This window comes from Rhipicephalus sanguineus, chromosome 10 (genome assembly GCF_013339695.2).
Source record: "Rhipicephalus sanguineus isolate Rsan-2018 chromosome 10, BIME_Rsan_1.4, whole genome shotgun sequence".
Taxonomy (NCBI): Eukaryota; Metazoa; Arthropoda; class Arachnida; order Ixodida; family Ixodidae; genus Rhipicephalus; species Rhipicephalus sanguineus.
In genome coordinates, this window is record NC_051185.1 from 4,719,837 (window position 1) to 4,987,595 (window position 267,759).

The following is a 267,759-nucleotide window of genomic DNA, read 5'->3' on the forward strand; positions in this document are numbered from 1 at the left end:
CCGGAATGGACATAATCATCAAGAAGCTATCTGCGACTCCCTCCCCCTTTATTTTTCGTCTTTCTTTTTTCCTTGCCAGTAACGGTGACGCGAGAAAACGATGTTTCAAACCAGCTCTGGATGAATACTATAAATGTCAAATTTCGAAGGAAAAAGCATTATATAAAAGCTTCACGAGTGAACGCCCCTCGACACAATGCATCGGCACAATAGTATACGTCGCCGCAAGACGTAGCCATTCTACCTTCCATGGCCTGCGCTTTCCCTGCGTGCATACAGAAGGTATCCAGAGCACGAATCTATGCAAACAACCGAAAATATTAAAGCTTACTCTAATGAAAAACAATGCAAGGGCACCTCAATGAAGATGCAGCGACAGGGAACATGACGTCACTCCATTCACGAGGCACATAGGTTGAAACAGGGGGAGTGTTAATGAAGTCGGCGCCATTTTCTGCAGCTCAATAACGAAGCACGGCTTTGTGCCACCCGGAAAGGAGCAACAGGAGGTGAGATAGGAGATTTGAACCAGAGCGTGAGTCCGCTCGTCTGCGATCCTTCACCGTCCAAACGAAGCCTTTTCGTCACGGCTGTCACGAAGAGAAAACACCTGTGACGCCATGGCCAGTTGAAAACGGTTCAAAATGCTTGTTTAGCCTGATGTGAAAATATAAGCTAAAGAGTTTTTAAAAGTTAAAGGATTTCAGAAACTTCTTTAGCCTGATGTGAAAACATAGGTAAAAGTTCTGAACAGTTATTGAATTTTGCGCCTAAATCAATGTACGGTACGTCGGCGTGACGTCACGGGTATAATCGTTTGCTCTTTTACGTTTTTACAAATACGTACTGTCTGCTTTGTGTTTTTAATTCTTTCACAGTGCAGTGCGATCGTGGTAACCATGGGCTATATAGTTACGAAGTAACATCGACTACAGCTATCATGTATGCTACACACGCTTTGGCACCTCAAAATGACAATTTAAGCGTGGGAACTTAAGCGCAACGCCCATAGTCACATGTTCGACATGCCGCGATGAAGTTCTAGCAGCACTTTAACAAACTATTCAGAAATTAAGTCATCGCGAAACTAATTGTGTTGCAGGTCAAATAACATTTCACCGCTTTTCTTTCCCCGTCGTACTCTCCGAGCCAAGAAAGAAAGAGCAGCGAAGAAGCTGTTCGAAGCCTTCTCGACGAAGAACGCGGCGCTTTCTCCGATACACACGCTCAAGAGCAGGCACCGTTTTTCATCGCCTCCCGAAAGGCGAGAGGGAGTGACCCCGTCTCACCTCCGCCCAGACGTCTCGGCATGAAGGACCCTCCCTTCTGCACCCCCCCGCACTACGCATACGCCGCACTTGCTCCGATTTATGGTCTCGCATTCGCGTCTCACAAGACGCGAGGGTAAACACCCACGCGTATGGGGCGTTCGGAACGCTGCCATCGAGGCGAACCACGCGGCGCGTATACCCCCATCTGCCCCACGTCTTCTAATCGGGGCGCGGCAGAAACGCATCGCTCGCAATTTCGTCCGAACAGGAAGCAGTGCGGTGTCCGTCGGAATCCCTTCCGAAAGCGACGACGGACAAGGACGCGTCCACTTGCCGCGATATCGCGGCGGCGCATTTCTGAAGAGGAAGCGCCGTTTCACAAGAGCACGCCGCCTTTATCCGCAGGACGCCATGCGAGTCGCGACTTTTCAAAAGATCGTGTCGCCAGCGTTGGACGGTTGCAGCTCCATGCAACTACGTGCGCTCTTCCACGTGCCTTTACCGAGCCCCGCTCTTTCATGTCTGTTGAATTATGTTTATTTCATTTTTTAAAAGCAACTTAAACTAAATCCCAAACCTGCGAGAATAGCGCTTACCAAAACCATAATGCGTAAAAAAAGTAAGTCTCGTGATCGCCTTGCCGCCTTCTGCGGCCTAGGCGGTAAACGGGCAGTGTATATACACGAGACGCAAGCAAATAAATGACGCCACTCGAATGTGCTATCCCGAAAGACACATTTCTTTGTTGTTGTGTTTCGTGTCTCTCTACGGCAATTACGTCACACAGCAAGTACCAACCAGGCCACGAAGAAGTTCTGGTGAAGCATATTTCTAGGAGAACGTTAGCGAAGGCATTGACAGAGCGAGACTCACTGCAACCCCCCCCCCCCCTGTAGACTACGCTTATAGTGTCAACACCTTCTAACTTCGCAAGAACGAACACATATAAGTATTTTTTTTTTCCTCGTACCCAACCGAATAAAATTGAATAAGTGAATTCACATCCTGATCATGTATTAATATTTTTGTGTTATGTTTTATAACCGCTATTTACATTCTTTGCTGCCCTTCCTGCCTGAACCAGTGTCAGCAGTTCGACAAATAAAAATAAAGGAACTACAAATATTAAAAAAAAATATCAATAATGTCCGCCAGTGTCAGCGTAACGCGGAGTCGTAAAACGCGCACATATGCGCACGAGCCCATTCGCACAAAGCTACCACACTGCGTGGATTTTAGACAGGCCCCAACGACGAGACGAGCGCTATAGAAATAAAGAAAATAATGAACTTAGTCCGTGGGTACACCCACGAGTGTTCGTGAGGACATGTTTTGATGGAAAAAAGAAAGAAAAGGAAGGTTGGGGGGCAACGTTGTGTACGGCGAGGTGGAAACAGCTGTGCTGCCGCGTGTCTGCACACACGCAACGAACCCGCGCGCCACACACTTGTGCCCGGCGTGCATCTCGTCGCTTCCATTCCGATGTATTTTTAGGTGCGGCCTCAAGCTGCGTTACACGGTCTGCACACGTACGTATAAGCAGATGGTTGTTGTAGCACGTCGTCAACTACGCACCCTGCTTCCTCGTCCGTCCGTACAGAGAAAGGAAGAGGTAATTGAAGGAGCCATGACGCCCAATTTTCGATCGTAATCCGTGCTATACGGGTTAATCCTTACGCGTTCACAGACAGCCTGGAGAAATTAGAGCGCATTTGGTCGAGTACTTAATATATAATTGAATATTTTTTTTATAAACACGCCAGCGACTCGAGAGTCGGGCAACACCAGCGCACTCGCGAGTGGTGACGTAACAAGCTTCTTGCTGTGCGAGTGTCTGCATTCCGGCGAACGATTTTGTTCCGCGGTCAGGTGCAATCGAGCTATTTCAGACTTGCGCAGCTTGGCACTGAAATTGAACGATTTGCAGCGACTGAAACTCTGGTAGAAGACGATGGCTCCGCTCCCTGCAGCACATTACATCGCACACGGCACGGCACAATAAATGGCGGTCGCCGGCGGTGGTAGTGGTTTATAACCGGCGATTTCTAGGTCTTATTTTGCTGTGAAATATTCTTTACGGTCCATTTTTCATATATGTGTAGGCAAAGTAGACCCCTTCTATTTTTCGCAGAAAACTGCGAATTATTCGGTGACTGTGTCATGGTCCCTTTACTATCTAGATAAACGTCGATGAAGGCTGCAATTATGCAGTAATAAATAGTGCGCGCCAGGGAAGAGAGAGTGAACGGAAGTTAGGGCGGCGAACGCAGTCGTAGGTCCAGATTTCTTACCCATGGCCCCGGCCGAGCTCGATCGCACCGGCGCTTTGCGATCTCTGAGGCTGCGTGTTACTTTCCACAGACAGATGGGGGTCGAGGGAATAAACAAAGAAAGAACCCGCCGACCACACTGGGCGAACTTGCGCCCATAACCACAAACAACACTCGCTAATAATCGTTGGGGTTTTAGATCCCAAAACCACAATATGATTATGAGAGACGACGTAGCGGAGGTCTCCTGAAATTTCGACCCCCTATAGGGTTCTTTAACGTGCACCTAAATCTAAGCACACGGGTCTCCAGCATTTCGCCCCGATAGGAATGCGGCCGCCGAGGCCGGGATTCGATCCCGCGACCTTCGGGTCAGAGTCAGCAAGCGACATTCGCTTCACAACTAAAGCGACGAGCAGGTTGATCGGTCATGGAATCTGACATGACGGGTCAATCTACCAGCTAGTATTCGTACATGTATCACCCTGCATCGCAGGTAATCGATAACGAGCAGCACTCTCTCCTGGTCCACAAATGGTCGCGGAGGACAGTCGATTTCACGAACAGCGAGAAGGGCTACGTTGCATTTCGAGATCGAAGCGGGCACGCGCAAGCTACTGCTCGAGTGTACTTTGGTCAACGAGAGTGCTCTATGGAGTCCACGTGATCTACAGCAAGACCCCAAATATGAGGCGATGGTCGTCACAGCTAGGATAGGTGCTGAAAGGGCGCAAAACGAAGTGTGCACACCCACGACGGTTGGAAAAGTACGCAATTTCATTACAGGGCACTGTTAATTATTATAAGATGCAGCTATTTTCGGCACATGGTATATATTTAGAACGAAAACAGTGCTAACTAACGGGACAAGCAAGACGGAGAGACACTTGCGAATGTCACGAAGCGACGCAAATTGCAAGGAAGGACTGATGGAGGCGCCGCTCGGACGTGGCCGCACAGATATGCGCTAGGCCACGCATCGTGAGGTCTGTCAAATGTATACTCATCGAGCAAGAACGAAAAAAGAAAACAATAACATTGTTATTGTACCAAAGTTCCAGCGAGTCGTGCTTTCTTGGATCAGACACCGATGACACGCGAAAAATGTCATCGGCACCGAGCATCGCTCGCAAAATTTACAAAGTGTAGTACTGCGTTAAGCTTCATCTGACAGCGCACTGACATGATAAAGCAGTTCCCTTTCCAGTTCTTCAGTGCTCTGATGTGGATAAGATAGGGAATCTCCCTTTAAGAGGGGTGATCGTGGACAGGCAAAAAATAAATGCCTAACTGCTCGTAGCACTCTGAAAAAGAAGCTTTTCGTTGAAAGACTCCGAGTGAACAATATAAAGGTGCAGGGTGGATATCTCGAGCGGCAATGCAGGAAGTTTTAACGATGGCCGCCAGATAAGCAAAACAAGGCATGCGGCCGGAAACACGAGAAATCCCTTACGCGAAGAACTTGTCATCACGACAGAACGAGGCAGTCACCAAGAGCTCACTTCATGTATACTCTGGCTCGATCACGATGAAAGCTTAAGGGGGAGTGCTCTAACGGGAATACAATAACCGTACGGGGTTATTTCCCAGGAGAGGATAAACATCGACCCAGACCAAGTTAACGAGATCTAACTATCGCAGGAAGGATTTCATACGAGCAGGCTAGCATGTTGTCACGGTCAGGGTCGCGGACGAAACGAGAGAGGCGGCTAGCACGACCACGTCAACATCGCTGACCCAGAAGGAAGTCCCAACGATTTGCAACACGACATGTTTGCAAATGTCCTCGTGTTATCAAAGCTGATTTTGGTAACGAGAGATAACGAGCTGTAAACGGCAAGACAGTTACGAGGGAGACGTAAAAATGAAACTAAATAAGCACCAATGTATGACTATAGGGTGTGCTCAATTAGGGGTGCGTGATGGATAGTGAACCTTTTCGTGAACTTCATTTGCCATCTTTGCTTGAAACAGCGCACACAGGACGAGCACGAAGAAATAGGACCGCAGGACAGGCGCTGACTCGCAACTAAATCTTATTGGGCTCAGTGACGCAGGATTTATGTACTTATGCCATCACCTATATATATACGCTTCTTTTTTCCCAGTAAAATTTAGTTGCGAGTCAGCGCCTGTCCTGCGGTCCTATTTCTTCGTGCTCGTCCTGTGTGCGCTGTTTCAAGCAAAGATTAACGCCAACCAACTCGCTCAAGTTTCCATTCTTATTCATTCGCTAAGTCCGTCTTCGCTGCCTTCGTATAAGTAACTTTTTCGTGCTGCTCTCCTCGCCGATAAATGCATTCTGTACCGAAGTATACATTTTTCTCCGCATACTGCAGTTACAATTTCATTTGACATTACAAGTTACAAAAATGTTCTTTCAAATTAGTTTTCCCCCGTTTCTCCTTAATTATTAGCCCTAGTGCCGCCTCACACATCGCCGATCCCTCACAGTGCATTGCGAACCGTTCACTGAGGAACATCAAAGGAAGACTTGCATATCACTTTCCCAATAAAAAGGAAAAAAAGATAATTTCCTTATCACTGATTATAAGTGCGTATGACCAAACGATTTTTAATTGCTCGTTTGTTATTTTGCCTTAGCTAATTGTGCATGCGAGTGATGTTTTACTCTTGCATTGCGCAAATGAGACTACTATTTCTTTTTTCATATACATCCTTTACGTATCCTATCACGCGCTGGATGCGTACTCATCGCGCAATGTAAAATATTCGAAAATTCTTTATTTCTCTTTGTTATTAGTGAGAATGTATGGCACGTAAGAAAAGGCGAAAGGCAGTCGCACGTACAACCTTCGCTATCAAATGGGAAAAAAAATGAGCTCTTTATGCGGTGGTATATTATCCGAATCTGAAATCATGCATATTCAGTTGTCGAACAGCCCAGAAACGCCTGCGGTGTGGATTGTGAAGTGCGACTACGACACCTATAGTGGTGGAGGCACCCAATGTACAAGCGCGCCGAATTAATGGATACGTAAGAAGTTGACATATTTAATATTTCCATAGAAGACTGTAGGATTGGGCGTGTTGGTACAACATGATTATGAGTGCAAATCAGCGCAGCCGACAGGAGGGGACAGAAGAGAGGACACAGAGCGCTGAACTTCCAACAGTTTATTTCTTCTGAATGTCTTCGCTTTTACACAGTTACACACTGTTACACCAGCCATGCGCGGAACACAATGATATTACAATTTTCCAGCGCTTTCAAGAAAGGAGGCAACGAGAAAGGCATTTCGTTTTCTCTTCTCCTTTTTGTTATTTCTCGTAGAAAAATGTTTAATAATGAAAAGTTTCCAACTAGCTCAACTTCGTGCAGCAGTCGTCCAAGGAAGTTGAGCAGGTGTCACATATACCAAACGTCCGATACGACGCCGACGCCCAAGCCAAGGAATAGGGGACCACTGTAGACGTCCGCGTGCTTCTCAACATCAAGATTTTACCGAAATACGACAATATAAGTATTAAAGAGAGAGAGAGAAAAAAAAGCAAGGACAGAGAGAGAGCGCAATACCAAGCGCAAGTTACTACAGCCACCTCAGTCGCCCACACAATCGCGCAATCAAAACGCCGAGAAACGCCAATACGTGGCAATGTGCGTACAGGGTCCTCCATTCACGTTCGACGAAGTATCGCCGGCGGAAAACAGGTGCGCCGTCGAAGGCGAAAGCCGGCATATCGTCAGCGAACCGCTTGGAGACAATGCTACCCGAGATATAAATGTTATCTCGAGGAAAAAGAAAGAGTAAGGGGGGGGGGTGCACACGTTCCTGCCACACCGGCATAGGGCAATCCGAACAAGACAGCTGCAAGTTTAGCGTAAGATGGAGGCTAGATGAAAAAAAGACGTTGAACAGGTACACTGTCGCTGGAGCGTCGTTTCGACAAGCGGACTATAGACTCCATCGACATTTCCTGTTCAACGATTATTTCTTGACGTAGAACACCGACAGTGTACTGTGCGTAAGATGGGGGGGAGCTAGGAATGAGCCCGGATGGCTGGCCTCCACGGCGGAAATGGGAAGGGGAGGAAAAGCCCACTGCTGATGCCAGCGACAATGCATGCATGCGCCTTTTCAGATTCCGTCGAAATATTAGAACCCCACCGGCGGCAATTAGTTTTTTCGTCCACAGAGACAAAAGGTACATACAGCAATCCAGACCGGTCTACTTGTATGTCGTCTATGTGGTACGCTCCGAGGTCTGTTGATCATGAACGAAGGCCGCAAGAGAAAAAATGCTCAGGGGTGTTGGACTGTACAGCCCAGCCCACAGACTATATGAAAGATTATCTATCGAAGATAAGTTCCAGAGCAGTTGAGAGGCGTGCAGTCGGTCATCTACACGATTTAATTAAACACAATGCCACAGATGCAGCCACTATGTAGAGTATACCATGGTGCTGACGTCTACGCTCAGTACGTAATGCAACGCTAAATCTTACCACTTATACACGAACTCGATTCTAGAACGGGCCGAAAGAAACAGGCACGCTCTACAATGGCGTACCAGTTTTCTTCAACCCGCTCCAGAATGGCGAAAAATGTAACGCAGTATGTAGCTTCTTTTCGGTTCCGAACACAAGCCGACCTTTTGTTCGAAAATCGCAATGATGAATGATGGGATATAATCTGCTTGCTCTGTTGCAAGGCAAGATGCAATCGTCCAAGTACACAATGAGGAAGCTCTCTTGCATTACAAAAGTTTTCTGTTATAGATCGATGTAAAATATGTCTGCACGGTTCGGGGCACGAAGACACCCCGAATTTCACATCGCGTCTTGTTCGCTAATTGTAATTTAGCGATCCACTGCCGCCGGTACACGCTCATTGCGTAAAAATAGCGGGAGCGGAAAGGTATAGAGATTGCAGCAATAACCGGATACCCATTAGCGAGTTGGCAAAGAAGACGCCTCTGCTATCGAGTCGCTTCATCTGAGTTTCTTTATGATACACCTCTGCGCTCGACATGCTTCCGGTGTATACATCGGACGGAAACGGAACACCCTCCATTGTTTCGAACACAAACGATGCTATCGGTATTGTAAGTCTCCCAAGCGCCTTCTCGAAGCCTCTTGGGGATTAACGAGCGGAATAAAATATTACGGCCGCGAACGCTGCTACGCTCTATAGAGGATCTCCTTCGTGTGTTTTGGGCGCAGCTACGTATTTCGGAAAGATAGCGACAACCCTATATATTTCTCAAGTGAACGTATCTTGAACGAAAAGCCGCCGGCGAAATGAAGCAAATAATAGAAAGTGAGCGCACGAGCTGCGCACGAGCTTCGTCTTTGCGGCGTTCGCGTGACATTAAGAAAGAAAGAAAGAAAGAAAGAAAGAAAGAAAGAAAGAAAGAAAGAAAGAAAGAAAGAAAGAAAGAAAGAAAGAAAGAGAGAAAGGAAGAAAGGAAGAAAGAAAGAAAGAAAGAAAGAAAGAAAGAAAGAAAGAAAGAAAGAAAGAAAGAAAGAAAGAAAGAAAGAAAGAAAGAAAGAAAGAAAGAAAGAAAGAAAGAAAGAATGGAGGCGTCCCTTGCAAGCTTGGCTGGAGGAGCGCGAGTTCGTTCAGTTCATCTTTGCATCGCATGATTAAAAACAATAAAAAAACATGGCTGATCCCTCTGTCATAGGAGTCGGTATAACACGAAAGTGAAACGTGTCTTCAATGACGTAGTTGAGCATTTGTGTGCATTCTTTCGGCCCAAGGGCGAAAGAATGAATGATATAGCAACAAATTGTAATGCCACGCGAAGAACGGCAAGCAGCTCGAAACTTGCAACGCGCTGCTCAAAAAATTGGCCGCGTATCTGCGTGCTTCGCTGCAAATGTCGTGTAAAGACAATAGAAGAGGCGCTGTGTGAGATATGGACGCCATCTGGCAATACGTCGGGAAACATGAGTGCTGTGTTGCGTGCTGGTAGTCCCGGCGCAGCAGCAGGCGAAGACCTTTGCAGAGAAACGTCCGCACTCAACGAGTACTCTCCACACACTCTTTTATTTACACGTCGCCTGGGTAAAACAGGAACGCCAGAGCGGCGCCCACAACCGGCAGCCTGAAGGCCGCCCACAACGCTGCTTTTTCATTTTTTAAATACTTTTTTCACCTTCTTGGCCTTCTCAAAACTAAAGTTTTTCAACACCAACCCATGGCATTCGTACAGTGCAATACAGAACCGAAACCGAAACACAACAATGAGCTCGTGCGAAGGGCACGGAGGAAGGCAAATTTCAGCGCAGTCGCATTTTCAGCTTTGTTGAAACAGCGCTCACTAGACGACGACGAAGTAAAAGAAGGCACAGGACAGACAGCGCCTGTCCTGTGCCTTCTTTTACTTCGTCGTCGTCTAGTGAGCGCTGTTTCAACAAAGATGAACGCATACCAACTCGCTCAAGCTTCCATTCTTATGCATTTTCAGCGCAGCTTAAGAAACTAGGGTCCTTAAAATTACGTATGTATGCATTTTCTATTAAAGGAACACGCCACCTAATACTTACCTAGTGATGTTGCACCTCAGATATGCATGATATTTACTTTTTGATCGACAACGTTCACAAGTATGAACAGCCGTACCAGTTCAAGACGGCTGGCCCTTGGGCAAGTGGTTCAACTTTGGCCGAGTGGCTGAATCGAGGGACGTGCCGACAAACAGAAAGACAGACAGACAGAAAGACAGACCACAGACAGACAGACAGAAAGACAGACCAAAATTTCTGCGTTTAAGTTCCCCAAGAAAGACTATCGTCTTTAAAAGAAAGGACGCAAGGAACGAGCATACACAGGATAAGCGCGAACTGTCACAGGTGTAACTTATATTTGTTAGTGTGCCTCGATGTGTGCGCGACAAAACGCGCAACAAAACGCGCATGAAGGCACCCTAATATTTGTGTGAGCAGCGCGCTCCTTTCGCAAAGCGGCCGCTGCAGTGAACGAAGTGACCTTCGTGCTCTCAACGCGAACTTGTGGTGGGAGCACAAGACGTACAAGCCACCGTCATCACGAGATAAGCGCACGAGCGACCACGCCCTATTGAGGCGCGCGCTCATCGCAACGCGTGGGGCGACGGCCTTTAAAGCGCGCCCTTCGAGCCCTTCGCGCCATCTCGCTATTGATAACGAAAACACGCTGATGTAACACCGATCTCCGAGTACCGCCACCGGCAAATGGTGTATATAATTAGCTCGCCGTTAGTATGGCGAAGAACGTGCCGTCTGTGGCCGAATCGTCTCGCGCCGCGCGCTGCGGAACGACGGGTCGTAAGTTTGACTCCCGGTGACGGAACTTTTTCTTCTAGTTTTTTCTTTGCCATCTGTTAGTCTTTGTATTTTACAACGTCATATCCGTGACGGAAATACGTCAGTGGAGCCGTGGTGGACCCCGGCATAAAACACTTTCGTGTTAAAAAGAAAGTGGCGTTCGTGATATAAGAGGGGAGGATAAAAGAAAGGCCGGGAGCTTAACTATAGCGCCGAGCCCGTTAGTCTACCCTGCACAGGGGACGGGGGAAGGGAAGTTGGAGAGGACTACAGAAAAGTCACTGTTGCCGTCGACGTAACAACAGTTCCTTCGAGTATAGTTTTAGGCGAATGCATGATGGACCGAGTTTTTATCTGTCTGCAACGTCTCTTCAAAGCAGCTGTCTTGTTCGGACCAGCGTCCGCCAGAGCGGTGATTGATTGATTGATTGATTGATTGATTGATTGATTGATTGATTGATTGATTGATTGATTGATTGATTGATTGATTGATTGATTGATTGATTGATTGATTGTCCGGACAGTTTTATTTTCTGGTGACTTCCTTCTGCCAGGTGAACATAATGATGCCATGTTATAATTTCTACAGACCCACGAAACTAGGGTGTGTGGTTCTGTAGCAACCCTTAGCAACTGTGAAGGAGGACGAGAAACGACCCGCGTTCTGATTGCGCGAGAGCCTGCGCCGCCTTTTGCCAGCCTTGCACTGTGTTAGCGTACGGTCCCTTTTCGTCGCGACCTCATTACACCAATAAACCTCATCACACTAAGAAAAAGAAAAAAACAAAGGAAAACTGTCGCGTTACCTAAGGTACTAATAACGAACAAACTACAAGAAATGTTCGATGGACAAAGACGATTCTGTATCGGAACAGGCATGAGGTTTGCGTCGGCTACTATAGAGCGTGACAGAAGGACAACAGCAGCCGATGCAGGCCCAGCGTCGGAACACCACCCACTTGTGCAGCACGCTCGATCGAAGAAGCAAGCGCGTTTTCAAGTTCGCGTTATGCCATTGCGCGCTAAAAGAGAAACAAAAAAAAGAGAGACAAAACGCGGAGATTATCGAACGGCCATTATGACGCAATTTTGCCAAAGTGTGAACGTCGACTGATGATTAATTTGCGCAGCTGGCGGCCACAGAAATACGAACACAAAACCCGAGTGCGGGGAAGTCCCCGCAATCGATTTTGCTATGGAAACAACAATGGTGTAATCCCCGCGGTGGTGACGTGCCTTTTATTGAAATGACTCCGCGGGGGCGTTTCCCTTTCGTGCCACCCTTCGCACTGTCGGCCGCGCGCACCTGTTCCCTGCAGGCAGAATCTGGCTGACGTTCCGTGCGTATAGACTGCCGCTTGACGCACTGTGCGCACACAGTTTATCGCGTGGGCAGCCTATTCGAAGTAAGCTCCGCCGCGTATACTTTTGGCTGTCGGTGCGCGGAAACTTCCTGCTGGACTGGCCTGCACAGCATACTTCGCAAGCTCACCCGTATAAGCACATTCTTTCTGCCTATATCTCGGATACATTCGTACCAAATCGGCCAAAACCTTCACAATGTCTGTTGCAGCTGCGATCAGGTTAGACAGGGGGGTTTTGCAGTTATCACGTTTGTCATCGTCACGTTTAATTGGCAGAAAAATGTCGCCAAAAAGGAGGGCCGTTCGTCCATGCCGAATGTTGGATTTCCGATCAAGGACGACTGGTTAATCGACGACGTTCTACACTGCACGCAAAGCGACAACACCGCCGTGGCAGCTTGGCGCATAACGTGTCCCGCTGCTAGGCTACAGACGATTCCCGGCCATTTCAGTGGGGGCGCTTTACATGGGCGTAGGCAGGGGTTGCAAAAGGGGCACTTGCCCCCCCCCCCCTCAAGCCACACCGTCACTTGCCCCCACCCAAGCTATGCCAGCTCTCCCCCCCCCCCCCTCCCCCAGCCGCGATGTAACACGGGTTTGCACCCCCCAAGGCAAAATCCTGCCGACGCCCATGGGCGCTTATATTTAGGCGGACGTCAAAGAACCCTGCAGGTGGTCGAAATTGATCCAGAGCCCCCCACTGCGGCGTGCCTCATAATCCTGTCGTGGTTTGGGCGTGTAAAAACCCACAAGTTATTATAAAGCGAGAACTTCGCATTCATTTCTGCCGCGGCTGGGTGTCGAACCCGCCACCTCGTATATACGCACGGCAGCAGATTGCCACAGCGAGTGAACCACCACGTCTGACGGCTTCACTCGATGCAGTCGTAGTTGTCGGCTGCAGCACTCGGTGCTCTCCTTCGAACGGCCAGCTCTCTTCAGAAACGGTGGCGTCGATGAGCTGCATCTCTCACGCGTAAGGGGAGCAACCGTCAACCGGTGTTTTAGTTATTCGTCCCATAGGAACGAGCTGACTCAGGTTCAGCACACGGCCTATCGCGATTGCCTCTTATCCCATCGACGGCGCAGCGTTTATCGCCTTTTTCATTACCCCTAATCTCGAGCTCGGTGCAGTGCACCGCCACAATGACTCACATCGATACAGACCGTCGAGTATTCCACTGACTTCACGTAGGCTGCAGCTCAATCATAAGCTCTGTTAAAGTTATATACAAATATTGAGATGTGCGCATAATTTGCGAAAGCATTGTTGGTAGCTGGATTAAGACATCATTCTACTAAATGTGTAAGCATAAGCACATTCTACAAAGTTCACGTAAGAAATGCTGCGAGTGTGATTGTAGACTAAATATTTTGCTCGGGATTACGGGGCTGTCGGTGCAGATTGAAGGCAGTGTAACAAATTGGAACTCTACACTAGTGGAATTAATAAAATTTTGCTGTCTCCACAAGAGATAGTCCTGAAGAATACAGACGGGGTTGAAGGAGAAAGATGTGAGCATACAGATCGGTGGCGAAAAACACAAACAAAACAGCGTCAAAGCCAACTTATATGTCACTACACACCGTCAAAGCCACGAATGTATGGGGCTTTTCTCTTTTGTTCGGAACACATACTGAATTCAGGTGAACAAGGCAAAAGGCCGAATTACAAGTTTAACTCTAGCTCGGTGGATCACGGGTAATTGTAATTGGAACGCTCATCATACATCCATCTATCCATCCATCACTATATTGATAAAACCTCCTAAGCATTGTATCAACGTTTTTTTTTTCTTTCTTGGGGGAAGGGGACACAGAGATACTGTTAATGAAGGTACACGCTCGATGTTCCTTTTTCTTCTTTTCATCGCAGGGAAGAGGAGGACTGGCTCGTCGGCGGGCGTTTATCGAACGCGCTCATCTCGACGAGTCAAGAGCGCTCGCCTTTTCTGAAAGCGTTCATTTTTGCGGACCACCGACAGAGAAAGAAAATCCGGTTCCGCGTTCGCCTATACCGTTCCCTACATAATGACTCTTTGCGCCGTTATAACCGCGCACAAAAGCTGGTTTATCAACAAATGCGACGGCGTCGGAATAATAAGTTGCACACGGTGATCAAAGTACACCAGGCATGCCTCGAAACAGTCTCCATAAATAGAAAAATTAGAGAGCGGCCAATATATACACCGTGTCGGTGATATTGGCAAGCTTGCCGAGTCCATTTCGATTAGGACTATTGCGCGGACACCAGCATACGGCGGAGCAGAATTAGATCCGACAACTGTCCGTGAGAACAGACAGATAGGAGCCGAATCCGGACGATAAGAAGTACACGCGTAGAATAGCGCACACGTTATAACATTCTCGGTCGCCGATCGTGAATGTTGCGCGAGCCACTACAGAAAGTACAGGTTTCAGCACAGGTTGTACTGAAAGTCGCGCTGGCGAAAACACATTTGAAGATAGCGCCTAACCAAGCAGTACAATACAGGGTTATCGCTACGCAACGTCGCGACGCAGATGTACCTCTGAATGTGCCGCGACAGCGTAGATAATAAGGTGCCAATTGCCTCGATCAGCCTTTTCGGACAGCGGAGAGGATCGGAAGTCAGACGAATGTGCGGTTTTCTACCCTTCTAGGTGTGAGCATAAGAGTTCGCGCACACGGTTTGGAGAATAGCGGGATTATAATGTGAGGTCGGCGTTCATCAATAACTACAGCACAGTACTCGCACAGCATCCTGTGCCATCGATAAGACGTCACCCAGTCAGGCAAGAGGTGTTCGGTGTCTCATAGTTCTCCCATATCTACGTGTGTGGCATATCGATGTGTACTGGTCGTTGCAAGACGGAAGCAACGCACATTCGTAAATGCCACACCTATCCACGGACGATAAAGCGCTCTCGCATACCCACGAGATAAGCTCACTTCGAGGTGTACCAAAAGAAAAGAGAGAGAGAGAGATCTGCAGAGTTTGTATAGGCGGCAACCATATGTGCGCTTGAAACTGTGTGTCACTGTGCGAGCAAGCAAACCACTGCAAGTTCTCTCATGCAGCGTCAATCTCCGTGGGCAGACAGTTATGACCCGGCAGTCACTCAATCGCCCCTTTCCCACAGAACGCGATGGTTGTTCCAGACATCGTGTACTCATGCACGCGTGTACAAAGCAGCAGTGATTTCGATGAGACGGGACTGCTTTGGATGGAGTTGCATGTATTCACTGCACGCTTATATGAAGTACGCGCGTGACTGGAAGAAATAGTAACAAAGATTAAATGAGAATGGTCTCAGTAACTTACGGTTCGCAGAATACATTGTACTCTTTATTTTATTTTTAAAATGAAGCACTACGTTAACAAACACGACTCTCAATAAGCGGTACATTGCAGAGTGGTGTATGATTCATCCAGAATCCATTATGTCTTCTTTTAGGCGAATTACTGGGTGCAATTTACAGAAACTGGATACCGCAGTTGTTTTATTGTTTTACTGCTGAGTTATAGTTGTAAACTTGGTACCTGGCTTTTCTTAAACTACCGGGATTTTTTTTATCGATGGCGTAAACTGTATAATACACTTCGTGTAGTCAGCTCGATCTTAACTTTCTCCTTTTAGCTGAAACTATATCAAACACGATACACTGCCCGCCCAGAAAAAGAGGGCGATTTTTTCAGTTTCCACATCATAAAGGAGCTCCCAAGCCTCCGTAAATTACCGGAGAGCAGGTTGTCCTCCCTACACATATGACGCTGCAGAGCCCAAGCTTAATACAGGGACAGCGTCAAGACAATCTCACGAGGGCTTGGACAAACACAGCGCTGCGTTTGTAGCCTCTCCCGTCATTCGCGCAGTTTCTGTAATAACGAGACAGGCGGCTGCGTTGGCTTGCTTTAAAGGGCCCCTCACCAGGTTTGACAATTTTTAGCTGACGAGCGCAATGTATACACTGGGCGTTCACGATCACGTCTGCCGAAATTTGCAACGCTACGCGCCGCAGAAGTGGGTCAAATTTCAAGCTGAACGCTGCTTGCCCTTCTTCTCGCGGCCGCGCGCCCAGAGAATGAGGGGATGACGTACATGAGAGAATGGCCCTACGTAGATGGTAGTGCTGTGACGTCGGTCCTCTTTGTAGACGACTGTGCTCTGACGTCGCCAACAGTAGCACGTGACACTGCGATAATTATTTGACACGACGTGTAGTTTGTGTTATTTGTTGCTTGAATAGATGAATAAAACTTGAGAGTAATAATAAAACACACAAACGGAATGTGTGCGTTTTCGTTTTTAATTTTTACTGCGAATCGCAGCGAGATTAAAGACTAGTCTGCCTCCGTTTCGCACGCGTTCGTGTTCTCGCGCTTTGCGCATCGTGCAGACGCCACCCTTTACCAGGAAACTAATTTTCTACCGCGTTCCAGCGCTCATTAGGCTCATTTATCCTCCCGCGTCTTACTAGGTGTTCATGCGGCACACCGCTAGTCTCGCGTCCGTACAAATGTCGCAGCTTTCGTGCTCAGTAATAGGTTGAAAGCCAAGTGATCGGCGAGGGCGTATTCGGCATAACTTGCAGAGATGAAGCGCAAAGAACGCCGCCACAACACCGCTCGCGTCTCGGGGGCTCGGGCTGGTTCGGGCACGTCATGCGCTCGTGACATTGTGTGCGCATGACGTGTTCATGCGTAGGCGTTATGTGATCTTCCTGCTCGCGTGCTGAAGAGGGAAGGGAAGGGATTTGGCTTGCGAAGGCTACACGGGGCGAGTGGCAAGGGTTTTCAGCTCGCCTCCTCTCATCATGGTTTCGCGCCGCTACAAATTATTCTTTTTCTCGGCTTCTAACGGACCGATTAGAAAAATTCTTGTGGCATAATGCTCCTTATTGGGCTCACAACAACTTCCAATGTCTAACTAAAATTCGATATGTCACCTGGTGAGGGGCCCTTTAAAATGCCACGCATGCGTGTGATTCTCTTCGATCGAGGCCTTTCGCAAGCAACTTCGATCGCAAGTGAGAGTTCTGCTCGCAAAGCTCGTCGTTAACGCACCTCGCTCGGTCACGAATCGGGACGAGTATTGCGCATTTATGCATACAGTGGCGGCACACCATGGCACGCAGGTCCGCAACGTCAGACATTCCCCACGCGACGACCCGAAGACAGCGCGCTGTGTTTGAAGAGGCGCCGCCGACAGCGGGAGATGTTGGCACACGCCGGAGCCCACGGCTGCTGCCGCACCCGAGGCGCTATACACCACGCTTCTGGGAAACCGGAGGTCGCCAACTCGCGGAGGCCAACGAACGCCGGGGCGCGACACAGCGGGCTGCGCCACGAAAGCGCTTTACGAAGTTCACGCAACGGTTATCAGCCGACGAATGGAAATCAACGTAGCGGCCCTTATACAACCCAGACGCGGCCCAGTATACATCCCAAGGTCAAAGCTTCAAAGCGCCGCGAAAATGAGATCATCTATTGTGATAACGGCGATGAAGATGACATACGCTCGTGGATCTGCAATTCAATCTATCTTCGGTGACGCAAGGTTTCTTTCTCTCTTTTTTTCCCCTCCTAGAGTGCGGCCTTTACTGGCAAGAAATCATCGCAACGATGGCTCTGACAGAACACAGCGAATCTGGAATAAGTGAGACAGCTAAGGCGGAAAGTTGGGCTAGTTGGTATCGAGGCACGGTTACATGGCGTAAAAGGAGACTAGAAAAGGTACTAGAAGGGTACTAGTGGGAACGGTACATGGATTTGCCTAGCCTCCTTGTTTGGCGGCTTCGAACGCGCTTGTGGCTTTGTTTACTGTTGTGTTTTAGCTTTTCTTTCAGATAAAAGAATGGATCGTTGTGAGCTTCGTGAGCTGATTAGAATTGGTGAGCCTAAAAGGGTCAAGGTGGTGAAGTGGAACTGCTGAACGTTTTCTGAACTTCGTCTAGGCGGCTGCAGGCTACAAACGGAGCCGAAGGAACGAAGCATAGGCAAGTATATGTATACTACCCATCAGTGTTGCGGAATGGGCGCCTCCATTCCATTCCAATTCCATTCCGGGGAATTAGAACTTGCCGCAATTCCATTCCTTTAAATTCCTCGGAATGAAAAAACTTAGCCCATTCCCACTCCGGGAATGGCCGGGCAGTTCAGTTCCATTCCTGTAGTTCCTCAACGTAGGAAAGGCATCTTGATAGTTTTGTCGAGTTAAGAATGAGCGCCCTATAAAGCTCAGATGTCATCAGATGCATCAAGAACTGCAATAGTACGCAAAACACGTTACCAAGGTCGAGGGATAGTAGCCTGGTGACATTTGATATCTCGTGCTGTACAACCACCCCGCTGCCTATAGTATTTGCGTGGTCAGCATGTTTGAACGAATGGTGATGTTTTAATATTGTTTAAGCTTAAATGTGTTAATGCTAAAATTACGACATAGCGTATTCTTATGCTGGCAAAAGTAGTGTTTAAGAAGACTAAGCAGTTTTGTCACGCGTCTGGAGCGGTAGTGAATACGGGGAAAACTAACCTTTGGTTAATGGGGAACAAAACCCTCTAGATCTGCTGTTATTAGTTGGAACAGTGCACCGCTCGGGCACTTTGTGCCTTTGCATCGAATACGGAACACTGGGCCGCACTGCCCGTCAGCACTCATGCTTGTCAAGCACGACTCGCAAGCATGGATGGGGTGAGAACTTTCCGTGTTCGCCTGTGCGCAGGTATGCGATGTCTTCCTTGTCGCAAATGTTATTTACGTGTGTCAGGTACTTAACTGCTCGTGAAATAAAGATCAGGCTGTGCATAGAGTATTCGCCACTTTCGTGTGGAGGTATCAACGGAAACCAACGCGCAGAAATAATTTGTTTTCTCCCTTCTGTATCTGCTGGGATAATGCATTTGTTTGTACATTAACTTATGCCTCGGTTTGTAGTAGGCGCGTTGCTAATAAATGTGCCGTACTTGTAATCAGCCAAGCCATTTTAAAAATACTGCTGTATTGTTAAATTCAAGGCTCTGACTTACTAATGTATGGAATTTGAAAAACAGCGCGTAGGCGAAAACGTGCTATATTTACGGAAAAAGACGCAATTCCATTCCCATTCCATTCCTCCAAGCGTTGCCCCCATTCCATTCCGGGGTCGCGAAAATGTGGAATGATTCCGGGGTCATTCCAATTCCGGAGTGGCAACTCCGCAACACTGCTACCCATCATTCTCATGCTGAGTGAAGCGCCATGCGTCGCAGCTCCCGTAGACATTAGCGCTAGATTTTCCTCATTAGGAAACTCTATATATCTCCGAGGGGGGGGGGGGGGTGTTAAGAAATCCGTCACCTCAAGGTGACGTCATAATACCATTAGCATGGAAGCCATGCATCGACACATTACAATCATCGAAACGCGTCTTCTATGAGACATGTACTCCATCAGAGGATCCCTATCCATCCAGGATTAGACCAATGTAGCATCGCTGTACTGAGTGTATCCGAAGTACTGTTTCCTTTTTTTTTTTTTTCTGCAGCACTGTCGCTTCCTCCTCGAAGACGTCTTTCGCGCCAGACTGCAGGAAACTAATGCTCCAGGAAAGTGTACGGGCATCCTACCTTTTATCCAGCCGCTCTGGCGAGCGCGAAAATCAGGGCACGCGCAGCAGCAGCTGGACAGTGCTCGAAAAGATGCGACGGAAGTTTGGCTCTCGTCTCGTGCGCAAGTTCTTTCGCGTTGACGGTGCACGAAGCGAGCGCTGCAATATTTTCCAACACGAAAACGTCAAGCTTTCTGCACGACCACTAAATTTGAGTAACGTGGAGTGACCACAGTAACAACGGGCGAGCGAGTGATCAAAATTTTCGGCTATCGAATCGAATAGTGGTTTTTGAACGATTAGTATTCGAATCAAGTAGCCGCTATTTGTAAATACGTAACACTCCATTACGTAATAGTTCACGAGTGTTTCAAAATATAGACTGCGCCGAAATGCACACAAAAATTGTGCAAAGGTGCGGAAAATTTCACTTCCGCGAGACCTTGCGAAGTGCAGCAGGCTACTTCGCTAACCGCCCGAACTTTACAGGTTATAACAGCGACCATTCGCGCCCTCTGCTCATGCGGACAGTGTGCGTTCCTGATGCTCCATTTGTGATTGTTGATCAACGCTGCAGTTCGAGGTGATCACAACCTTAGACCGTAAAAACAGCTCTTCAATGTTGCATTTTATTCGCTTCTGGCACTATTGTCGACTCGATCTCAAGGTGACTAACGTACACACCCCCAGACCACAGCGACCGTGCCTTGCATCTCCGAAACGCTGGTGCTGCGGTCCTTCCTGTTCACTCTGGTTCATCAGCAATAAAGGCATGACTGATATATGACGCGACTTTCGAACACGGCACATATGCACAAGCGCCAATCTTTAATGAAAATCGGTATGATCCCCTTAAATTACTCAAGCGACTTAAAAACGACTGCCGTGCACGCATACGCCAGAACCATGCAAATGACACTTTGAGTGCCAGTGGGCGAGCTAGATTCAACACCGATTCACTTTGCAGGTTAAAAAAGAGCAGTGCGCGTCAACCACGCACTCGCAATGATCGATAGTTGAGCTGTCACTGATTAGTCGGATTTTTGCTAGAACGAAATGTGGACGGTACTGAGCCAGGACAGGACGACACTTCGGTGGAGCTCGCCCCGACGAGAACTCGTTTTGTGACGCGGCGGGCTTTTGTTTCGGCGCCCACCGGTTAAAAGCTGTGTTATTGAACACGCAACCCGGCATCGGTGACGTCACTACGCGGAAGCGCGTCCGAGCTGACGATCGCGCGTGCGTTGCCGCCGCGTGCTTCGCAGGCACGAAATGCGAGAAGCCGTTATTGCATCGGCTGCTGTGGAACGCTCCCAACGCCAGCGCACGTGTCACGCTGATTGTTTGTAAACACCGGTTCATTTATAGCGCACCCCGCCGGCATTCGGACCCCCTGCGGACAGGAACAACTGCTCTGGCATCCGACCAGCTCTTCTTCCGTGGAACAAATTTCGGTCGTTCGAAAATGCCCGGAGAGCTTTCGAAATAGCAGCCCGACGTCCGTATCTTCGGCGGCGTTGCGTGCCAATTCTGTCACCTGGGCGACCACGTTTCTCCGTGACTCACGGAACGCATGTCTTCTTATCTGCATACTTTCGTTTTCTACGGTTAACCTAGGATCAAAGCCGGCCGCCTAAAGACAACCGCGTAATCTGCCAGTATCTTTTCCTCTTATTTGCGCTACTTTTCGTGCCATTCGCAATCTCTTCGGGCAATATTGGTGGCGGAAGCAGAGCTGGCAGGGAAGGGGAAGCGAACGATTGCACAAGCTTTCCTCTCGGCCGCGCCTCGATCGAGTTCGGGACGACCGCCCACGCGTTTTGTACGAAGCAGCCGTGCCGAGTATCCCTCGAAAAACGGCAAACAATTAGAAAAAAAAAGTAAATACACCGCTGGCCAGCAGCCAACAGCTGCTGCACACCGGTCAGGTGAGGGCATCTGCCGGAAGGAACAGCCGGTTAACGTGAACACGCTTTTCGAAACCGGCCGTTTAAAGGGCTCGGTTCTGTCACTCGATCGTTCGGGACATTGTGAAACCAGACAGCTGTCGTGACCTCTACTGCCGCGGGCACTTTCAGTTTTCGTCGCGCGACGCCTGCGAGTCCGCCGGAGCAGCAGCGTGCACGGCCGACGCGTCTCGTGCAGCGAACCGGCGCGGCCGCACACAAAGCACGACAAGGGAAAAGAAGAGACGCGGCGTCGTCGTCGGGGTGGGGGGAGCCCGAAAATAGCGGATCGATGGCTTGCTCACCGGCGATGCGGAGTACGGCCCGATCGGCCGGGTCCAACTGCAGGATGCTGAGCGGCTGCTCGCGCGTCCACTCGGCGAGGCTCGGGCCCAGGTCCATGGGCGCGGCGTGCGAGCCGAACGAGCCGTACCAGGAGCCGGCGAGGCCTCCGCCTGCCGCCGAGAGCAGCGACGACACCGAGCGCTGCGGAGGCGGCGGTGGCGCCGGCCACGGGCCGGACACCAGGCAGTCCGTCCAGCTGCGCGACCGGGGCTTGGCCAGCTTTGCGCGCTCACATCGCGCACGCTGCGGCCCCACTAGCGACGATTGCCCGCACTGCCACACACTGCCACACGCACTGCTCCCGACCGCCGGACGGGCCGCCGCATCCGACGCTTCACTGGTTTTCCAGGCTGCTGCTGCTGCTGGCCGCCGACGCTGATCCCACGGCCATACACGGCAGAGACGACGCTTTCGCAATGGGGAAAGGCGTGTAGGCCTAACCGGAAGAGGGAGAGTCCGCGTCGACGCTCGCAGCGTAACCAACGGCCGCCGCACGCGCGTCCTGCCACGCAGTTCGCGTTCGCAAAGACAGAGGGCGCTAGTGGCGTCAACGCGGGTGCGCTAGCAAAAATGGCGGAAATATCGTCCATATGAGCTCGAACACTGTAATATGAGCTATGCATATGAGTACGGTTAGTACGGTCCCTAGAATATGAGTGCACAGCCAGAGTCCTTCAATGCATTAAAGACACCTTTACAGCAAACCCGTTTATATGTGTTTCACACACTACGAAAAAGCATTCGACTCAGTAGAGGTACCAGCCAAGGAGGTTTAAAAAGATGGTACCAGCAGACTTGGAGGCATAACGTCTGCGAGGAGCGCTTGAACCATATGTGAATACATCAGCCAACATCTACAGACTTCACAGCTTGCTGCTCCTCAAGAACAGCAAAAGAATTGCAATCGCGCAAAGGAAACGAATAGCAAGGGAATTCAATCGATTCAATCTCGCTGATGTTATCCACTGCACGCTTAGACGAAGATTAATTGGGAAGAAATAGGAATAGAGATTATTGGAGAATATCTCGGCAACTCGTTGCAAATGGCGAGAAATCACAAGAAATGATGGAAGTTCTAAAGCGAGAAAGCGTTTGACAGGCTTGCAGATAAACATGCAGAAGAAAGAGATAATGTTCGGTTGGCCGGCAATAGAACGATAGCATACGATTGACAACCTGCAGGACCTCAGAATCTGTACAAGGGTATATACTTAAATATAGACGAGTCTGTTACTAACAGGGGATCGTTCTCATGTTAATTAAATTCACGGAAGCATAAGCATGCGCTGAAGCGCACCTGGGGAACATTCCCAGATCACGTCCAGCAACAACGCTGCTAAAGCGGAGAGCGTACAATCACGATATGGGCCGAAAACTTGGTTGGAAGATAACAAAGAAACTTTAGATGTTGAGGAGCATGTTGTGTGCAGTGGAACGGAAAATGATGCGTCGAACACACAACCGATCAGTGGCGTAGGCAGAAATTTTTTCGGGAGGGTGGGGGGGGGGAATGGGGGGCGCACCCCCTTGATCCGATATGGGGTCCAAACAGGTAAGTGTGGTCGAGTGTCATTTTGTGCTCTATATCCCATGGGAGAAAGAAATTTCAGGGTGAGGGCGGGGGGGGGGGGGGGGGAGGGTAGGCACGGGCCTGCTGTGCCACCCCCTGGCTACGCTACTGCAACCGATGGTCAGTTAAAGGAGACATCTAAGCTCGTAGTTCTTGAGTCCAAGAAGCAATGAAACGCAGCTTTAGCCTGCAGGTCAACCACCAGAGTCCACAAAAGAAGCTGCGGTGCACGTGGTTGCGATAAAGACAATAGTGATCATTTATGATAGAAAATTAAAAGTGTTGATATTGTTGCTGCCTTTGACAGACCGTGTTCATTCTGCATAATTCAGGCAGTAGCGCAAAGAATCACATGAACGGCGAAAACAAGACGGGACAGAGCGCTGTCCTTTTGAAGTTCATTCTGCGGCATAAATAGAATAACAAAAGTATGGAGAAGAGGTGTCCATATTGGTGAGCTTTTAGGCACGCGTTTGACACAGAACTGCTACATGTAAGTGTGCATTCTGGGCACTTTTCTTCGGGCCAAATGAAAAAGCGCCATGCCCGCGCCCCAATCCTCTATCGCTGCCAATTACAGCGCCACCACATACTGCATATTTGTTCTTCAATCATACAAGTTGCGAAACTCCGTTATGACTCCTTTCCGAAACCTAGACATGACCGCAGAAAAATTTGCGGAAGTTAGCGACCTGACTTGCCACCTGTACAGGAGCAGAAACGGCAAAAAAATGCGCCGCGTCTCTGCAATCATCGCGGTCATTGCACGAGTTAACACATAGAGGAAGGAAAACTAGTATTCTTTTCTCCATTAGTTACTACAAGAACGTCGCCTCCGAGATTGCCCACCGGCAGGTTAGCAAGACAAATACTTCTTTCTGCGTGACCTGCCGGCGCGTAATCTCGAGGGCCATGACAAGAATTAGGCGAAGTACGTTCAAGGAAGATCAAAGAGTCATATGACCGAAATACCACCTGAAAAAAAAAAGGAAGCTTCAAACGTAAATACACTGATCTTTTCCTCGCCATTTATTAGTTCCTTTATCTGCCAACAGGTGCTACAGCAACGCTACTTAGTCTCGAAGGCTATACTTTACGCCGTTTAAAAGTAGGGTAAAAATCGACACACCAGAACTAGCTTCATGTACAAAATAAAATAAAAACTAAAACAAAATCGCAAACAAATCTTGAACAAATTTTGAAGGTTGTGTTTTACGTCAAGTTTTCGTACAAATAATTGTCCATTATCATCATCATCGTCGTCCTTCACAAGTAACTTCTGCTACTTTTGCGCTCAGTCAGAATGGCTGGTTTGCTAAAAAAGGTATGTATGCAGTCTCTACTCATAATTTTCAATCGCAACGCAATGGACGCCTGCATAAGTGCCTCGAGAGTGGAGCCATAATGCACCGGTCTCTTACAGACGACCGGGCTGACGGGACTGGCAGTATCCAAGAACCCGCACCACGTTCGTACTTGCAGTCCTTGGCATTTGCATAGCCCGACACTAACAGTGGGTCTTTTCGATCGCAGGAGCTGACTGTTCTCTACAATAAGATTTTGCGGGCACTTGAGAAGTTGCCGCAAAGCGCGGCCTACAGGCGTTACACGGAACAGATCGTGAACGAGCGCCTCTCGCTGGTTCAAAGCGTGAGTACCTGCACTGATTCTACGGCGTTTCGAAAGTTAAAGCGTTTTGTGCAGCAGAGCTGTTTAAGCTCGGAGCAAGGCCGGTGTCGTAGACAGAAAACTCGGCGGGTATGTGCCAAGCAGCTCTTAGCGCAGCATAGCCATGCATATGTGGGAAAGTGAAGTGAGGTGGAGCGGAAAGGAGAGGAGGTGGGAGGGTAAACCATAGCATTACCATGTACAGTACAGCATAGCAAGGGTTGGGAAAGAGAAGTGGGGGTTAGGAGGAGGGAGAGGGGGCAATACAGAAAGAGATAAAGAAAGATGAAAAAAAAAAGCAGAAGCTGTAGAAAGAGATCAAGAAAGAAAGAAGATGAAGAAAGAACTCCATCTGTGTGTGCCATGTGGTGGCGCTTGCTTGCCAGCTCTACTGTTTACTCAGATTTCACAGGCGTGGAACTGGCTTTAGTTTTTTTGAACACCGTAGTTTCTGCATATGAATGGTAGCTAGTTGTCATGGAAAATGACTAAAGCGTACCTCTACAATTCTTATCTAGTGCGTTGGAGCCATAACACCGCCTCAGGTGGATGGTTAGTTGCCACCACGATGTGCTTTCGTGTGCACAACATAGCCACATGCACAAGATAGCTGACGTTCATCACTTACCTCGCTGGTCTGCATCTGGCTCATGTCCTAACGTCCGTCTTCGATGCTCTCGCAGGAAAAAGACATCGCACAGCTGGAAAAGCGTATTGGTGCCGGACAGATTGAGCAAGTGATCAAGCAGGTTGGATCATTTTTACAGCGTTTTTGTCATGTTCTCTGCTGACTAATGATGCTGACCGAGTATATTTCATCCTGAGACAGTGTTCTTACTCATCACACGCTGCTGCCTGTGGCACTGCATGTGCGCACAGGCTCTGATTTGGCAGCATAAAGCAGTAATAGGGAATTATAGATATTGCATTTTTGGGCAACCCGAAGGAAGATAAAGCCCCACCCCCTACTCTGATGAAAGCACACAGCGAGGATGGCAAGGGAGAATAGAAGAAGACAGGACAAGGACTGTCTTGGTCTTCTTGATTTGCACCATTTACTTTCTTCAAAGATGTATTTTGCCAAACTAGCTTTCTTTACCCCCACCCTCTTGTATTTTTTCGTAAACTGGTTTGAGTTCTTCTGTATGCTCAGCAATTTGTGTATACAAACTTCGGGCACCTGAGATCTAAAACTCTGTAATCGATACTGTTAGGTGCACTTTGCAGTGAAAGGTCACTTACAAGGTAAGGCAAATGACAAACACTGTTTGCAGTTTACATTATGTCCAGATAGACATGCTGTTTCTTTCTCTGTGAAGTATGTGCCAAGTGAATCAAATATGATGTTATTTGACTGCCCCCTGTGACATAAGGTATCTGTCGTCATTAATCTCTCTTACATTTCGTTTGTGTCTTTTCAGTGGCTATCTAAACAAGGCTCAGGGGAAGATGGAGGAGATGAAAAATCCTTGAACAGAAGGTGCCGCTAGAGTCAACATTTCGACAAGTGGTCTTGTGACTGGTAACAAGGTTTCTGCCCTGAAGAAGACGAGGCTACTTGTCAGGATCTTGGCTTTTGCGACACTCGCTGTTCAAGGATTTTTCATGTTTTTAGTGGCTAAGATGTCTTGCAGTGAATGCAGATTAGGTCATTAAGCAGTTCTTATGGTAATGGGAAAGTCTGTTCATAGTGTGCAACAGCTAGCTTGGTTCTTTTGTCTAACATATTATTTTTACTTCATTGTCTCCAATTATCCATAGAACCAAACTGTGCAGTTCCCAGGTTGCAAAGTGAATTAAGTTTCCTTTGTTTTGCGTAGCTCTGGTTGACAGTTACTGGGTTGCCTGTTGATGGACTGGCAGCTATTTTTTTTGTCATTAAGAAGCTGCTGTATACGCCTTCATGTACTTTAAATTCTCTGGCCCAGACATAAAACTGAAAGCATGATCTACAAGGAAACATTATGTTCTTGGTCCTTGTGCTTCATAATAAATATTAATTATAGTACATGAATGCAGCCCAACAGTAACTTTTGGCTAGACTGTTGTCTACCCGAGTGTTTGTCCCAGCTAAGTTGACCATCCAGCACAGTCCGGTTTATTGATGATCTTAATCCCATCCACCAAGAGGTCATGTAAAGGACAAATTTTGTATTAAATGAGATCAAAGCCAGGACGACACAAACAAGAGACTTCTCTCTTGTGCTCGTGTTTGCACCCAACCAACCTGCTCAGCTTTCTGTCGTTCTAAGCTCCAGCCACGTTAACCCTGGGATCAGATTATTGACAGTCGTAGAACATAAAAAGGCAGAATTAAGCAAAACTAGTTGTTGAAGTAAATTGGCCCCGTATCATTTAAGTGAATGCCGTATAAATAGGGTTGTGGTGGTATCTGGCTCCCTTGCAGGCTGAAGGTGAGCTGGTGCTGGCAAGGCGCATGCTAAATTGGAAGCCATGGGAACCCCTGATTGCCAAGCCACCTGCTGGCCAGTGGATTTGGCCACCTAAGTGATGGTGATGAGTAGCCAGCTATAGCTACATGATCACTCAGCGGGTGACTTCCTGTCTAGCATGGCAACTGGATGGAGAGCCCACTGGGGTGGCTTCCCTCACAACTTTGTTAGAAGGTTTTTGCTTTATGTCATTTATAGTTACAGAATAAATTAATATCTACCACTTCATCAGACCCTGCCATCTCTCACTTAAAACATCTGCCTGTTGTCGCGGAGCAGAAGAGGGCTGAGAAGGTACCGGTCATTGTAGCGCGCAAAAGCTGACACAGTTAAATCTTCAGCATTTCGGATGTATGATAAAATAACAAGAGCAATATTCTGAGCTCATTTGAAGTAAACTGAGTATGTGGCTCAGCTCATAACAAAAATGCTAACTCCAGAACTCGGAATCAAGGAGAACCTCAACGATTAGAATTGCAACAATGGCGGTTTTATTTTTAGGAAGTGTCTAGCGTTACGTCTAGACGTAACGGTAGGAGCCGTTGCAGTTACGTCTGGATGTAAGAATAATGAGTCTTAAAAGTTACGTCCAGCGTGACAATACAAATCCAGCCCGTTAGACATACCGAACCGATTGGCCTCAGTGGCGCAGCGGCTAGCGTGTCGTGCTCGGAACTGCGAGGACGTTGGTTCGAACCTAGCTGCTGGTGAGATTTTTGTTTTCTTTTTTTTTTGTCTCAGGTGTTGCTGAAGTCTGTTGCCAGAGAAGCGCGATGCGGCTCGTGGGTTACGTGCGCCTCCGCCTGCCCCGAAGGGGCAGGCGCGCGGGCTAAACAGCGCGTGGCCGCGACAGCGGCCAGTAGCACGTGACCGAGACCCTGCCAACCGGCCATTGAGCGTTAGCGAAATGGCCGCACTCGCGAAGCGAGGGCGAAGACACGATTAGTTTTCCGCGCCCGAAGGGCGCAGAGGGCCTTCACTGAGCAACAGTAAAATAATACTCACGTCTGTGGAAAACCACATCTGAGCTAAAGTTCCTAGATTTTTCCCTGCTCTTCAACAGGGAAAATCTAGGGACTTCAATCTGGACGTAACGATAGCGGTGACAACAGTTACGTCTGGACGTAACCCTAGCAACAACCTTATTTTTATAGTTTGCATGACTTCGGTAATGATTTGGGCTGGCACAAATTTCCCACACTGAAAAATAAAGTAGATCCAGCAATGCATTGACAGCATGTTAATTTGATATGCATTATATTCACATAGTCCCAAAAACATCTATGAAAAATTTCGGTACTTTTTGGTTCAACAGCTAAACTAGCCTGTGCTCATTTTACATCTTGAAGCAATGCAGAACATAATGTGAAATGAAAAGTAACCTGTACTACACAAACTGAATTTATTAAAACAATTGCCTAAGCTGTAGCCATTTCATCGATCATTTCAATTTTTTTAAATACCCATAATGTTGACTGGTTTGTATGGGTGATCTGCTGTGCGCATTATGATAATGATAGGTGTTGCCTTTCCCTATTTATAAGTTCACTGACGAGAAAATTCGGATCAAGCACTCATATTAAATAAATAGAAGATATACACATGAAGCAATACGGTATGACAGGCGTGGGATAAAAAAATGTTTCTGGAGAGAAAATTGCACGTGCACTCAAGAACGAGTGTTTAGAATAATCTGGAGGCCTCCACTGTATTGCTTTAGGACTTGTTAAGCTTGTGTATGTGATTCTGAGAGTCAATCATTGGCTTTCATACCCGGCATGTTTTCCTGAAATTAATATCTAAGGAAAAAATCTATCCACTGTAGAGGTTGCTTGATAGCAAGTTTATTAATAGTTTATTGCTCCTTCTCACAGAAGCCCCTGTCACGCATTCACGAAGAGAAAGAAAAATAGTTTCAATGGTTAGTTGAACTTTAAAATGTAGCCCCGCCACGGTGGTCTAGTGGTTATGGCGCTCGGCTGCTGACCCAAAGGTCGCAGGATCGAATCCCGGCCTCGGCGGCTGCATTTTCGATGGAGGCGAAAATGTTTGAGGCCCGTGTACTTAGATCTAGGTGCACGTTAAAGGCCAACTCCGGCGATTTTTTGGCCATGTCAAAGTAATGGTGCTTTTATGTTCCTGAGACGCTCCTGTTACGGGCCCGATAGCAGAAATACTCGGCAAATTGGAGAATAATTTTTAATAGGCAAAAAAGCGCAACACCGAAACCGAAACCCAACCGAGTGTACTGTCTACGTATGACGTAGACGTTGTTACGAACGAACCGGAAGTCGTGCAAGACATGCCGGTCACGCCGGCGCGGAGTATGAAAGCTGTGACAGCCGGGACGACCAGCGAAGCGCCGGCCAAACCAACGCTGTCTGTCGCCTTGTGCACAGCAGACGCTCGCTGTAACAGCCTAAGCGCCGAAGTTAGCGGTGCCCTCGGCTGCGTCACTTCCGCCGCCTTGCCAATACTGACGTCACAGACGCAGTGTTGCCAATAATTGTGGGAAGCCAGGAGGGCGTTTGCAGACAATCTTTAAAATTCATTTGCAAACAATCTGCGCATGTCTCAAGCCTGTAATTTGGCATAAATGACGGAAACGTGCAAAGGAATGTACCCAGCGAATTTCACTGAGATCCATCGACCTCGAAAAATCGCCGGAGTTGGCCTTTAAAGAACCCCAGGTGGTCGAAATTTCCGGAGCCCTCCACTACGGCGTCTCTCATAATCAAATCGTGGTTTTGGGACGTTAAACCCCAGATATTATTAACTTTCAAATGTGTGTGATTAGCAGTACAATGGAAAGTTAGTACAAGTTCATTTCTTCCTGGAGTCCAGTGTGCCCTAACAAATTAAAGGCAGGAAGAGATGAATTGTTGATAATTGGTGCTTTTATCCGTGTGCGCCTTCCTTTTATACAGAGGCCCGGCATGCCACCCCCTGGCTATGCCACTGGTTGGAAGGTTCATTTCATGTGCCCATGATTTCTGCTCTGCTAGATCTACAAACATGTCATCCCAGAAATGTACCGTACCAAGCAAAAACAGCAGATACACACTAAAAGCACATACATTTAATGTGTGAAGTAATGTGCACGTACGCAGCAATGTACTTGAAACAACTTATTGCAGAAAATTTATTTTCTGTGAGATTTTTCCTGTAGTGTGCCCATGGTGATGTGACGAAGAGACAATATTGTGCACAACTTGTTTTCATGCATGAACGAAAGACAGGCAATTTTTTCGAGAGGCTGGTTTATTGTTAGACACAACCAAATGAATCCAAAGAGACATTTAGGCCAGGGAAAGCATAGAGGACAATAACTGTTGTGTTTAACTGTAGTGTACTAATTGTGATGTAAATTGAAGTGTACGAAAAATCACCCATTTCGTTGGTGGGATATGAGCCCACAACTTTCGAATTACATGTCCGATGCTCTGCCAATTGAGCTATGATGGCAGGTGCTTGCCTGTCCATTTCGTTGGGTATTTCTGTGCATGTAATCCATGCGAGTATTAGCCAGCACCACTCGTAGACCAGGCAGCGATTGCGGAACAATTTCTTTTGCCAGCGGGTGTCACGTGGCATGTGATATGGGTTCAGATCCCACTGACGGAACGGTGATTTTTCGTCCACTTTAACTTGCGTCACAATTAATACACTACAGTTAAACATGATAATTAACATCCGCTATGCTTTCCCTGGCCTATTGTCTGTTCAATTCATTTGGTTCTGTTTTCATGCATGCAAGTTACATGTTTCACACACACCAATGAGCAACTAGCGTATCATCAGAAGACAGTCGTCAGTATTCAGTGATCTTTTTTTGTTCTTCACTTTTCTTCGCACCTGCTGCAGGTGCTACAGGCACGAACACTTCTTTAAACAGGGGTACCATTCTGGATACTGCTGAATTCCGCCAGGTTGTCAAAATGCGCTGTCTTGTCAGCTCTGATTAGTCCAGAGGGCTGCTAAGGCCTCTCTAATTGGTTTAAAAAGTACTGCCAGTACGGGACTTGACAATAAGTTGGAATTGGACACTCTCCAGAACCACTCTAGGCATCTAATCAAAAAGCACCGGTTATTCGGATGCACGGCGGCGCTGCAGTCGAAGTCTCGTAGCGCGAGACCACCGCGGGAACGGTGACGTCACGTGCACCGTGGCGCCCCCGTTGGCGGCCGGCGCGCAACTCCGAAGTCGAGGAGCAGACGGCGGCCGTCGAGGAGGTTGTGCGCGAAGTGTCAGTTTAAGCCTGCCGGTAGGTCGTGCATAGTCTCGTGGTGGTATAGTTGACCTCCCTTCGCCCTAAGCCGCAAGCGGTCCTTCCCGCGGGACGCAGGCCAGCCGCCCGCAGCGCTAAAAGGTGAGAACGCGCACACGGGTCGAGGAATTGGTGGTCGTGCTTAAAAGCCGGGGAAGGCCCGGTGACACGGGAAGGGGGCCGGGCAGCCCGCGGCAGCAGCCATCGATTGAGGAGGTTGTGGAGGAGGAGGAGTCGCGCTGCGGCTATCGATTGGTCGGCAACCACGAGGTTTCTTCGAAGGGAGCGGCGGTGGCCGCCATACCCCAGTTGAAGACCCGCTGCAACCGACAACTGGGCGCAGCGAAGCGCGCGCGCTAATCTTGGGCTGGGCCCAGATATAAAGCCTAGCTCGGGCTGCGGTCCCGTTTACTCGGGATGCGGTGAATCCCATTCGTACCGCAATGTTTCACGTCCCGCGTGCATCGGGTGTCATCTCCATCCACCGATGCTCTGACCGGAAGGATGGGACGTCCGACGCATAAGCGAGCATGCAACGAGTGCGTCCAAAGCTACGTCCTTCGCATAAGTCTGCAGGAGAAGCACAATACGGCGAATGCCGTCTGAACCGCCTCATGCGCTGACTTGTTGAATCTGGAAACTCGATGATTAATCGTCTCTACGGCCACTGGGCCGCTCGTGACTACTTTGCACTGCAGGGGCTTACCGGGTGGGAGTAAAAGTTGGCCCGTTTTTGTCGCTGATAACGCTACCCATCCCAAGGCGCGACGCATCTCTTGACCGCAGGGCAGGAAAGTTCGCAAAGGAGGGTGTACGTTCTGAAGGCACTGTCTAACTCTACAAGTGGCCCTTGAATGAACCTCGGGAGCCGATACCAAGGAATAACCTTTTTTCTTTAATTCCTGGGCGACAGCGACTTAAGAGCAAAATACAATGTTCTCGATCCGGGGACTTGCTTCCCAGCAGAGACGCCAATAACCGTGTGCCAGCTTGTACATTCGTATTACAATAAATCGCGAGCGTAAATCACACCTGCGGATTCGGTTCATATAGCGCAGGATTCCTGGTCTTGCGGCATGTAGCAAATATGCCTAAGGCGTAAAAAAAGAGCACCAACATATATTTAGCTGTATGCAGCGAAACACGAGGAGACGCTTGTTTTTGGTATTCTCTAGATAATCTGGAGCAATGAAGATCGCTGGACGCTTATTTTTATAATTATTGTTTCTATTAATTGGTTATGTCGTTGCTAAGAAAAGTCTGTTCGGCAAACCGACATCATATGCGATACGATACATCCCGGCAGGGCCGCAACTTGGGTGGGGGGGTGTTGTGACACCTCCCGAAATTTTTTCATGCTTTAACTTTTCGGGTGGCACTAAAATACTTGCATGCCTTCACAGCGACCACCAGTTGCCAAAGTTAGCCGTACACAAACACCCCCCGAAAAAAATTCCTGAGCCTGGCCCTGCATCCCGGAGTTTGTGCTATAGTAATATGGCTGCGATATAAATCCACGGATGTTTGCACGCCAGGCTAAATACGTGCCGTCAGGACGGTCGTGTATTCCGATTTTATACGCAGCAGCATACAACGAATTCGCAACCTTTCGCAATACGCGTCATTTCGTTATACGGAATCTGCTCGTATGGATGGCGAGTATAGATCTTCGACGTGTAGATATAAAACGCCTTCGCGGCATGTTGATCGCTTCAGTACAGGCCATTTTCGCTACAACGAGGTTCGCTTGCGCAGTGCAGAACAGTTGGATTGCGTAACGACACGGTCTGGTGCCGCAGTGTGGGTCCATTAGCGCGCCCTGCGGTCGGCCGATATATTCGCGCACAAAGGGCCGATATTTGCTCCGACGTCGTCCGGAGGGAGTAAATCTTCCCTTTTTCCTGCAAAGCGGGACCCCGTTGGCCGCAGTAGGTCGGTCGTTGGCCTTGGCTCGATACCGCGCTATAGCTGCGGCGGCAGCGCAGCCGTGCGGCTCTTACACACACAAAAAAGTAATAATAATAAACGAGACAATGGGTGTTCGTCACCGCGCTTCATTAGTTTCGCGCTCTATAGGGTGCCGCTCACCGCCTGGCGATAAACTTCGCAAAAGATATGGATGTAACATTTTTATACGCAATCAACAACTGCTGTAATGTATATGCATATCAAGAAGTAAGTATACGCTGTACCCGAAGGAATATGAGAAAATGAATGTACACACGTCTAAAAAAGGGAACAATTCGTCTACTAACGTTGCGGCCGGTAGACCGGCCCTCATCAGAGTCAGAGGCTGGGTCCGAGCTAGTTGGTACATTGAAGCGCACGAAGACGGGAACAGGAAGACGACACGCAGAGCGCTACTCAGTTGGGAGTAGCGCTCTGTGCGTGGTCTTCTTGTTCCCGTCTTCGTGCGCTTAACGGTTTCACAATCTCATCAATCCACACCTTGCTTTTAAAAGTGTAGCAACGTGAGGAGGTTCTGGATGCACATACAAAAGCTCTTAGGGTGCCACAGGGCCGGTTGTCGATGGTCAGTCGCGCTACGACACTGCACGCTTCGTACACCATTACAAGGACACTGTCGGCGCACCAGGAGACCGGTTGTGGATGTCCTGCGCAGTATTGTAGGCTCTCGCGGTGTCAAAGCAAGCGCCGCTACCACCTTTTAAAGTGGTGGAGGGTATGGAAGTTCCGGGTACACACACAAAATCCCTTTGGTCCACATAGGAGTCCTGTGGCGACCATTTTGTGAAGTATTGCGGTGCACTCCAGAAACAGTTAAGGAAAATCCAGGGCCTAAATAAAGACCTGCTGTCTAGGGCCACTAGATCTGGCCTTTTCTAAACGTACCAAACGCCATTAATTCAGTGCAGCGGTTGCCGATAAAACCAAATTATTTCCATCCGTCACTGAAAGAGGAGCAAGGCTTTCTTTGAACCATGCTGCTGCTCCTTGTCTTCTCTCGGCTTTTTCCTCATTAACCATAAGCTCGCTAACGGGAAATGGTAAATCTTGTTTCCATCGGTGGAGTATGTAGCTTTCTGGTTTCCCCTTTACTTTTTATTTTCCGGGCGGAGGAGAAAGCCGAGCTATCTGTCTTGAGCAAGACACAAAGTAAGTCCCTCTGTGACCTTAATTTCAGAAGGGCTGCAAGTCTAGAACAAATACAGCCGGTATGGTGAACGGAGGGTAATTAAGACGAGCGTTCCCCGAATAACTGACGCCGCAAGTAGCTACGCGTACGATTATCGCGTTGCTTGCATATGAAACATTTAAGAGGCAAACGTCTCACACGTTGTCGATATGTTGCAGTCGGAGGCCACGTGCTCATCAGCACCACGGCGGCGCCAACGGGCCAGTACCCGGCGACTAACCCGTTCTCGTCGTCGTCGGCCGCCGCAGCCAAGATTTCCTTCTCGAGCTTCAAGCAGGGTTTCACCAGCACCACCAACTACCTCCGGCGGCGCTTCTCGTCGGGTGACCTCTCCGGGGAGCTCGACGACCAGCCCGGGGCCGCCGGCGATGCGCCCGCCGCCGCCGCCGGTGCACCGGCCGGGGCACCGGCCAACGCTGGCAGCGCGCAGCCCGGCGACACCGACCTCTCGCTCAATCTGCGCCCGAGCTCGGCCACCAGCGCGCCCAGCTCGCCGGCGAGAAGCGGAGTCAGCTCGTTGCTGTCGCGCGGCGCCTCGCTGACCGGACGTGTGGTGGGCGGAGGTGCGTTTCTCAAAGGGGCCTTCTCACTAGGTCTGGCCAATTGAGCGCTGCACTCAGAGTGAAAGTTGGCGTCGGCAAAATATGACACGCCGGCACGGTGCGATCGTGGCCGAAATTTAAAACAGAAGGCCGCGCATACACTCTCGTGGAAGACGCCTTTGGCGAGAAAGATAGTATAAGGTAAGAGGCGCCACTAGAAAGGTCACCGACAATGGACCGTAATTTCAGTCCTTCATTCAATCTGTGGCCCACAATGCAAGGGGAAAAAATAAGAGGCTCCGTACGTGAACATGACGTCCTCCCTCACATCCTGCAGTTTGGAGCACGCGGCGCTTGAGGACGCTAGCCGAGGCAGAGGGTGAGAGTGTCTAATTTGACGGCGAAGCTCCTCTGCGGGGGCATGGTAACAGCGCATTTAAATGTCTTCTAGCTCCACCAATAATGGACCAATTCGAAAGATCCTTGTAAGGCTCCTGGTGAGAATTAAGGCCCTTTCAGAACACGCATGAACCCAGCTCAGTTCCAGCATCTTGTCGCAGGTGGATCGAGCACGGTCGTCGGCAAGGAGCGACAACTCACGTTGCTCGTGGTGGACGACGCGCACACCGACTGGTCCAAACACTTCCGCGGCCGCAAGGTGCACGGCGAGTGGGACGTGCGCGTCGAGCAGGCCGAATTCAAGGATCTCAGTATATGGGCCAGCTCCGAGGCAGGCGCCACCGTCAGCATGGCGGCCATGAGGCAGGGAACTAAGGTGAGAGCGCACGATTCCGCATTGGAGCAAAGACACCACGCCACGCAAGTATCACTCTAAAAAGTTTTGGGGAGTAACTGCACTGTTCAACCGAAAAGGGCGATTTCCTCCCACAAGGGACGAACACGGCCCGTACGCCTCTGAAGTTCGTTTCTTGGGAGGAAAGCACCCTTTTTTCGGATGAACTGCACAAGTGTACGTACCTTACGCAAATTCTTGTCCCACGTCGTAAAGACGTCCAGTCCCGTAACCATACAGAAACTCTGTAGGGTGCATTCAAGACAGATGTAAAGAATAACAAAGAGCGTTTTGTCAACCGCATCAACTTGCCCAAGAAAAAGTTTGATTAAAAGTATACGTTTGCGCATGCCGAGAGAAAAGTGGCGTCATGCAGGTGGTTCGCTCGTTCCGGCCGGACATGGTGCTTGTGCGGCAGCACGTGCGCGACGGCAGCCGCGACGACCGGCCCTTCCTGCTGGGCCTGCGGCTCGGCGGCGTGCCGGCCGTCAACTCACTACACAGCCTATACAACTTTCAGGACAAGCCGTGGGTGTTCGCCCAGCTACAGAGCGCCCAGCGCCGCCTAGGCCGGGAACAGTTCCCTCTCATGGAGCAGAGCTTCTTCCCGAACCACGCCGACATGGTATGCACCGCTCTTGTGGGCTTAGCTTCAATGCCAGCGAGCGCCTGACCTCGGCATGGCACCATATACTACGGTCCCTAGAATATACTGGTTCTAGGGACCGTACATATACCGCAAACAAACAAAAACGCATCCAACCGGAAACGGGATGCTGGCAACTCCTCAATTACGCAAAGAACTGCATTTATCCCTAATGAAACTGCGCTTTGAATGTTCGCGGACTTCCCGACACAGTTCGTTCGCTGTAACTGAAGTCAATGCATTGCATCGTGTAAAAAACAACAACTTGCAAATGGAGTTGAGACGAGCAGTTCCTTCCATCGTTTCTGTAAACAAGTTCTGGTTCCTCCCACAAATTGAACCACCAGCATTCTTTGCCATTAATAGCACTTTGCAGGTTGTAAGTGACAATGTTGTTTCGAGGGACATGCCTCCGCCTGATGGTCTTTATTCTTCGAGTAACGTCACGTTAAATAATTTGTGTCGAAATCCCGCCAGAATAGCCCCTCACGTTCGCTGTGAAGTTACATCGGTTGGTGTGTGACTAAGTGCCACAAACGACCGACTAGTGAGCCCTGCTTTAATCTGAGCGAGAGAAAGGTTGCAGCAAGAGGATATCCGACCGACATTTTATTTTAGCCACGCATCGTCTCCAAAAGTGGAAGCCCGATTTAGCGCATTCCTTTCCGTTTGACAGCCCGTCATTGACCGCAGAATCATTGAAATGACGATACGTAACGTTTTTAGGCGAAAAGTTCCTATGGCTCATCAGTCGAAAAATCCGGCGTCGTCGTAAACGTGAATGGTACCGAAAATCTCGCGATGTTAGATACAGATTTAATGATGCCAAATGATTAGGAGTACGAATTAAACTGAATTCGAAGTAGATTTAAAGGGGCCATGACACGGTCGCCCAAAGATTTGTGGTTTTCAGCGAAAACTAGAAATAGAAGGTCTATTATGCCTACAGAGATTTCAAAAGTGGACCGTAAAGGAGTACTTCAGTGCAAAACAAGCCCTAGAAGTTGCCGGCTGTAAACCCCGCCCACCGCCGGTGACCGCCATTTTGAAATGGCGCGTGTGACGTCATGTGCAGCACGGAACGGAGCCGTCATGGGCGTCCGGAGGGGGGTGCAAGGGGGGCAGCTGCCCCTCCCTGGAATTTCGGATAATATTTTTCTATGCGGTAGCAATGAGCTACACAGCTTGATTAGCACACTCAGGTCCCGGCCTTCTCTATTTCCAACCAATTTCGCACGTTGCACACTACTGACTATCTTGCAGGCCATGTCGCGGCAGTGAAAGCTGTCAGTGCTGGATCTCTCCCTCCCCCCCTGCACCCCCCTGCAATAAGTTCTGCGGACGCCCTTGGGAGCCGTCGTCTTCTACCAAAGTTTCAGCCGCTGCAAATCGTTCAGTTTCAGTGCCAAGCTGAAGAAAGCTAAAATATCTTGATATCCCGTGCAGCTGACCACGGAACAATATTGTTCGTCGCAATGCAGACGCTTGCACAGCTAGCTGCTTGTTACGTCACGGCTTGCGAGTGCACCAGTGTTGCCTGATTCTCGGGTCGCTCGCGTGTTTATAAAAATGTTCGATTATAAATTAGGTGCTCGACCAAATGCGCTAAAATTTCACCAGCTTATTTGTGAATGCACAAAGATTAATCCACATAACACAGATTATGATCGAAAATTGGGTGTCATGCCCCCTTTAAAGTGAATCAAAAGTGAACTAACGTGCAACAAAGTGAACTAAGTGAATCAGCAGTGAAATAATTGTGAGTCAAGTGACTAAGATGCGAATGAGAAGTGAACTAAGTGGGGATTAAGAACGAATCAAGTGACTTCAAAGAGTGATTCAAGTGAACAACAAACAATAATTAAGAGCTGCATCGCAGAGCGTATACGCTTTCGCCTGTGATGCACCTGGAGTAGCATGTCAGACGAACAGCCAGGCAAATATCTCCAGCTTCATTAAAGTGTTTCTCTCTCTCTTCGCCTGTGATGTTCTTGGCGTTAGCTAAAAGGATCCAGTGACCTTCTTTTTCTTTTTTTTTTCCCAGGAGTGAACTAATTTCGGCAATGGGGTGAGCAGTGCAACTTCAACTTGCAACAGTTATACAGGGTGTCCCAGCTATCACGCAGCACGATTTAAAAAAAGAGGAACGTCGTTACGCGAAGCACACCTAGTGCATATTGTTCCCAGTATACTGTAGTAGCCACTGCTAATTTTTTTCGTTAATGGGATTCAGTTAATTAGTCCTAATTATGTTTCTAACTCGACAAGTACTCACCAAATCATTAAAATGTCAATGAGGCATATGTAGGCATGTTCAAATGACATCTAACAGTGCTATTTTCAACAACACGTACTGATTGAAATCGCTTTTTTTTTTCTTTTATAAAGAAAGCCCGCAAAATCTGAATAGTGATCACGTGCCTAGACTGCAGCGCGCATTAGGGCGCCTTGATGGCAGCGTTTCTTCGTTTGCGCGCATCAAAGTGACTTTAGCGCGCATCAGACGCATGCTGTTGGCGCTTGTCTTGTACCCTTGCCAAAGTGCGGAACGCTGCCTCTGGCAACCTACAAAAGGAAAAGCGGTTGCTTGCAGTAAGCTTTCTTGAGGACGCTGCTTTCTTTTGCGGGTGGGAACGTAGTCACGTGTTATTTTCCACATTTCGCGGACTTTTTTATCAGCCGGAAAAAAATGAGCGCGTAATGAGTACGTTGCTGGAAATAGCGCAGTTATACTCGGGGACAACTTTCTGTGGCAATGAAGGGAAAGCTACGGGGGCGAAGCGTCTGCACATGTACTGCTATGCGAAGTAGTCCGGTGTGGCGCGCGTCGCGTAACGCCGTGGAAAGTGATGGCTAGCGTTGCATCCATCAAGGTACGGGTAAAAGGCGCGACTTTTTCACGCACGCAAAAACGCAAAGTGACAACGTATAAAGTAAAAGAAGTACAAATATCTCGCTTGTGTGCGCTGCGTTCCGTCTCAAAAAGCTACATGTAGAAAATGAAGGAGTATTTTATATATCTCACGCAGAAAATACGGACGCAATTGTGGGACTACATTTATTAGAGGTAGGATACGTGCATTGTGGCTCTGTAGCTTTTCCTTCATTGCCACAGAAAGTTGTCCCCGAGTATAGATGTCATTTGAGCATGCCTACACACGCCTCATTGATACTTTAATGATTATGTGAGTGCTTGTCGAGTTAGAAAGATAATTAGGACTAATTAACTAAACCTAATTAACGAAAAAAATAGTAGTGGATAATACAGTACACTGAGAACATGCACTAGGTGTGCTTCGCGTAACAACGTTCCTTTTTTTAAAATCGCGCTGCGTGATAGGTGGGACACCCTGTATAGGCTGGAAGAAGAGTATAATGTAAAAGTAATCCATTAAGTTTTATTGGCTGCTCAGTTAACTTTCTTCAGGCAGTGACTGGTGATTGTAATTTTTCAATGAAGTAATTGTAATTTGTGATCAGTTGCTTTTATTCAATCACGTACGCAAGTCTGACCAGTAACATACGCAGAAAAAGCCATAACATTGTTTTGCTCATATATGCCTTCTAGTGATCCATGATCTTACTTCTGACCATATCTCATTCCAGCGGCTCTACTGATAGCGCCAAATTTTGTTATGCGGCTGCTGGCCAGATGCGTATAATGTTCCCATTTGCCTGCGGGGCGCGACACCGCCGGCATAGACCGGAGGGAAGGAAAGGGTGCAGGCCAAGTGTGCACTGAGTGAGGAACACGAAATAAATCTGACATTCTCGCGATCAAAAATGTGAAGTTTGTCTACGCAAGGTTCATTCCAGCAGTACACGCTGACGCAGCTGGCCGCCTCCAAGTTTCCCTGCGTGGTCAAGGTGGGCCACGCGCATGGCGGACTGGGCAAGGTGCGCGTGCAGAGCCAGCAGGAGCTTCAGGATGTGGCCGGCCTGGTGGCGCTCGCAGGCGGCTACTGCGTCGTCGAGCCGTTCGTCGAGGCCAAATGCGACCTGCACATCCAGAAGATCGGCTCCGCGTACAAGTGCTTCGTGCGCAAGAGCATCAGCGGCCACTGGAAGGCCAACGTGGGCTCGGCCATGCTCGAGCAGGTGCCCCTGGCCGACCGGCACCGCCTCTGGGTGGACACGGTGTCCGAGCTATTCGGAGGCCTCGACATCTGCGCCGTCGAGGCCATACAGGCCAAGGACGGCAGGGAGTTCATCACAGAGGTACGCGAGGCAATTGCCGCGTTTCACTAACTGGCCTTCTCGAACGAATCTCCGAAGACCAGCTTTGCCTCTCAGGTGGTCGTTTCGAATACCGCAACTATACTCGCAGAATATGTGTGTTGCTTCGGGACGTCAGGCACGACCGATACACCAATTTTTGGCGGGAAAAGCCGGGCAGAAGCTATCGTTCAGGGATGTTCATTATTAGGCTTATACAAGTGATCCGGCAAAAGCTTTCAACCATCGCGATGACATGCCTGCCAGGGAATGTAGTCAAGCTCACTTTGCGGTGCTTGACTGGTCAGAGAACGACCAAGCAGGCGCACCAACCCATGAGCTTGAGAAAAGAGATGAAATTGTTGCACCGAGGTGCGCAATTCCTGCAGGCGTACGTGTTTTGCATTATATGAAACATATAGAATTTGTACGGAACATGAAAGTCATTGAATTCGTTTCGACTTATGGCTACCACTCATCGATAACCATACGCCGAAACGAAAGCATGCCCGAGTGACCTTCGCCGCCATGTTTCGTCCAGTGACGTCATGGTCTGCGCACTGACTCTCGCGTGTGTGCAGGCCAACGACTCGGCTATGCAGCTTTTGGGCGAGAGCCAGGAGGAAGACAGGCGCTTCATCGCTGACCTGGTGCTCCAGCGGATGCAGCAGTACTGCCGGCCGCCCCAGCAGATGGGCGTTGCGCCCGTCGCACCACCCGCGGCTGCAGCACCCGCTGTGGCCGGTGCGGCCCCGCCCCCCACCGCCACACAGTGAGTGCACGCTGTGTACGTCTTACAACCATGTGCGATGGCTGCGTAAAGTTCCTAGCTGCATAGCTGCATTTATATATCTTATCGCACCTCTTGTTTCTATTGCACGTGTAATGACACCAACTATATTAACCGAATCACTCAAATAAACGTAATTATATTAATTATATATACACAGTTATTAGTCGTTAGTATAATTTTCAAGATGTCAGCTAAATGAGACAGCGACCAGAGGCGTCAAGATTGCGTAATCAGAGGAGGAACAAAAATCACAGTTTCGCCGTAAGGGCGAATCAATGAATGCAATAGCAACAAATTGTAATGTTGTACGAAGTAAGGTTAGCAGCTGACCTTTCTGGATCCGATCTCGCGTGACTTTTCAGAACGCTAATGAGCGGCCGCTCCAGGGAGAGAAGAAGTTTTCGTGCAGTCTGTCGAGGTCTGAACGCGAAGCGGTGAGAGCACAGCACGTAGACGAGCCGTTTGCCGATGTCTGCTGAGATAGCGCTTGCGCCTTAACGATCGAAATTCGCAGTTGCAGTATTTTATACGGAATATGAGGACGACGGCGAAAACCCGTTAACGAGACACCGAAGGAGTGAGAGACGAACGCTTCACGCCTGGGCGCATGAGCTCGTGCTGCATCCAGTTCCTCAACTTGCTCCAAATGTGCTCCCTCAGCCACGTGTATTGGAAGTATGCCCCAAGGTCGGTCAGTTTAGCTTTAAAAAAAAGTGATATGGTTGTCTTGTTTTCACTCTATGCTGAGAAAAATCTTATCCCCACCCCATGTGCTGTATGACTGCCGCGATGCACAGGCAATAAAACTGAGGGATGCTGGATTTCCAGAGGAAAGGCTTTCTCTTGCTGTAGGAGGGCTTGTAGGGGTCATTAAGAAAGGCGGCAGGAAGACAGAGCAAGGTGTTAAGCGAGAGGGGCGTAGGACAATAACTGTAATGCTCTACATGCATGGATTGACCAGTTGTCTTAACAAGGCAGCCGTGTTCAGGTTCCGATTTCTACTCCCAACAAGTAGGCTCTGTGCCAAGGTCAACCGGCGAATTACAAGCTAGTCAAAGGCACAGAAAGGCGGCTGTCAGGTGAGGCACGGCAACAGATATGTCCCATGTGGCAGTTCTGCGGTATATTTGATGCCACATTCCTGCACTGATCGCGTGTATGTTAGGCAGACTAGGACGGTGCATTAATTGAAAGTTTTAGTGCCGGAGAACCCTAGCCATTGGGTCCCCAAGCTCTTGCGCTCTTTTGTACTCTCCCCGCTTTCTTCTGTTCGCCAATCGCCCCCAAAACGAGCACAAAGGAACGCAAGGGCTTGCGTACTCAAGCACCTTGGAGGCACCGGCACTAAAACTCTAGAGATTTAATGCACGCTCCCGTCGGGGCTGACAAAGTCGACGCTCGCAGGGAACCGCGTGCAGCCGCCAACCCGCGGCCACGGCGGGAGAGCCAAACGAGCGAGAAGGGCGAGGACCCGGACGACACCATGAGGAACCTGCGCAAGACGTTCGCCGGCGTGTTCGGGGACATGTAGGCCAGACGAGACGGCGCACTGCAAGCAAGCAACCCGCTTAGCCGTAGCTCATCGTGTACTATAGAAAATGCTGCAGGGCAACCTCGATGATGACGCCGAATCCCCAAGGGGCAAATAAAACGCCCAGAGACACTCGCCGCCACACTGTCATGGCAAACGCCGCAGCGGTGTCCTGCGCTCTCTCGCCGTTCAGTCGGGCTAATCGGCAACCTTGTGTGTCTTACGACAAGCCTTCTTCAACACCACATTCCGAGTCTGGAAAAGAAAAATGAATTAGAGAACGCGTGTCATAGACTACGCTCTTACTGTCACCAAACGTGGGCAAGACGTATAACTTTGGTTTCAAACACCGCCGAGGTGAAAGTGCCGTCACTATCATCAAGGGATTTGTACGAACGTTATGCAGCGCCATGATAGGCTGTACAATTGCGTTTAACCAACGGATCCGTCCTCCGTTCGGCAGGCCTTCGTTTTAATCGTCCGGCGTTTTCTTCCTGTGGACGTGCGTTAGCCGTCGCGACGCGAATGATGAGCCCAAACACTATTCTGAATTTGTTCCTGACAATCAGCAACAGGCACGCCTAGAAAGCCTTGGGCGAGCACATCCGGTCGGAAAGCCCTTAAAATCTGCGCAACTTAACCTATTATTCGCTAAAGAGCCACCAGATATGCTCCTCCATGCAGATGGCTTTATGTAGGTGCCCTCGCTTTTTTGGTGAGTCATATCTGATGCGGACGGCTCCTTCGTGCTTCCTGTGCCTTATCGCACGGACGCTTTACGGATGGCAAAGACTCATCGTACATAGTGCGGATAGCTAGCGATGCATATCTGCCTTATGGTTGGCCATTGAGGAATAACGGCATGCTGTCTCGTGTGGACGCCGGACGCCTGTTGGCTGTCTCGTTACTAAGCATGCTTCCTTCGGAGTCGGCAATGCAACTTGTGTTGCTCTCCGTGTCCGGGAAAGTTGAAAAAAGGCACGACAGCACTTATACGCTTAAGTCTATGCACAAAATGTTCGCAGTATTGCTCTTTTGATAGTAACAATACGCACGCAATCTGAAACTCCGGTAGGACTCATGCGCATAAAGACAGGAAAGCAAGATTTCCTCGTCCAGTAAAGGTGCGCAGCACAAATATAGACGGGCTGTCGAGGTCATGAAGGCAGAAGGCTTTTTTTTTTTTTGTCAGTGTGTGAACACGGTTTCATTAAGGTCTCGTATGGTTGCGAACAACTTAGGGGTGACGTATGAATAGAAGCGCGAACTGGGACTGCCACACAGAACAAAGTTACTGTTGACGTTTCGGCTATTCAACGACGCCTTTGGTTTGGCATGGCGATCCCTGCCATTTGCATCAGGAACAAGCTTCAAAAAACATTCCATTAAACATTGGTCGTGTTTATCGGTATTAAACAGTGATATAAAAAACATAATTGAATCTGAACACGTTATGTGAGGTAGATTCCGCACACGTTCTGTAATGGCGACTCAGAAATGAGACCGCGCAAATGCCGAGCCCTCACTGGTTCTCGTGGGGGGCTCGCGCACATCACCGAGGTTCCCCTGCAGCGCCCTCCTGTGGCAAGCAACCGTGATGCTGACGCAGTTCGTTATTAACGTCGTTGTTGTTAAAAGACGCTGCCGAGCGACAAAGCAGGCGGCATCGTGGCCGACGCCGAGATTGCGCAGGCGCTCTTCATGACGGACAGCGCGCACGGAATTTTCGTTCGTCCGTCGCACTGGGCCGTCAGTCATGACTGCCGACTACTGGCTCATTTTGACGATCACGACACCTTTCAAGTTCCTGCTTTGTTAGGCCCACTGAATTGCGATACTCTGGTCATTGTTACGCCTGCTCAATTCAGGTCCTAAGAAAAATCTGGCAGAAAACTATCTTCGACGCCGCCTGCAAAGCTTCGAATGGTCAAGCTTGTACACTTGGTTTTGGCCAAATTCTATCCTGATTTTTGCACGTGAAAGCAACAAGAAATAAAGTTGACCGGCACTAGTAGGGACACAGCGCCTTTTGAGGTGCACAGAGACAGGACAGAAGAAAATCGCTCAAACTCTTTCGTTGTGCAATAGTGCTCGCTCTTCTTGAGAAGTTCATTCGGGTAAACGTAGTTGCCTCGCAAATGACACCGCATCGTTAATTTCAGTTTCATTTTATGCGCCCCGATTGACATTACCGCGCCTTACTTGTCATCTTCAGACAACATACAATTCTTAGATGAGCCTATATTTTCTTCCATTGTCTGGAAATAATCGAGTCAACAATACCGCAAAAAATAATAAACTTGAAACAGAGAGGCACGCGCTGCGCGCGAAGGAGAACAAAAGCACGCAAAAAAGGAAAGCAATAGAAGAGACAACTTTAAAAACTAACCGGTTCTCGGCCAATCCCCCAGTGTGGGTATGAGCCACAGTTCTCAGGTTCTACTCTACTCTACTTAAACGACAGAGGTTCTCGAGGGAGGGACATAAGTAGAATTCGCTAAACACGGCCAGATAAGAAGAGTGCAGTGCGTCGGCCACGATGCGCCTCCTGTCAGGGTGCACTGATAGTCCCCTGCGTATACGACGCAGGCAACGGTGCTTGCTTGGGACAGCACTGTTCCGAGTCCAGCTGCGAAGCCGCTCGAGTGAAAGGATGGCCACAGCGAACCGACTACAGCGAGGAACCATTCAGTATTTCCAGCGACACCGAGCACAGCAGCCTCTCTCGCGCAGTTGCCAAAAGATTCAGCCCTACAGCCAACATTTCAACGGCGTGGAACTGTTGACCGTGGCACCGTCTTAGCTCTTCCAGCACTCATAGTCCATATTTCTGTAGAAAGTTCGCGGCTATGGCGTTGTGCTGCTGAGCTCCAGGTCGCATGTCGACGGGCGCGATGTGCAGAAAACGCTCCTGTACTTCAGTGCGAGTTAAAGAACCCCGCGCGATCAAAGTTACTTCGTGGTACCCCTCAACGTACGACGTGGTTTCGGCACGTAAAGCATCAAAATTTAAGGACTGAGGACATTGTTGCAAAAGTTACAAAGTAAGCACAGTATACGAGCTTCGACTCGACATACACGGTGTTTTTGTCCCCGTTGTAATGCGTCATTCTATCCCTCATATTGCAGGGCCGCATAGAAGACAACTGCCAAGAACAAACTTACAGACGCCGCCAAGCGCTAGCTCTAGTGGGCTTGTTGTTTCTGTCCTGTGGCCATGCCCCTCCCTCGTTGCGTGCTGAGCACATAAGCTCAGGCTGAATATCCTGTGCGTCTGTGTATGGAGTCCAGGACTCCGTTCTCAATGGTGTGATACATAAGTGCTAATCGATGCTCGTTCCACGCACGTGGGTACCCCGTGTGTGACCAGCAAGTTCTTCTTCAGATGTAGAAATAAATGTGCATACCCGCTCGCTTACCCTCCTCCTGTGAACCCCCGTCACAACTCCATAGGGCTTCCTGCAAACAGAGGCAAGCGTGACGCACTTTTTGACCACCGTGTTTGGAATGATGGGATGCGTTTATATATGGCTATGACAGTCCTCATTTCTTTTCACTTCTCCGGCTTTTCTTTTTTTTTTTTGTCGATGCCATTGTCATAAGATTAGGATACTGTGCGCCTCTCCACGCAATACGGCCGCAGTGGCGTCAGGTAACGCCCGTTGGTACTGGCCATTACTGTGCCAGATTCAAAAGCGAAAAAAAAAAAAGAATGCCAACATTAAGACTTGGTGGTGTCTCGCGGCCCATGCATCAGTTTCTAGCTAGTAATCTTTTGAAGGACAGGACAATCTAGCAGCTGCGGCTTCGCTGCCAGAAGGCGTCACCTACGTATATGCCACCGTAGCCGCGCTTCCCATCCAGACAGAAAGCAGCGCCACGTTTCCCTCTCGGTCAAGCTCTATGGCCGCTCTCCTTGGAAACAACGACGATCGTCTCGATGATCCACTGCCAGGCTTGCCAGCCCAAGAGTCACTCGAGCCGGTTGTGTTGCTGCTTGCAAATCCAAAACTGCACGACTGTGTGCGTTGACGAATGGTGGAGTAGGACAAAGAAGGCAATAAAGAATGTGGCCACCCGGAGTGCGTCTCTATGCGCCCTGGCGAAAGCCCTTCCCAGTGAGGCGCGTTTTATAGTTTGTCCTTGCATACGGCTTCGTTCCACGCGCACTTGGGAACGCGCGTAGGTGTTCACAGTTTCGCACATAAACCGGACGTTCTCGGTTACCTTCACATGAGAAGTGGATTTCTACCTCAACGTACATTTACTGGCCACTCCGAGTGACTTTCTTGGCTCTAAATGTACAGTCACGGACAAATGAAACGCGAAAAAGAAATTACAAAGTTGAATAGGCTTCGCGACTGATCATTCGACAGCAACAGTATCTCGGAACGCTGATTATGTGTTTGCCAAAGGTGGTATAGATAGGTCTCAAAATAAGCGTGCAAGCCGAAATCATACTGACATTAGACCTATACTGACGGAAACAAGAAATAACTTGTTTTAGTTAATCCTAATTTGTTCGTATTTCAGTTGTCCATGACTAAAGGCAGCGAAGCCGAGTAGATAGATACCTTGGTCCTCTTAGGAAATCTGCCATCCGATAATCAAAGGTACACTAAATAGAAAATCAGTTTCAGGTGCACCGGCAAATTGGCCTTTTGTAGCATCGAAAGGCACCTTTACCCATAAGAGCATAGGCGAGCGCAGGGTTCCCCTTCGGGGGGGGGGGGGGGGGGGCGAAGGTTCGTCGCAGCGCCCCCCCCAATTATGTCAATGTATGGCGCTGGCATGTCGATGTGTGGGTCTGACTTTGCGCCCCCCTCTTAGGTGAACAGGGGGGGGGGATGCCCCCCTGCCCCCCCCCCCCCCTGTGCGCACGCCTATGCACAAGAGGACCCCGCCCACGGTGACTCCGCCGTAATACTTTAGCGGCTGATGTGTTGCGCTGCTGAGCTCGTAGACGCAGGTTCAAATATCCTGGCCACGGTGGCCGTATTTCGAAGGGGGCGAAGTGCAAAAACAGTCGTGTACTTCCCCATGTATTTTTGGACGGAGCCCCACATGTGGTCGAAATTCCTCCACTAAGGCGTGCCTCATAACCGTATCGTGGTTTTGGCACGTAAATCCCCATAATTTCACTTAATATACGTCAGATGAGGGCTTGAAACATAAAAGACGCAAAAACGAAAGACTATAAACGATGCTGCGTTGAAGTTCCCCACCAGCTTGCCGTGCCTGTGGATATATATAGAGAGCACATTACATTCTAAAGGAGCCAAACAGTGGGATTGGAAACTTATAATTACGTTTACCGAGCCACAACAGCCCAAATGCTAAAGATGCTTTGAAATCCGTGACGTCACGATGACATACTGGCGCTGTGGTTTCGGCGCTAAATTAAAAGCAATATACGACTCTTTTCTAGGAATGTGCGAATATTCGAGTTTCGAATTCGAATCGAATAATACATCATCGAACAACTCGATTCGACTTTCGAATAGATAGTATTCGAAGTTTCGAATAATTCGACAGGACGAATATCCAAAATGTCACAAAGGCCAGTGGTGAAACCTGGTTAGGGTGGGGTGGCTAAAATTAACGCTAACGTCGTTACAATAGTCCCTTCGTTAAAACTCTCATCGACATCTTGGTTCAAAAGCGAGAGAATGTTTACATTAAATGAGATTATGTCATTACCGGACGTAAAAAAAATTAATATAACCCGTGAGAACTCTCTCAAGCCCTTCACCACTTCGCTTCCGAAACGAAGACACGGACTTGCCGCGAGCGCCGTAAAACGTCCCGATTTTGGCCCGCGAAACCCTCAGTGATGGCTCCACCACGGTCGCTGGAAGAAAAAGCGCAGCGGCCGTGGCTCCACATGCAAAAATATGTTCACGTTGTGCAGTTGCCACTGCCGCACCGCAACACTCGTTCAGAAACTCCCATCGTTCCGGCGCGCAGTTGAAACGCTGCTGTGAACGGGCGCCGAAAGATTGTTGGGCTCACAGCACCCACGGCGATGAAGCACAACATTACCGTTGTCAAATGAGCCGTATTGCGCCACCACAAGGAAAAAAAAAAGAAGAGAAAATCTAGCTACCGTACCCTCCTCTGTTAGCCGTAAGGTTAGCAGTAGCGCTGCTGACTGGAATGGCGGCTCTTCTGTCAACCTGCTTGCGCGCCCACAAAAGGATTAACAAAAAACACCTTCCGAATAAGCGCGTAATAAAGCTGTCACCACGCCGAGGCGTCCCTGATTTTTTCTTTGTCTTGACGTAACTGGCGGTGCACGTTTCGTGTAAATGTACTATTCGATATTTTGGGCCACTATTCGGCGCTATTCCATTCGATTTCGATTCGAGATGAAATTTTACTATTCGCACATTCCTACTTTTTTTCCCCCTATAATCCAGTGGTTCTCAGCCGTCAAGGGGTCGGGGAACTCCTGTGGACTGGCCGAAGTGACGGCGGACCCCTTGGTGCGACGAAACGAGGGGGGGGGGGGGGGGGGGAGGCGTGACGGGCTCGCTACCGCGTTAAAAGGAAGACAGAATAGGTGAAGGAAATGATGTTCTTGTTGAGAGTGTTGCTGCAGTTCCTGGAGCGGGACCTGGAACTGGGAATAGGTCAGGGGCATAGGCAGAAATTTTTTTCGGGGGAGGGGGGGGGCACCTCCTTGATTTGAAGTGGGGGCCGGGCAGGCAGATGTAGTCAAGTGTCATATTGGGCTCTGTATGCCATAGCAAAAAAAAAATTTCGGAGGGGGGGGGGGGCACGGGCCCGGTGTGCACCCCCTCCCCCCCCTGGCTACGTCACTGGAATAGGTCAATATTCGCCTCCAAAAACTGTTTTGTTTTTTTCGCGGGCGATGGCGTCACCGAACACCTAAGACGGCTCCGCGGAACCCCATTTGAGAACCACTGCTATAATCAGTTTATTCAAAGAGAAGCGGAACCCCATTTGAGAACCACTGCTATAATCAGTTTATTCAAAGAGAAGCGGAACCCCATTTGAGAACCACTGCTATAATCAGTTTATTCAAAGAGAAGCGGAACCCCATTTGAGAACCACTGCTATAATCAGTTTATTCAAAGAGAAGCGGAACCCCATTTGAGAACCACTGCTATAATCAGTTTATTCAAAGAGAAGCGGAACCCCATTTGAGAACCACTGCTATAATCAGTTTATTCAAAGAGAAGCGGAACCCCATTTGAGAACCACTGCTATAATCAGTTTATTCAAAGAGAAGCGGAACCCCATTTGAGAACCACTGCTATAATCAGTTTATTCAAAGAGAAGCGGAACCCCATTTGAGAACCACTGCTATAATCAGTTTATTCAAAGAGAAGCGGAACCCCATTTGAGAACCACTGCTATAATCAGTTTATTCAAAGAGAAGCGGAACCCCATTTGAGAACCACTGCTATAATCAGTTTATTCAAAGAGAAGCGGAACCCCATTTGAGAACCACTGCTATAATCAGTTTATTCAAAGAGAAGCGGAACCCCATTTGAGAACCACTGCTATAATCAGTTTATTCAAAGAGAAGCGGAACCCCATTTGAGAACCACTGCTATAATCAGTTTATTCAAAGAGAAGCGGAACCCCATTTGAGAACCACTGCTATAATCAGTTTATTCAAAGAGAAGCGGAACCCCACTTGAGAACCACTGCTATAATCAGTTCATTCAAAGAGAAGCTAACAAGAATACATTTATGAAACGTTACTAAATCTGTCTAAATTATTTTAGCGTTTCCTTGTGCACAAGGCAAACGGAAGTAAAAAACACCTGTAAAGCTGCCTCCACCACAACGGTACCTGCCGTATGCAGAAGCCCACTTCTGTAGTACACGCCTTCTTTTGAGCCATACCGAAACAAATATCGGCAGCCTTTAAATACAGTGCGAAAGCGGTCCGTATTACGCACACGAACAGTAAACTGAGGCGTCAGTTCCAAAATTCGGCCCTGTCATTCTAGAGGTTGGTGCTAAACCGATTCCATGATTGTACGACAGGATCACATGCCTCGGGCGGGGCGCTGATGATGGCTGCAGTGTGAAGCAACAGGGTCCAACACATTGAAAATATTAAGGCCCGGTATGCCTCGACGTTCGGTCGACCTTGAAAAAATAACTCCGTCAGCATCAAGGCGAATGGTACAATAAGTCATGAGACCTGTGTGTGTGGCTCAAGGGGGCGCGAGCTGAGCACTCACTTCGTCCTTGCAAAAGCGAGGCAATGAAGAAGAAGAGTCAGGAAGTCTTAAAAAACAGATAAATTAAAAAAAAATTATTCATCTGTGAACTTGCTTATGTGTCTTAATGGGTTCCAATACTTGCCACATATTATTTTAACGTGCAATCATAGCATGCAGAACAATGGGTGATGTCAAGAAAATGTTTTGAAAACAATGCCAACGAATACACATCAATGGACGCCAAACAACTTTTGTCTTAAGTCACTTTAGTATTAGTTGGGGGGCCCCAGAATTTTTTTAAAGATTATTTCACATATACCGTATTTTCTCGCATGTAACCCGCACCCCTAACTTTAAAGGGGTCATGAAGCACCCCTTGGGCTTGTTGAAAAAACACATCCTGCGGAAAGCTGACACGGCTATGAACTGCTCAGCCAAATATTGCAGTCGTGCGTGCCGCATAAAGGCTGCAAGCGGAGCGCGAAGTTACTGTTTTCCCAGGCGCCCTCTTTTCAAACAGAGGCCGGTTCTCTCTCGTCGGTGGGCGGAGCGCCTGCCGGTTGACATCGCGTATCTGCTTCTCCGCGTCGCAAAAGACTTAGCATCCTCATTGGCTGATAGCCGATATAAATCGAGAGCGGCGTTCAGATCAGATGCGCTTCTTCCCACGGTGTGCCACTTGCTGGCGTCGCACTCCTCAGTCTGCTAACTTTACACGGTAGCCGCACTTGCGCACGCGAATCACAGCGGGAGAGCGATCGCGTTTCATGACGCGCGCTGACGTAACTTCTTTCCCCCGTGCCATCCCTCCCTGTGTAGCTTCCAGTGCGCTCGTCGGCACGAGAAAAGAGAGAAAGCGCTGAAAGCGTGCGCCAAGCCCCCGTAACTCCGCTCGTTCTTGATGGATTCGAGAAATTTTTGCGGCAATCGATTCGGGAGGCAGTAAACTCCGATACTGAGGTCATTAGATCATTACTTGGAAAAGTGGTTCATGACCCCTTTAACTCTACAAAAAGAAAAAACCTCTGCATATAACCTGCACCTCCACTTTTTAAGCACATTTCCCAGTTTCTTTTTGTGCTTTTTTTAGCTTATATGTAAGAAAAAACGGTACATGCCAAAAGACAGATGAAGCTGAAAATGCAGGGAGATTAGCCCATGATTTGCCCTAATTGGCTAGCCTACACTTGTGGTCAGGGGGGGGGGGGGTGTGAGAATAGAAGAATAGATAGAATGGATAAGATACGAAAAAGGAAAGGTAATAAAAAATACAACAGAAATCGACAGGCGTCAGTTGTCATTCTCAATGCGAATAGCACAACAGCGACTCAGTGACGCCCCATCAGCATTGTGAAAACACGCCGTACATCTCAATGCGCTGGCTTGCACGAAGAAAACTCTTGAGGGAACCATCAGCATTGGGGAAATCGTGCCAAGCACCTGAACGCGCTTGCTCGCACGTGGGACATTAAAGGTGTCACATTCCATCTGATGAGGCATGTGCCTGTCACATAGTGGCTAGACCATGTCGATGCCCAGAGATCAAATTTCGCAGTCTGAACATTTTGAACATTTTTATTTGTGAACCAGCATACACATGCAGAACGCTGATGCCGCTTGTGTGCGTGTATGTGTTTGGGCGATGTGACTTCATATGCCAGATACATCACCCATCTAAATCTCGCAGCGCCAGCTAAAGAAAAGTCACATTTAAGAAATAGAGACGCACTCTAATGAATCTCCTCCCAACTTCTCGTCCCAAACTGTCCAAGACTGCCCGAGAAAACTGCACACGCAAGTGATGCTTGTCAACTGGAAGCAACGTCTCGTGCAGTCTTGAGAAGTTCGGGATGACAAATCGAATAGCACCGATGCGAACACAGGGAGGCATGTCCACTATAGTTCACATGCGTTCTTACACTCTAATCACCTTTAAGAAGTGCGACATGGCTTTTCGTGGCCTGACGGATGACGGGCCAACGACAGGTAAGGCAGACAGGGTCTGACAGACCCTTTAGCAAAGGAGAGCACCAGAGAAAGCCTCTCACGAGACAGTGATTAAATTACGGACCATTCGTACTAGTCGGGTAAACCTCAACCTTGGCCAGGTGAGCCTCATTTCCTATGTGTTGGTGGAAACGCGATGACCTTGAGGCTGCGCCAATACTGCGATGCCTAACAGTGGGCAATGCATTATTGAATATTTACTTCTTGCGGAGCAAAGGGAGAAGAAGAAGCCGTCGGACAACAGGCGTAAGCGCTGACCAAGAAGGAAGAAAACAAGAAAGCGTCTGCCATGGGCTGTATTTGAACTCATCGCCGTAAATAATGTAAATACAATTGTTTCTTTGCATGCCATGACCATTTATTTTACAGCATCATGCGCATACATCTGTGTGGGTACAATGGAGCTGCTCTGAGTTCAATTCAAGTTCAATTGATACAAAAATTATGGAGGTGCGGTAGCAGTTCGAGCACATTAGTACTTGTTACAGCAATAAATTTAAGAATTCGAAAAAAACCAATGAAGTATGAGGCACTGAAGTCTGTACACTGTACATAGCAAGACATCTGATACAGACAATATGTGTTTACTATACAGCACTTTAGAATATGTCAATATGCGAATATGACTTATGCAAAACCCTCGTAATTATCGAGACAGTTTCCCATAACCTAAACGCTCACATATCAAATATGTCTGCTTTAGATTCTCTCACGAGTGCATTTTAGAGATTGTGGTATGTTTCTGGAGCAGGTTAAGTTATAAATTTGTAAACTTTTCTTTTTTTCTAATTACCAGATTCAGGCTGACTTCTTTTAAAAATGTATCGGCTGGCCCTACTTCAAATTTCTTGTTTCTATAGTTGCTAGAATCCTAGAACCTAACTTTTTAAAACTGTAGAAATTTCAGTTTAGATTGGTATATTTTAAAGCAGTCATCCCATGAGGGCATTTCTGCATTTTACATGTATTTGAATAAGGAAACTGGAGTTGGCCCCCGACCTAAAGCGTCCACATGATACCCAATATATTCCACACTTATATAGGTCTCTAATCAGGATCACAGTGCGCCACAAACAGGAAATTCAAACATCTTGCAAGCGAGTAGCCCCACTTTGCTTTTATTACTGTATCATCATGTTGGCTCGCTGCTGCTGTTGCACCTTGTGGTCGGCGGGGTTGGCGGCACTCTCGTAGCTGCACAACACCACACCTTGCCTCTGAGCCTGCACACACAAAAGAAATTGCGTTATGCCTCCAGTAAGCTTAGGCTCTACAGCCACACAAGCCTTTCTCCTTTTGAGATCAACAGGCTGCAAGCTACTGTCTTTTTCACAGGTTAGCTGTTGCATAAGTAAAAATGAATAAACCAGTCTGAATTTACATAGCATTACATTAATGCACTGTCCTCTTTCTGCCATATGGTGCAGGTAAATAGTCATGCAACATTTGTAATTGCAATTTTTTAATGAGTCCAAGCTGCTGTCATCACAAGGCAGACTTCTGTGCACTCATAAACATACCACCTATGAAAGAATCTGTAGCCATGGGCAACACACTGAAGTGGAGCATCCAAAGAAGACACTACCTGACTCCCCCTTCTACTATGCCTCGGTTACTCCCTCGGGTGTCCTTTCTTTCCCAGTTTCTGAGCACCCGCATTGACGTCATCTCTTATGTCTACAGATCTTGGCCGACCCTTTTGCTTGAATTGCGAGAAGCATACAGCTCTCATTTTTCTTTTTCCAAGTATGGTGCATGCTCCAACAGAGAAGCCACAAAAGACGGCAGGATTTGGTCTTACAGACATAATGTCTAGGTACTACTTACAATAGATTATGCGGTGGAGTTTTCTTTAAAAAGAAACTCCTTGTTCTACATGGTGACCATTATACTGTGGGTGGCTAAAACATCCGTATACACTTTCCCAGTAACAATGCCACCAAAGTCAATCAATGCGACACCAAAATGTCCAAAACATTAGCTAGATATATTTTCTCAGACACCACAAGAACATATTTAATGAGTCCTGCTCTATATTGTTGCGCTCCATCAGCTGATCTTACACACCTCTAATATACTATAATGCAGATGTAAAAAAAGTCTGGGACCAGAAATCTTGACAAGTGGTGCCTTGATAAATGTTGAGCACTGCGCTACTCAGAGCACGAAATGATGAAGAGGCAATTTTTTGACTTGTGCCAAGTGCAGACCTACCTCTGTGAACTCCCCGTGCAGGCCGATGTAGTAGACACGGGTTGTGTCGCTCCCAAAGTTGCTCGGGAAGTGCAGCGACAGATGGTGCACACTGGAGAACTTTACAGCCCTGCACAACCCCTGACCCTCGTTGGCTTCTGCAAAGGCTTGCTAGCACAGTCTGGCTTACAGTCAACATTCCTCTATGTAAGCAGTGCTGGGCAACCAACCACAACAGAAGGGGGAAAGTGGCAAACCTGACAGGGTACTCCAAGTTGCCACTGGCATCAGGCTGCAGCTCAAACTCCTGCTCAGGTGTCGCACGGGCATCGTCAAATGTCATCTGTGGCCGATTCTTGAACCTGAAAATAAAAAAAGAGGAACAGTGCTGCAACACAGTGTGCAACCAAACAACAATCTCCAGTGCATATCATCGTCGCCATCAGCCTCTTTTTTTTACCCCATCTTGTGTGAGCGGATTCCATTTTATGCCTGCAAATTTCTTAAAGGTGTACTGACACGAAAATTTCCAGTCGTATTTTTTGCGTCAAATGAAAGGCCAAGGCCTCAAGAGCCTAGAAAAGATAGTGCTAAGCGCAAGTGCTCCCTGCAAAAGTAAATACAGTATGTTTTTAAAAGCTAGTTTCGGTTCCTACTGTACCCTGATGTCACAACACTGTATGAGCTTCTCGTCACGTGCTCGCACAATATATAGTGACGTTTCCACGGCCGCCCCGCACTATGGCTCCGCTGATGATGCACAAGTGGCCATTTGGAATGTTTTGGTGACGCACAAGCGGCCATCTTGAAAGTTTTGGTACCCAACGTCATCACAGCTAGCCAGACTGCTGTGTGAAGTCATCAGAATTATTACTGTAACAGTATTGAAAGGCGGGCTAGTTGGTATGGTAGCATGTTTGTGTACAGCACGAGGATAGACAAAGACGGAAAGAACAAGAGGGACACGGACAGCGCTCGTACGCGTCCCTCCTGTTCTTTCCGTCTTCGTCGATCCCCGCGCTGTACACAAGCATGCATTAGTACTGTAGCCTGACGTCAAGCTAGTGTCGATGTCGGTAGGTGCGCCATGGAAAAATTTACTTTAATATAAAAATAAAATATCGCATCAGCATTTGCTGAGCTTCATACTAGCTCAGAGCCGTCTCTGCATACAGGAGAGTTGTATGGCAGAGTAAACTCGCCTTCGAAAAAAGGTATCATTACCTCTTTCATTTCCTCACCCTGCCTAACCCTCTCTCGTTCTCAGCTGCCTTTCCCATTGCTTGGTACAAATTCTGTTGCTCTAACCGACCACCAGTTATCTGTCTTGAGCATAGCGTAGCCTCTGCAGCTCCATCGTAACTACAACATCAGCTACACCTGTTTGTTCTCAGATCCACTCTGCTCTCTTCCTATATCTTCAATGTAACTCCTATCATTTTCAATTCTATTACACATTGCATGGTCATTAACTTCTTCAATAAAACTTGTTGCTCAGTTAGTTGCTTCATGATGGTTTTGAAATGCGCACAACTATAGTCAGGCATACAAATTTAGAAGGCAGCAGCATTTCTTCATCAAAGGCAGATGCACACAAGCCTGCACCAATGGGCATGCACTCTAGACTGAACCGGAAGCTGTGAACGCCATATGGCGTGTGCCTGTCATTCAGTGCTCATCCAACCTTTTGAAGTATAACAGGCTGCGACATCGCCTATGAGGTACTAGATACAGAGCGGTGCTTTACTCACATGCGAACCTTGGAAGGGTGCATGCCAGCATCACCTCCCACAACCAGGATGGACTTAAGCTTGACATTTCCAGTGAAGCTGCAAGACATACACATTCATGAACAAGATGCCGGCAGGCTTAACTTCCTCACTCAGCGATGGTACGTACGGGATGTTGAAGAGCAGCTCCTCATCTGCATCACTGTCCACATACTGCAAACAGGTACGTGAAAACAGGGACATAAGCGAGATGGTTTGTCTCACATCTTGATAAACTGTGTGCAGAACATGACATACTTCTGTGCTGTTTCTTCCTTTTCTTATTCCAATTCATTGTGCCAATGTGTTCATACCAAGCAGCTACCACAGCCGGAGGTGTTCTTGCATGTGACTTTAAGGGTAGCTGTATCATGCGCAATTTGCTATACAACAAGCTAGGGAAATCTTTGAGGCTTTTTGTATTAGTTATGAATCTGATAAATGTGGGAGCACACCTTCCCTGGCCTTGCATGCCAAGGAAAAGAGCATATCTCAAGTGGCACTGGAGTACTACTCTGTGTTAACTGTGCCGTCTGTGCCTTCTTTTTGTAGATTTCTGCGAACATATGCGCATTGCCATTATTTTCGTCTGTAAACCCTTCAGTTGATGTCTAGCGCCCGTGTTACTTTGCACTGTTAAGATGTCTAAGTTCAGTTACCACCAACTAGCCCAAGTTCCTGCATTAAACAGTTTGCTGGGAGGGGACTACTCGAAATGGCTCGGAGGTACGTGTCCGAACGCCCACAACGTGCTCGTGCAACTCCCCACTGTCATTTAACGCTACAGTCGCGCGCTCTGCGATGCACAGGTGGAGCAGGCTCAATATCACACGTCTGTCTACAGCCCTTTTGTTCGGAGGGACAGGTGACCAGGTAGTGCCAAACGTCTTCAACGCCGCTTACAGCTGGTTCAAGAAATGTGGGAGTATATACATGTCCCGGGTCTCTAATTTGCCAACGCTGTCCAGACTGTGTTGCCGGGTGTTTGAACCCCCCACCAGAAATAAAATGCTGGCTACTCCCCAGGTTGCACTATGACACCGCCGATTCCCTCCTCCTGTTCGACTGCTAGCCCCGTGGGAGTTTCAAGAATGCAACAGTCATGCTCGAGGCTCCCGGAGTCCAGCATTTTGTAAAAGGAACTAAGCTTCCAAGTAAAAGGGACCACGTCTGATGGCGACAGAGACGTTCAACGAGAGACATTACTGAGCTTCCAAGTAAAAGGGACCACGTCTGATGGCGACAGAGACGTTCAACGAGAGACATTACTGACATGTCATCTAGATGGCATGAGTCACTCGCCTTCTCGCGATCCAATCTCTGCTCCCAGGGCTTGAAGACCAACTTGCCGGACCCTTCCTTTATTTCGTTTAGGCACTGCACGTTGTCAAGGTCTATTTTGGAGTAGAGCGAGTACTGTAAGCCCGTCTCGGGTCCATGGGAAGAGGCTCCCCCGTGGCCTCCGCATGGGTCGCCGCCGTCATCGTGATGGTGGTGGTGGTGCGCCATGGCAGCAGATGACACTGGTGGGACAACGCCCAAATCAACACAAGTGCGACGCACTTGTTTACTAAGAATAACACCAAATGCACGAACGTGTATTTGTAGAACTTGTAGACAGCACACACGGCGGTATGGTGGCTATAACGGCGGAGCGCGCAACAGACTTGCTGACCTGCTGTCGATTTGAAATCGAACTCACTTTGGCTCGTTTGTTGCTATTGCCTAAAAGACTAGACAGCGAAGGAAATTATGGATAAATGAATAATGCTGAACCCTTATGATCGTGCGGCGGCTCACGCCACCTAGTCGTGATCTCTGGCCTTTAAGTGTCACACCTAATAAAAATTTCTATCCGCCTTCATTTTAAGCACCAGTGAAATAACCCACTGACTATGAGATAACCTTCATTTGGTTACTGCCATTTGGTTATTTAGCTACCGATTGCAGCGCCAAAATCGGCCTCGCCATCTGTTCTCTTGCTTTACCTATGGCCCCCGAGATAGGGCACATACAAATCTTAGAGGCCATGTTAGGGTGGCTAGAATGGGGAGGTGTGAAAAGCGGCCGCGGAAACCGGTCCCCAATGTGCGCCGATGCCGCAAGGGGCGCTGTACGCAGGGGCGCGTGGCGTTGAGCAGACGACGTACAGCGCAGCCTTCCTAGCGTCCGACGATTATGGCTCGCGCTATTTTTTGCGAGCTACACTTTGCAGCGTTAATCGTTTTCTTTTTACCTCAGCGATTACGCTAATAAAGCGTAGACTTCCTCTCCCCATTTGAAGAGCAGGGTTCGTATTGCACGCCGAGTAGCACTGCGCGTGCCAGAGTAATATTGCTAGCGGCATTTCGCGCACGCCACTTTTGAGCAGCAAGTTTCTTTTTTTTTTGTTCTTTTTGCGCTTGTGTCCTGCCGTTTTACCACTTGCCATTATGTATCACTGCAACTTATTCAAGTCAATTTTAGTGCTTATTCACATGGTTAAGGTATGTCTTTTTTTTTCAAAAAAAGTGAATTTTTTTACTTTTGATGTTCTGAAAATGTACGAACATACAGAATTGCGGTTCACAAAAAATTACGCTTCTATTTGGTTCTGTTAGGAAGTTATGGTCCTTTTTATTGTGACTACACTCAAATTGAAAATGACATGTTCGGAAAATTTAATTATTGTTTTTCTCGAAACTTGATTTTCAGTAGCTTTTGTTGCGAAAAAGCTCATAGCTATTGAACAGATCAATATTTTCCCATGAAACTTTCCATGCTTCTTGCTCAGACATTTACTTGCGCCTGTGCAATGAACTAGAATCATTGAAACGATTAATGACTTTTAATGTTAGAATACTTCAATTGAAATGCAACCTTCTGAAACAACACGACTTATGGTTGTTTTAGACTATAATATACCTAATAATAATGATAGCGCAAGGATTCTAGCTCATCGCACAGCCTACATACACAGCAGGGGCGTAGCAAGAATTTTTTCTTTTTTTTTGGGGGGGGGGGGTTCAACCATGTTCGTGCGTGCGTTTGTATGTGTGCGTGTATATATACATATGCAAAATTGAAAAATTTGGGGGGAGGGTAGTTGAACCCCTCAACCCCCGCCCCCTTGGCTACGCCCCTGGTACAAATGCTGCGAAGCCGTTTTTTTTTTTGTATGATTGGATTGGTATAGTTATGACTATTGCCGTGATGGCCGTGTTATGCGTAATATTGGTAATTACATTATAATTACCTTCCGTTCTTTTACTGAACGCACTTGCAGAGCCCTTTTAAACTGTTCGCCCAAAGGCAAACACAAAACAATTAATTTTGGGTCAAAACCTAAGATTTCTAAAAAGGTGGAAACATACCTAAAAAATTGCCTGCTCTCGCGCTTGTACCTATTATTATGCACTAGCTGCTGGTCAAAACGTCATGTGTTCGTTTTGTCGGCAAGTTGAAAGATTTATTAGTTCAAAGGAAACACATTCGTACACGAAGCAAGTTTATTTGAACCCTGCAATAAAGAGCTATTTACAGAACACAGGTCTTAGCCCACTTGGCTTTCTCTTCTTCCTCCTTATGGTTAACCTCCTTTAAAAATAAATGCACCCGAGTTAAGGAATAAAGGTGTACAACATATCACGTTGTACGCGCTGTCGTTCATTTCAGACTACGCAATATCAACTGGCCCAACGTCGTTCCCCTCTACGTGCCTTGCGTCGAAATGCTTCTCGCATTGTGCTGCGTTCCTTGTCAGCTGCCTCTCAGCTCTCGGTATCGCACGACCTTACTTCTAAAATAATTCTTTCCACGCCAGTACTCGGAACAAACATGCCTTTTCTGTCGACGAACAGTACCCAGAGTTGCAGCCAGGAACGAAGCAACAACGTGCAGTTTTCTTCTTCAGTTTATATCCTCACACCTCAAAAATCCATGACCCTCGAGCAATAAGCACCACTTGAACGATGAAAAATACGACGCCGCGTTGCCGAGTGCTAGGCTTTCCTTCGGTAATCTGCAACGGCGGCGGCCGTACCGGCCGTACCATGCAGCGCCCCTTGCAGCAGCGCCCCTGGCGGCATCGGCGCGCAGAGGGACCCTCTCTGGCAAGGGAAACGCGCTGCGCTCAGCACACCTCCCCATTCTAGCCACCCTAGCCATGTTTTACACTTTTTGGGTTTCGGTTATTTGGAGCGCTACCTCGTTGCCGGCCACTGTAGTTGTGTATAACAAGAACAAGCCCCTCGGTCGATTTTTCTTTTTTTCGCATTGCGCGGAGTTAACAGAAACCTCATGACTGCGACCCACATCGTCTGCCACACATTGCAGTTCACGCAGACGATGAATGTGCAGCAGTGCCTTTTCTATGATGATGGTTGACGTGGCCCTTCCTACATGCTTCTCACATGCTTGCCAATTTGACCAACCAAACTGTGACTAACTCACACTCTAAATGCTTGACCACCGCTGCTTTGATGATGCCATACATGCACTGCCACTGGGCACGCTTTAACTCGGGCTACAGTGCGTCAACTTTCTCCTTGGTAAAGCGCAATCGCATCTTTACCCAAACACCCAACAGGCCAATAAAAACGGGAACATATTTAGCAACGAAATTGGAGAAATGTTATTTAGGAGCGGTTGATGCATTGGCACCATGGCATGACTTAGTTTCAGTGAGCCAAGTGACATTTCATCAACTGATGAAACTATCATGGGAGCTGTCCCATGGAGGTTGTCATGGCAGCTTTTGCAGACATGAAACAAGAGTCAAGGAAGTAGCACAACATTTAAGTTTTGGACCGCATAAAAAGCCTAATTACAGATAGTGTACATAAATAGCAGCATTTGTTCATAATACTGTTACCTTTAAAATATGAAGTGCTGCCCTCCAGAACTAAACACTGACATGACAGACCACCAAAAAATGACGCACAACACTGAACATTGAAAACCAGTACAGCTCTTCAATGTCACCGAGTGTGGGCTTTTCAGCATCAATATAATCACCGTTAAGGAGCCACTTGTGATGTTCTGTGCTGTCGTGTGTGTACAGTTAGTAGAGATTTAATGAAGAAATTTCACTTGTGATGCTTTCACATCTAACTCTAGAGCTTCATGTCGCTCGCTCTTCACCAAGCATACCTGGAACACCTCTGATGCCACCAAACACCGCCTCTTCATGCCACGACAAAGCGTTCTTACAGCACAAAGGTGCAAGTACTGTTAAATGGAACCTTTGTCTCTCAATATACTCGTCTAGAGCCTCCAGCATCCCGGAGGCAAAACAAGAACATTGATCTGCAGAAGTGATACGCAGATCCAGCTCAGTTCCTGTATTGAAGGTTTGCATTGTTATTAAAAATCCTGCACTCCATGTGTTTTGCACTCCACACTGCATTTTGCCTAAAGGCTTACACGTATTTTATATTCACATACATGACTTCTAAATGGCTGACAATTGGGCATGTTGGTTCACAATCCAAAGTGTTGAATTGTGCAAAGAGGACACGGACCAAAGGAAGAGACGAAACACACAGTGCTCTGTGTGTCATCATCTCTTCCTTTGGTTCCTGTCCTGTTTGCACAATTCAACGCTTTGGATGACTTCTAAGGCAGGCAGCTGATAACCAAAGAAATATTCTTTTTGTAATAAAATTAATGCCCTCACAACCTGCAACATATTACTAATTACAAGCAGGAACATAATGCAGATATGCTTAAAACAAAGATTTAACACGCCCACGTGCACAAACTTTATGCTTTATTCAGAAAAATCATAAGTATGGGTATTTAGCATCAGCATAAAGAACAAAAAGATGCATTGCACAATGCAAGCACCTGTTATGCCATTGTTTTGATTTATGCTTGCTGACACACAGTAGTGAGCGAGGGCAATCTCCTGTGTCATACCAGTGATGTGACATATATGTCTGCTGCTTGTACTTTGGAACCATGCCCCATATAAATGTGGCTGCTACATGCAGAATAGTGCAACAACAAAAAAGTTGTATGTTCTAAGAGTGAAGTAATATAGATGGAGTGACTATCTTCAAGTGCAAACCGAATAAATTAAAGAATTGGCATGCTCAACACAAAAAACACAGACACACAAATAAGGCAATGTACATAACTATATTACTGGATGGTGCCGAGATGATTGGACAAGCATGTGAAAATCATAACAAGCTTCTTTCAGAAGAACAGCAACTCATCGGTGGTTCAGCTGAGGGCACTTAAAAGAAAAGAAAGGAAGGACTGAGGCTTCCTTGACTGGTATCTACACCAATCCCAGCATTCTCACAAGGAGAACACCCTAGAGCGACCAGTGTTTTGGCTGCAAAATACTGCAACAATGTCGAACTGCTTTGGTATGGCCTGGTCAGAGCACAACAGTGTCACAAACGGACACATTTTGCTTCTCTTACTAAATGAAAACAAAGCCTCGTCTCACACTTTTCATTTGGCTTTCAGAAGCGCAGCTTGGAGACCTTCCCAGCAAGCTTATGGACATTCAAGAGCCTTTACTCTTGTAGGCCTTAAAAACAGATGTTTAGCTTTACTGATGAGAAAAGGAGTATAACAACTGGTTTTTATCGGGATGGAACACTGCATCGTGTTTTTCTTCTTTAGAAGATGCAGGTGGTGTTTGAGCATGCAACATGATCCAAGCGGGGGGAAAAAATAATGCGAGATGAACTGCGGCACGTTGTACTGGCCAAACAAGCGCTTGCGTGGCCAATTCAGATGTGTCCAGCGTTGCTTGGGGCTCAGCAGAACTGCAAGCATAAACACATTCATATCAGGTGCAGGTTTAGGTTATCGGTTAAAAGTGACAAAAAAAACCCTTAAAAAAGAACCATGCCCAGCAAAACTGAACACAGATAGGTATTTAGATGTGTCCAAAGCCAAAGAAGTTGTAGGTTTACGTGCAATGTCAACAGCAACAAGATGTTAACAGTGCACACAACGACAACCTTTTCATGACAGCGATAGAAGTACATCACAGTTACCTACCTTCAGAAGTCACAGCAATGCACAGCTGCTTATTGTACCTTCATAAATGCAACTGAAAGTGGACTCAACAACAACAGAAAAAATGAAATAAGGAGGGAGGTATTTTATGATAATTCAGGGGGAAGCGCTTTACTGTTTGAAGCGATGTCGGGTTGCCTTAGAACGTGTAATTATAAAGCGAGATTCAGTAAAGAAGAAAAAACGTACACACTGAGTGGAAGCTAAGGAAATGACTGAGCATGTTCTGATTGAATGTGGACATATCCACCCAGGTGTGTGCTTGGGCACGAGCCTACATGAAGCTTTGGGTTTTAGGAACAATGAAAAGCAGAACATATCCGCGATAGAAATATGCAAGAGACGGTTAGAGTATTGGTGGCAGAAAAAATTTGGGGAGGGGCGAAGCGTGTAGGGAAGGGTGTTTCAGATCCACTAACACAAAACCTGTGGAGGGGCAAAGCATGCAGTATTCGCCGGTGTTTCCCACAGCAAAATCACTGCTGATGGGCAATGAGAGACAGAAGAGAGATTAGACACAGAGACCCACAGCCCGTTTTTGGTTTACGTGCATGCTGTGAATCTTTATTGTTCAACTACGCACAAGAGAAATCTCCCACCGGCACTACATTGCAGGTCAAGATCCAGTGCCTATATATACACGGTGGCCGGTGAACGGTTTTGCAGCGCAAGCAGTCAGTTTTTTCAATCAAGAAACTCGCTAGCAGATGCTGCCTACGTCAGCATTGTCTCTCGCGGGCGAGGGCGGGTTCTCGTTCCTCTCGAGCGGATAGTTAAGCATTCATCGCAGAAAGAGCGCTTCCATAGTCAACGCACACCGTTTGCTCTCTCTCACCACACGGTGAGCGCTGAGGCGGTGGCGCCCTCTCTTGCACTCAGGCAAATGGACCGTCACGACAGGACACGACGATGCACGCCAACACAGCGGACCTAAGGTGCTTCGCCCCTAAAAGATATTCAGATTGCACAAGCCAAGGCAATCAGCGTACGCAAAGTTATCATGAGCCAAGACTGGCACACAGGACATCCTGTTGATCTCAGTGAAGTGATCCAGATGGACCTTGAAAAGATACAGTCAAACATTGACACATCAAATTTCATTTTAATGAAATCTCTGATGTAACAAACTATTCATGTAACAAACACTCGTCCTTGTAGTTTTCGCACTGTTTTTTACTATAAACTATTCAACCTCCCTTCTGAGCTCCATTGAAAACCATGTTTGTTTTTCTTTACCAATTTATTGAAGCAGCTTTGTGCCATAGTTATGATTAAACGAAATCCTTGCACTTTGCATACACGCACCGGTAAACATAGAAGAGAATCTGTCTTTTGCAGGGGACTGTTCACATGGTAACGTTGCTGGCAGGCAGAAGAAAGACACCACAGATTATACAAAATGGAATGCACCACCGTGGTACGACTTTTACGTGCAAGCATACATGGCCCATCTGTGAAATCGGAGTTGTGGAGAACGGCCACGCAAGGGAATGCCATATAGAGGAAAAGCGAAGGTGGAGAACGAATACGAAGCATCGTGGAGGAGGTGCTTGTGAGCCAAGAATAACAATGTGGGCAAGCAGAGAAAACATTTACACACTAATTAAATTACCTAACATGGTGTCTGGTCACACAGGCAAACACGAACACATCTCACTCGATGACGCCAAACATTTCCTTTCACAACGCTAGGATCAAGGGGTAACACTGTCACATTATGACGAAAGACAAGATTTCTCAATACATAGATGTTTGTGTTTTAGTATCCCATATAATATTGCAAAGTGTGTGGGATTGCATGTGCAACCCAATGTCTTCAATGTGGCACCTCGGCTCATGATATGTTCACATGCACAGGGGCGAGAGGGGTCGCTTTAAAGGGGGAATTTTGCCACCCCCGCTGCTCTTCGTGCCCTGTGACGGAAGACTCTCACAAAGGGAACATTGCACTCTTCTTTTCCTTGCAGCACTACTCGCCAAGTGTTAATATGCGGTACAAAATGGCGTCAAGAGACAGTTCTGCAGCAGAGACGCCCCGTTCCCTTCTTCCCCTTTTTTGGGGAGACTCCTCTCAACTCGAGAACGCCCGTCGCTTCCTTGGGAGTCTCTGGGTCTTCCGTCTTGGGAGGTGTGACTGACCATATCGGACCCAAGCCGTAAGCACCGCCGCCATCAACCCCTGCAGTGCTCCAGCCATGGAGTGCAAAAGCCACGCAAGGTTTTGAACTGTTGTCATTCCTTCGACGTGTGCTTGCTATTTATTAATTGTTGGTTCCCCCAGTAGTGCGGAACACTCCGCCACTGAGGTGTTCTGTTAATGTGATGTGCTACTGTATTTGTTGCAATTGGCAGATATGTATCTGAGGTGAACAAACGCCTTCAGCTGAAAGACTGGTCTCTGTCCCCATTGGCTTGAAACCCTCCGTGGTGGCAACTCAATGCGAACTGCGGGATAGAGGGGGTCACAGCTCTGACTGTTAGTGCTGCTACATAGTACTAGCGAGGGTGACTAACACTCCTATAGGGTGCAGAGCGATCCAAACGAGGGACAGGTTTGCACGCGCCGCTTGTTGCGTTCATGTTTCAAATAAGAACCCCTATAAGTGGCAAGTTTAATATAGATACGTTCAGGCCATTATTCCATATTAGCAATGAGAAAAAAACCCTCTATAAACATTTCGTGCTCAATGCCTCCAGGCACTACATTCTTAGTGGATCACATAGAGGACTCCAGGTGTGCAATCATTGGTGGAGTTGGTAGGCTAAACGCCTGTTGTCTGAATCCGGTATAATGCGGTAGGTTCTGTCACACTGAAGTGCCAAAAGTGGTCAACCAATAACACAGCTTCGAAACAGCTTATCACAGAGTATGTGAAACAGGAACAGCTCCTGCGTACCTTCCACCGGTGGCCGCACTCATTGCAGAAGCAGAAAGTGGTCATGGGTTCATCGGCGCTGCGTGTCTGCACCTGGTTGTAAGTACAGTTGTTCTTCCTGCACTTGCCACATTTGAGCAGGTCAGTCTTGGTGCCGCCAGTCGTCGCCATCTGGTGGTCGTTGATGGCCTCCTTGGTAAGGCGCTGCCGAAGCTGCTTCATGTCGTCACTTGCCATCTCCTGCAGATTATGTGCAGGTCATGTGGCAAATGTACTAATGAAAATTCTCGCACCAAAGTGAGTCTCCACCCATCATGGCACCTGCTTGCACCAGGCAAAACGATAACTCTTTGCTCCATGCTACAGTTTGTGCATCGACAGTACAAGATGCATAATCCCAGCCTATGCAGACATGTTTTTCCCTTCCATATGTACATTCTCCTACAGTCTGTGCTGTTTGAAGGTCATTCTGAGCTCTTCTTCCTCCCAGCATGCACAATTCCCTCTAATGCACAAGCATTGCGACAGGGCTCTGCATTAATGCAGCATCACTCCCAACGGCAGGGCTATCCATGCTGTTTACGAATGGCAGTCACGCAAAAAAAGATTTTCCATACAAAGGTCCTCATGTCTATGAGAGCTAGTTGTTCTGGCAAAAAAGAAAGCTGCAATTTTCTCTGAATTTCCCTAACATTACATTGCTACTATGTCACAAAGAACCTTATTCAGAGTGCCCAAAGCTGAATTGGAAGCAAAGTGAGCCCTTACCTCGGCCGTCATTCGGGCAATGCGCTCTGGGTCAATGGCACCGTGCAGCACATTAAGCCGCAGGGCAGGGTTCTTGCTGTCCTTCAGGTTGGAGACACGGCTTCGCACCCGATTCTTGTATTTATTGTTTGTGTCACCAAACTCGTTATAAATACTTGCTTTTTGTCAAGGCAACAATGAAGCAACAGTGGTATCCGCACAGCATGCGTGGCACACTTCCTTGCGTTAAAAAATGTATATATATATATATATATATATATATATATATATATATATATATATGTGTGTGTGTGTGTGTGTGTGTGTGTGTGTGTGTGTGTGTGTGAACTTCAATATTTTTTTTAATAAGGAATGTTAGGACCAAGTGAATTAGTGTAAATCAATCTGCATTTTCTGACTAAAAAAAAAAAAAAAGAAAAAGAAAAAGGGAGGGGAGACGAGTCTGGTTTCTCTCTGAAAGCATATTTCTATCAGTTGATGCATTTATTTGAAAGTACTGAATGCAAACTATCTTCCTTTAACACAGGCACTATAGTCACAAATTATTTTCAGGGACTTCCCTATCAAATTTTTTGCCCAAGACTGCTAGAGAATGGAACCAGCTTCCTGGGTCTGTGACAAGCATCCAGGACCCCATACATTTTAAAAATGCCTTGTTAAATAATTAATCACCTAGAGTTAGCCGTCGTGAAATTTTCTTTTTGTTGTACTACTGCGAGTTGCCTTCTACATTTATTGTATGTATCAATGTACTTATGTGCTCATTAGGTTATGTACTACTGATATGTTGTGTAGCCCTTGTTATGTTCTATATAATGTTATTTTTGCCTATTAATAGACTGTTTCATGCATGTATGATAGCCCCTCTTTCTGTAATGTACTGTGCACCCTGAGGGTAAAATAAAATAAAATAAAAAGAAAAATGTATGTTGTTTGGCTAAGCCAGTCTGATAGGATGTGTGTTGCACTAAAGAGGTGTGCTGGCATCAAGCCACACAAAAATGAGAGTGGCAGCTAAAGGGATGGACCCATATCTTCAAATTCATAATTATTACAGTTTTTCAAAAGTGAACAGCAAGTATTGAACTGCCAAAAACTGAACTATAAAGGCTAGACTCATTAGCAGAACTAGCAACGTGTCAGTGCTAAGTACGTAAAGGATATTTTCCTCGATCTTTGCAGCCAGGCTGTCCGTGTTGCACCCTTCAGGCATATCTGCACAAAATATACGTTCATACAAACTGACAGAATTGAAACATGGGGCATACCATTTACTGTCGGCAAAGCAATCAATAGGGTTAGTTGGTTCATGCCACTTTTCAAAGCATAGAATCAAAGGGACACCAAGTTCTTCTGCACATGCATTCTGTCACAGTTTGTGCTATTTCAAGCATCCCTTCACCCTTTGTGTACACTAACCATGAGAGACATGACATAGTTTACGTTAGATGTGTAAGAGAGTGTGAACACACTTCCTAGTGAGTACATAACCTTCCCATCAAGTTTTAAAGTCTTCTCTATGCCTTCTGTGCAGCTTCCAACTATCTGGACAGCAAAACAGGCCGCATCATTTTTTTTTAACTTTGGAGCTGTCTTCAAAAGGCTTTTTGCTGTCAGCTTTGTAACAAGACTTAATTAAGATGGCTGCTGCCCACTTGGCTGTCTATGGCAAATACTGGAACAAAGCCTCGGAAGGCACTGTGATGTGCTGGAGCGTTACTGTACACGCTCACAAAGGGAACACTGCACTCTTCTTTTCCTTGCAGCACTACTCGCCAAGTGTTATCATGCGGTACAAAATGGCGTCTTCCACTACACCACAGAAAAGCCATCTTTATGCCTTTCACTGGGCTCTGGGGTCCTACCTGTATAATAATAACCAGTCATTATATGTATGTTACACAATAAAAACTGATTGATTGAAACTGATTGATATGGACGCAATTTACCATAAGCATTCTATTTCACTAGTTGCTAAGTGTAGCAGGTGGTGGTGCCACCATAAGTACAGTGTACCAGTGTGTTAAGTTCGATCATAAAAGGTAAGGCGTGCAAGCAAGGACACAAGGGAACCAGACAAAATGATGGTGGTACTATGCACACCTCTGTTCCCTCTGTGAGAACGTACCAGGACACAGACACCGGAGCCAGTAGCCCTGTCTCTTTTGTGCACTGTAATCTAGCTGCAGTAAAGGGTCTGTACCATCTTGATTAGATTACTTGCAAAAGGCATCCCACATTTCTTTAGTCGATGACTGTGTGTACTGGTTTAGACATAGTGCCTGCCCGTCGATCAGACATTCGTGGGGCATGTCCCACAAGTCTAGGCCTCACTTTGCACTCACCTTCACACTTGAGTGCACTGCTCAAGAGTTCGCGGCACTTAAGCCGCACAGCATTTGTGGTGTCGGCAGGGAAGGAAGTTTGCTTGGCATTGGGCCTGCCAGTGGCTGCTGCCGACTGCTTGGTCGATGCACTAGGTTTGGGCTCGGGCTCCTTGGCAGGGGCCTCCTTGGAGCTGGGTGTCCCCGAGAGCAACTTCTTCCAGCTTTTGATGAGAACCTTGGCCAACGTGATCACTTCCTCATCATTACTCGACTTGCGCAATGAGTTGACTGTCATGCCAATGCGCGTCCTCTGAAAAAAGGAGGTACGCAAGTTGGCCCATACCTAGAAGAACTTCACGCTGGGATTGACTGTCTGAAAGTGCAGCTGGAGCTTCACAGGCATGAATCATTGCAGATGAAAACAGGAACACAATATCACAAGACACTACTACGTGCAACTCTTGCTAACTTTGAACACAGATGTAATAAAGCACTTCTTCTCCTCCAGTGTGTCTAGCTTAGCCCTCTTTGGACAGCCTTGAACCAGGTGGACAAGAGACGGTTTTCAGTAGCAAAGGTCCACGGACCACTGCCACATGTGTCGCTGGCACAGAAAGCAAAGAGGGAATTGCTATAGTGCAAGTCGACAGGACTGAGCGATCATATATAGAAGAGATGCGTGTGCAACTGCAGTTCTTTTACCTTTCCCTATTTACCCCTTAATCTCCTTCCCAAATTGCAGGGAAACAAGTGGACATGTGTGTACTTAACCTTTCTGTTTTTTTGCTTTCTTCTCTCTGAAATTAAATTATAGGCAGAAGAATGCCGCAGCCGGCAGGCCAACACTGTTGGTAAAATCATCTTAAGTCCCCGTGCACGACCCGCAGCACTGAAAACCGCACGGTACATTTTAACAACATAATGATTATTTGTTAGGCCAGGCGTAAACACGAAACCGGCACATTTCTATGCAGCCCCAATACTTTCACGTTTCAAACGAGTTAACCGCGGAAATTGCACAATGTCCCTCGGCATCAGAAACGTTATCGACAAATTATTAGTAAAAGCGTTTGCTCGGAGAATGCACAAGTGAACTCTTAAGCGCGGGTCTGTAGCCGTTGTTTAAATGGAGCTGCTTCATCGTATCAACAAACAAGGTATCGGTACAGCTAAAGCAGAGCTTTTACGGGAGCGAGACGCTGCAAAACGCGGGCAGACGCAAGCCCGCGCATGGAGATGGTGACCGCACACGTGCGCCGAAGACGAATTTCCGCTGTTAAATAGACATTTGAGCTGATCAAACTCGGAAATTTTGCTCGCACTGCGTCCCCCAATAACGCGCGAAATAAACAGATGGAGATCATCAACAAACAGCATGCCTCTTCGAAGAGAAATCGCTCAAGAAACTGCATTACCTGGAGGATCTCCAGCGTGATTGGCAGCTCTTGAAGATTCTTGAGGAGATCCAAAGCTTGCGTCTGGTCCTGCACAACGGCAACCGCTTTAACGACAAACTCAAAACGACTTCCACGCAAATTTTAAGAATCGCTTCCCGCCGTCGCCTGCTGCAGCTGAAACGTATATACAAAAGCGCATCACGGACGCTTACGTCCGTGAATACGCTCTCTAATTATCAACGACAACGCTGCTGGTCGCGACGCCTCAACAGATTCAGAAACGCTATCCCATTAGCCACGACCACGACCAGCGCTATGGGTCTAAAAACAAGCCCGACCGCGCGGCAGTGAAGGGGTGCCGGCGAAGCACAACGAAACACACTTACGTCGCTGGACCCAGAGGCCATTTTGTCTAAGCGCTTAGCGATCTTCATTACCTCGTCTTCGCAGCCCATTTTTTCCCCTCGGTGGTATCAGTTAACAGCGTTTATTTAGCGACACTACTTCAACCGCAACTAAACCTCCATGCAACTGCAGCGAAAGCGCTGGCTCTTCGGTCAAAAGCCGCAAGGGGTTGTGGGATGGCTGAAGAAACCTGTTCGGGTAGACTTGCACGAGGTTTCCCCTAGTGTAACTTGGGTACACTAAAGGTGACTCCCAATCGTCTTACAAATATCCGAGTCTTCCACAACTATCCGATGTTTTTTATGCTTTTCATGTGACAGAAGTGAAAGATAAGGCATAAATAAATAGTAGAAGGTTTGCGGCTTTTGCGGTGTAGCGTTTCCTTCGTAGCTTCGCAGAAATCGAAGCGGGTGGAACAGTGCAGCTTTGGCGTACACAACCACCGAGTGCACTTTGGTGAAAGTGGCGTGAGAGAATAAACGAGTAGATCCTTCGTCCGCTGTGAAAGCGAGCGGAGCGTGGCGCGCCCTGTGGTTGGTGGGTGGCAGTGCGGATAACGAGGATGCATATATGCTAGCCGCTTGTAGGGGCCTGGCCTGAACGGCGTCCGCCGGGTTTGTCGCAATGCCGAGTAGCTCGTAAATTCACCCCTTGATTGAAGTGCCTCAGCTTAGTGATGGAAGCCCTGATTCCTGTCATCAACAAGCTCCAAGATGTATTCAACACCATCGGTGCCGACGCTCTTCAGCTACCTCAAATCGTGGTCGTGGGCGCTCAGGTGAGTGAGGCACGGCGCGTTGTGTGCGTGCTCGCGGCTCACCGGCGTTTTCTTCGCAGAGTTCGGGCAAGAGCTCCGTCTTGGAAAGCCTGGTGGGCCGGGACTTCCTGCCGCGTGGTTCGGGCATCGTGACCCGCCGACCTCTGGTGCTTCAGTTGGTCTACGTCTCCAAGGACGACGTCCAGCACCGCTCCGCAGATGAAGGCACGTTGCAACTCGAAGAGTGGGCCAAGTTCTTGCACACGAAGAACAAAATCTACACCGACTTTGACGCTGTCAGGGAGGAGATCGAAGCGGAGACCGACCGCATGAGCGGGACCAACAAGGTATGCACGCGTACGTAGAGAATAGGCTGTTTCATTCATTCATTCGCGTGGGACTCTCTCTGGCTCATCGAATAACCGCGATCGCTTATCTTGCAACTTCGTCAGTCGGCGGGGTCGTGTGTGTTCACATTGTTTTGTAGCTTGTAATAATGCCAATACTAGTTCGATACTATTTGCTAGTTGTATGATGCTGTCTAAACTGTGCCTTGATCTTTACGCATTTAGAGGTGATTTACTTTTCACAATAACTCAAGCCATAACAAGCAGAGAGGGCTGTTGCATAGTTATCCTCTAACTTACTTGACTGCTCAATACTCTGCCAAGTGCACTCAGAAGATCTCAACGCAGGAGCTGTACACGCAATCACCTTTGGGGATGCTGCATTCATTGCACATTGATAGACTTAGCTAACAGAAGTAGAAGGGCAACCTCAACATTATGTTCGTGTTGCACCTCTCTCATCTCTGTTGACAAGATGCCCATCAAGTGGTATGCTGAGATCTTGGCACGTCACATAAAAATAAGCACTCCCCAAAAGTGATGAGTAGAAAATATTTCCATCGTACGAGTGGCAAGAGAATAACGTGCCCGTGTGATTTGTTGTACAGGGCATCTGCCCCGAGCCCATCAGCCTGAAGATTTTCTCCAGTCATGTGGTGAACCTTGCACTTGTGGACTTACCGGGACTGACCAAAGTGCCTGTGGGAGACCAACCCGATGACATCGAGCAGCAGGTTCGCACTCTCATCCTGCACTACATCAGTAACCCGAACTCTCTCATCCTGGCTGTTACGGCTGCCAACACAGACTTCGCCACCTCTGAGGCACTCAAGCTGGCACGCGAGGTGGACCCAGATGGTGCGTTGTTTGTACTCTGTACTTTTACTTCGACATTTTCTGCTTTGCTTCATCAAGACACATGTAAAGTTTCCAGTGTTCCAGGCTGTATTACATGCAATAGCAAATTGCTATACTTATCTTTTATTTACTTAATAAATAAATAAATACAGCTATTGCCTATTGCTGTATAATTACATGTTCAAGCTAATTGTTAAACAACTGAGCATTAGCCCCATAGTGCACAGCATGGGCTGTAAGCTTAGCACATTTATGTGTGTGCCCAGCTTTCTCAGCTCGTCGTCTGATCTTTAAGCAGATTATCTGTCAAACTTTAAGGAAGTGAAATTCTGTATGCTTCAGTCTGCGGTTATTGCTGCATGCACATGATGCCTATCTTGCTTCACACATAATGCCTATCTTGCCCCACAGCTTGAATAAGCACCTCTGATGATCAGCAAGTAACTTCACATTAATACCCCTGTCACACGAGGCAACTTAAGTGCACTTTGAGGGAGTGCACTTCGCCGCTAGTGCCATTCGCACGCTGTCACACGGGAACGTTTAGTGACACTCGCTGCAAAGCGCACTTGCCGGCGAGTGCGTTCGCCAAACTCACATCGCCGAGACGGAGTGTTTAGCCTTGATAGCAGTGGCTCGAAAATAAATAATTATCTGAAGCGGAGTTCATAGCATTTTGAACTATCGTTTCCTTTATTAGGAATATTTTTTATGCATTAAAACATACTATAATACAAAAACTACTTTGCTATTCTCGTTCTCGGGCAATTTACAGCCCCGACCACCAGGGGCATGCCCAGCGCATGCCGTGCAATGGCTGCAGCCGCCGCGTTTGTACGTAAATTTTATTTTAAGGGCTGGTTATAGCTGTAACACAGTATTACTTAAGAAACATTGCCTGAAATAACAAATACCTGTTGTGCTACTTAAGTACCCATCGCCATTACAATCATTTCCAAAGTGCACTTCCCTTTCTCGTGTAGCAACACACTGCCAAAGTGCCATTCTGGGGGCGTAAGTGCACTAGCTCAAAATGACACTAAACTTGCCAGTGTGACCGGGGTATAAGAAATGTATTGTAACTAAATGTACCAGCAACCTTCGAATAATGTGGGTAGCCAAAAACAGTGAAAAAAGCTCTTACCAAGACTTTCTGGATTCCATCTACCTTGTGTCGTTTTAGCACGCAGTATAAGTGAAATAATTTTTGAAGCATTATGTAACTGCGCAAAAAACGGATAGTAACACAAGAGGAGAGGTAAGCACAAACAGGCGCAACTCGCCCAACTTACCACTCTTCTGTAATTTTTGTAGGTTGTGTTGTCTCATATGCCATGTACATAACAGACTCATAGCAGGGTGATTCCACGTAAGATCGAACAAACGATGGCTGGTCGACCTCTCAAATTTATTTCAAAATTTTATATATTATTGCCTGATGAGTGGAAAGAAGAGATCCGCAATTTGTTTTGCCGCCAAAAATTTTTTCGAACCACAGAAAATCAATAATGACGAAGAGGTGGAGTGTAGCGCTCATCCGCTCTGCTGTTTTGGCCAACTTTCGTTGTGAATTGCACAAAATATATTAAAGTTAGGTAGCTGAAATTTATTTACCTAAATATATGCATGTTTTTGCTTCTGCTCAGGTATTTTTAGTTTTTATGTGTAGTGTAGATGTTTTTATAAAAAACCCCTAAAATGGCCCAATCGACAAAATTTTCTTTACTTTGAAGGTCTTTATCTCAAAAAAGCCTTGTAGCAGAGCGACAAAAATTCTGCATTACGTTCTTCGCATTCTTATCTACCAAACTGCCAAATCTTGTTTTTATATAACTTTTCAGTAAAGAGATATGATCGGGCTAAGTTCAAGAAAACACCGAACAATGAAAATTTCTGACGACAATTAAAAAAAAAACCCATTTTTTAAATTTGTTAAACTTTGTCCGCTTATTCTCCTCCACATCAGCTTTCACAATCATTAAAAACATGTTGCATAATGTCGTTGCACTAAAAGTTACGGCCCCTCCAATAAGACCCTTAGGCAAGGAGTGGCAATTCAGACTTCTTGCCCAGCAAGTGTATAAAATGCAGGTAGGATTGAATTTCCTTTTATTAAAAGACCAGCAGTACCAAAAAAAGGTGTCGACAGCACTGAAAACGTTAATTTTGAAATTATTTGGTCACTGCAGCGGCCACGAGCGCGGAGCTACCGAGTAGGCGCGCGCGCACCCGAGATGCTCGTTGTAAGAGACGGCGCAGTGAGAGCTCGTTCTCGCGTCCTCAGACCGATTGAGTTCGAAACAGCAACACCTCTCGGGTGACTTGAACGCACGTGCACTGGAGCTTCGCTATTCTATCCGCCCTCTGTTCGCATCTCAGCTAGGCGCTGATAACACGGCGGAGATGGAAGCAAGATGAAAACTCTATAAGGGAGCTATGAGCGCTCGCTTCACGCACGCTGCTGCCACGGAAACTGCGCTGCGCCAGTTGCGATCAGTGGAAAGCATGAACGTGGCGCTCCAGTGGCAAAGCAAAATATGGATTGTCAAAGGAAAGAAAAGCAAAACTATCGGTAACCGGATGCGCTTGTCTATATTAGATGTCGGCAGCAGACGGCATGAACTGGCCGCGCGTTCGGTGCGCTGTTCACACTTCATTCGGCGCGGATAGTTCTTGTGCTTTGCTCTTACTCTACTCCTCCTGTGCGTCTCATGGCGAGAAAGTATAGCTCTGAATGAGTCTATTGTGGAGACTACCTTTCGAAGCACAAGAAGCTTAAAGGAGTACTGACACGAATTTTAAAAAAATTTCGGATTGTTGCTCTAAATAAAAATACTGGTGTCGAGAAACCTAAAACGACTATTGTGGTGCCTGGGAATGCATCCTATATATTTTAATTAGCGCCACCTTAAAAAGACACTTTCGGTTTCGATATCGAGGGGGTGGCTTCTCAGTGTCGTTTTATAGCAGTGTGACGTCACGGAAATACAGAAATTTGCGACGTACTAGCGGGAAATCCGTCATCTGCTCGTGGTGCAATAGACAACGATGAGTTAATTGTCGTCCAGTGACCCTGACAGTGATTTCTACGATTTAGGCTGCATGCAGGACGCAAAACTCGCGAACTCGGAGGAACTGTCTTGACTTGTCGGGGTAATGTCCTTGCAGTGTGCCTGGCTTGCAAATGCTCAGCGACGAAAACTTCAAAGTCAAATTAAAATATTTTATACGTGTTCTCCGACTCCAGTGTGTGGACAGCGTGGACACTGCATACCAACGAAGCAAAAAAATGTCCCTTTTGCGATGTCTCAAAATCGTGTCAGTATTCCTTTAATAATTGCAAAGAAGCCAAAATTTCGCAGAGTTACCGACCTACTTTGAAGGAACGTTTAACGCCCGAAAGATCAGTGACTGTCAGTGAGACGGACTACTTGTGCTACGCGTGCTTTTGCTACCACTGCAATGAAAGATCTTCACGGAACGCACAGTTTAACGATGACTTTCATATGCCCCCTGAAAAAGAAATCGACGCAATTAACCAGATCACTGCGACTACCGCTGCACGTGCGTTCAAGTCACCCGAGAGGTGTTGCTGTTTCGAACTCAATCGGTCTGAGGACGCAAAAACGAGCTCTCACTGCGCCGTCTCTTACAACGAGCATCTCGGGTGCGCGCGCGCCTGATCGGTAGCCCCGCGCTCGTGGCCGCTGCAGTGACCAAATATTTTCAAAATTAACGTCTTCAGTGCCGGCGACACCTTTTTAGGTATCTTATGGCCTGTTAATAAAAAGAAATTCAATCCTGCCTGCATTTTATACACTTGCTGGGCAAGAAGTCTGAATTGCCACTCCTTGCCTAAGGGTCTCATTGGAGGGGCCGTAACTTTTAGTGCAACAACATTATGCAACATGTTTTTAATGATTGTGAAAGCTGATGTGAAGGAGAATAAGTGGACAAAGTTTAAGAAATTTAAAAAATGGGGTTTTTTTTTAATTGTCGTCAGAAGTTTTCATTGTTCGGTGTTTTCTTGAACTTAGCCCGATCATATCTCTTTACTGAAAAGTTATATAAATACAAGATTTGGCAGTTTGGTAGATAAGCATGCGAAGAACGTAATGCAGAATTTTTGTCGCTCTGCTACAAGGCTTTTTTGAGATAAAGACCTTCAAAGTAAAGAAAATTTTGCCGATTTGGCCATTTTTGAGGTTTTTTATAAAAACATCTACACTACACATAAAAACTAAAAATACCTGAGCAGAAGCAAAAACATGCATATATTTAGGTAAATAAATTTCAGCTACCTAAGTTTAATATATTTTGTGCAATTCATAACGAAAGTTGGCCAAAACAGCAGAGCGGATGAGCGCTCCACTCCACCTGTTCGTCATTATTGATTTCCTGTGGTTCGAAAAAATTTTTGGCGGCAAAACAAATTGCGGATCTCTTCTTTCCACTCATCAGGCAATAATATATAAAATTTTGAAATAAATTTGAGAGGTCGACCAGCCATCGTTTGTTCGATCTTACGTGGAATCACCCAGCAGCTGTTGGGGTGCCTTCTGGCTACCGATTCTGTCTATATAGGTTTAAAGGAAGTTCTGTATGTTGGTGCATGTGTGCAGGCCGCCGGACCCTGGCAGTGATTACCAAACTAGATCTGATGGATGCGGGTACAGATGCCATGGACGTTCTGTGCGGCCGGGTGATTCCTGTTAAGTTGGGCATCATAGGTGTGGTGAACCGGTCGCAGCAGGACATAAAGGACCGAAAGCCCATAGCGGATGCGTTGCGTGATGAGGCACTGTTCCTTCAGCGCAAGTATCCTGCCCTGGCAGCACGAAATGGCACCGAGTACTTGGCCAAGACACTTAACCGCCTGCTTATGCATCATATTCGCGACTGCCTGCCGGAGCTCAAGACTCGCGTCAACGTCATGATTTCCCAGTTCCAGTCCCTGCTGAGCTCGTATGGCGAAGCCGTCCAGGATCAGGTAATGAGCCACAGCCTTCTGCATCATCATTTTGCACATTTTGTTTACTGCGTTTTTACCACTAGTGGTGACTAGCTGTACCCTCTGGCATAGCACAAATTTGCTGCCTCGTGAGTTTCTTTTGTTTCATTTTTGTAGAAAATATGAACACGTCCTGTCCTAAAAGTCCTTGTAACATTAAGATGTCAAAAAGGACTTAACAAACCACATTTATCTTTCACTCGTTGCATGTGTCTATAACTCGAAAGTGGTTTGTGCATTTATGTGTGAAACTATCTCGGTGCATTTTTGCTTGCAACCTGTGCTGAATGTAAGGTAAATTCAGTGTGTTCATTTTTTAAACACTTTGTATGGCGTTACAGGTTACAATACTGCCAACAACAGAGAAATTTGTCATTAGTTAAACAGTTGTGAGCTTTTTGCACTGTTTTCTGAAACTGCACTGCCCGACTCAATCCTTCATTATGTGTAGCTTATGAATAGCTGGCCCTGCATATAGTAAGGCTGGTTCCTCAGAATAGTTAATAACAGTGCAGAGATGCTGACGCCTTTGAGACCAGTGCATGTACCACTGAAAAAAAACACTGGGTTCTGCACACAAATAATGCATTCCTAGACAGTTCAATATTACTACACCTGTTATGCTTAAAAATATACGCTCATAAACCATTCCGTGTGACATGACAGGCAACATTGCATTTTCAAAAACACTCATTCGATAGTTAGTCAGTGCATGTGGCTGCTTCTCTATGCTGAAATTTCAACTTTGCTGCGTACCAACATGTTGATTACCCTTCTTATCAACACTGCTTGCTTTATTTTCTGCTTGTGCAGGGCCAGACACTCCTTCAGATCATCACCAAGTTTGCTTCATCATACTGTGCTACAATCGAAGGCACTGCACGGAATATTGAGACAACAGAGCTGTGTGGGGGTGCACGTATCTGCTACATTTTCCATGAGACCTTTGGCCGCACCTTGGATTCCATCCACCCCTTGGGGGGCCTCAGCACTCTCGACATTCTCACTGCCATTCGCAATGCAACGGTAGGAGCTGCAAGTGTTTGAGATGCATGCATGAATGTCCACATTGAAGACAAACAGCTCTTGTGTGGGATACTATCTTTGTATCCTGGCATAGGTGTTAAGCCTCCCTAAAGGACATATAGCACGTACAGTATGTTGCATAAATTAGTGAGTCCTTCTTGCTGAAGTGCAGGTTTGCATGTGCTCAAATTTTGCGCCTAGCAAATGGAGTGTTTAGTTTAATACAGTACCATGTTTCATTACAATGTTTGACTAATTTAACCAGAATAAATTGCAGCTACATCTGCTATGCTCCTGCTCATGCACTGATGTATCATTGTCAGAAATGAAAAAGGTCATTGACCAATGTAGGAACAAAATGGTCTAACCCCTCTATTATCTTACGGGGACGTTGATCAGTTTATCATTTCTAACAATGGTTTTACCTAACCATGCCCCATTATGCCATACTTTTGGCTTCTGATATATTGCTTTTTAAGTTCGATATAGTGTTTGTTGTCTTTAGCGTCTGTTTTGAGCTGAGGGGGCCCTGCACCACCTTTTTGAACATAGTCAGAAAACATTGCCGAACTGTATTCAAGGCTTCTGTAAACACGTGAGTCAAAATATTATTGCACGACATGCAGCAGGAAATTTGCGATTTCATGTGAAGAAACAGCCACAAAAAATCACTTGCTCTCTTCTTTACGATGTTGCCCAAGTTACACAGCAAGTAGGTGTGCTCTGGGGGATGGTCACGGGAGTCACATGCTACATTGTATAGGTACCGTGGCCACCACGCGGTGTCGTTTCGAACATGTCTGAACCATAAGTAGTGGCCAATACAGTCAAATAAAAAAAAAAGACAAAATTCTCAACGCCTTAATGTGTGGGAACACAGCTTTTGAGTGGTGCACTGCCCTCTTGTCATTCCCCCTGTGTAACGTCCAGCAATCTCACCGCGACGAACGGCAAGAGAAAGCACATGACCCGTGTGACACCCTGGCCTAAACTCTATGATAGACTTAGAAAATTTAGCAGTATGAGATTTGTAAGGCAACAGAATCTGATAGTAAGGTCATTCATTCTATGATAAGTTAGAAAGTTGTTGTTACAGGGCCCCTTTGAAGTTTCAGCCGAAGGGATACTGAAGCATGGCAGTGGCGTCTGTGGCAGGGTCCGCGGCCAGCCCTGTTTGTGCCGGAGGTGTCCTTTGAGCTGTTGGTCAAAAGGCAGATCCGGCGCCTGGAGGAGCCGAGCCTACGCTGCGTGGAGTTGGTGCACGAGGAGATGCAGCGCATCATCCAGCACTGCGGCACCGAGGTTCAGCAGGAGATGCTGCGCTTCCCCAAGTTGCACGAGTGCATTGTCGAGGTGGTCACCCAACTGCTGAGACGACGCCTGCCAGCCGCCAACTCCATGGTCGAAAACTTGGTCGCCATTGAGCTTGCGTACATCAACACCAAGCACCCAGACTTCCACGACGTGGCGAGTGCTCTGACCAAAGCAACGCGAGCTCATGAAGCAGCCATTGCCGCCCAGGATGGGCTTCCAGAGGTGTGCCTCTTTGTTAGTCTTAGTTGGTGCATGATTGCATTGAGGAATACTGGTCAATCCCCCCCCCCCCCCCCCCCCCCCCCCGATCATGAAAAATTGACCACCCAAATTTTGCCATGCCATGCAGAGTCGTCGTGGGGCAGCAGGTGACGTTGCAGCCTCTGTGCCAGCTGTCAGTAGCAGCAGTAGCACTAATGTGGGAGAGCCAAGCAATCCGGCGACCCCTGTCAAGAAACCAGTCAATCTTTTGCCTGAGGAGGTAAGCTGCTGCCAGTACACCTTTGGCACGAACTTACAAATTGTCAGTGACAAGCAGCAGGCAGTTTGATATTGGGAATTGTCAGCGTAGTCACTACTTTGGCATCTAAAATACTCTCTTGTATTACAGTTTAGATATAGCTTGTGAAGTGCAAAAGAGCACAGCAAGAGAAAAAGACAGACAGAGATGGAGCCAGCACAAACTCTTGTGTTGTCTGTCTTCCTTTCCAACCTTGTCTTGAAGTTCACAAGTCATGCAGTATGAAATATCCCAATGTGCACTGCCGCATTCTATGTTATGAAGAAATTCTGTACTGTGAGCAAAGTGGCTAGGTTATTTCTTGGATTTATTTTTCGGATAAAGTCGTTTTATTGCTTCATATTTTTCAAATAGTTCACAGTTTGTTTGAATAGAGTTGAGCTCTATGCGGCATGTGGTCTTGGTGGTGATAGAAACGCCGTATCAATGCCATTCTTTCCTGATGATCACTTCTTTTGCAGCCACCTGCAGGACCTAGGAAACTGTCGACTCGGGAGCAGCGAGACTGTGAAGTGATCGGTGAGTGAGCAGTGTGCATCATGTCAGTGTTCCTATCATTTACTTCTGATGCTGCTGGTTTCTGCAGAGCGGCTGATACGGTCGTACTTCCTGATTGTGCGCAAGAACATCCAGGACTCTGTACCCAAAGCAATCATGCATTTCCTGGTAAACTACGTCAAAGACAACTTACAGAGTGAGCTGGTGACGCACCTGTACAAACACGACTGCTTCAATCAACTGCTGGCGGAGTCTGAGCATGTTGCAGTGAGACGACGTGAGGCAGCACAGATGGTCAAGGTATGCTTTTACCCCAAACATAACTGCGTTAAAATATTCAAGTTTGACATATGGCTGACTCTGCGTATCATTGTCATTCGGATTGATGTATACTATCAGCGTCAAATGAAACCCGAACAGCTGCTAGCATTCGCAGTGGTGTAGTGCGCGCTATCCAGTTATCACCATAGACAGGCGCACGCATCCGGTTCGGCAGCCCTGCGCATATATGTGCGCCTGTCCATGGTGATAGCTGGACGGCGCACACTATACCACTGCGAATGCTTGCTGCTGTTCGGGTTTGATTTGACACTGATAGTACACATGGAAAATGGGACAAACGTAAGGAAAACAACATCACATCTGACCATAGGTCGGCAAAAAAATTGGAGCTCACTCCGACTCACTCAAGAAGAATAATTTGTTAGTATAATAGTAAAAAGTGGGATGCAAGGAGTTTTGAATTACTGAAAGTACAGTGGAACTTCGATTATACGTCCCCCGGTCCTGCGACGACCCGCGTTTTACGACGAATTGGCTTGGTCCCGGCAAAACCCCCATAGAAATAATGTATTAAAAACCTCAATTGTACGACGCAATTTTACGCCGGCTCCGCCTCGTACGACGCTTTGCTGGACTGTCCGAGAAAAAAAAATACCTACGATGACGCGGGCTGGCACGCAAACACACTGCGGCCGGGCGAAAAAAGTCGGGAAACCGAGGAACCGAGTTCGTATCCGCGCTGCCACCACAGGGCCTCTTCAATTTTTCGACACGCGGTCGGCCATAGCTAGCCAGAGCCAACGTTGGCCGGAGCCAGCCGGAGCGCATTCGTTTTGTCGCATTGCACTGCGCACTTCCGTTGTCGCCTTTTTTTTTTTTTTCTCTCTCTCTCTTCTTTTGGGTGGTTTTGTAGTGACCGTGACCGTTGTGACCGTTGTGAGCAGATAACATGGCAGATAATCTCGAGCTCGCTTTCTAGTATACGATAACTTTCACTACATTTCGTGTCGTTATACCGGACGTGTTGAACGGCGATTGTTGAGCCAATGTTTGCGACAGCCGCGGGAACCGGAACTCGCCGCTGTCTAGCTACCAGAGGGCTGGGGCGTTTTAGCCGCTCGCGATTGGTCGAAGCTTGCAAATCGAATAGGCCTACTGCCGCTACTGCCGTGCTGCCATTCAGCCATTCCTTCACGTGTTTGCCTCATCGGTTGGTTGTGCTGCGCCGCAGCTGCTGTGTCCACGTGCAAAATTTTCTGTGTTCGGTCATTGGTGTGCGAGGAAGCTTTCGAACTTTTGGTTGCGAGTGCTGCGTCTCGCAATGTCGCGGAACCGAAAACCGCTGACGCTCGGAGAAAAGCTTGGCATAATCGAGGAGGCAGAGAAGCGGAACGGAGCAACAAAGGCCAGCATTGCCCGCGACCTGAACATTCCCGAGTCGTCGCTGAAAACGATCCTCGCGAAGAAGGACAGCATCCTACTAAATGCGGCAAAGTTCGGCCTGAACAGGAAGGCCGCGAAAGATGGCAAATATGCTGCCATGGAGAAGGCCCTCGTTGAGTGGTTGCGTCAGGCCCGCAGTTCAGGAATCGCCGTGGATGGCGCAATTTTGAAGGAGAAGGCTGAGACAGTTGCATTGCGCTGCGGCATTGACGACTTTAAAGCCTCCAATGGCTGGTTGGATCGCTTTAAAAAACGCAGTGGAGTTGTGTACAGCCGCTGCTGTGGAGAGAGCGTGTCAGTCAGCTCCGACACTGTAGAAAAGTGGACTGCATTGCTGCCGGAATTGATACGGGAATACAAACCGTCCGACGTGTTCAACGCAGACGAAACTGGATTATTTTATAATATGCAGCCAGAACAGACATTGGCATTCAAAGGAGAGAGCTGTCACGGGGGTAAGCGAAGCAAAGAGCGTCTTACCGTATTGCTTTGCGCTAATGAAGACGGCTCTGAAAAGCTTCCTGCCCTCGTGATCGGCAAGTTTGAGAAGCCGCGATGCTTCAAGAATTTGAAAAGGCTGCCGTGCCAGTACACGTTCAACCGGAAAGCCTGGATGACGGCTGCTATGTTTTCTACATATCTGCAGCAGCTGGACTCCAAAATGGGGGCTAAGAACAGAAAGATTCTTCTTCTGCTTGACAATGCGCCATGCCATCCATCAGATATGTCGCATTTGAGAAATGTGAAAGTTGTATTTCTGCCCCCCAATTGCACTAGCCAGCTGCAGCCACTTGACGCTGGCGTCATCAAGTGCATGAAACAGAAATATCGGAAGTTTCTGGTGCAGCGTCGGCTGGCGGGCATGGAACGCAAGCAGTTGGATAAGAAACTTTCTGTGCTTGACGCAATGCACTACATTGCTAGTGCATGGGACGCAGTCACGCCAGAAACTATCGCCAACTCCTTCAGGCACTGCGGCTTTAGTAGAAGTGGTGCTTGTTCTACCAGTGAAGCTGCACTGCCTGTTGACGATGAACCAGAGTTCGGCAGCCTGGAGCTGCCTGGATCTTTCGCGGACTATGTTGGTGCCGACGACGACGTTGCAGTGTGCAGTGAAGTGTCGCTGGATGACATTATCGAAACTGTGCGTCCCGACACTGCGGGAACTTCCGACGAGGAAGAGATGGACGACGCTGCAGAGGCTAGCGTGTCCGTTCCGACTTACGCGGACGTGTTGTGCTACGTCGACCACATTCGGCGGTTTGCTTGCGCACGCGATGAGATCGGCGACTTGCTGCCAGATGTTGCAGCTATCGAAAGAAAGCTGATGCGTCGTGGCTGGGCAAACTCTCAGAAGAAAATCACAGATTTTTTTAAAAGGTGAGAAATAAAGGTTCGTTCACACCTCCGATAAAATGCGTGGTTGTCATTTTTTCAATTAATTTAATCTACGTTCCTCGGAGCAGCGTACGTTTGTGCCGCGGACTTTCTTAGGCATTATGTGCCCGCTGTTGTGGGGCAAAAATGACCGTCACTGCCTATATTCTCGGTTTTTCGATTATACGACGCCCGGATTATACGACGATTTTGCGCGGTCCCCTGAAAGTCGTATAATCGAAGTTCCACTGTAGTCAGAGGTGGTTAGTTTGCGGCTAGGGTTATGTTATCCAGCAATACCCTGTGCCAATTTTGCCGGAAACCTGAAAAACGGTGGGCCTCACTGCTGCCAGCGCAAAAAAAAAAGAGAAAAGAAAGAAAGAAGAAAATACGGTCTTGCGGTCGGCTGAAATGTGTGCCTGCAGAAATGAAGATGTGCTTCACTGCAACACAGCGCTGACACGTGGGCAGCATGTCACCTGCTCCTCGCAGAGTCAGCACGTCATGATGTGATCATTTGCTCTTTTTTTCAAGTAAAGAATTTAATTACCAGAAAGAGGCCAGTGTGGCAGAATTCGCGATGTGTTGTGGCTGGAAAACATGATCATTGAAGTTTTCGAACTGAGTTTTCGAAGTAGACGTTGCAGGCAGGAGTGCAAGTGCACAAATTGACGGAGCAACCGCCAGTCGGAGGTTCTCATACATCGCGAATTCGGTCAGACCGTTCTTTATTATCTTTCTTTTCCTGGAAAGAATGAGTAAATCATGATGCGCTGACGTTGCGAGAAGCATGCGGCATGCTGCCCACGTGTCACCGCTGTGTTGCAGTGAAGCAAGTCTTTTCTTCTACAGGCGCACATTTCGGTTGACCACGAACCACTTTTTCTTTCTTTCCTTTTTTTTTTCCACGCTGGCAGCAGTGAGGCTGCGGTGCTTCAGCTGTCACTCATTAGTATCGCTACATTGCATTGCCTTGTGGTGTCTATGGGCCGTCGTTTCTGCGGATTTGTGGCGAAATCGGGATTGGGAATTCGCACATGGGCACCCAACGTCTTTGAATTAACTGGAGTGGTGCTGACCCATGGGCATCTGGAGGGGGGTGCAAGGGGGGCGGTTGCCCCCCTTGGAATTTTGGATAATATTTTTCTATGCCGTAGCAATAAGCTACACAGCTGGATTAGCACACTCAGGTCCTGGCCTTCAGGATTGCCATTCAGTTTCGCACGTTACACACTATCGACTAATCTTGCCAGTCACGTCACTGCAGTAAAAGAAAGGCTGCTGAATGCCCTCCCCCCCACCTCCTCTCCTTGTGGATGCACCCCTCTGCAAAATGTTCTGCGGACGCTCTTGTACTGACCGCCGCGGAAATCCTTCGAATTAAGCGGGATCTTGAAATAACCGAGTTCTAATTAATGAGGTTTTACTGTATTTTTTTGTATTCCAAAACCTGAGGTTCCAGTTCTTATGGCACCAGCTTTTGCGTTGTCATAACTAGGTAAGGTTATTGAATGCCAAATTGAGTACTGCTTTTCACCCGCCATGGTGGTCTAGTGGTTATGGCGCTCGACTGCTGACCCGAAGGTCGCGGGATCGAATCCCGGCCACGGCGGCTGCATTTTCGATGGAGGCGAAAATGCCGGAGGCCCGTGTGTTTAGATATTTAGGTGCATGTTAAAGAACCCCAGGTGGTCGAAACTTCCGGAGCCCTTCACTACGGCGTCTCTCATAATCATATCGTGGTTTTGGGACGTTAAACCCCAGACATTATTATTATTGAGTACTGCTTTTCACCACATGGTTTGCACTGTATCTGTAAGATGATCTTGTCGCTTCAGTCACACATGTGGATGTACTGCTGGGAAAAAGGTGGAACAGTGACATAGAATAACTAGAAAGGAAATTCTGCTCTATCCTGTGTCTTATTTTTGTAGTGTACTTTGGCCTATATACACTCAAACCTTGTTATAACGAATACGGATATAACGAATTATCGGTTATAACGAAGTAAATGAAGAATAGTCTTGTCATAGCTACAGTGTTACAAATAAACCTTTATAACGAATTTTCGGATATAACGAAGTTATTTTCGTGGTAGATGTGACTTTGTTATAATGAGGTTTGAGTGTATTGTATGGGTAGTAGCAACAATGCACTGGAGACACGTCCTTCATGATGATGCGTTGACTGTTGATGAATGTGCCAAATTCGAAATAACTTATTACAATGAGCCTGACACTTTGTTGCAAGAAAGTTAAGGTGGTGGGATGTTGCTGTTAATATACTAATATGTTCCTGTACCATCATGGTGAGTAATGCAAACTGAGTATGGAGGGGGGGTTAAATTAACTCAATGTTCAACATCTGTTGCATTTTCTTTTCCATCACTAATCACAGCCAACAAAAACAAATCACACACAGAAACAAATGTCTGTTGCATGCATTCATTTTTAAAAATTTTCCTGCTGTGTGATTGTTGCGCTTCCTTTCATTTACAGAATGTGCAGACAGTAAGCCCCACACCTGCTTCTTATATTTCTTATGCTGTGACTAAAGAATTTGCATCTTTCATGTGTAGATCACATGACTGAAGAGTAAAGTTCAGGGGAAGGCATAGGCTTGATGTGATGAGAAATAGTTGATCAGGGAAAGTCATTGTATCAGTGCTACTGAAAGTCATTGGAGGAAACATTCTGCTGTTGTCCTGATGAAGACAAGTTGTTGAAATATTGGATCCAGGGACATTCTCGGTTCAACAATTTCTCATGACTTGAGGGTTAGGTACGAAAGTGGCTGAAAATTTAATTGATGTGCCATGTTCAGGCTACCAATCGAAGGTGTTTCTGTTTGCTCTCTGTTGCAGGCACTGCATAAAGCAAGCCAGATAATTGGGGAAATAAGGGAGACCCACATGTGGTGAGACGTCTGCACCATTTTGGATGGCATGTAGTATTGTTCTGATGTTGCACTTGAGATAAAAATCGTTCCAGCACCAGCCTTTGTCTCGTTTTGTTTGTTTGGGTACAAACCCTCCTGCAGTAGCAATCTGACTGACGTGTACTTGATGACATGAAAATTTTGTGCAGCAGTTACCTTAACAATGATAGCCATTGCATATTTTTTTACATCTATATTGAGCAGGACACTGTATTTGTGCATGTTTAGCACGAAATTGCTTCATGTTTTCAGCAAACGATCTGCATTATATCTTGAGCACAGCTGCATGTACTATCGTGAGCAACATATGTGAAAACACGGGAGTGTGCGACAAATAGCCTCAAGCCCTATGCTGGGTGATCTGCGGCGGTTGTCAAAAAACAACGCCAGGCCTGCACGGAAAGCGCAGCACAGTCACAGTGAAAGCTGGAAGAGCGGCATTTCTAGAGCTTGTTACAAACTCTCTTGGGGCTATTAATACAAGTACACTAGCAAGGTACCCACTCCGCCATAAATCATAATTTTTGTGAAGTTGGGAAGCACCGAGTACGACACTGTTCGTCATTTTGCGGAGAAGCGAGGTACCCGCTACGCATCTGTAAGGCATTATGTGCACTTTGTGTTGCGGCAGCTGATGACGAAGATTTATGGCTGAGCCCTTTGTAATGGGTTGGAAGCTTTAAACGACCCACTAGTTACGTAATTCCCATTCTGTGACGCCTGGTTCTTATTAAATGCAAAGCATTTCTAAGCGAACCTTAGCACTTAGAGTGTTTCTGTCTGTCTGTCTGTCTGTCTGTCTGTCTGTCTGTCTGGCTGCCTACGTCTGGGTGCTCTCATGATCAGCTCCTTAACTTGGTGTAGACCATAATTGGCATGGGAGGGTAGGAAGATTTGACGAATATGACTGTCGGGCCATGACATGAATAACGCTAAAATCCTGTCGCGTACGTCGTCAAACCCATTCCTCCAGACACGTGTGGCACACACATACCCGTTTGCCGTGGTGTACGGTTATGCGCCACAGGCGATTGACAGTTTATATCTACCCAGGAACGGCGAGAACAGACATTGGTAACTTAAATGCGTGAGCGTTAAGAAAAACCGACATCGGCAGCGTTGACCCGACGAGTGGAAAGAATGAAAATTAGCATCCCAGCAGGAATCGAACCCAAGCAATCTGCGTGTCAATCAGGTATTCTACCAGAGCCACACTAGGTCTATAAACTGGTTTGGAAAAACAGCCTATGCAGTAGTAATGTCGGTGCAACACCAATTGTGGTTATGGTGCTGGCTATCTAATTTTGCAAGAAAGCAATAAACACTACATGATACTCCTACGATGCAGGCGTCATATCAGTCTGTGGTTCCAGTATTGGCTCCGCTTTTATAGAAGTCTAAGAAACATCGCATTTGTATGCCTATGATTCAGCAAGCTATATTGAAGCATTGCTCGACCTCTGAGGAATACATTAACGAAAGTTACGTGCGATATTCGCATCATCGTACCGTAAAGTGCACTTAGTCTGCCAGAACAACGCAGTGTCCTCTTCATTTCTTACGAGGCTGGGCGATGGTCTCCTGCAGACCGAGCATGATGCCAGATTGACAGCCGCTTTGTAGACTAGGCTACGTAGGCCACATATGCCCAGGTAGTCTACGAATACGACAAGTGCCATCCACTGATGTTGGTCTACATAGCACTATCCAGGCCTACCAGCCTTGACGGCCACACCAACACGAAGGGTGACTTCAGGTTTCGACATGTCCCCGGATCTATTGACAGACAATTTGTCGACGAAATGACCGAGACATCCACGATTTCCAACAGCTGTACTATACCTCATACTTCACTACACATGGACCCCTCGTCACCGCGATCACGACCGGACCCAATAACAAGTGATGACCAACTGCTGGTGCTCACTGACCACGGTGATGATGACCTTGTTCGAGAACTGTCAAGAACCTCTTCCACACATGCACACGGGTTCGTGAAACGTGCGTGCTTTCTCCATCCAGGCCCGTAGCCAGGCCCCCCCCCCCCCCCCCCGAAATTTTTGATACATGGTGCTTTACCGAAAATAAATAATGAAAATAGGCATTTTGCTCAAATAGGCAAGGTTTTCAGCAAGTGGGCCCCCCCGAAAAAAATTCCTGGCTACGGGCCTGTCTCCATCGTAAGGGACAAGTATAAGCACTACATATCAGCTTACCGCTTCTGATGTTGGTAATACCCACGTTGCCGTTGGCAGCGTTACCCAACTGTAAACAACTGGTTATATAACACATACACGGCTCTTCAACATATATGTGTGCGTATAAAATTTATACAGATTTTTAACGTCGCTTTGTCATGTTTCGCTTCCCGCCGCATGCTTCACATAACATAGACTCCCACGGTACGCGGGATCTGCCGAATTTTTTCGCTCGCCTACCACGCTATATATCATGTGTTAACGTGAGAAAAAGAGGGAAAGAACTTTACTGAGGCCCTCAGGAAATGGATCATGCGGGCCTTATGGGCTTCCTTGGCAACTAACACAAATACACCTGTGAAGTAGGGAAGTAGCCACTATGCCATTTTTCGTCAATCTGCGGAGAACCGTGGTAGCCGCTACACATCTGTAAGGCATTATGTGCACTTTGTTGATGCTGTGTCTGATCATGATGAATTATGGCTGAGCCCTTTGTAATGGGTTGGAAGCATTCAGCGACCCACTCGTTGCGCAATTCACATTGTGCGACGCCCAGTTACAGAATTCGCATTGTGTGATGCCTGGTTGTTATTTTGCTCTTCTACCACGCTATATTACACATGTTAATGTGGTTCGTGGTTCCTTCCCAACATGATGCCTGTGTAAGGTCTTTTTGTAATGCAGTTTCAAGCAACAGCATGGCTCCTCAATCAGTCTTGCTTTCCAGACTGATTGAGGAGCTATGCCGTTGCTTGAAACTGCATTAGCCTCCGCGATCAACAAAGAACATTTCGGGAACAGGTGATTCAAATGAACGTTCTAGTGACGCTCTAGACGTTCTAGTCATGCTCTAGACTGGTTTTCTGTGTTTTGTGTTTAAATATGCCTGATTATTAATTTTTATAATATCATTCTGAGTGCAACGGTTTCCTTCCCTCTAATAAAGAAAAAGAAAACGGCATGGCTCCGAGGTAGTATACTACTGGGCTCCCACGCAGAGGGCCCAGGTTCGAACCCCGTTCCATCCTGGATATTTTTTATTATTTCGTTTTTTTTTTTCTTATTTCGCGTGATAGCGGTTACGGACACCGGCGGTGGACAACTACGGCACCACAAAACGGCCGTTGTTGTAATCTCATAACAGCTTTCGCTGTAAAAGCAAAGTGGAAAGGGTAAAAGCGGTCATGCTAACTGTTGACACTCCTGCCTCACTAGTGCTGATACAAGACAGCAGCTGATTGCGTGTCACATGCTGCTCGTGATGATAAGGTGGTTATGCGAAGCAGAACGCAGCAGTGAAATAGTCTGTAGCACCATGTGAACTACCACTTTTTTATTCGCTTCTGTGTGTATCTACACAATATCAAGATAAATGGTTTAAAAAAGAAATGGTTTAAAAAAGTGCACTTCTATTGATTTCCAAGGAAGCCCATAAGGCTACCATGATCCATTTCCTCGATCAGGGTCTCAATAAAGTTAGTTCCCTCTCTCCATCTCTTCCTCATGTTAGCGTGTGTTATAAAGTGTGGTGGGAGAGTGAAATGACCGGGCGTCACACTATACGAATTACGTAACCAGCGATTCGTTTAAAGCTGCAAACCCATTACAAAGGGCTCTGTCATAATTAACCGCCATCAACCGTCGCATCAACAAAGTGGACAGAATGCCTTACAGATGGTACCCCGCATCTCCGCAGAATGATGAATAATGTCGTGGTGGGTGCTTCCAAACTTCACAAAAGTTGTTTTCATTCATTCACAAAAGTTATGATTTGTGGCGTAGTGGGTACGTTGCTAGTGTACTTGTATTAGTTGCCACGAGAGTCTATAACGGGCTCTAGAAATGCTGCTCTTCGAGCTTTGGCTGTGCTGTGCTTTCCGCGCAGGCCTGGCGTTTTTTTCCACCAGTGTGCTTTGCTGGTTAGTGGCCATTTATCCAGCATTCCAAGTTATTCTGTTAACACTTGCACATATTGGAATCAATGTGGAGCATTTATTTAGTGAAGCAGCGCAGAATTCCATGCAACTACCGTAATATTCCAAGCAAACTCCTCCCTCCACTTTTTCAGTGATTTGAAAAAGTGCATTTTCCCTCTCCCTGTTCTGAACTATCTGACTGTGTGAATGTGTCTTTCTTGTAAATGCCCACATTTTGTGTAGCTGCGTTTGCCTTTCCGAAGTTACACTGAGAATGCTAATCGCTCCATTTGCCCCTAGCTGAGCTTGGTGTAATACGGCACTGTTGAACAGTTCCACAAGCACTCCTTTTAAGTCGAACAAAGCGGTACTTTAAGGCATCAATGGGTTCGCCCATGTTATCGGGGTGAAGTGAGGTTTGCTGAATCATAACATAATGTTTGATAAATCGTGGTGTGCCTTTGGCACTCTTATTATTTTGCGAGCATTGTTACTGCTGCTGCCACGTTTGTCGGCAAGCTCAGCTAGGGATGAATGGAAGAGGAGGAAATGGCCATGAAGAAAAGAAGGTCACTGTCTCGCTCACAGGTGCACATCTCAACCGCATTTTGAGAGGAATGTAGCAAGAGAAAGAGTGGAGGGAGAAGCGTAAGGCAAGGGGGCACTTACAAATTTTCAAGAACTTCCAAGTTTTGATCACAACAGTGACGGATTTATTTTGTGTGCCTCCCTCAATGCACAGTTTGGCTTCCAGCATCCCCATCCCCCTGGGTGGCACAGTGTTGTTGACAGCCCCTTTCCCCATTGGAACAAAGGAAAAGTACATCTCTGCCAGTAATAACTGTAACATGCTAGCCACTGCAAATGATTGAATGGAATTCAAAACGGTTCTTTCCAACTGTTACGCTTGACCGCAGTCTGTTGAATAACTCCCCAATGTCATTGTTGACTTAATCAGCTATATGGTTCTCACTGGCGCGCCCTGGAGGCTGGCGGTAGGCTAAACGCTTTGAGTGCCGCCAGAAATGTGCGGATCTGTCCCGGCTGAATGTTGACCAGCATGTTCCCGTGCACCTGCAGCATGAGGTAGGCGGACTCGTCGGGAGCCACGTACTTCCCTTCTGTTTGTGGCCATGGACGCCGCTGCACCTCGCTGCGGTACTGATGTGCCGACAGCACCGTCTCGCGGGCATCTAGGAGCAGGAATGAGTGCAGCAGGTGCTGCATGCATCACAAAACGTTTACTCAGACACTTTTCCAATGGGTTTTTTTGCTTTCATACTTGTAGACACTGAGTGATGTCTACGCATGCTAGAAATGGCAACCAATTCCCCAGCGAGAATCGGGGCATAGGCTTTCCTTGCAAGAAAGGGGGCCAAGCAGAAGACGATACACTCTAGCCTACTACCAGAAGGGCTTTGCTACCAGAAGGACTTTGTAAGTGAAACCAGGTTACACGGCGGTGTTGAATGACAGTTTAATGAAGCTAACAATTCCAATTGGTCGAGTTGTAGCGGCAAGTAGGAGATGCGCTAACGAAAAACAGTGAACCTATAATTAATATCTTCACAGCATTTGTAGATGGTGAAGTTCGTAAATTTAATATTATGGAATTTAGTACTTTAGAGATAAACATGAAAGTAAGTAGGCAACTTTGAGACAATTGAAACGTTAGCAATAAATTCTGAGCAGGTAAAAGAGCTTGATCAGTACAACATTACACATAGGGGAGAGGCGGACAGGAATGGAATCAAGCGCACCGTGATGGACACGTTGATGGTGAGGTCCTGGTGGATGTTCTCGATGCGCACCAGAGTCCGGTTGTCCTCGGTGCCTTCCAGGGTCATCAGGTGGCCGCCAGGAGGCAGGGCTACGCGCAACTCCGAATGCTGCATGATGAAATCAGATCAAACGCTGATCGTGCACTCGATCCTATAGCGCACATGCACTGTTATTGAAAACTGGTCCCACGTAGTTTATCCTTGTAGGCGCTTCACATCTTCAATGACAGTCTGAAAGAGAGACTTAAAGCTCTGCCCGATCAGCTGGATGATGCATGTGCCTTAAATATGCGGAATTATCTTGCATCTTTAATGGGGCAGCCCTGTTTGCCATAATTTCGGATTTCATTTACTCTTTTATTTCCTAGCAGCCATAAGCCTTTATTAGGTCCCATCACTAGAACTCACTTGCGCATTTTTTTCATTAAGGCGAAAACCTATAGTATGTCTCCTTCGAACGTGACCTTGAGTGAAATGCCGCCGTCGATGCGAAATCGTACAAAAGGTCACATGACCACCCACACGCCTCGTGGATCGAGGCGCGCAACTTAAGCTGCGCGTTCACTTTGTGGCGTTCGCGTGTCTAAAAATATATATTAAAAAGTGGCGTTCTCGTGATGTAAACTGCATGATAAGATTGCCACTCCGGATGGCTTTTGCCTAGGCGAACGCATTCGCCTAAGCTCACAGTGTCTCGATTGTGCATACATAAGAGATCCTGTGAGCTTTTACGCGAAAGCGTTTCATGGCTAGGTTGCCGAAAGCGCGCACCAAAAAAAAAAAAAAAAGGAGGAGGAGAGGAGAAGACACCGAAAAGGCGTTTGCAAAAGAGGTGACCAGAAAGAACGTTACCATACAGCGTTCGGGCGGCGTTGCCCACTGGTGCGACTAGCCACCCGAACGCTGTAGCAACCACCGCAGCCCCTCCCTTCTGCACCGAAGCCGCGGCGCAGGAGAGGTGAATCCCGGCAGCAGAAGGGGAACTACCGACTCGAAGGGGAGAAGGAAAGCGCATAAGAATAGCGCACTGGGTAAGCGTGCCGACGCTTGCAACACGTGACCACCGAAGTAGCATGTACAAAGGAAGCACGCGCTTGTCCGCCGTATCAACTGGCCTCAACAAAACTCGACAACACCATTCTGTCGCACCCCTCCGTAACAACCTATAGCCAAAAGAAACGTTTTCGTGTGCTCATCTCATGAGAATTTTCCATTCCCTTGTTCTGGCATTCATCTTCAAAACAACGCTAGGAAAGGTGCAAAACGTCGCCATTAGAGCGCCTTTTTTGCTCCTGCCCTAACATTTGTTAGGCTTATTGGGAGGGTATTCTTATCGGGAGCCTCTGCAAGATTTTTTTTTTTAGTGTTTTCCTTTTGAACGATGCCAACGAACCCCGTCGACATTTCACTGTTTTGAGCTATTTTTTTTTTTCCTCTGTGACCAGCCAAGTTGCGCAGCATAGACCTCGGATGAAAGTGTTCATTTGTACAATTACACCTCTTACGGACAGAGGAACCTAGCAGACATGCTGTTGCTTATATAGATCGCTCTAGTGATCTGGCATAGACATGCACAATGACATGATCGATGGCTCCAGCGCGTAGTCGCTGGGACGTGTGACCCAGGCGTTGAAAACTGTAGCGGAATGGCAGAGGTAAAGAGGCGCTCGCCTGTTTTCTGGCGTTAGCCGGAAGAGGCGAAGGGTAGAACATGTAGACGGGCCGGTAGACTTCCTGCAGCGCTGCTCTTCGCATCAGGTCCGCTGCCTCCTGTAACATAATCGCGCAAGGGTAACATAGGAGTGCACAATGTGGCTTCGCCACATGACGCAGACCTTAGGTGTTCCCAGATGCAGCCTGTGCCGTCCCTTGACGACGATGCCCTCGTCGTTGACTCCGCGATCGTTCAGGGGCTCATCCACGCCCAGATCGTCGTCTATGAAGTACCGCCTGTGTAGCTTCAAAATAAGCGCGCGCATGTGAACACTGAAGCTTTTCCGACAGCACTTCTCACGTCTAGCTGTAAAGCTATGCAGCGATACGCGAAAAAGGACACAGCGGTTATGATCGTCAGATAGTTTCTGCCACTAGATTTATTTTCTCCTTTTTGTCCACATTCGTTCGTAAAGTGTCAAACGAATGATGCTCACCCATCCAACCATTAAACCGTCGTGGTATGCACTGTGCTGCTGAGCTCAACGTCGCCGGGTTTGATTCCGTCCGCGGCGGCCGCGTGTAGAAACGGGCGATATGTAAGATGTTTTCGGTCACCTTAATGTTCACTTAAGTGTCTTGAATGGCGCCGGCCCGTAGCGTTTGGAGCGCGGACAAGCGCGAGGAGGGCTCGAAGCGAGCGCCGCCACACGTGGGTGCGCTCTGCCGAGCGAGCGCCGCGCGAAGCGCACACACCACCCGGCGCTGACGTCAACGCGAAGCCGGCGCGCGGCGGAGCGCTTGACGCGAGCGCTGCGGAACGACGGGGAGGCGAGGCGCGCGCTACAGGAGTGACGTCAGCCCTTCCCTTATCCTTTACCAAGGTGTACGCTATGCGTCGACTACGAGTAAACTGATGAGTCAACTGATGGAGATGTGCCAACACCCCCAAACGCCGTCCTCCTAATTTTATTGGGGACCTAGCTATGGACTTTCTAGTCTAACTAAGCCCTTAATTAAATATTCCACGTGTGTTGCTAGCCATACGCTTGGGTACTACGTACCAACCAAACGTCAGCTTCCTATGTTCACTTAGGGCAAACCATCTGTTCGTTTGTGTAGTGCGCACCTATCATCATTTTTCATTATTTATATCCAGGCGGTTAATTCGCCCTTTTCTGCAGTAAACTTACGCTCCTAGATGATATCTTTCATACACAACCCTTAGCACCTTCTTTTTATGTCCTTTTATTGTGGTTTGTGGTCTCTTTTTTTCTAATTTATGGACAACCACACTCGATGGTGAATCTGATATGCTCCGCAAGGAACTTAAAGGGGCCCTGCAACACCTTTCTTAGTTATATTGGAATAGTCTCATTATTGACGTATGACTCTTCACGAGTCATATGCCGCAAAAATTTTTCGAATCCGTCAAGTCTAAGTGGTGTTACTAAATTATAGAGATCACGTTCCGCAGCTTTCTCCCTCAACTCAACGCCGCGAGCGCGCGGAAAGCTGCGCGGGGCGTGAAGGGAGGGAGCGCAGAGGAGCGAGGCTCCGCCCAAGAGCGCCGGCGGAGTTTTCTTCTTCATTTTTTTCTCTCTGACATCTGGGCGCAACCACGTGGTCTGTGCCGCCACTTCCGGTCGGCTTGCGTCGTTCTCGTCGAGCGGAGCCGATCGCACTGTGTATCGCGCGTGCTTGAAAACTGCGCGTCGGTTTGGTAATGTTGGGTGTGCACCTCGAACGCCGTAGTGTTTTCATCGCTCTGCCAACCATGGAAGCAAACCTGCGCGCTCGTTTGGAACGAATGACAGCTGAGATCGGTTTCGGCCCATACTCCGATACACCGCCTCGTAAGACGGCACTGGCAGACGACCCCGAAGCGCCGCCATTACCGGTCGCCAGCATTGTTATCGGAGACACGCTGCGCCCCTGCCTCGGTCGGTCGTGAGAACGTGCCGACGATGCAGTTCTCAGCTGACGAGGCAACACTCGAACGGCTGCCACTCTCAACGGCAACCGGCGATGGTCAAAAGCACAGAAATATTCACGTTTTCCGCACTGCGCATGGCGAAGAAAACGGAACCACGCAACTACGAGCAGACGAGCTGTCGGTGAGACCGGAAGTGCTAATATTAATGTTTGTTCGGTGTTTTTAACGCGATAACATAATATAAACATACATATTATCTACTTATTGAACTCAAAATTAACAACGAAAGTAATAATGAGGGTGTTATCGTGATTATAACATCAGCCAATGGTGGAACTGCCGACAATCGCGTCATATTTTGCGGACTAATACATCATTTGTCGAGAGAAGAGGGAGCGATTTTCAGCTGACTTTGAGAATTTATTGTAAATTCCAGGCCGTGCGCATCGCTATAATATTTGGCTCGCGTGTTCTCGGGAGCCTCGACTACCGATCGGCAGCGCTTTTTGAGCATGCTCGAAAAGTGTTGCAGGGCCCCTTTAATGTTGCTAGATGCTAGCGCCATAAAAACGCCCCTTAACTCACGTGCGCATCCACGTTAAAAAATTATTCTGGAGTCTGGCTTGGTAGAGTTACTGTATATGCTACCTTTAGGTAGCATATACAGTAACTATGGCTTGGTACAATGGTGTGCCTCTATGGCTTGGTACAATGGTGTGCCTCTAGTGGCTTGGCACGCGATAGCATAAAATTATTGTTTTCTTGCCGTTACGTTGACTGAGTGAGTGGTTGAATAAGGGACTAAGGAAAATATGCAGGAGAGAGAGGTAAAATAGTTAATGCAGAAATCACCGAGGCGGCTAAGGAGCGACCGAGCGAGTGAGCAGAAATGTTGCATACCGTGGTCTCTAACAGCGGCATTTCTATGCGCGTAGTTTCTCTCTCTCTCTCTCTCTCTCTTTTTTCTTTACTAATTCTACCGCCGCACGCTTCGTGGCCGATCCCCCGTGGGGTTGAGCCACTCTTCTAGAGACCAACCAACCAACTTCGCGACAGTCTCAACGGCAACAATAACACGAGCTGGTTCTGCCATAACTTGTCAAACACACAGTTTATATTGACGTGCATTCGCCGAGCAAACGAGGATGACTTGAAGGCGAACCATAAGCTCAATGGTGCCCTGGACGAAGCTGGTGCCGCCCTGAGGACGGTCCGGAATCACCGTCATCTGCAGCTCCTCAGCGTGGTTCTGTAAGGACAAAGGAAGCGTTGTCCAACACTGACGGCAGAGTGGCGTGTGTAAGGAACATTTGTTTGCAGAGTGGCAATCGTAAATGGCATCGCGAGTGAACAAAGGAAAAATGAAAATTGTGCTGACAAAACATCCGGCATGCATAGGCGGCGACTGCGAGGTTGCGCTGAAAGCTCGAGACCCCCCTCCCTACCGTCCCTGAAGATTAAAAACTCGGAGCCTATATATGTGCTTTCGTACGCTTCGAGAAAGAAAGGCAGTTAGGAAGAAAGCTGGCCCCATTTGCATGAGATACCTTGTATTCGATGTGTCCTACCTTTATGTAGATCCATGAAACGACCGGATAGTAGCTGGAGGCCACCGACGCGGGATCCAAAGAGTCATTCACTCTGCGCGATCGACCAGTACCAATGCCCGATATTACACCGCAGCTTTTTCAGGCTTTATGCGTGTTTCCATAGGCGTGCGCAGGGTTCCCCATCAGGGGTGGGTGAAGGTTCATCGCAGCGCCCCCCCCCCTACTAAGTCAATGTACGAGGCAGATTTTGCGCCTCCCCCTCTTAGGTGACTATAGTGAGGGTCAAGGTATGGGGCAGATTTTCCGCCCCCCCCCCCCTCCCACCCGTGCGCACGCCTATGTGTGTTTCGTTAACTTATATTAAAGGGGCCCTGCAACACTTTTCCAGCATGGTCAGAAAACGCTGCCGGTCGGTATTCGAGGCTCCTGACAACACGTGAGCCTATAGCGCAGCACACGGCCTGGAATTTACAATTCTCAAAGTCAGCTAGAAATCGCTCGCTCTTCTCTCGGCGAATGATTCGATAAGGCAAAATGAGCGCGCCATAAACCCAAAGTCCATTGGCTGATTTGAACATCGTGAACTGCATAGTTACCACGACCGCCGCGGGATGCCGCCCTTTCGCTATCACACTTAAGGTCCCTATATATAGAGGGACTTCAATCACACTTAGGGTGCCTCGATGAGGCGCGCGCATATGGAGGCACCCTGTTCAAGGTCACGACGCGCGCTTACGAACGGAGGCAGCCTCTTGCCCCTTTGTCATCCGCCCACTCTTTCAGCGCCTTAGCTATACGAAAGGAGAAAGAAAGAGCTTAAATCCCCGTAACTTCTCTCGTAGTTGCCAGATTCTAAAAATTTTTGCGGCAGTCGATTCGTGAGGCAATAAACTCCTTTAATGAAGTCATTCGATGATTACATGGAGGGGTGTTTCAGGGCCCCTTTAACACTGTTTAATAATCGTCAGCCTTAATGAACTGCGTTTAAAATCAGCATATGTTTTAATAATCAGTCGATACTCGCAGTGCTCGGACCTGCGTGCGACGGTGAACATTCCGTTGGAATCGGTGAAGAAGACGCCGTCGTTGTCCAAAGACGTCTCGTAACGCGTCGTCACGTCCGTGCTCGCCCTGCACACACCACCATAGCGCTATAGTTGTGATGGAGGATGCGGTATGCATTTCTACTCGGCACGAAACTTACCGAGTTATACAGGCAGAACACTCGCCACAGATCAGCACCGAAGTGCGCAAGCATAAAGGCGACTAGAGCTATGCAGCGTGGTTTAAAGGGCCCCTAAACTACCTCCGATAATTTTTTTAACATTTCAAGTAAACGTGCGCAACGCTTTCAGAATGCCGTCACGATGAGCAATGCCAAAGGCGGCAGCGCTACGAGCCGCGGGCGCGCTAAAAATTTCAAGAAACAATCCCTTGTCCTCTCCGGGCAATTTGGTATCCCCAGCGCTACCATGACGTCACCATTTGCGTCTGGTCATGTCATCCACAGAGGAACCTGTTTTTTGTATGCCCACAGGTACGCGCGCTCGCCGCCATGCGAGGAGGAGCACTCGGCCAAGAGGAGAACGAGCCGATGAACGGAGCCTAGCGATGGGAAGAGCGAAGCGAGCGGGGAGCGCTTTTGTATCATTAAAACGCGTGTAACTCCGCTATCACGGCACCGTTTCAAAATATTCTTGCGGCTGCGTGTTTGTTGAATAATCGTGCACAACTGCAACACCACAACTAAATTTCGACCTCTGGGTGGTTTAAGGGCCCTTTAAAAACGCAGCCCCGTTTGTCGTTCGAAACGGGTGGTTACAGAAAGTGGCTACAAACGCGCAGGCTCACCCGCTCGGTAGCGGTCCGACGATCCACTCAAACTCGATGAATTGGCTGTTCTTATAAAGGCGGATCACCTGCGACAACCATTGGTCGAAAATCTGGTGCACCTCCGTCACAAAAGGACCCTGCATCAGCAAGCCCGAACAAATATGAAACAGAAACCTTACAGAAATTTATAAACATCGAGGAGATTTAACATGTTTACATGCACACAGTCATAGGCGTGCGCACGAAGGCGGGCAGGGGGTGCCCTCCCCCACCTAGGGCAAAGTGTGCCCCATACTCGTACTCTTAAAGGGCGGGTTTTTGACGCGGCTGAAGGCCCCTTCCCATCCTTACTTAGCCAGGGACCGGAGGCAGCATCGCTTCATTTTACTTTTTTCATCCACTGTGAAGCATCTTGTCTTTTGGACACGACCAACCGGAAATGGGAGGAAACCTTGCATCCCCCTTCAAATGGGGAACCCTGCGTACGCCTATGCAAAAGGCATCATGCTCAGTGAGCTCGCGTTCTTCAATTTGTACCTTTTCCTTTTTTTTCATCATCTTGCATGGCCAGTGGTTTGCGTCCCCAATACGTGGGCGCAACACGTATCAGTCAGTTGCCACAGCAATCTACAAACGTTCGACGTTTGAACGTTTGGAGCCATCGGCGTATGCGAAAGCACGGCTTCGCATGATGAACCCATCGGACATGGCTGCCGTAGTAGTTTGTTAGTTTTATGTCATTGTTTTACCTAACTTTGTGTGTTTGCGGTTCTTTCCCAACGTTACATCTGATACAATTTACTGCACGCAGTATGATCAATGACTAAAGTACACTTACAGTGCTGCGCAAGCTATAAACAGTGTCCAGGAAGCATGGCGTGACAGGGGATACGATATGACGACTGCAGAGTGTCGGAACGAAATGTTCCTCGTTTCGGTTTTAGTTCCATGGGCGTCCGGAGGGGGGTGCAAGGGGGGGCGGCTGCCCCCCCCCCCCCCTGGAATTTCGGATAATATCTTTCTATGCAGTAGCAATAAGCTGCACACGCGTTCGTTAGCACACAAAAGGTCCGCATATCCGTGTGAAACGGCCTTCAGGATTGCCAGCCAACTTTGCACGTTATTACATATTCAGTGATGGGAATGGCCAAAAGTGTTTTGTATCAGGTTTTGTAGCACGAAAAATGATGATTTGTAGCAGCTGCCCTCAGTTTTGTAGCAGGTTGCGAAAACGAAAAAAAAAAAACAGGTCAGATGGCGTTTTAATGCTTTTATTATACAATAAAATGAAGTATTAATTACAGTGTGCGCATGAGTTCAATGATGGCGCAACTAACGCAAGCTTTAAACAAAGCCTAGGATCACAGATATATGAAGACTGGTTGGCACAAAGACGCAGGTACACAATACATGAATGTCACTTGCATCAAACACATAAAGCTTTCTTCCCCTTTTTCTCCGCATGCAAGTGTGGCATACACTCGGCCATCTTTTTTCGTGCTTGAGCAAGCACTGCTCGCCCACTCTCGATGTCAGAGAAGTTCTTCAACTTCATGCCCCGCTGAATCAACAAGTCAGCATTTTTAATCATCCGTTCTGCCTCAGCCACTTCCTTTTTGGCTTGGTCATTGGTAAGTTCCACATTCGGTGAACTTTGCTCTGCATCTATACGCATACGCTTTGATGGTCGCTCTTCAGCTGCAAGGCGCTCCGCATACCGTCTTGATGCCCCCTTGACAGCCTTGATGACATCGGAATTGACTGGAAATGAGCACGGGTCACTGTCAAACCTCTTTGAATATGACATTATGTGACGTATGCCATTTACGCTTGAGAGAGAGAAAGATTTGACCTGTCGTGCAGGACTCTTTGAGTTTTCACTAAATCCACGCTCAACATCGCCATTGCCATGCGGAAGTGATAGAAGTGCCTTGACTAGCTTGGACAATAGCGGATATTTTGGCCCACCCTGACCATCTTTCATGATGAAAACTTGATGCCAGTATTTGTCCAGTGGCATGTCAGAACCTGCATGTAACTGGTTCAAGATTAGCACCGTCAATTCATCAAGAAGAGATGAAACTTCAGCGGTTTGAACCACCTGCGGTGCACACTTTGCAAGATATCTGAAGGAGTCTCTTGAAGATTCCGCACTATGATTGCTCGGATGCAGGCACCTGACATGTTGGAGCATCTGATTCTCACAGATAAACGTGATACGGGCAAGCAGCTAAAAAACTTACCTTTGAGAGTGGAGAGTGCCATGACGCCACCGCTATGTTCGCGATGGGAGTTCACGCCGCCGGTACGACTGCGAGGCTGCGGCACGCAGCGAAAACTGGGAATGAGCCGCAACTGCACTCAGCTCAAACGACAGTGCCACCAGGTACCGACACTACAGCCATGTGCCCACGCATTGGATTGTATTGGATTGGCTCTGCCTACGAATGGCACGAGAGGCGGCAGCCTATTTGCCACCTGGTGTTGCTAAAAAATCCCCTTGACGGTGGCCTCCGAGATAAAGCGGCGCATTGCCAGCTAATCTCGGATGCTATGCGTAGCAGCTTTGGAGCAGTTCTGCCCATTTGTAGCATGGATGTAGCAGCTTTCATGAAATGTAGCAGGTTGGAGAAATAGTGCTCATTTGTAGCATAGATGTAGCAGCTTTAATGAAATGTAGCAGCTTGGAGCAATTGTAGCAGCTTTCCCATCACTGCATATTATTGAATAACCTTGCCGGTCAAGTCACGGTAGTGAACAGTGAACCCCCCCCCCCCCCCCCCCATGGATGCACCCCCCTGGAAAAATTTCTGCGGACGCCCTTGTTTAGTTCCATTGCGTTTCTGTGCCGGAACGAAAAAAAAATGTTCCGTAACGGTTCATAACGGTTTTTGTGTGTGTGTGCAGAAATTTGAAGTTAAGGTAATCATAATAAACATTGGATTTGTGATATAGTTACTTGCCCTCCTCTTAATTAAGCAAGTGGGACCGGGGTAAAACACGTCCTTCCCACGTTCTTCAGAGGGGCGGAAGTATGTACGACGAATTTTTCAATTTTGCTTGCGCAAATGTACACGCACACATACAAACGCATGCACGAACACACATAAAGTATGGTTGAATCCCCCCCCCCCCCCCCCCCCGAAAAGAATTTCTGGCTACGCCCCTGCTCGGACTCTTGCGCTCGCGTTTTTCCAATACACCATCTCCCGCTAAAGGGAACCATGTGTGGATGCGAAGCAGCGGGGAGGTGGTTCGCTTGAGCGGGAGATGGTGTATTTTTTTTAGGAGCTGGCTCGCCAGGTTCTTAAGCTGGGCCGAAGTGCCGCGCCGTAAGCTGCATCCATCGATTCAAAGCGTCGTGGAACGCGAAGAGGAACGCTACGCGCGTCGTGTCTTCCCTCTAGCCTGGCCGTTAATTCTCACAGGGCGAGCGGGGAACGCGGTCTCACAGGTGCGCGATAGGGGGGGATCGTAGGAGGGCGCTCATTGCGGCGTTGCACAGGAGAGAATGAGGCGCGCGAGAGGGGGGAGCGTAGGAGAGGAGGTGTGTGGAGAGGGTTTGCGCGTGCGCAGTAAGGGTGGTCACACGCCGCACACCACCACCACCGGATTGAACTCCGCCATAAGCTGCTTCGCATCTAATAAGAGACCTTATTTTCCAAGACCCCGCAGCGCCTTCCTTTGGGCGGCAAACAAAACCGCAGAGCGCGCGACCTCAGGAGAAGAAAATAAAGACAGCGCTTGGCAGTGGCACGTGAAGCCACGGCTCGCATTCCCTGCGGGCGTCGATTCTAGTCATTAAAGGGCCCCTCACCAGGCCACATAGCAAATTTTAGTTAGACGCTGGAAGTTGTTGCGTGCCGAATGAAGAGCAGTATGCCACAAGAATTTTTCAAATCGGTTCGTTACGAGCTGAGAAAAACAATAATTTGTAGCGGCGCGAAACCATGATGCGAGGAGGCGAGTTTCAAACCCTTGCCACTCGCCCCGTGTAGCCTTCGCAAGCCAAATCCCTTCCCTGCCCTCCTCACTTGACACATACGCATGAACACGTCATGCGCATGCATGGTCACGTGCGCATGACGTGCCCGAGCCAGCCCGAGCACGCGAGCGGCGTTGCACGGCCGCTACATTTTTTTTTATGTAGCCGCCGTGGGCGTTGTGTCGGCGTTCTCTGTGGTGTACTGCGTGTTTCTGCGGGACGGGCATGAAAGTTGCGACATTTGTACGGGCACGAGAGTGGCGGTATCATGAGCCAGTGCCACATTAACGTTTACTTGGACGCGGTAGAATAAACGAGCATAATGAATGCTCGAACGCGCCAGAACATTACTTTCGTTTTCAGGGCTGGCGTCTGCTCGATGCGCTAACCGCGGGTACACGAACGCATGGGAAACGGAGGCACGTTAGCCCCGCTTCTCGCTGCAATTCACGAAAAAAAAAATGAAAAAGACGCACACATTTCCTTTGTGTGTCTCATTATTTCTCTCAAGTTTTAATAATCTATTCAAGCAACAAATTGCACACACTACACATGTCGTGTCAAATAATTATTGCAGTGTCACGTGCTACTGTTGGCGACGTCAGAGCACAGTCGTCTACGTAGAGGAGCGACGTCACAGCACTACCATCTACGTAGGGCCATTTTCTCATGTACGTCATCCCCTCATTCTCTAAAGCGCGCGCCCGCGAGAGGAAGGGCAAGCAGCGTTCACCTTGAAATTTGACCCTTTTGCGCGGCGCGTAGCGTTGCAAATTTTGGCAGACGTGATCGTGAACGCCCAGTGCAACGCTACGCGCCGCGGAAATGGGTCAAATTTCAAGGTGAACGCTGCTTGCCCTTGCTCTCGCGGGCGCGCGCTTTAGAGAATGAGGGGATGACGTACATGAGAAAATGGCCCTACGTAGATGGTAGTGCTGTGACGTAGCTCCTCTACGTAGACGACTGTGCTCTGACGTCGCCAACAGCAGCACGTGACACTGCGATAATTATTTGTCACGACGTGTAGTTTGTGTGATTTGTTGTTTGAAAGGATGAATAAAACTTGAGAGCAATAATAAAACACACAAACGGAATGTGTGCGTTTTCTTTTTTCTTTTTTTCTGCGAATCGCAGCGAGTTTCGAGACTAATCTACCTCCGTTTCGCACGCGTTCGTGTTCTCGCGCTTTGCGCATCCTGCAGACGCCACCCTTTACAACGAAACTAATTTTCTACCGCGTTCCAGCGCTCATTAGGCTCATTTATCCTCCCGCGTCTAACTAGACGTTCATGCGGCACACCGCTAGTCTCGCGTCCGTACAAATGTCGCAGCTTTCGTGCTCATTAATAGGTTTAAAGCCAAGTGATCGGCGAGGGCGCATTCGGCATAACTTGCAGAGATGAAGCGCAAAGAACGCCGCCACGACACCGCTCGCGTCTCGGGGGCTCTGGCTGGTTCTGGCACGTTATGCGCTCGTGGCATTGTGTGCGCATGACGTGTTCGTGCGTATGCGTTATGTGATCCTCCCGCTCGCGTGCCGATGAGGGCAGGGAAGGGATTTGGCTTGCGAAGGCTACACGGGGCGAGCGGCAAGGGTTTGCAGCTCGCCCCCTCCCATCATGGTTTCGCGCCGCTACAAATTGTTGTTTTTCTCAGCTTCTAACGGACCGATTAGAAAAATTCTTGTGCCATAATGCTCTTTATTGGGCTCGCAACAACTTCCAATGTCTAACTAAAATTCGTTATGTCACCTGGTGAGGGGCCCTTTAAGATAAACCTCATTTGGCTCTAGTTGATACATATATCTGAGGCTAAAATTACAGCGCAAATGCACTTCTCTTTTTCTTGCTTCTTCTTTACTTCTTTGTCCCAGCACCCACCTGAATATGATTTCATGTCTTCGCGTATCTAATACACTATGATCCTTATTACACGTTTTGGTTTAGAGCTATTGTGTGCGCATGTGCGGAAGTTTGCCTTGGGGTTATATATGCATTGGCGTATGAAAGAATAATTCAGTTGTTAGTCAGAGCTTGTGTCGTATACACGCATATACGTTTCTTTTCTTCGTGGTTGTAATTTTAGCCTCGGGATTCTGGTCGCGGTGTAACATACATATTGTGATTCTGGTTCAGCCATCTCGTTTCTTCATCCTGTGGCATAAGTATACAAGAGCCAAAGCGTTCCCACTATAGCCACCACGAGCCACGGGACGCTATTCTTTTTCCCTGGCCGGCTGGCCACCACGAGTGGCGTGGCGCTACAACCCCAAAATGGAAAACTAGCCTGGGTCGCGGGTCGCCAGCGATACGACGGAAAGGCAGCGCGGGCAACGATGCAGCATAACCCACGTCTCGCATAATTTTAATTTCGCCACGTGTGCGTTCCGTGCGTTTCACCCAACGCCGCGTGCGTTTGTATTCTGCCGTTAGTATCCTGGAGAACGAATGAGGCATGGCGCTTGGAGAAGTTTGATGAACGCCATGTGGGGATTCATGCAGGAAGTTTACCTCGCAATTCGGTTTCTTAAAGCTCGCTTTTCCATGGAATACCTGTACACAGTCTCGCGCAAGGTACTATGTAAGGATTTACTAACTATGCTCTTCCCGCCTCCGTTGTGCCGTTCACTGTACTCCAATCTTTCAGGCCACGATGCGTTGAAACGTGTGCGCAAAATGTATATTCCTCCCTAATTCAAAAACATTCTTCTATAAACTCCACTCCGGCGGTAAACACATGGTTAAAAAAAAAGGTATTTTTGTTTCTTCTGGTAACTGCCGTCTATGTGATGCGCCGGAAACAATGGAACATTGCTTTGTTAGCTGCAAAGACGCTATTCTGTTCTGGGATGTCCTTCAGCGAGCACCGAAGAAAAGTTTTGTGATTAATTCTCACACCATACGTTATCTTATACCAACATCGCTTGATGAAGTGCCATATGATATGTTTTTCCTCACAGGTATGCACAGTTTATGTAAGACACGTATGCAAGACCGTAACGCAGAACCCATAATTTCTTCAAGCATACACTTCATTCGAATGGCTATTCACCTAAAGGACATTTATGACGACCTGGACTTTAGACCGGACTGGTACCCCCTCTTGGTGAGGTGCTCGGCCTCACCACCTTTCCTGTATAACACGATGTGAAGAACTCTCACTGTTCTACTGCACGTTGTGTTAGCCATCGAGCGTGTCCTTAGTAACGCTTTAGCGCTTATTGTCGCTATGTGATTGTACTTTTGTTTGCTTTATTTGTGCTCTTTATTGTGCACGCGTGCATGCATGCATGCATGCATTCTAATACTGAGTGTAATAAATACCATGAAGGCAGTAAGCTGCGGAGCGAGGGGTCGCAGGTGCGCAACCCCGGTCGAGCGCTTCAGAATTTTTTTCTTCTGAGTTATTTTATTTCTGGACTAGTTTATTTATATATGCATACATATACATATCCGGGACATGGCGGCGACGGCAAAAATCCGCCGAGAGTGTGCATATAATTGCTATCGCAATAAAAATCACCAGGCCTGCGCGGAACACGCAGCACAGTCACAGCGAAAGCTGGAAGAGCGGCCTTTGCAGAGCCCGTTGTGGGCTCTCTTGGAGCAACTAATACAAGAACACATGCAAGGTACCCAACACGCCATAAATCATCGTAATTTTTCTGAAGCGATGCACCCACTATGCCATTTTTCGTCATTCTTCGGAGAATCGTGATACCCGCTAGATATCTGTGAGGCAATATGTTTCCTCGTGAACCAAAAAACGATTTAAAAAATTTCGGTGTCACTCCGAAACGAAATAACAGATAAAGTTCCGGTTACGTTTTCGTTCCGGTCAAAAAGATCGTTTTTTTTTTTCGTTTTCGTTCCGTTCCGAGATACTGAATTGACGAGGGGATCAAATATTACAATCAATAAATAAATTTTAAAAAAGACACATACGCACAAGTGTACATCCTGTGCGTATATAGCTGTCTTTCTGATTCACTTTGAAGACTCGCACTAATCTTCCATCGCAGGCGTTACACGAAAGCGTGGAAGACACTGAAACAGCGCAGCAAAGCACGGGGTGGTGGGTATACGCTCCCCAGTTGCGGCGACCGCATTCAGTATATACACAATGTTTTATTCGTCGTCGCCGTATATGGTAGTGAGACGCTGCTTCCGTTGACCCTTCATTGAGATCGCTTTGTGGTCAGTGAAAGGTCAACGGTTCTTGAATGCAAAGAGTCTTTGCAAGCAGAGCACACTCACTGTGATCTTCTACTACTTCAGTGGTGGCGGCAAACTCCCGCTGTAGCACGGCGATGGCGTTGGCGCGGGATTGTTCGTTTCTGATGCTGTGGTCAAATTGTTATCGAACCACAAGCGGTCGCAAACCTTGCAGCTGTGGACGAAACTGCGATCTAGAAAGTCGAGCTTAAAGCGCCCATCGGCGCCACCAACCTCAGGTAGCCTTACAGGTAGCGACCGCTTCAGGGTTCAGGCGCTTGGCTGCAGCTTTTCGCGCCGCCTCAGGATCCGCTTGTCGCCGCTTCCGTCTCGCTTCGCCTTCGCGGGCCCTCAGCTCCGGCCTCCGGGTCGGCTTGACGACGCGCCCGTGCCGCTTCAGCTGCGCGAGCCCTCACCGCCTCTGGATCGGTGGCTTGTTGTTGTTGCCGGCGTTGGCGTCTCGCTTCGGCTTCTCGAGCTCTCATCTCAGGGTCTTGACGGCGAGCCCGCGTTGCAGCCGCTTTGCGAGCCCTCCGCTCCGCCGCCTTGTCTTCGTTCATGTTATTAGTAGAGGCCGGATTTTTAGGCAATAGAAAAGATCGTTTTAGGCACAAAAAATAGGCAGGCAAAACAACCTTTTAGGCCTCCAATGTCGGAAATATAGGCACAATAAATTTTCATATAAATGCAAATAATTTCAAACGAAGACGTGCACGACCTCTATCTATGACAGGTAAACAAAAATGTTGATGGCTCAAAGGCGCCAACAGTTTAACATAACCGTGCAATTGTGCTTTGTCCCGCACGGTTATCAGAACACGGTCTCTCCCGTGTTCTGCGCGGTGAGTCACTGTCGAATCAACAGGCTCCTGGGTGTCTTTTCGGCATGACTGAGAAGGGCAGAACAGGAGCAGATAGCCAGATCGCTAAAAGACCAGAAGGCAGGGATTCCTCCTATTGGCCGGGTCGAAACGCGTAGAGCCAATTTCTCCCCTGGCAGTGAACCACTGGCGTAGCCAGGCAGGGGAGGAAAGAGGGAAGTTTAATCGACCCCCCTCCCCCCCCCCCCCCCGCGTCCCGACACATTTCAGTTTTGCATGTGTATATATACACGCACGCATACAAACGCACGTACGAGCATACATAAAGTATTGTTGAACGCCCTCCGGAAAAAATTACACCATCTCCCGCTAAATGGGACCATGAGGCGATGCGAAGCCGGAGCGCTAGCGCTTCTGGACCATGTCCGGCTGGCGGCACAAGCCTGTGGAGCCTTGGGCATAGGGACCCACCTATCTAGCTCCTAGACCCCTTTCCCTTCCCTCAATAAAAGTTCTTCTTCTTGCACGATCGCGTTCCGTTGGCGTTCGTTGGGCAGGCTACCGACCTCGCGTCGTGGAACGCGAAGAGGAACGCTACGCGCGTCGTGGTCGTGTCGCTACTGCAGTGAACACTTTTTAAAAGTAAATTACAAACAAAGCAAAACCCGCGTGCACATTGCGTTTTTCTTTCTGTTTTTGCTCTTCACTCTCTTTTCTGCTGACGGCTCTCTGCGGTTTCGCATTCACCAACCGCTCGCGCCATGTGAGCGGCGCGGCGTATGTTCGCCGGCGTGTCCCACTCCACTGCTGCTAGCGGTTGTTTTTGAACTAGAGGACTAGGTTGAACCCCGTAGTTCCGAACAGTCAATCTAGCGCGGTAACATGAATAATGGTCTCAAACTACACCAGGGAGCGAAACCTGAGGCTAAATAGTGTTCATTTAAGCGGCAATTTTGAAAATAGGCATTTATAGGCATTTGTCAACATTTAGGCACAAACGCCAAAAATAGGCATTTATAGGCACTATAAAAACACTATAAAAGCCCTTCTTAACCTTTAATTCATGCTCATATATATCAAAGTGGCGCTATAGGAGCGCAAGGAACAGAATAGGCATTTGCCTAAAATCCGGTCTCTAGTTATTAGTATCGAAGCGCACTGACTGACGACTGTCGAAAGAGAGAGGAAGCGCGCAGTTGTGGCCCTCTAGCGGTCTTCTATCAAACTAGAGCACGCGCCGGAGTGGAGCGAGCGCCGCATAGCCATCTAGTGGTCTCCACAAACGAGAGCACAGCTGCGCCTCTAGCGGGCGCTCAGAGCACTAGCGGCTGAATACGGCGTAACGGCGGACAAGCCTCGACCTTAAGGAGCTTCGCCCCTAAAAAAAAAACATGACTGATCCCTTCGTCATAGGAATCGGTATAACACGAAAGTGAAACGTGTCGTCACAGAAGAAGTGCTTATTGTGTAGTGATATATGAGAACTTCTACAATGTCTATTGGTGTTTGGCAGCTATAGCACCATAGAGTTAGTACAGACTAACTCTATGTGTATCACTGTTAGACGTGGATGCACCCACATTGGACGACTAACGCGCATGATCATGATTTAACCGTTGTGGTAGCTGAAGCTGTTAACATATACCTGGACACAGCATATTGTGAATGGCATGTCGTACACAAACCACGGGCGGAGCTGCTATCACTCGCCGATCAATCAATCAATCAATCAATCAACCAATCAATCAACCAATCAATCAATCAATCAATCAATCAATCAATCAATCAATCAATCAATCAATCAAATGCCGGCAGCAGGAGAGCAAGCAGAGCGGTTATGTACCTGCACTACTCGGTAGGTGACCTTGTTCCCCAGATCCACGGGCCGATTTGTGTCCGGGTCAAAGGAGTACGCTCCACCGGCTGTGGCCGACGTCTGCCGCTTGGCCTCCATGCTGTACGCGTAGAACGACTGGCGCAGCGACACGCCGCTCTCCTGGCCAAGTAGGGTGACACGTCGCACCAGGCCGCTGGTGGTGTCCAGCTCAAGACGGTAGCGCTGCACGCACGTTGTGGCTTATTCGCTCGAGAAGTTGTTGGTTTCTTTCACTCAACTCACCACACTTGAACCAAAAACTATGCATCGTGGCTTCGTATATGTCTCTTGAATCGCCCTCACCCGCCGCGGTGGTCTTATGGTTATGGCACTCGACCGCTCGACTGCTGACTCGGAGGTCGCGGGATCAAATCCCGGCCGCGGCGGCCGCATTTCGATGGCGGAGAAATGCAAGAACATCCATGTACTTAGATTTAGGTGCACCTGAAGAACCTCAGGTGATCGAAATTAATCCGGAGTCCCCCCGTGCCTCATAACACCCCAGAAATTATTATTAACCATGCCTCTGTGCTCAAAACCGCGGACTCGCCAACCATTCTAATAAGGCGATCGAACTTTTCTATCGGTGAGCCAACTGCTTTGCGACTCACGTCATCGATGATACGTCGCCCGCAGCAACCCACGCCTGACAAGGAGTGTGATGAGGCAAAGTGGACTTCATTTCCCTCCGTAGCACAATCCGCTTGCAGCAGAACTGCTGCGATTGCTGAAAACATCGGTTCACTCCGAAGGGGGAAAAAGAAGGCTGTCTTTTTATTGTACTATATATGTAGTAACGAAATGGATCAACGCCCCTTCCTCGCGTTTCTGAAGATACCTTTTGCACGCAACCGCATTAAAATGGGCAAACTTGAAAGAAAACGCTTTCAGTGCAGCGAAATACCCTTTTCGCATGTACGAACATGTGCTCAAGATACGAAACACAATTTTGCGCAGTGAATTGCCCACGTCGCTCAACTTTCATCGTTCGTTTGTTTGTAATTTTCTTCCATTCCTTAGTATAAAAGCATTTGAGACCGACACGCCAGCACCGTGGTTGAACCGGCTTCCTCCGAGTGGCTCGTGAGTTGAACGCCGAATCGAATACGCCTTTATGCCAAGCATGAAGGCGAAGCAAGCCACGATCTTGTGCTTGCTTTTGACACAACTTCAGATCAATTATAATCTCTTGTCACCGAATTTATTATTATTATTATTATTATTATTATTATTATTATTATTATTATTATTATTATTATTATTATTATTATTATTATTATTATTATTATTATTGTTGTTGTTGTTGTTGTTGTTGTTGTTTGCACAAAAGTTAAATGGCATGGCCGTCCGATGTTGCCTTCTCTTCTCTCTCTTCTTCTTTCTTTTTTTGGCGCGTTTTATAACACACACACACACATATATATATATATATATATATATATATATATATATATATATATATATATATATATATATATATATATATATACATACATATATATATATATATAATATATATATAATTGTTGGGTTTTCAAAACCACAATGTGAGAGACGCCGCAGTGGAGGGCTCCGGAAATTTCGACCACCTGGTGTTCTTTAACGTGCACCTAAATATAAGATCTATAAGCACACGGGCATCTAACATTTTGCCTCCAGTGAAATGAGGCCGCCGAGGACGGGATTCGATCTCGCGACCTTCGTGTCAGCAGTCTAGTACCAGATAATTACTAGACCACCGTGGCGGAGTTGTGCTATGCAATCAATGTAACACTGTTTTATGCGAGAATTTGCGTATATGCGGTGGTGCACAAGTGCGATATGCACTCTTAATTTATCCCGTCTCTGTTACGCAATTAAATATTGGTTTAAGCACAACTCGCTGGTTGGAACTTATGATTTACACGATGTACCATGCCCATAACAGTCGCGTAAATAGAGGTCGACCTTCACACGATGTGGGTTCGTTTTTGTTTCGAGTCTCGTTTCAATTATTTCTTGGCTAAACGTTCCCCACTCGTGTGCTCACTCACTGAATGCCAATCATATTGAGCTTACCTCGTTTTCGATGAATCGCTGCTCGGGCTCCAGCAGCAGAAATTCTAAGGAGGCCGAAGCAAAATGCATCTCTTCTTTCTCTGGAAGTGCAAGCGCGCCACATTCGTGACGAGTCAATGAAAATTCTCACCTCACGAAACTCTGCGCATACACTTACTTTCACTTTCACTTTCACTTTATTTCCTTAAAGGCCCCGAGTTGGGGCATTACATAAGGAGTGGGTGTACAGTAAGGGTGCATGATACATGACCATTCAGGATGAGAAGTGCAATTTTACAGCATCAATGAAAGCATCTGGGTTGGCGGTGGCAACGATGGCGTGGGGAAGGCCGTTCCAGTCTACAATGGTGCGTGGGAAAAAAGAAGACGAGAAGGTGAGGGTACGGGTTTGAGGACGAGCAACACTTAAGCAATGACCTGTACGAAGGGATATGCGAGCAGGCGGTGAGATGTAAGGTGGCTGATTGAGTGGACTGTGGTAAATTTTGTGAAACAGGGATAGGCCGGCATGCGACGGCGGCAGGAAAGGGCGGGCAGGCCAGTTTCCGCCTTTAACGACGATACACTAACGTTATACGAATATGATGAGTGGATGAACCTGATGGCGCGGTTCTGCACCATTTCTAATGCGTCTATGAGATAAGATTGATGAGGATTCCAGATTGCGGAAGCGTACTCAAGTTTTGGACGAATTAAAGACTTGTAGGCGATAAGTTTAACGTGAGGAGGAGAGCTTCGTAAATGACGTCTGAGAAAGCCTAGGGTTCTGTTACTGGATGAGATGATGTTCGACACATGTGGAAGCCAATTGAGATCTTTGGAGATAGTTACACCGAGATATTTGAAGGTACTAACAGATTCAATAGGAGTGCTAGCAATTTTGTACGGATAGAGGAGAGGGCTTCGCGAGCGGGTGACGGACATTACTTTACATTTACTGGGATTCAGGACCATAAGCCAGCGATCGCACCAATTCAGGATTTTAGTTAAACTGCTCTGCAGAACGGCCTGGTCGGAGGTATTTCTTATTGACTGGTAAATAACGCAATCGTCTGCGAACATACGAATAGAGCAAGTAACTTCCAAAGGTAGATCATTGATATATATCAGGAACAGTAGGGGACCCAGAACGGAGCCCTGGGGGACGCCGGAGGATACAGGGACGGGGCTAGAAGCTGTGTTATTGATGCGCACACACTGAGACCGATTGGTAAGGAATTCTTTAACCCATTGTATGACATTTGGATGCAAGCCTAAATGGGAAAGTTTAAAAAGCAAGCGTTGATGTGGTACCTTGTCGAAGGCTTTAGCATAGTCAAGAAATATTGCGTCTACCTGTATGTTAGAGTCCATGTTTAAATGCAGATCATCCAGTCTACTTCATGCAAGTTCAAATGTGAGCATTCAAGGAATTGCCCGAACGCGTTTCTTACCGAACGTTGTCTAGGGGTTCAAACGATTACAGAAAATAATCGACTGCTAATCAAGTTTCCGCGAATAAAGAACCGTTAGCTAAGATTTCATGGCCCAGAGGGGCAACTACATGACAGGCATCTAGCGACCCTCAGCGTGCGATAGAAGAGGAGTTGATATGCGGGAGAGTTGGCTGAACATGCCTGACAGGGATACAGCGCGAAGGCTGACCATGATTCCTGTCATGGAAATATTCTCTTTTTTATGTATAGCTGCTGTTCCTCTGACGCACGCGCTTCATGCTGTCATATTTCATGGACATTCCAGAGCCGCGCACTATACATGAAACAAGGCCGCTTATAGCTTGCCTGTGTCGTTTATCGCTAGAATGAAAAAGAAAGCTACGGAGTCAGTGCAGCTCCACATGATCGGCTAAATGCACCGCCGTCTCTTTTCAGTCTCGCTGCCACAACCTGCCAGAATGGCGAAAAAGCGAGCAAGACACTTTGACACATACTTCTTCGTTCTTATATATATATAAATCGACTTTCAAGAAAGTTTCATCGCCTCTTCCTTGCATATATATATATATATATATATATATATATATATATATATATATATATATATATAGAGAGAGAGAGAGAGAGAGAGAAGACACAACTAAGCGGTTATCTTAATTTTATTTGCCAACGGTTTTCGACCGGTCCACTGGTCGAATATATATATATATATATATATATATATATATATATATATATATATATATATATATATATATATATATATATATATATATATATATATATATATATATTTCCTCTATTCCTTTTAATACAAAACGTACACGCCCATGTGTGTATATATATATATATATATATATATATATATATTGTAGCGAAGCCTTTAATGAGTAATGGGTTGCGCTTTCTATAGCCTTCTAGTGGGTGGTCCTCTTTGGCTCTTCGCGCTCGCGCTCTGAGTCCGTCTTTTTGCCTTGACTGTCGCCATTGCAGATCGTCGCCGACTACCGTCCAATAAACGCCTCAACAAATTGGTGGAGAGTGCTGTGCTCCTATTCGATGCCCCTGGAGCTGAGATCCCGTACCCTACCAACTACCATGCCTCAAGACGCTGCTCAGCAAACGTCTCCTTCCACAACGACCGCATGCCCCGGTGTCCCCCGCATACGCGACCCTCCTATCTTCACCGGCGCGGATGGGACCGATGTTGAGGACTGGCTTGCGATGTACGAGCGTGTGAGCGTACCAAACAAATGGGACGAGGCAGGCAAACTCAGCAACCTGGTTTTCTACCTCGCGGGTGTGGCGGGCCTGTGGTACAACAACCACACCACCGAGTTCCCCACGTGGTCTGCTTTCAAGACCGCCATCATCGATGTGTTTGGCCGCCCTGCAGTTCGTAAACTGCAAGCCGAACAACGGTTACGTGAACGAGCTCAGCAGACCGGTGAGTCTTTTACGAGCTACATAGAAGACGTCCTGGACTTGTGCAAGAAGGCTGACGCGGCCATGCCCGAGTCTGATAAGATCCGCCACGTTCTGAAAGGCATCGACGACGATGCCTTCACTATGCTGCTCGCCAAGAACCCTCGTACTGTGGCCGAGGTGATCACGCTCTGCCAAAGCTACGAGGAGCTGCGCCGGCAGCGGCTGATGACGCGTCGACCTCCATCACGCGACGCCGATCTCGCTGGCTTGTCGGCCACGTCGGACCACTCCGTCTTACTCGCTGAGATCAAGTCCTTCGTGCGCGAGGAAATTGCCCGCCAGTTTTCTCTACTGGCCTTCGCTCACCCGCAGCATGTTGAGCAGCCGTCGACCACGCTGCTGCCTCCCCTACGCCGGGCAATCGAGCAAGAAATCGCGGAGGTCATGCCGGAATACCACCAGCCCCCTCCGGCGCCTGCGCCGCTCAGTTACGCGCAAGTTGTAGCCAGGCCGCCCCCAGCGCTCCCTGTGGTGCCCCCGCTAACTTACGCCGGAGCCGTCGCCAGGCCTCAGGCCTTCGAAGCGAGTGTGCCGGCTGCGTACGCCGACGTCATCCATACGCCCCGATTGCAGACCACCATGCAGTCATATCAGCCGCCGCCCCGTCCCTCGCGTCCTGCGACGTGGATGGGACCTAGCCCGGCAAGCCGATGGCGCACTGCCGACAACCGCCCAATCTGCTTTGCGTGCGGTTGCGCCGGTCACGTCGCCCGCTATTGCAGCCGCATGCAGCCGCCTCGAGTCGGATCAACCGTCACCAACCAGTCCAGCCGCCTGTATTACGACCCGCCGCCGCCGCCTATGTCACCGACGTCACGCCCAGCTTCGTCTACCCGCCGTTCACCGTCCCCACGACGCCGATCACTGTCGCCGATGCGGCCTCGTCCGGTCGCACGAGACCAGGAAAACTAGTCGTCGCAGTCCAAGAGGCAAGGGCTGCGACGCTATCGAACTGCCAAAGCCCTCAGCGAAGCCCATCGAACGTAGTAGACGTGTTTGTAGATGGTGTGCGCACATCGGCCCTTGTAGACACTGGAGCTGCCGTATCCGTTATGGACGCTAAATTTAGCCGACTACTACGAAAAGTAACGACGCAACTTTCCGGGCTCTCCCTCCGTACAGCCAGCGCCCAAAGTATTCACCCGACAGCGGTGTGCACAGCCCGTGTCATGATTCAGGACGCTCTGTACGCCGTCGAATTCATCATAATTTGTTCATGCTCTCACGACGTCATCCTGGGATGGGATTTTCTCGCACGCCACGACGCCGTAATTCGGTGCGCACCAGCCGAAATAGAGCTCTCACCATTCCCAGATTTGACGCCGGCGGACAGCCTACCGACTGCGACCAAGGTACTCGTCAAAGACGACACCACACTTCCTGCAAACTCGTCAACGGCTGTGTCAGTGTATTGCACCGGTCTCGCTGACACCGTTGCACTCCTTTCTCCATCTGGCCGCGTTTTCACTAGGAAAGGCTTGCTGGTGCCATTTGCGACCGTGCAAGTCACTCAGGGCGACACCGATATTTTTGTTACGAACCCATCCCCGTACATTGTTACGTTGGTGCGAGGGGAATGTCTCGGCAGAGCGGAAGCCCTCGAAGACGCACAAGTTATGGACGCATCGGGTGACACGCACTGCGCCAGCTCCCGTCCGCTCAATGCTGTTTCCACCACTGATTCGTCAATCGCTGATGTATTTGGTTCTTCGATTGCTGACAACCTTACATCGGTCCAGCGTTCCCAGCTTCTATGCCTGTTGGAAGAATTTCGTTCTTCGTTCGATGTCGCGCAAACTTCTCTCGGCCGCACGTCTGCTGTCACGCATCACATCGACACTGGCACCCAACCACCACTGCGGCAACGTCCATATCGCGTATCGCCAGCAGAGCGTCGTGTAATTAACGAGCAAGTCGAAGACATGCTTCGCCGCGATGTTATTCGACCCTCCAACAGCCCGTGGGCTTCTCCTGTCGTTCTCGTTGCGAAGAAGGACGGCTCTGTGCGGTTCTGTGTGGACTACCGACGACTCAATAAGATCACCCGTAAGGACGTTTATCCCCTACCTCGAATAGACGACGCCATCGACAGCCTGCAAGGAGCAGAATTTTTTTCATCGCTCGATTTGCGCTCAGGGTACTGGCAAGTCCCCATGGCTGATGACGCTCGACCGAAGACAGCGTTTGTCACACCCGACGGCTTGTACGAATTTAACGTCATGCCGTTTGGGCTGTGCAATGCGCCCGCGACCTTTGAGCGCATGATGGATACCGTTCTGCGCAACTTGAAGTGGCACACGTGTCTGTGCTACCTCGACGATGTCGTCGTTTTCGCCCCGGACTTCTCGACGCATCTTCTACGCCTGCGGCATGTTTTGACGCGTTTGAGCGAGGCCGGGCTACAACTGAATCTAAAGAAGTGCCGATTTGCAGCACGGCAGCTGACGATACTAGGATACGTCGTGTCCAAGGACGGAATTCTCCCTGATCCAGCCAAGCTTCGGGCCGTGACAGAGTTCCCCAAACCTACATCCGTCAAGGAACTGCGCAGTTTCGTAGGATTATGCTCCTACTTTCGGCGCTTTATCCGAAACTTCGCGACTATCATATCGCCGCTGACGAAGCTCCTTGGAGGTAACGGACCCCTAAGTTCGTGGTCGTCCGAGTGTGACGACGCGTTCGCAAAGCTCCGTCGTCTGTTGACGTCTCCTCCCATACTACGCCACTACGATCCTACGGCCCCAACGGAGGTACACACGGATGCCAGCGGTGTAGGCCTCGGCGCTGTCCTTGCGCAGCGCAAACCAGGGTTCCCCGAGTATGTCGTGGCATACGCAAGCCGTACACTTACCAGAGCCGAGAGCAATTACACGGTCACAGAAAAAGAGTGCCTGGCGATCATCTGGGCCCTTACAAAGTTTCGACCTTATTTGTATGGTCACCCATTTGATGTCGTCACCGACCATCATGCTCTGTGCTGGCTGTCGTCCCTGAAGGATCCCTCAGGCCGTCTCGCCCGCTGGGCACTTCGCCTGCAAGACTACGACATCCGAGTGCTGTACCGCAACGGACGCCAGCATGCTGACGCCGACGCCCTCTCGCGCTCTCCCCTGCCTGACGACAATGCCCCCTGCTCAGTATCGCACATAGCTGTTGCTTCAATCGACGTTCACACCATCGCTACCGAACAGCGCAAGGATAAATGGATCACCTCGCTGATCGACTTGCTCACTGATCCGTCCGCAACACCATCCACTCGCGCGTTGCGTCGTCAAGCCCACCATTTCGCCATTCGCGACGCCCTACTGCACCGACGCAATTACGACGCCGACGGCCGCCAGTGGCTACTAGTGATACCCCGCAGTCTGCGTTCTGAAATATGCGAGGCCTTCCACTCTGACCCGCAATGCGCGCACTCTGGGGTATCCAAAACTTACCAGCGCATTCGACAACGGTACTTCTGGCGAGGGATGTACCGCTACGTGCAGAAGTTCGTTCGCTCCTGCCTCGATTGCCAACGCCGAAAACCTGCAACGCACGTGTCACCAGCAGGTCTACAACCATTACCTTGCCCTAACCGTCCGTTTGGGCGCGTAGGCATCGATTTGTACGGACCACTTCCTCTGACTTCAGCTGGTAACCGCTGGGCCATCGTCGCTATTGACCATCTAACGCGATACGCCGAAACCGCCGCCCTCCCAGCGGCTACAGCGCGCGATGTTGCATCCTTCCTACTACACCGATTCATACTGCGTCACGGACCACCCCAAGAGCTTCTCAGCGATCGAGGCCGTGTCTTCTTGTCGGAAGTCGTGGAAGCCATTCTCAAAGAGTGCAACGTTGTTCACCGCAAAACTACTGCTTACCACCCGCAGACGAATGGGCTCACCGAACGCTTTAACCGCACGCTCGGCGACATGCTCTCAATGTACGTCGCCGCCGATCACACCAATTGGGATGCCATTCTGCCCTTTGTCACCTACGCCTATAATACCGCCCCTCAGAGCACTACTGGTTTTTCACCCTTCTTCCTATTGTACGGAAGGCACCCGTCGCACACCATCGACACGATACTCCCATACAAGCCGGATTCAACTGAGTGTGCGCCGATATCTGACACAGCTAGGCTTGCGGAAGAGTGTCGCGAGCTTGCCAAGACGTTTACAACGCAGGAACAAGAGCGGCAGAAGACCATTCGCGGTGGAACCACCACTTCTGAGTCCACGTTCCTCCCTGGAGCGCTCGTATGGCTCTCGGTACCTACCACTGCAACTGGCCTCTCTACAAAACTACTGCCGAAATACTATGGCCCCTACCGGGTCGTCGAGCGCACATCCCCGGTCAACTACGTGATCGAACCCATCGAACCACCTTCGGACATGCGCCGTCGAGGGCGCGACATCGTCAACGTGGAGCGCCTCAAGGCCTACTATGACCCAGTCATAGTGACGAGCTGTTAGGTCGCCGGGCGGCTCCCTTTTCGTACCCGGGGAAATTGTAGCGAAGCCTTTAATGAGTAATGGGTTGCGCTTTCTATAGCCTTCTAGTGGGTGGTCCTCTTTGGCTCTTCGCGCTCGCGCTCTGAGTCCGTCTTTTTGCCTTGACTGTCGCCATTGCAGATCGTCGCCGACTACCGTCCAATAAACGCCTCAACAATATATATATATATATATATATATATATATATATATATATACACATGGGGCGTGTACGTTTTGTATTAAAAGAAATAGAGGAAATAACTTAAAATCCCAGCCTTTTACTTAATTTTTTACTTGGTTCTGGACCATTTCAGACTGACTTCTGAATTCTTGTTTGCATAATGAGGCGTCTCTATCTACAGACCGTCGAATTGCGATTAAGTGCCTTATCTGCGCATTCGAGCAAGCCTCCCGAGTCGCGGCGCGTTGTTTCGCCCTGCGGTCAACGGAGTTCGAACGAGGGATGAAACAACCTATCGAACAACAAGGCACTTCGTCAGGGCGCTGACGAAGACATTGTCCAATCGTATGGCCTGCAGACAGATATATATATACTCGACCCTTGTTCGGCCCACTAACCAAGGCTCCGTCTTCATGGGAATCTTGCATACGCTGCCTCTCCCCGATTATCTCCAAATTAACTGTTCGCAGCGCGCACGGTCTCGCTCGTTATGACATTCATAGCGTTCCTTCACCATGGCAACACGCTTCGTCACCGTGGCAACACAGTGTGTCATAGAGCAGCTTCGGGCTCGTTAAAGGGACACTAAAGCGAAACAATGAACAGATTTAGACGAATAAATTAGTTTTTGAAAATTCTGCTGTCGTTAATCTCACCATCAGAGGTTTGCTAATAGAAGAGAAAATGAAGGTAAATGTTTCTATTTTAAACTTCGCGCCTTATAATCTCTGCGAAAGATCATCAGCGTGACGTCACAGATTTCATAGTGTCCTTTTGTATTTTAGGCACATTACCTAGACAAATAAATTTCCTGAAACTTCGTGCGTTAAGTCTCTTGTCTCCTCAGAGGACAGTGCACTTCACTTGCACCGATGAAGAACTTTTTAGGCCCTAGTACACACCTTAAAATTTTATGAGGTCAGAGCGAGTTCGTGCGGGAGCTTCAAGGTGCCGTTGCCACCTGCACTCTCTTTTTGCGCGCTTTCACGCTTACCAGGCGCCTTCTCGCAGCAAGAGTTGTGCTTTTGGTATTGCGAAAGGGTAAGCTGATACTAATACGAGAAACATTGTTCTTCTCTTATACTGTCCCTCTAAGGGTCAAATTCAAGTTCGGTATTCGAATACCAGTTTCATCAAGAATGCGCACAAGACGTAAATCATTAGAATGGAAACTACGTGCAAACGGCACTCACTCTTTTGCGCTGTGACGAGGTACGCCGAATATCCTAGCGGCGGCAACTCGACGGGAAAGGTGAGCTCAGTCTTGGTGGCGCTGTTGCGCTCGGGGATGTTCAGCAGGGTCATGATGAGAGGTACTGCCTGGCCAACAAAGAGCGCTTTTTTCATACATCACATGTTCCTGTGTGTCGCCTCAAAGCCCGAACACCAACCGGCCGGTACACACTGGCACGCGCGCTTCTTTTTCTATCTCGATGTAACCGGCCTGTTACACGTGTAACCACCGCTTGTAGCTGGCAGCAAAGTTAGTTTAGAAACATCGCGATTATTTCAGACTGTTCTGTTATGATTATGCACAGTACAAGAGTAACCGAGTTTATTCTATAGCTAGCGCGAGCACCATCGACAACGCTGGAAGGTTCGATAAGGCATCTATAAAAGCCGACGCATTTCACAGACCAGCCGATTACCGACGGCCACCGACTGTGATTGCCGCTATCAGTGCAGTGTGTATTGCCTGTTCTCTGACTTCATTTCATGGGCACAAGTTCATCCAATAAAGAGTCTCGTCTTTAACCGCCCAACGGCCGCATTCTTCACCGTCACGACCACGTGTCAATATTGACTCACAACGCATTCTCAGTCGTATTATTATTGACGTACGTAAACATCGCTCAGATAGAACCAATTGTCTCCTGAACAGCGAGAATAAGATGTAAGATGAAAGGAAATCCTCCTCTATCGCATAAATATGCTAAAGCAAACTTGCTCAAATTTTGAATACGTTTTTGCTATTGAGCAAAAATGTGCTGCTGAATGAGGAGGTGTCGCACTTGGCCGTTCAAGGTGCTTTTGCTCTTTGGCGTCCCGCCGGACATTCGCTGCTCACGAAGGACGGGAAACACACAGCGAGCTGAACGTCGCCGACGCAGCACTGTATACGGAGCCCGCGCTTTATATTTATTCTCATACACACAACGATGCAATACAGTAAAAAGCACAATCAAGATTACTAAGGAACAAAAGTATACAGTACATCAAGATGTCAGTGCACGTCACCAACATTTAAAAAGTATCGTTATCGAATAGAATCTATGCATGTATGTAATAATAAACAACTCCGCATAAAAATCAACTGCAATAGAAGACAGAACGAAATTTCAAAGAGCAGCGGCAAAAGTTTTATTATCAGGCATGCTACCTATGGCAGCAGGCAGTCGATTCCATTCTGAAATGGTATCGGAGGAAAAAAGTGGGTTTGAAAGTTCTGCCGCAAAGAGGCGCGCATATAGATTCATCCTCGGATGAACCCAAGGTCAATGAAGTATCACTAATGCAATCATCTGCACTTGGAAGTGAATTACACCAAGAAAAAAAGATTGAATCAGTGATACTTCTATCGCCTTGTATACCAATTCGAATACGTGCGCGCGTCTTTGTTAACATACCGCTGTTGTTTACTTGTGCACTAGTCGGTCTTGTTATGCGTGCGCATGCGCAGTTATGTAGTGCTGACATTTATATGCGTTGTTGCAAGAAGAATAAAGCAGTCAGTGCCAGTGCTTGCCTCATCTCTTTTCTGTAGTGCGTCCTGGTTCGTGCTGAAGTTTGCCTTTAGGCTCTACACTTACAACATGCGAGAAATGTAACGACACCATAGATCGCAGTCACAATGCTGGCGCATTGCTCCGCGTTACACAGCGACAAAACCAACACCGAAGAGCGGTGAGATACGAAGTCTCACATTAGAACAGCTACGGGCAGTCCAACAAAGGCTATCTTTCGGTACCAACGCGGAAACGCCCCGCTTCGGGCTATGAAACTATAGCACGACCTAGTGGACCACAATATAAGATTTTCCATCCATCCGTTCACCCCATTTTAATGTTTGTTTTCTAGCAGCATTGTACTAAGGGGGGGATTTCTTTGGTATAGTTGCCGTATACCGTTCTGTTATATTCCGAACTGTCTCAAGCGTATAGACATGCGCACCCAAATCAAACTCTTGCCTGAGTGTCGACCTCGTCCCCTTGCGGTCCTTGGACGGTGAACGAGAGGCCGGTGGCCACGGGCAGCCGGGCGTACGTGCTCAGGGCCGTCGACGAAGGGTTGTACAGCAGCAGCGTGAACTCGCCGTCCGTCTCGGTCAGGTCGAGCTTGGCCGAGTGGACGCACTCGCTCACGTTCAGCGCGTGGCAGAAGCGCCACGGCAGATCGCCCGCTGCACCGCTCGCATCCATCAGCTGGTTCACGGCGCGGCTCATCACCGCCTGTGCGATATGGTACACTTCTCATTGACGGTTTTTCTTTCATATTTACTATCTGATATGCAATATCTATATTCTCTGCTCACAACAGTCGCAAGGAAGTACGTTTTCTATGATCGACGAATATGTAAGTTTAACCACTGCTGTCTAGTATATAGACTTGGCAGGGGAAAATCTAATCGACTATACCCAAATATGGCTTTATTTCACGAAATTTATCCGGATACTTACACTAGCAGCTCGTGCTCCTGTTGCGGGGAGGTCGATCATTTAGAGCGCATGCTCTGGCGATGCCCCTCGTTACTGGGCAGCGATCAAGCCAACCAAGCCAAGTGGTGCTCCGCCATCAGAAGCCCCAACAACGGGGATCAGCTTTGGGCCGTCCAGAAAGCCCACGATGCGGCGGTCAGGCCTGCCCGTCCGAACAAGGAGCCCACTGCGCGCTAGTCGCGTCTCTCAGGACTATTAATAAAGTTTGACCAACCAATCAACCTACAGTAAAATTCTGTGCCGTACAATCTTGCAGCCCAGAGGGGAAAAAAGAAAGAAAGCACGCAGAAAGGCCGTAATTGATAGCAGCGACAACATTCTCATTGATTTGACAGCGTAAATTGATTTACGCAGTCTGCACAGTACCTCTTGACCGTCTATAGTCGTCCTTTCTTCACACACAGTCGGTATACCGTGTGAGGATAGGTTTGCGAAAAGTTTACGCGACTGGGAAGGGACGCGACGTTCTCCACTGCCGCAGCGCACAAAGACGCTACGGCCGGGTTCGTCGACTCTGCGACACGACACAGAAAAGGCACTCGGGGCAGGCTGTCAACAAACACGGGTTTATTATTAACCCAAGATCACGGTGTAAGAATAAGTTCCCAAGATGCAGCACAGTGCGACAATCACGGGATTGCGGGCCGTCAGGGCAACTCCACAAGACCGATCGAGTACACTTGCCTGCGGCGCTACGGTTACCACACAAAGGGGGAACCACCGAAGAGCGCGAACGAGAAGTCGCCTGCAATGGTAACGCATGACAACCTCGTTGAAGGCGTGCGAGCATCTCCCGCAGCGAGCCAGGAGCCAGCGCCAGCCAGAAGCGAGCTCATGGGAGAGGGGGTTGTCAGTTGCGGCCAATGAGGACAGGCGAAGCACAGTGACGTATGCTAGCGTTCCTGTGGCGAGCATGGTCCAGACATGTCCGGACGCGTGGCTCCGTGCGGGGAATACCGACGCATGGCTCGCACCAGGCAAAAAGGCCTGGCGGCGTAGCCACGGTAACCATGTCGCCGTTTAACGGCGGTTCCCGGCGCTCGAGCCGCGCGGGGCCAGCACACGCGCTATCTGGGGAACGAGGCGCCAAAGGGGAGGGCGCGCTCGATTCCCACAACCGATATTGTTTTCTGCGAGCTATTCAAGGGCATTCTGTGGTTTTACTACCTTTTAATCATCTTTAGATGCTGCGGTAACCCACTGAACGACGCGGCCCAAGCTCTCAAGTGCGCATGTGCGCAATCTTTATCCCCCTTCCCTCTCCCCTTTAGTTTCCTATATATATTCACGAGTGTGAATAAAACCTGCGCTGTTTTTCTGTTGGCATGGTCCGACTGTCTCGTTTACTGTTGGAGCGGCGTGGCCGCCTCCCAACCGCCTCCCAAGCCAACCGCGAACCTTCAAGCAGTCTTGCAGCGGTTCAGGGAATACGGTGTCAAGCTCCGCTCGGACAAGTGCCGAATAGGTGAGGAGTCAGTTACGTATCTAGGACACAGAATTGACGCGGCAGGGTTGCACCCGTCAGAGAAGAACATCGAAGCAATTAAGCTGGCACCAACTCCTCGGAATGTCACAGAGCTGCGGTCTTTTTTGGGCATGCTAACTTTCTACAATAAATTCTTGCCTAATCTGTCCACGCTCCTGAGTCCCCTATACCTTCTGCTGGAAAAGAAATCTAAATGGTCTTGGGATGAGCACGAAAACGATGCCTTTCGAAAAGCAAAAGCCGTTTTGTGTTCCGCGCCTGTGCTGACTCACTTCGATCCCGCACGAGAGCTATTTCTGGAGTGCGACGCGTCACCCTACGGTGTGGGAGCGGCACTATTCCACCGAATTGAAGGACAGTATCAGCCCCTTGGATTTCGATCCAGGACGCTTACGGCCGCAGAAAAGAATTACTCACAGATTGAACGTGAGGCGTTGGCTCTGGTTTATGGCGTCACGCGATTTCGAGATTATCTGCTGGGCAGACAGTTCACGCTTCTAACCGACCATCAACCATTGCTGGGTCTCCTAAGAGCGGATCGTCAGACGCCGGCTATGGCCGCTGCGCGCATTCAGCGTTGGGCCATCATACTTGGTGCCTACCGTTATCGGTTGCAACATCGACCGGGTAAACTCATGTGCAATGCTGATGCTCTGAGCCGTCTACCCCAACCGTTACAGGAAGAAGCGGACCAGGAGGAAGAAGCTCAAGTCGTTCTGACCCTGGACCAGTGGGATCAGCCGGCCCTGCCATGGAAGGAGCTCCAAGCGCTCGCCGTCGCGGATGAGGTACTTTTCCAGGTACGCAAGTACACCCGGGAAGGTTGGCCAAAAAAACTCGACATGTAAGCTAAAGAAATCGCCGATTTTTACAAAAAGCGGCATGAGCTGTCTGTTAGTGAAGAACTTCTTTACTGGGGCCATCGCTTGGTAGTGCCGACAGCAGCGCGCGGGAAGTTGCTAAGGCTACTGCATGAAGCCCACCAAGGAGTTTCCACCATGAAGGCAAAGGCCAGATCATTATTTTGGTGGCCGGGCGTAGATCAAGACATCGAGCGCATTGCGGCGACATGCCAAAACTGTGTGCAAGCGTTGCCGATGCCTCAGGCAAAAGAACCAGCAAATTGGCCCGAGACGCACGAAAGGTGGTCACGTTTACATGTGGACTATGCGGGACCAATAAAGGGGAAAATGTTACTAATCGTCGTTGACGCGCACACAAAGTGGATTGAGGCGCTTCCCGTGTCGCAGGCCAACTCTCATAGCACAGTCGAGGCCCTCAGGATGATATTTAGCCGTTTTGGTATACCGCGCACGGTGGTTTCCGATAACGGGACGCCATTCACTGCACGAGAGTTCGAGCAATTCATGGAGCGCAATGGAATTGCGCATATTCGAACACCTCCCTATCACCCCCAGAGTAATGGACTAGCAGAGAGAGCCGTGCGCACTATCAAAGACGGCTTGAAGAAGATGGGAGGCACTTGCCTCATCACCTCACTGGCACGTGTATTGTGCAATTATCGGAACGCACCACACCAGGAGGGTCTTTCGCCCTCAGAGAGGCTATTAGGCTATCGTCTGCGCACAAGAATGGAGATGTCTTTTCCTTCCAGAGTCTATCCTGCCAAAGCTACGAGTGACCCAGGCTGGAATTTCGCACCGGGAGACTACGTGTACGTGCGAAATTACGGCGCCGGCGACAAGTGGTCCCCAGGCACAGTGGAGGCTACGCGTGGCACTCGCCTCCTGGAGGTAAAGACTGTGGATGGGCTTGTCCGCCGCCACGTGGATCAAGTTCGTAAGCGGAGCACAGATGAAACGCCAGCAGCCGAAGACATGTCGAGGCCCTCTACAACGGGTTCCCCGGGGCCGGTACGACTAGAAACAACGGCGCCGGCTACCTCCCAGAGTACCCCAGAATCGCAACCACACGTACTACGGCGCTCCACACGAGCCAAGAAACCGGTCGTGCGTTTTGGGTACTAAGAGGGAAGAAATGCGGTAACCCACTGAACGACGCGGCCCAAGCTCTCAAGTGCGCATGTGCGCAATCTTTATCCCCCTTCCCTCTCCCCTTTAGTTTCCTATATATATTCACGAGTGTGAATAAAACCTGCGCTGTTTTTCTGTTGGCATGGTCCGACTGTCTCGTTTACTGTTGGAGCGGCGTGGCCGCCTCCCAACTAACAGATGCGAAGCAGATTTTGCTCGGGGCTGTGTCTGTCCTTCCATTGGCGACCGTCCGCTCGGGAACCATGTGTGCTGGCACGCGCTAGCGCGTTCGGGCCTGTGTAAGGGGCTGTGTAAGACGCTGTGGCCTCTCCCCCTTACACTCTCTAGCAATAATGTGATGGCGTCGGGGAATGAGATTCTGCAGACGCGCGATGAACCAACGCGTTGTGTCCTAGTCAGAACGCGCTGGCACGCGCTAGCGCGTTCGGGCCTGTGTAATGGACTGGGTAACGCGATGTGGCCTCTCCCCCTTACACTCTCTCAGCAATCACGGAACTTTAAGTCGACGCATGCGCTGCTTCGCATCCCCACATGGTTCCCTTTAGTGGGAGATGGTGTAATTTTTTCCCTGGCCTACTGTCCACGAGTGGCGTGGCACTACGACCCCAAAATGGAAAACTAGCTTGGGTCGCCAGCGATACGACGCAAAGGCAGCGCGGGCAACGATGCAGCATTGCCCACGTCTCGTATAATTTTGATTTCGCCACGTGCGGCGTCGCGTGCGTTTCACCCAATGCCACGTGCGTTTGTATTCTGCCGTTAGTATCCTGGAGGACAAATGAGGCATGGCGTAATTGTCTAAGGCATCAAGCTGCGGAGCGAGGAGTCGAAGCCTTGAAGGTCCGAAACCCCGGTCGAGCGCTTCGGAATTTTTTCTCCTGAATTATTTTTATTTCTGGAGTTTATTTATACATACATACATATACATATCCGCGACATGACGGCGACTGCAATAATCCGCAGAGAGTGTGAGTGAGTGCAAAGACTGATTATCCGGCGGACGGCTATCCTAGCCCCAAGAGGGGATGCGGGTCATAGCGATGCGGCCACACATCACCTCGGCGTGACGTCCTCTATTCGGTAAGCAGCCCTCGCTATTCCCGCCTTCTTCTGGCACTCGCGCCTGCCCCTGTGCTGGGGTGGTAGCGAGCACGTCCATATAATTGCTATCGCAATAAAAGGGGATATATAAATGAATAAATAGTGCTCACCTCGCATTGGGCAATGCCTGCGGAAAGCAGCTTTGCGTAGTCTTGTGCAACGGCCGCCTTGGAGGTTCCCCTGCGAGGCAGTTTTCTCAGTGACATCACATTCTCTTAGATTGATGCTTCTTGCGTCAGAAATTTCTAAGCTCACGTGATGGCATCATGGTGCTGCATAATGGCCACGGCGTCCTCTAAAAACGAGAAAGAAGAAGGAAGCATCGTCTTTTTCTATGTTCACCGAGAGTGAACTGTATCTTTTGGACGCTTGGCGGTATAATAATCCGAGCAATGCGAGTTGAGCGCAAGAGAGTACGTACTGAGCCTCATCGTCTGGGCAACGTCCTTCATTCCACCTAGGACAGCGAGCTGCTTGCAAGCCTGAAAGTAACGCACGTTTCGCTTGTCAGGAAAAAAAGAGCTAGTGTACGGCGCCACACCTGCAGGAATCCGTTGGCGTAGCGGGCGTACTCCTTCAGATTGGGTCGACTCGAGTAGAATCCGACCCACGTGCGGCCCGGTGTGTCCACGTACGGAAGCAGGTCCCCGCGGTACACGGGCCACGACCGGTTGGACGCGTGCAGCGCCCCCAGGTAGCACAGCGGCGTCGAGTACGTGGCGCGCACACGGTGGCCCTTCTTGCGGGCCTGCGACACGCGTTTGATTCGCGCGACGCCGTAAATACTGAAGAATGGTGGCAAAAAAAGCTGAGTATTGTGAAGCTAGCTGTTGAGAGGAAACTGCTTAAAGTAAAGCACTAATAGGCGTGGCCTTGCTATCGCAAACACCAATGACCGGCGGAGCTGAGGGGAAGCCTCAGCAATGTTGCGCAAAGCTCACCCTGTACTAGAGCTGTGCACGGGCCGTATTTCCGAGCCCGAGCCCGACCCGTGCCCGCTGACTTTGTCGAAGGCCCGCCCGAGCCCGACGGCAAAGGGCTGCGAGCCCGCCCGGCCCGGCCCGACGTACGAAAACACAATCCCGGGCCCGGCCCGGCCCGGCCCGGCTTTTTGAACGACATTTGAACGAGCAGGTAATGCATTTCTCTATCGAGCGATTTTTTTCACAGAATGAAGGGAATTTTTTATTGTCCTTTTTGGCTTGGATGGCGGAGGAAAAACGGAACGCGAGACAGCCGGCGAGTCACATCCACTCTTCTTGCGTGCTGCCGGAGTTCGCGTAGAGAAGTTACGAGTAAAGGCCAAACCCAATATGCGCCAAAATGCTCGCGACAGCGACAAGCGACGAAACGGGCTGTTTGCGCGATGTATCGCGTGGTCGAAATCGCGAGATCGCTCGGCTTTTTCACATTTGGAAACCGTCGCTCATCGCCCGGAAGTCACAAAACACCCGAACCGGATGTACATCAGCGACGTACTAAGCACATCAGCTGTACACCAAAAACTAACGTAATAATTATGCACGTGCATATAAAAAATACTGCGAGACAACGGTAAACGTTTTACGTACCAACATACAACAAATATTTTACTTGCATTGCATACCTGCGACAGCGCGGCACGTTTCATATACAAGTAGGCGGCCTCATGCAAGCAACAATGGAATTCGCTCGCCGAAGCCGTCGCGTGTATGGGGTATGCCCATGCACGCGACAGCGACGAGCGATGGTATGAGCTGCGAAACAAGCCGTTCGCGCGACGTGTCGCGTGGTCGATTTCGCGCGATCGCTCGGTTTTTCAGATTTGGAATCCGTCGGTCGTCGCCCGGAAGTGCCGTGCTCAAGCAGCCAATAGCAAAACACCGGAACAAGATGCATCAGTGACGTACTGCTGATTGTCGCCGCTTTCTTATCGACGCGCATCAACAAAAACGTTCATCAACATGGCCAACGGCGACGAGCGCAACGTTGACGTTGTTGAACGCGAACGTGCCCTCAGGGACAGGAACTACAAGTCCCGCGCCGTCTGTGACGCAGCTTGGCGGCACGTAGCAGCAGTGATGGGATCGAAAAAAATGATGCAAGACAATGATAAACATTTTATGTACCATTAAGCAACAAAACATCGTATTTTACATTGCATACCGCTGACTACGGGCTACTTTTGGCACGAGTAAACGCCCTCATGCCACCAACAGTGGAGATCGCTCGCTGAAGCCGTCGCGTGAATGGGGTTTGCCCATCCAAGCGACCGCTTGCGCGAAGACAATCTACGTCGCGTCGCTCGTCGCTGTCGCGTACATTTTCGCGTATATGGGGTTTGGCCTTAACTCATATGAGATTTGGAGTTAAATCTAACGCGAACAGTCGCGTGGCGCCGTCACTAGCTCAGGTGGTGTTACCTTTCTGTTTGTCGGAATGCAACAGAGGCAGTGCTTCGCCTGCTCCCCTTTTGTTTAAAGTAGCGAATGGAAAGGAAAAGCGGTAAAGGGCGGTCGCGGAAAAGGCGCTGTATGCGTGCTGGAAAACAATTCCCGCTCATTCTCTATATTTCGGGCTTGAGTCGGGCTTTGCGCCGGGCCCGAGCCCGGCCCAATAAAACTCCAAGTAGCCCGAGCCCGGCCCGGGCCCGAGGTGAAAATGCGTCGGCCCGCCCGAGCCCGGCCCGCGGGCCGGGTCGGGCTCGGGCTTTCGGGCTACCCGGAGCCCGTGCACACCTCTACCCTGTACCTCACCATCACTAGTTCCCTCACCCTTGCTACACTAGGCTTATGCTATGCTTTCCCTCTCGCTTGCCCTTTCTCCCGAATTGGCTATGCTGCGAACATCGCTGCGAACTGACCAAGCTCGACATTGAACAGCTCAATTTCTTGTTTAGCTCAAACTTCCAAGACAAGGGACACAGAAAAAAATTTGCGACACACACGAGCGCTGTTTATTTTTTTTAGTCATCCCTTGTCCTGGAAGTTTGCGCTAAACAAGAAACCATGATGTACCAACCAGCCCAAACATGCACGTTGCTAAGTTATATTGAATAGCTCCGATGTCAAAGCCTAAGCACACCGACGTAATAAATTCTAGGAAGGGTGTTTCTCAATGCGTTGGCGCTGCGGCCCGTGACACCTGAAAAAGAAAGGGGGACCAAAAAAACAGGCTGCGAAGTGGTTCGACAGATACGGACCACGTGAACACCATGTCAGCATGGATGGAACTTCGCATAACTTAGCTGAAATGACGAGGAACAAGCCGACTTGGAACAGCCCCATCGACCGACCGACCCAAGGTAAGGTAAAAAAAACCCGCATTTCCCCGAAGGGGAGTATGAGGAAGTGCGAAGCACGGGGTGATGCTATGAGGGGGCGCGCGCGACTAAACTGCAGAGCCGAGCGAAGGAGACGGCAGCGAGAGAGCACGCGCCAGCCGACCCACGGAGGTCTGGCCGTTTTTAAGTGCAAAGCACTTTTACTGATGATGATGATCTGTCTTCCGAACTCGTTCCAAAGAACCCGCAACGCGTTCAACTTGTTGGCGGCGTTGCGCACGCCCGAGATGGGGCTCAGGTTGTTGTCGAACCACAGTCGATCGCACACCGCGCAGCTATATCCGAAGCTGCGGTCCAGGAAGTCTCGCTTGAAGCGCGCGTCCGGCCAATCGAATTCGAGGGCCCGTGCTCGCTCGCGCATCGCGCGTCCCCGCGCCAGATCGGCTTCGGGGTGCTCGGCTCGCTTCGCACGCTTTCGTTCGGCGTCTCGCCGCCGGCCTTCATCACCACAGGCAATGTGCGGGGCGCGCGCAGCCACGGAGCGGAGGGCGGAGCGCGCGCAGTCACGTGGGGCGTGACGTCGCTGCGCCGTTGCTACAGACGCTCCTCTCCGCTCCTCGCGCCGTTGCTATTGGCCGCGAGATCGAGCGGAGTCGCCGCCTGGCGGCTACTGGCTGAAGCGCGCCTAGTGTGGATTGCTCCATGCGTCGTCTGCTAGCCGCGTTGTGTTCGCATGTGCGCGTACGTCATGCAGGGCCTCAAAAGGCAGTTTGTTCCGTTGCGTTGGTGCAACTTTAACCGCTCGTACGTATGCCTAACACGATGTAAAGAAGCATTTGGCCTTGATCGGCTCTATATGTACTGTAATAAGATCAGTGAGTGCACTTGTCGAGAGTGTTGTGTGTGGTCGTCGTACCGTCCGTTCACGAGAGTCATATCAGTGTAGGTGCCGCTCTGTGGTTCAAGCGCATTGCAAAGTGCACTTGGCGTTGTCCTAAAGATGAGAAGTATTAAATCTCATGCGAATATAGCCTTTTAGCGGCTCGGTGGTTCAAAAAAAGGCTCTCATGCACTTGCGCGTTGTGGTTAGGTGTATAACTTCGGGACTGTCGTTTATAGGTTACGCGGCGAGCTTTAGTTGTGTACTGTCCTGGTCCCACTGCAGAGAAATATTTCTGTCAAGTCACGTCTGACACTTCGGTACTTAAATTGTCCCCTAAACAGAACAGAAAATGGAATGACACGGAAATCGCAAAACTGAGTTGCCTTGCGCAATTATAACTTGTGGCGAAATGTATACAAAGACACCCATGTACTTGCGAAGTAGCTTATGCCTGTCAAATTCGCGCTTTGGCAAGTTCAGTGTCGAAAGTGCGTCAGGCCTCAATCTATTTCGCGAAAACCACTTAAAAAAAGAGAGCGAGCGAGAAAAATATATTCATCAAAATCAGCAGTGGCGATAAACTCGCTCGCGTATTTTCATCGCTTACGTGGCGAGTGAGGGCTCATAAAACGATACCCTTTACTATGCACCAGATCATGCATACACACTTGCCGCGTTTCGGTGCACGTACTTGCTCTGCGGAACACTGAGAACTGTTCTCGCGGCCGTGTAAACACACTGGCACATGCGCGAACTACAAAAGGGCTCGGGGACTCTCGTTTAAACAGACTCATAGCCAAGTGCGAACAAACTTTGCATTCACAGCGCAGACGGTACATGAATGACATTGAATAAATTCCATGAATTAATTTTCTTCTTTCTCGATTGATTCTCGCTTAATTTTCCTGCGGAAGTGTAGGAAAATCAAAGCACAGGGAAGCTTCCCCGAGCGTTCGCTTATATACTACAACCGTCTTCACGCTCGTAGTACACAGCAGCAACAAGCATATAAATGCACACATTGGCGAAATTATCGCTGACTACTCGCCATCCGTTCTCGTTCGCGAACGCTAGAATGCACCGTCGTCGAAGTGCTTGCTGCACACCATCGCGTACTTAGGCGTCTTGCCGTTACGAAGCCTAACGAGCCACAGTCGGCGACGTTCCGCGTCGGTGGGATGTAAATGGAAGCTTATCCCTCGCTCTGTGTAGTATATGCGGCATTGTGGCGCCGAACAAAACCTCACCATCGGTAACGAAGAGTTTTCTGCGGGTACGTAACACAAAATCACGATGTGAAAACAGAAGCCCCGTGCACTTCTACACACACCACACGAAACCAGTATCCACACTAGCGGGGTGACGGTGCTGCCACCTATAGGTCGATCTCGCCGCGAATGGGACGGCGGATTCAGGGTCGCTTATAAAGTGCATTCGCACTTAAAATTTCACGTCACCTGACGTCACTCAGCATGCACCCAATGCTCAGAACAGCCTGCTTACCATGCGCCCAGCGTGTTCGGGAATATAAGCATGCAACCCCGCGATGGGAAGCAAAAGAGACGACACAGTGGTTCTGGCGCCCGTGTCTAAGCACGTTCGTCGTTAAAGAACTGTATTGTTTGCATCACGAAGCTGGTAGTGCAGACCATTTCGATGATATAAATTATTTGCAGCTTGCTAGTGCCAGTGTTTTCGGTCTTTCCCAACTGTCCTAATACTCCTAATATATCGCTAGTGGGCGATACCGGTCGTCATTGGCGTTCACTGTCAGGAGCAAGGGCTTCGCAATCAGCGCTGAAGGTCACGATTAGACGCCCATAAACGAACCCCTTAGGTTATACTCTGGCTTACGGCGCCTACTATATTCGCACGATGACATTCTCGGTTGTGCGAACACGCAAGGAAGATTACAGTAGACGACAAAAGCGCCTGTAAGACTGAGTTCACAAATCTGTCTTTCCCACCCACGCACCATTACTGCGGAGAAGCCTACTTTAAATGACGCTTTCTAGCAGATTTCGTGCACGCGGGCGAAGAAGCCCACCGGGCATGAACGACCTTCAACGTAGTCGCTAGGAGCTTCCGCAAGTATGCACTACAGCTTATCTTCCGTGTACTTTAATCCGTTTCTTACTATGTTGCGACTCTTTATTAGAGATAAGCAACAAGAACAACTGGTCAGCCGCTGTCTCCAAACAATGTTCACGAACGCCTAAGCGCGAGTACTATGGTGACTCGCGTAATAGAAAACTTTTCTTAGTCGTGCAACGAACGTTCGCTGCTTAGTCTTATTTGTGAATACGATCCCCGATTCACGTCACGGCATTAACGCATAGTCTGAAGCAAACAAGTGCTCGCCCACTGACCACGTAATTGACGGCCTTGATGCTGGCGTCCACCTGGTTGAACCAGCGATCCGCGTTCTGGAAGGCCAAGTCACCGCCGATGTAGATGGCGATGTTGTTGGTCGCATAGGCCGCGCTCTGCGCACAAAACAGGGTGATGTGAGCGCACGTACGTCTGCTGAGCGTTCCGTGTTTCGATGGCCCCAGCGCTTCTGTGTATCTGGTTTTCATGTATATATAAATCATCACCAACCTATGCTCACGTCGGCTTCGTCAACTCGCACGTGAAGAAAGGCCGTTCGACGATTTACGCTCGACAAGTATGATCTGTTTCCGAGAGTTAGCAAATACTTCACCGTCTCTCCAATACTTGTGTTGCATTTTTATTGCGATAGTAATTGTATAGATGGGCAATCCAAGCACACTTTTGCCGTCGGCGTCGTCGTGGTGTTCCGTATAAAGTCCAAGGGCGATAACGTAGCGTGCGCGTCCTATCGGCTGTGTGCGAGGGCCGCCGACGACCGTGGCTCAAGCGGAGAGGAAACGTGTCAGCCGTCTTCCGCCACGCGAAAGGCTCATGGGTGTCCCAGAGGGGCGGGGCCGCTATGAATATGCATATGACGGATGTACTTTTTCTGTCACACTTTGAACGTTTTGCCATATAGGCACATAAAAGATAGGTAATTGTCAGTGCCTTTGACATGTTGCGAGTTTGAGGGGCTGCTTCAACTTTCATGCGTGCCAGCCGCAGATAGCCGAAATGGCATTGTACTTGCTTTCCGTGATCTATTATTGCGATAGCAATTATATGGACACTGTCGGCTGGTTTTTGCCGTCGCCGTCTCTCGACGCCGTCATGTCCCGGATATGTATATGTATGAATATATAAATAAAAGCCACAAAGAAAAATAAATCAGAAGAAAAAAATTTCCGAAGCGCACCATCGGGATTCGAACCTTCGACTCCTCGCTCCTCAGCGCGCTGCCTTAAACAACTCAACCACGCGCCACTTTTTTTTTTTTGCTTTATTGCCTGTTTCCAGACACGAAATACGTCACAAGCACATAGAATAAATAACAACAAATAACAAATGGGGTCCGTCCTACTGGACAGACATCAATTTTAAAATTCCTTGAGCACTGTCAAGGGTTCCACACTCGATAACCACTCAGGTACAAACTCCTGCATTTTCTGCAATTCAACAAATATCGACATGCGCTCTCGAAAGTACATTCTTGTGGGCCTTGCATCTGGATCGCGGTGAAATCCCGCCATACGGGCCCGCCATAGACAGTGGAGGCCGGTTAACATAATTTTAAGATCTAACGGCAATCCATCCTCATTATCTATTGGGAGAAACGTGATACCATATGGATTCCTTCTTGATTCTCCTCTGTAGTACATCCCCAAAGTACACGCCCTCCCCGGCTGTTTAGCATAACAACGGCGAGCTATTTATATACACCATTTAACGCTAACAGTACGCAGAGCTCGGAGGTGCTTCAGTATGTGTAGTATCACCCGCGAGATTGCCCGAAGGGCGCGCTTAAAGCAACGCTCCTACATTTTTCTTCAGACACGCACTAAAAGGTGGCCCCTTTCTGTAGCCACTGACGATGTGGAACGCCGAGTAAACGCCACAGCGCGGCAGGAGACGCGGAGGGGTCACTCCACCCGCCGCAGTTTTAAAGAAAAAGAAGTCTAAGTTGTAGCGCGCTGCTCAAACGCGAAGAAGTAACAACCGCAACAGTTAGTTCTCGCTCGTCCTGTGTGTTCCTGTGCGTTATTTTCGAGTGTCCTTCCTTGTGTTTGAGCAGTGCGCTGCAAGTGTCCAGCTGTGACCGTTGTTAGTTCACGGTCGTCCTGTGTGTGTTCTTTTCGCCAGTCCTTTGCGCTCGAGCGGCGCGTTGCAAGTACTGAGCTGCTTGCCGTTCTTCGTGTGACATTCTAATTTGTTGCTATCGCATTCATTGCTTCGCCGTTGCGGCGAAACTGTGACTTTTTTTATTATTATGAAGTAGTAACTGCGTCAACTCTGTCTTTCTTAGGTGTGATGAATAGCACTGGCATCGATTCGACAAGTGACAAGAAGATTATTCTCGCTAGTTGTACTTGTACGTGCACTGCATGAGTAAAAGTCTCCTCTAAACTAGTAATACGCTAATGGAATTCAGAATGTTGGCAAGCGTTTTTCTTTCACTTACGCCTGCGTACTTTTTCTTACCTGCTTGAAGACCAGCTTCAGTATATCCTCCGCCATTTGAACGACGCCAGACTTGACCAGCAGAAAAACAGATGCACAAGATCAGTGGATGGCGTGTAGAATGCACGGAGGTATTCAGACCACAAAACATTGCAAGAGATGGGTGAAGAAACTGTTGTTTTTTAACTGAGCCGTGGAAACAATTTCGCGTGATTGGATTCAGGTACTTGATGATATAACAGGTAAGTTAAATAAAAACTAACCTGCCGCCGGTGGAAGCCATACCGAGCACACTTGATGAGCGCAGTTTTCTGAGCTGTCACCATAGCCTTCAGTCACATTGATTGGTATTACACTTGGGCCAATAAGGGCTATACTGGCTATAAATGCTGCAATATGAAAATTGTCTCGCTACACACCACGGCTCGGCGCAGCCCTGTCTGACTCTAACTGCACACGTAGCTGGCAACTTTCGCTCGCACCTGGCTGTCGTACACGGAGCAGTAGTAGTCCTGGACGCAGAACTCTGACGGTACAGTGTAGGTGCCCCTGTACATTATCATGGTGAACATGTCGTGGCTGGAGCCTGTGAACAAATAATCAGAAGTGGCGAGTTAGAATCAGCCAACGGAATAACATAGACAGCTACGGCGGAAAAGGAATGACCGTATTTGTCATAGCTCGATCTCTGTACGTGGTTCAGTTTTCTCATTCGCGAGCGAACTTAGGCCTCGTAGTTTGCCATTTGGAAAATTTGTAGTATTCCTGCGTGCGTAAGCGTCAACAACAAGGGGGGTGGGTGGGGGGGGATGACATGTTCCATCATCATTCTCATCGTGCTTTCAGCTTTCTTGAGACTTGATCATGGAGTGATGGGAATCGATAACACAGTCTAAAATGCGATCTAAATCTAATCTAAAAAGCGTGCAAGGCGTGTAGTCACCTACCGATCTCCGCCTGTGGCTTCCAGACAAACTCGAGTCTCTTGGTGTCCCGCCAGTGATTTGATAGCGCATGATGTACTCTGCTCACCACCAGACAGTCGTAGCCCATCTGTGAAGGTTTGTCAGAGATTGAGAAAATACTGCGAGACGTAGAAACATGCGCCTCATCAGTCGCCCTAAGCGATCAAAGCGTATGGATAACTTTAATGTAACACGTGTCATCACGCAGAGCTAACTTTCGTCCGATTAGATGACGGTGTCTGTGCCTGCTACTTTGGCGTTTCCTCCGACAGAAACGCGGACGCTACGGCTAGCGTTGAATCCGCGACCTCGAGCCTATAGCAGAGCCAAGGCCACGGAGCTACCATGGACAAAACAGAAGGCGATAGATTGGTTACACTGAATGGAATACAAGCAATGGCAAGATAATTGTCAGCAGAGGCTTACACGGGGTTACTTAGAGTCTAGGAAACATTTAGGCGCTGTACGCTTACCATTATGTGAGATCAGTCTACTCTACCCTATATAAAGCGTACGTTTGAGAAAAACATGGCAATGATGACTAAAGCTATCATTCACAGAACGATGCCGGAAACCAGCTGAAAGAGTTGCCTATACGCCGGTTTTTTTGCACTAATCTACATTCGTTGTTCCCGTAAATTCCACAAGTGATGGTACTTTTTTTTTTTTTAACAGCGAAGTTGTATACGTCAAGGCTGTGTCTTTTTGCGTGCGAAAACCTCCAGCACACAGGTATGCGCTACAGAAGTTGGGAAAGCCCACTACTCATCACTTTTTCACTAAAAAATGAACAAGTCGTCCGCGGGCAAAAACGTATGTGCCACAGAAAGTGGGCAAGCCCCACTATATATCTCACCACTGGTCCACTAAATACGAAGAAGGTAGCACACGGGCGGCAAACACCAATTAAGATCGTGCAAGAAACGCCAAGTGCATGCGGCAGGCCAGACAAGACAGCGCATGTCGCAGCAAAAAGACGCGTGCTGCTCAAATGGAAAAATGTATGCGCTTAACTCAAGAGGGACTTACTGGACAGACATTTTAGATTTGGTTGCCGGATGTGTGATCGCCTAAGGCTCAAAATTCCGTGTTGCCTCTGTGTCGTGTGCTAAACAGTTTCACTGGTAATCCACCTCCACTAAGAGAAATGGCTCCTCCGTTCTTGTTCTCATCTTTGCTAGGAATCATTCGAAAAAGCCGAAAGGTACAGCCGCGAAAGGGAGCTCCTATCCCAGCAAGATCAACGGACTGCAGCGCTCACTGACCTCCGAGACTAGCGCGGCGAATGCCTTCGAGTGTCCGAAGGGGTCGATCTGCCAGGCCACCTTGACGTTCCCACATTCGCCGAACGTGTAGTTCAGGAAGCGCAGTCCCATCGTCATTTGGTCAACGATGGCCGTGTAGTGCGTGACAGCTTCGTCGTTTTGTGTCCACCCGCCGCCTACAAACTGAAGCCTGCCTGCGAGGGATGCGACAGTCGTTATTAAGGCGACAGCTTTAGATGCCTCGTCAAACACGAAAATGAACCGTCCGCGTCGGCGTCCCGGGACGTCGGGGAAACACGAGTGATGCAAAAAACGTGATGACGTCACCACATGACGTCGTCATGATGTCACAGATCGCCACAACTTGTGACGTCATTATGACGTCACGTGATGACGTCATCACATAACATCGTAGCTTGGTCAGAGGGGGGCCGATTACGGAGGCCGTGCAAAATCAGGCGAGGTGCCTCCGATCCTTGAGGCAGTGAAAAACCACGTTAAGTACATGTTGCTTTCGGAGAGTGGCGGGGTATAGGACCAATACACATCAACTAAGAAAAAGAAGATGGCTTTCGCCTTCGAGTGGTTGTAGGAGCATGCACAAGGAACCCTGTGAGTTTTTTTGTAACAGAGGTTGATACAGCGCGAACAGATCAACGACCCCAAAAAGCAAGGGGCTGTAGGACAAGGCTTTTAAGGTATTTGTTAGTTGGTGCCCCTGTTGTAGTGTGACCCCCTTTTATAGATAAGGACCAACTAGGTTTCATCAAGTTGTTGCTAAAATATTATCGTGCTGGCTACAACCCCTTGCTTCTGTTTTCCGAGGTCTTCCGCAAAATGTCGGGATGTTGCGCAGAGTGAAATTGTATGCAGTTGCTAATGACTCGCATAAAGAGCATTGGCAGCAACAGTTCATCATGTGAAACAGTGACGCACGGCAAATTTCGGGTTCATGTTCCTGTCAACAAGAAAAAAATGTCAAGATGACACAGCATGCTTTTCTTCGTAGCTTACCACCCTCTCTCAGCTATGGTAGCCGTGGTAAACGTGACAAGTGTTAGATGTGAAACGTTACTTCTAAGCGTCGCATAGCTGCGATTCAGTGGTAAATGCAAGAGAAATAATAATATTTTCTGGGGTATTACGTGCCATGATCTTGAAGCACGCGGTAGCGGGCGCCTCCGGAAATTTCCACCATTCCGTGTTCTTTAACGGCCACTGACATAGCACAGAACACGGTACACGAGAATTCCGCTCGCGTCTCAACGCGACCGCCGCGACCGGGATCGAAGCCGTGACTTTCGGGTCAGTTGCCGAACACCGTAACCACTGTACCACCACGGCGGACTTGAAGGCAAATGCGTTTAATTATGTACAACTATCCTCAATTACCTTGATGATTGACACTAGCCAACACTCTACACTCGTACACATTAGCTGGTGTTAGGAGTATACGAGTAAGAATATAGCTTGCTTCGCAGTAATTGTACACTTTTTTTTGCCATTTGCATAAATAATGCATAAATAAAAAGCTCACAGGGTTCCTTATGCATTCGGCTAAGACGACTGGAAGGCGAAAGTCTTCTTCTTTTTCTTCTCAGTGGATGTATTGATCCTCCCCCTCCGAAAGCTTCCTGCCCCTAACGTGGCTTTGCAATGCCTCCGATCCTGAATGGAGTGAAAACCACGTAAGGTGCACTTAGCCTGGCTTTACACTGCCCCCGTGATCGGCCATCATCACGTGATTTTTTTTTTTTTTTTTTTTGCATCACTTGTGCCGACGCCGGAGGTCAGTTTCCGCGTTCGATGAGGCATCTAAGGGTTTGAAAGAAAGAGCGACCACCATGAGCGTCGCTATTCACGGCACAAATGTGCACCTGTTGCTTCCGCAGTTTCGTTGGATTTAGTTCGCATTCAGGTTGCATTCACCTGTATTCTCTGCTGACTGTCGAACAACTAAAGTTGCTATTTGAGACTGTCGGTTTGCCATTAGAATGCACAAAGTTGCGCGACAGCCAAAGGGGAGACACGATTAGACACACCAATCGCAAGAACACTTTCGGAAGGTATAGCTTCACCTCAATCTTTGTCGGCTTGTGGAGGTGCACGCTTTACAGGCACAAACTGTATCGCAGTGGTTGCGGTAGCAGTAGTACATCAAGATATATCGACGTTACCCCCTGGCAGCCACCACAAGCGGACCTTTGCCGCTTGGTCGGACCAACGTGCGCAGCGTCTGCAACCTCCATCGACCAAGCGCCGGAAGCCACGTACGCTCGTGGCGACGGAGGGACTCGCGTAGTGTATGCGCCATTATCGACGTGTTTCGCTTATCAGCCGCCCTGCTTGAAGTATCGACACCGGTGACGCCGCGATGAACTAAAGCGCCCTCTCATATGTGTAGCAGAGCCGACATCTATGCATTCACGCTTCGTTCTACATTTGACCAAAGTAGGTTCCGCGGAAATCCTCGAGCGGAAGTGAATTTATGAAATAAATAAATAAATAAATAAATAAATAAATAAATAAATAAATAAATAAATAAATAAATAAATAAATGGTTGATCCCACCGTAACAGGAATCGGTATAACACAAAAGTGAAACGCGTCTTAACAAAGTAGTTGAATGGGGAACAGACCGTGGCGAAATGAGCGGCCGCGGCTCTAGGCATCGTCTTCACAATGCGTCAGCATTTTTGACGGCCGCACACGGCAAGGAGGCGCTGTCCTCCCTGATAAACGACAGGTTGACGGTCCACGCGCCGCTTGTTTCGCTCGAAGTACGTTTTAGCGCGCTGCAGTACGGTAGCGCATGAGCGCCGTCACGTGGTTTTATTTCATACTTCGCGGGCTTTCTTTAAATGCCAGAAAAAATCACCCCGCAGTATGTACGCTGCCACGAAAATTGGATCGACCGTTTTGGAACGCCCTTTACAACGTAAAGAAACGCACTTGGCCCTAAAGTGAATGCTAAAACTTTTGAATAATTGATCATAGTTAACTAACCAATTAAACGCGACATAAAAAAACACCCCGACGAGCGCCACATAACGGTAAACCATATGTCGTTGATTTCATTCAGTTGTTGTTAACTACTTTTTTTTTTAATCCTTGGTTCTTGTGACATGAAACACCCTGTATATATGTCCCTGCCGGCGGCAAGTTATCTTTTCGTCCACTTTACTTTCTTCACATTTATATCCTAATTACCACAGATAACGTCCCCTATACTTTCCTTGGCATTATTGTCTGCTAGTTATCATTAATATTGTGTTTAACAAAGAAAACCGAGCCCTTAAAAAGTCATCTTCTTTCCTTCATTCATAGCGAGGGTATCGTTCTGGCAGACTTGATGCCTTCAGGCAGTATGCGAGGGATTATTGGTCAGCTGCGAGCTCGTAAAAAGATCGCGTGCTACGTGACGCCAGAAAGGCAGAAAAAGAGTGTTCCACACTCGCCGCCATGGCTGCGATCGGCGCTGACTAACACTCCCAGGTTTAAAAATGCACACACATACCCCATAAAGTGGACGGGAGGATGACCGCCGCCGTAGCTCAGGGGTAGAGCATCGGACGCGTTATTCGAAAGTCGCAGGTTCGGTCCCTGCCGGCGGCAAGTTACCTTTTCGTCCACTTTACTTTCTTCACATTTATATCCTATAGTAATTACTAGAAATAACGTCCCGTATACTTTCCTTGGCATTATTGTCTGTTAGTTCTCATTAATATTGTGTTTAACAAAGAAAAACGAGCCCTTAAAAAGTCATTTTCTACCCTGTATATATGTCACATACATAAGATTAGGCTAGATTCGGGCATCCGGAAATAAAAGAAACTAGATTATAAAAAATGGAAAATGGTTTAACCACTACTCTGTATAGACATTGTGGAGATAGGTTTGCGAGACGCTTACCCTACGAGGCGACCGCAAGGGACGCGACGTTCTCCACTGCCGCAGCGAACAAAGACGCTACGGCCGGGTTCGTCGATTCTCCGGCACGGCGCAGAAAAGGCACTCGAGGCAGGAGGTCAACAAACAACACGGGTTTATTAACCCAAGATGCAGCACAGTACGACAGTCACGGGCTTGCAGGCCGTAAAGGGAACTCCGCAAGACCGATCGAGTACGCTTGCCAGCGGCGCTACGACTCACGCACGAGGGCCGAAGTCGAACGCACGAACGAGAAGCCGCCTGCTCAGCAGCGCGTCAACCTCTCGTCAAGGCCTGAGAGCATCTCCCGTGGCAAGCCCGCGCCAGACAGAAGCGAGCTCAAGGGGGAAGGGGGTTGTCACTGGCGGCCAATGAGGACAGGCGTTGCGCAGTGACGTAAGCTAGCTTGGTGGCGTGAGCATGTGAGCATGTCGAGGCATGCCCGGACGCGTGCCCGCGCGCCAGGAAGCTGACGCATGGCTCACACCAGACAAAGAGGCCTGGCGCTGCCGCCGCGGTCGCCATACCGCCGATTAACGGCGGTCCCCGGCGCTCGAGCCGAGCGGGGCCAACACACGCGCTAGCTGGGGAACGAGGCGCCAAAGGGGAGGGCGCGATCGATTCACACAACATGGAAGGGGAGGGGGGGGGGATAAAAGGAAACAGAACCTGAGGGTACGTATCTAAAAAAAGGCATAAATACTTCAGACAAGTAGCTGAGGTAGCTCAGAGACGCTCGCATGACCGGCTCGAAAGGATGTTTATAAATAGCTCGCCGTTTGCACAGAGGAGCGCCCGTATGTTAGATGACCTTGCTTCATTGAAACGTTTGTAAACCTTTGACAAGCCATCGAAGAATGGTTGACCTTCCTTAGACCATATCATCATTGTATGAGTGTGTTTAATTGCGTTTCTTTCTTTTTTGCTTGTGTTTGTTAGGTGAAATCGAAAACCCGGCAATAAAGGGAAACACACAGGCGTGCGCGTGGAGGAGGGGGGGGGGGAGAGAGAGACAGGGCGGCCGGCTGCCCTCACTGATCGTCTAAAGCGGGGCGCCAATTCAGCCCCACACCTTTACCCAATCGAACTTTTCACGTCAATTTTTCAATGCGCAGGGTTATGGCTACGCATGTTTTTCGACGATAATACCTCTGATGCTGCATTCAGAGAATTGTTTACTTCCCGCCTTTACCCCGGAAAGCCGGAGACCAATGACAGGCCTTTGTGAGAAGTACGTCATCGCTTCATTTTCATTTTTGCATCCACTGTGGAGCTTGCTTTCTTTTGGACTCGACCTACAGGACGGGGGGGGAGCTCTCCCGCGAAACTTGTCCCACCCTAACGTAGAACCCTGCGCACGCCTATGGGGGAAAATGCGCTTTGGCTGAATTCGTCGGGCAGCGCAATGTCGGTGGCTCGCGTGCCTCGGACCAATTTTCTTAAAGAAGCCCTGCAACACTTTTTTGAGTATGGTCAGAAAGCACTGCCAATCGGTAGTCGAGGCTCCCGAGAGCACGCGAGCCAAACATTATAGCGCGGCACGCGGCCTAGAATTTACAATGAATTCTCAAAGTCAGCTAGAAATCGCTCTCTTTTCTCTCTACAGATGATGCCATATACCCAACAAATTTCTGCGCCATATACCCACGTCCACGGCGGTTGGCCGATTTGAGCATCTTGAGCTGCTTAGTTGCCGTGGCTGCTGCGGGATGTCGCCACGTGCCCGCGAGCGCGCTCGTGATCACACTGAAAGTAAGCTGCGCGTTCGAAGAAAACAAGAAAGGAAAGTGCTCAAGGTCATGACGCGCGCTGACGAAGGGCCGCATATTCTCGCCCCCTTGTCATCCCCCTCCCTGCGTAGCTTTCAGCGCGCTCGCTGGCACGAGAGGAGAGAGAAAGCGCTCGAAGCGCGCGGCAGATACCTGTAACTCCGCTCGTACTTGACGGATTCTAAACATTTTTGCGGCATATGATTCGTGAAGCGTCATGTGCTAATAGTGAGACTATTCCATTACAACTCAGAAAAGTGTTGCAGGGCGCCTTCAAGGATTATCTTTAGGCTTGTGCGAATATTCGAGCACGTCGAATATTCGAACCAATATTACAGTATTCGAATTCGCTTCGATTCGATCTTAAATTACTGGAAATTTCGAAGTATTCGAAATGAAAGAATAGGTGTATATTAGTCCGCATGTAACCCCTTGGAAAGGTGGTTTCACTGCAGTGAAGAAGTGCTATGCCGTAAATACATCTATCCAAAAAAAAAAAAATCCGCACTGCCGGAAAGCACCACTTCAAGGCTAAATGAACATATTACCCTCACATCGATTCATGATTTTTTAAGTGTAAAAGCTTGTTACACCGGCTTATGTGCTCTAAGTATAGTAAATTTTAAAAGGTAACATATTTTACAGATTATCACGTGCATTCTACCGAAAGTCAAATCCTGCTACTATTCAAAGTTGCTTCCACTTCCTTTGAACCAAAAAGAATGACATTTGCACATGCCTTATTTCAATTTAAAAAATCATGTGCAGGTTAGTTAAGTCATGACAACTATGCTCATTTTTCTTTATAAATGTGATGATATATACTATTCGAATTCGATTCTAAAAGTACTGCAGAATGGGCAAGTTGGTGCATTATGACAACGTATTGGTATAGCGCAGCTCAGTTTGAGCATAAAGAAAAGAGGCTACAGCGAAGAAGGAAACACGGGCAACAGGATGAGCGCTAATCTTCCAACTTTTGTTTATTGCATGACCCTACAGCACATTATATGGCTCACCTCACAGCACACGTGATGCCGCTACCTGGCCAAAAAAACCAAACATGTGACGCAGCACCAGTGATGCCATGGCTGCTGATTTATCAGTAGATCTACTGACTTTTTAAAATTTCTGCTGATTCAGTGATAAGGCGTCTCGATCTACTGATTTTTCGTCTTTTTACAGAAAGGAAAGGAACTTGTACTTTTTCATCGCCAACCTTTCTTTGCTGTGGTGCCACGAGGCAAACAAGAATGTTCCTTCATTTCCAGATTCTCAAACGCAGCGCTACCTATGTCTTAAGAGCTATCGAATTTTAACAGTAGTTGGTGTAGGAAGCTCTACGTTATGTGTAAATATCGGAAAATCGCAATGTGAATGCGTTAACGCACCCCACAGCTACGAAGCCAAAACCAATAACTCCATTACTGTTGTGCGTCGAGATCCTTTTCTGTGCTAAGAGGTACTGGCTAGAGAGCCAGAGGAAGATGACCGGCCGGGAGTACGTTCACGCTCAGAAGGCTAATGCTTGCTGGCCACGCTGGTGATTTCGGCAGCCAGTCCCGCTGTGGGCCTCGAGATGATCCTCTTGTTCGCCGCGTCCTCTCTGAGAGCCTCAGCTGGCCACTGGCTCTGTAACTGCGGCCCTTGGTCAGTAAAGGGAACCTAATGGAAAGACCTACATGCTACCTTCTGGTGATTAAGGCTTTTTGCTAGTGAAAGCTGCGGAACAAGGCCAACACGGACGCTATTGTGGCATTCTGCACACGAGACACCTTAAGGCTTCTTCAGCATGTCACAGATTCAACATCCACATGCCATTGATAAGGCGAATAAACAACACGAATCAACATTGAGCATTTAATGTGGTGTTGCTGGTGCATCCACTTCTGGAATGCAAGGAAACACGTTGGTCGTATTAAAGCTCTGCCAGGAATGTCATTTGCGGAAGCTTTGTGGGCCTCATGCTTTCTTTCATCTCTGGCATAAGTAATGCCTGAAATAATCATGCTAGGACATGGCTCTCGGTTATAGTGAACTAGAACTCGGTATAGCGGGTTTCAGTAATGCGTCATCGCTAATCTCACGGAAATTTTCGTGCTATTTGTTAGAAAGTACGATACTGCAGAAACTTCCAATATAAGCGCTGAATTTGTCATTAAAGAAATCCTGCGCAAATACTGAAATTAGAGATTTAATGATTTCTGCTGATTTTTCGCAAAAATATTCACTACTATTTTTTTATGTGTCGTGGCAACACTGCGCAGCACACGTGACCAGAGAACGCAGTTTACGCAAATATCACATTAACTGCACCTCACTGCACACGCTCAAGAAAAATCGATCTCTTTTTCAGATAAGGCTATAGATGGCGTACTCACACACAGCTTCACCCATTTCACAATAGAATTCGCCTTGATGATCTCACGTGTGAACTGATTACGACTGCGGCCCAAAACGACACAATGGTCAAACAATGGAGTGCATGCACACGTCTTACAATGCATAGCCAGGAAACTGCCTGAGGAAACCTTGTTTTTTACATTGCAACAATGTTCGCGTAGGCGGTCATTGATACACCTACCCGTCTGTCCTATGTAAACCGCATCGCACGACAGAGGGAACATATACACGACAGCTAGGGAACATTCAACAAACCTAGTCACATGCCTCTTCCCACAGGCGGGTTGCGACTCCTTCATAGGATTCGTCAGCTTGCATAGTCAACTTAGTTTCTCTGGAGCAAAGAACACTACGCGGACGTATCATCGAGGCGAATTCTATTGCGAAATGTGTGAAGCTGTGTGTGAGTACGCCATCTGTAGCCTTATCTGAAAAAGAGATCGATTTTCTTGAGCGTGTGCAGTGAGGTGCAGTTAATGTGATATTTGCGTAAACTGCGTTCTCTGGTCACGTGTGCTGCGCCACATGTTTGGTCTTTTGGTCAGGTAGCGGCGTCACGTGTGCTGTGAGGTGAGCCATATAATGTGCTGTCGGGTCATGCAATAAACAAAAGTTGGAAGATTAGCGCTCTTCCTGTTGCCCGTGTTTCCTCCTTCGCTGTAGCCTCTTTTCTTTATACTCAAACTGAGCTGCGCTATACCAATACGATATCGATTCGAAATTATTCGACCAAATCACTATTGGCTTCGAATTCTCTTCAAACCTAAAATTTATAATTAGCACAAGTCTAATTCGCTTGCTTTTTGTGGCTTCTATACATATATGCATGCATACACTTATACGGAACATCACAGCGACGGCAAAAATGCACACAGAGTGTCCATGTGATTGCTATATAATACAAATAACAGGACTATCCGTTGTCTCCTCGGGCCAGTCATTCCTGTGATGAGGGCTTCGGAACTGCCCTGGCGAGGTGGACAACTGTTCTCGGCCAAGTCAGAGACGGTGCGTACCTGCTCGGACGAGCTCGTGGACGGACTCCATCGCCTGGTGGTTCGTCTGCATTCTGAGCCAGCGGCTGAAGAAGACGTTTTCGGCGCTGACGAACCTGCGCTGCGGGTACTTCATCAGGCTGTCCCGCACAGACGTGTAAATGTGCTGCACATCTGCGACAGAAAAAAAAACACAACGCTACAATGCAATAACGAAACCTTAGTGTCGGCTTTAATGAGGAGCGGATTTCGCATTTGGAAATTGAACCCGCTATCTCGTGCTTTCTTTTTCTTTTTTTTTTTTTCTTTTTTACGCAAAACGACGTATCTGTGGGGCGAGTGCGGCACGGCACTTTCCCTTGCTTGTGGAAGAGAACCTTGCACTTAGCGATGCCGCTTACCCATTGCGATTGCCACAGAATGTATTTCGTTATTTTAATCGATATTTCCGAGGCTCGAGTAGTCAATTAACTTGACATCCTCGCGTTATGAACGGCACTCGCCTAGTCGTTGTCTGTCGCTCAGCCGACAGAGCAATAGACGACGACTGGCGTGATATTTTATTTTTATACTATGCAGCAATGCGACACAGTATTTGTGCTTGCCCACTACGAGTGTAATCTCCTGAAAACATTACGGGTTCATTAAATGCTGAAGCACAAACACCAAACCAGGCGTATGCACAGCGTGAGGCATGTCAGGAAGGCCAATGTGATATGCTTAAAAAAGGCAGCGCTACACAGTTCACAAAGACGGCAGACAAGAATGACACAGACGCGCCTTTCAACCCTACCTTTTTCATCCATTATGTTCCAACCAGCCCCTACACAAGCTCTTCTGAGTGATGTGCTTATTGAGGGAAGAATGGGCATAGGGATACGACATGTCGGGTACTCAAGGATTACTTACCTCTTGTGACACTCAGCCATTCTGGATTTAAGAAAGCTTAAACAGCGCAGAAAAGACGGAACAGACAGAAAGACGAGCAGGTACAGCGCTGAACTCGCAACTATTTTCTTGATTCGAGCGCAAGGCCTTTTTATGGCACGCATTGGAGCAACGGAAGGCTGATTACATGAAATTGTGTTATGATAATGCCACATGTCAGGAAGTTATATATATATATATATATATATATTGTGATGACGAAGAGCGGCACCGAGGCTCCGGCGCGCGGGAGCGAGAGCGAGGTAGAGGAAGATGAAGTAGAGAATAAGAACAGCCGGCCTGCAGCAAGGGCGTTGTCTCTGTTCTCTTTCACAATGGCGCAGTCTACGAACTATGAACCGTAAGTGCGTCCTCGTGGCTCATCGGCGCTGTGGACCTTCCTTCCAAGGAACGCTTATGCAGCCCGTCTCGCTACAACTGCCGGAAGCACCTGTGCCACCATTCACGGACGGCGTCCAGGCCTCCTCGGTGGCTCAAGGGCAGGCTTTCCCCGGCACCGCCACGACAGTACACGGCCTACCGTTGCCTGGGAATGCCATCCACGCTTCCCGCAGCGACAACGGCTTACTCGGTGCTCCATCGGCACCCGAGCCGCTTAGGGGTGCTGTCCAAGCTCCCTCGGACAACGGTCCTTCCTCTGTGAGTACACCGATTGTGTCCAACTCCTCGGACGTCACCACTGGCTCCTCGCGCGGCTCGCCCGAGAGCGCCGCCGAGCTTTCCGCCACCATCGCGCGACTCCGAGTCACGGTGAACGCCTTGGCAGCGTCAATATCCGTGCTGTGTCCTACCGCCTTGCCAGCACTGCACTCGCTCAATGCCGCGTTGGCCGCCGCCGCCTCGCAAGACCATGAAGAGAGCTCACCCGAGAGCCGCAGAGAGCTGCGGTGTGCCCTCACGGAGCTCTCATACCAACTCGACTGGTTGGCGTCGTCATGCCCCGGAGTTTCGCCTACCGTAGCACCATCACCGGCTGCCTGCGAACTACCGGAGTTCCACGGTTTCCAGAACCACGCCGTCGACTGGGTGGCGACCGTAAACGCAATCGGAGCTCGCGAGTGCTGGACGGACCAGCAGAAGTGGTGCGTGGCCATTGACCGCCTTCGGAATGGTGCCGCGGCGTGGCACAGGTACGAAGGCGTGCGGCAGCAATCCTGGGCCGAGTGGAGCACCAGGCTCATAGCTGCCTTTGGACCGATTGATCACCACCTCACTGCCACCACCCAGTCCAACCTCACTGCTACCGAGGATGGAGCTCTGAAGGGGCACCACCTCGAGGAGGCTGCAGCTGCGCATTGCAGCTCACTTGCAGACAGTGTCTCAACCTACTCTAGCATAGCCACACAACTCAGACCAGGCTCACCATCGTATGAGCACGTCACTACGACCTCTTTGCACCAGCGACAGTCGGAGAAGCGGCCCTCACTTTACGCGAAACCTGACCGGTCTGCAAATTCTGGGAAAGAGGTCCTTCTTGTCGCGTCAAAGCATGGTCCTCCGCTTTCAACGCAGTCATTGGCCGAATGTGCAGACGCTCACCTACTGCTCATCGACAAGTCGCTTCACGAAGTCAAATCGATAGATGATGCCACATCCGCCAAGGGTCAGTCCGTTTCATCAAGCGGGTACACAAGCATGGCTGAACCTACACCCCAGCCAGAAGAAGCCGATGTGTGCCAGCCCTGCCCCCTGACGTGTGAGCCCGTTTACGACAGGAACAACTTCATTCAGACTTCCACTGTGTTGTGTGAAGGCCAAGTGGAACACGACGGAGTTGTTTTTTGCACGGGATCCATCACTGGTCGACCGGGCTTCGACAAGTTCGGAGGGAGAGGCAGGGAGATCGAGATGGCTTTGGACACCCGTCACAATCTTGGCACAGTGTGCACACATGTCCGACCTCGTTCGCATCCTTCGTCGAGCCATCATTTACCGACTCAAGACGGAAGCCCAGAAGAAGACAAAGTTGATGATACGTGCCACCGCAAATGGCATACGGCCAGCGTAAACGTGCGACGACAACAATACAGTCAGCGCCGTCAACCAGAGCCATCGTCATTGGCAGTATTGCAAGCCAGACTGCACCACGCCCGAGACCTGCGACCGCTGCGACATAGCCAGTGTCGGCCGCCGGAATCATACTTGGCAAACTTCCAACTGAAGTTCCAGCATCGCCGACCCAGGCCACTCCGAAATAGTCAGTGCCGCCCACCCGACATACTTATGGCAGATTCACGAGCCAAGTCGCAGCGTGGCCCGGACCGACCACCGCGATGCAGTCAGCACCGCCCACCAGAAACATTGTCGGCAGCCCAGCCGACAATGCTTGCAGTCATGGCCGAGTGTGATGACGAAGAGCGGCACCGAGGCTCCGGCGCGCGGGAGCGAGAGCGAGGTAGAGGAAGATGAAGTAGAGAATAAGAACAGCCGGCCTGCAGCAAGGGCGTTGTCTCTGTTCTCTTTCACAATATATATATATATATATATATATATATATATTCACACATCAGGGGCGTAGCCGGAAATTTTTTTCGGGGGGGGGGGGGGGTTCAACCATACTTTATGTATGTTTGTGCGTGCGTTTGTATGTGTGCGTGTATATATACGCAAGCAAAACTGAAAAATTTCGGGGGGGTTTGAACCCCCCCCCCCTTGGCTACGCCCCTGTAACACATGATGAAGTTTCAAATTGTTTCATTGTAAAAAAAAAGCTATAGTTCAATGCGGCGCTCGTTTGTACACATCTGACAATGTATATACCTGCGGAGGAGTACTTTTACTTCTTCCTGCACCCCCTCTTTGTAGAGCGGTTAACGCGATATTTTTATTGAGTGAGACCAGTTGCTTACTAGACGTGAAGATATTGCCGACGGTATCCAACCAACCGGCGTCCAGGTGGCTGTGGCAAATGATGTGCACGTTCAGGTGGTCATTGGACAACGCTGGGCAGCTCTGATGAGGCGATAAATTCAGAAGTCAGAGTCAGGAATGCTCGGAAAGACACAAACAGAGCTCTGTTTTTACGTTTGCATTTCACCAACAACAAAGTTGAAACGAGACGCTTGAACTCCCGTCGATCGTTGTCGACGATGAGACAAACACATGCACAGAAACTTGGAGGACGCTTGAGCTTCGCTCTCAAGAGTAGAACGCGATAGCGTAATCGGACCGTGTTCGTATCGCCTTCCTAATCGCTAGCCTGGCTTCGCTTCTCGGTGGAGACCTAACCCGTGCCGCAAGGAAAGCCAAAGTGCGGATGCCCACCAGCTCCAATATCCATGCATGCGGCGTGATGAAGCGCAGCCACACGGCCGTGCGATGCCGTTTAAAAGCGCGCCCGTGGGCCCTTTGCGCCATCTCGCGGGTGATAGTCAAGCCGCTGAGGAACCTCCGAGATATGCGTACCACCAACGCTAAATGGTGTAGATAAATAGCTCGCCGTTAGTATGCTAGAGGATGTATGCGTGGTGACTGATCGGCCAAACGCATCGCGCCACGGAGCGAAAGGTCGCAGGTTCCCATTCCCGGTCCCACTCGAACCTAAGGTCTTTTATTATTTGTTTATTTGCATCTACCTCGAATTTCCGCTCACGGACAACACCGATATTTCGCGCACAGCCAAAGACGCTGCCGCCGACATCAACACCGGAATTTCCGCGAAGCGAGCTCTTTACCGCTATCGCGTTAAAAGAGAGCACAGTAAACGTGACGGTCAAGCCGCAGGCTGCACTTTGTTCTGCTCACATATATTTAACCCGGTGGTCGCGATATCGCTGCGCATCATTTGCCCGGAGGAGCAGCACTAGCATGTCACCAATTTATTTATTTATTTATTTATTTATTTATTTATTTATTTATTTATTATTTATTTATTTATTTACTTATTTATTTTCTAGTGCGGGAAACTGTTCAAGAAACTTGCTATCTACAAGATTTCCTGCAAAAAAATATATATATATATATATCCTCGCAGTTTTCTAAAATGCCGCGAGAACATGCACTTCCACTTGAAAATATTTGCAGAAAGCAAGGATATCAAATCACTGTTCGGCACTCGAGCACTGTTTTCGAATTTTACTGGCGATTGCAGCACGTGTAGATGCGTGCTGCACGCACGTATTTCTTCCTCTACTGTCGAAGCCGCAGGGTAAAAGCGCCGCTTGTGTTGAATATCATGTCTGCAGACACGCAAGAATACAATATTGTATCAACGGTACTTTCACAAAACAAATGACTTAATTGGACACACGCTTCTGTTGCGCTACAATCGCTTTTCCGCACGCTTAAACCGACTCCGCCAAGAACAAGTTTCGTTGAAAGTAACAAATTTGCCAACTCTCAAATTCGTTTGAAGAGAGAAGGACCAAGTTTAGGCAACTTAAGATTATTTCTCAATTGCTGGGTCGTTGGCTCATGCGCACGGATAAGAGGGCGAAATGAAGACGCGAAGAAATACAGAAACAAGAGACAAAGCAAACAATCGCATTTGTCGTAACCTTTCTACCATTTCTCGTGCTCTTCTATCTTGTCTTCATCGCAACTTAAAGGGACATTAAAGACAAAAACAATTTTTTTCTCGTTAATATAGTAAATCACAATGTCGCAACTCCAAAATCACCACGCTTGCCGCGAGAAGACGCTTGGTATGCGAGAAAACGCGCAAAAAGAAAACGCGGGTGGCAACACCACCTTGAAATTCCCGCACCAAACGCCTTGACGTCCTACAGGTTTTTACGGCGTCTACTATAAGTCCTTAATAGTTCTCACTCAGTAAAAATGATGTACATTAAGACAGTACAGTAAAAATGAAGCAAAAAATTACAAAGTGGAATGGCTTTGGCGAGTTACAACTCGAGAACGTTATCTCGGACCGCTTATTATGTGATTGCCAAGGATGGTTCAGGCCTCAAATTAGGTGTGAAAGCAGAAATAATACTGAATTTAGGGCAGACACGAGCACCAAATAACGCATTTTATTTAACCTTAACTTGTTCGCATTTAAATTGTTTATGATACATCTATATGCATTTAGGCAAGCCTCCTCCTACGCTAATAAACCAAATCATCGTGGCGATGGGCGTCGGCAGGGGGGGGTGGGGTGCAAAAGAGGCACTTGCCCCCCCCCCCCTCCCCCCCTCCCCCGGGTTTGCAGCACGGGTTTGCCCTGCCGACGCCCATGATCGTGGTTCATCATTTCACCTGAAACCCGCAGCCGTTTCCCGTCGAGTGCTTGCGCGAAGACGACCATCGGCACGAGGCGGTGGCTGCCAGCAGAACAAGCCACGAGAGACGCGCCATGCTTGGGCGCCAGAGGCCGGGGCCCAACTGACTGGCGTGAACTCTTTTGCTCGGACGCTGCGAGCGATGCCGCCGAGCCTCGTAGATGTATTGTGGTCGTGGCTCGCATTGCATCGCTGCTGTCGCGACTGCTCTGGTTACACGGGCTCCTTCCTTGCCGCGAAGAAAGGCTGCTCGACTGCACTGCTCATCGAGGTTCCTCCGAGAATACCCCTGCATTTCGAGGATTGAGCTTAATAGTTTATAAATCTGAGAATGAACAAGATATAAAATAAAGAAAATGACAGGAGGTGAGAGTATACATAGCGACGTATTTCTCCGAACTCGTAGTGTTCGAAAGTGGCAAATTTCTATTGCCACATCTGGACATTCGGCGACAGACGAAATGAATGAGATGAAGCGAAAAAAAAGGGCGCGGCAAAGACAAAAATGTCATCCAGAAATGCACGTGGCCGGATAACTTGTGCACCGGGAGGGCAAGGGGAAAAGGCTGCACTGTAGGAAATACACGATTGAGACTGCACACAGCCAGTTAGATATGTGCGCGTTCTTGTATACGAGTCCTGCAAAGTGTTCTAGGAGGATCTTGTTTTCAGCTAGTTGGTATTGGCTCAAATTGAACGAGGACCAAGAACACACAAAACAACAGGACGGCGCCAGTTTGAACCTAATGTCGGCTAACGTTGCCATATTAAAGAAGGCATTTCCCATATTTCATATGTGGGTCATTTTCGAAGGGCATTTGGCGTCAGGACTCGAGAAACATGTCGATACCAATCTCCAGAGTGACTAAAATCTGGACGCCGATTCTCAAATATTGCGTTTCTGTTCCACGGTTATGCTTCCAAGCATGGTGACCGCATATAGGGTGCCACACACACACACACACACACACACACACACACACACACACACACAAAAGAAGAAAATGCTTGAGACCATTTCCGTCTGTGTAGTTTAATTACCCAGACAAGGCGTTATTAATCGCAATAGGCGAGAAATTAATGCTAGTATAATTTAACAAAATCGCAAAACTTTATTCCCTGTGAAGGACAAAATAATAACTGCTGAATTTCTAAACACACTGGCTTGATTCCTGGCAACGCTCAGCTACAAAGAGAAATGTCCGAATTAACTTTTAGCGCGGAGAGGATCCTCTTGGTCGATCGCAGGTAATCATTCTCGACTGGAGCTTCTGCAAAGAGAATTGGCGTTCGCACAGGTACTTCCGAACATGGCGGCGATCCTACCAGCCTGTCGACGTAGCGCCGGGAAGCATGCATCGTCAAGAAACTCGTAAAGTAAGATACACCTAGACAGTCATACGCAGGTCAGGCCGCCATTGAAAGGTCCGCAGGCCGCGTGTTTCAGACCTCTGATATATGGTAACTTTATTGGCCTGACTTACCGCGACGGATGACTACGGTGAGCATACCGGTGAACCAGGCCCGTAGCCAGGAATTTTTTTCAGAGGGGGGGGGGGGGGCACTTGCTGAATACCTTGACTTGTGGAGAAAAACACCTATTTTTGTTATTTATTTTTGGTAAAAATACATACTTCACCAAAACTTCGGAGGCGGGGGGGGGGGGGGCGTGCCCCTAGCCCCCCTCCTCCCCCCCCCTGGCTGCGGGCCTGCGGTGAACGCAAAGTCGCGACTTGGATGCCTTGTTGACGATGGAGGCGAATGTAAGAATGCCCGTTTTTGTTAGGTATAATGTATTGTACTTTCGAACGAACGTTAATTGAACCCAGTGCTTGGAGACAGATGTGAGCGCCCAGAAACCAGGAGTGTGAACTAAAGTCCCTAGATTTTTCCCTGCTCTTCTGGTAAAAATCTAGAGACTTTAGTGTGAACAGAAGGCATTGCTATTTGCCCCAAAACGCCCACAGAGAAAGAACCGCGGAGTAAACTGGATTCGTTCATAAAAAAATACGCGCGGCACCAGGGGCGTAGCCAGGGGGTGGCACACTGCATGGGCACGTGCCCCTCCCGAAATGTCTTTCTGCCTTGGAACACAGAGCACAAAATCACACTCGACCACACTTGGCTGGCCTGCCCCCATTTCGGATCAAGGACACGCCCCCACAGAAAAAAAAAAAAAAATTCTGGTTACGCCGCTGCGCGGTGCTTGAAAGCCAGCCTACCGCATTCATTCTTCGACACAACCTTTCCTCTCTTCTTTATAGTATTTCTTTTCTCACTTACGCGCTTACAATCCAAACAAAACAAGGCGTAGCAATGAGAATAGGAAAGGCCAACGCTCTCACAAGGGGACGAATACAAGCGCCACACAATGAACACAAAAAAATGGCAGATTTATTTTGTGTGCCTCCGTCAATACACAGTTAACTCGGCCCCCACTTCCTGAGGGAATTTGTACGCTACGCCTCAGCCTCACATCGTTGCAATTAGGCAAAGGGGCAAGCTTCGCGCCATTCACTGTGGTTGGGCCTAAAGTCCCTAGATTTTTCCCTGTTCTTTCTGAAAAATCTAGGGACTTTAGTTGGGCCATAAGGAACGCGCGTAGCACTGAAAACTCGCCCAGGTGTGTGCAACCATTGGCATGGCCAGGGTTTTCCGCCCTTACCCGGAATTATAGGCGTGCACAAGATTCACCATTAGGGAGGGGGAGTTTCAACGCAACACCTCCCCCCCCCACGTTGATCGAATCCGAAAGAAAGCAAGCTCCGCAATGGCTGCGAAAATGAAAATGAAGCGATGACGTGCTTCTCACAAAGGTCTGCCATTGGTCCCCAGCTTTCCGAGAAGTAAACAGTTCTTGGAATGCAAGAATCTCGCCTAGAGGAGGAGCCGTGTGGGCGCCGCCTTATAGCGGTTCTTGAGGGAAAGGAAAAGGGTGCTATTTTCTGTCTGCATCAGCGACACGGCTAAGCGCCCTGTAGGGGTAGGGGGATGGGGATAAAAAGAAAAGTAGAAAGAAAAAAGGATAGAAGTAAGGGCACAGCGACGGAGAAGAAAGAGATAGGAAAGATGGGTTGGGAGCCGGTCACAAGAGTTCAGGGACGGGACCACGATCGGCTAGAGGCACGATGCACGTCGGCGATGGAGCGGCAAAGCCCCAGTCGTTGAGAGGCGCACGGCATGGCGGACGAGGCAACCGTCACGGGGCGTACACTCGATTCTCAAAGACGGTAGCGGGTCGGCGCCTATTAGCCCGCTTACATATCCAACACACCAACATCACGGAAGATCGCGTTCAACTCCCATTCGAGTGGAGATGCGCCCTCCACGTGCGCCCTCTTCCAAGCAACATGACAAAAGAAGACCACAATGGCGGGCGCCTGGCGCGGGCGGAAGCCCTGGCCCGCCATTATGGATCGAAATCCGGCGTGTTCTACGTGGACGCCTCCGGCCCGCACCATGGGGGATGGTATACGGCCGCTGTCGTCCACGAGAACCGAACAGTTAACGGGCTCACTTTCCGAGCCCGGGACATAATACACGCGGAGGAAGTCGCCATTGCATTGGCAGCTTGTCACCCCGCATCGCAAACCATCATCTCCGACTCGCGAGGGGCCTGTCGGAACATCGAAAACGGCTGTGTCGCGGACCTAGCCTATCGACTATTGAAACGTTGTGACTATCAGGGAATCCCCGCACCCCGCCGTATAGCCTGGGCTCCTGCTCACATGGGATTAGAAGGGAATGAGGCAGCCGACGCCGCCGCCCGCGCGCTCTCTTACCAGGCATTCCCACTCGCCTCCCGCGATCAGGAAGACTCGAATTTAATCCTGTCTATTCTTTCCGCGAAATTGTGCAGTATTACCAATCTGACCACAGCCTTTATCCACGCCCGTGTAAAGGCTTAAGTAAAGCGGAGGTGCGGCTTTTACTCCGTCTGTACACAAACACTATGCTGTGCCCGGCAGCACTAAAACACTTCGACCCCGCCTTTTCCGGCAGTTGCTCGCACTGTGGGGAGAAGTCTTCGGACATCTACCACATGGTGTGGGCCTGCCCCTCCAATCCGGCCATACCCCCTATCCCCAACCCAACCCGGGAGGAGTGGGAGGCGACCCTGCTTGGCTGTTCTGACCTTCAGGCCCAAAAGGCCTTGGTCCGACGAGCCCAGGCAGCAGCCGACGCCAATGGGGTCCCGTACTAGGGAGCCCCACCTACTGTTTGTAGGTGCCGTCCCCTTAAGGGGTAGTGCCTGCATACCTCCCTTGTTTTCTTTTTTTTTTTCTAATAAATGTTTTTACCACCACCAGCGGCACGAGTACGTCCTGAGCGGGCGAACAGGGCATCGCGGGATACGTCCGTCTTGCATGAAATCCTCCGAGCAACTCCCGCCGCCTTGACTCCTGCCATCCGCGCTACATGGACATACAATGCACATCCTCCACGAAGGACATGCCCCTTCTGCGTTGCCCAGCCACAGTACATAGGAACCTGTCTGGGCCTTCACAAGGCCCGCACCTGACACCTACGCCGCGGCCTTGACTAATACCGCGGTCGACCACCTGACTTGACGCGTTGGACGCACGGTCCTCGACCACTCCTGGATGTTATCCAGGACAGTGAACTATTCCTCTTCATTTAGCTTATGCCGTAGGACATACTGGCGCCAATAAATAAAAATGCAAGATTGCGGATGATCGGCCGCCCTTATACCCTTATCGTTAAAAATTACGCGTGGCCATAACCTTGCACATTAAACGATGGAGTGACAGGTCCGACTAAACAAAGGTATGAGACAGAGTAGGCGCCCCCCATTTGATGATTAGGGAAGAAGGAGGGGGGCGCCCCCATCCGCCCTCGCACAAAGGCACGATTGCAGTGCACACAGATGTTCTCTGTTGCACACGCACCATCGTCATGATGATATCTGGAATTTAACGTCCCAAAACCACGATATGTTTATGAGGGACGCCGTAGTGGAGGGCTCCGGAAATTTCGACCACCTGGGGTTAAATAGAAGTACACGGGCCTCAAACATTTTCGCCTCCATCGAAAATGCAGCAGCCGCGGCCAGGATTCGCACCATCGTCATCAATTAAACTGCTAAGATGGCAAAGGTAACACATTCAAAAGCGTTTGTTTATTCCCGACGGCGCAAAACTTGAAGTCTTGGGGGTGCTTCGGTCACAAAGCATTCGAAGTAAGCGGTTTCGTTCGACCTACAGACACACGCAAATGCAACGCTCGCTGTTCTGCGCCACCGGCAAGCGTCTATGAGAACCGCTGCACGAACTGCGCTAACGTGTACACCTTGCCTATGCCGACGGCTTCATCGACGCTAATAAAATCATCGATATTGTTATCGCAAGAGTTCGTCTGGATGCAGGGATACGGTGGAGGTGGCTTCAGCCACGAGCCGTCTGCACTTCGCATGCGAGAGCGATCCGAAGCGAACTTGTCCAGAAATTCGGCCGCGCTGACGACGCGGAACATTTGCACGAACTCGGGGTTGATGGCTGCGTGCGGCCTGAATGCCTCTCGCACGTATGCGTCGAACTCCTCGGGGAAGTTCAGCGTCGTATCCAAGTCATAGACAAGCGAGGGTCCTTGGCGGCCTGGTGGCGGACTGTACAGAAAGATGACGTGGTAGTCCCACACTGACATGCCGTCGGCACGCGAGCTGCTCTTCTGACACCAGATGGGCACGGCTTGGCGGCGGTTGGACACGAAGGCGACGAAACAGTGGGGCAACAACTCCGGCTGACGAGCCCGTGTCAGCTCGCACAGTTTCCACACGTTCTCCTCGCAGTAGCATGCGGTGTACATGCACTGGTTGGCCTCGGGGATCGCCAGGTCCCTCGAAGTGTCCGACATTGCGGCGCTGTCGACAACGAACGGATGACCACTGCACTCTGCACCACTGCAGCAGCGTCAGGCAAGAGAATGATCAGGCTGTCTCGCTTCAGTGTTGACAGATGTGCTCGCGTATTACAACGAGAACTACATGTTCAGTCATGACGACAAACGCTGCTGCAGTCGATCGCCACGGCAGCCAGTAAACGCACCATTGTAAACAGCTGATATCGATCAAAACGCGATGGCCGCGGCCGCTGTTACCAACGTTACGTACACGATTATGGCGATTACGTCACGGTCCTAAGGCCGCCGTTGCACACGCGATAAACACTATGGCTGGTATGAGCACTTTTTGGTGTATTTTTCTTTCTCCGCGATTCTTTTGAACGAACACAACATCCAAATTAGGAACGGCGCTTTTGTTGAGCTTGCAACTACTGCAAGCCTTTCTTGCCACCCCAAGGGCGGCCAAGGCGGTTTGCACCATGGTTTGCACAGTTTAAATTTGATGGAGCCTCCTTGGACACCGTACATATCCCGAGCATCTAACGGCCGTGATATAAACCTTTTGTTGCACTTTTGTGCGTGTTTCGAGCACGGTTTTGCATTTTCGCGGCTTAGAGCTTTCGTCAAAGCATTTCATGAACCCAATCTCTAGAAACTAACAGTCACTGGCACGCTCCGCAAATTGTTTGTCAAGTACAAAAATCAGTTGTATTTGTAAAATTTATGCGTAATTAGTTTACCTTATTGTCGACAGGTGGCAAGGCAAGCTGTAAGTTGTAAATATTGAATCTTTTCTTGCGGCAGTATTTTTCACTTTAGGCGCTTAATTTTGCAGCTAGGAGAAGTAAAGCATTACTTTCCCACGCTCGCCCAGCTGATTGGCGCCGCGGGAGGCGGCGCAGCAGCAACCATGCAGCAACTCCACAAGCTCCGCAACAACCACATGGAGTGACCGTCATGGCGGAGAGTTTCTGTTTCCGTTCGCTGGTCATCGACGTGGTCGAACCCAAAGGTAAGGTGGCTTGCTTTTGTTCTCACAGGTACGTTCTCATGTATCGGCGATTCATTCGGTGACTCGATGTCGTGCTACACATCTGCTGCGTGCAGGTCCAGTCGTGCCCAAACCTCGCAGTGGTCACAGAATAGTTGCCAGCGGTGCCAGCGTCTATGCTTTCGGGGGCTACAACCCCGATAACGCGGGTGAAGATCCCAGCAGTGCGTTGTTCAAGGAGGTGAATATGCGCGCTGTGCTTAAATCTTCGCGCTATACGGACTGTCGTCTGAAGTGGCGCTTCGATTTCGCAGTTCCCTGCGAAGATTCGTTCTTTTATTTAGCCTCTCGCTTCGTAGTTTTCAGTCACTCAGGCCCGCTTTGTAGTCCTATGTCGGATACTTGTGTAGTGGTTTGAAAGCGACGCTAGCTGTGATGACGTTGTTTGCAGCGCAGCTCATCCGTTTTGCTCGCTAATGCATTCACTTGGTCTCTTGACAGCTATGGAGGTTCAACTCGTACACCAAGCGGTGGACGAACCTTTTCATGACTGGCAATGTACCGACGGAACTTGCCTCACACGCTGGTGAGTCATGGTGACTGCACGTGCAGTGACAGTCGCGCGGCTCTTGACACTTAGTTGCATTGTTATACGAAACACACCGAAAGACCAGAATATCAGTACAGGTGTACTGCAGCCACTGCTAGGACATGAGGCTCGCATTCGTGTGATTGCATAGGTGCGACGCTGTGCACTTCACTTTCTCGTAGCCAGCAAATTGCTTACAAATCTGCCAATTCAGTCATTATATTTCGTGAGGGAGTTCCAGCTTATCGGTACTGTCTTTTATCCCAAACAAGTGAGGTACAGAAGCCAGACGATGATGCAAGGGACAGTTAATTACTTTTGAGAAAGATTCTGTCGCAACAAAATCAAGGTGCAGAAATGGGACGTGCTTGGCTTGCCATAAATGAAAAAAAAAAATTTAAAGCTCGACACCCCGTTTACATTTTTTCTTGTGAAGCTAGTTTCATATGTAACTGACCATTTGTTTTCACTAAAAAGGAACAGGTACAAGAACAAGTGGCTGGTTTAACACCAGCATATCTTTATTGTGGTTTGACATAAAGAAGACAGAGCATGTGGTGTTTATTCCCTAGTGCAGCTACTGTGTCATATTACTCAAACCAACTAGCCCAGATGTTTGCTTTAACAACTTGATTGTGGCTAAACATCCATGAATAGTGCTCCACTTCAGCTGCGTTCTAGTGTGTGGATCCAGGGGAGTCTTGCATTCCAATTGCACGAGGCAAGTTTGATTGCAATTGACTCCTTCCTAGCCTGGCTCAATGGTAATTAAAAATGCCTCATGTTGCCGCAGTAATGCATGTGGTAACTTTCCCCTATAAGCTGCTGACTGATGGGTGTAAAAATGAGACAGGAGCTTGAATACTGGGCACAATTTGTCAGAATTATTTCCCTCTTTCTCTGAGCTTTTCAGTCTCTCCACTGTGTTTCAGGACCACTGTTCGTAGAACTTCTCAAATACAGGTTAATACTGTGTAACTCTTTAGCAGGCCCTTCTGTTTTGTGAAGAAAGCATGCCACTTACTCACAAACACCAACTATTTTTCCTTAGCCAGTAATGATGTATATTAACACTCATTATGGAGAGTTTTCAGTGTGCACACAACAAGCAAAGGTGTAAGGAAAGAAGGCAAACAAGCGGATCTGCATAATGAATTCCTACCAACTTGCTCAGTTTTCTGTACATTACATATATAATAACACTCCTAGGGGTCATGTCCCCATCTATATCACGTCACAAAAGAAGACTGCACATATGGGAAACTTGGCCTGGTCGAAACGTTAGGACAAAATTAGAATGAAATCTTCTTATGTATCACGTTTTTCGTGCTAGAATATTTTCACCCAATTTATGGACTTCTTTTGTGTTACACGATTGTTCTTATGTTCTAATCTTCAGATGAAGTAAGCCTATTTTTTTTTTTGCCAGAGATCGGTATGAATCAGAATCATTAACTTGTGTTAGTTGTGATCAGAATCATTATTAACTGTAACAGATTATGAATTTTGAGTGTTTGCTTATTGCAGTTTTGCACGTTTTCTTCGTAAAAAGATTATATGTTTACTGGTTGTACTGTTTTATTTGTCCAGACTAACCTGTTCCTTGAACAGAACCCCATCCTTGACAACAGTAGACAGTAATCAATGCCACTTTTTCCTTTCCCCATGACCAGCTCTGCTGCACCATGACAAGATGCTGGTGTATGGAGGCACAGGAGTTCCCTTTGGGGAGCGAATTTCCAACCGGCTTTATGCATTCAACCTGCGAAGCCACCACTGGGACCATGTGCCAACTAGTGGCGACCTACCCTACGAACAGTATGGACAGGTAAGCTGTAGTGGTGTTTTACAATGTTCACTTGGAGGCAGTTCTCTACGAGGTGCCTCCATGCTTCACACAGTACGCAACTGTATTTAGGACTGTGAATGTCTAGCAAGGCTATATGTAGCTTTCCCTGGTAGACATATTGGCGCATATTGGAGCTTTCTAGCTGTTTCTCTTGTAGAATCTTTTTTCCACTTACAACTCTTAACATGTGGTGCGCAATTCCACTTCGTTCTAGGCCATGTGCTGTCATAATGGCTACCTGTATGTCCTTGGCGGCACAACAGGCTTTGAATACTCCATGGAAGTCCATCGGTTGTCCCTAGATGACCTCACGTGGAAGCGTCTCCCCTGCGAATATGAGCCCACACGAAGGTGATCAGGCTTCTTTGCTTTTTGTTGCCATTTTTGTGGCTGGGAACGTTGCTCTGTAGACAGCATGTCTGGCCTCAGCAACATACTCAGTGGATGAATGAGCACTCATGATGTGGTTAATTAGCAACAAATAAGAATGTGTGCATGTCGTGAGTGTTGTTTGTATTGCCTGTCCTCTGTCTCTGCTTAGCCTCTGCACAGCAGTTGTGTTCCTTGCTTATTTTTTTTTCCAAAGCAAGCAACATTGTTTTTCAATTGAAAGTAATGGGCAACTTGTTCAAAACGAACAGTTCAAGTTGTGCTGTCGAGCTTTCTGCCCAGCGGTAGTGACAAAAGAAACAGGCTGGCTTGTTGAAACAGTTAAAAGTGTCTGAAAACTCTTTCCATGACTGTCTCCAATGGCAAGTCTCTCGCTGTCCGTGTTCTATACTTCGGTGGCACTTTACCACCACCAGTCAGTATTGTGACTTGTTGTGCATTTAACATGTGCTTGGTTTTGAGCAGCAGGTTCATTTGCTTGTGTCTGGGCTTCTCTACAATTCTACACTTTCTGAGCATTGCATTTCTGCACTCTTTGCAGATATCGTCACGAACTTGCCGTCTATGAGGATCGGATCATTGTCCTTGGAGGTGGCACGGCACATGACAGTCTGCCCCTGCGCAAGCTGCCAGCATTCCACACAAACACTCTCCGGTGGGAGGCCCTGTTTACAGCACCTGATCCGCGGCATGGTGAGGATGGAATTTTAATTACGATAAAAACCCGTGTATAGCTCAGACCCGCATATAGTTCGAGGTGCATTTTGGGGATAGCAAACATGAGAAAAAAATAAGTTTTCACCCAAACATAACCCAAGGAAAACAGAAACTGGATACATTTATTCACACACTTATTCATCGTCGTCTGGCGCATTTCATTCCGAAATTCCCTTGTCAGAGATGTCCTCCCCCAGCACCTCATCCATCCTTAGTACAGGCGTTTGAAATCGAGCACTTCTTGAAGGCACGACAAACGAGCGCCTCGGGAATGCAGGCCGAAGCCTCGGTGATCCATATGCAAAGTAGCACTGGCGAGGCTCGTTCCAGCCGTCCGGTTCGGATAGCAGAAATGGCTCTCCGAACCTTATCCACTCTCCATACAGGTGCTTGATGTGGTCCTTAAATGGTTTATTTAGGCACAGCAGCTGCAGCTGGGATGCCATGCCTCCCGGGATGATGACGAGATCTGTGCAGGACACGCGCAGCAGTCGCTTCACGGAGGTGACACCGAATTGCGTCGAGCATGAGTATCGATGGGAGCCCCAGTGATCCTTCGTTGCTTCTGAACGAAGTCTGTCAATTCCTGCTCAACATCGATAAAGGCTCCGTATTTCGGACCCCAGAAACTTATTATGTTGCTGCACACAAAGAGGGCTTCTTTCAGTTTCCTCCAACCGCGAATGCTTCGCTCGTTCATGCCGAACTGCCACTCCGCAGCACAATTGCCAATGGTTTCGGCAGCTGAGATCACCTTTCTTTTAAAAGCAGCCGAGTAGTGCTTTCGCGGTCCTTTCATGGCATAAAATCAGTGCCATCGTGAAGTAAGCCAAATGGTTGCAATGGCGACTGTTACATAAGCCTGATGATGATGATAGCGCCGCGCAACGTCGAAACCGGAACTGTGAATTCCGGCTGAAAATTCTTGGGATCCGCATATAGTATGGGGCAGAAATTTGGCAACATGAAATCTAGAAAAAAAACCTCTGACTACGCGGTACTGCAACTTTGTTGGCAGCATTACTAATGCTGCCAAATTTCTCCGGCCATTATAGTAGGTGGAGGTAGTTCTTATCTTGCCTTGATGTTGCCTTCTTTTATTCATGAAAACTAGCAAGTATTTCTTGCCCTTGTCACTTTTTACGAAATTTAAGAAAAGCAGGAATTAGCCACTTATTGCCTGCTTGTATATGAAGTACTACAATTTTATGGAATCCAGAAAATGTCACATGCAGTAAACTTAATTGTTTTTCCTTTTCCCCTTTTACTTTTTCAGCCCTCTGTGTGAAGTTCAAATGATATGAAAAAAAGAAATATTGGTTATTGAACATAATTTTATGTAAACTGTCTTCTGCATTAGAATAGACCCTTTTCATAATTGTAAAGCTAGCTTTCCTGCAATACAGTTAGCCCTACTAATGACGGCTAGTCACTTACTGGAAACAGCATGTTCAAGCGCAATTTGATTGCGCTATGATGCGAAAAATGTAGACTGGACTCTCTCGACATAAACGCGCTTCATAGACAAGTCCCAGGACGTCAGATTAGGACGTCGTCTCCACTTGAAGGACGACAGGTGCCACCATTAGTTGGGTGAATATGCAGCACAGGAAAGCACATTTGCAGACTATGAAAAGGGTCTATTGACACTTTGTAAAACAGTGAGCACCTCCTAGCGTACACTTTGAAAACGCCTGGAGTTGGCTTTCTTGCAAGAATGTTTTATCACAAAACCTCGCATTCCCAGACTGCTTTTCTCACTCGAAGCATGTTCACCTCTCCACATCCCAGTGAAGGTGTGGGAGCAGCACAAAGGCTTTTCAAAACACACTGCAGGAATGTTGCACCTTATTGTTAAGTTCCCTCGTGTTCAGAGAGAGGGAGAAAGGAAATAAAAGAAGGGAGGGGATTAGTGGCGAATGGAAACAATAGTTTGTTGGCTAGTCTGCGGTCTAGGCTGTGCTGTTTGTGCGGAAAACATACCTGCCCATGCATGCACAGTAACTATTTTACAAGCTGTCGATTCACCCATGAAGCATAATTTCTGCAGAGTAAGTTGCCTCAATAATTGGGCATATACTACAATGACCTATATCTGAACTGTTGTTATGGGGTTGCTTGACGATGTTAGCAGCAAGCCCAGTCATAGAGGTCCAGCAGGCCTAACCAAGTGCAAGCCTTAGCTGTAGTGCCGGGACGCTTTTTGTCTTCTTCTTTATCAGCAGCAAAGTGACATCAGTGGTGCTTGACCCCTATCCGTCATTGCACTTTGTACAAAATACTGCATCATTTGTGAACATTTGGTTGAGCCTCCTTTCATCCAAGTTGTTGTCCTTTCCATCCGTCACACCCCCTCCTTTTTGATACTTGCAGGCTTTCCCGCAAAGCGAAGATGCCACAGCAGTGTTCAGTACCACAACTGTAAGTAGGCATTTGTTCTGCTAGTAAAACAGAATTAAAAGCTTTCCTTAACTGCTCTGCACATTCCTGAAGGGTTTCTTTTTTTTTTTTTCTATGTCTAAGCAGAGATGCGATCAGTGATTACTTGCATTTGTCTCATCTGGCTTGCTTTGAAAAAATGACGAATGTTGAAGAAAGGCAGACATGCTGTTGCCATTAGGCACAGCTTGCGAGATTTTATGTTGCAGATACCATTGCTTGATATGAACTCTTTTCTGTCAGATATGCTGGGGCCCTTCCAGACACAGTAAAAATATTGATTCTGGTCGAATATTGAGAATTGGTCATTGCTTAATCTGTTATTGCAAAAGGACCAGCATACAAATAAGAATCTCCCTCGTTGTTTTTGTTTTTCTGTCACAGCTGTTTTCGTGTGTGGTGGCCATACCGGTACGCGGGTCCTCGACGATGTGTGGAGGCTAGACCTGCCGACCCTGCAGTGGCGCAGGTTGCCCATCTCTCTGCCGAGTCCCGTCTACTTCCACGCAGCAGCCGTGACTGAGAGTGGCCAGATGTTTGTCTTTGGCGGTGTAACGGCTGTGGACGGCACGTCTCGCTGCAACAGCCTCTGGTCCATGTGGCTCACGGTGCCCAGCCTGCTCGAACTTTCTTGGCTGGCTCTGTTACAAGCTGCTCCCTGGTTGGCCACCCTGCCTCCGAGGCAGCTCGCAAGAGACGGTGTTCCCCTCTCCATCCTGGAGAGGCTGCAGCATTGAACTCAAGCCTGTGTTGCCAGTGCCGATGAGGTGGCAAAAGGACTTCACCACAAAGGCACACACACCTTTGTGTCGGACTTTGGTGAGCCTCTCCGTAGAGTGATTGGCACTTGCAAATAAAAAGAAGCATTGTGCCCAGATGGTTGTCTGCAGACAAGCCGCGTTAGCCCTGGAGAGCTAGGTGCCTCCTCGGAAAAATATTTGCCAGGCTTGGTAATAGCAGAAAGCAATAAGAGTGCCTCATCCGGAAGGGTGGCTATAAGACTTCCACTATTAACAAGCCTTGCCAGCAATTGAAGTTTTTCTGAAAGCGCTGCTATGTCGGAGCATTCATTGCATTCAAACTGGTTACTTGGCAGCTCAGAACTTCTGGAAATCTACCGAAAGCTTGCCACCAACATCGCTCTTGTAATTAGTGCCAGCATGCTCTGAAATGCAGCCTAAGCTGCTGCAATGGCTTGCATGATTTAAGCAGGTCTGTTGCGTAATTGTTGGGCAATTCTTGCTGACCGGCAACAAGCGTGGCATAAACTAGTGCAGACATATAGGAATGGAGGTGGAATCTCCAAATGAAAAGAAAAAAATGCAGGCATTTTATCACTGCCCAACAGTGTATGCAAGGGCATTTTGTGTAGACGTGTTAAGTGAAAGTGAAGCTCTGAAACACAGAGAGAAAGAATGGGTATTTTGGCTGAATGTTACTTCCAGTACGTACAAAATGAAATCTAGTTTCTGCTTGCAGCTCATAATAAGCATAGATTTATTCCAGGGAAGCCTGGGAACACTCTAATATAAAACATAATATGGGAACAGTCATGTGCTGTTCAATTCATGTTCTTTGTTATATGTTAGCATGTTTCCTGCAAGGTCACTGCATTTGTTTGCGCAAGCACTTTCATGCAGATGTTTCTAGCAAACACAAGTGTAAGCGCGCTGATGTTGACATGTCTTTATGACCACTGATGTGATGTTTCCCATGTGTGCTGCTTGTTGATGTTGGAGGTGCTAGTATATTGTTATGGGAGATGCATTTTCCTTGAGTGTGTGCAGGCTGTGACAACATGATCATTTGGATGGCCATGACTGCAGTGTTGTGCACCAAGGTGCTGTAGTGGTTACAAATAATTGCCGAGCCAGTGCTTTTATTGGTCAGAGCCTGGAATTGTGCATCAGCTAAGAAGAATAGGTCGAGGATCTCGTGTTTCTAGAATGGCATGCGACAACTGACCCAGCATATAACAAGCTTCGTTTTGTACATAGTATTTGACTTGTAACTAGTTGACTATACAGAGATATATGCCTTGAAAATTCTTCTGAGCAATTTAAACATACAATGAAATGTGTTCTACAGTCTGCATGCACATTGAGATGTCTTCATTGAAGAGTGCTTCGAACTAGAAGCACTCCACGCTTCTATCCATAGCCTGTCAGCACCTCTAACCCTTAACGCCATTAATCTCAGGTGGACACAATTAATATGGCATGCCTCATAATCAGATCATGTTTCTAACGCTTAAAACCACTATAAAGGTGATTAAATTTAACAATAATTCCTATAACAGCAATTTTTATAGATGACATTTAGTCTACAGATATCGTTATCATAAACAAAATAGCACAGGTGACAGATGTTCATGAACTGAGCATTTGTAGCAGCTGTTTTCACAATTTTGTGGTGCGAAGTCAACACAGTTTATTTAGACACTTTAGCACAATTGTTTTACACCTTGGCTAGGCACCAATTGTATTTTGCCTGCTCAAGGATCGGGCAAGCTTGGAAACTTGTCATCTGGCTTTGGTCGTAGTGTTAGAGGCACAGTGGTATTTGCAGTACCGTACTAAAATCTGTCATCCGTCCTCTCGGCACATCTGAATAAGGCTGAGCAATTGAATTGCAGAATAATGAAATTTCAGCGTTGTCCCATAAATTCGCTTTTCATACCTAGCACATTAATGACCCTGCTAGAACAACTAATTTAATACATTCATCATTCTCTATATGTGGCTTGAAGAGATGAAAAATTCGTGGACATGGGGTGTCGCTGCAGCCGACATTTCGACAAGCGGTCTTCTTCAAGGCTGCAAACTTGGGTTTCCATCAGTTGCAGCCTTGAAGAAGACAAGTCCGTTTGCCGAAACGTCGGCTCCAGCAGCACTCCGTGTTGATGAATTTATAATTCTTCAAGCTTCCATCTTTCCCTGAACTTCTGCCTTTTTTCGACATGCGGCTGTAACGTAATGGCTATGCGTTTGATCTCATCAGTGTTACATGATGTGCAAAGTATTTGGAATGTTACCTTGCATGATTACGTATGCAGGTACCAGCATCTGTTATTGTCTGTGCACTGAAATGTTGGCCAAGGCTCATGAATACCATTTACTGTGATGGCTCTATTCTTTTTTCTTTTTTTTTTGTCCAATTCACTTTGGTGTTTGATGGAGCCCATAGTCTTGCCACTGAATTTTTTCCTAGCAAAGTCTTAAAGGAGGTAGTCTTTCTGTTGCTTTGAGGGACAAGTGGTAATGCGATGCTGTTGTTTGCATGAGGATTCCAGTAATGGGGGCGAGAACAAGGACACCCTGAAGATACGCCTGGTGTCTGTCACAGTGGTTGTCTCTCTACTCAAACAGCATGCAGAACTCAGTTATGGTTTTTCTTTGTTATGCTATAACACTTCGTCAAAAAAAAAGCACTCATGCTGGAGAATAGACATAAGATAGCATCAAATGTTAATGGTACTACGTGGAAGACAGTCAACAGTGGTTGAGCGAGAGATGTGTTGAAAATGCACATTTCAAAAAGAGGACATGCTGTGGCTTGGGAACAAGTGCTCACTAAAGGGATACTAAAGTGAAACAATGAGTCGGCTTAGATTGATAAATTGTACTCTAAGAACTGTAATGTCGTTAATCTCACCATCATAGGCTTATTAATAGAGAAGAAAATAAAAGTTTCATTGAATTTCGCGCCAAAATTACCCGATGTGATGTCACGGATTTCAAAGTGTATTTTTCGTATTTTGACAACATTGGCTCAACAAAATTTCCTGAAACTTGGTACATTAAGTCTATGGCCCTCATGGAAGACAGTGTGCTTCATTTTCACTATCTAGGAATTACATAGGACCTAGTAAATGCCCTCAAAATCTATGACGTCACGAAGTTTGGTGTGGGAATTTCAAGGTAGTGTCGCCACGCGCATTTTGTTTTTGTGCGTTTTCTCACTTACCAAGTGTCTTCTTGCGGCAAGCATTGTGATTTTGGAATTGTGAAAGAGCAGTTTATTCATATGCGAAAAATCGTCTTTCTCTTTAGTGTCCCTTTAAGCATTCGCTCCAGACCCCCCTCTTTCCCCCCTTTTTTTCGATGACCTTTGTTCACGTCGACAGTATTCCTGTGTCGTTAATGTCCAAGAAGAACTCAAGGCTTCGGTGGACACTCATCTGATCGGGAAGAATCATTGAATAAAGAAACGAGGACGCCGACCACAACAGGATGAACAATGTATTTTGACGTTTCAACACCCTGAACGGGAGCCAATTCACAAAATTGTGAATAAGGATCCTGTTTGAGGTGCCGGAACATCAAAATACATCGTTTATCCTCTTTTGGCCGGCGTCCTCTTCTTTTTATTCAAAGTTCAAGAAGAAAAAAAGTTATGTGCTGTATGTTTCAATAGTGCGTTGCCACTTTTCTCTGCTTATTGTTGTACTGTACATGAGTAAATGTTACTGAAAGATGTAATTTGGAGACCGAAGACATTTTATGAGTATCAATAAAGCTTTAATCACACAGTAATGACCATACTTGAGGGCAGGCCATGTTCAAGACAAATTGATCGAGTGAGCTATGTCCCAGCATTTGTTTGGTGGTAAAGTGCCCATAGTGAAACTTCCACAGACAGTGGCACCAGGTTTCTCTAAGTACCATAATAAATTCTCTGGGTTGGTATGCGTGCCACGTAGCAGTGTGAAAGCAGGACATACCATAAGTAACTGCTCCACCATACAGGAGCTATGATCATTCGAAGAATTTCTTAATTCTGGCAAATTTAAGTGAGATGTTAATAGTAGCCATCATCTGTTTTTAATATTCTTCCAATTTAATTGAAGGCACAATGTTGCGGCAACAGACAACTCATTATAAGTGTACAGAAGTGCTGAATAAATTGAATGTGTGATTTTGATTGGTTGAGTGATTTAAAATGTTTATTCTATTTTCCTCTAGAATCTACTTTAATAGTTTTAGCATGATAGGCTAAAACACTATTAAACGATTATTTTCATTACCTTAATGGAGCGTCATGTCGAGTGAACATCCCGGTATGGCAGGGTATCCACCCAGCAAAGCCTTAGAGTTACTGCATATGCTGCCTTTGGTAGCATATACAATCACTCTACCAAGACCTTTAGAAGGAGTCCACCTTTCAGAGGCTATGGCATTCGAAGTGGATAGAAGTATTAGTTGGTCATCAGTTGAGGTTAGCAGATGTTAGAAGTATTGGAGGAAAAATGGCAGGAAACACATTGATACAACCAAAGTCGTTACAGCTAGCGTATGTAATAGAAAAAATTCAGCAGATCCCACGCCTTGTGGGAATCTGTTTCATGTGAAGCAGTCAGCAAGTACTTTTATGCTGTATATTATGGCTTTGAGCCAAGCGTTACGAGGCGGATCGACGTGTTTTTGTAAGTGCAGTAGTTGTGTGCACATCGTGGGCTTACCAGGCACGTCGACAACACTGGCGTTTAAAGGGTAACTTATGGTGTGACCTAACGTCGGCACTCACGTTAGAGCACATACGTTAATATTATCGAAACGAAGTGCACTTTCTGGTGCAATCATGTGAATATCGTGTAATTTTTGTTAATGTATTCCTCCGGGGTAGAGCAATGCTTCAATATAGCTTGCGAATCATAGGAATACAAATGTAATGTTTATTAGACTGCTATAAAAGCGGAGCCAACATTGGAACCACAGACGCGTTAACCTGATATGACGCCTGTATCATAGGAGTACATATGTAGTGTTTATTGTTTTCATGTAAAATTAGATAGCCAGCACCACAACCACAATTGACGTTGCACCGACTTTACGCCTGCATAGGCTTTTCAAAAGCAGTTTCTGGCGTGGCTTTGTGGTAGTATGGCTGACTGCCATGCAGAATGCTTGGGTTCGATTCCTGCTGGGATCTTAATTTTTATTTTTTGCGTTCGTCGGGTCAACGCTGCCGATGTCGATTTTTCTTAACGCTCTCGCATTTAAATTACCAATGTCGTTTCTCGCCGTTCCTGGGTACATATAAACTTTCAATCGCCTGTAGCGCATACCCGTACACTGCGGCCCATGGTAAATGGGTATGTGCCTCACGTGTCTGGAGGAAAGGGTTTGACGACGTACGCGACAGGATTTTCACGTTATTCATGTCATGACCCGACAGTCACATTCGTAAAATCCTCTTACCCTATCATGCCAATTTTTGTGTACACCAAGTTAAGGAGGCAATCACGAGAGCACCCAGACGTAGGCGGCTAGATAGATAGATACGTAGATAAAAACGCTCAAATTGCAAGGTTCGCTAAGAAATGCTTCACATTTAAGAAAGGCCTGTATGAAGAAATAAAGATGGCCAGGGTGTTAGACTGTGCAATAGAGAAATTATACTTGAGTAAGACTTGTTGCTGGGCGAGTTGGTTGAAATCTATGGGGTACATTTTAGCGCAAACTGTGAAAGAAAGCACGGGAAAAGAGTAGAGGAAAGCGCTCGACCTTTTTGCTTTCCTCTACTCTTTTCCCGTGCTTTCTTTCACAGTTTGCGCTAAAATGTACCCCATAGAGAAATTATGACACCTTGTAACAACAGGTCAATATGACTGCTTGCTACTGCGCCAATTCGAAGAAGGGGAAGGCCTATTTTCTCAACAGATTGGGGTCACGTGATCTGAGCAGAAACGTTCCACATGACGTCATCGTTAGAGCAGAAGAACTGTCTACCCTGGCTGTGGCAGTAGTGACACTGACAAAATAGAACCAGTGACGTAGGCAGAAATTTTTTGCGGGGGGAGGGGGGGGGGGGGCACCTCCTTGATTCGACTGGGTCTGGGCAGATAAGTGAGGTCGAGTGTCATTTTGTACAAAATTTTCGGGGGGGGGGGGGCACGGGTCCGGTGTGCCCCCCCCCCCCCCCCCCCCGGCTACGCCAGTGAATAAAACCGCGAAGCGGCACGGCATAGCTATACTCCATCTCACCGCTACTGTTCAGCACTACCAAAGCTACGGGAATTCGCAGGGTTGAGACATTTGCGCTTTTGTTTAGCACGTGTTACATCACATTAATGCGCGATATGTTTATTCTTCATCGCATTTACGTCGTATTTCTTTAATTTTTGTATCAGTAACCGCCGGTAACTGTGGTTACAAATCAACATGGCAGCGCCCATGCAGACGGGACCGCCCGCTTCGATCCAAAGTTGCGCTTGTTGCTTACCCGCGGCGCTGACAGCAAGAAATAAATGGTGAAATGATCGCTTTGTGCCATCTCACGATGAGGAGAAAGCATCAGGTACGTTTTGTCGTTACTGGCTAGATCAGACTTTTGTTTATCCACGCTTGCTAAGCCTATTGTGCCGAGGATTTGATGACTGTCCATGAAAATAACGCAATGTAGTCACTAGATTGCAGTTGAAGCGTCAGGAATGAATCTAAAGCAGATACAAGCGTCAGTTTGGAACTTACGGGCCACACAGCGGACGACGACGACGTGATAAATTCGAGGCGGACGGCACCAGCGTCGATAGTTGCAAATGTGTGTTTTTTTTTTGTTTTTTTTTTTTGCCGTCTGCGCGCTTTACACGCCCAACGCGGGCGCGCAGACGCCATGGGGACGCTTAGCAGACGATGCGGCGCGGATGAATACATCGCGAGGGATTTTCGCCCTTCCTGTTGGCTAAGGGGCGCTGTAGCTTCCACAGTGCTGACGGGCCAACCGCTGATATTGGCAAAGGAGCGATGCTTGTGGAACGCCAGACAGAACCTTGCCTTTCATTCATATCGTGCAGCGGTGGTATGACGTCGTCCGTCACGTTACTGCTTTGGTCACGTGATCCCGAGCTTTTGAGGTGCAGACAGACATCGCAGGGAGGTTCTCGACGATAAGCCTACCTTCTAATAATAAATCCCGGTGTTTTGTTGAAGGTGAATGCCTTAATGCTTTCCGCATAAGCGCATCAAGGAGTTTTGTTTATATATATACACTAAAGTCCCTAGATTTTTCCCCCCTTTTCGTTAAGTGGCGACAACCATTGGCACGCCGTCGCCGAATCGCACGGGCGAATGCTTGGCAGGGCAATCGCCGCAAGACACGCGTCTCATCTAAGACGACGTGGACGATCGAAGTAGATGCGCAGCTTATGTGTTTTTCGATTTTTTACCGTAATTTTTAGACCTTACACGACCTTGAAACATAGACAGATAGATCGATACTTTCGCCTTAAAATGCGGCGTATGCAATTCCTCACAACACCGATTCCCACAATGTGTGGGATCTGCAGGGATCCTTTCTTCCCTACAATCGTCTTTAGAGAAAAAAAATGGGGGGAGGAGGGGAGGGGGGTACAAGAGGTTTCTTCCTAAGGGGGTGAAAGCTCGGCAGTTGACGCTGTAAATCATTGCCACATGGAGGGCAACAAAAACTTGGAGGACGCTTGAGCTTCGCATTCAAGAGTAGAACGCGACAGAGTAAATAGAATATGTTTGTATCGCCTTCCTAATCGCTAGCCTGGCTTCGCTTGTCGGTGGAGACCTAAACCGTGCCGCAAGGAAAGCCGAAGTGCGGACGCCCTCCGGCTCCAATATCCATGGTAGTCCAACATCCGTGATAGTCAAGCCGCTGAAAAACCTCCGAGATATGCGTACCACCAACGCTAAATTGTGTAGATAAATAGCTCGCCGTTAGTATGCTAGAGGATGTATGCGTGGTGACCGAGCGGCCAAACGCATCGCGCCACGGAGCGAAAGGTCGCAGGTTCCAATTCCCGGTCCCACTCGAACCTAAGGTATTTTATTATTTGTTTATTTGCATCTACCTCGAATTTTCGCTCACGGACAACACCGATTTTTCGCTCACAACCAAAGACACCGCCACCGACGCCGGAATTTCTGCGAAACGAGCTCTTTATCGCTATCGCGCTAAAATTAGGGATGTGCGAATATTCGAAAGTTTCGATTATTTGTCGAATATTACATTCGAAATATTCGTATTCGATTCGAAAATCGTGTATTCGAAAAGTTTCGAATATCCGATAACTTCGAATATTCGAAAACTTCGAATATAAGCGATTCAATTATCATGCATAATATAACTCGTCTTCCACATTTCTGCTGCCTTCGTATCGCTAAAAACGTTGCCGAGAGGAGCGATAAACAGCGTAAGTACACGGAGGCACGATATCTGCATGCGACGAGCGCCCCAATACGTATGATTTATTGCTGGTGCATCTCCGACGTGCAGCGCTGTTGGCGATCATGTAACCGTACATTTTCAATATTATGCGGCCGTAACGTGCCGCACTACCACTCGTTCGCTATGCGGGACCACTTCTGAAGAAAGACAGTGACCCACGTGACTGGTGGCGGACTGTAGGCACCTTCAGATACCCCAGTCTGGCAAAGCTTTGTTCCAAGCGAGCGTGCCTTTTCAGTGGCAGAGGGGGGGGGGGGGTGTTGTCTCTGTTAGAAGGGAGCGCCTGCTGCCTGATCATGTGGAGCAACTCATATTTCTTCATGATAACATGTAGTAATTACTTTCATTGTGCCGTGATATTTGCTTGTGTTGTGATGTGCATTGTGCTAGCCTGGACATTGTGTTCTGGAGATAGCAGTGTATGTTGTGTTGCCAGTCAGGCTGTTAATGTTCTTTTTTTCAAATAGCTACATGTTAAATAAAATATTGTTACTGTGGAGGCATTTTTCCTTTGATATTCGATATTCCATTCGATATTCGAAGGTGGATATTCGTATTCGATTCGTATTCGAAAAATTTGATATTCGCACACCCCTAGCTAAAATACAGCACAGTGCAACAGAGGTTACTAATACTGTTTTATTGCATATAGAAGTTCCTTGACGTTGAGACACGACTAGCCATAGGTTACCGAAAGCAGAACAGCACCTGCTCTTCAGACATGAAAACAAAATATGTTATAGTAGCTGTTATTAGGATTTGCTGCTGTATGAATAGGAATAAAAAAGAATTGATGGCAATGTCACATGATGATGCCAAGTGAATGCTGCTAATACGTATTTTCACGGTAGCCGTGAGCGTTCAGTCCATCTGGGAGAACTGCAAAGCAAAAACCAAACAAATGTCAATTGCCGTACAAGCTGTAAAAAATTATTCACTTCAGTAAGCTATAAAACAGATTACATTACATGCTATCGTTTACGACTTAAATGTGAATTTGCCTGTTGAATACGTATTCCATGATATACTGATACATAATCTGGACAGTGCTATGATACCGTAATTTCGTTTCCAACATAAATTGGCATTTCTTTTTTGCATACATGGTAGTCAACATGCCAAGTCAACCATACAATAGACAACCATCCTACCTTGCAAGTGCACCAAAATATATTGTGTGCCAGTTATAGACGCTTACTCTGGACCACTGAAAGCAGAGACGAATATGTTGATGACTGTTATGAGGAAGACCCCGATGATGATAACATTGTTGAACAGCTCCGCTCTCCGCTGCTGGTGCGTCTTGTTGATGTTGTATCGGCCGTTGAATATCAAGAGTATTCCCACCATGACCTGCATTGCAATGTCACTGAGCTCACACCAAAGGCAGAATTACTACGTTAAGTGTGTCACGGGATTATTGCGCACGTCTTAAGCAACAACATATTGTTGAAAGGGCCCCTAAACCACATCCAATAATTTTTTAACATTTTAAGTAAACGCACGCATCGAGTTGAGAATGCCGTCCCGATGCCAAACGTGGCAGCGCTACGAGCCGCGGACGCGCCACAAAAAAAAAAAAAAAGAAATCCCTTGTCCTCTCTGGGCCTTTCCGTATCCCCAGCGTTGGCCGTGACGTCACCACTCGCGTCTAGTGATGTCATCCACAAAAAGAACTTTGTCTGCTCGCAAATACGCGTGCTCGCCGTTCTTCCTCTTCGCACGGCGAGGAGAAGCACTCAGCCAGGAGGAGACGAGCCGACGAACGGAGAAAACATCGTTTCGATCATAAAACGCGTGTAACTCTGCTATACATAACTTGCAAGTGACGTCAGTTCCTGTCTTCCGTCCGCCATGACCGAACCAACAGAGCACATATGTATACGTCTCAGTGACCGCGCCGTGTTTATGTTCGTACGGCGGATCGTTCGGAATAGTGCGCGTTTTTATTGTTTGCCTTGCGCTTATGCCGAAGGAGAATCGTTCAGGATATTATGCAGCCTGCAGCGAAGCAGTGTTGACTGGGGAACTCGGATCCTCCGTGTCTGCAGTGTCCGAGGGCATGGTGTCGCACGTAACGGGTGAAACAACTTCGCACGAGATGTGGAAACAACTTGCCTGTTATGAAGTTACGCCCGCACGCACGAACGTTGTTCAATGTCTTGAGGTCCTTCCTGTTTATGCGCGCATAAGCCAGGGGCGGCGCCAGGATTTTTTAACGGGGGGGGGGGGCACCCACGACAAGTGTGTTCCTTCAGGGGGGCAGGGAGGCTGGGAACATATGGTATTTTGACTATGCTTGCTCTTGGGGGGGGGGGCTCCAGCGCCCCCCCCCCCAAACCCCCCACTGGCGCCGCCCCTGGCATAAGCCATGTGCTCTGCTTCTTGGACAGCTCTTTCGCGCGGCCGCGCGGGTTTGTGATCACCTTCGGCGAACAGTACGTCCCCGTGTCTGGTCCTTTTTAGGGGCGTAGCTCCTCTTAGTCTAACCTTGTCACGTCTCCGTTGTCCGGCGTAAACGGATCTCCCGTATGATGCAGTAGATGAGTACATACTTGTCACGTCTCCGTTGTCCGGCGTAAACGGATCTCCCGTATGATGCAATAGATGGCGCTGTCTCATAGAAGTACATACAAACTGCAGTTCAGGGACGATATTCTAGATGGCGCTGTACACAATCTCTGTCGTCATCACCATTTCTAGTCTCATTTCCTAGATGGCGTTGGTCCAATAGAATTGTGTGCAATATGGCGCTTGTGTGAATCGACACTAGATGGCGCTGGAAGTGCCGCTGCTATCCGATTGGCTGCTGCGCGGGCTGCGCGGGGAGCGAGCGCCTCTCTCATTCTTCTGGATCGTCGCCGTACGTGTCGGATCGTTGGCGGAGCATGGACGATGCGCAGCGGCGGGCGCTCGCTTGGCGGCAGCCAGGCGGATCCCGTGACGGTGCGCGCCCGGACGCCGCTGCGAAACGGGCTCAACGAGAAGCGAATCCCGAGACCATGATTGCTTCAGGAGCTGCGCCAAAGCTCTTCATCATTCACCCGTGGATATGCTGTAATTTTTTTTAAAATCTGATTTACACTTACTTCTCGTGCGGCAGTCAAATATCGCACAAATCGCCATTGCGACGTACGGCGTTCACAGGAAATGCGAGCGCCACACAGCTTGACTTGGTGTCGCCTGCTGCCATGTGCTCGGTGATGGCGGCGCATGCCGAGATCGTATCCCCGAGTTCCGCGGTGTGACGTACTTGCAAGTTGCGTGTTTGTTGAAGACTCGTTCCGAACTGCAATACCACAAATAAATTTCTACCTCTGGGTGGTTTAGTGGCCCTTTAATAATATATCCAATAGGAACAATTATTTTGGTTTCTAGAGAGCAATCGCAAGCGCGTCGAAATCACTTAAAGTGGTAAGCAGAAATATTAAAGAGAGAGCCTTCTTGAAACTGTGCCAGGACCGAAAGAGTTCGGCTACTGATTATTATAGACGATAGGTGAAAAATTACAAGGGAGCCGCGAGGAACGACGTATACCTGCAGCCCTATGGAGAGCGCGACGCAGGCAACGGTGAGCCCGTAGAAGCGGTTCGCCTCGGGTCCCTCGTGCAGCAGGTGTTTGAGCTGCGACGCGTTGGCCGTGAGCAGCGCGATGTCCATCATGCCCTGGGCGATGCTCTTCTTGGTGGCGTACAAGTTCATGTCCATGCAGCGGACACGCTTGCCGCCCGGTCCGCCGCCCGGCACGGACGGCGTCACGAAACCAGGCTCGGCCGGTGGGTACGGTGCCTCCGGACTGCCCTGCACGCAGTGAGGCGGGAACATGTGCGAGCCTTCTCGGACACTTTGCGACGCAGTCTCCGCTGCGAGTGTCTTGATGCGCGCCCAAAGCACTGGAGATAGAAAATGTATGTACGACTCCGAAATAAAAACAAACGGAGCAATAAGTGAACTGAGAATATAAAGCGCACGTTCTATATTTCACTTTAAATTTTGGGGGACGTGCGCAATGCACTAAGCTCACATTAATGCAACAGAACAGTACGCATAACCGTTCTTTGCCAATCAGCGCTTAAACATCGCTTGCCGAAAACAGCATCGTAAATAACGCAAGCGCAGGAACAGCATCGTAAATAACACAAGCGCAAGAAACAGCAAATCTTGCGATTACACCGTGAGCAAAACTGACGGTTCAACTTGGTGGACAACTGCTCACCTGAGCAGGTACCGATGTGCAAGAACGCAAACACTCTTCGCAACACACGTGGTCGCGGACAGAGTTTGTCATCGGGCTATTAACGCAAGCATGCGTATGCCATTGCCCAAAATCGCTCAAAATATCATGCCGCATACGCGGCCTCCCTACAGTTTGATGCCGTTGCGCAGTTGAACTCTCATTACACAGCAGGTTTTGTTACGTGCCCTCATGAAGCCTTCAATATGCGTCCAAATACGACAACAAATATGAGTTCTGTTACGCGCCAAAGGGTGCCGCCCAATATTAACACCTGTATTTGTGTAGGAATTAAACTAGTCGCGCATCACACGTGGCCATCAATCGCGCGAAAGCGGCGCGACTTCGAAACCGAAACTTCGGCAAACGCGCGCGCTTGCTGCCTGGAGAATGGCTAGGGAATCTCTGGGCAAGCGAAAGTCTCCTGGGGAAAGAACGGGGATTGCGGCGCCTCGCAGCAGCAGACAGGTCGGCGCCCACACTGCCGCTCGAAACTGCATGAGTCACGCTCCGTTTCGAAGCTCCCCGCAGGACGACCGCTGAGAACGACTCTGCTTGCTGTCTCAGGGACGCGTAGACATACAAGTGCGCCCGAACGCGGCCTGTCGGATCGCGCTCCGCAGCACAATGGTTTTGTTCGCTGCTGTCAAGAATGCGAGAATCTAAAAGAAAGAAAAAGCAAAAAAGAAAACGAACGCAGAGGAAGCAAGCGCGAGAATGCAGTTATGCAAGAAAGGGTGCGGCGTCGCTGCATATACCTCTACCGCATATTATTTTTATTTATTTTTTCATCATATATGCTGCGCCTATCTGATGTCATCCGTTATATGCCAGGGTTCCCCGCTCCCTTAATTTGGGCTCATCCGTTGGAGCTTGTGGAGATTTTTGCTTTCTTTTTTTTTTTTCATTCCATTCCATTTCGCGCGCACTTTTGCTTCAGGCGCTCGCCATCTATTTTGCGCGCCTATAAAAAGGCTTTTTTCACACCCTTCCTTACATATTAAGGCATATGAACGTGGAGTGAGACTTCGTTTGGTCAAAAAATTCGATTTTGAGATATTTCAATGATCTGACAGAAAATTTCTTTATCTTTCAGAAAATATATCACGCTTGGGTATCCGCGGTTTCAATAATAATTGTTTGTACTTTTTCTTCGAAGTGTTGACAGGAAAAGTAGGTGACCTCGACGTGGTCTCTTCGTTTCGGATACTTGCAGAAAGTCAATGCTCTGAAGTTTTTGATCAGAAACTCCGGTTTTGGTTTCAGCTTGGAATTTTGTCTTGTGTGTATAGTAGTAATGCTGACACTTCAAAAGACTACAGCCCAGGATATTTTTAAAGAATAAAAATGTTTTCAAGGGCTTTATTGGCATTTGTTCTCAAAAAATATTTTTAGGGGGAAAGGGGGGGGGGGGTTGTGTACCTTTTTCTCGAGAACTATAAGTATAAGGCAAAAGCAAACAAAAATTCTCACTTGTGTTAATTAGTGACATTTACATAACCGAAACTAAAATCAGTAGTCTAAGTGCATTTGTACTTTTCCTTAGTGTAAAAAACCATTCATAAGTGGTAATTTTAATGCATCGACAAACGCAAAAAAAAATAATCATAACAAATCTAGTTGTTTCTGCACGCGCATCATTTTAGTTCCACTTCTGTAAAGCGTTGAATTCTACCTTTGTACAAAAATTGAAATACTCTGTCAATAGTGAATGTTAAGAAAAAGATGCATACATAGAAATAAAAAAAAACAAAAATAAACAAAAATAAGTTTTTCAAATAATTTTGACCTCTAAGGCAAGGTGCGTCTATAACATTACTTGCATATTTTATAGCCATAGCTTTTATTACCACTGATGTACACAAAAATTTGAAACTCATTTTCTATTAACACACACACACACACATATATATATATATATATATATATATATATATATATATATATATATATATATATATATATATATATATATATATATATATATATATATATACACATGTATGTATATTAGTAGTAGTTCAATTAAAATTATTGCATAGTTGTCAGTATCCGAAAAAAATACAAAAGAACACTCCTTTAAAACCACTAGTTTTGCTGATTGCTCCTTTTTGACAACCAATTAGAGTATAATATCAACTCCCTGAACATATAATAAACTTAGCCAACAACAGCGTCTCTTTTTTTTTTTATCGTCGTGACATGTGACATGCATATTACGGCTTTTTCACGTGCTTGTAATTTGCACATTGTGCTAAATGTGGAACGGTATCCTACTATTGTTATATTCTGCTTTCGTGTTCTTCGACTCGTGCACCGCCACTCCCCACCCCACCCTGCAGTAATGCCATTACGCGGCATTGCAGGAATTTTGTAGGAAAAAAAAAAAAAAAAAGAGCTGTATCGCATTCAAGCCAGTCCTCGTGTGCAGGCGTCGACGATGCGAGCGGCTGCAAAGGCAGGATACGTGCACCGCCGACCGGTCTCGCCTAATTGCGTTCGCTTCCGGCTCGAACTCCTGCGGCGGAGTAGAGGTCGAACGCCGACTTTCGTCGCCCCTGATACAGAACCGCGAAACGATCTCTCACACTCCGCGTGCGCACCCGACAACAAATGCAATGCGTGATCGATACGGTCACTCGGGATACGCTAGCCAATGTGTGAATGTGTTGCTTATATAGGCGTGTCATATTCCAAGCTTCAACAAGCTCGCATCGCATCGCGAGACACGCACCTCTCCTTTCTTTTGGAGCCTTCCTTTCCCTTCGTCCAATTCCTTGCAAAGCTGCATGCAGATGAATAACTCCGGCTAACCACTCGATCTGCTTTTCAATAAAAAGCTATTCTCCCTCTTTTTCTCCCTCCCGGCGCGTTGACGATATCAGGTGCTATAAGACACCGATTTCAAGGACGGACACTAAAGAGGGCGTGACCCGCCACGGTGACCTCGTGGTTATGGTGCTCGACTGCTGACCCGAAGGTTGCGGGATCGAACCGCGGCCGCATTTAGATGGAAGCGGAATGCTAGAGGCCTGCGCGCTTAGATTTAGGTGCATATTAAAGAACACAGCGGATGGTCGAAATTCCCGGAGCCATCCACTGCGTCTCTGACAATTATATCTTGGTTTGGGGACGTAAAACCCCAGCAATTATTATTAATAAAATGGGGCCTGACAATTAATTTAAAGTTAAGATGGACTGGCAAAATAAAAACGCCTCTGCGATATCAAAACTGTTATCCTTACCGTGGGCGTAGAATTTACGAGTCATAAAATTCGCAAGAGCAAAAGAAAAACGCAAACAAGGCTCTCAGGCTGACAACGCCCACTGCAGGTTCTGCACCACTCACGGGGTGCAGAACCCCCCCCCCCCCCGAAATTTTGGTGAAGTTGGCGTTTTTACCAAAAATAAATAATGAAAATAGGTGTTTTTCTCTAATAGTAAAGGTTTTCAGCAAGTGCAGGGCACCCCCGAAAAAAGTTCCTGGCTACGGGCCTGCCTCTCTGTATATTACTCTAATCTGTGTGCATTTCTATGAGAGATGTGGCATGTCTGTGTGTTCGTGTTTGCAGAGCTTACAGCTCGCTTCTGGGTATTGTCTGGAATTTACTCTGTTTAAGCGTACTGGATTTCGGAAGGTTCTGGTTTGCAATCTTCTCCAATCTGTTTCTTGAGATCTATCTATAGTTGTTTGCTCTACGGTATATTACGCGGAAAGTTGGCCTACCATTCTGGAACGTTCCTTATATATGCCATTCCAATAATTCCTTATGTTTCGTACGGAATGCATATAGAATCCATATGTTTTCCATATATTTGCCATATTTTTCCCTAAAAATCTTGCGGGATCATGTGGATTTCTTGGAATGGCATACGGAACGTTTCAGTAGGGTAGTTGGTATCGAACCGATTGCTAGCGTGACAGGGACGTGAAGAAGGAACGCGCGGGACTACAGCGCGGTCCCGTGTTCCTTCGATCTTGACGTCTCCGTCACGCTAGTAATCGTGTCTTATCGTGATAGATTACGCCACGTACGATCGCTTTGAATAGCATGCACAACACGCAACTCACGCAATCGCGATATCTGTTCTCGGCGCGATGTTACAGAGGGCGCTATACAAGCCTTTCTCTGTGGACGTTTCGTGGTTTTCTGGCGATTTTTCTAAGCAACTATAATGCTACAACATAACATAAAGACGTTTCTTTATAGACAGTTAAAGTGCAGTATGCCTATTAATTGCAACAGAGTTTATCCATATCGGTGTTGGTCCCTAGGGATAAAGTGCTCGTTAACGGTTTGGTGAAATGCATCTTCTGCGCCCGGGGCTTGCACCCCGTCCCACGCAAATATTTTACTTTGATAGCAGAGCGAGGAAAACAACTTGAGGCCGAGCAGTGAGCTCGCTAGCATGAACCTATTATGCTCGGTACATGAATTTTTTTGTGTAGTCCCAGTATTTTTATTTAATTATACAAATCGTTGTCACGTGAACCAGAGCTCTATATATACGCTAGACTTCAAGAGACACGTCTTCGCCCATGTTATTATATAGTATAATATAGTGTCGTTATCTTATCTAAGCGAGCTTTAATTTCTTAATCGAATGACGCACCGGACTCGCCTCTGTGAATGTACACTTGCGCTTCTACAGACTGAAGGCGTGCGGATCTCGCTCCATCGCTTCACGCGCCGTCCCCGTAAGCCCTTCGCGCGCAGGGTTTACTAAACAGAGTCTCAAATTTTTATCAGAACGATGGCAGATTTACTTTATGCACCTCGCTCAATGCACAATTACTACAACACGAATATTCGACATACCCCCACCCCCTTTTTCAGGCACATGTGAAACCTACGGTTCTGCTCGCGTCTATCTATCCGGCCATATGTGAAGCTTCAGTTTTACCACACTGTGTATGCTGTCGCATGGCAACGCGTGTACATACGCACGCACCTGCGAACAGAGCTGCTCGATTGTTTGTTGCATGTGCAAGTCAGCCGCCTTGCTTTTCGTAGAGCACACGTAATTGAAGCAGCGGGCGCGAAGCCAAATCAACGAAGCGGCTGCACTTGTCGCGTTCATCCCAGGAGGGAAAGAAAACGAGAACAAAAAATAAGCAGCACAAGAGAGGCAGCAACTCGCCGGACCGGGTTAGACGGGCCACTTGGCTCGCTTACCAGGAGACATTCGCGGAAGGCAATCTATACACTCTTTCGAGACTATCGTTAAGTCGTGTGTTTACTAGGTGGTGGCATTGCGCAAGCGTGTAGCTCAATTAATATATGAATAACACTGCACGGTAAAACAGATGGCCGACATGAGAGAAGAGACTTTGGCATTCTATACTTATCTCTTAATTAAAAGTTGCATAAACAGTTGTGGCAGGCTTTCTCGAGGCCCGCTATGTCCTTATGTGGAAGAGTAACAAATAAAGGAAGTGAGAGCTGTAAAAGACGCTGCAAGTTATCATAAGATGGCCACCGATCAGGCTAAAGAAAAGCGTCATCCAAAAGTTCACTGGAGCGGTGGCAAAGTTCCGATTTCCTCAACGTGCGTCTTTCGGAAAGCGAGACGGCACGTGCCTGCGAGCACGCATTTGCAGATCGACCACTTGCGGGCGCGAGTGGCGAGCGCGTCAGTTTTTCTTGTTCGCGCATGCACGGAAATAACACCGGCGACGAATTATACAAGTTCGCGCCACGTGCGTGCCTCGAGTTCTTCATTCCGGTAGAATGCCCTGCCCGGTTGGCCGCTGTGTATAACTCTTCATACAACAACTTGCCGCATCTTCTCTGATAAACAGATGGCGGACGAGTTACCTGTTCATACTCATAAACGTGAAAAACGCGAATATATCCTGCTGCACGTAAGAGGTACTCCTTTAACTCCGTGCAGCAGACGACGCTCTCGGTTCAACCACACGCGACGTGCGGCGAAGCGCTCGAGCGAGACGTCCGGGCTTTTTTGTCGAAAGCAATGCAAGCATATACAGAAATGCAGCACTCGCCTCTCGTTCGATGAGGCGCCTGTCCGGCGGCTCTCGGACTTCTTCGGACAGGCCGGTGGCAGCCATGCCGTCGCCGTTGATCCTCGCCGGCGGTACTCGCTTGTAGAGCACCACAACGTCGTCGTCGCTACTACCGCTCGTGAAAATCGCAGCCTCCAGCCTCGCTTCTCTCGGCTCCGCGCTTTTTTTCGCGGGCCCGCACAGAGTTTCAGCGCATGGATATAACTCGGCCGTGCGGCCTCGTCACCACACCACCCCACGCGGAAAGCGCGGCCCGCAAAACGTCCCGGTAGAGCGAGGCCCCTCGTCGACACCTCCTCTCATCTACTTCCTGACGCAACGGGCGTTGCTGACGGCAACGGGGGTGCGTCGGCTGCTAGCGGCGCTGACTAGCTCAGAGTCGTTCGATGAAGCTAGTATCAAAACGCCGATGAACCCAATGGTTCAACCATCCGAATGCCCTTAGCCACGTGTGCTGGCTTATGGCCAACGTTATTGCTACCTACGTTCAACATCAAACAAAACATCATCCATTCAAAGTGTAATATTAATTAGATGTTAGCTTTTTCATTCAGGTAAAGATGGCGCAGTAACTTGTAAGCTCCCTCTTATTGAGCTTGAAACACGCGGCTACTCTGCACGCAGTTCCTTCACTCCGTCCGTGCTGCCACTTTCGGACGTGCGCTACGATGGGGAACGCGCAGAGCGCACGGCCGTACGACGCGGTGCCTGGGCGTCGCCGTAAGTTCCCTGACGCTCTTCCCTAGCGACTTCCGAGCTACGCGGGCAGTTCGAACGTACATGGCCTTCGCCGTGAAGGCGGAACCGGCGGCAGGAAGCACGGCCTCGGAAGAAGCCTGGAAATCGTTCGTCGGGTTTTTTGGGGGCATATATCTGATAGCAGTATAAGAAGAACCCACGCCGGAGCCTCCGTGGAGAGAGGACTATTACAGCGTCAAGACGCACACACACACACACGCGCGCGCATGTCTTTGCGTGTACACAAAGAGAAACATCCGACGCAGCCTTTTGTAGCAAATGGCACCATGTTCTCCTCCACCTGAAGAACCATTATAGAAGAGTAAAGGTATAGAATAATGGGCGAGTTGGTATGAATACATTTTAAGAAATTTCAAGCGTGCGCACACAACAGACAAGGGCGGGAGGAAAGAAGACATACAAGCGCTTATATGCCTTCTTTCCTCGCGTCCTTGTATGTTGCGTGCGCGCTGGAAATGTCCCACTATAGCAGTGCTGCTCTCAAACACGCGGCGAAAATAATTCCTTCGGTGTAGAGGAGTTGGAATTTTTATCCGCCCAACGAATTGAGGTATCAGCGCACGTGCATTTGCCAGTCCGGATCCACCGTTTTTGTAATTGCGGGGAAAAAAACAACACCTTACTTTTAGAAGAGTGACTGCCCCACTTAGCGACCTTTCCCTGCGTGTTTGCCGTGGCTAACTTGGACATCACGCCTTCATGTATACCTTACTTCAATCGCTAACTCATTCGTTGTGTTTACGCCATCCCTTGCAAATAACTGAAACTCACCTCCTCCCGTTTGTCGTCATCGGAGTAATTCTGCTGCCATTTACGTGCGCAATACATGTCCGCCGCTTCTACAACGCGGAGAGACTTTCGACGGCGTTTTCACGGATGCATTAACTGCTTGGCGATGTGAAGCATCACTAGCGATGTGTGCGTCGCTCAATGCCGCCGTCACTGAAGCTCCAGTGGCCATATTCTACAACGCCGTCGACACCGACCTAACACCTAAGCAGCCCAAAGAGCACACTAAGAGGAGGCTCGTTGCGCGGTGACCTTGAGCGAAGCAGGGTAGGCGAAAAAGTGATATATAAAACCCACGTGACCTTCTCCGAGCGAGCGGCGTATGGAAAGGCTACCGCTTGTCCCGACGTCATAATGACGTCACAGATGGCAAAAAATTTTGACGTCGTCACACGAAATAACCGCTTGGTCAAAGGTGGGCCGATCCCGGAGCTATAGTGCAACACCACATGGGAAAACATCGAAGGCCACTGAGGCTCGTTATGTCTGGTATGCACTGCCAGCTGTTCGGCATGCAGGCTTTCGTCTTCAAGTGTTTCCGAGAGTGCGGCCGAATTTCCGAGCATCTCTAAGCCAGGACCAACCTTTTTTTAGCGAAAATACGCACCGGTCGACGAGGGCCACTGCGCCGGCGTCCACCAGGTGGACGATGTGTTCAGACGCGGCATCATCCAGCACTCCCCGTGGTGTCCCCGTATGCTATGCTACCATACAGGGACACTCCCTAAAACTCTCCGGCTGTGCTGGTGAGGAAAAACGACAGATTCCCCACGTTCTGCGTGGGTTATCGCCGGCGTGACCGAAAAGATGACAGGGTACGTTCCTTATGCATCGCCTAAGACGAAATGTACTTCTAAAGGGTTTCAACTTCAGCTTGTTGGTAAGACTTCATATCACGAAATAGCGCGGACACACGGGACAAAGACTGACAGGAACGACTTGGCAGTGGTAGAAGAAATGTGTGGTCGTATATCTTTAAAGGCGGCGTGTGCGCATGCGCGCGGAGTGCACGCTTGCGATAGCAAACCGCAGCGAACAAAAACGAACCGCTCTCGCGCATATTGAAGCGGGTGGCCTCATATAAAGTTTCTTAGTATGAAACTCTATGGTTGGACCTTAGCCGATGCAAATACAAAATAGCATAATTTGGCACGGTCTTTACAAAGTCAGTTAGACTAAGTGTTTGCACAAAGATATTGACGCTCAAAGCACCGTCACTAAAAAAAAAAAAGTAATAGGGTCATTTACGCCAAGTGTCCCAGCCTTGGCGCTCGACCATCTGCAATTTGAATGAAAACAAAATCGAGTACTATCTATCCAAAGCAAGAAGTCTTCCGCCAAAATATTTATCGCGAAAAAAAATTTTCAGCGCCCCAAACTGCATGTGAAGTTTTTCGGAAAGCTCAAAACTATGGCTCGTAAAACGCCTTTTCAAAAAGTCTCTTCTTTCTAAATTAGGCTAGGAAAATACTTTCCCTACAGAACGATCGTAGGCTTTTCACTTAAGTTTTGCGAACGTTTACGTTTTCGTGGGTTTTTTATGCGGCCTTAAATACGGACAATATGGCCCATATTGGGGATTTTTTCATAGAAAGGCGACATTCAGTGAAATGTAATATTTTGTATTAACTGATCGTCAGGAAGTTTTACTGTAGCAAAAAAATATAGCTTGAGACGTATATGGCGTGAAATGGTGTGTACAGCTGGCGACAAGGTTGCAAAAAAGTTCATTTTCGCGCATGTCTATATATAGTCGTAAATTTAACACTGAGGTGGTCCTAGTAAAATATGCCAAATAGCGCATTTGTAGCAACATTAGTTGTCTTTTAAGTGAGAAAGCTTTATCAAATTACTTTTTGTTTTAAGCAAGAAAAATATTTTTGAAGTTGTGTTCTGCCGGTGTCTGTTCTTGCTCGTGTTTTGTCTTCTCAGGAACGCGTCCAGCAGTAAGTATACAACCTACGTGGGCGCGAGGTTCGCCAAGGAACAGCTAGACAACATAATCATCTTTGCCCGTGCTTATTTGAATACCTTACTAGCGAGTACTGGCCTGAGTCAACGAGAAATGCAAACTCCGCTAGAGTGCATTTAACCACATGCAGCTCCTCCACTGAAGGCCAGCATATAGTGTGCTTACGAAGCACAAAGTGACACCGGTGCGTGCAACACCCCGTTGCCTGCGCAAAGATTTAAAAGTGGGAAGAACACTACGATTAAGAAAACTGTCTGTTGCTGTAATATGAAATACATGTTGTACTTTTGCACCAATTCACGGTCGCTGGTCAAACATCATCAATTACATACGATTCACTTATACATATACTAGTCACTTACATACGATTGTGTTAATTGGTTTATAAGTGCAACTTATGCGGTGTGTTAAAGCAACTAATCTGTTTATTTTCCATATTTAGGGCCGCAGGAAAAAAAAAACACCAAAGTGAAAACGTTCGCGAAAATTATTTTAAGTGAGAAGCCTATGCGATCGTTGTGTAGGGAAAGTTTTGTCCTAGCCTAATTTAGAAAGAAGAGACTTTTTGAAAAAGCGTTTTACGAGCCATAGTATCGAGCTTTGCGAAAAACTTCACATGCGGCTTGCGGCGCTGAAAATTTTTTTTTCGCCAAATATTTTGGCGGGAGACTTCTTGCTTTGGATAGATAGTCCTCGATTTTTTTCATTCAAATCTCAGATGGTCGAGCGCCAAGGCTGGGACAGTTGGCGTGGAATGACCGAATAATAATAATAATAATAATAATAATAATAATAATAATAATAATAATAATAATAATAATAATAATAATAATAATAATAATATAATAATAATAATAATAATAATAACAACACCAAAGTGGACCAGCACACTCGATACGTGTTCCCCATGAACACTTGAAGGTCGAGAGCAAGGACAACCACAAGGGCTTGAATCTCGCAATTAATTCCATGAAGCCGCAGTTATATGTATGATGCCCATAGCTTGCTGTTCTATGTCTGCGCATTTATTTATTTATTTATTTATTCATTTATTTATTTATCTTTACATACTGCAGCCACGCTGGGGCCATTGCAGGAGTGGAGATAATATCGCACATTAGAAAAAACAGCGCAAAACCACAGGACACACAGGAAGGGGACGCACACAGCGCTGTGTGCGTCCCCTTCCTGTGTGTCCTGTGGTTTTGCGATGTTTTTTCTAATCATGTACAACCAACAAGCCCAGCTCTCCGCACTTTTGGAAATCGCACATTAATTGCAGACAACAAAAATCACGCACTGACAATGAACGAACGTAAATCTCCAAGCAAGAAAGTTCAATGTTTAACTGCTAAGGGAGAAAAACTAGTTCTCTTTTTTTTTTACAAGTCTAATCTAGGTTGAATATATATATATATATATATATATATATATATATATATATATATATATATATATATATATATATATATATATATATATATATATATATATGTAGTAGAACCCCGGTAACACGATCACCACGCTCGTACGAATTTCGGGGTGATACGAATTTTTCTGTGGTCCCGGCCAAGGCCCTTTAGCTTGCAATGTAATGGAGTACGGTTGTTGCGAACCGATTTTCACCCCGCGACGTTTGATACGAACGCACGCTACCGCGCAGGTACGAACAGGTGCTGCCCGCACTGTCGCGGAAGACGCGCCAATCACGCGGCCGCAAGAACCCAAGCGCGGGCAGCGCGCCGCGCCGTCAGTTTGGCCACGGCCACCTGGATCGGGGCGCGCGGCGGTGTTGCTCCGCCGCGCGCCCCGATCCAGGTGGCCGTGGTTTGGCCATCAGCGGCGCGTCCTAGCCTCTGAGCGCGTTTGTGTGCCTTTGTGTACAGATTACAGATAACGTTGGCGTCGCGTTTTTCTTTTTTTTTTTTTACGCGCTGACGAGTGCTGCTGTGCTCGAGGCAGAGTCGTTGTACTGTGTTTGCACATGCCTGCCACGCCGATGCAAGCCACGTCCTCGCAATCGGACATCCCGTTAAAGGTGGACGAGGACCGAAAGAGGGCGGTCTTGGCGAAGGAGCTAGGCCTCGCAACGTCAACATGCACGGTTGTTAACTCTCCAATTTGCACCGGAGACTCCCGATTTTTGAGAAAACCTCCCGATTGTGCGGGCACGGCCCTAAATATCCCGAAAAACATCCCCAACACCAACGCGATAACAAAAGAATCAAAACAAAGGACAGCGGTTGAAAATTTTCTGGCCTTCATATATCGCGTGCAAAACTATAGTGTCATGCGGAAAAGCATACTCAGATTAGGAAGGGGCTAGTAGCTGTCACGGGTCACATCACGCCTGATTCATCACGCGCGCAAGCAACGTATGTTTACGAGTACGAGTATGATCATTCACATCTTAAAACTTTACTGGAATTTCTTCAGAGCGCTTCATGACGTTGTTACGGCCATTAGAAACAATAAATGAAAACGGATGCCAGCTTTCTTTTGTAGCAGAATATTTTGCATGTTTTCTCGTGATACGAATTTCGGATGATACCAATATTTTTGGCGACCCCGCGAGATTCGTATCACCGAGGTTTTACTATATATATATATATATATATATATATATATATATATATATATATATATATATATATATATATATATATATTGTGGGGTTGCACACGCAACCCATTGTCTTCAACGCGGCGGCACCTCGGCTTCGCGCTACGTTTGTACGCGCAGTGGCGAGGGGGGTTGCGTGGGAGAGGGCACGTGCCGCTCCCGCAGCCCTTCGCGCCCTGCTCCCTGGCCGAAGTCGAGATGCCCCGTTTTCCCTCCTTGCCCTTTTCTGGAGAGACTCCTCTCCAACCCCGAGAGACGCGCGCGGCTTTCTTGGGGACCGCCTTGTCTTTCGACTCGAGCAGCGGTGACGACCACAGCTTGATCGAGTCGGGAGCCACCCAGACGCCATCACCCCCTGCGCAACGCCCGGTCTATTGTGAGGTAACTTACTGCCTCAGGGCCGGACTGCGAAGCCACGAGAGGTGAGTTGAACCTTATCGCTCTCAATCTCGTGTGCTTCCCATTTTGTTGTTGTTTTCACGTTGTCGTGCGGAACTTACTCCGCCGCTTCGTTCTTACCTTGTATTTTGTTGCGTTGGTGGCGCTTTTGACACAATAAACTGCGTCAGGCAAAGAACTCGTCTCTGTTACCACTGGCCTGAAACCCGCCGCCGTCGCAACTTACGCGAACCGCGGGATAGGGGGTCACAGCTCTGACTGTTAGGGCTGCTGCGTAGCACTAGTAGCGAGTAACTACACTCCTCTAGTGCGCTGTGTGATCCAAAGACGGGGCAGTTTCGCACGCGCGGATCTGCTTGTTACAAACTAACCCCTATAATATATATATATATATATATATATATATATATATATATATATATATATATATATATACTGTAGCGAAGCCTTTGAGTTGAGTAAGGGGTTGCGCTCTCTATAGCCTTCTAGTGGGTCGTCCTCTTGGGCTCTTCCCGCTCGCGCTCTGAGCTCGTGTTCTTGCTTGACTGTCGCCATTGAGCATCGTCGCCGACTGCCGTCTAATAAACACCTCAACAAATTGGTGGAGGTGCTGTGCTCCCATTCGATGCCCCTGGAGCTACGATCCCGTACCCTACCAACTACCATGCCTCAAGACGCTGCTCAGCAAACGCCTCCTCCAACAACGACCTCCTGCCCCGGTGTCCCCCGCATCCGCGACCCCCCTATCTTCACCGGCGCGGATGGGACCGACGTTGAGGACTGGCTTGCGATGTACGAGCGTGTGAGCGTACCCAATAAATGGGACGAGGCAGGCAAACTCAGCAACTTGGTTTTCTACCTCGCGGGTGTGGCGGGCCTGTGGTACAACAACCACGCCACCGATTTCCCCACGTGGTCTGCTTTCAAGACCGCCATCATCGACGTGTTTGGCCGCCCTGCCCTTCGTAAACTGCAAGCCGAACAACGTTTACGTGAACGAGCTCAGCAGACCGGTGAGTCCTTTACGAGCTACATAGAAGACGTCCTGGACTTGTGCAAAAAAGCCGACGCAGCTATGCCTGAGTCTGACAAGATCCGCAACGTTATGAAAGGCATCGACGACGACGCCTTCACTATGCTGCTCGCCAAGAACCCTCGTACTGTGGCCGAGGTGATCACGCTCTGCCAAAGCTACGAGGAGCTGCGCCGGCAGCGGTTGCTGACCCGTCGACCTGCATCACGCGACGCCGATCTCGCTGGCTTGTCGGCCATTTCTGATCAGTCCGCCTTGCTAGCCGAGATCAAGTCCTTTGTGCGCGAGGAAATTGCCCGCCAGTTCTCCCTACTGGCCTTCCCTCAGCAGCAGCATGTTGAACAGCCATCGACCACGCTGCTGCCTCCCTTACGCCGCGCTATTCAGCAGGAAATCGCGGAAGTCATGCCGGAATACCACCAGCCCCACTACCGCGCATAGACGACGCGATTGACAGCCTACAAGGAGCAGAATTCTTTTCATCCATCGATTTGCGCTCAGGGTACTGGCAAGTACCTATGGCTGATGACGCTCGACCGAAGACCGCCTTTGTCACGCCCGACGGCTTGTACGAATTCAACGTCATGCCGTTTGGGCTGTGTAATGCGCCCGCCACCTTCGAGCGCATGATGGATACTATTCTGCGCAACCTGAAATGGCACACGTGCTTGTGCTACCTCGACGACGTCGTTGTGTTTGCTCCAGACTTCTCCACGCATCTTCAACGCCTCCGGCATGTGTTGACGCGTTTGAGCAACGCTGGTCTGCAACTGAATCTAAAGAAGTGCCGATTTGCAGCACGGCAGCTCACAATACTCGGCTACGTCGTGTCCAAGGACGGAATCCTCCCCGATCCAGCCAAGCTTCGGGCCGTGACCGAGTTCCCGAAACCGACGTCCGTCAAAGAACTGCGCAGTTTCGTAGGACTGTGTTCCTACTTTCGGCGCTTCATTCGAAACTTCGCGACTATCATATCGCCGCTGACGAAGCTCCTCGGAAGTAACGGGCCCCTCCATTCGTGGTCGTCAGAGTGCGACGACGCTTTCGCAACGCTCCGTCGTTTGTTGACGTCGCCTCCCATACTACGCCACTACGACCCTACGGCCCCTACAGAGGTACACACAGACGCCAGCGGTGTTGGCCTTGGCGCTGTCCTTGCGCAGCGCAAACCGGGGTTCCCTGAATATGTCGTGGCATATGCAAGTCGTACGCTTACTAAAGCCGAGACCAATTACACCGTCACCGAAAAGGAATGCCTGGCGATCATCTGGGCCCTTACGAAGTTCCGACCCTATTTGTATGGTCGCCCATTTGATGTCATCACCGACCATCATGCACTATGCTGGCTGTCGTCATTGAAGGATCCCTCAGGCCGCCTCGCCCGCTGGGCACTTCGCCTACAGGACTACGATATCCGCGTGCTGTACCGCAACGGACGCCAGCATGCTGACGCCGACGCCCTCTCGCGCTCGCCCTTGCCTGACGACAATACCCCATGCTCGTCACGTAACATTATTGTTTCTTCCATCGACGTTCACACCATCGCTACCGAACAGCGCAAGGATAAATGGATCGCCTCGCTGATAGACTTGCTCACTGATCCGTCGGCAACACCAACCACTCGCGCGTTGCGTCGTCAAGCCCACCATTTCGCCATTCGTGACGATCTACTGCACCGACGCAATTACAACGCCGATGGCCGCCAGTGGCTACTTGTGATACCCCGCAGTCTGCGTTCTGAAATATGCGAGTCCTTCCACTCTGATCCACAATGCGTGCACTCTGGGGTATCCAAAACTTACCACCGCATTCGACAACGATACTTCTGGCGAGGGATGTACCGCTACGTGCAGAAGTTCGTTCGCTCCTGCCTCGATTGCCAACGCCGAAAACCTTCAACGCACGTGTCACCCGCTGGTCTACAACCATTACCTTGCCCTAACCGTCCGTTCGGGCGCGTGGGCATCGACTTGTACGGACCACTTCCTCTGACATCGGCTGGTAACCGCTGGGCAATCGTCGCTGTTGACCATCTAACGCGATACGCCGAAACCGCCGCCCTCCCAGCGGCTACAGCGCGCGACGTTGCCTCCTTCCTGCTACACCGATTCATGCTGCGTCACGGTCCACCCCAGGAGCTTCTCAGCGATCGAGGCCGTGTCTTCTTGTCGGAGGTCGTCGAAGCCATTCTCAAAGAGTGCCATGCTGTTCACCGCAAAACTACTGCTTACCACCCGCAGACGAATGGCCTAACCGAACGCTTTAACCGCACGCTCGGCGACATGCTCTCAATGTACGTCGCCGCCGATCACACAAATTGGGATGTCATTCTGCCCTTCGTCACCTACGCCTATAATACCGCCCCTCAAAGCACAACTGGGTTTTCACCCTTCTTCTTATTGTACGGAAGGCACCCGTCGCACACCATCGACACGATACTCCCATACAAGCCGGATTCAACTGAGTGTGCGCCGATTTCTGACACAGCCAGGCTTGCGGAAGAGTGTCGCGAGCTTGCCAAGACTTTTACAACGCAGGAACAAGAGCGGCAGAAGAGCATTCGCGGTGGCACCACCACTTCTGAGTCCACGTTCCTCCCTGGAGCACTCGTATGGCTCTCGGTCCCTACCACTGCAACTGGCCTCTCTTCAAAACTACTGCCGAAATACGAAGGCCCCTATCGGGTCGTCGAGCGCACATCCCCGGTCAACTACGTGATCGAACCCATCGAACCATCTTCGGACATGCGCCGTCGAGGGCGCGACATAGTCAACGTGGAGCGCCTCAAGGCCTACTATGACCCACTCATAGTGACGAGCTGTTAGGTCGCCGGACGGCTCCCTTTTCGTACCCGGGGAAATTGTAGCGAAGCCTTTGAGTTGAGTAAGGGGTTGCGCTCTCTATAGCCTTCTAGTGGGTCGTCCTCTTGGGCTCTTCCCGCTCGCGCTCTGAGCTCGTGTTCTTGCTTGACTGTCGCCATTGAGCATCGTCGCCGACTGCCGTCTAATAAACACCTCAACAATATATATATATATATATATATATATATACACATACATGGGCGTCCCCAAGGGGGGGCATCTGCCCCCCCTGGAATTCGGGATATATATATAAAAGAGAGGGGGGGGGGGTAATTTTAGCCTTGTATCGTGGCCCAAGTTTTCCCAAAGCTAGAGCGGGTCGTATGTATCTCTTCTCGTCTGTGTACGGCCCGGCGCCGCGGGCTAACTGCGGTACCATCTGAACTTGGACCATGTGTGTGATGTGTAGAAGCGACAATTCTCTTTTCCCCTTTTCCTCGGTCGCTTGCTCAGGCCGCCTTTTTATCTACCCTACGAAGATAAGACAGGGATAAACCGCCCGCCTCCGGCGGCTCTCTGTCTTTCCTACCGCTGTTCTTTCCCTCCCTCGTTCTGCAGCTGTTGACGAATGCCCCAACAAAGCAATTGTCGCTGTTGCTGCCTTCGTTATTTCTCTCTTTCTTCTTTTCTTTTCTCCTTTTTTTTATCGTTTTTTGAATTCTCGTTTGGCACCCAAACTGGGCGTGCGGCCCTTCATGGTGTAGCAGGTTGGGCCATGTCATTTCAGTTACATCCTCCGATGAAGGCTGGACCGCGCGCCAGCCGAAACTGTTACGATAAAATAAATATTTGTTTTGTTTTGTATATTGTAGCACGAAGGAGTTTTTCACAATTTTTATGACGGTAGCCAGAAGAAGTTCGCTTTATGCCTATATATATAGGGATAAATTTTTGCACAAGCGAAAAGCTGCAAAGCTTGATTAACACACTTCGGTCTCGCATATCCGTATGGAACAACGTTCAGGATTGCGAACCAATTTTGCACATTACAGACAATGACAAATCTAGACGTCATGTCATGGCAGTGAGACTGCCTGCGATGCCTATTGAAGATAGCGAATAATTCTGAGATACAAGTTTCATGTTTTCTTTTCCTGAACTAAAAGATTTACGCAGTCTGACACAAGAACTTCAGTTCTCACAAAATTGACGGCTACTTTTAGCAAGAAATCATTACCTCTACACTTCTTTAAAAAACTGTAACAATATCCCATGGCGTCGCGCCTCTCACCACCCAAGCTCCCAAACAATGCTTTTATATCGGTCACTCAGAAAGCTTGTGGGCTTGTACAAGTTGCATGCTGTGCTTTGTTGTGGAGCTCAAGTAGTCCTTGTTGTTGGTCCTTATAAGGCGTCGATTATATCTTCACAACAGCGGGCCTTCATGCTCATGCAAATTAAATCGCTTTACCATTTTCGGGAGTCATGTATTTATGTTGCTTACATGTTTAGTTAATGTTGCGGCAATGTCATACGCATCTCAAAATAAAATACTACTGCATGTGGATGTTAGTTTTTTAGGAATGTGTCCAAACCCCGACAAAAGAATCGTGAAGTACAGCGTGTATGAAGGCGACATGATGAGTACTCGTAGGAAGTGACGACACTGACGAGTCACGACGGAGGGTGTATTTATATAATCAGAAGCAGAAATTAATTTACAAAAAAGGACAAACTTCGCAGTACCTACTGTACTTATTGTTCATTTGGTTAGAGCCTAAGTATAGCCGTGGTACAGGGTTTGCCTGGAGCTTCAGCTCAGACTGTACTGGCTATCGAGATTTTGCTCGCGTTAAAAAAAAAACTTGGTTAACAAGCATCAATAAAGTTGTTTCACTCACTCACTTGGTTAACAAGCCAGTTGCGACGGTTATTCAAAAATGCCATCAGAAGATCAGCCAATCAAATATCATTAAAGGTGACCACCACCTTCAAGTTTAGGCCCAGTTTAAGGCCCGACCAATAACACAGAGCAAAACAAAATCAATAGCTTTATTCGTCCCCCTTGAAAGCACAATCAAGCCTTCTTCCTATGGGAGTCTTTTTTGGCCCCCGACACACATCCGTGCAGCCGTGCCCATCCGCGCGATGATTACAGCCTAATGGCAACGCGCCTATGCTTAAACACTTAAACTGTGACTGATGGTTGTCAACGACGAAAGGAAAAGAGCCGCCACGAATGGGCCGGCGACGCACCCTGCGAAACGGGTGAAAGCAGCCCCCGCTTTCACGCTTTGGGTGGCACCTCTGGACTGTCGCGTGTCGAAGGGCTGAAGGGCGATCTGTTCTAATCATTTCGACACGCTCAGGCGCCGGGCGCCTCCAAGTCCGATGGTAGCAGTGCCGGCACGCATGTGTTCCGAGCCTTCTTCAGGGGGCGTTTCTGTTCTTCAGCTCTGTAGAGAGATAGCGACACGAAAAGAGACACCGTACAGGGCATTGTGTTTTCGCCTTCGTTGCTCACTGTGTTCGGAATACGCTGGTACGCCCGAGCCGGCAACCCTTGTGAGCACGCATCTTGTTGAGTGCACCTCCAGTGTGGGGGACCTCAACAAGGTAGCAAATTCGGCGAGTCGGAATATATTTATGATGGCCAGCCCTGCGTCTTGTTTGCGCTACCCATCACGGGGAACCTCGCCAGAGCGGCGACAGCGCGTAAACGATTCCAGCCATCTTCCCACTTTGTGGTGCGCGCAATGTCCTGTCTACAAGGGGAGCCGACACGGCCACATGGTTCCGTTTTTTCGACAGTAAGCCCCTGCACCCGTGCGCCTCTCTTTGTGTGGTTCAGTGTGTTTAAGTGCATGGCTGTGCGGAGATGAAACAACCAGGACACTGGACGAGAGAGCAACGAGCGGCAAGCAGTGCATGGCCCGGTCGCTCGACTGTGCGGGTGCGCGAGCGAGATTGAGCTAGACGAATGAATTTGTGAGCGTGTGTATTAGCCTGTAAATAAGATTTCCTTGTAAATATAATGCTTTCGTTTTTTTAACGTGAGCATTTGAATAATTAACCTTCCAGTCAGTGTGCGTATATTTTCTAGTGGTCAACCACCAGGAACTCTGACAGCTTTGCCTCGTCCGGTCCCCAATTATGGATATCCGACGCTTCTTCAAGCGTCCACGGATGTCTGACGGAGTGTCACTGAGCTGTCCGGCGGACGATTCTAGTGTGGCGTGTGAAGAAGTTGACCAGCCTAGTGATGCAGACCTTCACCAACGGACAGTGCCTGAGGTCGTCGCCACCATGGAAGAGGTTCCACCATCAGTGAGCTAGACACAGTAAGCCACGATGATAAGTCTCCTTGCTTGGGATTAAATAACAGTGACAACAGCAAACAAGCAACTAACATTTCTCAAGAATATGATTTGGGAGAGTTTCTAGACAAAGCTAAACTCGCGAGCATCCCAGACAATTTGAAGTTACGCCTTCTGAGGACTTTTCGCTACCAATGGCAGGCAGATTACGCCCCTTGGCTTGCGTACTCAGCGACACTGAAAGGCGCCCTTTGTCGTTTCTGCGTGCACCTATCCTCCAAATGTTCATCGGGGTACTCAAGGTAGCTTTATCATGCGCACTTTCAGTAACTACAAAAATATGCACGAGGCGTGCAGGGATCATGGGAAATCCCAATGGCACCAGGAAGCAATGGCCGCCTCACAGAACTTTATGGGTGTGATGTCAGGCAAGAAATTACTCGTTGTACAGCAGCTAAACAAAGCCCTGCACGAGCAAGTTGAAAGGAACCGCCACAAACTATTTCCGATCATTTCCACCATTATATTTTGTGCAACGCATGACTTGCCAGTACGCGGGAAGCAGTCTGACAGTGGAGTTTTCAATGATCTCCTTGACTTTCGGGTAGAAGCAGGAGATACCCGGCTTCAAGAACACTTTGCATCTTCTCCTGGTAATGCAAAGTGCACTTCCGCCCGAGTCCAGAACGACAGCATCACAATCTGTGGCGACATCCTGAGGGAGGAAATAGTGGCTGAAGTTAACACAGCATTTGCTTTTTCCGTCCTTGCGGACGAAACTGCAGATATTGCAGGAACAGAGGAACGGATGCCTGCGTTCGAGAGCATTTTATGGGATTTGTAGAGCTAAATCAGCTGAACTCAGCTTGCATCGCCGCCGCAATCTTGAAGTTTTTAAAGGATATACCATCCCCCCCCCCCCAGCGGTTGCCCCCCCCTGAAAAAAGTTCTGCGGACGCCCTTGTATGTATGTATGTATATATATATATATATATATATATATATATATATATATATTACTGTTGAATAATGCCATGGTTATACTTGAGGTATCGTCGCAGTTTAATTTTGACCTTTCAATACAATACACCGCTTAAGAAACACATATACACACGGAAAAAAACATGCAGTGTTTCTTGAAGCCAACTGTGTTCACCACTCTAGTTGGCTCGATGCATGTGCGAGGCATCGCACATTGCATTCAAAGAGCGTTCGCATAAAATTTTATGCTGTTGCACTCAACGTGAAAGATGCAGGAAGTGCGGAGCAGTGATTCGCCTGCCCTTCGGCGACACCGGCAACCTCGAGCTGGCGCTCCAAACCTTCACTTGAGATGCAGTGGTGCCCTCTCCCCTGCTCCTCACCATCACTTCCCTTTTCCGTCCTCTTGCTTTGTTTTACCCTTTCCCTCCTCCATTGCTTGGGAGAAAGGAGGAGCCGGCCCCAGCCTTCCCCCCAGCCCCTTTTCGAAACGTCGGCTCCAGCGACACCCAGTGTTCACGAATTTTTCGTCTATATATGGCTATGCTATATACATGGTTTTACCTGCGCGTGACGCCAAGCGACGACACGAGACGACAGCCCGGGACCCTACAGTGCTCCGCACTTAAAACTGAAAGCTGGCCACGGCCCACGTGGCTCATTTGCTGGCTTTGTAGGTGGCCTAAATCATCAGTGACTGGCACTTATTTCTTCTAGCAGTGCTATATACTAGTAGCACTTTTTGTTGGGCTAGTTGGTGCATGTTTAACCGGAGGAATAAGGCACAAACGAGACGAACTCAAGAAGTGACATGGACGAACGCCTAGGCGTTCGTCCATGTCTCTTCTTGAGTTCGTCTCGTTTGCGCCCCTTATTCCTCCCGTTAAACATGCTATATACTAGCGGGTTTTCTTATATATATATATATATATATATATATATATATATATATATATATATATATATATATATATATTTTTTTTTTTTTTAAGGACGGGTCTGTGTTCCGAGTCCCGGTTTCCGCGTCGTCTTAGCCGCACATGTTTGAAAATACACTTCTCCCGATGCACTCCGCTTTTCGAAGTGCCGAAGAGGTGTGCACGCGGTATGGAAAAGATGCTGTGTGTTCGACAATTTTGTTTACCTGCTGAGTGTGTAGGAAAAACAGTTACAATGTTATTTTAAAGCCAGCACGGCAGAGCCGTCAAAGGGCATATAAATATCGTCTATGCAACGGGTCAATGGCGCTGCGCTGCCCATTCCCCGCTGGTGTGCTGGTGGTGCACGCCGTGGTCACCCAACAGCGAGTCTGGCGCGAACGCAGAGAGCAGCACGTTGACGACGCTGATGAGGAAGGTGAGCAGCACGACCACGTTGTTCAGCATGTCGGCCTTGCGCTGCTCCCAAGGACAGTTGATGTTCCAGCGGCCAAGCAGCACCAGCATAAGGCCCGCAAGCAGCTGCATTGGAAATTGGAGTTGATTCTCGCAGATGTCGGTGCGGACAATCGAAAAAAATCACAGCATATCCACGGGGTGAATGATGATGAGTGGGGCGAAGCTACGGAGGGAATCATCTGTAAACCGTGAAACTCTTCCGTGAAATGCGCCCAGTACATAATATAAAGAGTGTGAAACATCGTGTATATATTAAACATCAAACTTTTATTGTACTGTTGGTTTACTTGGTCCCTTCATTATCACTTGTGATCGGTGAAATGCAAGGAAGAAGTCCGCTCCCGAGCGAAAGAGCGCCAAGAGCGACCGCATTCCCCGCTCGTCCTGTGCGAATTAAAGGCAAGACTAGAGGGAAGACAGGACGCGCGTTCCACGACGCGAGGTCGGTAGCATGCCCAACGAAAGCCAACGGAACGCGATCGTGCAAGTGCTCCGGCTTCGCATCGCCTCATGGTTCCATTTAGCGTCCCAAAACCAAATATATTGCTCAAGGTGTGCCTTGCGTTTTTCGCAGAAATAATTTCTTTATCATGTACATTAAGACGATAAGTTGAAAGCTCACTAGAGTGTATCGCCCGCAAAGTATGTCTTTTAGTGTGATTTAACTCTCGTACGGCAGGGTCCTCGCGCCGTTGCCGGTCCACCTCGCCCGTTGACGATCGGGCGAGGTGGCTACATACAACTACTACTACTACACTTTAAGAAAAACATCTGGCGTTCTTTCGTTCTGCTTTTACAAAACATCTGGCGTCTTTCGTTGGTTTATTTCATCAATCAACGGCGTTTTGAACAAAATTTTTATTGTTTAATCACGCACAGGAGAAATCTCACCAGGCACTACCTTGGAGGTAAACAATGGCTGCTAATGGGAATGAGAGACAGAAGAAGTCGGCTTTTAGCTAACACTTACACTTCTACTTCTACTAACGTTTCCTACTGGAACATGCCAATGGCTGCTAATGGGGAATGAGAGACAGAAGAATTCGGCTTTTAGTTAACGCGCACGCTGCGAATTTTTTATTGTTCAACAACGCACAGGAGAAATCTCCCACCGGCACCACCTTGGAGGTCAAAGCGTAAGACTTGTTACGGACTACTACGATGACGACGACTACGAGGGACGAACGGGTGCCGCCTTAAGGAGCTTCGCCCCTAAAATTATGCGCAGCTTCAACTGACTCCAAACAGCGGAGCTGGTGGCATCAGCGCCACCAATCATCCGCTTTCGCCATCGCTCGGCGCGCCCTCTCTCTCACCAGCACCACCTGTGCCAGAACGCGCGCTGCATTGGCCGACTCCTTTCCCCGCAGAAGTGTTCAAATCTGTTCTGGCCCAGTTGGCTCATGTTACTTGAAGAAAAGCCAGTAAATTCACGGGACATGAGAAAGAAGCAAACGCACACAACGCTGGTACTAACAGCTATGTCTTTATTGAAAAGAAGCATTCACCCAAGAAACCTCACAACGCATGTGCGGTACATCATTATCGCATACGTCACCAGGTTTAAAAAGACCACAATCACCCTTCTTGCCATCGTTGCAAAATACCAAATTCTTTGTCAAGGAGGCAAATCGACTGTGTGCTGATCTCCACTTTTCTTAATGTAGTACGCCTCCACCATTTCACGTTTCTCTTCCCAGGCAGCTAACATTACTGAAAAGCGGGTGGCAATCACATGCACGACAATGACGGGCCAGGGACAGCGTACCTGGAAGGAGATGGAGAGGGCGAGGAAGGCGACGCACGTGCCGTGGTATCGCTGTCCCGGCGGCGCTGACAGCACGCGCCGCAGCTGGCAGGCGTTGGACGACAGCAGCGCCAGGTCGAGCATGCCCTGCGCCAGGGTCTTGCGCGTCGCGTACATGTTCATGTCCAGCGGGAAGCCACTGCGACCCTGCAACAGTGAGAGCCGAACGTCTGCCTGCAACTGTGCCCATTTGCATCTGTCTTCCACATCTTTTTGTTTTCTTTCCGAGACATTTTTTTTTTTTGTCTCTGCTGGCGCCAGAGACGTCAGTTACATGTAAAAGGAGGGGGGATGGGGGAGGGTGACACACAGGGGGCGCTCGCGAAGGAGGTAATTTGCAATCCCTGTGGGCCAGCATGCATACGTATGCTATAGGACAGCCCCATAGTACGCGAAAGAGGTCGACTCGGGGGGCTCGGCACATCTTGCACTGAGGTATAAGTGTAGTGGGATAGGAGTACATAATTTGTGTTGGAAAGGAGGCAGCCTGGAGCTGCCAAGAGCTCCTGTCCTTTAGTTAGCGATTCGTGGACAGGGGGATAGTGAAGTGTGACCAATCCATAATGTTGCGTAATTTCGTGATACGTCACCACACGGTCGCCTGTCGACCACCTAATTTCTTCCATCTCATTCCGACTTGGCTTGAGCCGTGGGCTCGGGAGGCGAAAGCTCGAGCCTGATGGTGGGCGGCTTCATTACCAGGGAGTGAGGAGTGGGCTGGTGCGCAAATAATTTGGACAGTGCGATAGTGTCCTGATTCAGAATTTTATTAGCTGTTGCGGAAACGCACCCTTTAGTATAACTGCGAATAGCGGATTTAGAATCGCTGATTATGTGTGTTTCGACAGTGTTGGCTATGGCCAAGACGATGGCCGCCTCCTCTAGATTAGTTGTTTTGACTAATCCTCCCGATATAACTTGCCCTGCATAGTTCACCACGGCGACCATGGATCTCGGCCGCGTCAACATACGCTGTTTTCTGATAAGTTTCAAAGCGGGTGTGCAGGGCCATCCGCCTTTCAGTGTGATAGGTGCGGTTCATATTCCGAGGTATGGGGAGAATTTTGAGATGTGCTCTCTGAACGGAGAATGTATTGGTTTTGGGAGATAATGTAAGGATGTATGTAACGGATGCCGGCTTCTGCAAGAGTATAGCGACCGACTGGAGTTCGCGATAACCTCTCGTACTGCGCGGTGAGATGGGCCTCCACCATTGGCGTAAATCCATAAAAATCACAAGGGGGGACACACATCTTGCAATGGCGGCCATTTTATTTTTATAAATGTGCTTTATTTTTAATAATATAAAATTAAAATTATGCATTCACATAAAATAATAATAATAATAATATAATAATAATAATAATAATAATAATAATAATAATAATAATAATAATAATAATAATAATAATAATAATAATAAAGCGAACATGAGTGTCGACCCCCGGTCAGAAAAAATAGCGACATCGCATGGCGAAGTTTGTTTCTAATAGCGACTCGTAGGCAGTCTAGCATTTTTGCAGCTGCGTCATTCGGGTTAAAGTATGCAATAAAAATGGTAGCACTTTTTGTGCTAACGCGTAAAGGTATTCCCCCTCGTGTGTACCGGCTAGAGGTACTTAGTTTCTGTTCATTGGAAGGGTTTCAGATTTCAGAGTTGGTTTTACGGAAAGTGCGTTGTCCTTGACTGTCAAGAAATTCAAATGCGACATTTGGAAGATAAATGCCAAGGGGGGACACTTGCAAGAGGTGTCCCCCCCCCCCACCCCAGCCTGAACACAAGGGGGGTGATCAGACCCCCCTGACCCCCTCACGATTTAACCCACTGGCCTCCACCGTCTCCTCGAACGTATTGTTGAGCCCCAAGGCCAAAAAATTCTCCGCGGAAGTGCGTATCGGTAGGCCGAGAGCCACCTTGTACACCTTCCGTATAGGACTCGAGTGTGCCCACTCTATAGACTTGTCACCTGTCGTTATGCGTAGATACGGCAGGCAATATGTAATTCTGCTCAGCACAAGTCCTGAACGAGCCGGAGAGCGTTGGACTCCTTCATACCCGCGTGCTTGTCAGTGATCCTGGATTACCAAGCTTACCCTGTTAAGCCTCCGTTCATGGGCGTCCGGAGGGGGGTGCAAGGGGGGGCAGCTGCCCCCCCTTGGAATTTCGGATAATATTTTTCTATGCAGTTGCGATAAGCTATATACACAGCTTGATTAGCACACTCAGGTCCTGGCCTTCAGGTTTGCCATTCAATTTCGCAACTTACAAACTACTGACTAATCTTGCCTGTCATGTCACGGCAGTTAAAGAAACGCTGCCAGTGCTGAATGCCCCCCCCCCCCTGCGTATGCCCCCCCCCCCCCCCTGCAAAAAGTTCTGCGGACGCCCTTGCCTCCGTTTACAGCTTACCCGTAATTGCAGTAAACGCTTCGTGTTTCGGCGACACATTCCTTGCGGTGTCTATCAAATAAGACATAAATTATGACGATGGCGTGCTGCTTTTTTTCGATTGCAGTGCGGACAAGCGCGTAAGAATATAGCTAGCGTATACAGGCCACCTTTTATGAATAACGTTCGTTCATCGCGTACTGTATGAGCCCCCAAGGAACCGACACACCTGCTGTTGTACTGCAGTAATTTGCGGAGTGAAGTAGTGCTCACCCGTTCGGAGCCCATGTCGCCTCCGCCGACGACGCTGTCTTCCAAGCCCAGTTGTCGGCGTACGGCGTCCATGTGGGCGGCGGGACGATTTCGGGCTTCCCCGTGTGGAAGGCGCGGACCGACTCCTACACTGGTCAGCCGACGTTGGCGCGCGCGTGACGGCGACGCACCTGCTCCCCCTTCACGTCGCCCGTTATGCACCATTTTCGCGAACACGGCCCCCTCGCCGTCCGCACGTGGGAACGGAGGGCGCGAGACGACCACAAAGGATTGCCAAGTGACAATCCAAACGGCCAACAAACCGTTGAAACACGGCGCTTCGCATGCTCGAAGGTTTTGACAACTTTTATAAAGTATTCCGCAAGATTTCCTCAGCGATTAATTCCGGGGGTTATTCGGACACCGAAACCCCATCTCCGGTTTACGCACAGGCTGAAGACGACAAATTCGGTAATGTTTTTTGCATCAATGCTCCGATATCAGCTGTAGCCAGAAGGCGCGCACAGCACTGGCTGACTCCTGATTATCCCGGCTATGTGAAATTTCATGTCTTATCGTTGACGACAACGCCTTCATTGTACCATCACACACACACACACACACACACACACACACACATATATATATATATATATATATATATATATATATATATATATATATATATATATATGTATGTATGTATATATATAAGAACTAACAGACAATAATTCCACGGAGGTATAGGGGATGCTATTTGTAGTAATTAGAATATAAATGTGAAGAAAGTAAAGTGGACGAAAAGATAACTTGCCCCCGACAGGGTCTGAACCTACGACCTTCGAATAACGCGTCCGATGCTCTATACGACTGAGCTACGGCGGCGGTCATTCTCCCCTCCACTTTATGGGGTATAAATCTAGGAGTGTTAGTCAGCGCCAATTGCAGCCATGGCGGCGAGTGTGGAACACTCTTTTTCTACCTGTTGGCGTCACGTAGCACGTGATCTTTTTAGGAGTTGGCAGCTGACCAATAATCCCTCGCATACTACCTAAAGGCATCAAGTCTGCCAGAACGAGAACCTTGCTATGAATGAAGGAAAGATAACTTTTACGGGCTCGTTTTTATTTGTTAGACACAATATTAATTAGAACTAACAGACAATAATGTCACGGGCAGTATCGAAGATACATGTATCTTAGATACTCTTGGAGTATATTGTATCTGTATCACGATATGTCTCGCAAGACGAGTATCTGTATATGTATTTCTGACACATTCAATAATGTTTAAGATACAAAATACCACTATCACAACAAAACCGTGCGAAACAATAAATGATGGCTGAACTCCGCTTCTCAATGTTATACTTCTGTCACTAAGCCACTTGAATAAAACTAAAGGCAGTGATGTTATTTTATTTCCCCCAGAGTCCTCCAGCGAGGGCACTATTGGTGGAGCAGAGTCACGAGGAGGCGCTAGCGCTATCTCGACAAAAACAAGCGCGCGAACTTCTATACACAGCGGACCTTTTGTTTTCTCGCTAGCTTTCGTTTTTCTTTTTGGTTGTGTCGGGGCCATGACACCTGTTCGCAACCACTCTACTGTGCATCATACTCCAATGCGTGCTGCGTCTTTCGCGCAAATTCTGACGCCGCTATACTGTCGTTATCGAAGTTTCTTTGGCGTACGTGGTTCTTCAGTACGAAGTCTGAACAATGCAAGAGGCCCTGCAACACCTTTCTTTGTTATATTAGAATAATAATAATAATAATAATAAGTTTATTTGCCATCTTTGTGAAATACAGATGGGGGGATTGTAGAAAAAAAGCTGTCCCCGGACAGCTTGACTAGCCTACAACCCTTTGTATTTGGCAGTAAGGCAATATCACACATAAACACACATATGTACATACACTCTTACATAATTATACAAACACAAAGTCACACACACGCGCATATATACAGGGGCATAGTAGTGCTTTAACATATTTCAACTCACACTTTCATCTTAATAGGCAACGAAATCAAAGATGTCTAAACGTTGCAACGTGAATCTATGTAGAAACCTCATACATCCTTTTAAGTTCTTTGAAGGAGGCCGTAAAAAGATCAAACTGTATTGATTTATAGCTGTTTAATAGTGTAGGTATTGTATATTGAAGCATTTGTTTTCCGTAATTTGAACGTGGTGTTGGCACTAACCATTCCTCTAAGTGTCTGGTACTGTAACTTGGAGCTTTTCTTTGAAGTTGGGCAAGATTACCTAGGTTGTTTATGTTCCGATAATTATCTTGTTTGTATATGCGACTCAAACGATATTTGTACAAATTATGTGCAGGGATCACGCCCGAATTGTTAAAGAAAGTTATTGTCGATGCTGTGTAAGAAGCGTTGTACGCGTGGCGGAGATATTTTTTTTGTAACAGGAAAATACATTCTAGATTGGTGTGCGTTGTGGTACCCCATACTATTTGACAGTAGTTTAAATGAGATTGAAAAAGTGAATTATATAGTAAGAGTTTAATACATGTGGGAAGAATGTAGCGTAAACGGCCTACTACACCAGTGATTTTGCTAGCTTTATTTAGGACGTAATTAACATGATTATCCCATGACATGTTGGCTGAGAAGATAACACCCAGACATTTGAAGTTCTCGGTAATTTCAATACTTCGGGAATGTAACATAATGTCTTGATGTGGGGGCAACCGCTTGTTCTTTGGCCTGAATATGACTACTTTTGTCTTGTTTATATTTATTTTCATTAAGTTTAATGCAGACCACTCCTCTAGATTTTTCATTGTATTGTTACATTGTTCTATTAGATCATGAATATCATAACCAGTGAAGAAAATACTCGTGTCATCCGCGTAAACAATAAACTTTGCCTCAGGGTTAATATTGATGATATCGTTCAAATAAATATTAAAAAGTAGAGGCCCCAAAATACTTCCTTGTGGTACTCCACATTGGACAGATCTTGCCTTAGAAGTAAAGGTGTCGATTTTCACAATTTGGGTTCTCTTGGATAAATAGGACTTGATCAGAGATAATGCGTGTCCTCGGATTCCATAATAGCTTAGTTTTTCCACTAGAGTGTTATGGTCAACCAAATCAAAAGCTTTCGAAAAGTCTACAAAAATACCAATGACTATTGCTCTGTTTTCAAACCCTGTCAATATATATTCTTTCTGCTCTGCTAGTGCTAATTCAGCTGATTTATTCTTACGGAAACCAAATTGGTGTGGTGTTAGCAGGTTATGTTTCTCAATGAAGGTTGCTATTCTGGAGTGCAATACTTTTTCGAATATCTTTGAAAAGATTGGCAGAATGGATACTGGCCTATAATTTCCCAAATCATTTCGATCTCCCTTTTTGTACAGAACGGTAACTTTTGCCGACTGCATTTTTTCAGGAAAGATTGCGGATTGCAGACACACATTAAAGATATGAGCGAGTATTGGAGCAATAATTTCAACTGCATGTTTAATTGGGGACACCTGAAAACCATCAATGTCGCAACTAGTGCTATTTTTTAATCTTTTTATAATCGACACAACTTCGTACACCATGACTGGTTCAAGGTATATTGTATTCTCGCTATTAGTGCCAATATATTTACTTGCCTGAGGAGGCTTGGCTTGTGCGCGTGCGATATCTGTAAAAAAATTATTAAACGCATCGGCTAATTCAACACCTGACAACTCTTTGCCATTGATTTGCAACTGCTGTAAATGCCTGTGACACTCGTTGCGATTTAAGAGTCTGTTTAGCCTCGACCATAGTAGGCTGTGGTCGCGGCTTTCGATGACCAAGAGAGATGAATAGTACGTTGTGCGTGCTTGCCGTAATTTCTTAGTAAGTCTGTTCCGGTACTTTTTAAATGTGGCGAGGTCATCTGCTGATCGCGTGTAAAGAAAGTGTTGATACAACTTGTCCCTGACTTTCATTTCCTCACGTAGTTCAGACGTAACCCAAGGTTTCCGGATTTTTCTACTTTTTCTACGTGTCTTAGAGGGAAAGCTCTGGTGATATACGACAGAGAATATATCAATGAACATATTGTAAGCGTCACTGGCATCCGTGATTTTAGTTATCACATCCCATTCAACTTTCAGCAAGGAGTCACAAAAAGATTGTAAAGTTTTTTCCGTAATTACTTGGTAAGACAGTGCAGGGAAATGTTTCTCTCTTAACCCGCGTATTTGAGCACACAAAAATACTGGCAAGTGGTCACTGACAGAACAAGATAAGACACCAGATTTAATATTGGACTGTGAGGAATTGGTGATAAATAGATCCAGGGTTGACTGACCCTCAGATGTGACCCTGGTAGGCATGTTAATTAAGTTGGTAAAACCATTAGATAATATAATTGCATTGAAAGATTTCGATGATTGACTATTGGAACACATGTCAATATTGAAGTCTCCACCAGCTATTAACGTTTTCGAATTATGCTGTTGAACCACATATGCAAGAAATTGCTCATAGAATTGGATGAACATCGGTATGTCACCAGTAGGTGGTCGATAGCACACAGAAAACACATGCTTAGCAGTGCACAGTGTCAATATTTCATAGTCAGGTGAAAGCACAGTGTAACAGTCAAGAATCTGACAGTCAACGTCATCAGCAACCAGCAATGATACTCCGCCCCCTCGAGAGTTTGATCTGTTTAAGTAATAAGTTTTGTAATTGGGCAACCTAAATATATCACATTCTGAAGTACTCCATGTTTCGCTTAGCATGATCACCGAGAACTGAAAAGAAAATTCGGCAAATAATTCCTCTAAGCACAATGTCTTATTTCTCACAGATCGCGTGTTTAGGTGGATGCATTTGATGGAAGGAGTGGGAAGTGCTGCTACGATGTCGTTTACATCGCCACTTGAGTAAAATTCCATTCCGTTATGCACCATTCAGGTATTGCAATGAACTTTACTATTTACAGTTCGTCAAGGTCATCCTTATCTCTGATATGAACTACATGAGCACCCTCGGATTTTCGAACAAGGATCTTGCCGTTGGCGTACCAAACGAACCTGTAGCCATTTCGCTTCGCTATTGCTTTTGTAGCCCTTAGAAGCTCCCTGCTATTTCGAGTCAAGTTTTCCTGAAGGAAAATTCGAGGGTTGCAGTCCGCGAGCGATTTCTTGTTTTTAAGCCATGTGTCTCTGGTCTCTTCTTTTGTGAAACGGATAATAATTCATGGTATTCTACCTTGCTTAGCCGGCAGCCGATGCATAGATGCAATATCGGCTTTTGTAAGCTGAGGTACTTCAAGCTTGTCAGCGACTTCGTTTAGAGAGGTCATCAAGTTTTCACCCTCCACAACAGGGATTCCATGAACTTCTAGGTTCAGCCGCCTACTTCGGTACTCAAGATCGTTCACTTGCCGCTGGAGGTCACATTCTGCAGATACATGCACCTTTTCTCTTTCCTCTAGTTCTGTCACTCTTTTTCTTAATTCCTTAATTTCAGTGTCTTGGTTCGAGACCTTTTCTTGAAACTCATCAAATTTCTTGGATATAAACTGAACTGACTGTTCCATGGCGTTTACTTTTTCTATTAGAGCCGGTAAGCCCTCAAGTTTCTGGTTGATCGATGCTAAAACTAGATGTACATCGACTTCACTGTCACTGCGATTAGTCCGCGGTCCCACACTCTTACATGTCGTGCACTTCCACGACTTCTTTGCTGCCTCTGATTTAGATTTGTACGATTTTTCTTGTAAGCCAGCACATTTCCCAAAATGGTACATGTATGAACACTCATTACACTTCGCAGACTCTTCTTCACGTACAGGTAACTGACACGATAAGCAAGTGTCGGACATAGCGCAGAGAACACTAACAAAGAGATACAGAGCAATGCAAGAAAATACCAGTTACGCCTGTTATATCACTGTATAGCAACAATGTCAGCAGTGGCAGCAGCAGCAGCATAAAAAGAAAACCGCTATGACATAGGGAGAGCTACTAACCTGCAAGAGTAGCGTACAGAGAATCAGACGTGTTTCCAGTGCTGCTGCCACTGCCAAAATGCCGCCGCCTGGGATACGCCCCCCTATATGAGGCCACGAAGCGTCGGACAGCGCCTGCGCAGTCAGCGTCCGTGACAATCTCGAAGCCAGCAGCTGGAGACGGTCGAGCCACCAGATTTCGTCGGCGTAATACGTTGACGACAAGAGCGTGCGTAGAAACAGCTGATCCAGCGATGCACTGGTAGGGTTGAAATTAGGACGGCTCCAGTAGGGCTCCAATGCCGCAACTGCAAGAGTAGCGTACAGAGAATCAGACGTGTTTCCAGTGCTGCTGCCACTGCCAAAATGCCGCCGCCTGGGATACGCCCCCCTATATGAGGCCACGAAGCGTCGGACAGCGCCTGCGCAGTCAGCGTCCGTGACAATCTCGAAGCCAGCAGCTGGAGACGGTCGAGCCACCAGATTTCGTCGGCGTAATACGTTGACGACAAGAGCGTGCGTAGAAACAGCTGATCCAGCGATGCACTGGTAGGGTTGAAATTAGGACGGCTCCAGTAGGGCTCCAATGCCGCAACTGCAAGAGTAGCGTACAGAGAATCAGACGTGTTTCCAGTGCTGCTGCCACTGCCAAAATAGTCTCATTATTGACGTATGACTCTTCACGAGTCATATGCCGCAAAAATTTTTCGAATCCGTCAAGTCTAAGTGGTGTTACCCAATTATAGAGATCACGTTCCGCAGCTTTCTCCCTCAACTCAACGCAGCGAGCGCGCGGAAAGCTGCGCGCGGCGTGAAGCGGGGGACAGACGGGTCCGATTTTCCATGCGATCCGACGGCCGACGCCGCGGTAGGGGAGAGGGAATGGTGGCTGTACGATGCTATGAAAGGTCACCATTCCGGTTTCCCCTCCGCCGTGTCGGACGCCGAATCGCATGAAAAATCGTACCGTCTGTCTCGCCCTTGAAGGGAGGGAGGGAGGGCGGAGGTGCGAGGAGGCGACGTCAGCGCCGGCGGCATTTTTTTCATTTTTTTCTCTCTGGCGTCTCGGCGCAACCACGTGGTCTGTGGCGCCACTTCCGGTCGGCTCGCGCGGTCGTCGTCGAGCGGCGGAGCATGGCACCGTGTATCGCGCGTGCTTGAAAACTGCGAGTCGGTTTGGCAATGTTGGGTGTGCACCTCGAACTGCCGTAGTGTTTTCATCGCTCTGCCAACCATGGACGCAAACTTGCGTGCGCGTTTGGAACGAATGACAGCTGAGATGGGTTTCGAGCCACACTCCGATACACCGCCTCTTCGCACTGCTCGCGCTTGAATCGTATTCAACACGGCAAAGCTGCGTGCACCCTTCTCCCAGTGGCGGTACTTCGATGCTGTTTGCTCTTCGAATGCGGGCGCACAGCGAGTGCGGGCTGACAACAAAGAACTACAGCTAGAAGAAAGGATCGTGGGGCATCGGGCCGGCGTGGACCCACCCCGCAGCTGTCTGCAGCTACCGTGAAAATGCGAGTCGGCTTGGTTGCTGTGTCGCGGTTTTTGGGAACCTGAGACCAGGGGCGGATCCAGGTGCCAACTTTGGGGGGGGGGCGGTTCCTTCATCTGAGCGGGGGGGGGGGGGGGGTAGGGTAGGGAGAAGGAGAGACAGGCACTGCAGGCAGGCGGGGGGGAGGACTGACACATGCTTTGGGGGGGGGGGGGGCGATCGCCCCTACCGCCCCCCCTCTGGATCCGCCACTGCCTGAGACTACGGGGAGGATACGCCGAGGTACGGCTCGATGACATACTGAACAGACAGCGAACGGGACTCTCGCCATACAGCGAACACAGGTATCCTAAGCTAGCCGGCGCCAGCATCGTTATCGGAGAAATGCTGCACCGCTGCCTCGGTCGGTCGTGAGAACGTGCCGACGATCAGGGGCGTAGCCAAGGGGGGGGGGGGGGGGGGGGGGTTGGGGGGGTTCAAACCCCCCCCGAAATTTTTCTGTTTTGCTTGCGTATATAGGCACGCACACATACAAACGCACGCACGAACGTACATGAAGTATGGTTGAACCCCCCCCGAAAAAAATTTCTGGCTACGCCCCTGCCGACGATGCAGTTTCCAGCTGACGAGGCAACACTCGAACGGCTGCCACTCTCAACGGCAACCGGCGATGGTCAAAAGCACAGAAATATTCACGATTTCGGCACTGCACATGGTGAAGAAAACACAACCACGCAACTACGAGCAGACGAGCTGTCGGTGAGACCGGAAGTGCTAATATTAATGTTTGTTCGGTGTTTTAAAGGCATAACACAATATAAACATATATATTATCTACTTATTGAACTCAATATCAACAACGAAGGTAATAATGAGGGTGTTATCGTGATTATAACATCAGCCAATGGTGGAACTGCAACAATCGCGTCATATATTGCGGACTAATACATCATTTGTCGAGAGAAGAGGGAGCGATTTTCAGCTGACTTTGAGAATTTATTGTAAATTCCAGGCCGCTCGCTTCGCTATAATATTTGGCTCGCGTGTTCTCGGGAGCCTCGACTACCGATTGGCAGCGCTTTTTGACCCTGCTCAAAAAGTGTTGCAGGGCCCCTTTAACACATCAGCGATTTGAGATACCTCGCGGATGCAAGTTTGACTTATATGCGATGGATTGAATGCACACATCAGCGATTTGAAATACTTCGTGGATGCAAGTTTGACTCATATACGACAGGGGCGTAGCCAGAAATTTTTTTCGGGGGGGGGGGGGGGGGGTTCAACCATACATTATGTAGTATGTTCGTGCGTGCGTTTGTATGTGTGCGTGTATATATGCGCAAGCAAAACTGAAAAATTTCGGGGGGGGGGGGTGCTTGAACACCCCCGACCCCCCTTAGCTACGCCCCTGATATACGATGAGATTGAATTATATGCAAATGAGTGTCTAACAGCTATCGCACCACTGGTGCCGATGCTAGATGCAATAGAACAATCATTTAAGTAACAGAAGACATCTTGGCGTACTGAATCTCTGTTCTTTCTGCAAAATTATTCAGGGAGCTCTTTAATCATAATTTGATTGTTCGCACAAGTGCTCTTTTTTTTTTCTTGTTAGTGTGCGTGTTTGCTTCGCTGTCCTCCGTTTGCATCGCATACATTACCCATGGTTCCGTATAGTTCTTGCCCGGCTGTTTACTGCAATATATCTTTTGTAACCTGCTGCTAAAATACGCTCTCTGCGTCATTCTTATATTTTAGCTGTCTGCGTCATTCCTACTATATATATACTTTTGGGTTTACTTGTTATGTCAAGGCAATGTTGAGGACAAGAAGGTGGGTACCTTGAGTACACAGTAACAAAAATTCTGCTTACGACTTCGTTAAAGAGCGAAATTGAGTTTGCATTATAATAATGGAACTTATAAAAAAATATCTGAAAGTTGTTAGGTTGTTAGGAAGGGGATTATAATATCAAGCATGTTAGTGCTTGTTGGCGGGCTAGTTGGATTGGAAGCATTGTAACGAAAAACAGCGCAAGAAGACAGGATCGGAAAGGGGCTCACAAAAAGGGCAATGAGTGGCTTCTGCAGTACGTCAACGTTTTTGACGGCCGCACACTAGTGATGCAGAACTATCGGTAAATTGACTATCGATAGTGCTACTATCGACAAACTATCGATAGTGCAATCGGTAGTACCATCGTTAATATTACTAGAGCGCTATTACTGCCACGCGTGTTTTTTGCTTTGTTTTGACGTATTAGGGTTTCACCCACAAAGACTGCTAGCAACGTTTGACGCAGACCGCGCCGTAATGTTTGAGAAGCTTCACAATTGTTTGAGATCATTCTGTTAAGATCACGCGCAGGACGCGAATAGTCAAGTTTATTCGAGAGCTTACACGAGCGCCAGCGATAACGCTGGAAAGTTTGATGACTGATGTATAAAGTACGACGCGTTCCACCGATGATCAGATTACTTAACGGCTGACGACTGTTCCCGCCGCTATCAGTGCGCAGCACGTATCGCTTTGTACCTTGAGCTTTGATTTTCTGGGCACAAGTTCGCCAAAATAAAGAGCTCCGTATTTCCCAGTCTTGCTGCAGCATTCTTCACCGTCACAGCCACGTGACGATACTATCGATAGTGGTGTGAATAAGGATACGGTTGCTGGCCGGCCATATTGCGAAGATATTTGCGATAGTCTACTACCAGGTTCGCTTAATTTATGAGCAATTGTCGGCAGAGAAATTAATTATTTCCGCAGTGAAAATGGCGGAATATATCCATCAATAAATTCGTATCCAAAAGCAAGCAGTTACACCTTACAATTAACTTCTTTTTTTATTTTGAAATCATAAAATGCAATATCAATTTGAAGCCACGCAGTTCAACCACATGTAAAGGCTTCCTTTCCGCTACAGCTGAAGAGTTTGACTTTATAATCATATGTCAGCAAAGCACTCTGGTGAAGAACTAAATCATGGCAACTTTTTTGCCTTTCAGCCTGCTCCTCCGGCTCCCCTATGTACGACGAGGGCGGGGAACCAAGTTTACTCTGCAGTGAGTCCGCGCTGTTATTTTTTATACTATCGATAGTACCATCGAACTTTTTACTATCGATAGCGCTATCGATAGTATTTTTCAACATCGATAGTTCGATAGTGACTCAGCTATCAATAGTATCGATAGTACCATCGATTGTTCTGCATCACTACCCCCCCCCTTCCCCTCTGACTAGTGGGGCGCCCCCCCCCCCCCCACCCCTTCCCGAAATAAATTTCTGGTTACGGTCTGGTGCGTAGCGGCTGTGGACGTGAAAATGGACATCGTGGCGGCACGGTCACGGCATCATAAGCATGCTCATATCCACAGGGGTGATGTACGCAATATGAATCCGTCATTGTTGTAATAAAAAGGGTTGTGTGTAACCGTGTCAGAACAAAATGCAGCCGGTGATTGGGGCTGCTGAGATTTGCGACGTCACCCCTTCCCCTTTCCTGTATGCCACTGCCTGTACAAGAGCTGAGGTACAGTCGGAGATCGTAAAAGCGAACTGCATAAAAACTGACCGAATTTACTATTTAAAAAACCCGCGCATCAACGCACTTTACGTTTTAGCGCTAATAAAAACGAAGGAAAAGTATACGGACGACGACACGTTTCTTTGTCTCAGTCTTTCATTAGCGCTAAACATGTGTTATAGAGCAAGCAGCAATTAAATATTCTGCGCAATAAGTAGACAAATCATAATCGTTCTTCATAAACCTACACCGTTACTACAGCTACTCATACCGTTCTCCTCGTTAGTATAGTGGTCAGTATCCCCGCCTGTCACGCGGGAGACCGGGGTTCGATTCCCCGACGGGGAGTGTTTTTTTTTTTTTCTCTTTCTTTTTTTTTTTCTCTTTCTTTTTTTTTTTTTTTTTATGGCTGCATCTATGAATATATGATATGCACCACTCATTGTACGAACCTACAGAATGTCTTTCTAGTAGAGTATCTTCTCCGCTACAGTGTGTACCGTGCGAAGTGTGTTTACAGCCTTTTGAAGGTGCCCTGCACCAGGGCCGTACCCAGGAATTTCTTGCGGGGGGGTGTTTGTGTGTAGAACGGCTAACTTTGGCAACTAGTGGTCGCTGTGAAGGCGTGGAAAGTACTTTGGTGCCACCCGAATAAAACATGAAAAAATTTCGGGAGGTGTCAGAACCCCCTCAACCCCCCCCCCCCCTTTTTTTCTTTTCTTTCTTTTTTTTTTTCTTTTTTTTTTTTTTTTTTTTGGTTACGGCCGTGCCCTGCACTTATTGAAAACCCGACTACTGATCGTCACAATAAAAAAAAAAGTGCCGATCAGTAAAAGGCTCCTGTAAACAAGTGCGCCAAATATACCACTGCACGCAGCAGGGAATTTAAGAAATTACTCGCTCTCGGCGAACTACGCAACAAATTCGGCCGAGGGGCCCGACTACGTTGCAAAGGTGATGGATCCAGCCGCTAGCTGATTTTATGATCGCGAAAACATCCCGATCAATGTCTTTACTGTTTGTTTCATGCACGAAAAATATATACAGCGAAAAAGCTGCCCGGTGCATCCTGATGTCGACTGCTATTATGTTTTGTTTTCTCCTACGTTCATGACACCCGGCGTGCTACACCCGTGCTATTCGATACGCCATATGTGCCCGAGTCGGACGCTCAGACCAATTGCTCAATTGTGTTGAATGCCTTGTACTACTGAGCCCACAACGACAGTACTCACCTATGCGCATCGTCGTTTCCAGAACCACCGGTACGTTCGCCAGATGCTTGCTCCTGCGTGCCTAGCGAGCTAGAAACCTTGGCAGGCACTTGAAAATGCGTCACCTGGTTTTGGCCACTATCCGTCGGTCGAGCTGGCACAGGACAAAGAATGTGTGCACCAGTACCAGCACCAGTATACTCATAGAACTCGCCAGACTTTCGCGGTTTTCCATTCGCACAATGGCGCGTCTTGTGCCGTGCTGCACAGTTACCGCGGCCGCCACGGTGTGCCGCCACGTGCCGACCGCGCGCTCATGCCCCAATATAGCCTAACCGAAAGTATACGAATTTCAAAGAGAAAAAAGAAAAGCTCAAGGCCATGACGCACGCTGATGCATGGTTCTTGGCAATTTGTAAATTTCCTGATATTCATTAATGATACTTGCGATCAGTATAGGTGGTATTCACCCCCGAGCAACCCTGTTTTCCCGCAGCATACCCGCACGGCATGCCGGGAAGGCACTGCTTCCGGGTGTTCTGTGCCGCCATATCTGAGGCCGTGCCCCCCATGTGTGCATCTGCGCGATACGCGAGTTAAGCCGTTTTTTGCGCCCGCCACCCAAAATCACGGTTATTTGCGCCGTATTTGGGTGCAGCAATCGCACAAAATCGGAGAGTGACACGCGTGAGAACGCAAGAACGGTTAAATTTTATTCGTTGCCGAACGTTATTCGCGGTCAATGTAGCCGTGCTCTGGAGGTCTCGGCGAAGCGTCGTGACGAATGTTTCAGCCGCCTTCGCCGCGCTCCAAAGGCTGTGTGGTAAGCGCCTGAGAGTGGTTTACCTGCGAATAGAAACTCAGTTGAGTTCATATTCTGACAGCTGTGTATAAAAAAGGAGGAAAGCCGCGAATGAAACACGAAAAAAAAATCGCGTTGACACAGTAAATGCATTCAGATTCTGCCGCACTGCACTGGCGAAAACATCTGCGAAAAGCATGACACAGCAAAGTACTCAACGTTAGACTGTCCATATTGACACATGCGCGGTACATTTCGAGCTAAAATGAGACGCACACGCTTTTGTTTTCCTCGCTAAAGTGGACTTCTGGCTGCGAGTTTTGTACATTTGCATCAAAACACAGGTGACTTGCAACCTTGGTCTCGTTAAATAATTTAACGCCCTAGAGATACATTTTCATCGCGATCGATTAAAGCTGTAGGTGAGCCAATCACGACTGCAATCGAAAGTACCCCGCGTAGCGGTGCTTTTACATGCATTACTTCGCAAGCGCTGTTAACACCGCTGCTTCAACCAGGTTCGTAGAGAATCGCACTGCCATCAAATTGTTTGGTACGCTCACCCTTCGCGCTTACAGCTGAAATTTAAGTTCAACGCTAAAGATTATCTTACCTTTGCGCGCACAACCACGCAGTCGCCGTAACTTTTCAGCGAGGGTTCCTGGGCAAACTCACTCTTCCAAAGATTTCTTGGCTTTCAGTTGTTCATGCGTCACAAAACTGGTAGCGTGCACCAAGTACTCCTTGATGTCTGAAAGTTCCACCTTCGGTACGATCGTACCGAAGGTGGAACTTTCAGACATCAAGGAGTACTTAGTGCGATCTCGAATGAGGCTTAATTCCTTGCTCGCCAGAACAGCTGGTCAGAATGAGTGGGTCAACGCCACCGCTGAGAGCCACTTTGTCCGTGTATCGCTGTTTCGCATCGGCGTCCAATTTCTCGGCGTACACGCTGAAGCGAGGCGAGTGCTCATCGCCCATGGCTGCAGCAGCTTCACAACCGGTAAATGCAATACTTTTTGAGCCAAATAAATTAAAACAAGAGGAATGTGAAGCAAATACCGCTTGTAGGCAGCGGACGGTGAATGCACCGGTCGGGACGGACGGCCTTCAAAATGGCGGTCACACGGTTGCCAGCAAAGCCGGCGCACTTTCCGCTATCGCTTCCGCCAACGTGACGTCACGTGAATACAACCTATACACAACAGTTGAAGTTCAGCATGTGTTTGTCTATAAGTCGGATGCAACTTTAGAAGTCAGGAGAGGCCCCGCCTAGGGTGCCTTGATGCCCGCGCGCTAGCCCCGCCCAGACGACCGAAGCGCGGCAGCCGATCGCCTCCGCGACTAAAGAAATAGTCCCGCTCGTGCACGCGCCGATGTTCTCCGAAGGCGGAGCCACCGGCCGCCCCGCTCATGACGTCAGTCCCGAGTGCGCGCCCATTGGTGCAGTTGTGTCATCCGCCTTTGAGGACGAAATGCCGCAGACTTCTAAACTTGTATCCGACTATATTCTTATATGTTCTGTATTGTCCTCATTTTTGTTCTGTGCTGTCATAAGCCATCATCAATGATACTGTCTGTTAAATTCCTGTGAAAAATTTAGCTATTTGCTGACAATTGCATTCTCTACCATGAAACTTAAAACATCTAATGATCAGGTTTTATTAGCCTCAGAGTCGGTTATCGGTGCTCAACATGGCAAATGAGTATTCATGCCCTACAGAAACCCAGAAAACGGTTACTATGACCGTAACGTAGGAAAAAGGAACCATTGCAGTTGTCATGCTCAATCAATGGTCACTATACCAAACGTTACGTGTCTTAAAGGCATAGTTATTGCATCCATTTAGTAGGACTGACAATTGGGCTCGTTGGTAAGGATTCAAATTTACAAAACGGTGCCACGAAGTAAGACAGAAACACGAAGGAGCACACGAAACACAAGCGCCAACAAACACACATCAGCGCTTATGTTTCATGTGCTCCTTCGTGTTCTTGTCTTACTTCGTGGTGCCGTTTCGTAAATATGAATTATTGCATCCAATTGGAGATGTATATAAAGACCACACGACTTCCATAACAAAAAGACTATAAGCCATGTGAAAACTAGTGCAACTTAAAAGATCGCTATGTGAATTGATGCAAGTTAATATGCCAGTTGATGAAAGGATGAAATTCATGTGTACTTGTTCTATCACGACAAGCTTGAAAAGAAGAAATCAGCCATTGCTTTGCACATCGTGGAGTTCGCTTGCTGCATCCATCTGCAGCAGTGCAGATCTGTAGATTGTGTTTTTATACTTGCATTTTGTTTATTTAATGACGGTGTAGCTTATTTCAGTGCTTGCTGCATATGTGTTCTTTGAAATTGTGCAGTGTGTTTTCTCTGTTATACAGTTTCATTCCATTGTGCACCTGAAACACACTCCAGCTTAGGGTTCTATGGTAAGGCCACCAGTCACCACTGTAAATAAACAAAAATATTGTGCACTTTTAAAAGGTGTCTGTGCATTATTGAATTACGGGTTTTACAACAGTGCAGGCTAGCACAAATTTGTGTGGAGATTTTAACTCCTAGCTGTGCGTGGCACATTATGAATGCATGCCAGTTACCTAGTTGCCAGGACAGGCTGTAGTGGAAACAGCAGTGAATGCAGTGATTCAATCCATTTTCATGCTCCGCCATTTTGTTCACAGGCCAGTGTGGAGGTGTTCTTGAAGTGGGCACGCAACATGTCCCAACCTCCAAGCACTTACATGATGCATATGCTCATATCTGGCAAGCACACATCTGGGTGGCACTCATGAGAGCAGAGAAAAAAACATCACTGCATGAAATTTGTCAGGCACCTTTTGTCTAGATGTAGCAGTCGCTTTTTCCACAATCAGGTGCAAGCTGACATGGGCGTATACATCGCATAGATATGTCACGCCGGCCCCTAACTTCTGCCAACACCCTAACGTGTGCCGACAAAGGCGGGTGAATAAAAAGGGAAAACGATAATGTATAGAGCAGGAACTAAACAAAGCTATAAGATGGCACCTGTTGCAAGACAGGGCTTCACGTTGAAGAAGCCACCGCAAAGGCCTTGCAACAGCTGAGGGAGGAATGCTTTGATCATGAATGGCGCCATTTGTAATCACAGCCCACTGAAGGTCAATAGAACAGACAGATAAACTAGTTAACGCCATTGCGTTACATCAGGCATAATGCACAGGATGACAGAAAAGGCAACGTGCCTTCACAGGAGCGTAGCCAGAAATTTTTGTCGGGCAATGGGGGATCTCGACTATACTTTATGTATGTTCGTGCATGTGTTTGCATGTGTGCATGTATATACACATGCAAAACTGAGAAATTTCGGGAAGGGGAGTGTGCCTTCATCTCCTGCATACCATCAAAGTGCAACAGCTGTAACTCGACTGTCAGGATTCCTCATCATGCCAGTGTTGTGACACATTTGTATCTGCCGGGACTCTGTTCCTGCTGCACAGCAGCAATTGTTTCATGTGCCGTACGTAGCATGCCATGTTGCTTCTGCATAGTGTTAGAATATTTCGTGAGCTCAAGTACTAACACATATACCTTGATACTGCTTTCAATGTTTCATTTTCAGGTAAAACTGATTATTTTTGGGGTTGTGATAGCAATTACACAAGAACTAGTTTTGCCGAAAATTCCTTGGCTAGTAGGATCATGGCAGCAACCAATGGCGCGCCAGCTTTAGGTACATCAGACAAATCTGCAAGAACAACTTGGCAACCTTCTCATGATGATCACAACATTGCAAGGCTCGGAAATATTTTGCAGGCAGCAAATTCGCACATGTCAGGTGATAAAGAAAATATTTCGTCATTTGAGCCACTGTCAAATACAATATTTTCATTCTGAGGCTTCATGGAGACACACATACATGACACAAATAAGCCAATCTTTATTTATTACTTTCCGAATAAAAACAAAAAATAGCCAATTCTACTGTGATTCAACTGAAGAGTGACTTCTAAGTTTACCATTACTTTTGTACCTGGTAAGAAAACAAAATTTATAAAACCAATCTAGACACTCTCCACATCAATGTAAAAAAAAAAAGACTGACACAAAACTGAGCGCTACTGCAAAGGAATAGCACATGCAGGACGCATCTTCTTAGATGGTGGGGCACGAGTTCAACTGGACGTTTCCGTAAACAGTACTCTCAGCCATACTCTGGAGTTTGCCATTGATCTGCAGGTAACGAATGCAGCCAACGTACTGCTCCTGCGTTGCCACGGCTCGCGTCTTGCTCGGATCCGGCACACCACCAATATAGAGTGGGTTCATTGTGTCAGTGGCCGTGACTCCTCCTCGTCCAATAGCCAAGTTACTGGTGGTGCCGACAGCGAGGGACACAATATTCTTGTTCTTCACGGCTGCGTTTGAAAAAATGGTACAACACCAACTAAGGCCATGCTGAAGCAATGCATTTCTTGGTGATTTACTCAGGAAATTGTATCTCTAGTAATGCCACATTAAAAGAACTAGGTTTTAATCATGTACTACCGTTAAGAAATGGCTGCTCGCAACACAATGAGTTAGTTAATGCAGCCACATCTTGTTACAAAATCATATCAGACGTGAGGATATCTTCATTAGTACACAAATATTCCTCACAAACATATATTCACCACATACTGGTTTTTCGGCATGACACATTCTAGATTTACCTTTTTACATCTGCGACCTTCGAATAATGTGTCCGATGCTCTATCACTAAGCTACGGCGGCGGTCATCTTCCTGTCCATTTTATGGGGCGTGTGTGCGCATTTAAACCTAGGGTGTTAGTCAGCACCGCTAGTAGCCATGATGGCGAGTGTGGAACATTCTTTTTCTGCCTGCTGGCGTCACACGACCTTATTTTTAGTAATGATGACATAAATGCGAAGAAATTAAAGTGGTTGAAACGACAACTTGCTGCCGGCACAGAAGTTGTCTCTTCGTGCACTTTAACTTCTTCACATTTATAGCATAATTACTATACAAATAATGTCGCCTACACTACCCTTGGCTTCATTGTCTGTTGGTTTTCATTAAGCTTGTATCTAACAAAGAAAAATGAGCCCTTAAATTCCCCCCCTTTCGTTGACTCGTAGAATGTCACACGGGTTTTTGTACCACTTCTTTTGCCTGCCGCATTTCCCTAAATGTCACCGCGCAATGAGGCACTAAAGGATTTCACCTTAACAGGAACCATCTAAAGCCAACACAGCTATTTAATTGGAGTGATAGAAGATGCACTGTACCTTTGACAGTGTGCCACTCTCCATCACAAAGGTTTCCTGCACTGACAGAGACCTTGATAATTCCTGCACCATTGTCAGCACTAAATACGATGTTGCCATCGATCATCCTGTAGCAGCACGAAATCCTTCTGGTTGTTGCTGTGAACTGCAAACAAGATTCCTGAAGTTTCTTCGGGGCTTGATGTCCAGCTCCACAGTCATCTCCTTGCCCACATTGTAGCTGTCATCTGCATAATGCACTCACTGTTAGCTGTCACCCAAACTAGTCCTCACAGTTTATGCTGCTCATCAGTGGCTGCATTGGATACGTGAAAACACTGTGCTGCTTATTTTGTTCAACCTACAATTCTGTGGATGGTCTTGGAACAAGAGAACTACGTACTACCTTGAGCAGCTAGAAATCAGTCAAACACAACACATATACAAACAGGCAAATATGACTGCAAAGGAAACAGTAAGATAAATGTCTAGCTGAATAAAAAATAGTCTGAGCAACAAAGCACCACCAACTTCACTGCTGACCACTGCTACGAAAATAATTCCAAAGGAAGACACTAAACCATAAATTTTACATGGAGAACTTCAGGGTTCTTAATCCTTAATATCAATTGAGAGTTGCACAGAATCCTATCTGGTCACAAGATCACAGTAATGCAAAAAAAAAACACAGTGCTGACAGAGGTAAAAATATTTTCATTTAAGAGGCATTCAGGCCCCTGCATAAAAGCCTTGTTCACAGAAACAGCAAAAATGCCGAGCACACGTATGTGTAGTAGTCTATATAATCAAACATTGGAAATGCAGATGTGGAATACCTATAAAATTCCGAACAGACTACAAGGGTTCTTAGGTGGGCTAGTTGCTTAATGAGCAAACTATGGGACAGTGAAACACACAGGACACAGTGCTACAAATATGCATACAAGTATGTGTACAAATATGTTTACAAATATGTTTGACTACAAATAGGAGAAGCAGAGAAATAGGAAAGGAGATTACGAGAATGCTACAATGGCGTAAAAACCGAAAGATGATGTCCAATGCCTTCACAGAGCATGTTATGTACACTGGGCACATGATGGACGCCTTCATCATCGACACGGAAAAAGAAACTTTTTCACATCTGCCTTTGTAATCATCGATCATTCAGACCTCTTTGCAAGTTACTAAACAGGAGCACTGGTAATGTTCCCCTTCTATAGGTGCACTGCCTGCAGGAGTGATAGAGAGAGTTTATAAATGAGCATATGCACGTTATTGCTGTTTGTGTAAACAGGGCCCCCATTGAGAAGTGGAAACGTCTTTTATATGGAAATATTCTTATTCTGGTAGGAACTGTGTTCTTTCTTCGTTACAACATTTCCTTTTCCCGGCACATCGCCACTATGCTGGCATATGCATAACAGCAGAAGGTTATTTCTTTGGTTTCCACTCACACAGAATGAGATGACTGTGATTGGCACCGAAGAAGGTGCCTGTTTCTACTTTCTGCGAGCAGCCCGTAACACCAACGCTGACTCGAGGTCGCAGCATCTGCCGGTCTTCTACTTCCAGCTTGCGGATGCATCCCGGGAAAGAGCCGGTCACTCCCTGCAGGTGCGCACAAGGTTTACACCACTGTACCAGTGAATGGTACAGCCTCACACGGATGCTGTTTCTGACACGGGAAGGACTTACGCGAAGGTTGTTTTTCACTTGGGAAGAGACGTTGCGTGGGAGCCCACCCAGATAGATGGGGCTCTTGACATTGATTGAGCTGGTGGTGCCCTGCGAGCTGCCCTGTGCTGCCGTCGCATTGTCCATGTACAGCACGCCCATCTGGCCCCGGCGGCTGAACTCGAGTGAATGCCACTCTCCCAGATTGTACACGTCTGTTGTTGTCAGCAGGCCTGGGCCCGTGCCACAGTTGAACATGACGTTCACCTACAAAATTGCCCCAGAAGGTGCCAAGAGATTTCAAAGATGTTCAATTCACAGCACAGAACAACAAAACTACAGTTGTGTAGTTTAGAAATAATGGCTTAACCAAATGTAATGAACGATAGGCAAGGTCTGCGATACCTGAAGCCATTGCCCATATTTTCAGCTATTAAGCTTGGTCATTCTGGTACCTGTATGCTCTTTGTAGCTGCTGTTACGAATGTGCAACCAAAAATGGCTTACATTAATGCTGCACATAGATAAAGCTCCTTTTAATTTCGCGCACTCTCTCTATTAAAAGACGTAGACTGTAAGAAGGAAAGCTACTTGAGTTGATGCGACAGAAGAAAACTGGTGTATGCCAGTGATCATACTGGTACTCGTAATTATACGCATGCCCACATGTGCAATGAATAAAATCTGCCGTGTCCCGTGACAGCTAGGAACCCCTCGCCAACCTTAATACGCTTTTCCACGTGACACCAGTGTACTGTTATGAAAGTGACTTAAGCATTCCGCATGCAATGAGAAAATTTTTGAATACATGTCCCAAGTTATTACATTTTTTTCACGGTGGCGCTAGCACTGTTTTTTGGAAGATTTATGGCTGTGCCTGTACAACCAGGAGGATTGCTCAAAATTTGAGAGCCTCCCAGGCATATTGGGAGAGTTGGTAGGTACGCACTAGTCACAACAAGTTCATCACTCTAAATGCCTTCAGCACTGCAACACTTCACACATACTTCCAATCCACAAGCACCGCATTCAAAGCCCTGCCTGCACAAGTGGTTCTGTGTGCACAGACGGTACACAGAAATGCACCTTGAGCATGCACAGCGTATCAGCAGACATGGTATCAAGAAGCAACAAATGCACAGAGACAGACACTCAAGCGAGCAACCTTCGTGTTGAGGCACTCACTCTTCCTTGCTTCATGAAGATGGCTATGAAGTCGACTTTGTTGCTGTTGGTGACATAGAACAGGATACCATCCTCATGGCGGGTGCGGAACTCAAGTGAGATAGTCGAATGCTCCATCAGACTATTAGCTAGGTCTGTCGGAAGTCGGAACTCGAGTCGGCTCTCGGGACTGTTGCCAAACCGGAGGCCACTCTCAGGTTTCACATCAGCACGAGCTGGCTCCAGTGGCAGCACACAGCCTGGAATGGACCGCTCGGGGAATGCTTGCCTGGACCTGTAGAAAGCCAGAACTTTTGTTTTGGTATGGCTCAAGGTTCACAGCACAGTCATCATTACATTTGATACCCATGCTTGTCTTTATAGTCTCTGTGAAGCCAACACAGCTCAAAGTAAAACATACACAAATAAGGGACAGCCCTGGATACCATGGGCACTGGTACTATACGGCCTGCTACACTGTCAGCACCTGTGGTGTCTGGTGCAGTGTTCCTTATATGTGTTTGCTTTATATTATACTACGATGGCTTTGTTGAAAATTAACCAATCATCCCAGGAGCAAGTTATCTTCTCTGAGCCCCTGTGCAGAGTAACTGGATAGAATAATCAGAATCGTGACAACCTTCCTGCCTTAGCCTGGAAATGAGCATTCCATTGGTCTGATCATTGACACTGGCTTATGCAACAAGCTTTTTTTTTTACTTTTGTAGATGGTGATGAACATCTTGAAAACAATGAGACTGATAAATTTAGTAAATTAAACAATCATTCAGCCCCGTTTGTTCACATTGCACCATCTACACTAGTTCCATAGTTTACTGCGAATATGATGCATGAAAAGGTACAATGTAGTACAAAACTACCAACAATTGCTGAGCTACATGACTGGGCATACAAACACACATGAAAATGAAAGTGATTGTGGTCATAGCATAAGAACACACAGCAAGAAAAAGAGATGTATTTTAACAAGTAAACTGTAAGCAGGAGGCATAGAATGACCTTCAGTCACAGTTGCTGTTTCCTCGACAGATACATCATCATCGTCGGGCCCAGGCAGAGGGCAGCTGGTGAGGGCAGCATTGAAGCGATCTGCCGTAGCGGCAAAGTTTTGAAGCACGCCTCGCACGGTGGAATCGCCCAGACATCCGACAAAGAAGGTACGTCCATCAAGCTGAAGCTCGGGATTGGCCTGAACTCCAGGTGGGAGACCTCCAAAGTAAAGTGGGCTGGTGGTGTGTATCAAGACGGGCTCCACCGCATTCTCTTGCACCTGAGGATACCACCAAGGACAAGCAGCACTTATTTGAATAATGCATCAGTTAATGATGCGAGAGCAAGTGGCATTATAATGCAGGTACAGGAACACATAGCAAGACTTGTGTGGTGGGCTATTTGGCCAAAGTTGATTGTGAAGAAATGAAAAGCACAGCGAGGGATAAAACTTTAATGATACAACGAACACAATCAAGGTACGGTCTATATAAAACTATGTTTGTTATCTAGCTGTTACACTAAGGGTGCGCCAGTCCTTGGTGTAACATTATGCACACTCTTCACTGCCACAATTGTTTGACCACCAGTTGTCATTTGAATGAAACGAAGTGACGATTCAAAGTTATAAATGGAAAGATTAAAGACTAATTTCAAGCACTAGAGATGCTAAGATGAGGGGAGAGGGGCAAAAATGCAGACGAATGAAGTGCTTCACTGCCAGTGGTGTAACCAGGAAGCATTAAGCAAGACACCCAGTGGCTACGCCCCCATTCACTGCAAAACCAGTCATGATGCCAAGATGTGCATAGCAGTAGCAGGTTAGCTTGTACTATCCATATACTAAATCAATTTAAACAGGAAAAAACACATTGGAACGTCCTTACCCACATCCCTTCAATGCACAGTCACCACAAATTCAGTTTCTGGACAAGCTTCAGTCCAAAACCTATCTGACGAAGTCTAAATCACACATGTGTTATCAACAAAGGCAAGCGTAGAATGATGGTGACTACACATGGTACTCAATTAGGACTTGTTTGCATTTCTGTTTGTACGAACAGCACACCACGTGCTCTCAGCAAGAGAAATTGAAATGTGTATGATAGAGGCAGTGTTGTAATGCTGAATGTGTGTTTCTGCATTTTTGTCCAGCGCATTTCATGTTCTATTGTTTCCATCCTGGCGTAATCCTCAGCAGCGATCGTGTCAGCGATTTTCTTCTGTATATATGTGTAGCCTGCACTGTGCAGGTTTCAGTAAACACCCAATGAAAGACTCATAAACAAAAGCTTTGCTGCTGCTCTACTGCAAGAGTACTCACCACAACAGCATCGTCAATGTCCAGCCTCAACCGATTGGAGTAGCTGCTGGCAGTGACATAGTGCCAGCGGCCATCATCGTAAGTTCCCTCGGTTTCTACATGGCCACCTGGTCTCGCCTGTAGAAACAGCCTTCCCCCGCGCAATCCGAGTGCCAGGAATTTAGAGTGGTCCTCGTTACTTGTGTAGAAGATGAGACCATTGGGGCGCTTAGTACGGAACTTCAGTGTCAACTGAGCGTTCTCCGTCAGGTCCATGAATGGCATGGCAACAAAGCCAGGAGACTCTGCGGAGAATGACACCACTCGTGCCACCTGTGCAAAGAAATAAAATTACAATTAATTGCAGAATATCAACTGGATAGGCAGCCTACATGTTTATATATTGATAATGCTTTTTATTAAGGTACTTATAAGCAATATTTAAAGTCATAATAAGTAGAGAAAATAGAGAAAAACAATATTTCTGCAAGCTCGTTGCATATTGTTAAAAAAAGTTCATACTGATTTCTAGACTCAGCTTAAACCAGAAGAACAGGTTTGAATAATAACAGTAACTTCCCAATTTACTACCTTTTTTTAAAGCACTAAGTATCACCAGAGATAAGTTACACTATCTAGATGAAATAGATGCATTCTTATGTACTTCAGTTCAGAGTTAGTGATCAGCACCACAATAATTGCGTATAATCTGTTGGTACTCTTTCAAATATAATTGAAGGGGCAGATCTTTAATTTTATACATCTTCTATGCATCAATAAAATTGGTGTCTTGACAGCCTGTAAACACAGCAAACACCATTTTGAGATTGCAACTGCCTTCTTAGCGAGAGGAAGCATGACGCAGGAATCTTTAAAGATGTCACCCACATTTGGAGGGCAACCTGTGGTCACAGCCAGGGCCTCCTTGGTTTTGTGCAAGTCGACGAGTCGTGTGTCCAGCTCCAACTCTTCTATGCATCCCTCGAAGTTCATGCGGGTGACCTCCCTGCATAAACAAAACTAGCTCAAGCAAAACAGTACAATGAGCTGCCACTTTGGCAAAGTCAACTGGACAGTGAAAAGTTAAGTTCGACTTTGAAATATTAAATAGCATGTCACAGCTGCAAAGGAACTTTAGGAACATTATATGTTCACAAGGTTCTTTCTATTTTGCCATTAAAAGGAAGCTCAAGTACTTTTAAAAAAGAAATGACTTTGGAGTGTGTGATCATAGTTTGATACCTGCTGAATTCGAAAACTAATGTAAGAGTTCACTGAAGTGAACGCAAATAGCATTTCTTGGCAAAAAACAGCCGCCGCAGCCGCAGGTCTTCTTGAGGTGCTGAGCGAAATGCGGTGACGTCAGCTTCGGTGTGCCGCGTCATCGGCAACCTTGGCACTGTTAAAGCATGGCCTTCGTGATCAGTTCCACCAACGCGCACTGCCGGAACTAGTCACGGAGGCCACGGTTGAAGATACGACAGTGCTGCGTGGCTCCCCAACGATGATGTAGTTACGGTTAATTTGTTTCCACGCCCACACTTTCGGTACATTCGCGTGGGTGGAGCAAGACGCACTTTTCTATCGCGTATTTTAAAGCTCCTGCTGCCACAACAGTGGAAAAAAATTATGCCATCGTCGACAATAATGTTGATCCTTGTTAACAACAAAGTTTTATCGAATTCTAAAACCACTTCAGCTTCCCTTTAAGGAACCTGTGCAGTATTTACAGGCAACTGCAATAAACTTACCTTAGAAATTGATTATGAGTAGTGCATGCTATTGAAGCAATATTGGCAAACCATCAGGGATGGTAAGTGTAGAACGTTTAATTAGCAGCCGTGAGATAGTGTCTAAGCAGAAAATATATGCATTTGGTGGCGATTACTGGTAGTGGTGCAAAGCCCAGACCATGGCCTCTATTACCTTCAGCACCCGACAGATGCTGCTTAACCTCGTAAATGATGTCCAAGAGTTGTGTTGGTTGTCGAAATTCCAGGTTCTGCATCTTTTCTGGTGTGCAGTAATGGCAGCAGTTTTCCTTAGTTTTGGCATCAAAATGTCAGTATTTCCTAGCTTTTCATAATGCATTCACAAGTATTTCAAAAGGAAAATTTTGCACTGAGACTGCTACATTTTATGCCATCCTACACAAGGCTTCTTGCACAATGTTAAAATTCAAACTTTAATTCGAAATGGCATTTATGCTATAGGTACATCTGTTCAGCCGGATGACAACTTACGTGTGACCATGAAAAGACGGATGGCCCCCAACAAATATGTCATCGGTGGCGTCAATGCCAGTCTCTGGACCTCGATAACTAGCAGGAACAGAATCGTTGCCTCCCACCTGACAAAAAGGAAAATTGTTGAAACAGATGGCTGCAAACCATTTATCAGTTACTGGCGTCTCCTCAAAAACTAGCAGTCTTGCCCAAAGGGCAATGCCATTGTGCAACAATAGCGATATTTAACATTTTTCTTGTACTATTTCTTGGACAGTACTCAAACTATAAATAGGAGCATTATGCAGCATGTGAGGTAAGTCATGCTGTGTACAGTATAGAAGTAACAGCACTCTAGTAGTACATATAGTAGACATAATATCTCGCAATGCTAGAATAATCAATGCCACCATTGGGGGTGCAGGCACTGCACATGATGCACAACATGGGACTAATGGAAATCTGTCAGCCCTATGAAAAATGTGCCAATCATCTCAATGACTTACTTGTGAGCTGCACTTGCCTGGAAGTACAGCTTAAACTAAGTATGTCTTCAAGTCAAGCTTTTTTAATAACATGCTACGAGAAAAGCTATCACATTTTAAGGGAAGCATATCATTCGAGTGAACTCACCGTAAGATCAGCATCATTACGCAACTGGGCAGCTCTGAGCTGGTGCCACTGGCCATCGTTATAGGCTGCATTGGATTTCAACTGTGTCATGCCACTGCCAAGGTTGAACTTATACACAACGTGGCCATCACGCAACTCCAGGGCCATAAATGTTCCCTGCAAAAGCAGAGTGGTCCTCGTGAAGCATTTTCAAAGACAGAAAAGTGAATCACTAAAAGGGGGGAAACAACTGGTAGGCATGGGCTCAGGTCTAAGCTCGGTTCTCACCTAGAGAGGCTACTACAACCCAGCAGAATGTTGACTCTTAGCTAGTATGAATTTTGTGTTGCATTGCTTTGAGTATGTTTTGAAAAGACGGCCACAAGAACAAATACATGCTTCACTGCACCTACCATTTTGCATTTTTTCTACTTATAGCTGCCGAATGTACACAGAAAGCTGGGTTCACATTCACTCTCAGAGCTTACATGTGAGGGTGTCCTACATCTGCTCTCGTTGCAGCAGTTATTTTGATGCGTGCTGTAATTTGCCAATGAGTGAATGTATTACAGCCTGCGGCTTCTGTATACTAACTTAGGAAGTGAGTGTGTATAGGCTGGGAAGTATTCAACAGATGCACTGACCCCGTTGTGTATGAGGAAAAGCAGTCCCTCCTTGGCATACGTGCGGAACTTCATGCTGATGCTGATGCCATCGTTGAAATCACGCCGTTCCTTGGACACTATGGCATAGCCTGAGCCATCAAAGCGTAGGCCCCTGCCACTGGGAATGTCGATGAGGCTGTCCCGCTTCCTGGCATCCCTCCAGCTTCCCTTGGTGGCTGTGGAAGTTCCACAGGCCCACAGGCAGACTGCCAAATTGCAGCTCTTCCAAGAAGCCAATGAATGGCATAGTGTCCCGTTGGCTCAGCGGAATCTGAGCATTGACAAAAAAAGAGGGAAACAGCACGATTGAGCATGCACATAATTGGGAGTGTTATGACAATGTCATAAATGTGCGAGATGACTGAAAAGGATTCTTTCATTTACTATATTCCTCAAAGGGCTGATTCACCACTAACTTCTCTACCATTATAATAAAATTTACTTAGAATAACCCATCAATACAGGCTTTAAACAAGCCACTCTAGCCATGACTGTGTCATAACTAAATTATACATGCTCGTTTTAAAGTGCACCAATCAGAGAAATCATATGCGTGTTCAACGCTGCTACTTTGAATGCGTTGCTACTAATAAGTACACTAGTAGTTTTTATCCCGATTAGTTCATCTGCATTTTGTCACTTCCTACATATGCAATTCTGAGTGCATCAAAATGTGGGGGTTTACCAGAAAAAGCTACATATAAGGTGAGGGATGGAATACGATCAATCGGCTGAGTGAGCTTAACATTTTAAGCAATACTGATGTCTTAGTGCAGCAGCTCAGGACTATTCATGGGCACCGAGGGCTCCCTAAACTGCACCAGAGTTTAAGCAGGCAAGTGCTTTTGCATTTCATCCAACTGATATGCCACACTGCTGTGGTTGGGAATCAAATACACATCCTTCTACTCAGCAGTGCAATGCCATAACCAGACAGGTGTGAATCTGCTTGCATCACCGTAGCGCGCAATGTTACACATACATCTGCAGTGTCTGGCACACCTCCAAGGTAGAACTCGGACAGCGCCTGATCCAAGTTGAACACGCTGCTGGTGCCTTGGAGATACTTGGTCTTTATGCTGTCAGGTTCACCTTCTGTGCGCACTTCAAGATTGACTGTCTTGCCAGTCCTGGAATAAAAAATAAATGAACAAATGGAGTGTCAAAGGAAGCACTGTTATCTTTCTTTCTGGAATATCTGTAGGTGTCCCCATCTATAGATAAATTTCTAAATAATGGACAATTATTAGCATGCTTTACTGCAGAAATTCTAACACAAGATTAGCGAGAGCAGTCATACACCCCTCTGCACTCTCGAAAAGAAAGGTATACCGTATTTACTCGAATCTAACGCGCACCTTTTTTTCGGCAAAACGAGTCGAAAAATCGCATGCGCGTTAGAATCGAGTACTGAAAAAAAAAAAAAAAAAGAAACTCGGTTATCGTATTGCCATCGGCATTTCAAAAAGGCCGCCTCCTACGCGCCTCGGCCATTTCTGTCATTGTTTCAGTTCGTACGTGTGCTGAGGAGTTTGTCATCCCATTCTACATTCGCATCGGTGGCATGGAAGTGCCCACTCCAAATACTCGATGAGTGCACCACGATGTCGCATTTCAAAGAAAAGTTATTACATGTGCAGAGACGGATGGAAATCGGGCCGCATCGCGGTCGTTCAGAGTTGCCGAAACGTGCGTGCGAGACTGGCGCAAACAGAAGTAGAAGATTGTTTTACAGCAAAGCTTCACGAAAAAGTTTCTGTGGACAAAAGCAGGGCCAATTTGCCGAAATCGAAGAGCGTTGACAGCGACAAGGAGTTGTCCGACAGCGACGAAGACTGATCCATTATGCGACTCGTATCGCCGCCGTAGTGGTGACAGTCTCAGCGGCAAGGCCTGCCGTTTGACTTTGTGTTTCCTTTTTTTGAAACTTTAGTTCTTTAAAAGCCAAATACTTGTTCTTCTGAATGTGCGAAGGTGGACTCCTACGGACTTCTTTGTTCATTTCTCTCACGAAAAATAGGTGTGCGTTAGAATCGATGTTGTACTTTTTTTTTTTTTTTTGGTCGAGGAAAACGGGTGCGCGTTACAATCGAGGGCGCGGTAGAATCGAGTAAATACGGTACTTGGGATATCCTTCTGCAGCACAACAAATGTTGTCTATCTTGCCTGCCTTTCCTTGTTACAAATAGTGTGTGTGCTCTCAGTGACATAGCATCCTTAATAGGAAAGCAGCGAGCGCCCGATTTTTAAGAAAAGAAATGCAAGCAAACCAGATGAAAATTACTGTTGTGCAACAGAAAGAAGCCCCATATGTGCCCATTTCTTTTCAGCCGCACATCTCGCAACAACCTTACATATACTTCAATACTAAAAAATACAGCTTGCCACCTTTCCTGAATGCATCAGCCAACAAAAGTTTAACTTTGCCATACTACAAGTAAACTATTGCAACAGAGAGAGAAAGTATTACGAATAATACTGCAAAGATAAATTTGAAGTGCTGCTGAGAATCTGACACAGCTCATCACAACTACTGACACCTATTGCAAATAAGCATAGGTCCGAAAGCCAGACACGCTTATAAACCATTCTTCTTGGCTATACTCCTACGAGCAAAAGCATGCAGCTAATCTACAAGAACTTTGTTGTACACAGTGTCCGCAGAAGAATTGAAGCTGGCACTATGAGAATACTATTGGCCTACTCAGGGCGCACAAGCTCTCGAAATCTGCGTCGAACATTTAGCAAAAGCTTAATGTATGATCTACATGCTCCATGCTTAGAATTTAATGAAAAAATTGCTTGTCATTAATTTTTAAAAATATTCCTAAGCTCTATTTAAACCTTAATAATAAAAACGCTGGTGTAAGAGAATACGGCTGCTCCAGGGAGAGGTGCTCTATCCGCATAGTCACTTCGCGTTGAGAGTGCAGCACGTAGAAGGGTATACGAGCCGCCCTCTGTGATGGTTGTCAAGATAGCGTGCGCGCCAGCGATCGCACCCTTAAATTCAAATTTCAAAGTTGCTGCTCGCGCGACAACTCCCCCCCCGCTCGCATCTTTTCATGCTCGTTAAACACAGGCGGGGCGTTTCCTGTCTGCTTCGACGGCAGGCCTCCCGAGCGGGGTGATGTTATCGCATGCACCCTCCGAGCGACGGAAATGGGCCGGCTCATTGATGTCTGCTTCAGCCGCGTTCGTTGCCCCCGCTCGCGCGCTTTTACCCACGGTAGAACATACAATGCGCAGGGTGATCTTATCAATTTGGACTTCATACAGGACATGACGGCGACGGATTTGGACTTCATACGGGACATGACGGCGACGGCAACGGCGGCAAAAGTCGCCGAGACTGTCCATATAATTGCTATTGCAATAATAATATCTGGGGTTTAACGTCCCAAAACCACGATGTGATTATGAGGGACGCCGTAGTGGAGGGCTTTGGAAATTTCGACCACCCGGGGTTCTTTAACGTGCACCTAAATCTAAGTACGCGGGCCTCAAACATTCTCGCCTCCATCGAAAATGCAGCCGCCGCGGCTGGGATTCGATTCCGCGACCTTCGGGTCAGCAGTCGAGCGCCATAACCACGAGACCACCCTGGCGGGGCAAAAAAGTTCCGTCGCCGGTAGTCGAACCCATGACCTCTCTTTCCGTAACAACAGATGCCGGGCACACTATCCACTGCGTCACAGTCACACACCTTTTTAAACCTTCCATTAGCTTTTGGTAATGTCTTTTTTTCTGTTGATAGGCACATTGGTTGTTGTGTTAGTGGAGCTGCATACCACTCATTTAAAGGAAGCTCACAGGGGCTGAAATTTTTTACAGAGTAGCATTAATAGCTGTTGACAGGTATTTTTCAGCAGTTTTAGGTGTAGATATTCCATCCTATTTTGGATTTGAAGGTACTCCGTGAAATATCAAAAATATTTGAAGGGGTAATTTATGATAGATTTGCATCCTTTTTTGATAAGCATCAAATAACAAAAAGGTCAGTACAGTTTTCAAAAAAATAAATCAACGGAACAAGCTGTACTGTATATCAAAGATAATATAATCAAAAGTATGGAAAACAAGAAATACACTCTTGGGCTCTAATCGATCTTCAAAAGGCATTTGACTCCATACAATTCAAATCATTGGTTGGTTCATAAATTATCGAGGTATGGGGTGCATGGAGTCGCACTACAACTTTTTAAAAGTTAACTTGAAGATCTTTATCAATTTATACAAATGAATAACACAATTTCTACAAAGATAAATTAAACCAAGGAGTTCCCAAGGGTCCATACTGGGGCCACTATTGCTCTTGCCTATATAAATGATACTGTCAATATACCTCATTCTCCTGAACTTATTATGTACGCTGACGATACGAATGTTTTCTTTTCATCAGACAATTTAATATCACTTGAGGTCAGTGTAAATAATTATCTAAGCCATCTTTCAAATCGTTTAAGGCAAAATTAACTGCGCTTGAATGTGAATAAAAAAACCTTTATGATATACCGACCTGTAAACAACCTATCAGTAACATAACTGTAAAATTTGAAGGAAATTGCATCGCACACATTAGGGAACAAAAATTTCTTGGTGTGTGGTTTTAGGAGCAATTAAACTGGAACACACATGTGAATCATCTGATTGCCACATTAGCACGAATAGTTGGTTGTTTTTTCAGAATAATGCACTTAATCCCATTAAGGTTAAAAATAAGTATGTACTATGCACTCTTCCATTCTAAAGTAACTTATGGGATGTTAGTCTGGGGAACGACATCGCAAGGGAATTACCATAAGCTAATAACTATACAAAAGAAAATATTAGGGGTGTGCGAATATTCGAAATTTCGAATATTTTTCGAATAGTGTTTGCTATTCGATTCGATACGCACTGGAATTTTACTATTCGAACTATTCGAACTTCCCAAAAACAAATACAGTCAACGTTCAATTGAAAGTGACTTCTTCAGATTTTCAATGTGCTTCACCTCATTACATTCTCGTATTGTGGCAAAGCTGCCTTTCAAGCTCCGTTACGGTCAAACTTTGCCAAGACACAGTCAACGTCCGATTGGAAGTGGTTCCTATTTTTATATGCTTCACTCATCACCCCGGCATTGTGACAAAGCTGCCTTTCAAGCTCTGCTGCGGTCGCAAATGTACTAACTCAAGAAAACGGTGGTTCCAACATGGAGATGAAAGATGTGGCATAGGTGGGGGCTCAATTAATGCTGTTTTGGACTGAAATTTGGGCAGGAAGTCCGAAAAATCGGGAGCTGAAGCTTTTTAGCATCCAAATTTCAGATGTTCTTATATATCGACGTCTACGAGGCAGATTTGGAACTCCGGACTTGAGCACACCCTTGTCCGCCACATCAGTTGGGCTTCCGCAGAAGATGAAACAGGAGGAGAGGCTGAAGAAATGGCATCTTTGCCTATCACGTGTAAAGTGTTGTGGCACACTTTGGGCACCAAATCATGTACATAAATAAATTCGGCCTCTACATTGCTCATTCTTGATAAGACAACTATGAAACACCACTCTGCCAGTGCTTCATCAACTAGCGAAAGAAACACTTTCATCTTGCTATCTCATAAGAATATGCTAAGAATCCCTCTAACTTTTTTTTCTGCAATTTTGCTTCGAGTATTAGAAAAATATTCTAGAACTATTCGAGAAATATTCGAAAAATATTCGATTCGATTCGCACTCACACTTCAATATTCGAATTCGCTTCGCACCCAAAATTTTGCTATTCGCACAGCTCTAGAAAATATTGCACTGTTAGAAAATACAGGGGAACCTACAAACTTGCATACTGCTCCACTATTCATTAAACATTCCATGCTCAGGATAGATATATTATATCATTTTAAATTGATTCAGCTAATTCAAAACAATAAGCTATATGAAGAAAGTTGCTCCGAAAGACCACACTACCGTTTGCGAGAACAAAAGAAACGAGCTCCTAGAACAAGAACCAAGCATGGAAAACAATGTGTTGCGTACCAGGTACCTCATGTTTTAAATACCCTTGCAGATCAATTGAACATTAAGGCTTGTACAGCGACCTTTAAAAAACAAATAAAGGACTTATTAATAACCACCAGTATACATTATCAAAGCTAATTAGTGGAGGTTCATGCCTCGGCTAATGCTTAAATTGTTCATAAATTTGTATTTCGATTACATTAACAAACAGTGTAATCTCAGTGCATGCACATGCATTTTGCGTTTCTCAGTTTTGAAATTATTGGTCGATTTTGTTAAGTTGTGTATTTCTACGAGAGCGACCTCTAATTCAGTATTTTGTTTGTGTGTGAATTTTATGTGTTAGTACTTGCAAGTTGCTTGTTGGCCATTTCTCTGAAACCAATGTATTGAATATATATATATATATTTTGGCTGTGCTGATGTCGAAGCTTATGCACTTTCACGAACTGTGGAGGGACAGGGGCCTTTGTCAGGCTGTTTGCCTTTAGCCCTTGCCCCTGCAGTGAGCTCTGTATTCTGCTTACTGTGAATAAAGTACTACTACTACTACTACTACTGTTTGATGTGTGATGAGCCCGGCTTTCATTAATGCAGCAAAAACCAGTGGTCACTGCAGTGCATGACATGTTATGGAAGGAGAGGTCAGATCCTGAAGAGATATGATTATTGCCTCCCTAATTTCGCAAAAACTTACCATTCTTACTCTTGAATTGATGAGCTTTGCACTACACTTAAAAACAGATTTAGACTACTTCTCTTTCTTTCTGGAAAGAAAGCGTTTGTTAATTACATAACTGGAAGCTAGGCCGTTCAAAATAATAAATTATTTCACCTTGATCAATACGTGAGCTTGTGCACCTTCTGGATAGTAATGATGTTTGAGAAAATATTAAGTAGTACAAAAGTTTGAGATTAAATATATGAATGGGGTGGTCAGCATATTTGACAGAGACCTTATGACACAGGACCATCGAGAGGATAGTCAGGACAGCTGGGCATCACTCTGGATTTATGCCAGCTCCTGACTGCGTTCTTGTAACAGAAATAGCACTGCTTGTCATATAATAAAGATGAACTTGGGCCTTGCTCAATGACAATTCCAGTAGATTACCTGTCAATAACAATCTGGTGCCAATTGTTGTCAGCAACATATTTATCATTCCGAATCTCTTCTATTCCATCGCCGAGGTTGATAAGAAGCACAGGGTAGCCATCTCTCAATACCAGGCCCATGAAATCACCCTGAAAAGCACATGTGCAGTTTGAAATTTTACTAAACTACTATCAATATAGCATAAAGGTATCAGTATATAAGAACATCGAGTAAACTGCGATGACTGAGTGCAAGAACAATATTACTAAAAAATAGCCAGTGATTACACAAAAGGCTGACAGTTGATGATGTAACAAATTTTGTTTTCTTCACAAAACTACTAACTAGCTGTTACTATCGTTGAGAGCACCACGTGCAATGGATACTTAGGTATAAATTAATTTTCTGTATTCCGATTCTCACTGTATTTTCCGAGAGGAACTTAGAAAAAAACATGGTACTCTAGTAGCAACAAGTGTGTCAGTCACCAAGTTCTCAACGAGAGCCATATCACTTCCCCAAAGACATACCCAACATAACTCCCATCACTTAATTCTGCAAAACAGTGTCTGGAATATGCTCACCTCACGAGAACGTTTCGCTCTTGGCTGAGAGCTTTGACCATTTCCAAGGTAAAAGAGCGTGCCATCAGGCCTGTCTGTCTTGACGTGCAGAGACAGGTGAGTGTATGTTGCTGCCTCTTGCAAATTTTCAGGATTCTTTAGCCGGACCCACTCGTTGCCGTTGAATGCCATGCCAATCTTCACCTGCAAGCGTACACACAAGCAGTACAGAAGAGGGAAGGAAAAACAAGAGGGACTAGACATTGAGGCAATGGGCCTTCATGGGTTGTTTGGCGGTGCAAGGTGCTTAGAGTCTTCGCTGGTGTGCAAGACATGCTCAAACACTCAAAGGAAGGTAGAGGAATTCAAGCACAGTGGCTGGGATAGCAGGGGAGCCTGAAGAATCGATCAGTGAGCGACTTCACCAAAATGCTCGCCTTTCAACCAAAGCAACCATATGCGACAGTTGCTTTGCAACCAACCAACCAACCAACTTCTGTCAGTTGCCTGTGTGACTTTAAGTCATGCAACCTCAGCTACTGCATCTGTTTACACATTACCAGCAGTCCTTAGCACCTGGCTCAGGCTGGCAAGGGTTTGATAATTGATTGCTAATGTTGGCTAATATTGGCTTTCCACTATTTTAACACGAAGCTTTGTCTTCATTTAATCTTAGTGCGATGACTGAGTTGTTTACGAATCTCATTTTTTCCTTCATAGTAATTACTCTTGCGCAAGCCAAGCTCACGTGCACTGACCCTGTTAGCTTCATCCTTGGCAAGGGCCACCTTGCGACGCAATTCTTCCAGTTGCTTCTGGATGTCCATGGCATGGTCCTTCATGGCCTTGTGCCGTTGGAGCAGCCGGTTGGCAAGCCGACCCAAGTCTGGCTCAGGAGCCACGACACGGTCAACTGAATACAAGCAAGCATGCAGTCACCACAAGTACATACAGTGACCAAGCCCAAGTTTCTTATGATGGCCTCTAGTGAAACGACATGAATAACTTTTACACCTTTTGTGATAGAACTTCCTGGTGTAGCTAAAAAGTGTTAGTTTCTGAACTCTGCATGTGACAACGCAAATTTCACATTCTGGCATATTTTAATGAAAAAATGTACTTTGCAGTGCAATAAATTAGTTATTGAATATTAAATGCCGGCTTTCCCTACCTTGCTCTAGATGCTACAAACTCACACACTAAAGCCGTATGGGAATAAAGACCTGCCTAAGTTGGACCGGCCTTTACTGTGCAGCTTCTAATGTCGGGCTGGTGTATGAGGAGAAGAGCTAAAATGTTTGATGGGCGACTTGTAACACTCGTTAAAAGGGCACAATATTTGTAGCTTTTCAATCACACAAAATGTGGCATGTGGGCTTTTCATTTTGCCCCTGCTTATTTGGTGACCTTAAATCATTAATAATAAGGGCAAAAAGTAGCAGTGAAACAGATCTTTGGGTACGTGCAGCCATAGGTCGGCAAAAAATGTGGAGCTCACTCAGGCTCACTCACGAAACATGTCGTACCGTCAGGGGTCACTCGGACTCAGACTCACCAAACTTTTCCTCATCGAACTCACTCGGACTCAGACTCACTATAATTTTTCTCACGGAAACTCGGACTCAGACTCACCAATATTTCATTCACTCGAACTCACTCAGACTCAGACTCACGGCTGGATCTGAGTCTGAGTGAGTCTGAGTGAGTCGGCTCGTGAGTCCGTTAGCATTAAAAAACCCTTTTCTACCGTAATGTCAATGTTCTTTAACCAATATCTCGCATAACGGTGCGCTACTTAGCACCTTTTGATCTCGTACCTCAAATACGAGTATCTGAGTTTGCAGTTCAATAAGGACCTTTTTATTGAAATTCATGACTCAGACGAGATATTTTTACCAGTAACTTCCTGTGAAAAAGTTTGCGAGGGGCGGTCAAGGCACCTCCTCCCCTCTCCCTCCTCAAATCACGGCTCTGATCAATAAATATTGACTGACGTATGAACGGTAGTGCGTAGAGTATGCGGGAGTATACGGGAGTATAAAAGTGAGCGACATAGGGCTGATAGTAATGCTAAAGTTGAGTAGATAGGACCATAGGTCGGCAAAAATTGTGGAGCTCACTCAGACTCACTCATGCAATATATTTGCCCTTGGGCTCACTGGACTCAGACTCACCGAAAATTTCCTCAACCAGACTCACCGGACTCAGATCACCAAATTTTCCCAACCGAACTCACTCGGACTCGACTCACAAAAACTTACCCACCGGACTCACTCAGACTCAGACTCACGTCTCGATATGAGTCTGAGTGAGTCTGAGTGAGTGACTCATGAGTGAGTTTGCCGACCTATGCGTGCAGCACTTCACAATGTTTTTAAATGAAAGACAGTAAAGAAGGGGACGGGTAGCATGTTTAAAAACCTCGTGAGGTGCTGCACATATGCCAAGATGAATACCTGCCAATTAGCTCAGTTTCATACCCTATTGAAGAGCATGGAGCAGTGGTAGAAAATTCATTTGCTTTCTGAGGAATGAGCCACGGTACTATAGCTTCATTCGCGAATTGATATGCTTGAGGAGAACTTCCTCTTGCCCTAGTTGGTATTGCTTACTGTATGACATTTTGCCGTGTTTGGGTCTTTCTTGTGTGTGTTGTCTTAACTAGCGGCAAAATGTCATGCAGTAAGTGATATTACGCTGGAGCTCCTGTGTCGAAAACAAAATTGTCTTGAATAAATAAGCAACAACAGTTGTAAATACATGTACCACAAAAATAATGAAATAAACTTCAAACTTCACAACAACAACAACAACAATAATAATAATAATAATAATATAATAATAATATAAAATAAAAAATAATAATAATAATAATAATAATAATAATAATAATAATAATAATATAATAATAATATATAATAAAAACAACAACAACAACAACAACAACAACAAACAACAACAACAACAATAATAATAATAATAATAATAATAATAATAATAATAATAATAAAAGTGGTCTTTGCATTTGTGTACCTTGGCCATAAGGAAAAGAATAAATGCAGACTCACTGTAGCTGCTGGCAGCCAGCAGCGCCTGCTGGTAGCCTACGTTGTCGCTGGAGAGTGCCTGAGCATGCGTGTTTTCACCTGGAAGTCGCTGCAGGATGGCATCAACCTTGTCTGCGGTTTCCTGCACTTGGTCAGCTGCTGTACGTACAGCCGTCACTGAGGCCAGCAGAGCTTCGTTGCCTTCGGCTGTGAAATAGAAAAAGGAAGAAAGAGAGAACCGGACAGTAAAGGCAAACACTTAATCAATCTGCAATATTATGTCACCGTTCTATGGATTGTGCAAAATTTGTTTCATGCCACGAGACGACTTAGTTTCAGAGAGGAGCAACACTGCAGGGGCTGCACAATTTTCCTGTGGTTGAGTTTCCTACAATTACCAAATACAAATAAGACAGAAGTTCAAAGGAAAGTGAAGGCTTGAAATGATGAGAAACTGTCAAAAAAGCAATGCCACTGGAGCCAAACTTTTGACAAGGGAACGTGTCAGGACAAGTCCCCTTGTGGAAACATTGGCTCCAGCAGCATTCTTTGTTCGACAATTTCTCACCACAATTACCAAGGTCTCTTAAGCAGTCCATGAAATTCTTGTGCTGTTAGCCACTACTGCCTCCTTTCAGTCTGAAGCCCTCATACAAACAGGACACTGCATCATTAAAAGACACTGCCAGAGCCAACCGGTAGCATCACTGCGATCTCCTGTAAGGCCCATCCACTGAAATTAGCTCAATTAACTGAAACCTCATTATAACAAAGTTTTACCTGACACAAAAGCACATAAGTGTCTTCGTTACATAGGAAAATTCATTATAAACGTATTTTCGTAACACTGTATCGATGGCAACACTGTTCCTCATTTATTTCATTATAACCAATAATTCGGTATATCCAGGTTTGACTTACATTGTTTTCTATTAAAGTGCAATTTAAGCAACTTTTTTATTACCACAAGCTTATCACAATTATGACATTACAAATGAAATGCTGTGCACAAATGTCTACGTCTATGTCCTTGTATTGCTTAAGAATATTTTATTTTACGTAAGATAAACATTGTGGACATTTCCATACATCAACACAGCACCACAGCTCAACTTACTAATAATTTGTGTCAATCTTTACAAAGTACAAAAAAGCACTGCCTTGCATGCTAAAACACAAGTACAACCAAAAGTGCATGGTGACCAAACAATGCACATGAAATGATAGTAAGTATACAAACAGTGATGATGAGATGCATTATGATGAATTGTGGCTAATTTAATTTAATAAGGTACAGTACTCATGGATTCAAATGCAACATCAATTTTTTTAGCATAACGACTGGTATGTGCAATTGCTCGAGCTAACCACATCATGTCACGACGAATCTGGTCTGAAAAAGATAGTGTTGGCTCTAATCTACGAGTTCAAGCTGAAATTACGCCGACATGACCTGAACTGAAGACGATGGAAACAAAAGTATATGCGCCACTTAGCCCTAAATTGTGCTGTTTCAATCCGTGAGTACTGTACATACTAAACTTAGGTCTGTTAGCACACTGCATTGTTCACTATAATTCCTAAACATACTTGTGATGTTTGAGTGGCTGAAAATGACTCTGAATATAAGTTGTTACTTAACAAACTCACTGATGTGCAGTTGTGAATGATCACTGACAAACAGCAGCCAAATGACTGCCTACTACAAAGAAAGCAGCTTGTAATTTTAAAAAGTTGTTCAGCACTTCGTAACATAAAAACAGCTTGGAATCGTTTGGCTCACTGTGGCATAAAAATTACAGTGCAGCGTGTAAGTATGCTGAATAAAGTTACTTGTCTGCAAATTGTCCATGTCTCGTGCCAAGTCTTGCAAGTCTTTGGCATTCATCTTGTTATGAAGTTCTATGGCTGCAAGCTTTTCAACGGCATCTCCTACTCTTGGCTTCATCTCTGAAAGTGGAAAAAAAAGCATGAGGCATGAGTTAAACGCTGACCTCACAAATCCTACAGATATCGCTTACAGACATTGTATTCGCACAAGCCAATTGATATGGGGAACATGTTTTAAACATTCAATATGGTTGTTCAATGGCTTTGGTTTTAATAGAATTTTTAAAAAATCTGAAAAACTGTAAACCCGCCATGGTAGCTTAGCATGTAAGGTGTTGCGCCGCTAAGCTCTAGCTGACAGGTTCGATTCCTGGAACAGTGGTGACATTTTTAAGAGGACAAAATGCAAAGAACACCTGTGTGCTTTGATTTAAATGCACTTTAAAGAACCCCAGGTGGTCTAATTTAATCCAGAGTCCCCCACTATGCCGTGCACCATAATCATATTGTGGTTTTGGCACCTAAAACCCCAGTAGCTATTATTATATTATTAATATTGCAAAACTAAAAGTGATGAACCAGTGCAGCTGCTTAATTTAATCAGGGGCTCACTTCGCGCTTGCGCATCTTTTCCTTTTTAACTGTGAGACTCAGGTTTAGTTTTTATTACCTTTGAGGTGCGCCCACCACGAGCTGAAATCACTCCCCCCCCCCATTTCTGTAGACCCTGGGTTCCATCATAAATTCTAAAAAGTAGTGTCAGTGTTGCCATTAATAAACATGTTGTGAACACCTACCATAGTCTACGTGTCGTTCCAGTTCCCTTGCATCGGCGAGGAGACCTTCACTGTTGCCCTTAGAGTCAGAAGCACGGTCGATGATACCAACAGACTGAAACATGTATTGAGAGGTCTAGGTCTTCTTATTCATGCAGTGGTGTCCCAAAGACTCAGTGATTGGTTTACAATGCACATTCACAAAAAAATTTTCATATCTCTCAGTTAAGTGCTTCTGAAGAACACTAAACAGTGGCACCTTTGGTTTCTTTTTTTACTTCTGCCAGAGACAGCATGGTTTGGGAAAAAAGAAGGAATTGAAAAGGTTGCCATTTTCTGCCTTCCGTCGTGGGGGCACGGCTCAGCGCTTTTAGGGATGGGGAAGATGGTAGGAAGAAGGAGAGAGTAGCATGGCAAGAGAGTATCTAGTCAGTGCAGGGTAGCCAACCAGAGATGGTTGACTTCGCTTAATTTGCCTGTGAGCCCCCAAGTAGCAGAAAATATTTCTGTCAGCACAGGCGCATTGCCGCCATGTTGCTGGCCTTACTTGTTTGGTGAAAAAACACAATTTTAATATCAACAGGGGAGAGGCTTTTATGGTTTCAAAACGTCAAATTTTGACTGTTTTCAGATTGCATTTAAAAAATGGAGAAGCCTTTCGCTGGGTATTGTTGTGAGAAACAAAGTATTAAAGATACATCAAGATTCAACAAACCAGTGTTGTGTGTCTTCATGTACTGTACTAATGTAACTTGCAATAATAATAATAATAATAACAATAATATAATATAATATAATAATAATAATAATAATATAATAATAATAATAATAATAATAATAATATAAACAATAATAATAATGGCATAAAACACTGGAACATGCCAGCATAAGCTACCTTAAAGTGTGAGTAATGTAACAGTACCACAGAGACCGGCAGTGCATCTACTGCAAGATTTTGTGCCTCAAGCAACAGCATGACACTTATGTAAATGATGACATCAGGCTTCTGTGTCATTCTTATTTTCAATGCATGCTGGTTATTCATTCTCTACGGCATCACAGAAATATCTTTGACTCATCTTTCTATAGCACTGCAGCAACAGAATTGAACAAAAATTTTTTTCTTGATCTCTTACAAACTACAGGAGAAGAAAACATTACCAGGGAATGAGCCTCATCAGCAGCAGCCTTTGCAGCACGTGAATAGTTGAGGGCATCGTCAATCGCTTTGGCTATTTCATCATAGGCAAGTGCTGATGCAGACGTCTGCTTTGTGTCATATAGGATGCTGCAAAACAAAACAAGACGCTTTATGCATCCATGCTAATAAGTGCACAAACACATTATTCTTTCTTGCTACTTACACAATTTGTATTTCTCAATTTTATTCACCTATTTGCTATATTCGAGTAAAAAAGATGCTAACATAAGTACATTGATAAGAAAATTTGCACCTAAGTAAACTTCCTCAAGAGGGACTGGTGATGCAACGTTCTTGCAGCACTGGCTTTGCTATGACCGAGCACCAACTTATTAAAACAAAGCATGCAGTGTAAGTAACATGCAGTAACAGCAAAATGAATCAGCAAGACTCGTGAAAGAAAGGAAAACACGACACGTGCAAAAAGACAGGAGAGTGCTTTACTCCATGACCTTCCGTCTGATTCTTTTACAGGCACCAAGACAATGCATCCTACACATGTTCTTAAACAAAGATACATCATCTCCTTATTAAGAACATGTGTGGGATGAGTTGTGCCTGCAATACATATCAAAGAATCGGATGAGAGGTTGTGAAGCAAACAGTTCGAAGTTTAACACTTAACATGACCATAGCATTACTGACTGTTGAGTACAATGCTCCGTGCATGGATGCAGCATGCAGGCTCGTCAAAACAAAACTAAGGTTGTGACTTGGGCGGCTATGTTCAATCATACAGTTCTACGAGACAAAAACTTACTTCTTGCACTCCTCAGCTTGGTTTTGAAGCCGTTCTGAGTGTTCAACGGCATCGCGGACAACTGGCTCAACTTCGTAGGTCTGCTTCGTCACTTTGGCCAAGGTCTCTCGGAGCTGGTCCACTGAATCACGCAGCCGACGCTCATTGTCACCCAGTGCCTGTAAGCACACACCATGTTTTCAGCACAACAACTGGCCATTATTTCTAAATTTATGCAATGCACTCTTAATAAAGTTTGACAAACCAACCAACGCGTCATTATTTATGTTTTTACTAGGCTTGTGCTAATATTCGAGCACTTCGAATATTCGAACGAATATTACAGTATTCGAATTCACTTCGATTCGAATTTAAGTTATTGGAAATTTCCAAGTATTCGAAATGAGTGAATAGGCGTATATTTAGTCCGCATGTAACCCCCTTGTAAAGATGGTTTCACTGCAGTGGAAGGGTGCCATGCCGTGAATACAACTATCCAGGGGAAATTCACACTGCCGCGAAGCCCCACTTCAAAGTTAAATGAACATGTTACCCTCACATCGATTCATCATTTTTCAAGTTTAAAAGCTTGTTATACCGGCTTATATGCTCTAAGTATAGTAAGTTTTAAAACGTAACGTATTTTGCAGGTTATCATATTTATCGTAACATATATCGTAACATATCTTACAGATTTGGCACTCATCTGTCTCTTACTCTGTCCTATCTTCATGTTTCAAGCTTTGCACCAGAAATAACATGTTTAGCAAAAATACAGGTTATCACTTGCATTCTACCAAAATTCATATCCTACTAATAATTAAAACTGCTTCCACTTCCCTTTGAACCAAAATGACATTTGCACATGCCTTGTTTTAAGTTAAAAAAATATTGTGCAGGTTAGTTGGATCATGACAAATATGCTCATTTTTCTTATAATATGTGATATATACTATTCGAATTCGATTCTAAATTATTCAACCAAATCACTATTCACTTTGAATTCACTTCGAACCTAAAAATTTACTATTCGAACAAGCCTAGTTTTTACTCGTTTGTTTCCAAGGTATCTGAGCACCGAGCCCAACTTCATTGTCCTCTTTGTTGACTCTCCATTAAGAATGTTTCAATATGTCTATATGCTCCCAGGGGATGCAATATGCTCTTACTGTAACTGTCTTATATTTTGCAGTCTTTTGTGTTCACACTCCAGGGTTATTAGAGGCACTGAACACCCACCGCCATCGATGACTGTCCTTTAATACTATGATGAATACAACAATGGTCAAACATCCTCTGAGCAATGCCAACATGCCAAAAGTTGTAAGAAATTCTAAATTTCATTAGAATGCAGAAGAAAAAGTAATTTTCTGTGTTTTAATTCAGTGTTCTGACAAATACATGCCCCAGGGCACTCACATCAAGAGCTTTATCTGCATCCAAGTTAAAGCCAGAGCACTGGCGCAGCAGCTCCTCGCCTTCTCTCAAGAGCTCCTGGGCCTTGGACTGCAGCTCTTCACTCTGAGCAACTAGGCCCTGTAAAGACAAACAAACCAACATACATAAATATCTTTCCCACATGAAATGTACCCAACATGCAGCCTGAATTAATTAGTTACCCTGAATGGTGAGCTATTAGCCATGTGCAGCAGCCCCGAAGCCTTGCGCATCATGGTGTTAGCACGTGCCGTGTGGTTGGACAACTCGTGCAGGCGGTCTTCCAGGTCCTGCTGCATGCTGCGCCTGAGCTCAGCCAGCGTTGCATTGTTCTGCACCACAGGCAGCGAGAACTGCTGTGCTTGCTCCAGGGCTGAGGAAGTTGAGAAACGACATTCGAATGAATGCATGGCACTCGGAATGCTTAACTGATATTGGATATTTAGGCGTAACAAAGTGGATGTGAAGGGCGGCCATACCGGGAATGGTGCAGGTGTTCTACAGACATTAGGAATACTACTCCGTCACTGACATGTCATGCAAGATCACCGTGTCATTTGCGCATGCTTTTGCGCATGCTACATAACATATTGACTGTGCCATGAAGAGTCCAAATGAAAGGACACATCCATAAAAAAAAAATGGTCGGCTGGTGTTCTAATAGCCTTTACCATTGCAGCAGCATCACATCCTGTCTTGGAAAACCAAACTCGATGAATCACAGATGCAGAGGTTTGTGACTAAATATTTCACTCTTTTACGAGCTCGGTAGATGAAGGGACTTGAGAGAAACCATTATTGACTCTTGTTAATTGTCTCTGTCTTAATAATCACCAATTCAACTGTGAATCCCTAGGAGCACTGCCAGTCTTTGTCCTGCTGTATTGCAATTATATGTTATGTTTAATGTGACTCATGTCATGGATCTGTAAAGAGGTTACTGCGCAAATGGGCAAATACAGATACCAGACCTTCACGAGCCTCAGCTAGGTCATCCTCAGACTGCCGGAATTCGGGAACGAAGGTGGTCCCATTGAGTCGCTCAGTGATGCGCTTAGCTTCTTGCAGCATGGGCTCAATATTGCTAGCAGATGATGTGCTGAGGCCTTCTGAGAATGTCATCAGGTTGTACAGAATGTCTGCAAGAAAGAGCACCTTTGTAGGAGTGTCTTGTGCCTCCATTTGATCGAGCCTGCAGTCGTATGTGTGAATGTGCTCTTACCCTGCATTTCTTTAATGGTCTTGTTGACATCAGCTTCCTCTTGTAAAGCAGCCATCTTAGTAGCAAACGCTGCATTGTCATTTGTCTTGGCAGAAGAAAGGATCACCGACATCTAACAAGAAGAGAAAAGTTTTAATTTACATAAAGCTATGCCACCAGAGGACTATGGTCATTGAGTTCTGTGAAAATCTCCATGATGGAACAAGTTTCAACAAAGGCCTTCAGTAGCCACAAAGCTGCCAAAAAGACACAACCTATACACTTTTCTCAAACAGAAAGCATCACAAGTGAGAAAAGATTTGTCCTAACAATTGCTTTTCTGGCCAAGAAGGGCTAGGTGGCCGCAGAGCAAGGCCGAATTAATTTACTATGAATTTAAAAATTTCTGCATCCTTGTGTTTTCACAGTAGCAAATGGCTTTTCTTTGTAACTCACATGAATGACAATAATTTGCTTTCATTGTATTCATTTATGATGTTTAGCAGGCTTTAAATTGGCATGCTTTAATTAGTAGAGTGTCTAAATGTGCTGTTTACATTGTGTCAAGAAAGGGAGCCTCTTAACAAACATAATTTCTCAAAGGGTTACGATGCGAAAGAGTGCCAAGTATGTATCACCACTTCACACGCATATTGCTACTTTACAAATGAACAGTGTGAAAGTAGAATTCTGCAATATTTGATGTGATGCGAAAGCAACAATTTATATAAAAAAAAGCTGTTCACTCACACTCTTGCGTACTCCATTGCCAAAAGTTTCCAAGTCAGAGACATTCTGTCCTAGTGGACTGGCACCTTCTGCCTCACGTTCTGTTTGGAATGTCTCAAATTGAAGCTGCAATAAAAGCAATGAAATCGATTAGCAGTATTACAGGCTCCAACAGACATCCTGTTTTGTGCTACGTGCTGTAACCACACAATTTCCTACCTAAACACAGATTAGTTTTGTAGCATGTTGTAAGAAATAGAAAAAAGGCAACTATAAAGTACTGGCATTTTCTGAGCCATGCAATGAAATCCTTCAGAAGCTTTTAATAACCTCACTGGATGCCTGAACCACTTGTACATCATTATTTTCATATGCACAGTCTGTACAATTTATTAGTGAATTTTAGTATAGCTGAAAGCAGCAAATGCAAGAATTCTGTGTTAGCGTTACATGCTCCATGCTGCGCATGTGCAGAATGTAAAGGCAGCCATATCTCTTACGTACGTACACTAGTTTCGTAATATAGAGTGTGGCACTAATGCACTCAAGTGGGGCAAGAGGCAACCCCTGCCGAAGTAAGAGCAGTCCACTTCGGATTTATCAATTTGTCGGCCTGCACTATTAAATTTATTCATTCACCAATAATGCTCATACTTGATTTAGATTTGAGCAGTGATGCTTCACAAGTGACATACTGTGGATGAAATAGTGTCATTTTCAGGATAAGCTCTCAGTTAGCAGTGCAGAAGGCTTAACGAGAGTATTTGCTGCAACCATGTCAAGATGGCATCACCACCTATATCTAGTTTTTTGTGGATTCAGCCTCATGGATGGCATGAGGCTGAGCGCAATCATTTAAAGCAATAAATAAATAATAAACGACTGAATTCCATAATGACACCTATCAAATAAATTAACAACACTGTATGTACTGCCACTTGTGTGGCACGTACCTTGAGGTCATGGCCAGTCTGGTTGACCACCTGCAGCCGTTGATTGGCCAGGTATGTTGCTGACAAATCTTTCACCTCAAACTGAATGTCACCAAAGAGATCTGCCAACTGGTCTGTGTCATCCAGTAGGGCATGCACACACTCGCCGCACTCTGCAGATGCAATGTAAAACGAGGCAGTTTTAGTACTTTTGAACAGCATAGATGTTTATAGCACAAGTAAATAAGCAGTCAGCAGTCAAACCTCTGATGGGATGTGTCAGCAGTATCTCATCCTAGCTTCTGCTGACACCAAATTTACTAGGCGCTATCAATACAGCAGCTAGAATGAGACTGCCTTAATCCTGTGTAGTAAAGTTAAGTAACACACAAATAAAATATTGTCAGAAATAGGATTATGGGTAATTATAGGATATATAAACAAAACAAGATGCCTTTTTCTGCATATTTTACTGGTTAGGCTTGTATACTTTATTTAGTAAAATCAACCGACCACAAATTACAATTATTTCATTCAAAAATGTAATTGAATAGCAATCATTAAACTTGTAATGGATTACTTTTACATCGCTTTTTTTATATTAACATTGCAAATTACAGCAAATAGAACGAGTTTGTCTGGCTCTTTTAGTGCATCACACAGGCCTTCCGTACGTGCGCTCGCACTGTCATGAATTAAAAGCCCCCACTCAGCTCCCAGCCTCGCCTGATGTTCTTATGCATGCTCCGGCACTATACTCCCTTTGTCCTTGCCGGACAGCACATTCGGCAGCAGCAAAACAATGTGTACATGAGCCATGGTTGTTTCCAGCATTATCACTAATGCTCATGTACATTTGAGATTGTACTCTTCTTTGCATCATGCAAAAAGAAATTTACAATGTTCAAGAAAGTGGAAGTACATCAAAGCATGGCTTGCATCAAGCGATAACATGTTTTAGCAACAAAGAAAGATTGTGTATCAATATGAACTCAAAATAGAATGGCATTTGTTGGTGAACAACGAAAAAGCCAATTCTTATTGATTGTAACACACTCACCATGGCATCCCTGCCGCTCAACAAAGACCCATCGGTGTGGACAGCTGTCACATTTCTCCCCGATCACTCCAGGCAAGCACTGGCACTGACCCGTCTGCTGGTTGCAGACAGCACCAGCCGAGAACTTGGCAGCACAGTTACACGCTGAAAGATGTGCAAGCAAGAAGTGCACTTTTTTAGCAAATCATACACGATGAATCATGACGATGAATACATACCAACTCGCCCAGTTTTCTGCTTTGTTATGTACAAATAGCAGAACTGGAATGTATAAAATTAACTGCAAGTGTTGCGAAACAGTGGCGTTGTATAGCTTGGCATAGGCACCGAGTTATCACTCTGCCGAAGGGAGCTGGGGCCCAATTTTCCTGCAGGGCACAGCCACCCGGCAAAATGTCTGGCTTTGGGGGGGGGGGGTTCTTGAGCCCTCTAGCCCCCCTTATAGATGGTGCCTGTGCTGCTTGAATTATGTCCATATGTACATGCAACAATGCATGTTAACATAATTACAGAGTTGGGCAAAGCGCAGCACCAAGTTGGCTCCCCAATTAGCCATACATGTGCTTAACCTGCATTATGCTGAGTTGCGCTGAAACAGTTAGACTACAGGCTCATGCTTAATTTCCCTTTCATGCAGTATAAGTATTGTGATTGTGAGGACCTGTGACACGTTTGATGCGTATGCATGTACGCTGGTCATAATGCCCACTCATGATACAGCACGAGACGTTCACACCAACATGACTAATCCACTTATAGGTGCAGTGTTTATGCGTAAAACCTATAATGTCAAATGGGTGGAGAGAAGTGAGGCAGAAATCACATATTTTTTTTTTTTTTTACACAACACACCTGATAATGTCAAGCTGTCAGTGACACACACACATAACTATCACCTTCCCAATTGCTAGGCTGCCTTCACTTCTCAGTGGAGACCTAAACTGTGCTGCAAGGAAAGCCAAAGTGCAAACACCCTCTGGCTCCTATCGTTATTTGCATCTACCTCGAATTTTTGCTCCCGGCCAATGCTGCTTTTTTGCTCACAACCAAAGACGCCAACATCGCCGACACTGGAATTACTGTGAACCAAGCTCTTTAATGCAATCGCGTTAATAGTGGCAACTGGGCATTCAAGCACTCACAGATGCAACCACTGGTGGAGTAGCGCCAAAATCCTGGCTCGCAGGTTTCACAGCGGAGACCTCCAGCACCAGGCTGGCAAGGGCACTGGCCCGTTTCCAGGTCACACTGCTTCGACTGGGAAGCCAAGCCGCAGTCACAGGGACGGCAACCCTGGCAGCTCTTGAAGCCCCAGTGATTCGGCTGCACCGCAATCCAGTGACACAATAAATACCACTATATATCTGCACAGTGCGCTGACTTTTCAAAACTGCCCTTTCTGAGAAATCCGCATGGATTTTCTTGGAGATTTGTGTGACAAATGGGTGCGTGGCAATTTTCCCTATCAAAACTGTCTCTTGTACAACACAAATCAGTGAAACCACAAATCACTTTTGCACATTCTCTCGATAGGTGAGCTTAAAGTGAAGGTTTTGCAACACCAATGTTATGTGGTCCTAGCGTGTCATGATGGAAGGTGTTGAGGCCACTTCCACACTTCTCAAGTTAGGCATCTAACTGTTAACTCCTTGTATTAGCTGAAGGTGTGCAGACAGGGTAACTGCCAGCAAATGTGAGAGGCTAAATCCATCTGTATCTTACTACTCACACCTTTGATGCATGTTACAGAAGAACAGCGCTTACGGAACACTTTCTTTATGATCATGCCCTGTAAGCCCTCCTATAGAGTTGTGAAATTATTGGCATGTGTTTCAGGAACAGCAGTGCATGGCACCAATGTTGACATATGTGCTATAGTGGTTTGTAAATGACACAGCAGACAGTTGAACATGTTCTCACAGATCAGTTAAGAATTGTGGTGAGACTGGCACGTTGAAGTGATTAAATTGATAATGGTGCAACAATGTGACATTTTCACATGCATGTGCACGATGGGATAAGTTCTGAGAGGCATGTAAGATACATCGTAAGCACTCACAGCACATTGGTCACAGTACTCTCCAATGACATTGTCGTGACAGTTGCAGGTTCCTGAACTTGCGTCGCAAGAATGCATTCCACACGTGTCGCATGAGCACTCTACAGAAGCAAAGGGAAAAAGAAAAACCACATAAGTACGTATGTCCTGTGTTAAAGCAAAGCTGATTTCCAGCACTTTCCTCGAACTGTGACTCAGCACTTATAACAAAAATACATAAAACAATTTCTACCGAGTGTATCTAGAGTCAACATCCCGGGACAGTGAACAAGTTTTCTATATCAACACATTTGCTTCACTTTTCACTTTTGAGGAAGTCGAAGAAAAATTCTGGAAAGAATCCAGTGCCACTCACTGCGGCAATTCTTTCCCCCAACGGCATCACCATAGAAGCCAGGTGCACAGATTTCACATGCTGGGCCGAAAGTGTTGTTCAGGCAGAGCACACATTCGCCACTGACTGTGTCACAGGAGGCAGGGTTTTCAGGGTCAATGTTGCCACTGCACTGGCACGGCTCGCAGCTGCTGCCAATTACGTCAGGCTGACCAAAGTAGCCAGCGTCACACCTGCGTACAATAATTTGTAAATAATTGTGCCAAACAGAGTTAGACAATGTTGCAAACCAGCTGGCCCAATAATTTTGACCTGTGTATACTTACACATCACATCGAGCCCCAAAGTATCCTTTTTTACAGTTGCAGCTGATCTCTTGACCACTTGGAGACACCTCACAGCTTTCGGCAAAGCTGCAATTACACAGAAGAAAGTAATGCAGGTGCTAGAACAGGGAAAATTATTTACATAACAATACAAAGTAGATAGAACATCACTATATTATAGCTATGCTCAGCCAATGGAACCATGTTTTGATGCATTGAAATATTAATGCAAAATTTCATTAGAAAATCTTTCAAAAAAGGCATAAAGCTCTTTAATTACTTCGTAAGACTGAGCTAGGATCTCCCTCCAAAGCTTTATCAAATATACCAATACAAGCTGAGCACTGTACTGTGAGTGTGAACTAAGTTGCTTATCCTATCTCAGAGTGTGAATGAGCTTCTACAGCACATTGAACAACGCACTTGTTTGATGGGGTTGGAATCGGGCAGGCACAGATGAGGCAGTCATCAGGGTTGCCTCTGGTGGCGTCACCATGGTAACCGGGCAAGCATTTCTCACAGTGGTCACCGTAGGTGTTGTCACGACAGTTCTAAAAAATTGAGAGAAAAAGTCTGCGGTTAGAATAATTAGGATCCAACAAGTCTACAAAGCACCTTTTCTGTAGTGCGATTTTCTGAACAACCATCAAAGTTCTCGAGGTTCTCGAAGCATCAGACACAAGCATGAACCGTCAGAGCTTTGAGAGAAACAACTCACGAAGCATTTCCCAGTGACAACATCGCAAGTGTCACCATGGTTGTTGCACTGGCAAGGAACACAGAAGCCCAAGTAAGGAGCGGTCCTTGTTCTTGAGCGGTAGTACCCGGGTGCACATTCCTGAAGTTCATGGAGCACAGGCATTTGGAACATGAGACAATTTACATGTGGCAATAACATATCATGCTTGAATCAAGCCTAAAAACATGCACGCTGTTACCACAAACAATAGCATATTTGTACATTTATGGCACCGCTGTTTCTTCGCTTTTTTTTTTTTTTTCAAACTGAATGGTGCGAAATTTCCAAAGGAAAAGGAGGAGCATAGTCTGTTATGAACTCAGATCAGATGCAGGAGTCCTGTAAACAGTATAGGTTTTAACGTCTAACCTAAACAAGTGGCACAGAGCAAACAATTGCAAAGAAAGATCACTAGTTCTTTGACAAGGCCCTTGAAAACTAAAAATAGTGCTTCATTAAGTTTTAAAGAAATGTATGGTAAAGCTTTATGCTTTAGAAACATTTTATATGGAATTACAGTATCTTATTTTGATGAGAAATTATAACGCTAAAAGCTTCTGACTCTCCTGAAGCTTTCAGATCCTTCTGAATTTTATTAAAATTTTTATGGTCTTAACAAAAAAGATATGCACAGGAAAGTGACTAAAATTTTACTTTTTTTGTTATGTGTTACAAAATTGATTAAAATCATCTAAGTGGCTTAAGGGAAGGACTTGTCTTTATAAGAGCTACCCAGATGAAGACAAGTTCACTCGTCAAAATGTTAGCTTCAGTGGTAGTCCCTGTTCAATGATTTTTCATCGCTTCAAGTCTCCATCTTGCCCTGAACATCAGTCTTGTGTAAAAAAAAGAAAGAGAGAACATTGATTAAAATAGTATGTTTTTGTATTAATAAAGTGGATCTAACCCTGAGATGAGGCTCCCACATAATGACTAAGTGTCTGATAATGATAATTCAGAAAATGCCCAAGTGAGAAAGCGACTAGAACAAACCTCGCATGACGTCCCCATGTAATTGGGTGGACAATGGCACTGCTCCACAGTCAAGGCTGGGGCAGCATCAGCAAGGTACGTCGAGAGTGCAGTGTCCAGAGCTACATTGCTCAACCTGAAATGATTTTTAGACGCAAGGCATATGTTTTCAAGCACCACACTCCAGTCTACTTGATGGCTCACAGTGATGGTACTAAACAGTACAACAAACATCTGTTAGTATTCAGAAGAAGGCAGGAAGATAGAAGCTCGTGATGAAAAATTTGTGAACAAGGAGTTCTGCCAGAGCTGACGTTTCGACAAGTGGACTTGTATTCTTCAATGCTGCAACTGTTGCAGCCTTGAAGAAGACAAGTCCACTTGTCGAAACGTCGGCTCCGGCACACCCCCTGTTTACGAATTTTTCATGGTTAGTATTCAGGCTGCACAAGTGAGGCCGAAGAAGTGGGAATTGCCCACGCAAACATAAGCTATTCAGGTTATCACTTATCTAATGTAAACTGCTCTGGCTCACTCTTTGCTTTACATACCTGACTAGTAGAGATGGCTGGAAATAGGAAGCCCTAATGTACAGGCCATCGATGTTGACCAATGTTGTCATGAGCTGTTCTCTTGTAACCTTGCGCCCACCAAGCTGACGGAACTCGCCCTGGTAGAAAAGCATAGAGCAATTAATGCAAGAATGCAACTCTCTATTCCATAGCAGACAATGTGCCCTTCACTTTTCTTTTTCAAGGTAGTCATGACTTAATACCATATCGTCACGGGGTTGTGACGTCGACGAAGGCAGCAGTCGGCGTGTCCAAGATGAAACTCTTTATTTGGCCGAACTTTTGGCCAGGAAAAGGAAAGTCAAACTACAGCAATACGCACTGTACACCGATAGCGGCGAACAGAGCGTCGGCCGTCGATAAAACTGGACATCGCTGGGATGCGAAGTCTTTTACACATGACGCATAGAACTTTCCCGCCTTACCACTGGTGGTCACGCAAGCTCTGGAATAATCTTGACTATTCGCGTCAGGTGCACAATCTTAACAAAATGATCTACTGCCATCTGGAATCTTCCCAGACATTCGGGCGTGCTTTGTGAAGGGCAGGAGCTACACGTGCAACGGGCCGGTAACCGAAAACGTGGAAAGAAAGGAGTGTGTGCGGCATTATTTACACAATTATATAGTGCGAGTTTTTTGTTTTTTCTGTGAATAATACTTTTGAGAGCGTACATCGTGTTATATTCATAACCATGCTGCGAATATAAACCGATTTTTTCATATGCGTCAGCCCCTTGTCGTGGCTGCATGGTAGGAGTCACAAATGTATCGAGAATGCATGGGAGGCACTGCCATGCTCCATCATGTCATGTACTTTTCTCAAGGGCTGCCTGTCAAGCAGAACTGACAACACACAACGCAACAACATGTTCGCGCAGACCGTTAAAGAATTGAGCAGTGATGATGAACAGACACAAGTACTTGTGTTCACCCTGCATTTCTGGGGAGGGGGGGGCATCTCCTATTTAGCACCCTCTACTATGATAACCCTTAAAAATCCCAAACATGCATTCATTTTTATTTTCCATAAGAGTGTAAACTACCCCTTCACATTATATTCATAGTCTCATTTTTTATAATTATGTAAATATGGTAATCAGATGTAAATGTACAAGTGATTCTAAACACCACATCCTACCAGTATTGCTTATATGTTTCACAGCTAATGCATTCATTGACAAAACACACGTGGCTGAAGCAAGATAGCATGCTATGTCATGCCAAAGTGAAAGTATCCCTTAAAATGACTGAACAAGAATACAGCCCCACATTACTTAAAATGCAGTTCCGTGAAAAGCAACAAGGGTACCACTATAGTCTTGGTTCGTCGTAAATTGGCTTGTAGCATAGCACGGAAACAAACAAGGACAAAAGATGAGGTAAAAGACGAGCAAAAGCACTTTGTTCATCTGTTACCTCATCTTTTGTCCTCGTTTGTTTCTTTGTTATGCTACAAGCCAATCCACAAAAACCACTTTTTGAAAAAGTGACAGTTCTTGCATTTGCTTCAAAAAGAAAAATGATGTGCCTTCTGACAACATGAATGAACAGCTTACCTCAACCAACTTAATGCTGAAGTCCAGTGGAACACCAGCCGCAGGTTGCTCCACATGCTCATGCACCAGAGTGAGGTTGTTGCCCTACAAGGCAATGTCGGTGTTAAGAAAGGCATGATTGAAGCTATAACTTCGAGGAAGAAAAAAAGAAGAAAGAAAAAGAATTACCGTAAGGATAACGTCCGGGCCAATAACACTGCCAAAGTCTACATCATAATCCACAGTGGCTGAAAGGCTGAAGGACAGCATTCCACCATAGGATGTAACCTGAAAGAGACGTCAGAGAAGTTGTAATCTACAGTGTGATCGTGATATACTCATTAATACAATGTTCAAATGCCTGCAGCGAAAATACCCCGGACTATCTCCACAGGATAAATTGTGTTAGGATTAATTCATAAAAACCTGAACAGTTTGGAGATCTTTGATTACTACAAAAAATATTTGCTCAACTCTTACTAAGTTGAATTGACAAAAGAGCTGATGCTTAGAACTCTTTAGGATGAACTTAGTTGAAGATAAAAAATGCATGTGTTATCAAAATACATTTTTGCTGTGCATATGAATGACTCTATTAGTACATCTGTGAACCCTCTCTGGTGTACAGTGTGCTCTGAGCATGTTCACCATAGAGTAGAGGGATCACAGGTGTACTACTTACCCATTCGGAGGTTCTGAGCAATAAACGTGTAGGAGTTGAAACTCGGCTATTCGTGGCAACCAGAAAAACTGACACTCCTGTGGCGCAACTATCATGCTAGCGGCACCTGATGGCCTACAAGGAAAGTGCCACTGATCTGGTCACCAAGAAAACCGGCTGCGTGTGTGGCTCCCGCTTAGCCATGTGCCACAGCGAGATCAAACCCTCTGTTTTTGTTTGTCTTTTTGGCATGTGCGTCAGTCGGTGCATACCATTTTTGTAACGCTACCTCGTCACCCGCGCACGTCTGTGCTGATGGGAGCTTCATCTCCTGTATAATCTCGCTCCCTGTTCAGAGCACACTCTGCATAGAAGAGTGTGCTCTGCACAGGTATTGGCTATGTCTAGTGCCCGAGTATTTCAAGAACATAGCACCACTTTCCAGGACCCTTGTAGAGGCAATAATTGTACATTTTGTAGCCTTCCGCACCACTTCTTTAGCGAATTTGTAAACTGAAAAGTTGTTTGAAGAGAAAAATGAAAGACACCATCACAAGGAATGGCACACATGCCTTGTTTCCGAGGTACGGTGAGGGAGCCACAAAATAGAGTAGGGATCCCACGGGCAGTGCTGCAGGTGGAGTCACCTCTACGCTGCTGGGTGAAGATGACACGGGTGCTTCCAGATCCTCATGCATCAAGTCATTTAGCACGTTGAGGCCGACAGATGTCCAGCCGTCCATTTCCACAATCTGCACACAATGCCCACACATTTAGGCTAAGTCACGGCTGCAGTAAAGACATCTGCTTTCCTAATGGTTCTGATGGGCACACAATTACTAATAGTAATAATTGTTATGGTTTTACATCCCAAAACCACAATACGATTATGAGGGACACCGTAATGGAGGGCTCTCGAAATTTTGACCATTTGGTGTTCTTTATGGTGGATCCAGACGACGGACCAAACCGCTCTTTTGGCCCACGGCCTCGCCGTCACGTGACCCTCCACTTCCGGTTGGGGGAGTCCGTAGCTGGGCAGGGGATCGGGAGGGCCAACAATGCCGAAAACATTTTCATGAACCGCCCTTCCTCATCCTCGCCTGTGGGCTGCGTGCTCGGAGGGGTGGTGGGGCGTCAACAAGACAGGTTTTTTTCTTCTTTTTTCGATAGACAAATGCGCCGGCTGCTCTTCGAACATGCGGTTTCTCTTTCGAGACGTGTGCGCGGCATCGTTTGCAGTTGGAACTGGAGTCGGCCCGAGCTTTATTCCTCCCGTTTCGGACTGCACGTGTGGATGGCGCAAGCGGACGGGCCACTCGCCTTCTTACTGTCACGTGACTCAGCTGCCCGCAGGTCGGTCCGTCACCTGGATACACCATTAACGTGCACCTAAATCTAGGTATACGGGCCTCAAGCATTTCGCCTCAATCGAAATGCAGCTGCCGTGGCCGGGATTCGATCCCGGGACCTTCGGGTCAGCAGTCGAGCATTATAACCACTAGACCACTGTGGCGGGTCAGGCACACAATTACTGATGGATGTAATGATATGATGTCAAGCAATACGGCCTAATGCTTCCTTCATAGCGCAAGATGCAGATGCCATGCAGACCTTACTTGACAGTTGCACCCTTTACGTTACTCCAATGACATTTCATGAGTACACTCCCCGGAGAAAGTTATTGACTAATAATAGGCTTGTGCGAATATTCGAGCAATCCAAATATTCGAACGAATATTACAGTATTTGAATTCACTTCGAAACGAATTTAAATTATTCTAAATTTTGAAGTATTCGAAAAGAACGAATAGAGATAAACCACATGTAGCCCCTGTAAAGGTGGTTTCACTGCAGTGGAGGGGTGCTGCACCATGGAGACAACTTTCCAAAAAAATCTGCACTGCCGCGAAGCCTACCTCAAGTTAAATGAACATATTACCCTAACATTGATTCATCACTTTTGAAGTTTAAAAGCTTGTTATACCAACTTATATGCTAAAAGTATAGTAAATTTTAAAACATAACGTATTTTACAGGTTATTACTTGCATTCTACCGAAAATCAAATCCTGCTACTATTCAAAGTTGCTTCCACTTCCCTTTGAACCAAAAAGAAAGACATTTGCACATGCCTTGTTTCAATTTTTAAAAATATTGTGCAGGTTAGTTGGCTCATGACGAATATGCTCATTTTTCTTTACAATATGTCATATATACTATTCGAATTCAATTTGAAATTATTCAGCCAAATCACTATTCGCTTCGAGCCTAAATTTTACTATTTGCACAAGCCTAACTATTAAGCATTTTGAGCATGTTCTCTTGAAGAAAAATTTTCGGCAGTGCCTCTGACTATTCACCGGCTGCCATGTTGATCACCAGCATTCTTGTCCTGTTTTTACACTGCTCATGGCATTGGCAGTCACAAAAATTGCAATACACGCATGCCTTAGACTCTTCGAGACCCACCTGGCTGCGGAAAAGCAAGGCACTGTTGCAGCGGTCTGTAGTGCCAAAACAGAAGCACTTGGTGCAGCCTACAGGGTTGCTCTCTTCGAGGAAAAATGTTCCTGGCTTGCAGGTGTCACAAGACTCTCCTTCGACATTTTCCTGGAATTAAATAAAAAAGAAAGCTCTCAAATACACTTGCACACTTCCTTGTGTTTCTTACACCTAAGCAGTGGAGAGTGGGCAACATATGGCAACAAGAACCAAATGACATAAATTTTGTAGAATTCAGTATTCTATATAAAAATTTAGCTGCAGGATAACACCCATTTTAAAGCCTATTAACTGCGCTAGTAAACACAGACAAAAACAAGGGAAGACAGGACCTGCGTCCTGTCTTCCCTCATTTTTGTCCGTGTTTACTGGCGCAGTTAATAGGCTTTAAAATGAATGTGAACCAACTAGACTGACTAGGTGCTCTACTTAGGATAACACTCAATTCGTTTTGGTAGACTACAATAGAGTTAGAATTACAATTATAACCCTGAAGAACATACATGCCCCTTCCTAAAACAAAACCCCTCAGACTATTCTTTGATAACACTGAACAAAGTGCACAAGAAGTGTTGTGCATTGCACAGGCTTTCAAATTACAAACTTTGCAAGCACGGTCTTAAAACATATAACCGTTTTGACCCATGATTAGACTAAACTGCTGCTTAACATGTACCACATTGGGCAAGATACCAAGCAAATGTCTTAGAACACTTTATGCCAGCTCAGCAAGGCAATCCACGCATTCATTGATGCTTTGAATCT

General features: G+C 47.2%; 12 protein-coding genes and 1 non-coding gene across 16 annotated transcripts in view; 5 read left to right on the forward strand and 8 right to left on the reverse strand.

The window, feature by feature from the left end:
- Window positions 1-22,491, reverse strand: part of LOC119406865 (microtubule-actin cross-linking factor 1) — a 252,161-nt gene extending 229,670 nt beyond the window's left edge. For both annotated transcript variants that reach the window (XM_049419656.1, XM_049419653.1), the window contains exon 1: window positions 22,003-22,491. In XM_049419656.1, coding sequence (XP_049275613.1) covers window positions 22,003-22,099 — 97 coding nt within the window. In that variant the 5' untranslated portion in view covers window positions 22,100-22,491. The remainder of the gene's footprint in view (window positions 1-22,002) is intronic.
- Window positions 22,492-24,828: 2,337 nt separating this feature from the next.
- LOC119406867 (NADH dehydrogenase [ubiquinone] 1 alpha subcomplex subunit 5) lies at window positions 24,829-27,961 on the forward strand. The gene is made up of 5 exons (XM_037673631.2): window positions 24,829-24,936; window positions 25,036-25,080; window positions 25,146-25,262; window positions 25,964-26,029; window positions 27,688-27,961. The coding sequence occupies exons 1-5, from the start codon at window positions 24,916-24,918 to the stop codon at window positions 27,790-27,792; spliced, it is 354 nt and encodes a 117-aa protein (XP_037529559.1). The 5' UTR covers window positions 24,829-24,915; the 3' UTR covers window positions 27,793-27,961.
- Window positions 27,962-30,669: 2,708 nt separating this feature from the next.
- On the forward strand, window positions 30,670-47,757 carry LOC119372307 (synapsin). The gene is made up of 7 exons (XM_037642781.1): window positions 30,670-30,694; window positions 35,317-35,721; window positions 36,261-36,475; window positions 36,870-37,118; window positions 40,974-41,357; window positions 41,936-42,126; window positions 43,552-47,757. Exons 1-7 carry the CDS (start codon window positions 30,670-30,672, stop codon window positions 43,676-43,678), a joined length of 1,596 nt encoding a protein of 531 aa, XP_037498709.1. The 3' UTR covers window positions 43,679-47,757.
- A 7,102-nt stretch (window positions 47,758-54,859) lies between these two features.
- Window positions 54,860-59,505, reverse strand: LOC119406868 (PITH domain-containing protein CG6153). 3 transcript variants are annotated; one of them, XM_037673632.2, is made up of 6 exons: window positions 59,154-59,503; window positions 57,982-58,025; window positions 57,834-57,911; window positions 56,340-56,444; window positions 56,104-56,240; window positions 54,860-55,112 (listed from the first exon to the last, which is right to left on the reverse strand). In XM_037673632.2, the coding sequence occupies exons 1-6, from the start codon at window positions 59,358-59,360 to the stop codon at window positions 54,937-54,939; spliced, it is 747 nt and encodes a 248-aa protein (XP_037529560.1). In that variant the 5' UTR covers window positions 59,361-59,503; the 3' UTR covers window positions 54,860-54,936. The 3 variants fall into 3 exon arrangements, with proteins under 3 accessions (XP_037529560.1, XP_037529561.1, XP_037529562.1); XM_037673633.2 differs by having other exon boundaries at window positions 54,971-55,112; window positions 56,104-56,212; window positions 59,154-59,500; XM_037673634.2 differs by lacking the exon at window positions 56,104-56,240 and having other exon boundaries at window positions 54,971-55,112; window positions 59,154-59,505.
- A 4,447-nt stretch (window positions 59,506-63,952) lies between these two features.
- LOC119406869 (transcription elongation factor A protein 1) lies at window positions 63,953-72,817 on the reverse strand. The gene is made up of 7 exons (XM_049419979.1): window positions 72,626-72,817; window positions 72,258-72,326; window positions 70,861-71,152; window positions 69,652-69,730; window positions 68,516-68,669; window positions 67,769-67,987; window positions 63,953-64,615 (listed from the first exon to the last, which is right to left on the reverse strand). Exons 1-7 carry the CDS (start codon window positions 72,692-72,694, stop codon window positions 64,607-64,609), a joined length of 891 nt encoding a protein of 296 aa, XP_049275936.1. The 5' UTR covers window positions 72,695-72,817; the 3' UTR covers window positions 63,953-64,606.
- Window positions 72,818-73,147: 330 nt separating this feature from the next.
- On the forward strand, window positions 73,148-89,072 carry LOC119406871 (dynamin-1-like protein). The gene is made up of 10 exons (XM_037673637.2): window positions 73,148-73,422; window positions 73,482-73,748; window positions 74,357-74,606; window positions 79,229-79,596; window positions 80,431-80,643; window positions 81,784-82,179; window positions 82,307-82,438; window positions 82,939-82,996; window positions 83,064-83,275; window positions 88,941-89,072. The coding sequence occupies exons 1-10, from the start codon at window positions 73,321-73,323 to the stop codon at window positions 88,995-88,997; spliced, it is 2,055 nt and encodes a 684-aa protein (XP_037529565.1). The 5' UTR covers window positions 73,148-73,320; the 3' UTR covers window positions 88,998-89,072.
- Window positions 89,073-93,782: 4,710 nt separating this feature from the next.
- Window positions 93,783-157,026, reverse strand: LOC119406872 (lysosomal alpha-mannosidase-like). The gene is made up of 24 exons (XM_037673639.2): window positions 156,910-157,026; window positions 154,560-154,662; window positions 150,784-150,936; window positions 141,666-141,859; window positions 140,383-140,488; window positions 139,918-140,021; window positions 139,457-139,507; window positions 137,254-137,370; window positions 131,281-131,487; window positions 131,161-131,221; window positions 130,995-131,034; window positions 130,850-130,919; window positions 125,610-125,870; window positions 123,615-123,741; window positions 114,836-114,915; window positions 112,745-112,960; window positions 101,900-102,018; window positions 101,084-101,179; window positions 100,067-100,139; window positions 99,661-99,747; window positions 96,745-96,867; window positions 96,581-96,679; window positions 94,889-95,017; window positions 93,783-94,349 (listed from the first exon to the last, which is right to left on the reverse strand). The coding sequence occupies exons 1-24, from the start codon at window positions 157,006-157,008 to the stop codon at window positions 94,098-94,100; spliced, it is 2,967 nt and encodes a 988-aa protein (XP_037529567.2). The 5' UTR covers window positions 157,009-157,026; the 3' UTR covers window positions 93,783-94,097.
- A 5,027-nt stretch (window positions 157,027-162,053) lies between these two features.
- Window positions 162,054-163,007, reverse strand: LOC119406875 (protein N-terminal glutamine amidohydrolase). The gene has a single exon (XM_037673644.2). The coding sequence runs from the start codon at window positions 162,804-162,806 to the stop codon at window positions 162,204-162,206; it is 603 nt and encodes a 200-aa protein (XP_037529572.1). The 5' UTR covers window positions 162,807-163,007; the 3' UTR covers window positions 162,054-162,203.
- Window positions 163,008-163,652: 645 nt separating this feature from the next.
- LOC119406874 (kelch domain-containing protein 10) lies at window positions 163,653-170,629 on the forward strand. Its single transcript, XM_037673643.2, has 8 exons — window positions 163,653-163,806; window positions 163,902-164,026; window positions 164,287-164,371; window positions 166,048-166,202; window positions 166,438-166,574; window positions 167,155-167,306; window positions 169,704-169,751; window positions 170,154-170,629. Exons 1-8 carry the CDS (start codon window positions 163,752-163,754, stop codon window positions 170,504-170,506), a joined length of 1,110 nt encoding a protein of 369 aa, XP_037529571.1. The 5' UTR covers window positions 163,653-163,751; the 3' UTR covers window positions 170,507-170,629.
- Window positions 170,630-179,597: 8,968 nt separating this feature from the next.
- LOC119406876 (ninjurin-2) lies at window positions 179,598-189,523 on the reverse strand. The gene is made up of 4 exons (XM_049419574.1): window positions 189,209-189,523; window positions 182,505-182,768; window positions 180,166-180,320; window positions 179,598-179,846 (listed from the first exon to the last, which is right to left on the reverse strand). Exons 1-4 carry the CDS (start codon window positions 189,272-189,274, stop codon window positions 179,810-179,812), a joined length of 522 nt encoding a protein of 173 aa, XP_049275531.1. The 5' UTR covers window positions 189,275-189,523; the 3' UTR covers window positions 179,598-179,809.
- A 15,401-nt stretch (window positions 189,524-204,924) lies between these two features.
- On the reverse strand, window positions 204,925-209,848 carry LOC119406878 (ninjurin-2). Its single transcript, XM_037673648.2, has 3 exons — window positions 209,769-209,848; window positions 207,068-207,253; window positions 204,925-205,362 (listed from the first exon to the last, which is right to left on the reverse strand). Exons 1-3 carry the CDS (start codon window positions 209,838-209,840, stop codon window positions 205,141-205,143), a joined length of 480 nt encoding a protein of 159 aa, XP_037529576.1. The 5' UTR covers window positions 209,841-209,848; the 3' UTR covers window positions 204,925-205,140.
- An 11,170-nt stretch (window positions 209,849-221,018) lies between these two features.
- On the forward strand, window positions 221,019-221,090 carry Trnad-guc (transfer RNA aspartic acid (anticodon GUC)). The gene has a single exon. It is a non-coding gene; the product is annotated as a tRNA-Asp (tRNA).
- Window positions 221,091-226,673: 5,583 nt separating this feature from the next.
- On the reverse strand, window positions 226,674-267,347 carry LOC119372308 (laminin subunit alpha-like). Its single transcript, XM_037642782.2, is given in 44 exon segments — window positions 226,674-227,171; window positions 228,043-228,148; window positions 228,150-228,209; window positions 228,211-228,269; window positions 229,479-229,632; window positions 229,720-229,965; window positions 230,884-231,146; window positions 231,500-231,502; window positions 231,883-232,153; window positions 233,198-233,509; window positions 234,065-234,182; window positions 235,420-235,526; window positions 236,035-236,190; window positions 236,658-236,822; window positions 236,824-236,949; window positions 237,661-237,808; window positions 243,793-243,923; window positions 244,359-244,541; window positions 245,096-245,250; window positions 247,406-247,591; window positions 249,218-249,334; window positions 250,012-250,105; window positions 251,152-251,278; window positions 251,952-252,109; window positions 253,350-253,466; window positions 253,550-253,740; window positions 254,339-254,506; window positions 254,590-254,701; window positions 255,319-255,423; window positions 256,251-256,402; window positions 257,290-257,433; window positions 258,432-258,612; window positions 259,349-259,449; window positions 259,704-259,915; window positions 260,009-260,095; window positions 260,432-260,559; window positions 260,727-260,846; window positions 261,741-261,855; window positions 262,271-262,389; window positions 263,851-263,934; window positions 264,019-264,117; window positions 265,063-265,242; window positions 266,962-267,102; window positions 267,327-267,347. Coding segments are annotated over 44 exon segments (6,285 nt in total). The 3' UTR covers window positions 226,674-226,908.
- Window positions 267,348-267,759: the final 412 nt, after the last annotated feature.

Excerpts from the sequence above, each read along its gene's own strand:
- LOC119406872 (XM_037673639.2), bottom strand. The coding sequence starts at position 157,008 with ATGGCGCGTCTCTCGTGGCTTGTTCTGCTGGCAGCCACCGCCTCGTGC. Across the intron at positions 140,022-140,382 it reads GAAGCCACAGGCGGAGATCG|GCTCCAGCCACGACATGTTC; the intron begins GTAGGTGACTAC and ends ATTTGTTCACAG. Across the intron at positions 102,019-112,744 it reads TCACCTACCGAGTAGTGCAG|GGTCCTTTTGTGACGGAGGT; the intron begins GTACATAACCGC and ends TTGCTGATGCAG.
- LOC119406867 (XM_037673631.2), top strand. The coding sequence starts at position 24,916 with ATGGCTGGTTTGCTAAAAAAG. Across the intron at positions 25,081-25,145 it reads TATCCAAGAACCCGCACCAC|GAGCTGACTGTTCTCTACAA; the intron begins GTTCGTACTTGC and ends TTTCGATCGCAG. Across the intron at positions 26,030-27,687 it reads TTGAGCAAGTGATCAAGCAG|GCTGAAGGTGAGCTGGTGCT; the intron begins GTTGGATCATTT and ends GCTCCCTTGCAG.
- LOC119406876 (XM_049419574.1), bottom strand. The coding sequence starts at position 189,274 with ATGGCTGCCACCGGCCTGTCCGAAGAAGTCCGAGAGCCGCCGGACAGG. Across the intron at positions 180,321-182,504 it reads CGCTCTCCATAGGGCTGCAG|GTCATGGTGGGAATACTCTT; the intron begins GTATACGTCGTT and ends ATTGCAATGCAG. Across the intron at positions 179,847-180,165 it reads TCTGCTTTCAGTGGTCCAGA|TTCTCCCAGATGGACTGAAC; the intron begins GTAAGCGTCTAT and ends TTTGCTTTGCAG.
- LOC119406875 (XM_037673644.2), bottom strand. The coding sequence starts at position 162,806 with ATGTCGGACACTTCGAGGGACCTGGCGATCCCCGAGGCCAACCAGTGC.
- LOC119406869 (XM_049419979.1), bottom strand. The coding sequence starts at position 72,694 with ATGGGCTGCGAAGACGAGGTAATGAAGATCGCTAAGCGCTTAGACAAA. Across the intron at positions 72,327-72,625 it reads TGGCCTCTGGGTCCAGCGAC|GACCAGACGCAAGCTTTGGA; the intron begins GTAAGTGTGTTT and ends GCCGTTGTGCAG. Across the intron at positions 68,670-69,651 it reads TACGTACTTAGCACTGACAC|TATTTATAACGAGTTTGGTG; the intron begins GTTGCTAGTTCT and ends ACAAAAAGCAAG.
- LOC119372307 (XM_037642781.1), top strand. The coding sequence starts at position 30,670 with ATGCCACCCCCTGGCTATGCCACTG. Across the intron at positions 35,722-36,260 it reads CGGACGTGTGGTGGGCGGAG|GTGGATCGAGCACGGTCGTC; the intron begins GTGCGTTTCTCA and ends ATCTTGTCGCAG. Across the intron at positions 41,358-41,935 it reads GCAGGGAGTTCATCACAGAG|GCCAACGACTCGGCTATGCA; the intron begins GTACGCGAGGCA and ends GCGTGTGTGCAG.
- LOC119406878 (XM_037673648.2), bottom strand. The coding sequence starts at position 209,840 with ATGGACGCCGTACGCCGACAACTGGGCTTGGAAGACAGCGTCGTCGGC. Across the intron at positions 207,254-209,768 it reads GCGACATGGGCTCCGAACGG|GGTCGCAGTGGCTTCCCGCT; the intron begins GTGAGCACTACT and ends TCACTGTTGCAG. Across the intron at positions 205,363-207,067 it reads CCCTCTCCATCTCCTTCCAG|CTGCTTGCGGGCCTTATGCT; the intron begins GTACGCTGTCCC and ends TTTCCAATGCAG.
- LOC119406874 (XM_037673643.2), top strand. The coding sequence starts at position 163,752 with ATGGCGGAGAGTTTCTGTTTCCGTTCGCTGGTCATCGACGTGGTCGAA. Across the intron at positions 164,027-164,286 it reads GCAGTGCGTTGTTCAAGGAG|CTATGGAGGTTCAACTCGTA; the intron begins GTGAATATGCGC and ends GTCTCTTGACAG. Across the intron at positions 167,307-169,703 it reads AGCACCTGATCCGCGGCATG|GCTTTCCCGCAAAGCGAAGA; the intron begins GTGAGGATGGAA and ends TGATACTTGCAG.
- LOC119406868 (XM_037673632.2), bottom strand. The coding sequence starts at position 59,360 with ATGGCGCACCACCACCACCATCACGATGACGGCGGCGACCCATGCGGA. Across the intron at positions 57,912-57,981 it reads GAGCTGCTCTTCAACATCCC|CTTCACTGGAAATGTCAAGC; the intron begins GTACGTACCATC and ends TATGTCTTGCAG. Across the intron at positions 56,445-57,833 it reads CACCCTTCCAAGGTTCGCAT|GTTCAAGAATCGGCCACAGA; the intron begins GTGAGTAAAGCA and ends TTTTATTTTCAG.
- LOC119406871 (XM_037673637.2), top strand. The coding sequence starts at position 73,321 with ATGGAAGCCCTGATTCCTGTCATCAACAAGCTCCAAGATGTATTCAAC. Across the intron at positions 74,607-79,228 it reads ACGCGAGGTGGACCCAGATG|GCCGCCGGACCCTGGCAGTG; the intron begins GTGCGTTGTTTG and ends GCATGTGTGCAG. Across the intron at positions 79,597-80,430 it reads GCGAAGCCGTCCAGGATCAG|GGCCAGACACTCCTTCAGAT; the intron begins GTAATGAGCCAC and ends CTGCTTGTGCAG.